The sequence below is a fragment of the Neurospora crassa genome, linkage group IV, assembly GCF_000182925.2.
Source record: "Neurospora crassa OR74A linkage group IV, whole genome shotgun sequence".
Lineage (NCBI taxonomy): Eukaryota > Fungi > Ascomycota > Sordariomycetes > Sordariales > Sordariaceae > Neurospora > Neurospora crassa.
Window position 1 is genome coordinate 2,858,701 of NC_026504.1, and position 208,003 is coordinate 3,066,703.

Consider the following 208,003-nt stretch of genomic DNA (forward strand, 5'->3'; position numbering starts at 1 on the left):
AAGACTGACCGTCGTTCAGGCATATCCATCACAGCCCAAAATCTATCCTTGACTCGACACACGTGGCCCCTTGACCATGGTTCACCCGCTTATCAAGTGAATGAGATGAGCGAGGTGGCAGGGAGAGTTGCAACGAGGCTTGCTGTATGATTACAGTCAAAGTAACAAACCGTTTGCGAGGGACTGGTGTGTTCATGGCTTCCATATCACTAGCAAAGAGCAAGCAGATCATGAGACTTGCGTCAGCATCGAGGCAGGCCCACCAGCACTCTGTGTTTACATCACCATTCAGACTTAGCTAGGGCCTGGACCGACTGAGCAGATTACTCGCTGCAGTGAGAGGCAAGCAGTGTTGCGTTGGTAACGGCGATTTTAGAACACCCGGAGAAACAAGTGATACCCCTTGCTTCCACGAGCTCAAGCTCGATCCTTGCAAATTTGTACAAGCAAAAAATGCCCGATTGGAAGATCTTCAATATGGCCAGGGGTACAGGCTGATGATTTCTGGGGCCCATGTTCTGTCTTCCAGATTAGGGAGGATATGCTTGAGGCTGCGTCGTCTTAAGCGCTAGCAAGCCAAAATCCAAGAAGGGAAAAGTTGCAGGAGCGAGAACTTGCAATAATGGGCCGCGCCGAAAACTTGATGGGCGGGCAGTATCAATAGATGGCGAGTAACGCAAATTCGAGAAATCGACTGTTGGGTGCATTAACCGGAAGAGGGAATGTGGTAAACAGCAACGGTGTCTACCAAGCCTTTGGCTGGGCTTGTGAGCCCGCAGAGGTGAGTACAACAGATTGTGGCATCCAGGCAGCATTGCTCGAGTCAAGGCTGGCTTCTCGCCAGCGCCCAGTGGATGGACAAAGATACCTTGTCTTGGCCAGCCTGAGATGGGTAGCTTCCGAGACGGAAGGTAGTGAAAGTACCAGCCATGATTGCTGCAACGGCCCGCCGGAGCGCTCCTCTCATAGTTGACCATGGATGCCACTGCCGGCGCTTTTTGTGAGGACGTGGCTGATGCGTTCCCGCAAATAGAAGCCGGACAAAGCTGGAGATAATTGAAGTCTGCCCCTGAGGTCAAAGAACAGTACGCTTCGGGAGGGAATTGTAGCCGAGCAAAGTTTCTCAAGACCACCCGCGAACCTGGACATGGGGATCGTGAGTCTCTTGACGACATGTACATGGTCTAGCATGACAGGACTCGTGCTTCGCATAAATGGCTACACCGATGTCACCGAGCAAACGACTCCCAAGCCCCAAGCCAAGTTTAGGAATGGTCCAATGGCACGTCGCAAGCGTCTAAAATATCAAATATGAGGAACACATAGTGAAATGTGTAGTTGGGAGGGGAGGAAGGCTGATCAGGAACCCCATCTTTCTGACAAACTCTTGTCAAAGGCCTCTGTACCTCATGGACATGCTCCAGTTTCAGATGAGCCTTGTGCAACGGCGTGGGATTTTGACAGGACGGAAGGGAAGGCAGAGCTTGAGGAGGTCCAGGGTGAAGAGGTCTCTAGAACCCTTCGGTCCAGGACTCTGGACATGCCGTGTATCGTGAGCAAGCTGATGTAGCCGTGTTCCGTTGCGGATCGACGCATCTGACCCCGGACATCTTCCTGCCCATCCCGCCGTGCCGTCCTGTCTCCCGCTCGCCCTGTGTTGGGGGTTGTCATGGCCCAGCTGACTGCCTACCCTGGAACAGCCGAGCTCTGCGAGCCCTGACCAGGCGGTTTCTGTCTTGGCTTTGCATTTCCTCTCTGATGCTGTCCGTCTCCGGGGGCTGGCCCACGACGCCGTAACACAACATGCTTCCGTGCAGTATCGTACGCCACATATTCGTGCAAAAGAGCCCCACGCATGGGGGGCGACGACAGCGGCAAGCAACACAGCGTGTCCACGGGCGCCCTATGAGGGCCCAGCATGCAAATGGGCATTATGCCATAACACTTGTCAGGCAGAGAAGGACTGGTGTAGAATTCGACAAGTGTCTTGCTCGACGGAAGATGGACAGGCCACTGCAAGTCCTCCTTTTCAACCTCGTGCTGCACTGCAGGGAGCCCATTCATTGCATGCCCCTTATGCCAGGCACGACCTTGCAAGGAGCGACTGCTTCGAGGCTTCATTAATATCGAGGGCTTTGTACGCCCCCAAAACAGACAAGCAGAGCCAAGCAGATGGACTGAATACCTGTGGCAGGCTGTAGACAGGACGGGGCTTTGTTTCAAAAGTGATTTGTGATTTTTACTCCGGGACAGAGACGAACACAGGAGCGACCCCTAGACCCAGGCATCCATCATGGCCACACTCGGGCTCGGGGAGATTCCAAGACAGAACAAGTGATTGATTCAAGCCCTTGCATGTCAGGAATAGTAACAGAACTCAAAGGTAACTGCCCCGTGCAGACTAGGACAGAGTGAAAGGAATTCCAAATTCCAAGCGTCCAATCCAGTGTCTTGAGTGTTCTGTAACGGGCCGCCAGTGACGACATGGGAAGCCGGTGGGAAGAGGGAGATGGACGACGGGATGGATCCATTGGTTCCGAAAAGGCAGACGAAGGAGCAGATTCGTAGCCCGTCACCCCGTCTCCCTCACTTGCGCCTCTTGTGCTCTTCTGTGACGGAGGGACACAACCACTCGCCGCGTTGTTTGTGAGACCTTGAGCGGGCTGCCATCAAATGGGAGCGGGAGAGAAAGTGGGAGTGAGAAGTTGGACGTGAACGTGTGAGAAGTGATGGGTAGGAAGAGCACGGATGAGCATGGATGATGCACCCGGGGAGAGAGATGAGAGCAACGACAACCCAGCTTGGGACAAGACGAGGCGACAGAGCCACAAGAAAAGGCGCCCTGGATACAAAGACGACCATCGGATCGTTTCAGTTTCTTTCATTCGTCTGGTGGGAAGCTGGAGGTCCCGCTAGACATGGCCAAAGTGTAGACGGTGATTTGCCGTCAGAGAATCAGACTCGAGTCTCGTTTCTTTGGTTGGGTGCAGTTTTGTTTGACCGTCATTGTCGGAACACGTTTGAGAGATGGGGCAGAAATTGACTTGGTCGATGGGAAGCAAGTGGCCGAGACATAATCATGGGTCAGCCATCCGAGCGACAAGAGTCAAGACCCGCGGACGTCGAGGCGACGAACAGTGTTTGTGGCTGGTGTAGTATGGATGTGTGGCTAGCTATGGAGCTCGTGGCTGACGCAGTAGATACGTACACAGTATGATGATTTATCTCCACGTGAGAATGCTCTCGCTAGCCACCTGTCAGCATTTTTCGCCAGGTGTGAATTGTCACTCCCTTCGGTGTGTTCGTCGCTTCGTTGTCTACCGCAGCGTGTCGCGCTACTGTCGCGCCAAGACATAGGTGGGACGGTGGGGACTTGGAACGAAATGCAAGGGAAGTTTATGCGCAACACGCAGCACAAGTTGCCGAGTGCTCGTCCCCAGCCGCTGGGCTGTTTACTTGTCCATCATCCACTGTAGCGACCACTGTCTCTCCTTCCTACCTATGGTACTGTCTGGCGTGCCCCCGTCTTGACTCGAGGGGTTCTGTGTAGGTAAACAATTTTGACGCGCCACCCCTCCATCCCTCCCTCCCTCCCTCCCTCCCGTCTCGCATTCAACCTTCCACTTCCTGCAAATCGTCCGCCTCCAGCCAGGAACCACGTCGGTCTTACTGCACACGCACCACATTGCAACCGCGTTCGTTCCGTTGTCACCTTGACTTTCTACATACGACACAAGTGAGAAGAAACCACCACCACCACCACCACCACCAGAGTCCCTTCGTTCTCCTCTGCTGTGGTAATCTCCAACTGGGGCCCCTCCTGGTCTTTCCCCCCCATCACCTCAGTAAACTCTTTTCGCCGCCCTGTCCGCCTGGTCCGGCACCGTCGCGGCAAATCCCATCGCGTTGTGAATGTGCACGCCTCTCCTGTTGTCGTCCTGGGACCAACCGTTGTTGCTGCGTCTTGGAGGCCGCAGACTCGCACAGCCGCTGTGCACTCTCGCCCTTAAACACTTTTCTGCAGCAACCACACCACCAACAACAACCACAACAACATCACTACTACTTCGGTCATCACGCCCAGTACCGCCAAGATGGACTCCGACGTTGAGTCCATGTTCGAGGGGGAGTCCGACGCCTATTCACCAGAGGTGGTACGTCATGATGTCTTCTGCTTATCATGCTGTGGGTTGGAACCGAGCCCCCCTTGCCGTTGTGCGATTTATGCCATTTACGCGCTGCTTGCTTTGTTCTGCTCTTGCTTGCTTTCCCCTGCCTGGGTCACTTAACTTTCTCGTCTTATGCTAACCGCTTCCTCTCTTCCGCAATATAGAAGCCCAAGGCCAAGAAACCCGCCGCCAAAAAGGCTGCCGCACCAAAGGCGCCCGCCGCAAAGAAGTTGACCCAGACCACTCTCACCGGCGCAAAGGCCGCTGGCAAGAAGCGACCAAAACCCGACAGCGAGGATGAGGACGGATCCTTTGGTAGCGACAAGGACGACGGCATGCTCGACAACACCCCTCCCAATGCCAAAAAGCAGAAGAAGGCGCCGGTCAAGAAAGCCGCCGGCAAGCCTCTGGCCGAAATCGAGAACGATAGTATGCAGATCGATAGTGTCGCTCCCGCCAAAAAGACGGGCGCTGCAAAGACGGCCACCGAAATGTACCAAAAACTTACTCAGCTCGAACATATCCTCAAGCGTCCCGACACCTACATTGGCTCCGTCGAGCGCTCCGAGCAAAAGATGTGGGTTTTCAACAAGGCTACCGGTCTCATGGAAAACCGCCAAATCTCCTTCGTTCCCGGTCTCTACAAGATTTTCGACGAGATTCTCGTCAACGCCGCCGATAACAGCCAGAGAGATAGCTCCATGACCTTCCTCAAAGTGACAATAAATCGCGAGTCTGGCGAAATCTCGGTCGAGAATAACGGCAAGGGCATTCCCGTAGAGATTCACGGCACCGAAAAATGCTACGTCCCCGAGCTCATCTTCGGTCATCTCCTGGCTGGTTCCAACTTCGATGACAACGAAAAGAAGACGGTCGGCGGTCGCAACGGTTACGGTGCCAAGCTCACAAACATCTTCAGCCGAGAATTCACGCTTGAGTGCCAGGATTCCGTCAACGGCAAGAGATACAAGCAGACATGGACCGACAACATGAGCAAGATGTCACCACCCAAAATCACCTCCAACAAGGCTGCTGATTTTGTACGCATCACTTTCCGCCCCGACTTCAGCAAGTTCGGCATGGCTGACGGGATCGACGATGACCTGGAAGCCTTGCTCTACCGACGTGTTTACGACATGGCAGGTACTGTTAGTGGTGTCAAGGTTTGGCTTAATGGTGAACACCTCAAGTTGAACTTCAAGACATACTGCGGGCTGTACGCCAAGGCCATTGCCAAGGAGCGTGACGAGGTAGCTGACGGCGAAGATGTCACTCCTGCCACAGTCATCTTTGAGCAGCAAAGGTCCGAGGGTAAACTATGGGAAGTGGGCTTTACGGTTTCGGATGGCTCATTCCAGCAAGTCTCGTTCGTCAACAATATTGCCACCACCTCTGGCGGCTCCCACGTCAATTACATTGCCGATCAGATCATCGAAGTCCTCATGAAGGAGCTGCAAAAGAAGAAGGGCAAGGGACACGGTCTCAAGACGGCAAACGTCAAGAACCAGTTCTTCATCTTCATCAACTGCCTGATTGACAACCCAGCCTTCAGCTCGCAGACAAAGGAGCAGTTGACGACCAAGCCCGCCAAATTCGGCAGCAAGTGCCAGCTTGGTGACCTGTTCCTCAAGAAAGTGCGACAATCGGAGGCCATTGACAACTTGTTGAGCTTTGCCGACAAGAAGCGAGACAAGGATTTGGCTAAGAACGATGGCAGCAAGCGAAAGCGTATCAGCAACGACAAGCTGATCGAGGCCAATTATGCTGGTGGAAGATATTCGCAAGAGTGTACCCTTATTCTCACCGAAGGTGATTCCGCCAGAGGTCTTGCTGTCGCTGGTCGTGCTATCTTGGATCCTAACCGTATCGGTGTCTTTCCCTTGCGTGGTAAGATGCTGAACGTCCGTGACGCCAGCGCTGATCAAATCTTGAAGAACAAGGAAGTCGAAAACATCAAGAAGTTCCTTGGCCTCAAACACGGAAAGGTCTACACCGATACGAAGGATTTGCGATACGGCCATCTGATGATCATGGCTGATCAGGATCTTGACGGTAGTCATATCAAGGGTCTTCTCATCAACTTTTTCGAGTGCCAGTTTCCATCACTCCTGCGCATTCCTAATTTCTTCCAGGAGTTCATCACGCCCGTTGTCAAGGTGTGGCAAGGTCCTAACCCGAAGAAGCCTCAAAGGCTACAGGGTTTCTTCACTCTGCCTCAGTACGAGGAGTGGAAGGAAGCACACAGGAACGAATTGCGCAGATGGAAGTACAAGTATCTCAAGGGTTTGGGTAGTTCGACAACAGACGACGCCCAGCTCTACTTCACCAACTTGAACAAGCATCTCAAAGAGTTCGATGTCATGACTAGAGAGGAATCCGAGATGTTCGAGTTGGCCTTCTCCAAGAAGAAGGCCGACGCTCGTAAAGAGTGGCTTGCCAAGTGCGAGCCGGGCACCTACCTCGACCATTCGACCGAGAAGATCTCCTACACTGATTTCGTTAATCGCGAACTCATTCTCTTCAGTATGGCAGACAACATTCGATCGATCCCGTCCATGGTGGATGGTCTGAAGCCCGGTCAACGCAAGGTTCTGTTCGGCTGTTTCAAGCAAAACCTCATTCACGATCAAAAGGTTGTCGAGTTGGCCGGTTATGTGTCCAAGGAGGCAGCCTACCACCACGGTGAACAGTCTCTGCAGCAAACGATTATTGGTCTGGCGCAGAACTTTGTCGGTTCAAACAACATCAACTGTCTCGAGCCTAGCGGTAACTTCGGTTCGCGTCTTTCCGGTGGTTCCGATGCTGCCAGCGCTCGTTACATCCACACGAGACTGTCTCCCTTGGCGCGAAAGATCTTTCACCCTCTCGATGAGCCCAATCTTGAATTCCAGTTCGACGATGGCAAACTGATTGAGCCCAAGGTCTATGCTCCCATTATTCCCATGGTTTTGGTTAACGGTGCAGATGGTATCGGTACCGGTTGGAGCACTTCCATTCCCAACTACCACCCTCTTGACATTGTCGAGAACTTGAAGCGTCGCATGGGCAGGGACTCATCTGGTGACGGGGAGGAGAAGCCCTTCGAACCCATGACTCCGTGGTTCCGTGGTTGGAAGGGCACTCCTGAGCCAGACGGACCCAACAGATTCAAGTTCAACGGTATCGTGGAGGTCAACCCTCAGAACCCCAATGAGGTTGATGTTACGGAGTTGCCCATTCGCATGTGGACCGATGATTTCAAGTCCAAGCTGGAAGAGATTATCCGTGGTGATAAGAGTCCTTCATGGATCAAGGACTACAAAGAGTACAACGACCACCAAACTGTCCACTTCATCATCGCCCTTGAGGAGAAGCACATGTCCTCGGCTCTTCGGGACGGTCTCATTGAAAAGTTCAAGCTTACCAAGACAGTGGCCACAACAAATCTAGTGGCCTTCGACACCCGTGGTAAAATCCACAAGTATGAGAACCCGCAAGAAATCATGGAGGAATACTACCACTACCGACTCAACCTGTACGGTGAGCGCAAGAAGCACTGGCTCAAGGTTTACCATGCAGACTACCGCAAGCTGCAGAATCAATACCGATTTATTTCGGAAATCATTGAGAACAAGCTCGTCGTTTCCAAAAAGAAGAAGTCGGTCCTTGTCCAGGAACTTCGTGAACGCAAGTACGAGGCCTTCCCTCCGAAATCAGATGGAAGGAATGTGAAGTCTCCTGATGAGGAGCTCGGTGCTGCGGACAACGAGGACGAGGAGGATGCCGTTGGCGGAGCCCGCGATTATGACTATCTCCTTTCGGTTTGTGATATCGAGCCTACTGATTATGTTGCCGGAAAGACTAACATGATGATAGATGCCCATTTGGTCGTTGACCTTTGAGCGCCTCGACAAGCTCAAGCAGCAGATTGCTGCAAAGAAGGCTGAGCACGATGAACTCGATGCACTCAGCGAAAAGGATCTGTGGTGCAGAGATCTCGATGCTTTCACCGCTGAGTGGGAAGAGCAGTTGAGGCTGGAAGATGAAGTCCGGAAAGAGATCAGGCAGAAGGGACGCCGTGTCTCGTACAAGGGCGGTGCTGTCTCCAGACTCAAGAAGTCCAGAGGTGCCAAGGATGACGAGGACTTCGACCCGGGTGCCAAGAAGGCCAAAGCCAAGGCAGCTCCCAAGGCTGAGACAATCAAGACACAGCAGCGTTTTCTAGAGAAGTTCTCTGGGATGGCGAAACCCAAGCCTAAGTCGACCGCTTTCACCGACGGAGCTGATGACCTCTCAGACGATGACTTCGACTTGTTGAACAAGAAGGCCCCGGCTGCAGCCAAAAAGAAGGATGAGGATGCGGAGCCCGTTACTACCATCGCCAGTGTGCGCGCCAAGCGTGCCACCGTAGCGAAGCCTAAGACTTATGCGCTCAGTGATGAAGATTCGGACGATGAGTTCTTGGACATCGCAAAGGTTACCACAACTTCTGAGAAAACGACCACGTCGGCTTCAGCTTCGGTTTCAGCGGCAGAACAATCTGAGCAACCTGTAGCAAAGCCCGCGAGGCGTGCTGCAGGAGCCAAGAAGCCTATCGTTGATGAGGATTCTGAATCCGATTTGGATGACTTCATTGACGACGAGTCCGAGGAAGAGGTGATTCCTAAGCCCACCACCAAGCGAGCCACCGCTGCCAAGAAGCCGGCCCTCGAAGATGAAGACTCCGATGTCGAGTTCCAGGACGCTCCTGAAGAGCCTATCCCGCCCACCCCCAAGCCGGAGGCCAAGAAGGCTACGGCCAAGAAGCCAATTGTAGTTGAAGACTCTGACGAAGACATGATGCTCAGCGAAGCAGAGAAGCCTGCGCACGCAGCTAAGCCCCCCACTAAGCGCGCTGCTGCTGTCAAGAAATCACCTGTTCTCGAAGATGATGACTTCGAGAGCGACGCTGATGACAAGATTTTGAGCGAGGCAGAAAAACCTGCGCCGGCTAAGGCCACCGCCAAGCGTGCGGCTGCTGCCAAGAAGTCACCTGTTCTTGAGGACGATGATCTTGAGAGCGACGGTGATGACAAGATGGTAAGCGAGGCTGAGAAACCCGCTCCGGCCAATCCCAGGAAGCGCGCGGCGGCCGCTAAGGCCAAGTCCTTCTTCATAGACGAAGAAGACTCCGAAAGCGAAGCTTCTGATGACGACGACATGCTTCTTGACGTCGGCTCCCTAGTCAAGGGTATAGGAGCCCCTGCCGCGACGAGCGAGGGCCCGAGGCTCAGCCTCTTTTCCATGTCTCGGCCAGAAGGCGAGGGTAGCGGTATCGGCCTGCCCAAAGTGAAGAGCAGGGCTTTCCACACCAAAGCTTTTCTCGACAACGATAGCCAGGATGACACCAACTACGAGGCTCTTGCCAAGTCGTCCCCGAGGAAGCATTCTAAGACCGGTGAGGCCGACGAGGGTTCGGAGGACGATTCCATCGGCAAGAAGGTCAACGCTGCCCCTGTAGTGGCCAAGAAGCGCGGTCGTCCTGCCGGCAGTAAAAACAAGGCCACCGACGACGACGCTGCTGCCCCGAAGCCCAAGCCCAAGGTCACCGCCAAGAAGGCTGCTGCTGCTGCTGCTGGAGAGACGGCCTCTGCCGTTCCGGCCAAGCTCAAGACGCTGGTCCATCTATCGCCTGCTGCTAAGGCTTATGCCAAGAAGAACCAGAAGGCAACGAAGCTCGCTAGTGACGACGAGGATGACCTTGATGGCGATGACGTCGTAATGAAGGATCCTGCGCCTGCTCCGGCTCGCAGCAGGCCTGGTCGCGCGGCCGCTGCTAGGAAGCCGATTGTCATTGATAGCGCAAGTGAGGATGATGATGACTCGTTTGGGGATATTGGCGTGAGCAGCAAGGCAAAGAAGGGTGGTAGGAAGGTGGCTGATGATGCTTTTGATATGGAAGATAGTGAGTAGACGGTTGTGGAGCAGAAAATGTGTGGTGATAACACGACGCTTTGCGGAAGTTGATGCATATAGAAATCGCTTGCTTAAAGCTGAGAAAGGCGGGTTTCCGTTGGTGTCTCTAATGATGACTCTGTTGTTCTTGTACATACGTGTATTTTCGTTTGGTTGGTTTGATGGGTAGGGTTGCTACATAGGGATGATCAAGATGGTTGGCATGGTCTACTGTTGCTGTAGCTGGTTCCGTAAATATACCACAGCTTCTGTTTGTTTTTGTTGCATAATACACTTGCCGTTTGATGTCTCTACTCACTCACTTGTCATTCATCACTTCTAGCTCCAAAGACTACGTGTAGGACAGCCATGACACAGGTAGGCTTCAGATGATTCATTCGCGAGGAAACGTGTCTATTCTATGGCTGTGTCAAGATCCCGTCATCTATGTCCTGATCCTCATCATTCCCAATAGCCGCCACCACTCACCACCTCCCAACGACTACCCCCATATCAACCAAAACCCTCAACTTCTCCCTCTCTTTCTCCCCTTTCCCACTCCCAATCCCCCCCTCTCTTTTTACTGTAACCCACCCGCCCTTCTCAACCTCCACAATAGTCCCATCCACACAGACCTTTCTCCATCTTTCATCCGTCTCATTAATCACCACTTTGATTTCTTCTACTTCTTCGTAGCCCACCACGTCCTTGAACTTTTCTTCTGGGTCGTTGATGTGCGCGCCATCACGATACGCAGCCATCATGATATCCATGGTTTGTTTTCCTCTGTTTTCAGCAGCTTCCGCTTCAGCTCCGGCTGCGCCTTCTTCTTCACCGAACCCAAAATGCACCAACCGCAATTGTCCATCCAACGGCCGCGAAGATGGCGAAATACAAAAGGTTTTTTCGAGGTTGGAGACAAGAGTGAGAAGGATGTAAGTTGAGTGGGCATCTTTGGGAAGAAGAGTGAATTCTCCTTGTTCACAAGAGGACCGACGAATAAACACCTCCGCATCATATAAATGCGACAACTTGAGTAATTCCCCGGCCGCCATACCGAACCGCTTGTCCCCGTGCACGCGGTAAGCAGGCGTGTCGGACTCGTACACTAGGGAGGCGTGGAATCCGTAGGAGAAGACGATGGCGCCTAGGAGGTGGGTGATTTCCGGCCGTTTCCTAATTGGAGGAGTACCAGAGCTCGTCGTGCTCGTAACGTCGAATAAGAGGTTATCTTTTGGTGAATCGTTACTGTCGGGAAGCACTTCCGGCTGACCGGAGATTAACTTTGCTCCTGGAGAAAATTCGGCGCGGAAAGTCGGGAGCGGAGCTGAGACGCCTCTCTTGAAGAGGGTGCGGAGGCCGAGGACTAGTGGTGATGGACCATCGGTGCCCTGGGGCTTGTAGAGAGGCTTGTGGAGGGAGTGAAAGAGGGCGTTGCCGGTGCCTAGGGGGAGGATGGCGAGGGTTGGGGTTGGAGATGGAGATGGTGATGAAGATGCATCGAGCTGATCATGGTCGAGCCCGTTGAGCAGGTCAATGATGCCGCCGTCGCCGGACAGGAGAATGATGGTCCTGCTTGGTTGTCGCTGTTGTCGTCCTTGAGCAGAGGAAGACGATGATGATACTAGTCCCCGAGCAAAATCCTTGACTGTGTCTGCGCTTTTGGTGAAGGTTATTTGATATGTTTTGCCTGACCTGGCTTTTCGCCCTTCATTGTCGTCGTGATCATCACCCTCAACCACATCGCCAACAGCCTCAAACCCAAATCCCTCCTCCAAAAGCGGCTTCAAGACGCCGTCATAGAAGCTCGCCGCCAGCCCCAACCCCGACCGTGTCGAGACAATCACATGCAACTCGTCAACCCCAGCCAAGTGCTGCGGCGCCTTCTCAACCAGGAACTCCCGCGTCAAGTCTTCTGAACGCAGGCTTTGCGCATATGAGATGGATAGCTTGAAGGGCGATAGTTTCTTCGTCTTTCTATGATCATCGGCCTTTCCATTGATGACCTTGGCCTTCTTGATCTTCTCTCCGTCCTCGGAAGCGCTCTCGTCGGAAGACTTGGCGGCAGCAGCGGCGGCAGAAGATGGCTCCTCTTCGATGAGCGAGTAAATGCGATAACCGCCATTGCCGCTTTTGAGCATGAAGACGATTTGATTGGGATTTACGGCGCTTCCCGAGTTCTCGATATCCCCGACGCCATTGTGAGCGGAAGTTTGGATGAGGTCACCGGTCCTTTGACTGAGATGTATGTGGTCTGATACTGGTGTGAATGTCTTTTGAGCGGGCGACACGGCGGTAGTGGCGGCGGCGGTCATATTGACGCTATCGCGGGGCTGCTCCTCACTATTCTTGGTGGTGTTGCGGGGTAATTTTTCTTGCGGTTGTGTCCTCTTTCTTTCACCAACCCTTTCGTCCGGTTGACTTTCGGGCGTTGCCTTTTGTCCGTTCGAACAAGACCTCTCTGAAGGAGCAGCTGATTTGAAATCAGATCGACTATTGCTCTGATCTTGTTTGGTGACAGAGGTGGAGCCCTTTGGTCGACGACCAAGTGAGACAATCTTCTTGAGCCAGGACGGCATCTCGATCGAGCAAGAGAAGGCAAGAAGAACAAAGCAGACGGAAGGATGTTAGCTTTCGATCAGCAATCGACGCTTAGAATGAATTAATATGGTTGACTTCCTCCTGTTGCGGTGTCAGACAAGGATAGCTCCAGATGTAGATGTTCGGATCAGCGGCCGCCTTATTGACCGAACCTGGAAGGGAAACTGGAATGCAGTAGAGATGCGTAGTCATTGCTCGCTACCAAGTGTGTATATGGAGTTACACCAGATCCATTTTATGATATTACTTGCTATCTGCTATGTACAAAGCCAGCCGCCGAATTGCGTCATCACCAACCCCCCGTTGCTATCGGCGGGCAGGACGGCGCCGACCGAACCGAGTGGGCCACCTACTCGGCATCAATCCCCGACCCTATAACACGGCGCGGTGATCGTAGTCAATCGCACAATAGATCGGGTACCAAAAGACAAACCAAGCCTAGCTCTTTGAGCCTAGGTTCGGACTTTGAATCCTTTTTAGGATCGCACCTCATCATGAGTCAATTGCTGCCTATCGGACCAAGCTTCTTACTGGCTGTCGGATCACTTTATCCTCGGACTCCAGCATCCTTTTCGCACCATCTGGACAAGCGAGCTCGCTCCTGATTGAAACCTAACAACACGGATGCTCGTATCTGAACCTCATCAATCCTTGCGATGGTGAGAAGGCACTTTTCCTACTGCCCTGTTCAGAGGACCCCAGTTTTCTCTTGGGTTTGCCTGATACCGGACCAACTTGACAGTCTTGTCGTCCCGACCAAGCTGCTCATCAAATACCACCTCGGGCATCTTCTCTCCCTCCGCTTGTTCGCTCTGCTGCTCCTTTGGAGCCTCAGCACCATCTGCCTGCTCCGCTTGCTCCTCCTGCTTCTTCTTCTCACCGAGACGTAGCAGCCTGTATCCAGGCGTACCTGGCTTGATGTTGTCCTCCTTCACGGGTGCCTTCTGACGGATCCACTCCCTGAATACATGCCAAATGATAGACCATGGTGCATCTGTCTTCATGCTACCTGGCTTACAATGACTCCTTGTAACCCGGTACCCGAGACCGCGCAGCGCGCCCTTAAGCGGTGCCTCTGGTGGGCAGGAGCATTTGAGGATGCCGGATATGGTAGCGGGGTGGAAGTAGAATGGGTAGGGATCAATAGCCGCGAGCTCAGCCTCCTTGAAGGCAGGGTCTGGCTTCTTGCCGGCCTGGATTGCCTCCTCCTTGGCCTTCTCCGCCTCTTGTTCCTCGGGGGTCAACAGAATTTCTTCAAGTGCCGTCTGCAGCATGCCCCTTATCCTTGGGGTCGTTCCGTAAACATCTGTGGGCGCCTCATCGAGTTCGCCGAGGACGCGCTTGATGAAATCGGGCGAGTGAATGCGGCCACCGTACATCGGACCAGCCATGTGCATTGTGGAACCGCAGTGCTCACAGCCCTTATCAACCGAAGGTCCTTGGGCAAACGTGTGCTTGTAGAAGACACCGGAGCCCTTCTTGTTCGGAGAGGCCTTGTTTCTCATCAGGAGCTGTGTTGACCAAGCTCCGCAGCCGCTATCGCAGTTGTAAACCATCATGTTCTTGCCTCCCTGGAACTTGACAGCAGCAGGAGATTTCTTGACGCGGACGAAGACTCGAATGTAGAAGTCGATGGAAAGGGACAGAAGTGGCTCGATGGTGAGACCGTATTTCGCAGCTGCCGTCTGAATAGAGTAGAGAATGAGTCTAATACCGACTTCATGAGAGAACCATGCCTTGACAGGGACACCGCCGTACAAGGAGTAGCACTTTTCTGGGTATCCGTTGGAGGCCCACACACCGGAATCAGTGCAGGTAACGCAGAGCAAACCACCATCATCGCGGACGGACTGGACGGCAGCATCCAAGAAGGGAGCAGCGGTGCCGTAGGGATCGAGATCGACAACATCGTACTTTTCGCTAATGGTGGGCTTGCCCTTGGGATCCTTAGAGCGAAGCTCTTTTGCAATCAGGGTGTACATGTGGGCCAACGCATCGTCGTGGCAAACGTTGACCTTGTCTTCGAGGCGGTTGTGCTTCACATTGAGCTTAATCGATTCGACAGCGGTCGCGAGGAGATCGTTCGCCGTTACTGAGGTGAGGAACGGGATCTCGTGGGCATACCTGAGGGCACGAAGGCCACTGGCTGATAGCGCATCGAGGACGGTAAATGGCGGCTGCTTTCCCTTTTTGGCTTCACCATTCGTCGCCTCTTTGTCGCCCTGCTCGACGGGCACGTCGGTCTCTTGTTCTGTGACGTCCTTAGCCGCTTCTCCATTTTGCTGCACTGTTTCGGCCGACGTAGCATCAGTCGCGGGTTCGGTGGTCGCCTTCTCGCCGTCTGCCCCCTTTTGGGCCTTGTTCGGTTGCTGGTCCTGCTTCTGTGCCTGTCGCTTTCTTTTCTTCTCGATGATCTTCTCGAGCTTGGAGTGGCTGGCTTGCTTCTGCTGGACCGCTTCCTTGCCGTAGGCCTTGATGGCAAGGACGGTCAAGTCTCTGTTGTACTGCTGGATGGGGTTGTAGAAGACCTGTCGGACAGCCTGGTCGGGCCTGAGGTTCTCCTTGTCTTCTTCGGACGGTTCCGGGACGAGAATGTGCGCGAGGCCTTCTTTGACTGTGACGTAGCGCTTGCCCTCGTGGGCAATGACCTGCTTGTCGGCGGGCGGCGCCGTGATGTCCTTGGCTTCGGAAGCCATTGCGCGGAAGTTAGTGAGGGGAAGGACCTTTTGGTGGGCTGGTCTGATCAAGCGGGTAAATATGCGCCGGAAAGATGTGGCAGCAAAAAGGGCGCGCATATAGAAGGGTGCAGGCGCGTGTTGACGACTTGATCAGTCGAGGCGCAAATTGGTCTTCGAGTTCACTGCAGAGCAGAGAATCAGAAGGCAGTCACGACCCTTGTTGATCACTCCGCGAAACAACATTTTTGTGGAGAACAGTGAATGGCAGAAAACACTATAGACCCACTCCAGCCAGGAATCGAGGTTCTGCCCTCGGGCGGTGAGAGTACATAAGTACAACGTACCCTTGTTCAAGGCCCCTCCCCCTTTTTCCCTCGTTCCTTTTTCATCCAAAAGTAAACAAGCCAAGAGACATATGGATCTTGTGAATAGCTTCAAGTTGCGTCTCATGTGCATTCGCGGGACCAAGAGACACTGTTAAAAAATCAGATTCCATTGGCACTTGTCATCTCTACCATATTGCAGATTTGTAAGAGCAAAGTGCTCTCATCTCCATCTGCATTGATACCACTTCCCTTTCAGTGCTCTCTCCCTCGTTCCTTCCGTGTCGTGGTTGCAGCCTGCCCAAGATGGGGTGCTCCTTCTCTTCTCAGACCATTTTCCGAGTAAGACATTTCCTGTGATCAATGCTTTGGAGTCGTGAGACAAATTCGTCCATTTCTCTCCCCTTACTTGATGTTCAACACAGGCTGTTTAAGTTCGTCATTCATCGGTCTTGTTGGTGTGCCCTTTTTGGTGTCTTGGAGTCGGAGTGCCAGACACTCCATTTTGCCAAATCACCCAAACAGGTTATCACAAATCTTTTCGTCTGCCAGAAGAACTGCCACAATGGCCAGCCCCAAGCATCAAAATCGTGACTTCAATATCCCTCAGATTCCGCCCCAGTCCCCCCAGTCCGAAGCCTTTGGTGTTGAGAGCATCATATACAAGTCCGACCGGCCGTCCAGCATTCCCATCCCGACCACCAATGCCGGTGCAAATACCAATCATGGCAACCGTGCTCCCTCAAACCCGAATCGACCTCCCAGCCGTCCATTCTCAGCCTCCACTGCTCCCCACATGAACAACACGGCAAACACCAGTACCTTTGTCGCCAACAAGAACGACCAGCAACCCTTCTCGTCAAGCTCTCCTCGCCCCATCTCCACCCCCTTCCGTACCGCAAGTCATCCCAAACTCCGTTTCTTGACGCCATCGGAATGGGCCCGCATCGCTCGCAGCATCGGCGGTATCGCGGACCCTTCTTCCGAGTCACACAACGTTGTCCATCCCACCTGCTGGTACTGGCCGCCCCGGGGTATGCCCGAGGGGCTTTACAGGGATGTCATTTACCAACGGACCCGGTACCTGTACTCGTACCACATCTTCAGCATCATGCGCTGGGTGTTGATGATCCTGCAGATTGTGTTAGGAGCGGTCCTGACGGCTCTGGGCGCATGGGGAGGCAGCGAAGGCGTCGGAACAGGGACGCCAATCACGATCCTGGCGGCTGTAAACACCACTGTCGCTGGGCTGTTGGCGCTCATGCATAATAGTGGGCTGCCGGACCGATTGAGGCTGAACAAGGTTGAGTTTGAGCAGGTGGCGGATCATCTCAAGGTTCGTTTCTTCCACCTAGTCTAGTTTTACGTCACTTGGGATGTATTATGTTGATGGGTACTAATCAACCGACCTGTTGTAAACAGGAAGTCCTCGATACGGGCATTGTCGAAGTCGGTCAAGGAGTGGACGACCTCCTCAACAGTTGCTTCTCGCGGTATTACACGGCCAAGGCTACCGTGTGGGCCAACATGCCTGATGCGTATACGTCGTCGTCTGCTGCCAGTAGGGATAAACCGCAGCTGATTTGCCCAGATCCGACCATCCACCTTCTTGTGAACCACGGAAAAGAATCCACACAAAGAGAATGAAGGCTCTAGTTTCAGTCTTTCGTGAAGCCGCATGGTTGGGCTGTGAGAACATGTGTTAGGGGAGTCTGGCCGTTGAGAAACATGGTGGAGGGGTGTTTGAGAAGTCAAGTCTTTTTACGTATAGCAGTTGTCATCTTTTGAGTTGGTCATCTGGTCAAGTATGAACATGTAAGGGGCTCCATTTTCTGGTGGACAGGAGGTAATGATGCCTGTATGAGGTGGACATGGAAGTTGATATGGAAACGCTTGTGGTACAACTCTTTTACAACGGATAATCCTGCCAACCTTGAACAATCAGCAACATATATGGCATATCTTCTGCTTTCAAGTCGAAGATAAGATCATCTCTTTGTGAGATGGCTAATCCTAAACTTCACTGCCTCTCCTATCCGTCAGCTGTTTCTTCCATCCCATCTCATTCCCCGAAAGCCGCCTACCCGTTCCTTCATTTCGATTCGGAACTCAATCCCCCAAGCAACGCCCAGAGCACATAAGCTCCTATTCCATAACTTGCTCCCAACACCCCCCCCCCCCCCCCCCCCCCCCCCCCCCCCCCGCCAACGACCTGTTCGACTCTGGTCAGATAGCATAATTAGTAGTGCCATCCCAGCTCTGAATCTCCGACCCTGTCCGACTTCGAGTTCGATTATCGGCGTTGAATGATGCACGTGGACACAATCATTGTAGGCCTGCCGCCGTGTCTCGATATGCACTTTGGCTTAGTCGGCGACACGCCTCTCTTGCAAAACAAATTGTCATGTTGATCTACAATTATTTAGTGGATGCTAGCTAGAATTCACGATTATGACTAAAGTTTTAGTGAAATACTGGCATTATTTACATTATATAAGGATGTGTGTTTTGCTTTTGTATAGTTATTTACTGAGCGTCGGCCGGTCTGGTATCATAAAATGCAATGGACAGGAAGGGGCCGTTTACCTCCAATTCCCTGTTTCTGTCCAAACCCTGTTTCCCTAGTCACCCGCCCGCCTTCCATGGTATTATCCTCTTGGAAACCCTAATTTTTGCATCCCTTGCCATTGCCTCGCCCACCCTGCTACTCAATTCTCTGAGATCGATTAACACCGCCTAGAGTGACGTGCCACAAAGTAGGGATCCCAGCCCCTACTATCCGTCACGGTGTTGCCCGGCTGGTGTTGGTTTACACCCCTCCTTCCGAGCTCGGCCTCCCCATAACTCCTCCCCACTTCCGTTTTGTATACGCCGGGCTTCAGAAAATGGAAAACCAGACGTATACACTATATCCGGCCGAACCCGTCCCGTCTAAATCCAACGCCCATCGACCAGATTGACTTTCCCATTTGCCTTCCCAGCAATCTCCGTTGCGTAAGTCCACTTTCATGCCGATCATTGCCGATTCATCCGTCCGTCCGGTCATGGATAGCGAAAAGTACGCCATCGTCACCCACGTGTCAGATCCGATTGAACGGATCGTGCTCCTTTCCGCTCCTTTCCTCTGCGCCAAAAGGTTAAGTAATGAATTAAGCAAAGTACCGCCTCTTCTCCAAAGGAGGATAAAAACCATCGTTACCAGTGAGCTGGTTGGTAACCTATCATCAAGATGGCACAACAGCTGATTAACCATGCCCAGCGGACTGCCAAGCGTGAAAATGATAATTTGATGATGTCCTCCCAAAAAAGACCAAAAGAAAAGGTAAGAATGAGGAACGGGTTTAGCGATTCGTTTCGTTCGTTATTCGCACTCTCAAAACGCGACACCCACGCTCTGCGGCCGGTGTCCATTCCTGTGCTCGGGTATCTTCAGTCCCGTAACCGTCACACATGTTCCAGTATCTCCTGCTCTTTCACCTTCACCAGCTTCTGCACCTGCACCCTTCGAACTGCTGCCATTAACTGCTCTTTCCCCTCCCCCTTGCACTTCGATTTTGGGTGCAGTAGCAGTAGATTGTGCACCAAAAGCAGCAGAAACAGCGAAATTAGCCTCATCAGCACTCAGCACCGGAGTCTGCTGCTTGGGCGTTTGTCCGGGCGTCTGGCGCACTGGACTGCTGCCTAGCGACCAAGTGGTGGTGGGCACTTCTTCTTCTTCGGATCGCCATGAGGAGGGGGAGCATGTGGAGGCTGTGTCGCTGTAGGTGTTGTTGTTCATGTAATTCATACTCGCACCCTGCTGTCGTTGCTGTTGCTGGTTGCCCTGCGACGGAGTGAAGCACTGATAATATCCTTCGTTCTGCTTAATCGGCCTCGGAACGTTGGTGACCGAATCTTTGCTTATGCTGTCCTGTCGTTTTCTGTAGCTGTCGTATGCGTCAGGGAGATTGCTGTTGGAGTAGTTGGACCCTGTAGCACCACCGCCCGGAAAGAGCCAGTTGGAGACGCGGGAAAAGGATTTCTTCTTTCGGAGGGGTGGGCGGAGAACGAGAGGGAGCGGAGGAGCGAGGGTACGATCGAATTCCGAGGTGATGATTCTTTGTGGCGGAGGGACGGGCTTGGAGATTCGGGTGCGAGACTCGTTGGCGCTTGCTTTTACCGTCGAGGTGGAAGGTGATTTCCGGTGTCCATTGACTCCGTGGTCGGATCCAGCTTGTCCGTACCAGTGGTGAGTAAAGTTGATCATGGGTGGGTGGGAGTTGAACGCTGCCGCTGCCAGAGCGAGTGTAGTTCTGTCCGGCGTGGCACTTGCGGCCTTCAGATCGGAGAAAGCTCCCGGGCCCTGGTGTTGACTGCTTGAGGGCGCAGTTTTCGGTCTACGCTCGTCGTAGCTGAGACGTTCGGCGAACGATGGAGCAGCAGCTGGGATAGCAGGAATATCGAACGCGGGCATGGACTCACTCGCTGTATCGTTTGCGTTAGTTGATCTGGATAGACATTGGGGTACCATGATGATCATACCACTACAGCCGGCAGGAGTACCGGGCATGCTGCCCTTATATACACTTTGCCGCTCAACAAGCTCATCAAGTTCGGCCTGCAACTTGTCCTTCTCGAGCATCGCACTTGCTATCCTTTCCACCATGATCTCGGTGCTGGGTGCAGTATAAGCACGGGCTCTGGACTTGGTCGGAATTCTTGGTGGGAACTGGCTATTGGTCGACGATTGTTGGACCTGTCCAACTGCACGACGTGGAAGATGGAACGAGGTTGGATAATCCACATTATTGCAACCCATGGTTGCACTGCTAATGTCCCATTGCGTAATGTTGCTGTCTTCTGCAATGTGTGCTGGCGGCGGAGGAGTGATACGGCTTGTGGTCTCATTCTCGTCGGCGGCATAGTCAGGTAGTAACGGCGAGGCTCGAATGCTTAGCTCGAGGGGGTGAAACGACGGCGGCCTTGACCTTTTCGCTCGCTGGTGCTGCTCCTCTTGTTGTAGCTGTGGTTGCGGTAGTAGGCATTGTTGTGAAGGGTGGTCACTAGGAGTAGGGTACTGAAAAGACTCGGAATGTACATGGCGAAAGTTCGTGGGGGCTGATATGTGCGGCCGGTGTCGTGGGCGAGATGAAGATCTCGACAACCACCTTCCCCTGGACCTAGAGACGGAGCCGCCACGTGAGGACCTAACGCCTTTGATAGACCTCGACCTTCCCCTCTGACGCTCATGTGTCGGTTCGAATGTCCTTTCATTTGAGAATACCGGTTCGGCATACGGAGGCGGACTGAATGTAGGTCGCTGATCCCTCGTGATGACAATGGATTTCTCAGAGTCTGAAGCAAATAAAAATCAGTAAAGTTTGATATATGATTTTGGTATCCTGACGTACTGGAGTTGGACTTGTTCCCCCGTCCAAAACATGAGTTTATGGAACGCATCCATGAGGCGCAGGTGTCTGAAAGCATGCTGCCCAGCGTGCTCGTTGCTATTATCTAGTAGCGTGGGTGAAGATTATGATAATGAAGGATGGCGGTTAGAGTGTTCAGAGTAAACGATTGGGACGATGTCGAAAGGGTGTATAAGCCATTGAAGCATCAGAAAGGGCGAATGAAGAGACCGACGACCAGCGACCAGCGACCCAAGAAACGTCAACAAAGGAAAGAAGACAACAAACTAGGGCAGCAGCATAACGGTGCAGAAGGGGGGGAAAAGGGATAGTAAGAGAGCTCCAGCGCGAACGGCGGAGTATCTCATCTTTATCACGGAATTGGGTGAGAGTGAGGGTGTGGCATACAGCAACTGCATATGTATAAGTACTCTTACTTGCACCAGCACACGCAGTGGCCCGGGGAAGATGACATATGGATCACCGCACCCACTCATCATCCACCCGTCCATGCCGTAGCATACTAATGCTCCATGATGCACTGTGGTGGTCGAGGTGCCTTTGCTGGCATTTGCCAGTTGCACTCTCTCACTTCACTTGCTTATCACTCACTACCCACACACCCAGACATCCTGGGAGGAGCCGGCTCGTGGCTGGAATAGTAGCCGGAATACTTCCACTTGGCTGAGATGAGGAAAATTACAGCGTGCCATCTTCAGTCGATGGCTTGGGAGTGCGGGAGGCGCTGACGGTTCAAGACTCGATGTGATAGGCTGTTGGGTGTTCCCAATTGGCGCTTACAGAACTGGGGTCGTGATGATGTAGCGGATGGCGGCGCTACTTCTGGCTACACACCAGGGGGGACTCGTCCACCAGTGGCGTGCCTCCAAAGCTGCCGCACCCAAGGACAGTGTCTCAGATGTTTCTTGGATACTGCGCATCCCATTCACCACTCGTGACGACGGCATTTGCCACAGGATTCCCCGAGAGGTAACGATGTATTCCACTTGGTCATGTGCAGCAAGACTGAGAGGGTTGGAGGGAGAACAAAGCGTGCACCGGCCGCTGACTTGGCGTTGGCGGCGGGATGGGGGACATCACCACATGTTGAATCCGACCCATCGTTTACTGTAGGTGTCGATGTAAGCCTTCTGACACTGACACATTGTCGTTGTCTTCTTCTTTGTTCGCGAAGGCCTCGAAACAAACATGGCTAAAATAGGCAGCAGAAGAAAGCTAGAGGACATTGTTGGTGAAACAGTTTCTTTTGTTTTTTTTTGTTTTTTTAGAAAAGGGAAGCGTTTCTCAAGGGAACTCCAAACCCACTGGAAGTGGTACCGACAGGGATACAACAAGGCGAAACAGCCCCGCTGCCGGCTAACTTGCAGTGATCTCCAAAGAGACGCGGTGGACTGGGGTCTTTCTGAGGCTCCCGCGATCTTGGTAAATCTGCTAGGATCCGATCTTTGGGTACAGCTCTGGCCCCTCTGCCATGCCTGTTGTCGTGATAGACAGCTGTGAAGGCCGTCTCAAGTCGTGTGCGATTACGAACCCATGGATGCCGTCGGTCCTCTCGAACCGGTGACGGCGCTAGAATGGCCGTGTTTCAAAATAAAGGCAGTCCCCAGACCCTTGGGCGTCCATTGTGTGTCCGTCGTGTCGACACGAAAATGATAGGAGCAGAGGTGCTCGTCCAGATGCAAGGGACTAGTGGCACCACACGGGTAGGGCGTTTCTCCATCAGCGAATGCAAATGTTGGATTGATTTAAGACGCCGCAGAGGCAACCCACGGAGTGATTTTCCGTCTGCTCTCTTCTCTGCTTCATTTTCTTGCTTCTCTCGGCATCCATTTCGTGTTATTATCGTCATACACCACTTCCCGACCTGTGTGTAAGTAGAGGTTTGTGTCTTTGTCTTTCTTGGTGTGCTGCGGAAACGGCGGGGCCGAGGAGGCAAACAAATTGTCTAAGCCTCTAAGCCTCCAGCTGTCCAAGCTTTAACGTCAACTATCACCTTGATTTGGAGTGGGGAGCACGGAGAGTGGCCAATGTTGACATGATGATCTTGATGATGGTGTAAACATGAGGTCGGTTGTTGGGTTAAGCGCCGAGATGCGCGGATTGCGGAGCACAGACGGGCTAAATGTCGCTGCTGTGCAAAGACACAAATATGCGGTGCGAAGATGCGCTGGGAAGAAGCCGTGACCTCAGACTGGAGAGAAGATGGTGCTGGAAGCAAAAAGAAAGGCAACTGGAACCGAGCACGGCAAGCAGATTGCGATGCCCATGAGACAACAACGATTGCACAAGCTTCCTGACGCCGACTTTGGCGGAATTGTTCCTAGAAGGGAGATCATTGGTCCTCGTTGAAGCGCGTCACTTTAATGAGAGGGGAGTGATGAAACGGACGGAGAGACCTGCAAGGGCGTACTATGGATAAGTACTACTTAACAGCCACCTTATCAGATGCCAGTTGTGGCTGGTACATCACCACCTTTCAGTTCCTGTGAGGCTCATTGCTACTCAGGGTTATAGCCGGTAGTCGTGCTAGTTATGTGCTGCAGGAGCAGACAAAGATCCGAGCCAGGGTTAAACGTGAGGTATGCTTTTGTACAGTCTTGGCATGGATGTCATTGGGCCATGGCCGCGGGCCTAGCGCTCACAGCTGCCGCAATAGGCCTGCCCGGCGGTCGGGATGTGTAAAGTACAGATCGCAGCTTTGCATGGAGGTCTAGTTCCGTCATCCTTTTAGGTTTTAGTGCACCGGCATCTTTCGATCAACCACCACACGCCAAAAACCGGTGCAGCAAGGACGGAATTGCTGAACCTCGACTCACCACGATTGTCGCCTGCCTCTGCCACGACAGATTGAAATCGCCGCTAAATACCGATAGAGCTCGTCCACCATGGAACAGGGTCCTCCTCAACCGGGCCCAGGGCAAATGCCCATGCCGCCTCCTGGCCAGATGCCCACGCCCGAGCAAATCCAGGCGATTCAGAGACAGCTTGCCATTGATGCCGAGAAGGCTGGCATGACCGTTCCCGAGTTTGTCGAGCAGCTCAAGAGACAGCATCAGCAGATGATGATGAGACAAATGCAGATGCAACAACAGCAACAACAACAAGGAGGAGGAGGAGGACCACCTCCGGAAGACGGCCACCAGCACCAGCACCAGCACCAGCACCAACATCAGCATGGCCCTCCCGCCGGTCAAGCCCGGCCCATTGTTCCCGGCCCTCCTAAGCCCGAAGCGATCGCTCTCGCCAAGTTTCTCCGCAGCCAGGAGCTCAAGCCCCGTACTGTCATCCTCAATGGCGAACGCAAGGACATGTTTAGAGGTGAGCATATACGGCATCACCGAACCTCACTAGTATCCAGTTGCTAATCTGACATCTCTCCAGTCAAACGTGCCCTCCGTGCTCTCCAGTCCCCCGCCTACGAGAAGGCGCGCAAGAAGAACCCCCTCCTCCCCGAGATCACCGACCGCGCGTCCCTCGAGAACACGTTCAAGCTGCTGCCCATGTCCATGCTCGCTCTGCGCGTCACAAAGATCGACCCGCACGAGGGCCACGACCACGCGCCCACCAAGAAGCCGCACGGCGGCGGCAAGCGCGTCAAGGGTCTGTGGACGGTACGGATCGAGCCGCAACAGGACGCACAGGACGACATGTACTACGTGTGGCTGTGGGAGGGCAGCCAGGTCATGCGCAAGGTCTACGCAGCGCTCGCACTGCTCGTTATCTTTGCCGTGGTACTGTACCCTCTGTGGCCTCTCAAGATGCGCCAGGGAGTCTACTACCTCAGTTGGGGTTTCCTGATGTTCTTGGGTCTGTTCTTCGCCATGGCTATCTTCCGGGTTATCCTCTTCTGCATCACGTACTTTGTGCTATCGCCAGGTTTCTGGTTGTTCCCGAACCTGTGGGAGGATGTCAGTGTCGTGGAAAGCTTCAAGCCTGTCTGGGCTTGGCATGATGTGAGTTTGCTCTGCTGGTGCTGATCTACCCCTCCCCCTAAAGAGTGCTTGACTGACAATTGTGACCAACAAAACAGCCCAATCCCAAGAAGAAGAAGAAGAACAAGTCCAAGACCCCAGCGGGAAGCGCCAAAGCCAATGCTACGTTTGCCGCTACTACTGGCCAACCTGCTCCGGCTACTGCTGTCACCACCGCTACCGACACTCAAGTTGCTACTGCTACACCTACAGCGGCAGCACAGCGAAACTATGTTGCACCGAAGGTGGAGGAACTTGCGGACGATGAGTAGGGACTGATACTTGACCAGGCAGTTGTCGTGGAATTTTTTAAAAGGGAAGGGAGATCTTTCGTCTCAAACTCATGACCACCGGCAGAATATGTGCTGCGGCAGAACAACGCGGATGCCGTCGTGGTGGTCAGTTGGCCCCAGGCGGAGATGTTCTAACTCTCGGTGATTTGCGGCAGCTTAATAGGGCGAGGGATGTATCTGGTCTAAGCCAAGATGTGAAAAGGTTTCTTTGATTGGCGTTGTTTTATTTAGCAATGATATCTCCGGGGTTAAAAGACCAAGAAAGAGCTGCTTCACTGGAGACACGCAAAAATGATCGCGAGTTCAAGATTCAGAGTGGTGCAACAATCAAATGTATCAGACCATTCTGAAGGATAAATAGATGCATTATCAAGATATTTCGTACATCATTGATTTCGCGAGTTTGTATAATCAAGTCAGACTTATAATCATTAATTTCAATGACCACATTGTACCCCGTGTGCTCATGTAAGATATCTACAGGAAGTTCTATCCTCAACTTCATACGCCGTTGCGACCCTCCCTCCCTTTAAACTCCTTGAATGTCTAGATCCACACATATTGTGAAGTCCATGAGTGTATCCGCGCACACACGATAGTACCTTGATGTCCCTTCCCAAACCTGCCGCATAACCAAAACCCAAATCCCACAGTGCCGCTATATAAATACATTCAAAGAGATGGACAACAAAAAAAAGAGGAACCTAGAACGCCATCTAAACCAAGCCCAAACCAAGAAGCCATCATCACGACCACCACCACCACCCACTCAGTCTCTCTCATATAACTTATTTCTCAACCGGCATAGGTGGCAGCAACCCTTCCGCCCTCATCCTCCTTCCCCACTCCTTCGTCTCCTCCAACTCTTTCATGACAACCTCATTAAACTCGTCCGGGTTGTCGATATACAAATGATGTCCCGCCCTCCTAATCACCACCACCTTGGCACTGCCGTTCTCCCTCTTCCTTTCTTCTTCGGTTCGGGTCTGGTCAGTCAAGGCCTGCTCCACCCTCTTTCTGATTTTCTCTTCAGCCGCGTACCCGCCCGCAACGTCCATCCAGTCGTTTTCACCGTAGAGGAAGACGATGGGGAAACCTGCTTCACGGACTGGAGCTGCTGCCGGTTGTTCTGGAGTAGAACCCGAGGAGGGGGGTTGAGCGATTATTTGGCGGCCGACGTCTTGGATACGGTTGATCACGGGGGACCGAGCAAACGCACCCGGGGCGAGGAGGTAGGGGAGGACGTATTCGCCTGAACCCTTTTGGCGGAAAAGCGAGTAGGAATATGTGTGAAGGGCTTCTTTTTCGTCGGGAGGGAGGTGGTTGAACCGGCGAGAGGTCCAGCCCGAGACGAAGCGGGGACCGAGAGGGCCGGTCATGCGCACGATGGAGAAGGGGGAAACATTGGCGTCCCAGAGCCAGGAGATCCAGCCGGGAATGGGACGGCGGGGTGGGGCTGTGTCCTTTTTGGTGTTGGTGCCGTTGTTATTGTTGTTGTTGGGTTTCCCGGCTGATGAGGCGACAGCTTTCTTATCCTTGGGATCAGCCTGGATGAAAGCCGTATTAGCCCCTCCCTCGGGCGTCTCCCTGTTGACGATGCTTTCCTGGTCCTGCGTAAACTCGTTGCCGTACGCGGACTCTTCAGGCTCCGGCATCGCGGCGTTAACGGCCCACGGGTCCTCCGGGATACCCGCAGGCGAGGCGAGGATCAGCTTGTTCAGACGGCCGGGGTACTTGAGCGCATACGAGACGGCCAGGTAGCCACCCAACGAATGACCCATGAGCGTGAAGCGCTCGATCTTGCGGGCTTTTCGCCACTCCTCCAACGCATCAATAAACCAGGCCTCGGCCTCGCGGATCTTGCCCTGTTGGTCCTTGGCGTGGATCTTGAACGGTGGGCGCGCAGAGTTGCCCATGCCGAGCATGTCGAGGGAGTAGAGCTTCCAGCCGGGAACGCGGCTGAGCGGCTCGTAGTTCTTGTAGAAAAAGCCGAGGCCGGCGCCGTAGCCGTGCAGCATGACGAGGGTGTCGTCGACTTGCTCGCCGACTCGCTCGATCGAGAACTCGTTCAGGGCTCGGTCTTTGCCGGAAAGAGGGACCATGGTTTGACGCCATACGCGGTGGCCGAATGGGTCGGCGTTGGCGAGATCGGAAAGTTGAGAGGCTGTGGAAGCGTTATCGGCGGTGGCTTCGCGGAGGAAGGGGATGAAGGAGAGGACGTTGCGCTCGGCTTGGCGAGCGGTTACGCTGGACCACTATGGCGAGGGTTGTATTAGTGAAAAATGTTTGGTTGAGCAGTTGTGAAAGTAACGAAGTGGCATTTATGGTAGGGAATACCAACCCATTGTTGTGCGGCTTCCTTGTAACCAAGAGGAAAAAAGGCAGAGCCGGCGCCGCGAGCCTTTGAATCCTTCTCGGCCTTTGTCTGCGTTGCCCGCGACGAGGAAGGAGGAAGAGTGGTGTCGGAAGCCGACATGGTCGAAGAAGGGGTGGTTGTGGTGCTAGCTGGTCTTTGTTGGCGTCGATATTGGCGATAGCCAGATTCTGTATAAGTCGGATCGGAAGAGGACGGCGAGTTGGTCGAGTTGAAGCGCCCAACGGCGGAGGCGAGCTTCAGTCTTTTAGGAAGTGAGATAGCTGTAGGATATGTCTTGAGCATCCTCAAGGCAGCAGGGAGGTTTACGCGTCAGACGGATGTCCCCCTTATTAGTCGGAAGGATGCTGACACATTTATTGTTGTAGTGTATGTTCACGCCGACGATGGCAGTGGCTTCAATTTCAATTTGTAAAGTTGCGAGCGAATGCGTCCGAGTCCCTCGCCTAGCCTATCGCATTACATGGACCATCGGGGAATCGGCATGTCCAAGCATGGCCTAGTATGGCCGGTTTAGATAGTGTTTTTGGTGATGACTACGTACTGGGCACTAACATATGTATGGATCTTGCTGGCACCAATTATAGATCTGGACGAACACCGATCCCCGGGCGAAACAGACCGCTCACCTGACCAGGTGATCCATGGATATGAGGTTTTGTTGAAGCTGTGGTGGCCTGTTGCAGAGTTGTCGCCCCCCAACGAATGCTGAAGAGATCCGTAGGTTCCATCAGTCGTCAGCTTCCCAGTTCGTTGGGATCGCGGCCGGCCGGGGACGGGACGGGAATTGGCGGCCCTTTGTTCCCAGTTTCGATTCTGCCCATGATTCATCTATTACCTTATACCATTGCTCGTTATTGTTCGTGTTCCCATTTCCCTTTGCAAAAACTCAGTGCGGCCGATGCGGACGAGTGCCCGCGATTTGCCCGCATTTTCCCTCGGACTTTAGCGCGTTTCCCCGACATCCCGATCGATAGTGTAGGTCCTCCACAGGCCAGCCCACATTGTCTCGTTTTGAGCACCACCTTCCCCAGATCTGAGGCGATGACGTCTCAACAACTTTTCTGGCCCCGAGACTGGTTGTGATTCGATGGAAAATTGTAGCTGCGACCTATTGTCTGAAAGATTGTTGACACCTGTCTGCAGTGTTGCTTTCGGTTGGGCAGCTCTGTGACTGGTCCCTTTAGTTTGGTTTTCAACTTGTTCGTTGCGGAGAAGACAGGTTGCCTTTTCGCATTGAAAAGGGGGTGCTCTTCAGAAGCTGCAATTGCTTGCATGTGAGAATGGCAGGTTCAGTTGCGAGCCACCAAAAACCCCAATCCAACAACAGACCCATTCCCCACTTCTCTCGAGGTACCTAAGGAGTACCTGGGAATTGGCGCCAGGGCATGCTCTGTCGAAAAGCTGACAAGTACCCTGTTCACCTGCAGCAATGACATAACGGCGCAGAAGAAGCCTCCTTTTTTTTCTGCTTTCTTTGGATTTCTTCTCCCCAACATCAAGATACTCTCGCGGTTCACCTTCTCAGAACGGAAACCGTTGCACTTAGAACCAAATAAACAATTACAACTCATAAGGCATCTTTTCGATATCAAGATAAAGGGTACAAGTGGTTGCTGCAGCGGTCTGAGGCGGTCAAGACAAACCCTTAGACCTTTGAAAACGGGTGACGCAGTGTCCGGTCCCTTCCAAAACACGCCTAGAAAGAAGGAAAGGATATCCAAGGTAGCGGTCAACTAGTCAGCGCGTGTCCGTTCTAGCTTCTTCTCAACAGATTCCAGACGGTCCATTTTATGCCATTCCCGACAGGCATCACCAGCTTTTCGCTTCAGACCAAATAAACATCACACAAGAGTCGCACAAGGCTGACACCGGTCCAGTCCGCGCATTCCTACCTCTCTACCTACGTATCCGTGACAGTGACAGGGGCTTCCCGCGGACACCCGAACGCACATTGTGCAAAACCCTTCCCGCTTTATAGAATCTACATCGAACAAGTCCGACCACCAACAACTCGCTTTAGGCAGACATGCTGCCGTGACACGTTGAATCAAACGGCTGCCGATAATAATACCCTAATCCTCCAATTACGCGGCCGGGCCGACGACCAAGCCTTCCCTCGGGCATCGAGCAACTACTGCGCGCATCCCTCGCGATCTCCCGACCGACGAAAGTTCCGGGAACACATATACACACACACAAAAGCAGGGAACACACGGGTACCGCCATGGCGGACGCACTCGATTCTATCGTCAAGGGTGCGCCGATGGCCCAAGACCTGCCTCATCTCAACAGCCTCAACAGAGCCATTAGCGGCACCACCCCAATCGCTTCATCGAATGTCCCCTTGACGCCCACCAAGGGTAGCCACAATGGCGCCGCCAGCAGCGACCCGCTCAGCCACACGCCCTCGTCGCCGTCCATGATCTACCTGAACCTGCTCATCCTCGAAGCCTCGCTGCGGGCGCAATACTTGGACCTGCGCGCTCGCCGCCGCCACCACACCTTTTTTCTCGTCCTTCTGGGCTTGTGGACGACAGGATTTGGATATGCCCTTTTCTTGGCCCCGCGCGAGGACGGCAGCGGCGTCGGCGGAAGTGTATACTGGGTCGTCGAGACGGGCGAGAAGGTCTTTTTCTTGGGAGGCATCATGACGGGCGTGCTGGTCTGGGCGACGGGCATCTGGGAGCGCGGGGTGCGCTGGCCTCGCCGCTGGCTGACGGTTAGCAACCGCGGCCTGCGCGGGTTCAACTGCAAGGTGGTGCTGATGAAGAGACCCTGGTGGAAGGAGGCGCTGGGCACGATCGGCTGGTTTCTGACGTACGGCCTGTTCACGAACGCGACGTCGAGCTATCGGTATGTGGAGCCGGCCATCTTGAAGGAAGTGGACAGGGAGCTGGGGTTGAGTGGACATGGACACCCGACATTGCCGGTTGTGAACGTGGGTCACGACATGGAAAAGGGAGGACACGAAGAGGATTTGAGCCCCGGAGGCGACTACGTCAAGCTGCTGTTACTGGCGAAGCCGTTTAGCCCCACGTTCAGGGAAAATTGGGAGCTGTACAGGAGCGAGTATTGGGAGAAGGAGAACGAGCGGCGCGCGCTGTTGAGGGCCAAGCTCAAGGAACGCGATCGCAAGCTGCGCAAACAAACTGGCGGCTGGTTCTGGTGGCTTCCCTGGCGACGGATCGCAGTGGGTGAGAAGACTCATCATCACCATCACCACCACGGCAGCTCCGTGTCCGAAAAGGCACTTCATCCTCGCGCCGCGGCCGTGTCGAGTGAATATCGGCGTAATAGAAGCAGCAGCAGGAGGAGGGGAAGCATGAATGGAAGTGCTTTGCGCAGCACGACACCGACACCGTCGCCGAGGGGCGAGCATGACGAGCCCGGGCTGGCGAGAAAGGGAAGCTCGAGCCTCACGCCGGAGAAGGTCAGGAGAAAGAAGACGCTGGCTCCTCCCGGTTCGGCAACGAAGACGCGACCGAAGGTGGAATCCAGGTCTGTGACGCCGGAGAACCCGTCGCCATTGGCCAAGGAGAGCAGCCTGGAGCCGGACGGCTTGAACGCATGAAGAACTGAAAGCGCACTTATAGACGGAGGATAGTTTAATGAGGACTTGCAGGCAAGAGGCCGCTAACGAAGTCCATTGGGAGTCTACGGACGGGATCACAAAGCAACGAGTATCACGCAGCCTGGCGATATGTTTTGTAATGGTGCAGTGTATTTTGCGTGGAAGTATTGTTAGTTAGAAGGAAAGCGAACTGGAATACACCGGTTTTGATGTGTAACTTTTGGTGCATTGATCTACATGGCACGCCTTTACGTGGTCTTCCTGTTCGTAACTGCTGGAACGTCTCTTTTGTCATCTTGTGTGTATTGCTTATACAAACATGATAATGAGGGAGGTCCGTGTTTCCGAATGGTCAGTTAAGCCCAGGGTAGCGATGCTAGAGACTTTCAAGGTTCAGTCCTATTCTCAGGGGTTCGAGCTAAGTGGAAGGTTCCCCCATGGCTTGGGCCGAATGGTCAACAGCTGCAGGGTCTACAGTGCGGTCAATTGCATGCAGTTGGGGCTTCCCCTCTCAGCTTCGTCCCGTCTGCATTTTCGATTGTCCCCTGCGTTTTTGTTTGTTAACAAAAGTTAGCGTGATTCACACAATACTTTGCTAAGAATCGATCTGATCAAGGTTCCTCTTGCAGGTTCATCTCACTTGTACCTATGTATGACTTTCTCCGTCTTGACTGCCGTTCCACTCTCCAGGTTCTCCCGTCCCTTCACCACACTTGTGATTAGACCGAGATGAACAGTGCTTTCTGTTATTCGTTCCTCTCGAAATGCAAGAACGCTCGCCATTCGAAGCACCTTCACAACACCTGCGGTCATATTGTTCTTCTCCCACCGTTTGCCCTCAAAACCGCCTAGCGCATGCCACCTTATTAGTACAAATACAGCGGTGCTTTTCCCAAGGCATCAATTTCATGATCTACCTACCTTCCACTTTCACATCTTTATAGCTGGGCTCAACCATATATCGACACAAGTTGATATCTCAACCTAGATTCCTTCCCACTAGATTTCCAACCCGTTCGCATATATCGGAAGTCGCAACCACATGTCATAATCTCTGAGCCTGGCCAGCAACTCTCCAATTTCCTTCCCGTCGAGCAAATCACAACCGCCCGTCACTACGCGAGCCGAGGTCCTCCTTTTCAATAACCCAACACAGAACTGACCCAGGCCTCACCATATCTCAACGAACGACACCAATAACATCTCCTTGCCCAAAATGCAAAACGTCCCTTACACACTCTCTCACGGGTCCCTCATCCGCGAGTCCGTAACCCGCGCCGCCCCCTACGACACCCGCCCGCCTTCCCCTCCCACAGTCGACATCCCCGCCACGCGCGCTGTAGGCCGTAACTCCGTCCTCATCGCCCCTTCCCCGCGCAACCTCGACCCCGCCCTGTTTGATCTCAACTCAGATTACGCTTCAGTCATCACCCATGGCCTGCGTCCACAGGAAGCGCTTGACCACGCTTCAGACTGGGAATACGCGGCCCGCCGCAGTGCCCAGAAGATCATCGACCCTTCGCTTTACTTGGGTCCGTTGAGCGTGGTGAGGGACAGGGAGTTCATGAAGGGAGAAGGGGTGACGATGGTGGTGGTGGTTAGGGATCGGATTATGGGACTTGGACTTGGGGGAGGACATCAACAACATCAACAACATCAACAACAGAGGACAGACGGGCAAGGGGTTCCGGCTGTTCCTACGCTGGGACCGGCAGCCAAAAAGGTTACTGAGGAACTTGGGATTCAAGTGGAGGCGGTGGGGGTTGGTGGGTTGCAAGGGCTTATCAGGGAGTTTCCGAAGTTGAACGAGACGATTGTGAGGCACTTGGTCGCAGTACACAAGAGGAGTCTTGGTGCCCAGCAGGGAAAAGTGCTGGTGTGTTGCGAGACAGGGAATGATCGGTCGGCAGCGGTGGTGGTGGCTTACCTGGTTGAGGTTTGGGGCGTGGGCTTGCTTGAGGCGCTTAGGTTCGTGCTGTGCAGACGGTTTTGCGTGGCGTGGGATGACGATACGAGGAGGTATCTCAAGAACTATGAGGATATCTTGATGGCGAAGAGGGCGCGTTGGCAGGATCAGAAGGCCAATGATAGGGACGCCGCCGCTGCTGCGGATGAGAGCAGGATGAACAAGTTGAAGAGACAATTGGCGAGTGTCGGCTTCGATGATGATAGTGACGATGAAGATGAGGAGATGTGGGGCAACTACAAGGGCGCCAGCTCGTCGTCTGAAGAGACAATCCATCAAGCGCGGGGGAGGAACTTTGCACCCTTTCTGGATCTGCCTCCCCGTGGGGCGGAACACAGAAACAACGAAGGAGAAAACAGGCCAAGCTAGCCTATGGCTTTGAGCGTCATTTGTTACAATAATTATCAGCAACCGCAAGCAGCTGATACGAGGTGTCGACCGAAGATGCCATGTCACGATCCAGAAGCGAGAGGTTGAATTGTTCTAGAGCTGAGGCGAGAGAAAAGTACGTTATTTGCTCCTGGTCCTTGCTGCTATCAGTTTGGCGTATTCAAGCCTTGCGAAGAAAATCCAAACACTTCATACCCAAAGGGGGCATTGTGTCCGCATTCAGTACGAAGGGTTGAGGTTGTGAAAAATTCAACATTAGGTTTCGTTTCGCCAGAAATCTCCAAATTCACATCATGGCCGATCTCCAAATATTCTCCAAATTAATATGTGACCGTTACTCGTCGGTTCCCCAGCAAGTCTGTCAAGCATATGCCCCTCGGAGCAGAACTTACATACCCCCACCTTCCATTCTGCCAACTACACCGGCCCTATTGAACCATGAAAACACTTGAAATTACGGAACACGGTGGGAGTGTCAGACATGGGATGAAATCTCACAATGACCCATCAACAAACAAACCTTAGCGGTCTGGAATCCTGGAAACGGACCGTTATGACTACGTTCGCGGCCATTCACTTGCTCGTCCTCTGACCCACCCGCTTGGAACGACCAAACTCCCGTCTTCACACGTGCTTCCTACTACGACACACCTCAACGAGCAACAATCTTCAGCATTCGCTTCTTTCCTGTCAAGTTCTAACTCTCTAAGATGACGCGCTTCCCATCTTATTGATCAGGCAAGTAAACAAGTCCAGAAGACACTAAACTTAAGTCACAACTTCCGGATTTTCTTCCACGCGCTTGTCTCTTCAAAAAAAAAAAAATAAGAAAAAAGATTCAGCCTCGATATCCATCATCATCATCTTTGGACGTCATCTTCTCTACCTTTAGCTTCCTCTTTGCGTAGCAAATATCATATCAGGCTTGCTACACAATAGTTAGTTGCCTTCCTTCCACAAACCAGCCCATCAACCCCCAAACCAAACAAAATTATGCACACGTTCAAGCTGACAGCAAGGTGAATAATCTGTCAGAAGAAAGAAAAGGATCGACAGCAACAGATTCCTTCCCCGAGTGAACACCTCGCTCCTGTTCTGTAGCAAAGAGTCAGCTGGAAGATAACTATCACCCGCAACTCTGAGACAATCGCGCCCTCGCAGTTCTCACAAAGCGAGCCCCTCTCCTTTCTCCAACACCAACAACCAAAAATGGCCTCCCAAGGAAACGACCGTCCCCAGCGCAACCGTAAGCCCCCCAAAATCTATGGCTTCCACGGTTCTGGGCAGGAGGAAGACAGTTTCGCCGACTTCGAGCCCCCCTCGCCTCCCCACAGACCCATCGATACCCGCCTGCCCTTCGACCCTCAACTTGTCGAGGAATGCGCTTTTCCTTCCCTCGACCCTGTTACTCACGTCGGGTCGGGACCGAGCGAGGTGTACAAGGTCTACCGACAGGCGAGAAGAGAACAGGAAGTAACGCGGATGGTGGAGTATGAGCCCCTGTACCATGAGCGTCTTGCGCGACTGAAGCAAAGGAAGCAAGTGGTGGGGCGTAGGAATATTGGGGAGTTTCCCGGCGGCGTAGTCGATAATAGAAGCAGGGGAAGGTCGCGCGGTGTTAGCGTCCAGTATGCCAATACTCCAGAGGAAAGGGCCAGGTGGGAGAGAGGTCGTGAGCAGGAGTTTATTTGGGCAGTTGGCGAGTCTTCCTCTGAAGAAGAGGATGAGGAAAAAGAAGAGGAGGAGGAAGAAGACGAAGACGATGATTTCCAGCAAAGGGATATGGTCATGAGGACGTCGAGACTGCTACTCAGCGTGAGAAACGCAAACCATACGAAGCAGAAAGAGGCGGTGGCTGCTGTCGAGAGGGCAAGGAGTAGTGCTCAGAGTTTGGCCAGTAGCCAGGGGCAGAAGAGTCCGGCACTGCCTCTGCCTCTGACTTCGGCGTCTGCGTCTGCTGAAGCAAAGGATCAAAAGGATGCCGATGGGGATATGGTTATGGGCGGTGGGAGTTCGTCTCAATCAACCAGACAGCTGGTTGTATCTCTTCCTAAACCTCGTTGGGTCTTTACAATATCCATACGGGCAAAGAGTCCGCGACGGCCGACAGCAGCAGAAAAAGGCAAGGAAGCAGAGACTGTGCTCTGGAATGCCTCCCAGAATCAGAGCACGTTGGGGCCTACGCAGGTATCCCAAGATCTCAACAGACTTCTTCAGGGTACCGATGCCAGAAAAATTGAGAATCCGACAGTGATGGTAAGGTTATGGAAGCAAATCGTCTACAAAATGTCAGCTAATCAAGTCTCTTGAGCAGATACTCAATACAGCACGCGTAGCGATTCCCACGTGGCCGTCTTTACCTGCGAACATCCAATACCTTACCACTTACCATCTGACAGCCGTCCATGAACCGCCATACTCGTTTGCGCAGCTGAGCACGTTATTGTCCCTCTCCAGCGATGAAATCATATCTCTCCTGTATTTGATCAACCATGAAACCCGCAAGATGATCGTCCTTGACAGCCTCAGCAATCAGCTGGCCGCAATCGAGGATATCGATGCAGTCCGTGACGCCCTAGACCGACTCAAACCGCAAGGTCTTATCACCGACTCCGTATCCTCTGAGGACATCCGCCAGGGCCAAGCGTTCTTGCGGTTCATGGGTCTACACAAAGTGGCGGAGTGGTTGGCGGAGTACGTGGGGGTCAGCAACAGCCGGGACAGCAACGAAGGGCGACATGTCATCAAGATTAACGGGCGGCTTCTGGATGAGGATATACCAGCTGAAGTGGTAGGCAACGTTTTAAGACGCATCTGGAAGGAGGAGCAAGAAAGGGCGACCAGGATCGAGAACGCCAGAAGAGCAGAGACGGCAAGAGCATCGATGCAACCTCCACCTTTGGGCCTGGTGAATCGCTCGGTATTGGAGCTTACAGACAGGAGCGTACAGAACGGCAAAGTCTTGACCATTCAGGAGGCGGAACAAGCAGCGAGAAGGCTTGCTGACTTTGGGCTGCTGGTTCCGCAGTCAGATCACTATACGGTCAGTTTGAATGGCGAATCCGTACATTTAGAGCAGGATCTGCAAGCGCGGCGACTTTGGAACCATGAGCTAGAAGCCATGCGGAAGGCTCAGAGACAAAACGAAGTGGTACCTCCGGCTAGGCCGACATTGGAGAGTAACGAGGAAAGACAACCGTCAAGGCCGACACTCGATCAAGTGGCGGGGAGTTCCGTCGGCAACCGAGAAGAACCTAGACAAGGAGTTAGAGAGACATCTAGGGGTCAAGCGACCCTTGTGCAGCAGCCCCCTCCTTCCACTGGAGCCAGTTCGTCTGCTCCTGTTCCAATGGACATTGACTCAAGCATGAACAGGGCGACGAGGCATGATAAAGAACAGCAACAGAAGGGACAACCCTCGTCCTCGGCTAATGAAGCAGACCAGGAAGATCCAATAGCCGATGAAACCCAGTCCCGTAATTCACGGACGAACGACTACTTGCTGTCCATCGGCATCGATCTTTCCCTTCACAAACCACCGCCGCTCGACACATCCTCGGGGTCACCTACCCTCGAAGAAAGAACCGCCGCGTATCTAGCGGCCAACAAGGCCACACTCGACGCCATAGACATGAAAAACGAAATGGAAGCTCGTCTCCGAAGACGGCAACCGGCACAGGGCCAAGCTCATGACGAGGAGCCAGCTCTCTCCGCTTCAAGTTACGGTTTACGTAATGTCACTGAGGCTCCTACCTTGCGAAGTAACAGCATCTACAGTTCTCGACTTCCCAGCGAAACACCTCCCGTTGTGCCAGCTGCAAATACAACTCCTACGACAGCCAGAGGCAATCGTCAAGCGACCCCCGTTGTTGCTAACCCTTCTGGCTCCGCACATGAAATGTCTGCGGAAATACAGAGGCAGGTGCAAGTTGTCACAGAGGCAGGGGCCTCGAGAGTTGCCCCTCATAAGGCTCTTGCTGGTAATGACAACTCCAACCAAGTGCCAACAGCAGTGACGATCCAAAGGGAAGAGGCAAGACCAGTCGCAGTTGTGACTCCTCCCGCTCCCGAAACTCCGGCATCGCAAAGGAAGACAAGAATTATTCTCAAAGTCGGCGGTCGGAGGGTTACCAGCCAATCGACCATCACGTTTACGGATACTCCACGGTCAGAGCCGCCGGTGCACACAAGTCCCCACACCCTGGGGCGGAACTTCTCCGAACCTACGAGACGTCATCGCGAAATATCACAGGAAATTTCCTATGATGACGACGCTACAGACCATACAACATCTCGTAGCAGCTTCAAGCAATCATTGCCAACACGTCGGAATCTCTTTGGGACAACCCGTAAACAGGAGCATGCATCGTTTTCTACTTCAGGAACACTAACTGTCTCAAACCATATCCAAAGTCAGATTCCAATGTCGTCCTTGGTGATCGGAGGGCATCCTACAAAGGCTAGTTCACACCCAAACCACCTGCAAAGGCCTTCAATGGCTGGCTTTCGGGATCTAGCATCAACAGAACCTGGCTCTCATCGTCAAAACAAGTTGGGACTTGCTGCTCCCATGCCGCCCGTAATACCTGTAACAATCTCATCTACCCAAGCCAACCCTTCGCAAGTTACTCAGGCCGTCGCTGATAGGGAAAGCCAACAGACCATGCGCGGGGGAGCGGCCGAGGAAGATGGGAAGAGATATGCCACCAGGAGCCAAGTTTACAGCGAGGAACAAGGAGAAAGCGGTCCTTGAAGGAAAGGCACACGGTGGCTATGTTCACCCTATGCCTTCCCTACCGACCAGTTATTTTCACTACAACTCGAACAATATCTTATCAATCAGCCTCGAGCTTCAGGGAAAATTCGAGGAAAATTCGAGGACAGGGACTACCTCAACCATCTCGATCACAACCTGGGTTTCGATGTCGGCCACGGTCGAGGACAAGTATTCGGCACCGGCAGCATTGAATCTCAGCCTCTAACCAACAAGGACCGATTGTCTCTAGCGACCAACATAGTTACTTATAGCTTTCATCTCCGACTGCGTTTACCATTCCCATTGTAGTGCTAATCGTAGTTTTAGCTGTAATGAAACGTGCAGTTCAGTCCATTCTACCGATCCCGCACCCCCTATCTCGTTTCTTTCCGTTTGAGATCTCAATTTTGCGGTTCTTCCGGGCTGTAAAGCTCTGCTCTGTCCGCGACTGCCCGACCATGCACCTCTTCCACCTTGACCCTTTGCTTCCTTGTACTTTGATACCGAAATCTGGCCAGGCTGATCAGCATCAGCGCAGCGGCCCCTCTTCCACTTTTCTGCCTTGCCCTCCCAAGCAAGAAGGGATGGATATATGGCAGGCCATTACGACTACTGACACGCCTGCTCCAGCGCCTATCCCATCTAAGCTGGTAGGGTCTAGACTTGTATCTGCGATTGACCACCCCTTGCTTACGGCTTCAGCCGGAATTGTTTATTCTGGCTGGTTGTCGATCTGTGTTCCCGTAATGGTGGCTCCTCGGTCCAGAAAATAACTGCATGACACGGTCGACGAAGGCGCTGTCGAAAGTGTGGTTGAAATTATGGATCCTGTGTCGGCGCCACTATAGTACTTTCAATCACCAGCCTTGCAAGGCGAAATGTACAGGCGGACCCATTTCGCCGGTGACCGATGAATTTGAATGGAATGCGCTCCGAGCCGACAAGATCGGTATATACGCTGAACATTGCGAAACGCGACTACCGCTCTGGTTGGACTCCTGATGGCACAAAATGTCCAGTTATGGGAGTCGAGCGAGCTAGTATGAGTTACTACCTTGATGTGGTGAAGCATGAGGGATATAACCCCATTTTCAAAGCCAGGATAGGCATCAAAGCCCGCATGGCTCAGTGGTAGAGCGCATCACTAGTAATGATGAGGTCGTCAGTTCGATTCTGGCTGTGGGCATTCAATCTTGATGAAGCTCATGATCTTCTGTTTTTTTCTCTTTTGGTAACATCATTTTTGGAGTTGTAACTTTTTGATGCTTGGAAGGTTTTGCTCTTCACCACGTAGTGCGAACCGGGCGGCTGGTGAGGTACGGTAGTATACCCAGCCCTCACCCGACGCGCATCTAATCTTCAGTTCCTGTACCTGCTTTGGACGCCGCTCTCAGTTTTAGCAGCCAATCACCCGTGTGTTCATCGACGTGAAAGTCTGAAGCGCTATGATGCCATTACTTGTTGGGGAAGAGGGTCAGGCTTCCTGTCTGTGGATTTTTAATTTTTCACCCTCTAGCTTGAACAACAAATTCACACATTTTATGGACAGAGGCTTTTTCCGGGATGCATTTCTATTCAGTCCAACCACGTTTGATACTTCATATGATAAGTCTTGGTCATTGAAAAACGTTAAGGCTCGCAATCGCCGAGTGACAGAGCTGAAATTCGCCTTTATTTAGGGAGGATTTTCAGTCGATCCCGTTAGCATATGTGATCCTTTCTTGTTGGTTGGGGACGATCGAGATCCGGAGCTTGAAACAGAAGCACGGAGTATGTAGACTCTTTGAACGTACAAAGGAAATTGAAAAAGAAGAGGAAGAAGGAAGAGAAGACAAAGGAAAGAGCAGAACAAAACAAATAGCCAACCCCAAAGGTATCTGTGTCCCAGAACAAAACTTTGATCGCAGTGATGCAACACATCTTTCCATCTTTTTCATGTCCAATCGCCCAAACAAAACGCCATCCTTGTTATCACCGGCGCCATAACAACATCCAAGAAACGGACAATAATACCCAGCGCAAGTCAGGTCCAGTCACTCACTCCCTCGTGACATGCCACTCCTCCGTAACCTGGATCACCGCCCCCTTTCCTCCCGAGCTTCTTTTATTTCCCCAGTGTCCTGCTCCTTGTGCTTGTCCGGGACCAGGACCCTCCCCCCTCTCCAAGTCACCATTGCTCTTTCCATGTCCTCTCCGATACTCTTCGCCCAAAATTGACTCCTCACTTCTGTTATCCATCCCACCCACTCGTCCTACCGCTACCGTCGCCGAGGAACCAGAAATCGCATTCGCATCATTGAATGGACTCTGCCCTGTTCCAGCAGGTCCATGAAGTCCAAGCCCATCACTCCCACTACTCTCCGGCATCGTTCTCTCTCTCTGTAGTTCAAACTCATCCGACTCATCATCCCTACCCGGTCTGGACTTGTTCTTGCTATCATGCCCCCCAGACCTGCCAGGGATGACGCCGCCACCGATCGTGCGCAGACCCAGGCTTTGACTGGCCCCGCCGCTCTGTTGTTTTTGGTACCCCCCGCTACCGTTACGGGAGGAGATGATTTTTTCAAAGAAGGACTTGTAGAGTGGTCGACACACGGGAATGCCGATGCAGATCATGGTGATGGCGATCTCGGCCGAGGACCAGACAATCAGGCCGACCGTGTCGTGCGAGTAGTTGTTTGTGGAGAGGTTGGGGACTTGGAGAGTGCGTTTTATACCGCAGGCTCCGGCGCTGTTGAGCAAAATGTTAGTTGTCGAAGAAGCTTCGATTGAAAAGGAGAGAGAAAAAGAGGAAGAAGTGATGATAAGTGTGAGTGGGTAAACCTACATGACACCTAAACTCATGCTGATGGCGATGATCATCTTTTCTCGTTGATTCATGTTGAGTTTCCAGAGAAAGATCCAAGGCATGAGAGCGAAGAAGAAATCGGCAATGACACAGAGGGCTTTGCGGATTTTGTCAGCACACTTTCTCTCATCATCTCTTCTCTCTGGCAACCGGGGACACTCTCCCCGTTGCAAACCGCAAAACTTGGACAAAACATGGAAGAGGTATGTAACATACTAGTAAGCGTCAAAGAAACTGGTGTAGCATTCAGATCACAATGACCCCCAGGAATCGACCGATCCCAGAGATACGCCGGCGGCGAGCACTGAAGCATAAAGACAAAGCAGACGGAGATTGAAGCGCCCATAAGCGATCCCATCATAAGCCAGATGCTAACTTTGTGCCATGTCTGGGTGACCAGGCGCAACAGGAAGAGTCCCAACGACCATTTTGCCAAAGCCATGCCGATAACGGCGAAGCACTGGCCGATAGCCTCCCACATGATGGCGCCGGGGACATCTTCCGGTGGGATGTCCCACATGTTTTGCCCAAAACCATAGTGGGCTGCTATGGTACAGCAGATTGTGTAGCCGACGAGTAATATCTTGATAAGAAGAAGGTATACAAGGGTTAATGTTTGACCTTTCAGCAGCAGAGATGGAGTAGAAAGAGAGAGAGAGAGAGAGAGAGTCTGAAAAGTGCATGTTGTTGTCCAGTAGGTATACTCACAAACGCAAGAACATAAACATGATCATCATAACCCGTATTCGCCACAAGCAACATACGAACGTATAATCGTAGGCTGACGCAAAGTGCAGTAAGTGCGACCATAACCCACATCACGGTTATGGCCCCGGGGCCCTCACCTCCCATTGCCATGATGTGAGGTTACTAGTCGTTTTCGGCTGGTGGGTACTGTTGTTTTCTTAGGGGGTAAGTAAACAAAGAATGGCAACCCAAAAAAAAAAAAAGTAGAAAGAAGCAGTGCGTTGAGAAGACCGGGACATGACATGCACAAGCCACCGTGCCGGAGGAATGGATTTAATACTGAAAAAAAGACATCAAATGCCTTAATCGTGATGACCAACAATGAACGTCAGGAATAAGAAAGGAGAGTGCTTCGGGTTTCGGTATCCTAAACGCCCAGTTGGGTGGAAATCGGCTTGCCCTCGCCACGGAGCCATTAATGCGACTGGGTGGTGATGAGGAGGGACTGCCGGGTGTCCAGGGTGTATGCCGTTGTTCTAGATGAGTGTTTGTGATATGGCAGGCAGGAAGAGAACCGCATGTGTGCTTTTTCTTCTCTCCCTACTAATACGTAGTCAGTTTAGCTTGAATTACAGGAAAGTGCACCCGAAAAACGTGTGGGGGCTCAAGGCAAGGGGAGTTGGTCTTCTGGAAACTCAGTACCGATGTTAGGTATGTAAAGTCTGCTGCGGTCTTCACACGCAATCCTCAACCTTGCTACCTCAAAAATGAAGATGGAATACCGTATCCTCTCACTCAAAGTGTATCGCCATGCTGTCCTGGCCAATTATCTTCTGCAAGCCCCGTTGAAATGTTCAGCGCGTAGGCCCCCTTCCAGAATGTAATGTAATTGGTTTGAGCCAGCGTGGGGATGTCTCCGGTTCAAGCGAGAGGATGCGATATCCATGAGAGTACCCGGATGGTGGAGTTGGAGCTACTTTCCCACCCCCATGGTCCGGGAAGCTGGCGTGTGACGGGATTAAGTGCGAGGTGGGAAACACTAGGGCTCAACTTCGGAAAGTATACGTTGATCCCTAAAACGTAAACGACCATTGCACCACTCTCCTTCAAGTTATCGAGGTGTGGATATGCTCTAGGATAGCCGACCCAGGGGCTGGATTGGAGGCAACCAGATTTTGGGGATATAAACCCTACCTGCCCCTGTAGAATCCGAAGAAGAAAAGAGTTACATCGAACATTTAGTCCAATGGAACACGAGATGAGAAACTCTTCACGACATGGTGTCGGTTTCAGGCCCTGAAAACCGCGGTTTACCTGCACGTACCACATGTCCGAGGAAAATGTATACATTGGCCAGATCGTTCGTCTAAACCGGCGTTATGTCAACCACACATGTATGTGCCTGTTCCTATCACTTCTATATATGTGAGCTTGAGGTGCTTAAAGAACACCATGGGTTATATGTGTACCGATGACGAGGATAGGAATGGCTCAATTCGACCCGGCTGTGGAAACGGTTGTCAGATGAAGAACATAAAAGTATTCGTATCCGTGGTATATCCGCTTTACTCACATGAGCATAATTTAGTCGGACGTTGAGTGGACATCAGAGCGATTGTTAGTATCGTACAGATACTGGACGTGCTTTAGAGTCTGCCCAGCGAGGCCAGTGAGCTTGAAGGAATTGTCGTGATCTTTTTTGCGAGCAAGGGTCACATATTAAGTTCCCTGTCAAAGGCCCTGCCAGGCCCCTCACCGGGAGGACATGTCGTCTTCCGCGGCAAGGCCATGCCGGTAACCCAACCGGAGACAAACTCCTTGCCATTCTCCCGCCTCACCATGCATGATATGTATATGTATGCTAACGTAGACGTCCAGTCCAGTTACAATGCCAGGTTTGATGTTGGTAATGTGGGAGATGGTCGGGGGTTGGGTTTGGGATCATCATCCCAGTCAGCTCAACTGTGATATGTATGTCTGGCATCCATCCTTGGCACCTGAGATAGGAGGGTTTGAAGGTGCAGCGAATGTCTCATTCTGATGTGCGACAACCGGAAAATAATGATGTTTTGGGTAAAGTTTGAGAGGCTTATATACTCTTTGGGTCGATCGTTTCCGTGCAAGTACACGAAAGCATGGTCAAGTGGTGATGTTGTATATTACCCAGATGATGCCCTGAACCGGTATGTGGCAGCGAATACCGTCTTTTCAGGTCGTGTACTGTACCACATAATCCAGATGTCCAAGATAAGCCACACGTCTGGAATTATTGAGAACGACGCTCGGAACAGCCCAGAGGCGGTGGATGGCATGGCGCTCAGGGTGGGGGCGAAATCGTATCTTGGGACGCCAACACCAGGGGGATTCATAGGGGGACGGTTTCTTCAGGTCTTCGAAAAAAAAGGACAGGTTACTTGAGGGCCTCTAGGCAACCACAAGTATCACAACTGACCAAGCCACCAAGCCTCTTCCATGATTCTGTAGCCATCGAGATGGCAAAAGCAGCGGTCTGCCGTCATTCCGTCCGGTCGAGTGTCTCGAGGGCTTGATGAGAAAGAACACCCATGGCGTCAAATTCAATCTTTGGCACTACCGGAGAGTGCTACTCTCGACAGTTCCTGGAAGTGCATTCAGCATAGTGCGAGAATACTGTCAAACTCTCCCGGGGAACAGTTCCCGTCTGCGTACTGTGCAAGGTCAATGCTGGATTGACTGTTAGCTCGGGACTTGCTACCTCCTCGGATAAGGGGGAAGGCAAGGAAGACCCAGAGTTCTCATTGGTCAAGATGACCCCAGAGTCAGGGTTGTGAACCACAAACGGTCATGTTCCCCTCACATGGACCGAAACTTGACTCCATGTACATGTAGTGTACAGCGGGTCATAGCCAAATGGACGCTATTCACGGCAGCGATCCCGCCTGGCCATCCTGAAAGTGGTTACAAGATCATCTGCAAGTACCGCGTTAACACATAAGCCAGGGGTAGGCTGTAAGGCGTTAGCTCTTTCTTAGCTCCTTACCTGGCAAGGCTACAGCCCTAATGCGATTGGCCCGAAAGCTTGTTAGGGTCGTTTAGCCGAGCATTGTTATGATAGCGTGATGACTTTCTTGCCGGAAACTGCGCAGAAGAAAAAAAGCAAAATGCATGATGTGAAATGTGACATCGGCCAGCGAGTTAGCAACCACCATCCCCCATCCACCTCAAAACTTTAACAGTTTCCAACTCCTGCATACATACACTTCACGAGAGCGTCTCAATGCCAGAAATTCCCCGAGAACGTTGAAGGCGACAGACAGCTGTACGCCAGTGACCCGAATCACATTCATCACGTCGGTTTCGGGCATTGGCCAATCAAAAGATGGCGTCAAGTGCTGGCCCGGCCCGCTCTATACGTCTGTGTAACCTTCAACGGCTTTTGTGTCCACAAGGCGCGCCCTACCCCGGGACGTCTCAGCCCCTCAGGGGAAAAGCCAGCGGATAGCGGAGAAATAAGATCAGTATTCCCTTTGGGAAAGGTCCGACACAAGCGGCATTGTCATTGGTCCGGGGACGGGGAATTCGTAGACCGCTGTCGAGGCCCAGATTCTCGTTTTACGAGTACACTAGTGTAGTGCACACACTACACTGCACTATGTATAAACATCTTGCATGGACCAGGGGGTACGAGTCTGTCCGGTCCCAAAAAGGTGAAAACATACCGTAGCAATGGGTGAAGGTTGCGGAAGAACGGATATGAAAGTCGCAGTGTAGTCCACATCGAGTGTAGTCGAATGTCGTTGTAGTAACTCGCTTACTTTGGCAGCATCGTTGGGCCAGGCCTCATTCGTACTAACAGTGTCGAACGAGATTGGACTGGAAGGGTGGTTTCCTAGAGTAAATGTCTCGGGGGGATGTCGGTTTCTTGGCTGACTCCCAGACCTCGAACTGATAAAGGTACATAACTGAAGTGACCAGTCAAGTGTCTTGGATGTTATAACCTTGATAGTCCAGACAATGATTTTCTTTGCTTCTTCTCATCAACCTCAGGGGTTTCCACCTTCAACACCGTTCGATAGACCAATTCGCTTGGTGCAGATACAACGTCAACACGCTAGTTGAAGTGCATGAACTGGTGCCAGTCTTGGGCACTGGGGGACATGCTCGAGTCTGGAGCCCGCCGCGAAGATCCACTCCTTTTTCTTCCACCGCAATGCTGTTGATCCCCGTTTGCAATGTTTGCAAAGCTTCGCTAGTGTCTCTGTATGCATCCTTCGAGTTCGAAGTTTGGTAACGGTTGAGAAATCCTGGCTTCAGGACCCCGCCGATACCACCCCCATGGGCCTGATAACGTACACCACCATGCCAGTCCGTATTCATAACCTTCTCGAAATGGGGATAGACAGGGAGGGCTTCGAGGCTTTTGAGAATTCCGGTTGCGCTGGCCCGACATGTTGGCGAATGTCAATCTCTTCATCTCCTGGACAGCCACCACTCTTATGGACTCTTGTTTGCCCAGGACCCCCCTGAATACCACGCGCACTGCGACGTGACCTTCCTTTATAAGAAGCCCGGGGAACACGTTCCTTCTGGAGAGTTCAACACAGCTTGTTCATCCACTACCAACCTCCTACAGCTTGTAGCCATGGACTCACACGCTGGCTTAGATGGAGTTCTCCAACCCCAAGTCCTGAAACTGACGCTGAGGACTCTCCCATCGCCATTCATCTCTTTTGTCGTCATTCCCATCCTGTCGATTCTTGGATGGTACATTATCTCGTGGGCCACCAACCCGTTGAAGAAGTACCCAGGCCCCTTTCTTGCAGGTATGTGAAATAAGAGTTTCTCAAAATTCATTGTGTGGGTGAGGCAGCTCGTTGCTGACCATTGTCTTCTTCGGTTTCAGGTTTTACCAACTGGTGGCGACTCTATCAGACTCGGACTGGCAGATACCATGAGATCGTCTATGACCTACACAAGAAGTACGGGCCCATTGTCCGTATCGGCCCTAACACTCTCGACCTCGATTACCCCGAGTTGATCAAGACCATCTACAGCACTGATGGCAAATGGCTCAAGGTATGTTTTGGACAGGGCAATCGTTATGAAGCCATCAACTAACGACAAAATGAAATTAGACCGAGTTTTATCACAACAACAGCGCCATCGTCAATGGGAAGATTACATACCATATCTTCAGCACTACGAGCCCAACTGAACATGCCAAGATGAAGCGTCCAGTGGCCAAGTACTACTCCACGAGCTATGTTCAGGCTCTGGAGCCCCATGTTGACGTTGTTCTCAACGACTTCTGCAAGTATGTGGAGGAGCGCTTTATCAATGTTCCCGGTGGACCCAAGGAACTTGACTTTGGCGAATGGCTCGGATATCGTAAGTTTCCCTTGAATCGCCGGGTACCGATGACTGTGTTCAAAGAGCAGATGAACTAACACCGTGCTCAACTCCAGACGCTTGGGACCTCATCAGCTCCGTGACCTTCAGCCGTCGCTTCGGCTACATGGAGCACGGCAGTGACTTCGATGGGACCATTGAGAAGGCCGAGGCTGCCCTTCGCTACTTCCAGACAGTCGGTCAGATTCCCATTCTTGACTACTTCCTTGACAAGAACCCCATCAAGCGTGTCGGACCCCCCAACTTGGTCCACCCTGCTCGCATCGCCGTCCAGTCCTTCGTTGCTCGCCTGCAGGGCAAGGACGAGAACTATGACCCCAAAAACCCGGATTACCTCCAGCACTTCATCGATTCCAAGGAGTCTCATCCGGACCTCGTTGATGACAACCAGATCATCAGTGATGTGCTCGTTAACCTGCTCGCGGGTGCCGACACTACCGCCATCGCCCTCCGCGCTGTCTTTTACTACATGCTCAAGAACCGTTCCGTCTACAACAGAGTGTCCGAGGAGATCCAGGCCGCTGGTTTCGACCGCTCCAAGCCTGTTCCCTATTCCGGTGCTCGCCAGCTCCCCTACCTTGAAGCTTGCGTACGCGAAGCTCTCCGTATTCACCCTGCTGCTGCCATGCTTCTTGAGCGCTACGTCCCGGCCGACGGCATCACGCTTCCGGACGGCTCTTTTGTTCCTGCCGGTACCGCTGTTGGTCTCAACCCTTGGGTCGTTAGCCGTAACAAGAGCATCTTTGGTGAGGACTCTGATACTTTCCGTCCTGAGCGTTGGCTGCAGCAGCCTGGCGAAGATGATGAGGCATTCCATGTTCGCATGCAGAAATGGAACGCGGCGGATTTGACCTTTGGTAATGGTTCGCGCATCTGCACTGGCAGGAACTTTGCCATGTTCGAGCTGTACAAGGTTTGTGCGACGCTCTTGCACAGATTCGAGATCGAGTTGGCAGACCCGACCAAGGAGTGGAAGGTCTGGGGTTCTTGGTTTACCATCCAGAAGGATGTGATTGCCAAGATGAAGGTTAGAGGTTGAAAAGTGAAGGTGATCAGGAGACGATCCGGGTATATATAAAGAAGAACAGCCACCGATGACGGGCTGAATAGTGTGCTTTGAGTTTCGAATTCCCATTACTATCGAGGTTTACTGCTCTTTTGTGCGATAGAGTAGTTGATTATAATCAGTTTTTTTTTTCATTGCCAGATGCCAGATCGAAGTATCTTGTTGTTCTTTCCAGGACGCATCGTGCGTTACATCTGAGTCGTGACTAGCCAAGGGTAAGGAATGGGAAGCATACCGAACTCGGTCAAGTCGGCCACGGTCGCGGATGATCTTCCGTTTGGTTCAAATCTATCCACTGTTCTCCATATTGCATGTAACGATGTGTTTCGGGGAAGCCTTCATGGAAGGCGTTTAATGCCACGACACATAAGTGAAGTTTGGCAGGAGTTGGGGATTGGTGGATAATTCAGGAACAATTCGTGCCCATGCCGAAAAGCCAGACACGCTGTGGTATCATGCTGGTAGGGGTTTTTAAATTGTAGGGGCAACCATGGAGATAATTATCCGCCAGCGACGGAATAATGTGGAGTGAGGTACTGACCATTACAGGTTACTGCCGGAAATGGCCAGTCGCTGAGGGTGAAACGATGTGCTTGGGGAAACAAGCGACGCGTGTTTGTCTGAGAAGAGTAAGCAAGTATATAACCTCAGGACAAATGCATGTTTCTTGCGCTCCAACATTAAGGAAAAGATACGTACTGCTCATTGCACACAACCAGGTTCCTCAAGTACTGCGGCACAACGATGAAGTTCGCCTTGGCTGTAACTGCCTTCTTCGCGGTAGCGACGGCAACACCAACACCCACCCGCGACAGTGAGGGGAGAGTTCCTCTTGCCAAGAGAGCAACTGTTTCCGATATAGCCAACTTGGGTTATGCCACCCAAAACGGAGGGCAAGTAATCCTGACGTTTGAACGTTGAGCAAAAAGTCAACAGCTGACACAGCTCGGACAGAACCACCGGCGGGTCAGGCGGCACTGTTACCACGGTCTCGACTTTGGCCCAGTTCACCGCGGCTGTCAGTGAGAAGAACACCGCTCCGGCTATCGTTGTCGTCGACGGTGTAATCAAGGGCAATACGAAGGTCAGAATCGGCAGCAACAAAACTATTATTGGCTTGCCCGGCGCAGGGTTCAACGGTGTTGGCCTTCATTTTCGCCGGCAGAGCAACCTAATCCTTCGAAACATCGTTTCATCCTTTGTGGAGGCAGACAACGGGGATGGTTTGACGATCGAGAAAAGCAGTAACGTGTGGGTCGACCACTGCGAGTTCTACTCGACTCTGGCTCGCGATAAGGACTTTTATGACGGCCTTGTTGATATTTCCCATGGGTCCGAATGGGTGACAATCTCTCAGTAAGCTTGGATCAGATTACACTTGCCCAGCACGCCGGTCCGAAATGAACTAACCGATTGGTGAAGCACTTACTTCCATGATCACTGGAAAAGCTCTCTTGTTGGTCACAGCGACAGCAACGGCTCCGAAGATACCGGGCACCTCCATGTGACCTATGCCAACAACTACTGGAAAGATTGTGGCTCCCGTGGTCCTTTGATCCGTTTCGGCACCGCCCACATTTACAACTCCTACTATGAGAAGTAAGTGTCCAGCGGGCGATGCCCCTCTCCTCGTATTTGCTACAGAAACACAGATCTGAGTTCGTGCGCGAGAGGCAAAGACTGACAAGCTATTCCACGCAGCATGTCGACTTCAATTAACACGCGAATGGGGGCTCAGGTGCTAGTTCAAAGCAACGCCTTTAAGAACGTGACGAAACCTCTTTTTAGCGAGTACTCGAAGCAAGTAGGGTATGCGGTCGAGATTGACAACGACTTTGGAGGAGCAAACAACACTGCTCCCACTGGTACCATGACCTCCAGTTCGCCGCCGTACTCATATAGCCTTCTTGGATCTTCGAATGTGGCAGCTACCGTACCGAAGGAGGTCGGTGCTATTCTAAGCTTTTAGGCAATGAACCGGCAAAGATGTTAGGAGCTTGGGCGCCATCAAGCTGTCGTAACATGAGGATTCGGATGAGTTGGTTCTGTTTGTTGATGATAGGATGAACCTTCTCCCACATACATCGAGAGACGGTGATTGCAGTAGGGAGGGGAGCGGCTCGAAGCCAAGCTGTACACTCTTGTCATTCATCGTACATATCTCTAGTTCCTGAACACACCGACTTTCTTGGCTACCCTGAAATAGTGATGAGAAAGCAATATATCTCATACGCTTTGTTTCTCGGGATTTGCGGAGGCACTGATAATTCCAGGTCCTATACTTAGAAGTGGTTCCGGCGGGTGTGAAAGCCAGCAAGTCGGGAGCCTTGCAAGCGACCTGTGATATGTGATTCGCTTTTCCACACGTAATCCATCACAGCCCGGCAGTTCCATGCTCAAAATTATCGTCTGAAGCCATCCGTCACACATCGGTATCGTGATAGTCTGATATGCCGTATTGAGTCGAAGCCGTTTGTAGAGTGATTACCAAAGAAGGCAGGTCTTAAAACAGATCATCCGGAAAGCGATGTGATGAAGACACTCTTGGGCCGCTTGTCTGGTGACTGTGAATCGGTATTGCAGGAGCTCCATTGGCCATTGGTCGCTCATGGATATATAGATTTGGAATCCGGAGTCACTCGATGTAGACGACGAGATTAGCACTCCGCCATTTGAGAAAAAGAGTCAAGGCGAGGAACCGGCACATCGACTTCGATGAATAGCATTGGACACAGGGAAAGGCCCGCACTGCATCTCACTTCCCTTTGTGGCGATTGTTATCCATGGTGCTGGTCTTCGAATGAAAGTGAAGGGGCTTTTAGCCTGCAGAAGAAAGTGTGTTTGTGGACAGGATCAGACCCCCCAAAACCCCGCATTTAACTTCAAATAGATTAATAGCAGAAAGTTGATTCCATGCAGTAATGACGGCAATAATTCACGGCAGAGCTGGAGAAGCCTTTGATAGTTGGAACGATAACCGACGATGTGGTGTTGACAGATAAAAACGTTGGTCGGACAGGCCCCAGATCTCAATGGTGGTTGTCTGTCTTTGTCTTCGATCAAGCTTACCGAAGAATTTCACTGTAGTGCTGCTGAAGCATATCCCGAAATATGATGAAGTGGCTTTCAATTGCTTTGGCTCTCGCCGGGCCTTCGCAAGCGGCGCTTCGTTTTGGATGCTCAACTCTGTCGATCCAGCGTCTTGATCCTCTTGTCGAACCTGGCCGTCTCCCGTCGTCACACGTCCACCAAATTGTCGGTGGAAATGCGTTCAATGTTACCATGGAGGGTGATATTGGCGAGCAAGGTAGCTGCACGACATGCACATTCAGCGAAGACTTTTCCAACTACTGGACGGCCGTCCTGTTCTTCAAGCACCCCAACGGCACCTACAAACGTGTGCCCATCATGCAGAATTCTGCACTGCCCAACGGTATCAATGGCGGCATGACCATCTACTATACGCAGCAGGACTTTTTCTCGAACGGCAACCAAAAGATCACTGCGTTCAAGCCTGTAAGTGAAACAGTTAGCCATGGGCATCTTAAGCCGAGGGTTGTAAGGGAGGTGTAGCTAACCATTCGTGGGGAATAGGGCTTCCGTATGACTGTCGGCTCTCCCACCACCAACAATCTCAACGACGCCAAGGGTCACGTTGGGCTACGCTTCGTGTGCTTGACCGACAAGAATACGCGTTTCCCCGAGTTACCTGACTTTCCAACTAAGCCCTGTAAGGGCGGCATCATGACGGTGCACCATTTCCCGTCATGCTGGGACGGCAAAAACCTCGACTCGCCCGACCACCAGTCACACATGTACAACACGGCTAAGGAGGCGTTCTCTCCCGCTGGGCCCTGTCCAGCATCGCACCCGGTACGCATGCCACAGGTGGCGTACGAGACGCTCTGGGATACAACCCAGTTCAACAACATGTGGCCAAAGGACGGATCGAACCCCTTCGTGCTGAGCTATGGCGACAACAAGGGATACGGAACCCACGCGGATTATGTGTTTGGATGGAAGGGAGACTCGCTCCAGAAGGCGATGGATTCAAGCTGCATGTTCAACGCGTGCGAGAATGGCCGGCCGCTGAAGAGCCAGAACGTGCAGGCGATGAACAAGTGCGCCGTCAAGAACATGGTGAATGAAGATCTGGATTCATGTAAGCCGGCTTCCTCAATCCTTACTATTTTTTCTTGGGGGGTGAGGTGAAACTAACAGAATTCGCTGTTCAGGGCTCAAAGTGCTGCCTGGTCAGGCGATGTGAGGTGGTGCTCTGGCAGCCTCTTGCTTTGTGATGGTTGAGGTTTGATGTCGCGGACTGTTCAAAGATAGGACGAAAAGTTGTGGATGATGGATTAGGTTAACGATGGTGGACTGGAGGTGGACGACCTGTGACACTTCGCATGCGGGGTTGTTGACGTGCTCTTCAGAAGTGCAAGCTAGAACGAGCAATGGCTGTGTGCTGGAGTTGATTCATCCTTGTTTGCGGCTCTCGTCAATTTTTTTTCCTGTTCGCACAAGTGCCCGCGTGTTGCGTGATTTCACAAGTACTGCAGTACCTCAGCTAGGTATCTAAGTCTCGAGAGAAGCAAAAGAAACCAAAGTCGTGTCGTGAAAACTCTGCTCCTGCTCCTGCTTAGGTGTGCGAAAAGAAGGAAGGAAGGAATGGCTTCAGATAACCAAGGTGCCCTGCAGCGATGAGCCGACGGCGGGAGCTGACTTATACGTCCAGAAAGGGAAGGCGTGTCTACAGTCCGATGGTGGTTTGTTTGTTAGCTCAGTACACTAGGCACCTCTACAGTACTGTACTCTACAATCCACTAGACGAGATCAATCCTGAATAGGTAGTCCCAAAGCTTACAAGGACAAGTCAAGATGGCTGAGTACGAATTACAAAGGCATTAACAGAAATTGATATGAGATATTGAATATCGGAAATGGCGTTAGCAAGGTAAGATCACGCATTAGTAGCTAATGAAAACGTCTAGGAAAGTTGACGTAAGGTCTCGAGCTAACAAACAAACCAGTACTGGACTGTAAGCGTGAGCGGGTCCACCAGAAGCAGCCGGGCATGCGCAACCAACCAATGACAATCTGGCTGTGACTGTAATATATGTAACAACATTACATCGAGCAAATCATTTAATACATGTAAGTGCACATGTATTATATGATACACCTCTGCTTAGAGGTATCGTTGATCACCGCAAACTGGCCAAAAAGAGCCTTCTGTTTCAATTCAGAAAGATTGATTATTCCACAAAGAAAATCTTCTGACTGGAAATCATCATAAACTCACATTGCCGGTTGATGACGGCCTTGTGAACGTAACGAAGTGCCTGAGACCGATACAAGCAAGCTGTATCCGGGCTGTATTGATGACGCGTCGGATCGGCAAGCAAATTGGACCGACGGCCGATATCCTTCTCCCACATTTACCGGCTGACTGCATGCCCCTGCCCTCAGTTCTTGCCTCTTCAGCGAAGGGCAGCTTCGGCCGATTCATTGCCGACCCCGACTCCGATCCTCATGACGGCTGACAGCGGTTGTCTTCTTGTCCTGTTGCTCAACCAAGTCATCATTCCTTTTCCTCGTCACTGTTTACGTTTGGCTTGTTGATGGGCCCTGAAAAGATTCTCCATCGCTTTTCAACTGCTGAAGAGTTCGGCCTAATTACCCACCAAAAACCGCCGGCGCCCTGTTTGGAATTAGTGTAGTACGCTACCTCTTTAACTCCAACACCACACAACGAGGACGGTTCCTTGCTTCCCACACCATGAGAGTTCGGCCGACAAAATTGCAGCCATGGCCGACATTTCCATTTTGAGCAGCAACCTAAACGGCTCGGACACAAAAGAAAGAGCGCGAGCGCGAGCCTGTGTCTACTGTAACAAGTCCAAAACCAAGTGCATATGGCCTGCTGAACCGGGTGTTGGCGCTTGTCAACGGTGTGCCCGGTTGCATCGGCCCTGCACGGTCCCTCACACGGCGAAAGAAAGACGGCGCGGAAGAGGTACTCGAGTCGGCCAACTAGAGGAAAAGATTGACGGTCTCGTGTCACTCCTGAACGCTTCAAGGCAGATTCAACAACAGTCTTCAGCACCAGGATCGGCTTCAACAACATCTGAACCCCCTATCTCCGGTCATGATGCGCCAGACAGCGCAGTCTTTGGTCAACTGCCAACACCGGCGACATCAAGCCAGGAACAGCCATCGGCCTCGCGACCCTTTTGTATACTCCCCATGAGCTGCCACCATGTCAATGATGGTCACCTTGGAGATTGTACTGGCCAACATGCACAAAGTTGCCCTCCTCCGAGCCATACCACCCTTCAAACTCCAACCTCTACTGCCCTGAGTTCCTCTGGAGGGTCTGAGCCTACAAACAGCTACATACCGCCAACGGCTTACATCGATATCACTCCACAGCCATACGGCTACCTGCGCATAACCATGGGTGAAGCAGATCGCTTGCTCAAGTTATACCAAACCGACTATCATCCTCGATTCCCGTTTGTGCCCATCCCACGGGATACAACAGCGCAAGACCTTTTCCAGAGGCAGCCATTCCTATTCCGGACCATCATTCAGATCGTTGCCCCTCAGAGCGCCGCTTTGCAACGTGGTTTCACGACTTGGTTTCGTGAGTACATTGCAACCCATATCGTTGTCAAACAGGAGAAGCGGTTGGACCTGCTACAAGCCATATTGCTGTTCATTGCATGGTTGGTTTATTTTCCTTGTTAACCCAACCCTTTTTCTGACCGTCTGTGTTCCGTGCTTGTTGACCATTGGCATTGTCTTGTGCAAAAGGAGCGAATCTCATTACTATGCTGAATCATGGGTGACAACCTTGCACCAGCTAGCAGTCGGTCTTGTGGTAGATCTGGGCCTCAACAGCCACAAACCCTTCAAGCAGGACGGCAATGGTGCAAATCAGTTTGTGGAAGATGCCAGGCGTCTCAATGGCCACCGGGGACGGCCGCCTCATACACTAGAAGATATGCGGGCCTATCTCGGATGCTTCTATGTCAGTTCACTGTAAGTTGTGCCCCCTCGGCTTTACGTGAATACCAAGATCTTACAGTTAGTCTTGCTCTCCATGAACTAGCTCTAACACCTTTCATCTCATAGCACGGCTGCCTTATTTCGACATATCCCCTTGATGCCCTGCTCCACCTACATATCCTTCTGTTGTGACAAGATCGAAGCCGAGCACGAATACATTGCGGACACATACCTTGTGGTCCTCATTAAAATGCATCGCATTCTTTGTAGGGTCATTGCGGTTTTCCCGGCTCCTGATTCGGATGGGAGCGGTACTGCGACCTTCTCCGCAGCCGCACACATGGCAATGACGAATCTACGTGCCGAGCTAGATGATTTCAAGTTGCAAGTACCAAGGAACATTCGAGACAATTGTACGTACAAGAACACTGACCACTAGGTGATGAAACTGGCTGGATGGGTTTGATTTTGCTGACCTGGACCCCAAAGTGTCGTTTGAGATTGCCTTCCAAGGCATACTCGGGAGGCTATACGAACCCGTAGTCTATATGGCGTCATCACCGGTTTCATCTATTGACGGCATCCGAAAGTCAGAAGCAATGTGGTGCTGCCTGGACGCTGTCAAAGCAACATTGGATCTATATGCTTCCATCCCCGTGGCCGACCTCAGTTATCTACCCTTCAACACCTACTGCCACATGACATTCTCCTTAATTACCGCTACACGCCTGGTTGTCTTGCAAGATCCGGATTGGAATAGCAAGCTCGCCGGCGAAAGCCTTGACTTTGCCGGCATAACGCAACGCATTAGTGACCGGTGCGATCAGGCGGACACTGTGGCCATTGCAGAAGAATGGCGGCGAAAGCGCAAATATGTCAATGACACTGTGTCAGTGATGTCCATGCACCGCAACAAGCTCCGATGGATTCGTTCGTGGTATCTCTCCAAGACTGCAGCGCCGAATCCTGCCGCTCCTGAAAGTCACCCGCCGATACACCATTCGGATTCACAATACCAAGGACAAATCCTGCCAGCTACTGAGATGATCGCAGATACCGGGAACCCCGCGCCCGTTGAGGCACTGTCCCCTGTGTCATTCCTAGGCGACGAATGGTGGCAAGCAATGCTGGATGATATGAGCTTTCTCCAGCCGTAGAACAGTCAGAATGATGGTTTGACTGATGCTGCAGGCTACCATCATTGGGCAAACATTGCGGAGAAAATGTTGAGCAACAGGAGCTACATCCAGTTGCAGCCTGTACGGCAGGGAGCTTTGAAATCTAACATGGCGACAGGCTCTTCTGTGCCTTGATGTTACACGCAGCCCTAGAAGCGCGCGGAAGCTTGATAGCGCGTCTGCGGTAAGGCGAACAAGAGGAATGCCTGAGATGGTTTGAGTACCGACTGGTGGAATCATAGGGCTGAGGCGCGTGCTGAGCTCGGGCTGCGGAAACGGGCGTGGGACTTCGGACTCCCGGAATAGCCTCCTCAATCACAGATGCATCGGCCTAGCTCTCACCGCATGCCTGAGCAAAAACTAGGCTTCAATATTACACTCATTCCGTTTGGACAACGTGCCTTAACATCACAGGCTTGGATGTTCATCGCTCCAGCATAGCCGTTCCCGGTGTAGTCGGCGTGACATCCACGCCGCCGAATGGAACGATAAAATCACATGGGTCCGTGCATTCAGCGATGGTTACCTACCAAGGTACTGTGTACGGTAGGTACCAGCTAAGCGGGTGCCTAGACCACCGATCCAGTCTCCCAGTGACCATGTTAACAGGGCCAATTACCCCTACTGGACCCTTCTAGCAGCGGTCATCACCGGGCAGGTTTCGATACGGCCCAGCGGAGCTTGCCACTATTACGCCCCCAAACCTTCAACCTGCCGCGATCCGATATCTACTCCTAGCGAAGGTCGAACCCTCCATTATTGTTGGAAATAGATAATGAAAGGCAACAACACAGGATTCATTTAGAACTGAACAATCCCAACGAACAAATCTCGACATGTTGTGAGGCTAAAAATTCCGTTAGCAGTGGCATCCCCCAGGCATGGGCGTGCCGCCACTTCGAAACAGATGGAGTGAAATCCAAGTCACCAGATGTTCTGCACAATGATGATTTGAGGAAAATTCAACAGTTTCTGTCAGGTTAATTGATAGTGAACCTCTCGATCGCAGATGTAGAGTTCAAACCCCTAAGAACGGGAAATGGCAACATGTGGCTATGGCTGTCATGATGTTACGGTTCCTGAATCAGGCAGCCAAAGATATAGGGCGTTTTTCCAACTTTATCACCACCGCACATACCAGCCTAAGCTTTTAGTGATCTTTCTTTGCTGCCTCTGACAGGGGGACTGACCAATCGCATGTAATACTGCTGTGTGGAACTTTCCTTTTCCCGACTCTTTTCGATCACCATTTGGAACCGGCCGGACTTAGTGCCTCACCTCCGTTGTTAGTCAAAGGAGAATAACACATCAATGGAGTACTCAACGGTTGACCTTGGTAGAAGTCGCTCCTCATACTGTAAGCGGCCCCCATTCGGCATTCGACAAAACTACTCCTACTGTATGATATATGCCTGTACTCGGCGTTATCAAAATGGCGATGCACAGGCACACATGTTTTGGAAGATCAAAGACCTATAAAGATATCTGGCCGACAACGCCTTCGACTAGATTGCCTGGATCACGATTTAACTCAAACAGCTCCATTACCAACTGAAGATCCAGTAATTCAACAGTCGCTCATCGGCCCATCAGCTCATACAATCGCTACTCCCAACTTCCTCCTTCAGCAACCCAAGATCCAAAATGTCTGGCCACTCTTCCTCTCACAGCTCTTCCTCCGGGAAGACCAACTGGGACTCCATCGCCATGGGTTCATCCGCCCTCGGTTTTATTAAGACGGATGTTGCCTCCAAGTCCTCTAGCTCCCGTGGTGGTTCCTCTCACGCTTCATCGTCTGGATCCAAGTCCAGCGGCTCTTCTCACGGCAGTTCGGTAAGCCTTTCTTGCTCCATGACACTGAGATAGCTCGGATGCTGACTTTGAGATAACTACAGAAGGGCTCCAGCAGCAATTCAAAGCGTTAAGCGAACTGCTCATATCTTCCGTCAGATCTCTACGAGGCAATTCGCGGGTTTTCCTTATCGGGACTTCTTTGGCGTACAGTTTCTTTCAAGGTGCCGGGGTGGCGAGCATTGCATTATCCCCTCTCGCATGACTTTCTATAATCTCATGAATGTGTTCATCCCGCTACCGGGAAATGGCCGATGTGTTGGTGGTGGATATTTTCTTCATACCTTCTTGTTAGATGGATCTGACACTCCCCAAGGAGTGGGTGCTCGGTGATTCGGATTTTGGGTTTTCTATTTTTGCACTTTTTTTTGGTCATTTTCAACTCTTTGGTTTCTTTTTCCACTCCGTATTTACTTACCTCCAACACTCCTTTTCTCTGCCATTGTCATGATCGACAGAAACTAGTTGGTCCAATATTCACAATCCGGCCGGATTTCACAAGATCACTGCACCGCTTCAACACTGCTTCTTTGATATATTGCTGATAGGTGTAGCGACCTGCTCTGCTCAGCTTACCCATGCTACCTACTTACCATCATTCGACTCACTTTACAACCATTCAAGTTTGGCCACAACAATCATAGTTCTATCTATCAATAGTTCCAATTCACCTCGCCTCACCGAATCTCCTCCCATCGCAATCAAAAGTCCATTACTGTGGCTCGGACTTCGGATAGACACATCATGCACCTGATGCCTTATTATCCCCTTCCATAGTCAGACCTGCTTTTGTATTCAAATTCGTCATGCTTACGAGGTAATAGCTCAGCACATAGATCAAGTAGAGATAATACGCCCTTTCCATCAAGCGGTTCTCCTGTGTCCATCAGCTTTTCTAGGAAGGGCCATCTCACGCGTCACTGTCAGCGGAGACATGGACTGAGAAACTAGGAAATGAGGAAGACTAAAAAGAAATGACCTCAGTGATGGTGGGATACATGATATGATTTTTGTTGTATGCAAACTGTTTCATATTTCTCATATTTCTTCTTTCAGATGGCTTATATTGCTTGAGAGATATGAACGAAGCTCAAGGGGATGAATGATTGTCCAAGATGTGTGAAGTTCATACTTTTGGGGAAGTGAAGCCGTAGTAATGTTTGACAGTGCAGAAGTACACTACCTAGATGTACACGCAGAACCCTAACCCAGAGGACCGAAGCCAGGGGCATCGAGGTGACATGTGGAGTCTATAGACCCACGAAACTAAGGTGCATGGAACAGCGCTGAGGGTCCCCGCGAACACCCCCTTGCAGCCCTGTGGGATGCACTGTAAGACAGATAAAGTGGGTAATTTACTGTGCCCCGCGACTTCTGGTCTCGACGGAGGGGAACGTTAGGATCTCGGAGACGCGATTCTTTGATCTGTCAACACCAGGGCTTGCGCCAGCATAAGGTATCTCCAACCCCATCACCGCTCGGCCATTTCCTCAGTCGGTCCAGCGGACGCTGTTATCGAGCGACAATGAGGTGATATTTCTTATCTGCGACTTAACTACATGTAACAACGGAAACACAATGGCGCTCCCACTGCCACCAGGGCTGACCCAGAACGAGGTCGCCTTCCTTGCCGAGATGGAAATGGTCACCGTCGTCCCACGTCAGCGCCTGGACAGCATCGACCTGCTCGGTGTGAGTTATCTTTGCTCTACATGTTCCCCGTCATGGGAATACCGATTGACTGACTTTCCCCGCGACGACAGGGAAAAACACCACAACTTCGGCCTCCCCACCGCGCCCAGCTGCCCCTCTGGCTCGCCCTCCTCCTCAAGAAACAGCGCCGCGCCAACATCGTCCCTCCAGCATGGATGCATCCCGCCTCCCTTGCCGAGATTATCCATCGCGAAACAAAAGAAGATCCCGAAGCTTTCTCCCCGCCACCACCTCCTCCCTCGCGCGCTCTGTACTCCCAGCCTGGCACCGCACGCCGGCTAAACCCCAGTTATCTCGATGACTTTACGCAAACGCAACAAGACTCGCAACAAGATCCGAACTCCATCTTATCTCCTCCCTTCCTCCCTTCCAACGTCGCCGAATCCCCCGCCGGATACCTCCCCTACCACTGGCTCGAGGTTGCCGAGGCTTTGCTCACACACGCCGGCGATGACATGCCCGCCCCGGCTGGCGAGGTGCGGTCGCTACTGCGAGACTTGGTGGAGGTGCGCGCAGCCAAGATGCGCAGCAGTACATCGGCTTTGGAGGGGTTTGGTGATGCCTATTTGACCCTGCGTGGCGTTGGTGCTATGGAGTTAGCTGAGAACAGAGCTTTTCTGGCGGGCTTGGTGGATGGCGTACGGAAGATTGGGGCCAGCGCCGAGGCGACGAGAAGGGAAGAGGAAGAGGAGGCTAGGAGGGGCGGGGACTATGGTGGTGATGGGGATGAGGATAGTGATGAGGATATGGGCCTTTGAAGGCTGCATGGGAGCGTCACTGAGACTTCAGAGAAAATGGGCAAAAAAAAAAAAAAAAAAAAAAAAAAAAAAAAAAAAAGTGAGGGACAACCTGCGGTCGCCTCAAGGCAGTGGGAGGCGGTGGGCGAGAAGTCGAGGAGTCGGACTCACACTTCCTTCCAAACGCCAAGGCCGAGTCCGACCACAAAGGCTCATGCCCGAGCAACGTGGTCAACAATGAGATACCCAAGAGGACATGGAAGAAACATGAGAAGAGGTCAGACACCGAGTCTCCACAGGACGGTTTTGCAACGAGGTGATACGAATATCCAATATTAACATGGTTTCCAAAGTAATACATAAAACGAACAAAAAGCAAGGTGCGTTTCTTTTCTTCCGCCTGCGGAATCACATACTGCACCCATGAAGAACGCCAGAAACACCATCTACCATCGCCCAATGAACCTGAACTCCATGTCGACCATGATCTTCAACTGATGTTCTATCGCAGGACGCGTGTCACTGCATGAAGCTATCTATTGTCATTCCGTCTTTTTTGCCTGTATCACGCCCCTTGATATGACCTTCCCCTTCTTCGTCGCTTCGTGTTGGTATCAATGCTACCCTAGCCCATTGTGTTGCTATCGAAACACTTTATGGCGATCACCTAATCACCTCGAAGGAGTCCCTAATCCAACAGCCTGATCTGCTGATCATACACACCTTGGCAGCAAATCCTTCGCAGGCTGTCAGCCTTTTCTTCCTGCTACTTGTACTGGTGGCGGTAGCCTCCAATGCGGGTGGCGGTTTTTAAGAACCATGTGTTCAGTCAGCAGCAGCACGAACACCATTGTTAACCTTGTGGATGCTGAGGATCATACTCTTCCTCCTCCTTTTCATCTGCCGGGTCATACTCCGTCGATATGCGCCGGCTTTGGGCCGTCCCAGCGACACTACTCGCTAAAGACCTCGAACCTTGACTGCCATGAATTCGAGGTAGTCCAACTGTCCTTGGATCGTACTCCTCGTTCTCAATCATCGCTGGGTCGTACCGTGTCTGCTCTTCTCGGTGCACTGCATCTGTTTGCTGACTGACAATGCCCACCACCTTGGCGCCCAAGCTCTGTTGTCCTTCGCCTTTTCCTAAAGCCGGTAGCTCCATACGAAGTCGCTTACTGGAACGATTTGCCTCGTCATCGTCTTCGTCAAAAGAGCGTGGCCGTTTCGGAGAAGCAGGGGGAGATGAGCAGTGTCGCTTTGCCAAGCTGCCGCTGGACTCGTCGGAATCATCGTCATAATCCGTGATGGAGGATATGCTTCGTTTGGCGCCAGAAGACGCGGAGGTTTTAGCGAGGGAGCTCTCAGTCGATGCTGTGCTGATCCATGATGTGGGATTTAAAGTATCCTGCTCCGCGCTCATCCACCGAGGCACGGCACTGCCAGTGAGGCCGCCAGTGTATCCCTCGTCGTACCTGGGGTTGTATTGGTAATACGCTCCTCTCTCCTCCTCTCGTCGCTCTCGCTCCTTCTGCTGCTTCTGGTCCTGCAGGTATCTTTCTGTCGAAAAAGCGGGGCAGTAAATTCCTGAACGACGATGGTGTGGCTTCCTCGTCGGGCTCCTCATCTCCTCCTCGTCGTCTTCTTCTTCTTCCTCCTCCTCTTCCTCGCTCGAACATTCCGCATCGCCAGGATCAACAACCTTTACTCCCTTGTCTTTGTGCACCTGCGGGAATCCCTTACCACCGACTTGCACCCTCGCCTCGCGAGTGCCTGGGGCTGTGTGGCCTGTCTGAGAAACCTTGGGTGGGTTCTTGGTTTTCGGGCTGATGTCCTGGTCGCCTTGCCCAGTGTAGTCGGGCAGGGTATAGATACCATCATCGCCGGAGACGCTACCGGGTGCGGAAAGACGGCCGTCGCGAGGGACAAAGGTGAAGTCTTCCCGGAAGACAGTGGTGGAGGGGTATTCGCTTTGGTGGAAGGGGCCGGCGCTGTTGCGGCGCAGAGAGGGCTTGCTAGCGGATAATTTTTTAGGGGTTGTGGGCGGATGTTGACCCAAGTTCGTGTTCGAGGTGGCTGTTGTGATGCCAGCCGACGGAGGAGGCGCATTTGAGCGGGCTGTTCGGGCAGCCATGTCGAGTTCGAGATCGCGGCTGCTGACGTCGGTCCCATCGGAAGTGTACGCAAGTTTCAGGGGAGACGGAACGGGCTTTACTTTGCGGTTTCTCTTGGGTGAAGAAGGACAAGGGGTAGGTGGTAGCCGAGGCGGCGGGGAAGAAAGGGGAGTTTCTTGCTGTTGACTGGGCGAGCTTCGTCCTTGTGACGAACCTTGGGAGCTAACCTTCGTACCATTCACTGGCATGGCAACGGGAGGAAGCTCGTCGTCACTATCGGACGAGCCTCCAGACTTTGATGTTGATGACGAGCCGGTGCATGAAGATTTGCTCGACCCTTCTTCTTCTTCGTCTTCTTCTTCCGGATAGTCCCAGTCTTCTTCGGAAGACCAGTCTGACGGCAATGATGGTGCACGGCTATAAGCGCCAAAGTCGAGTGAAGGCCTGGTCCAGTTAATGGCGTTTCTTTCGACAGAGTCGTGGCCCTGGAGGCGTTCGGGCAGTATTGCGAGGTCGCCCAGTGGGTGTCGTTGTACGGCGTGGCCTCTCTCATACCAGGGGAGTGGATTATTTCTTTGATTACGCCGCTGCAGTTCCCGTTCATCTGCTTCCCACTGTTCGTCATCGAAATCAGGAAGCGAACTTTGTGATCTGGGCTCCTCACCGGCTGGAGCAGGTTCATCTGGTTGATTATTTGGCGGCGGCAACTCCGGCAACTCTTGCTCGTCCTCATCATGTGGCTGGTCCAAACCAACGTTTGCTTCGCCGCGACTACTCTCGCTACTTGCTCCATCGCCGAATAGATCCTCATCACTATCATTGAAGTACCGTTCACCGTCGTTGGCCTGATCTCCGTTGCCATCCGGACCCGGGGAGTCGCGTCGTTCCTCATCATTACCACGGCCCTCTCCGTCGGCATCGCTACCATCTGATGACGACGAAGACGAGGACGATGAAGACGACGAACTGTCCGACCTTTCTCCTCGGTCATGCGCAGGAGCTGCATCTTCATCCGATGACGAAGACGACGAACTGTCGGACGGCTCTTCCCCGAAACGTGTAGCTGCATCTTCACTCTCTTCATCAGAGCGTTGCTCCTCTTGCTTTTTACTGGGGTGTGGCTCCTCTCCTTCTTCATCGGGATGTTGCCACTCTTCCACATAATCAGGGTGCTGCCACTCTACCACATCATCAGGGTGCTGCCACTGTACCTCATCCCCCCCGTTCTCATTATTATCAGCAACCGGGACTGGTTGAGGCGCCGGCTGCTGCCCTCCAGCGGCGGCAAACCCGCCAGACCACCCCCCTGCTACATACCCAGCGGGGACCAAAAATTGTTGTGGGGAAATGGCTTCAAGGGGAGGATTGACAACAATTGCAGGTCGGGGAGGAGTGTGTGGGAGTTGGGGGGAAGAAAGCACGGGTAGTACTGGGGGAGGCGTGTCCTCGTAGTCAAATGGATCAAAGCGAGACGCGGGAGACGAGGGTGAGAGGCGGACTGGCGGCGTCTGAGGAGGATGAGGAGGTGGTGGGGTTGACGTTCGGGGGTGTGCTGCTTCTGAGCCGTCTTTGGGGTCTAAATCTGCTTTAGGATCAGAGCTGTCAATGGGATCAGCATTTCCATCTGGATTCACCCCTGCGCCTCGCACTGGATCCTCTTGGGACCCTGACTCTTGGCCCTCATGGACCACTACTGGCTGTTCTGGCTCCTGCTCTTGTTCTGACTCAGGCTCAGGCTGGGGCTCTGGCGCTGGTTGTTGCCCGGCTTGCTCTGCATTCAACACTTGTACCTCTTCATTATCCCCAATTTCTATTTGCGGGATGTTCCCATTTTCCAGCTGTTGGAGGTTCTGAGCACGAATCTGATCTCTGTTCAACAGGCGTTGCCGACCATCCTCTCCAAGCTCGTAATGGGGTATGTTGCCATTGGCCAATTCTTGAAGACGCTCACGCTGAGCACGGGTTTGACGACGTGGGAGGTTCGGATCGCCCCATGTTGCAGGCCTATTTTGTGGACCGATGAAGGCGTCCCTTCTTGGACGTCCCCGACGCCTGGGCTGGGGCTGGTCACTGTCCATAATTTGTTGGCTTGGACTTGGACTGGTACTTTCGAGCGTTTGGTTGTCTGGGAGTGTGATCTGGTCTTTGTTGGAGCTGCTAAGATAGCTAGCTAGGTAGCTATGCTTTCCTAATTTGGAGTGTAAGCTTCCTCTCTCGCTGGTATGGTTTGTGTGTCTGCCGCGTGCGTTGTGTTTGGTCGTGTTGTTTGCTGTTCAAGTCTCACTGGTGTTGTCCTTTCGGAACTTGCTTGTCAAGGTTATCTGGTTCTGTTACTGTTCAAACAATGTTCTCTTCATCTCTTGACAAGATATCGGACAATCAATCAATCCGTTTCAGTTCCAAGGGCGAGAGCCCCCTTATGCGATCGCGGCATCTATAGGATTTATACGGACACGCTTCGGTCTTTGCGCTATCAGGTTATTCTTTGTCGTTCCAAACGGCTTGTCGAGAGCTTGTCGAGCTTGTTGACAATGAAGACAATGGAAACATTGTGTTGTGATGGGAAGCGAGACAAAGCGACTTGTGTGCCGCCGGTAGGTATTTTTAGATGGGAGTTACTGAAAGGTACCTATCTGTTACTACACTCTTGTAGTCGAGATATTCGAATGTCTCTCTGAGTCAGGGACAGCTAGACGGTTGGCCCTGTTGGTAATAGGACGAATAAATTTACGGACTCAGCTTCATTTCATTTTTTGAAGCTGCAATGAAGACTGAGTGTCAAGAACAAGTCACCGGCCTCTCTGCACCCAACTTCCAAGGCCCTTTTTCGAACTCCTTCGTCTGTGTTTTCTCACATGATTTGACAAAAAAAAAAAAAGCTCGAATGCCCAAACAACCTATGTCAGTACGTCCACCATGTCCCGCCACCGAGATGGGTATTTTGGGGCATCTCAATTGCAACTAGGTAGCCACCCCTATTCAAATCCGGTAATGTGAGTCGGATCGCGACAAGGAACCTCGACCCGAACTACGACTGAACAAAGGATGTGACTAGTTTCTCATACTTGACATCATTGTCTTGTTCAAGACAATGAACAAAGACGTAGAGTTCTTTGGGACGAGGCATTCACAATGCATTGTTACTTCGGTCATTTTTCAACAAAGAAAATCTACAATTGATGACCTAGAGGTATGTAGGAACAATGCCCCTTCTTCACAAGTCACGGTTGCCTAGTTCTGGCAGAAAATTAAATCCAGAGTGAGACCAGCCCAGACGCATCCACTTGGACAGCTACTGCGGCTTTTCGATGCGGGCTCAACCCAGATTATCCTATTGAGGATCGACCTACAGAAATTCCGAGAGCCAGATAAAATAACAGAGGCTGAGATTTGGAAAGTCGGTGGTATCATATGCCCGTCGTTATCTGCTATACGACGTGAATATAATTCAAAGTACAAAAGGAAACTGAAGAGTCTTCAGCAAGCGGTGGGCGACCGCCATTATAAGACGATGTGCCAGCCCGTCAGTATTTAACGGTTAGTCCGTTGCGCACATGATGCCGGTTTAGGGCAGTGTTGTGAGGAAGGGACGAACTTGTTGACCTGCTAGCACTGACCAGCCTGTTAAGAGGTTATCTTCAATGGCGCCATGCTGTTTGCGGACCAGTTATCATCTCATCTGAGACCAGATCCCACGGAGACAGTGATTCTGTCACGTCCTCACCACAACGGAGGTGAGGCAGGTACGACAGGCCTCCCGCTGAGCAGAAAGGATGAACTAAAAACTCAGCACAGGTTTCCATTGCAGGCGTCCAGCGTCCTCATCATCAACCTCGCAAAACGTATTTCATCTCGATTGATGTTGACTCTGACCAGTTCAGGCAAATCGAATCCATATCGCAATACAAATTAGTTCTAAAATGGGGTGGTTTTTGCCTGCCCGAAGAACCCACCGTCGGTCCACCACCAAACGCGCGCCAGGCGAGTCGCGACATGAAACGAATAAATTTCTTTCTCGCCGGCAATCACTTTTCTGAGCCAAGTTAGAACATCACCGCCGACAACAAACTGTAAGGACAACGCCATTATTATGGCTACCGACCTAGAAACTGACGATCGATACCATGATTCTTCCTCCGAATTTGAGCCATGGTATGTCATTGAGCTCGAGTCGCGCTGCGGGGTCTGCACCGAGACCATCACGCAGGAGACGCCGGTCATTGTTTGTACAACCCCCTTTTCCTGCGCATCCCATGAGGTGCCCTTGCCTGACTGAAGTTTAGTAATCGGATGCCGGAATAGAATGGTCTATCTTGGGCGCACTGCTACAGTCGCTTTTCCCAAAACCTTTGTGCATCTTGTGGATGCATACCTCGATGAGAAAACAGAAGTAAATCTGTGTAACCTGTGCTCTATATCGACAGAATGCTCCGAACACGGCACAGATCCCGACAGACTCCATGTGGCCACTGCCGTACACAAGGGCTGCTTCGTGATTGCGAGACAGTCATGCCCTCTCGCTCCTCGCCTGACCTGCGAACGGATCTGGGAACTTGCTGTGGCGAGAAATCCGTGGCCACATGGGTTCCAACCCCCAAAATCCCTCTCCCTTGAAAGCCCTTATCTCATGAGCCCACAGGCCGTCAATCAGGTTGCTTCAATCATCAGCATTCCCCAGCTGAAAAACTTTCCCTCCGAATTGGTCGAACGAATCCGGTCGTATTCACCAGGAGATACTCCGTTTTGGAGGGCTGTAGCTGCTCTGACAGTTGCATCTTCGCTGCCCGACCTTCCAGTCTTTGCTGAGCAACGCGTGAAGATACGTCACATACTGCACTGGAAAAGAGGCGGGCAAATAGTGACAGTAGGACCCAGAGGCCAAGACGATGTTCTCCGTCTTACTTTCGACGTAGATGGGATCCGAGAGATCGAACGGTTTTGCCAGCGACTGCAGTGCGAAGAGCGGCAAAAGCACAACCGCAGATTTGCCTACGTTCTCTTGGGTACGAAACGCGACGAACTTGCCTTGGATAAGAAACACGGCGAATTTTCGCGCAGATTTGCCTACTGCAGAAATGGCCTTTTGCGACTCGCCTTCGATGCCGACGATATATATTTTGACAATAAGCATGAGGTACTGTTGCCCTTTTTGCCGCGCATTTGGAACACACCTACGCCTCCAGACTTGACCAATTGTAATTACTTGTACCACGAGGAGTGTTTCAAGGTCTTTTCGACCGGGTATTATATCAGTCTAGACTCCATCTCTGGCCTTACATTTGTCTACCGCGGCAAAGAGCTCGTTGCGATCCACCCTCGTCGCGGCGATGACGTTGAGATGAACTGTCCCAAGGTTCCATCTTCCAGCTCTCCAAAGATACAGGAAGCCTGCTTCTTCCTGCCTGTCAGCAAGGAGGATACTATCCTCGGAATAGGTGTAGGGATCTATCAGAATGCGTTTGTGGTAGTGGTACGTTTCTAGACCCCAGGTTATCTTGTGTGCTGCCTTACCTTCCTCAGTTTCACCCGCCTCATGCTTCCAATCAGTCTCTGCGAAATACCTGTTTTTTCCGCCACGCTCCCGATTCCTACCGTGCTTTTTCTCAAATATCTAACATATTAATCGTATAACAGGTCAAGAAACGTCTGTCCGGCGATTCTGTCATCGGCCTGCCTTGCCCCGATCCGCCTAGAGATGACCCCAGATGGGAGGGTCCTGACGAGGATGAAGGAGACTTTTTTGACAAAGAGGAGTTCTTTTGGGGTCAACGCAATCCGATAGCTCTGGTCTACGGAATTCCGGGTAAGAAGAAATACGTGGATATGTTGGCAGGCTATCGGAGTACTCCTCCAGCGAAACCTAAATGGGAAGGTTGGACTGGGACGATTCCTCATCTATGGCCCAGTGGTCTCTTCAGCTTGGATGATGATGCGGATCTCCGCTTCTACACTCGTGCTCCCCTCCGCGGGGTCGTCGCCGCTCAGATGTTTTACTATCCCTCTCGTCGAAATCGGCCGACAGAACGCGTCTGCTCAGGGATTATTTTTCATTACGACAACGGCGGCTCGCGGGTAGTTGGAGAGATTCGACTCGAGAACCGCGCCAAGCTTGCGGGCGAGACGATCATCAACCCCAAGCTCATTTGTCTGGAGTGCGATATACTCCCAGGGTTTGACACGCCGAACATCCACCTCGTGACAGAGTCCGAGGTCGAGAGTGGAGCACATCCTGACGATTGGGGCTGGTCCTTCGACGATTGTCCTCGATTTCCGGGAATGGCCTTTACATGCCACCCCATGAGAGGCACAATCAACTGGTGGTTTACTGCACGTCAACGGAACAGCATTGAAATTTATGAATGGGCAGAAGACTGATGTTGTTGAACTTCATGTACATAAATCTCTCCGTAATGACGATACTTGTAACTTGGAAAGGGCGACAATAACCAATGTATAACTACCAGATGTATCAGTACGGATAGAGCACGTTTGTTCTTAGTCTACCTGTCAGTTGAAGCAAGTTGCCATGGGGATTCCCCCCCTCAACTGGACATGCAATGCACCCACCCACTATAACTTTCCTGGAAGCCCGCTGTAACCAAAACGTCCACACATCTGATTTCATCCCCACGGCGCTTCAATTTGATCAAGCACCGCAATCTCAAAGAAAATCTGTTTTTCTATGGTGCGGTAGGTATCACAGCTTAATGTTATATTCCATGACCAAATGGTCTCACACAATAGCACTCGTTGGGAGCTTCAAATTGCGTAGTGTCCAACGAGGGTTTCGGTAAGAGGTCGATTGTTCGCCAATCCGGCCTTGCTGTGGGGTAAATCCAACAGCACCACGATGTCCAGGTGTTCGAACGTCTTTCTGATGGCATGCAACTACAAGATAGACGACCAGAGGCAGTCATGGCTATATTCTCTCCTTTGATGAGTCGAGAAAAGGTCGAGGTGTCATTCTTCAACACTGTCAGTATATGCCTCGATTTTCATAGAGCACCATGACTCTTCGTTGGGACAATTCGCTCTATTGGACTTCGATCGAATGGGTATCCACGAAAGGGTCAATGTCACTCTTGACGTTGATTTGAAAGGGCATAGGAAAATGCTCAGTATATAGGCCCCAGCTTGGATGATGTCTCCATATCCGCACAGGAAGGAAGTCCTCTGCTTAGATAAGTTCCAATACCACAAGACCATCTACTGGAACCTTGATCATTTCAGATTTACCCAAGGGAATTTGACCAAATATTTTCAAGCATCGCCCCAATCCAACTGTAACAATAGACTTCAGCCCTGATGCCTGAAAAAATTACTTTCCCTCGCAATCTTGTACCAAATCGACAACTTCTCCTTCTTCTCCTTCTTCTTCTTCTCCCCAGCCGCTGCTGTTGCCGGCGTAGCCCCACCCTCCAGCTTCTCGAAAGATCCTGAGGCCATCAGCACAAACGCCGCCCCCAGCGTCCCCAGCGTAAACGCCGTAAGAATCCACGCTCCCACCTTATCCCCCTTCGTCAACTCCCTCAGCTCCGTGGGATCAACCACTCCCTTCCCCGTCCCCGCATGCGGATTCCCTTTACTCGTTCCCCCGGTCTCCCCCGTCAGCGGCGCACCTTTATTGCCCGCTTTCCCATCACCACCACTAGCGTTTTCGTTGAACACCAACAACGACGACAAAGCCGCCAACACGCTCATCTCTTGCCCTGCTCCCGTCAACCCATCGTACCCGCCCGTCGTCCAGCGGAAGCCGCACGCTCGGCCGTCGTGGAGGGGACCACGGCACGAGTCGACGGCCGCGGCGGTAGAGTTGCGCAAAGCTTTCTCGATGGCGTCGCGCGTGAATGGCGCGAGCTGCGTGGTGGTTGCCAGCCATCGGTGCGTGTAGCCCTTGAAGGAAAGCATGTCGGTCTTGCAGAGGATGACGGTGGGCGTCTCGCAAGAGAGCTCGATCATGGGGCCGGCGTGGAAGAAGAAGGCTATGGTCCGGTCGAGGAGGGCTTGGACGCGGTTCTTCCAGAGGACTTGTTCTGGACCTTTTGTCTGTTTTATATATATATAATTTTTTTTTCGGTCAGTCAGTCGATCAATAAGTCCTGAGATTTGCTCGAGGATAGGCAACCGGCCGTGGGTCGAGGGCGAGGAATTTTGGCAACTTACAAAGCTATACATGAAGGCCGCCCCTTGCAAAAATATTGCCGCGTTATATGAGAACTGCGCCTTGAACACATCCGTACAATTCACCCCCGTATGCGCTCCATCGTACACATTCCCGTCCTCGGTCATTAGCCCGACTGCCATCATCCAATCCCACGTCTTTCTTGCATGGTGCGCGTACGTTTCGTTTCCCGTGTACCTCGCCAGTCTGGCGCCGAGGTTGAAGAAGATACCTGAAACAGTACAGCTCATGCATTAGTTAGAAGTGGGCGACTTTAGAAAAGCTCGGCCTGCTTACCGTTGCTAATTGAGTTCTTGTAATCATATCCAATGTTCGCCATTGGTATCTGCCATCGCAACCCACCACCACACACATCATCATGTCTTCCAGGATCCGCCTGGGTGTGAAACACCGCCTGAGCGAGCTGCAACCACTGAGGCTTATCAGCCGGAGGGTCGGGAAAGCCGATCTCGGCTGCGAGCATAGCGGATAGGCCCCAGAACCCCTGGTCGTCGTTGCCCATCGATATGGTGTAGTTCTCAGGCATGTAAGCGTTGAGCGGTGGGCCCGTATGGAAGAGCATAGAGGAGGTGATCAGCTCGTTGTAAGACGAGTCGCCCGTGTAGTGCCAGTAGTCCATCAGGGTGCCCCAGAGCGCACCCGATTCCCACCAGTAGTAGTCGCCGGCGGGGGGAGGGCCGGGGAGGATGCCGGGCGTTTGACCGGGTTCTGAGCCATGGTAGTAGGTGAGGAGATCCGAGGCGACGAGGGAGGCGGCGTGTTTGATGGAGTCTGGGGACAGTAACACGCACAGGATGGTGTTAGTAAGTCTGCGACGTGGAAGGATATTTGTATTTTGGTCGAGCGGGAGATTGACGACTTGGGAGTAGTGTACCTGGAGAGTTCAAGTCAACTTGGAGAGCTGCCAGGGCCTGGCGGGCTACCCAAAAAGCTGTAATGACTATATTACGCATTATCCCTACCTCTAGTCGGGAGACATGGGTTGACTGTATCGTATCGACGTTGATTCCAATCTTCAAGTTGCGAGTTTCTTCGGGACACGAGCAACCAGGCGGGAAGAGATAAAACCGAGAAGCGGCCAGGGAGGAGAGTGCTGAAGCTCCCCATTCCAACGCGTGATCCAAGTACCAACTCAGGGACACGCGGGGAATACAGAACGCCCGGCATGTTGCTTGAGTCCTGTATGCTTGCGAGTAGGAATGCAACTTTGGAGGGGCTGTCCATACCCGTGTGATTCTGTGAAGCACCAGCTGTCATCAGACGACGGGAGCCGATCTTGTTCGTCCCAGATTGGGTGACGCCAAATGTCCTAGCGCCACAACGTTCTCGAGCGCCTGTTTCTGTAAGGGGAGAAACGTGCACACCTGTGCATATCGGAAATGTGGTCATGGCGATATCCTAGTGGTGTCTCAAAACTCGGTGTACCCGATATCTCCAGTTAGTGGAACTCGACGTCTTTGATGCCTTGAATATAACTTTATTCTCCATGTTAGACATAATCATTGTCGTAGTGGTGAAAAGAGGGAGAAAGGCGATAACTTGCTTGCCGGCAACGAGATCGGTCTTGGGATGGTGGACGGAAATATCGGACGAACTGGTGCACCGGCCGATCTACCGTTCGTGTTCCTGAATCTCTGTCGTCATGATGGCCGTATCGTATTGGAACTCTCCACAGTCATAGAGACGTTCTCGCATGTTTTAGAAAGTGTTCTTGTGGCTTCAGTCCTAAGCATTGAAATGATGAGGTCAGACTCATCAACTGCCTCGTACCCAGTCTGAATTTCTGGACTCGATATTGTTGATACCACCAGTCGTGGGACACTCGACAGTCGGCATCATCTCACGTTGCACGCCGTACAACCGGTGCTACGATGTTTTCGGAAATTAGTCCCCTCAGGCGCCTCCATAGCCGTCCGTCCATGATTCAGTGATATCCCTTGCGTCAGCTCCCCTCATAAGACATTCTGATCCCGGAGGTTTGTTATATTTGGGTTGATTCTCCATTTGAGAAACAAACTGTTCGGAGACCAAACGATATCGACATGAAGTGCTTCCACATATTTGGCAAGTCTGGGCCTGTTAATCACCGTGAGAGCAACGAAAGGGTATCTTCTCTATATTCAAATTTTGGGTGACTGACGTGTTTCAAAATGAGCCTGATTCAATAACCAGTTTTAACCAACCAATGCAACGCTTGAACATGCTCCAGCAAGTTGACAACTTAACCCCAAGTACCACCGCCACCACCACCACGTCCGCCTCTCCTCTGCGCACTAAGACGCCAGTCATCAGCGCCGGCGTACTTGTTGTACAGCGGTTCGATCCGTTCGGCCTTCTTCCGCTTCGATAGCTTGTCGGTCGGCGCCATTTTGAAGAAGGTTGGTGCGGCCTCGACCAGCCACTTCGGCTCGATGCTGGTTGTGTAGTGCATGTACTCACGGGTGGTCAAGACCAAGGTGTGATAAACGACCCACTCAGCTTGCTTGCCGAAGAGCGCCGAGCTGGGATGCAGATACACCGGCGTGCCTTCGATCAGCGTCTTGTAACCCTCTTGAGGGTCCTTGCGAGCCGCGTTGCGGAAGAAACCGGCGCAAAGAGCTTGCCGGACCTTGTTGGTATCGCGGCCACAGCTGATGACGGGATGCCTGTGGCGATCCATGATCTTGACAATCTGGTCACGCACATCTTTGGCGCGCCGCATAGAACGTGCCTGAATGAAGTTCTCGAAACACCAAGGGTTCGCATACCCGTTGTTTTTCCACGAGTTGTAGACGTTGAGGAGGGTCAAATGATCTCCATGAGGATCGTGGAATTTGGCCTTCTTCTGGTCCGCCTGAGCTTGCTTCTCCTTGGGGCGATAAAAGACATTGGGGAGGTTGAGCATGGCGACAATAGTCACCATCTCGTCTGAACAGCCCTTTTCCACAGAGGCAATAAGAACTTTAGCAAGGGCTGGCTCCATTGGAAAATCAGCCATCTTTCTTCCAAGGCGTGTCAAAAGACCTTCGTCGTCCAGCGCAGCGAGGGCGTAGAGCTCTTCCAGGGCTGTAAGCATAGTATTGACGGGAGGTGGGTCCATAAAGTCGAACCGGAGAAGGTCGTTGATGCCCATGGCCTTCAGCATGAGGATGGTGTTAGACAGATTCTGGCGCTGGATTTCGGGGATTGTGGTAGGTAACATTTCAGACTGGTATGCGGCTTCTGTATACAGGCGGAAGCACTTTCCTGGTCCTGTTCTACCAGCTCGACCGGCTCTCTGGTTGGCTTGAGCCTGCGAAATAGGAGTGACAACCAACGAGTCCATGCCAAGTTTGGGGTCGTATGCGTTCTGCTTGACGAACCCTGGATCAACAACGTAGTAGATATGGTCGATCGTGATGGATGTCTCGGCAATGTTGGTCGCGATAACAACCTTTCGACTCCCTGGCGGCGCTGGGTCGAAAATCCTACTCTGCATCTCGCTAGGAAGGGCAGAGTAAACGGGCAAGATGAGAAGCTCAGGAACGTTAGGGCCCAAGGCTTTCATCCGTTCGTATAGAATTTCGCAAGCCGTGTCAATTTCTTCCTGTCCTGTCAAGAACAAAAGGATGTCGCCCATTGGCTCGCTGAGATGGATTTGCATGACGGTGGTGAGAGCGGCATCCAAGTAGTCTGACTCTGGCTCACGGGAGTAGAGAATCTCGACAGGGAATGTACGACCAGGGATGGTAAAGATGGGGCATTGGTTGAAGTACTCGCTGAACTTGTCGGCATCCAAGGTAGCACTAGTGACGATAACCTTGAGGTCCTCCCTTCTCTTCATTGTCTTTTTCAAAAGGGCAAAGAGCACGTCGGTGGCGATGGTACGTTCGTGGGCCTCATCAAGCATAATGACCGAGTATCTCTTAAGGTCGGGGTCGATCAGGATCTCTCTCTGAAGCATACCGTCGGTCATATACTTGATCTTGGTTGCTGGGCTGGTGACGTCCTCGAATCTGATGGTATAACCAACTTCTTGGCCAAGCTGGCAGCCGACTTCTTCAGAAACACGTTTCGCAACAGACACGGCGGCGACACGGCGAGGCTGCGTACATCCAATCATCCCATTGTTAGTAAAGCCGGCTTCAGCCAGGTATTGAGTAAGCTGTGTCGTTTTTCCGGATCCCGTCTCGCCGACAACAATAAGGACCTGGTTCTCCCTCACAGCCGTGATTAGTTGTTCTCTAAAGGCAAAGACGGGGAGAGATTCTCGTTGCTCCTTGATGCTCATGTTGGTGCGCCTGCCTAGCGACACTTCTTTGGGTGCAACGGCCCTCTTCCACTCAGGAACAGCATCGGGAGCCGCTGGTGCTGCTTGAGCGTTTTTGCGCAAATCACTAGCAAACTTTCTGGTCTCCGGGTTGGCCATAGGATCTTGCCATTGGGAGGACAAGTCAACCTTTTTCTCCTCTGCTTTTTTGGCTTCAGTCTCCTGCTGCCGCAGTTCCTTTCGTTCTTTGGCAAGATTGGTGCCTGCCATGGCGGCGCGGTTAAGGGACCCGTCGGGAGCTTTAACAACGCGGATGGGTGACAGCTCGAGTGACTGTTTGGTCTGTCCAGCCAGGAAGGGAGGTTCCTCGTCTCGAACCTCGATATCAACATCCTCCTCAAGCTCCATCTGTCCCTCGCCTTTGAGTGTTGCCTGGTAGTCCTCTTCAAGTTCTGGGTAATCGGATGCCTTTGCAATGCCTGCCGCAATCATTTGACGAATCTCCCATCTTTCAGGAGACGTCATCCTCTTCTTGTGTTGCCTGGCATTTGCTGTCGCTTGGAATGCTCCCTTGTCACCAAAGCCGTTGGTGACAACATTCTTTGTATCGTATCCTCCTCTCCCGCCCAATGCCTCCATATTGGCGCCCGAACCTATCCGCAATTGCGGTGCGAGGTCCATGCCCGTCTCTTGGTCTACGTCCTTCATCGACAAACCTACTCTACCTCCCTCGAGCTTAATGACTTTGACTTTGACTTCCTGACCCTTGGATAAGAGATCCGAAGGGTGATTGACACGCTGACCGAAAGCGGATACATGTACTAAGCCGTCAACCTTGCCCTTAACGCCATGCAGGTTGACAAAGGCACCAAAGTCCTTGATTCCCGTGACGTGGCCTTCGTAAACCTTGTATAAAATAGGGGAGTCGTCCACCTCGCGCGGTGGTGGCCGTCGGAAATCACCATCGTATTCATCATCATATCGGCCCTTCCGTCGGCCTCTTGGTGGCGAAATTGACCTGGACCTTGACCTCGACCTTGACCGGTATCGCTCCTTGCGCTTCCTCTTCCCGTAGTCGTCTGCATAGTCGTCTCGTTCGGGGGTGCGGCTTCGTTTCCTTGGTCGTTCTTTCTCCGCTCTCTTAGGCTCGAGGCTTTCGAGTAAGGCCAGGGTGTCGTCGATGACATCCACTTCCTTGTCCGGGATGGACAGACCCTTGAACACCTTTGTCTTTTCCTCGGCAGATTGACCATGCTTCTCGTTTTCATCGGCGCGGGTCTGTCCATGGTTTTGGCCCTTGAACTTTGGGTGCAAGGTCAGGACAAGTCTGTCGATACTCTCAACCAAGCTGGGCGGGAAGTCGGCGCCGATGGTGGCCAACTTCTGCTTGAACTCGTCGAATGACCCGCATTCTACTCGTTGGGCGATGATGAACTCGGCGAGCGTCTTTTCGCTGACGCCCAAGTGGTTCTGCAACTCGGACGTGACCTTGGACACGAGCGACAGAAGCTCGAGGCTCTCCAAGTCGTCCATGGTGGTGGCCGTCTGGTGACTTCAGTAATTTGTGGCTATCGTCCGTGAATAAAATCGAAAGTTGTATGAACGTCTCTCAAGCAAAGGAGAGCGTTAGGACAGGGAATTCGACAGCTCCCGTCAACGGGCAGTGGAGGGGAGATCTGTTGTGATGGCTTGAGTTTTCGCAGAAGGTCCAGAAATCCGGCACCTCGAGACGATGTTGGGAGATACAGTGACAACGAATTGCCTGTAGCGGACGCGAAAAGCCGAAAAGTGCAGTGATGCGCGCGGCCTGTCCATTGCCAGCGGCCAGCGACAACGAGGCTCCATGATCCGCCAAGAAATGGAACCTGCCGGAGAGTTCCCGTGACTCATCGTTTTATTCCAGCCATCACAGCCACTTAAAATGGTATGGTTTTGGAAGCGCACGAGTCAGTACTCGATGCCAGTCATTGAAGGGAACCTTGATGGCCACATAACCCTAACCCCGTCTCTAGCGGGCAGAATTGAGTCCGTTGAAGGAACGTCTTCCCTTTGCCCCTGTCGTTCATCGAATCGGGCGGGGTTCCTGGTAGCTTACGCAAGCTCCCCTGGCGCAGGGCCTGGCCTTTTCGGCGCGTGACCCGTCCAGTGACGAAGCCCCATCGGTTGCATCATTGAGGATCCGCAGCCTCTCCATCAGTCCATCTTTCCTCCATTCGTCTTACATCGTTTTGGATGCTTGAACCATTCCACTTACCATAAACATCAAGACCTTCGTTTTCAACCTACCTATTTATCGTCAAAATAGTCACACCTTTCCAGTCCTTTTTATTTGTATCCTTGCGTCGTCTTGGTTGCACAGTACAACAAGCACAACAATGTGGTCCACCGACATCTTCCTCGGCTTCTTAGCCATCCTCTTCCCACCGCTGCCTGGTAAGCTCAACATCATAGTTCAAACGAAGTCGCCTTACAAGGCTATCTACGATCATCCACTAACCCCTTCCCCACAGTCTGGGTCAAAACCGGCATCTGCTCCGCTGACTCTTTCATCAACCTCCTCCTCTGCGTCCTCGGCTTCCTCCCCGGCCTTCTACACGCCTGGTACATCATTGCGAAGAACCCTACCCCACCATTTGACTACGACGGCGCCGTTTACGACGCCAATGACATCGGCCGTGTTGAAAGCGGTCAACGAATTTATGTCTTTGTCCACGACCAGCCCGGCAACAATCAAACCGGCGGTGGCCGCCACTACCACCACCAACAAGCCGCCCACAAGAATCAGCAGCCGCAGCGACAAGGGCCCATGAATTACGGTACCACCGCTGGCCACGCGCCCCAAGATTCGGGTATTGCACATGCTGGTCCTAGCGCAGGAGGAGACAGCGACAACAGCCATGCTGCGCCCCCGCCGAGTTACGCGCAAGTAGTAGCAGGTGATCATAAAATTCAGACTCAGGATTAGGGTCCTTCAACATCTACGACGCCGATACCCACTGTTAATGGCTCTACTTCTGCAACCACCAAGACAGAGGGTGCTACTCGTTCTTTCAAAAATTGGAGGAGTGCGGCTTGCGATTGCCAGTGCGCTTGCGAGTGTCCTGAGCAGCAGTGTTGCAGCCCCCAACAACCGCAGTCGTCACATTTGGCTTTGGTGACGCAGTGGTTTCCTTTTTACGGATCTCCGTGGCATCCGTAAGGATTGTTGATCAGTATGTGAAGAGTTCTAGGAGATACAATGGGTTGCGGGAATGACCGATGATGGGTCAAGCAGGTATATTCAGGCAGGGACGGACTAGTCACTTTCATGCGCGTTGAGTTACTTCTTTGCTTTGATGGCTTATTACGATGGGATAGTACTGCGTTTGGTGTTGGGTTATTGTCAGGATATATGAGGACATGGGATTTGGAGGCAACAGTGGAATTTAACTTTCCATTATTTTCGGCGACCTGTGCTTTCTCTTGTGATCCACGATGAACAAGGAAACTTATTCCTGTTGGTATCTGCTAGTCTCCTATGTTTAACGGCCGAGATTCTACGCAACAATGGTGATAAGACTACACTCCAACCTCTCCAGCGAGCTCGATTTGCCTTCATCTAATGCTGCCCATGGTAATTTGGCCGTGTCTTTGCAACGCACAGCCTGCGAGGGTAGAACAACCTACTTATGCTGTTCCTCCATGTAACCATATGTTTTCGCTCAGAACCCACCATTTCGAATGTCATTCTCAGTTGCAATGACGGTTGCATGACCCCAGATTCCCACTGAAGAACTAAAGTGCCCACTCAATTTCATCATCTCCAACTGCAGAACCAGCCGGGGCGTTGTCAACCGGGGCACTACCGACCGGGAGAGCATTAACCGGGGAAGCATCAACCTCCGGGGCGTCATCCTCTAGGTCAGCGTTCAAGAAGTCGCCCATGCCATCGCCGCCCTCAAACGATCCGGTAGGGTTGTGGATGCTCGGGCCCGGCCTGGGATTCACCACCGGCTCCTTGTATCCCCACATAAGCTCCTGGGGTAGGAACTCGTAAAAGGTTGGATAGCCGTCCACCGATTTTTTGATGAATCCGACGCCGTAGTTCAACAGACAGATGTCCATCTTGAACTTGAAGCCAACCTTCATCAGAGCCAAGATCTCCTCCTCCATTACCAGATTGTAGGTAACATCCTCTACCGTGTTGTGCATTGTGTTCTCCCAACCGTCGCGAACAACGGTGGGTTTCACCTGAAAGAAGCCACAGGGTTTAATCGTGTTAGCATCACCAAGGTGCTTGTTGATACTCATAAACTTGGCGTGGCACTCGTCGTTGGGCAAAACGATGCTCACCACCTCGTACGCCTGCTGAGTGATGGTCTTGTTGACGGTCGGGAACCCGGCCAGCTCTTTGAATCTGATGCCGTTTTCGTGTCCGCACTTGGAGCTCATGAGAATGGACATCACAATGCCGATATTCTGGCGGGCGGCTTTCTCGTCCATCAATTCGCGTGCCCAGGCCATTTCATCGTCGTCCTCGCAGGTCACGAGACGGGCGGCGGAACTAAAATTACCAGGGAGGAGGAGGAGGGTCTGGACGAGCAAAGGCATTTCCTCACGAGCCTTTCGACAGATCTTTTGAGCATTCTTGATGTCCTCGGCGTACTCAGGGCAAACGTCGTGAAGATCAACGTACTTGAGGAAGTTGGATACAAGATCTACGCCGGCAGCATAGTCTGCTGCTCCGGGGGTAGTCAGACGCATCAGGGTCTCGGAGCTACGAACATTAGCTTCATGACAGTCAAGGAGGAGACAAGTTGAACTAACAAGAATCCAGCGGCCACGCCGGTAAAATCGACATCCCAGTGCTCCGGCTGGTTGGGATTATAGTAGCGAGAAGCATGCATACCAGGCTTGCGCTGCACGTAGTCGTTGGCCGCGATATCACGGATGTCGTCCTTGTCCAAGCCGTCCAAGTCACGGCTGGTAAGCGACGCGGTACCCTGAAACTGGCGAGTAGTAGTATCAATGCCGCCCAAGAACAGATATCTGCTGAATAGGTTCTCCTTCGTGCTATCGAAGCGACGACGGGCACGGTAGCGTTGAATACACTCCTCGATGCGGTCAACGAAAGGCCGGCCGGGTGGGTAGATGGACTTCCTCTCTTCTTCGTACTCCGCCGGCGTAATAGGAGGGTCGCAGAAGTACTCTGACAGTAAGAGCGATGTCAATATACCGAGTGAGCGGGAATGGTGCGGTAGACTTGCGATCGTCATGGAAAAACACGATAAACTTACCTTCAAAACCAGTGGGGCGCTTCTTCTGACCCTTGCTCTTCTTGGACTTTTTCTTCTTCTTAGGTACTGCAGTTTCGGCCAAGGGCATGTTCTCCTTGCCATCAACAGGGCTCGTGTCGCCATCTGACGGCTTGGCCTCCTCCTCACCATGGGCGGCGGCGTTGTCGTTGTCAGAAGACGGCCTGGCTGCTGTCACTTCCGCCGGAACGTCCCCCGAAGAGGCGGAGTCCTGGACGTGAGTAGACATGCTCGGGCAAGGGTGTAAGCGAATCAATTGGGCGAGAAGTGATTACGGCCTGGTGGTCTTTGTGGTGGCTGTGAGAATTCTACACCTCCGCGTCCCTGTTGGTCTTTCGGTGAGTGACAGGTGAGTAGAATGTGATGATGGAGGGGTTTTCAGGCTAGGTCTACCCAGACACTCGCCGACCGTTTGCTCTCAAATGGTTTTGCGGCGTCCAGAATTTGCGCAGAACGTACGCGTGTGATCCAAATTTGCTAAGGCTTGCTGTTTTGCGGCTGAGACTGCCTGCTGGGTGGTTGTCGCTGCCTTTTTGGTCGGTGTGAGAAAGGCAGAATTAATGTAGAGGAAGACTGCAGGGTAAAAAAGAAGCCAGAAATGATTTTGTACTGGCAAAAGTACGGACCGGCAGAGAAAAGGAAACAGAAGGAAGCCAATAGAGGTAGTTAGTTTAGTCACAGTTAATGAGATGAATTCGAGATCTGAAACTCATCCGATATCGACCGCTTCACTGCTCTTTTGCGTAGCAAACTGGAGCAGCATCATGTTTCCATCGCATCCGTGGTCCACGAGATGAAGTTACCGATTCTATCCCGGACAACTTTGCCAAACGGTTTTCCTAGGTAGAGAGGATTGTAAACTAACTGCATGAAAGTTATCGACAGAAATATGTGAGACGAAGGTTGAACCTTCCGGCTGTATCGAAATTTGGTGTGGTGTTGAGTCGGCAAGAACGAAGGACACTTCTCTTCACTCGCCTTCCGCGCTGCTAAAGAGCTGTCCCTGCAGACTGCAAACGCTGCAATGTACCTCGGTCTAAGCTCTCATCTGGAATGCCACTATGGGGGTTGCGCCTTAGATCTTTCTCGTGTTCCATTTCAAATCGCGACGAAGAGACAAAGAGCAGACGGGGCGACAAATCCCCCAACACATTGGCTACGCCTGGGCGATCAAGTGGAAATATAGGTGCGCTCGCCATGTGGTGGCAGTACAGTTACCTCCCGCTCTGTACCTTCTTGCAGATACCCCTTACCCGCCGCCAAGCCTCCCGTGGATGCCTCCCTTGACTCCGCACGATCGGCGCCTCCCAAGGTATTGCTGCTTTGCTTGGGGCTGGACACTTGCGTCTGCAACAAGCGCCGAGAGAGCAAACATATCGATAGAAATAAAATATGGGCGCTGCCTCTTTGAGATACTTGACAGAGCAGAATGAAAAGCGGATGCCCACTGAGGTGAACAATAACGCGGTTGGGACTTGAGGGTGTCGTTCCAGCTCTGGGAGCGAGTACCTAATGTGTAGCCCAAAGTTCTCAGCCTCCACTGAGTTAGTTGTATCAGGACCCCAAATCTCGATCCGCAGTATGCCAGGTGTTGGATATACGATATTGAGACCCAACAATTAAATTTACCTAGCTAAGCGCTGGCTGTGATTGTGCAATAAAGCAGTCAATAAGCCGTTGACGTCAGTGTATGCGAGACATTTTCAGTTGGCAGTTGGTGAGAGGTCTGCCAACTGAACCTAGGTACGGTTGCCCATGTGAGAGGCTCATTGTCGTACTTCCACATCATCAAGCCGGCTTTGACCTGATCATTTTGCCCTCCGACTGCGACCGTCTGAGACATCTCGCACAGGTCTACCGTGTCACACTAACCATCTTGCTCATCCACCAACTACCGGTTGGGCTGTATCAAACAAAACCCGCGTATATATGGCTGACAATTGTTCATTGATGATCATATGAATGAGAGTCATCAAAGAGCCCTTTTGATTCGCGCTCTTCGCGATATGCGGCGCCCGACTTCGGTTCGGATACGGCGGGCATAGGAATAAGACTAAGACTCGCATTTGAGAGCAGCGTGTCTGAATGGACGAGATGACAAGGCAGAATGCATGGCGAGGTCGCAAAAAACGTGGCTGTGTGTTCGAACTTGGGGGAGGCTCTTCCGCCACCCTCTCAATATCGTGAAAGGTTGAGAATGCGGAAGCGGAATGGTAGTAGAAGTCCATCCAGATGCCTTCGATTTCTACGGGCTTGTAACTCCATGAAGGCGCAGCTCACCCCCTCGCGGATAATCCCCCGGTCTGTCCTGCCGCCGTCGAGGCTGGAAAGGGTCCAATAGTGGGTCTTTGGTCTCCTGGAAGGGCCGGTGAGGAGGGCTATGAACACATCTGATTGGCAACAGCCCCTCGCCCCATCTGCTCAGCAACGAACCTAGCGCGCTCGCTGCATTTTCCAGCGCTCGTGCCCTCCCGCAAATCCCGTCGTGTGCCCTGTTGCAGTGTCTGTGCCTGGCTGTCGCGAACCGCTGTGAGGGACGGGGACCCGACTCACAAAGGCGGGAACCTGGCTTGCCTGGAATGGAACACTGGCGCGGGGAGTGCGCGTTGCCCCTGGTGGTGAAGCTCCCTCTCCTTCCTCCCCCCTTTGACATTGATACCCACGCACTGCAGCCACGCATTGGCAGCTGAACACTTGTATCAGCAGGTACCTAGAGGTAACCTTGTCGACGACCGTGGGACGAACGGCATGTGGTGATGCGTGACGGGTACCACTCCGCCTCCAACACATCGTCTTCCAAATTTGTTTGTCCCATCCCCCCCATCCACTTTTCCACCTTTGCTGCTTTCCGGAATACAAAAGCCCCAGGCCCCGAGCCCTTGATCTTGCCTTCCTTCACCGAATGTCAGACTGCTTTGCAACTTTACAATCGAGCGCCCGCTGCCTAAAACGTGTATCACCTCGAAGAGTCCTCGACAATCTGGCAACCCTCAGCCCATGAAACTGCGAGCGCTAGTCACGATCCGCCCAGAAGTCGCACTCGTGCCCCTCCGTTGTCAGCTAGTAACGACGCCTCTTACCTGAACTGCCACCAAAACAGTCCGTTCACCAAGGCCCATCCAAACCGCGAGGACACGTCACGCAACATCTCCGTTCAACGTTTCTATAAAAACCGCAAACATGATGGGCTCAACACCGATACCCAAGCACCATGAGCTCAAGCCCTACAATCTTGCGGTTGCCGGCCAGTATGTTACTTTTCTGCCTCTGGACTCACCCGCCTCCGCTTTTTGGGCTCTAACCTTTCGGGCAGTGACGGTACAATGTGCGATTCTCAAGGCGAACTCTTCATCAAGCCCTGCACCGATCAGGAGCTTCAGTTTTACAAGACGGCCAATGAGAGCCACCAAGCGTTCGCCGACTTGATGCCCGTTTTTATGGGCGAGCTAGAACTAAACGACTCGACAAGCGTCAGGGACTTGGATGAACAGCTCCCCGCTGTTTCCGAAATACTTTCCAAGGAAACAAAAGAGGAGATCATCAAGTTTAGCAAGGAACAGGCTGCTGAGGCCGCCGCCCAGTCCCCCGCGCCGAGCACTGACAGACAGTGGACGGAAAAGGCCAAGTCCAGAAAGATCGAGACCAATAAGTCGGTGGTGCTGGAGAATTCAGCATACGGTTACACGCGTCCTAACATTATGGACGCTAAACTCGGCAAGCGGCTGTGGGCAGATGATGCGCCCAAGGCGAAGCAAGAGCGGTTTGATATAATCACCAAGGAAACCACCAATGGCTCGCACGGGTTTCGCATCGCCGGCATGCGCGTTTACAAGGGATCCACCAACCCCTCTGAGCTGGACGAGCAGGGTTATAAGGTCTACGACAAGCATTACGGCCGGTTAGAGGTCAATGCCGACAATGTTGTGGAGGCGATGCGCAAGTTCATTTTCAATTCTCAGGCCGGGATAGATGAGGAGCTTGGCAAGATCATTGCGGGTCTCTTCCTCAATGACCTAAAGCGCATCGAGGAGGTGTTGGCTTCGGAGGAGAGCAGAATGTACTCGGCGAGCTTGCTGTTCACATTCGAAGGAGACGGCAACGCGTTGAGAGCTGCCCTTGACCGGACCCGAGCTGACATGTCGGGAGAGCAATACAAGAAGGATGATGGACCGTACACGCCAGGTCTATCTGCATCTCGCGTTGATAGTGGCATCGAGATGGATGACGAGGGGCAGATGGTGTTTCCAATCAACGCAGCCATCGGCCAAAACATGATACTGGCGAACCTGGCTCAGGCACCTGGTTCCCAAGACATCCAACTCACTGCCGATTCCGACGCAGACAGCATGTCGGGTTCCTCGAACGGCGATATTCCTCGCATCTACTCCCTCAAACTCATTGACTTTGCACATGCCGAGTGGACACCCGGGCAAGGCCCAGACGAGAATGCTCTGTTTGGCGTTCGGAGTTTGATCAAGATCTTTGAACAGCTGGCAGATGATTGAAGGGCGGGTTTCCGAAAGCAATCGTGGAGTTAAGGCGGCATTTCAAGGCGTTTGGGATTGCAATTGGGGCTACCTTGCGAGACTACGGTTAGAGCATGTCACGGGCAGGTTAGAGGAAGGAAAAGAGACGAAAAGGGAAGAGAGCATATACGAATATATATGCATAGGTAGAGGAGAGGTTTTTGACGTCCGTTACGAACATCATTGAAAGAAGGGGAACCAGCCACACGGGCTATTAGGGGGACGGCAATTCTTTTCACGCAATATACCCCTTATTTTTGTTGTACGCTGTTATCCGATCTTGCCACAACTTGAACGTAATTGTAGTATCTGGATGTGGTTGTTGTTGTTGATGTTGTTGTTGTCTGTGACAGCAATTCACAACTTGCGCTGGAACCATATGCCATATTTTACTGTTTCAATGTTTTTTCTTGAAAATCTGCTATGAAGGCAGACATGCTACTGAAATTTGACAAACTCACCAGCAGCTGGTTAGAGGCAATAGGTACTAAAACGGGCTGCTTTTAACTCGATTTTCAAACACTCGAACTGGGACGAAAAGTGGAAGCGGAAAGCACAATTACACCTGGCAGTCTGGAGTAAGACAACCTCAATGAATGCCCTTGACACGCTTAGTACCTTCAGGGTACACAGCGTTTGAGCCCCACTGCCCGCAGCCGCTAAACTCACCTCAGCTTCAACAGCCCTGGCCTTGCTGCAGTGAGCATCAGCTCCCCGTCTTCCACTTAGGTTCCATTGCATGCCACAATAACCTGGAATCCCTGCATGCCAACGGCTGGACTTTACAACTTTCACCCCCATCGGCGCAAACGCAAACAGAACCTTACAAGAAGGAGAACGAAATACAAGTACATATCCAACAGCCTGTGAACAACCTCGTTCACGCGCTGAACACAGCCCGCAATGTCAATTCCAGGCCTCGGTCAGATAGCCCCGCAGGTAAACGAACCCAAGCTCTCGCGCGGACATGCTTCGTATAACCCCAGGCGCGCACGTGTATCCAACGGCATCACCATCTCCTCACAAGCCATTATTATCCATAGGCACACTCGTGACCCGAGATCACAACCAGCTAACCATCGCCTGCCATTTGCCCGTTTTCGGTAATCCAGGCTCCCACAACCACCCAGCGGACCATTAACCTCCGACCGTTCGGCGAATGGCGCTTCTCCATCCCCCACCAACACAGCACCTTCTCATCGAACTCCTCCGCCGCCGGAGTCACCGTCCGCCTCGTCGCCGGCACTGCTGAGCGCGATGGCACTGAGCTCGCGCCCAACTGCGTCTACACATTTCTCCCCGGCACCAAATCAAAGCTCTTCACCGATCAAGGATGCACTCTGGAGATCAACAACACGGGCGGCTACCCCCTCGAGGACCGCGTGGTTGAACACCCGCCGGAACAGTCGCCCATGCTTAGCTATATCAACCTCCACTTTGGCCTCCAAGACCACGAGCGTGCCGCGGCCGCTCAGGCACAACAACAACATCCTACACACCACCAGCAGCAGCAACAAGGGAGAGGAGCAGGAGCAGGAGTAGCGAGGTCAAAACCCGGGCCAAGAGTGCTGATCTGTGGTCCACCCGGCGTCGGCAAGACCTCGCTGGCGAAGCTCCTCGCTGCCCTCGCCACGCGCATGGGCTCTCAGCCGCTGGTAGCCAATCTGAACCCGACCGACGGGCTGCTGTGTCTACCCGGAACGCTGGGTGCGGCCGTGTTCGGCACGTTGATGGACGTGGAGGAGCCGGCGGGTGGGTTTGGCGTGACGAACACGCCGATCAGCGGTCCCAGCGCGGTGCCAGTCAAGAACCCGCTCACATTTTACTTTGGACACGAGAAGGTGGAGGACGACGTGGACATGTGGAGGCAGATGACGGAGCGGCTGGCGGTGTTGGCCAGGCGCAAGTTTGAGAGGAATCGGGATGTGAGGGTGGCGGGGTTGTTGGTTGATACGGCGCCGGTGGAGGCGGGGGACAAAGAGGGGCAGGAGCTGTTGGGGTGGGCGGTTAGGCAGTTTGATGGTGAGTTTATGTCTGATTGGCCTCCAGAAAGACCTCATCAAGAGTGACGAAAGCTAACAATGCAACTATAGCAAACTTCGTTGTGGTGCTAGGCTCTGAACAGCTAAAGACAGAACTTGGGCAGCGGTTCGCAAGCGAGAAGACGAGCTTTGAAGAGCCGATTACTGTCCTCGGGTTAGACAAGTCGGATGGTGCTGTACAGATTGACAAGGCGTGGAGGCAGAAGTCTACAGAGACGGCGATTAAGGAATACTTCTTTGGTGGCATTAAGGCGCGCTTGAGCCCCTTTACACAGTCAGCCAGTTTCGACGAACTAGTCGTTTTCAAGGCGCCTGACGGTGAGTTTTCTCTCTCTCTCACTCTCTTTCTCTCGCTGCACTGAAACTACCTCACCCTACCTGGCACCTAAGCTAACGCCTGTCTTTACCAAAACAGAACCCTATGAAGGCGCCCCAGTCCTCGAGCGAGTCGAAATCACCCCCGAAATGGCCCACTGGACGCTAGCAGTCATGATCGCTTCCGTGACCGACTCGCCGCAAGCCATCCGCTTTTCCTCGGTCCTGGGCTTCATCGTCATCGCCGACGTGGACCAGGAGCGCAGGCGGGTCAAGTTCCTGTCGCCGGTCAGCGGTCGGCTGGGCAACCACCCGCTGATATGGGGACGCTGGCCGGAACCGTATCTCAACCTCCTGGCGTAGGCTCGCCGAAACGTGATACGGGTACGGATGAGAGATGGTGGTCACCAATTGAGCCTGCAAGAGACAAATGATCTCCGGGTTTGCTTGAAGGTGTGGCAAAAATTGACGGATACGGCTGGCGTTGGGTTGGGCTTCGAGATGGAAAATGGTGAAAATGGCATGTAAAGGTGTTTGTTGTTATTCTTGCTTTTGGGTGTCTTTTGACTAGCATGAGAGTGAGCGGGAACAGATTTGGTACCTTGTTATTCTCCTTTGGTGGCTTGTTTGATTCTTGTTGAACATTGTTATTGGTACTTGAAAACGCAAGGCATCAGTCAGTTGTATGCTTTTTGCAACACTCATATCTACCAGTCACTCATTGATATGGGTTTCGTGGTAGAGAGCATGATTTTTGGTCTCTTGAGAGTTTTGAACGTTCTGCTCGAAATGGAGAGTTCCTAACCAGCTTCAGAAAGTAATCGTACTATATCAGCAAAGCTCACATCCAAGTTTTCCCACAGTAATAAGTAGATCAAATTAAAGACGCCGAGATACATATGTCTCAAGTTAAACGTTGTTAGGAATAGAAACAAGTTATGTGCAATGTGTTTACGCTGGTTGTAACATAGTATAGAGTCTTCCCGTTTGGTACTCGTCTAAGAACGTGACCGATTTGTTTATGGTTGGTTCCCCCTATTCTTGTTTTCTATCCTGGCCCATGAGGCTATGATACTGATGGTGACCATTCGGACGAATGACATTATATGCAGTAGGTCATTTACCTTCACCTTATCGCTAGAATCACATAGTGAGCGTGACGAGTTACCTATATAAGGGGATTCAAGGGCACCAGGGCACCGTTAAATGTGCATGGCAAGTAAATTTTCCTGTACATTGACATGCTCCCCTCCGGGAGTCAGTAAAAACGTTACTTCGTAACTCTATCAGCAATGGTTATTCACTTTGCTGGAGAAAGAGGTACATCCTCCACTAGGAATAAATATCGCTGTCCTACAGTAGTTTCTTATGGTACGTAGAGCATCATCTTTCCGAATGGGTATAGAGTCTGGGGTGTGTATCATGATGACTTCATATTGTCAGCCTGCCTTCGCAGGCTAGCTCGTTATCTGAAGTTGTGGATAAAGAGCGTCCGTTGGAGATTGCCTAACTTGTGCTTTCTTTGTCCACTCACTGTAGCTGACCAGCGTCATGAATTTTGCTGAATAATGAACAAGATATCTACCTTGAGCAATACTGGTAGTCATCGTATAAGGAGGACAAACCGGAGAACTCATATAACATCACGTGGTCAATCTGGCTCTTCCCATCATCAATCTCTTCTCAAGAAGTCATTCGGCGGCCACAATCGAAAATGGCTGATCAAAAAACCGTTGGACGTTGAACGTTGGAAAATGCCTAATGTCGTTCCTGCCATCCATCCAACTGGGTACCCATGATGGCTTTTTTATCAAATCAAGGCATTCCCTGCATTCAGGAGGACAAGACAATGGGTATCGTAGCCGGCGGGCGCGGACGGGGAACGGGGGAACGGGAAACGGGAACCGTTGAACTCGTGTGAAGGGTTCATCCAAGGTTCTCTTGTCCAAGGTTTTGGGCGTCATATGGCTTGTCCTGCTCGTCATTGTTCATACAGGAACCCGGTCAGGGCGTCAGGGCCAACTGGTTACGGTAGCCGAACCCCCCATGAACCCCCCCCTTCTTCTTCCCCCTTCCATCCCCTCCCCCATTTCACAACAAAAAGAAGGAAATAAAAAAGGGATACCTACCCCTTCAATGCGTATGGTCACTTGCTCGCTCCACGAGAAACTACTACCCGTTGCATTTTGACAATCTCGGCAATTATTTCGTACTGTATCGCAGGTTTGTACGAAAGACGACGAACAAAGGGCGGAAGTGCTTCCGGTTTACTGCGTGGTAGCTCCACCGTTCTGCAGGTATTAATTCCGTTGGCGAAGGAACAGCCGTAGGGGCTTAAAGTATTCTCTTCAGTGATTTTCCTCTGTGCAAGCAAGGACTCAAGAATGACGACGAAACGAGGGGAGAGGGCCACACGCCCTGGATCCCTTTGGGCCGTACGAAAACTCCTGGACTGGGATGACCTGGTGGCCCCCCCACCCCCCTTGAGAGACTTTCGGGCAAGGGCCTGGAGAGAAGAAGGGTTTGGCGGTTGACCGTCTTTGTAATGCTTTCTTTCCAGGTGGGTGCGATACCTACCTCGATAGTAGTGTAGTGTACCTGCCTAGTGTAGTAGCCTAGTCTAGTCACCTGGATCCATCACATACCCTCTGTCGTGTGTGTGTTATCTTGAGGAAAAACAAAAGCTACTCGTTGACCGCCGGGATTCGAAGGGGGAAGGGGGGGGGGGGGGGGGTGAAGAGAGTCGCGGGCGGGCGGGGATCTTCCAGATGGACCGTTTTCCGTACCCGAAGACATGAGGAAAAGGACGGAACGTGAGTGGACGGAACCATGCCGCGGACATCATTTGAGGAGAGGCGGGCCCCACTCTGCAATTCCCGGCATGCGGTACCCGCTATCCCCGTCTGTCCTTAGCACTCCTCCAAGCAACTCCTTTGGTTGTCCGTGCCAACCCAGCCTTTGCCCAGCAAGAGATGGACGAGCTTAACCAGAATGTCGGGAGACGGAGAGAGCGAACTGAAGGACGGAACCGCTGGCGCTGCGTGCCCGACCATTTAGCCTAAGTCAAGATGGGAAGGTCCAAGTCTCACTTTCACTCGATATCCGTTTTCACCCCTTGACATACCCTTGAGCTTCTCATCTAATCGGTCGTTGATGGATGGATTGCAAAGTGTCGGGATATTTTGCGCGGGAGGAAGGGGAGGGAAAAGGAAGAAGGTGAGACAGCGCCACTGGTTGTTGGAGAGAACCCCCAATGATTCAGATATCTCGTGGGATTTTGCTTATTCTCTCGCGTTGTTGGCTTTAATCTCGCGGTTGGACATCTTGATGTCAGTCTTGGCCCTCTTGGGAGGCAGGGGGCTCTTTGGCTGAGAGGGCCGGAATGGCTGGCCGGACGAGCTGTCACTTCCTCAGCTGTGGTGGCTGGTGATGTGTTTATTTCTACCCTTCTGGGACAACACAATGAATATGTAATCATCAGTGTTGCATAAAAAGTCGAATGTGTTGGCTCGGCGCGCTGGACTTCAGTCCGCTCATTTTCCAGTTGCCTGGTTCGCTTCGGCCGGGGAAGGATTCCGTCCGCTGTTTGGATCCATGGCCTAGCCGTATGTGTATCTTTTATCTGCCTTTCCGCTCTTTCTGCCTTTTCTTTCGCCTCACCTTCAAAAGACGAAACTGACAGACCGCAAACCCGCCAAATGGAGCGAGCTATGGGCGAGAGAGGGTCAGTTGCGAAGCAATCAGCGGGGTTTCCTCAAAAAACCGTATCCACCGGAGACGTCTCCGACTTTCTCTGAGGCATCAAGAGTCAGCCAAGGACCAAATTTCCCGCCAAAGAGAACCTTGACGATTTCTAAAAAGAGTAACCGGCAAAAAGTCCGCCCACGTCGGTCCAAGTGAGATGAGCATAGCCTGTGATTTGCGCGCGAGATTAACGACAGATCCGTGCTATCGATCAGCAACACCAAGCCCAAGAACGGTAGTTTTGTCCTGCGGCCCCGGACTTCTGACTCTGACGAGATCTGTAACCGTCGCTGAATCCTGACACAATCGAGGGACGATGGCGAGGTGCTCAAACCCTTTTACTCGCCCGCTGAACACACCAGTTTGTTTCAATGTCCAATGCCCACTGATGACGTTGCCTCTTTACCTCGAGATCCCCTCATCCCACCGTGCCATGCATACCCGATCTCAGCATCGTTCACCATGCTTTTCAAGTGCCCGGTGTTGCGAGCTTCTTGAAGCGAGCGAAAGATGTCGCGGAGCGGACTGGATGTGGATATGGTGAGGTACCTGGACTGCAATGGCTGGCGGCGGAGACATGTGGCAGTGAGGCATCGTGCGTCTTGCTCGGTCTTTGGTCGCCCAACACTCGGTGATAAAGGGGGAGGGTAAGATATTTCTACTGTTTCGGACAGAGGCGAAGACTTTACGCTCAACGAGCCCTCAGCCACGGTGGAGGACTCCCATGTCGAGTCGAGATGATCCCCTGTCTGGCCAGTTGATCAGGGGGGTGTCCTGGTTGGTCAAAAGTGCTCCGGGTGAGACGACCAAGTAGACGGCTCGTCCCATGATCAAGGCCAATCAAGAGACAGCCTCACATCTGGTGGCTTGAAGTTCTTGTTTTGAAAAATCGTTGACGAGCTGCGCATATTGCGGCACTCACTTATCTTGTGTGCCGGATCAGGCGTTCCGCGCCGACAATGCGCAGCAGTAGGCAAAGCCTGGAACATAGGTACTCACCCTCTCACGGTGCCTCGCGAGTATGTAGTCGAACCCGGCGTCCCAATTAGAATCAGGGCAGCGAGCAGAGTACTAGGCAAATCATCGATGCTTCGGTACTCGCACCCGGACCTTCACAATCCAAGGCTCATCTTGATTGCCCAGCCAACCAAGGCAGCATGGCTCTGCAGGATGATGACGAGGGAGATGCAGTGCAGTTCTGGGCCAGGGACTGGGGTGGGACAATGAAGTTGCAAGTGCCGGGGAATGATGTGTCGTTGTCGCTTTCGACTGTGTTCGGAGTCTTTGGCCGTTATAAAATGTTTTTCCTACACTAGAGGTACTCTCCAGTGGCACAGTGCCCGCCCGTCGGTACCTTGGGCATCGCTTTCAACACAGGGCAACTTGACTGAAGTTGCAGTGAAGCTGAAGCATCCAATGGATTTTGCGTGGGGTGGGGCCAGATTGCCAGAGAGTCGGATGTGCTTTCCGCTATTTATCTACAATATGTGCAGTTTGCTGCCAAATCTGATAGCCGGGCACGGGCCATGAAACACTCTCTCAGATTTCGCATCCATCCGAGTCCCCTCCTGGCCCAGCTGCTAAAAATTCATTCCACTTTCAACAACTCCTGTCCACCAGATGCTCCTCCCACCGCATTTCCGACACGGTGTCGACTGTATGTAGTGTACAGAGATGCATTCCAAATGGACAATCACCAGCAATCAAGCATTTCGAAGAAACTCCCTCGTATACCTGATCCTGGGCGTCGTTCCCTTGGCCGAAAGTGAGTGGAGGGAGCAGCAGCGGGACGGGAGGGCGGCCCCAAGAAGCAAAACCCAAAACTAAAGCCAAGGGCGATTTCAGCGCGTTGAATGCCGTCGAGTCGTTTCTCTTTTGACTCGCTTCAGCTTGTCATTCATCACTGTCATCACCTCCTACCGCCCCAACACGCGCTTCTTCTACGGCCCCTCCACGGCCCCTCATCGCTTAACTTTTCCTTTTCGTGGGCGCCGCACTGGCCAGTCAACGAGGACCACATTTTGTGACTTGTTCGACCGGATGGTGGAGTGCCCGAGTGGTTGCCCATCATTGTCGTTGCCTTGGATCGAATGTGGTGTTGGATGTCGGCTGTCTTTCATTCTGGCATATGGATGGACGATGACCAAGGCGGCATGTGTGTGCGTGATCTGGGGAGAATCGACTGACTGGCTACCTACCTACCTACCTATGATGCAAGTGTGTCGCTTGCCCTGACGTCCCCTTCTGCCATGCCATCTCATTCCTTCTCGTCTTGTTTGCCCTCGGGAAGGGGCCGTATTCACAGCTCAGGCGGTTTTAGCTACCTTACCTCTAGGTAGGGAGGTAGGTATGTATTGTGCGATTGCCGTGTGCAAACCACGCGGTTGATGATTATCCGGGCATTGTCGACCCTCTGTCACTCCGCAAAAAGCAACACTGCCCTGCAAAGAGAGAAACAGCAAAGCATGCCGTTGCTGTTGCCCCGTCTTGGCACATCGTCGGCGCCTCCTCGCCAATCTTCTTCTTGCTTTTTCTTTCAAGACAGTCATGGCACGCCAAAAAAATCCAGGTACGCTGTTTGGACAATGACCGAGATAACGGAAGAACTTCACACTTTCATATGGACCTGAGCTAGGTAGGTACCTTAGTTGGGCCCCGTCACCTGTAGCTAGCTGGCTACTACAGCAGTAGTACTAGGTACTCTAGCAGCCCAATGGGTTTCCCTCTCGACATGAACATTGCTTTCCCGAGTTCCCACTGTCTCTCATTCGCTTGGGGGGTTCAGCCAGTCAAACCGACGGCCCGGCCAGTGCTGGACATTAATGGACCAGGCCCTCTGACGGCCCTGAAAGCCTGGCCGCCAGAGCCGTGTCACATTGTCAGGTCTTGTCTCGAGTGGTGATGTTGATCACTTTTCGTCCCATGTGGACCGGGACGACCCAAGCGAGCGGGAGTTACGTCCACACACTCACTTTACTCCTGGCGCTCTAACAAGCCAAGCAAGCATTGCAGGGCCTGTCGCCTAAAAAAGGCCCACGAGGATGCTCCCACGGCTCACCGTCCCGGGGTTGGATTCTCCGTTTTCCCTAGCAAGCAAAAAGCAAGCTACAGTAGCCCTGGATATTCCACAAGTAGTAGCTTGCCTCCCCATTTCTCACGGTCCTCTCCTCTGCCTGCCTCTCAGTCACGGGTCTGTAGAGGTACCCTCGCTCGAACCTCAAACCGGACCAGGAAGGGGCTTTCTCTGCCTTGCCCATTGATTAATCGTCCGCTAATATTACCTTGTTCAACTTCCATGCTCTCCTGCCGGCTCTCGCCTTCCGAATCTGCCCATCATACGTATTCATTCATGGGGTAACAACGATCCTGGAAAGGTGACCACGTTAGCTCGCCCATCGTACCCCTTTGGTACTCCGTTTACATCATTGGACCTGTTCTATTTTCACTCGTTTCTCTTCCGCCTTCCTATGCTACTACTTACTCATTCATCCTTTTATCCCTCCGTTCAACCGGCCTGGTCATACTCACCTTCGGTCGGATTACAAGTCATCCATCATCGGGCTTCAGTACGGACCACTTACACAAACACCCTACATCGACTCCCAACGGCGGCAAACAATCGACTCGGCGACTCTATTTCGAAACAGGGAAGGATTGGGCACCAGATCGATCATTACGTGTGCGTGGAAAAGGACGGTCAGACACGGTTCAGAACGCCGGGTGTTGTTTGCTCTTTCTTGCCAACAGAGACAAAAGAGCGGTGCGCGTGCTTGCATCTCATACCTCACTTGGACTCACCTCTCCGGCTTCCTCCTTCCGGACTTCTTTCCTTGTCTATCCAGCTTCAACCTCCCGCCGGCTTCTTACCTTCCACATCCGACTGATACACACCGTTGCGCCGACGTTGTTTTTTGAGTCGGTTTCGACTCTACCGACTTCCACCAACCCAGGCCTCTACATGATGCACCGGAGGACCGATGGACTGCCTTGGTGAACGTAGGCTAGACTCAAAGTCGGCCAGACAACAACAGACACGACGTCGTCCTTGCTGGCCGCCGCCGATATCCCATTACCGATCTATACCAGTAGAGTTTCAAGTCATACGGTATGGCTATCATCAGTACAATTTTGGAGTCGGCCTTCAATAGCCCGACGGCGCGAACCCACCACGGAGATCTCAGAGCTGAAATTCGGGATGGATTTGGGGATTCAGAACAGGGTCGCGGGTTGACAGACGATCTCGCGGTTGTATCACTTACCTTCGCTTCACTCAGTCTCATCTTGACTCTGTCGACCTTTTACTGGTTCGTGAAAATGAGGAAGACGTTTCGGCATGAGTAAGCAACCTACTTCCGTTTCATGAACTGATCAAGTACTAACCGCCATGCGGGCAGACTGATAGTGTTGCTTATTCAGAGTGACTTGATCAAGTCGGTGTGGTTTGTCATTCCCTCGATTGTGCATCTAGTCCGAGGTCCTCTCCGCTCCGACTCTGCCCTTTGCCAAATTGCCGGGTTCGGTCTCGCGCTAGGCATCGAGGCATCTGACATCGCAGTTCTGCTCATCGCCATCCATCTCCTGATGACCATCTTACGCCTGCGGACCGGCCTCTATCGCTACCGATACTGGGCGTACGGAGCTTACTGCTTCTTTCCCGTGCTATTTGCAAGCTTGGCTTTTGTAGACGGCACGGGCTACCAGGAGGCTGGCCATTATTGCTACCTTCGTACAGACAAGAGTTGGGCACGACGGGCCCTCAGCTGGGTTCCTCGCTACATCATTTGTTGCAGCATTCTGGCCATCTATCTCTTTGTCTACTTTTACGTTCGCAGCAGATTGGAGGACTATGGAAGGAGAAGCTCGGGAAATATGAACCACCCGCACTCCCGGGACACAGACGATGTGCCTCCTACCCCTCGATTGATATCACACGGACTACTCGCGTCGCTACCAAACTCCCGAAGAGGATCCGCAGCCGACCAGAATGTTGCCATTAAGGACCGCAACAGGTCTTTGTCGTCGATCAGCACGCTTCAGTTCGAATTGCATGTGGACGAAGCTGGAGAGCAGCCGGTTAGCAAGGGACGACGGTCATTAAAGCACAGGCCAGCGAAGATGAACTGGAATTGGCCTGGATTTGTCCCACCTCGATCCTCCTGCGAAAATGGACGCTTGATGGTGGAGGATTGGGATGACTCTATGTCGCAACCACTTCCCTCACCACCGCTCCCGGTCCATTCTCCCGAGAGACCACCCAGGGCCAGCCGCTCTGACAACTCATCTGCCAGCCCACGCTCCTATTGGCATAGGCCAGTGCCTTCGGAATGCTCAACAGTGCATGGAAATCACGCCAGCCATGACTTGCCGCCAAGCTCCACCAACACTACGAACCAAGGCACATATCACATCGATCTCACCCTAAGTCACATCCTCACAATGCTACGAAAGGGACCTCCGCGAACATCCAACACCCCTCCCACCACTCGACCTTCCTCGATGACGATATCGCCCGATTCAATTAGTGGCGACTCGGGCGTTACTCGCAACCGCGAGAGGGCACGCCGTCAGCTCTATGCGCTGTTTGCTTACCCGCTCGTCTACATAATTGTCTGGATATTTCCCTTCCTCTCCCATGTAGGCTACGACGACAAAATTACTCCGAATGACCCGCAGTGGATATTGTTTGTGAGCATGGTCAGCCTCGGTATCCAGGGCACGGTCGACTGCATGCTCTTTACTCTGAGAGAGCAACCCTGGAAACATGCTCATGGGGACTTTTGGACAGCGCTACGGGCACGGATGCGGTTCAGTGGCAGCTGGAGAGATGTCGGGTTCGCGGGCAGGACCCGAGAGGAAATGTTCCATGACAGTCAGCTTGCGAGAAAAAGACGGGAGCAGGAAATCGCGGACGAGAGAGCCCGACGCGCTGTTCACGGGGTCACTCAAGAGGGTGCTGATGTTGAAGCTGGTGCTGGTGGCCCTAGGGGTGCTGCGACGAGGAAGACTGGAGCGGTTGAGTGGTGGGATACAGCCGATTTACTCGATGGAATGATCGATGACGATGAAGAACTACGCGACGATGCGGATGATGATTTTTGGGCCCAGCTCTACCGGTTGAATGGAGACTGATCGACTCGAGTCTCGGTTGATTACCACCCTGCTAATTTTCTTCACCTTTTTATTCTTTCTTCTTTTTCTTTACTTTTGGATACGCCCACATGTGGCCACTATTGCTTTTAGTGTTTTCTTCTTCGTCTTTTTTTTTTTTTTTTTTGTATCATCTCTTTTGTTATCCTCACTCAAGCCCTGGCGTTTTTTGGTTTTCTGTTTTGTTGTCGTTGTAAAGGGAGCTAACAAATTATACCCCTGGGTCGGCTTGCGTATTTTTGGACCTTGGTCATTTTCCGGTTTGATTGTCAGCCTTGACACATGCCGTTACATTGAAACATGGGATCGAAAGCATATTCGATTGGTGTTGTGGCGTTCTCAAGTTCCAGCTGCTCTTTGATTTTGTTTTCCTTTTTCTCCTTTGTATCAAACACAGCACAGAGAGGGCTGGACGGAGGCACAACTAAGGCGGGAGAAAGGTGGGTGGGTTCATTAATCTAAGAAATGAAGCAGATGTTTAGCATGGCTGGTTTTGCGTAGCGCCTAGCACACTGTATATACCCACCAGACACAGAATATACTCTAGAAGACTGCAAAGTCGAACATACCAACATCAATTGTTCATTACTCCTTTACTGTGTTCGACACAAGCCCATGACTTGCGATGTTAGGTAAGCTCTGGACCCAAGTCAATTCAGTAGTCTATTCATCAGCCTCGTCACTCAATCCTGCAGCAGAAACTTGTAAAAAGCCTGGGCTATAAAGACGCCATCATCCACCTTGTTCCGTTCCATACCACTTCCAAACAGCTCCTCGTTGAAAAGGCCAGTCCCCTTTCGCAATTCCAACAACTCCTCCATGATATCCGTGGTAAACTCCGGGTGGCCCTGCACCGTCAACACCCTCCCCGGAATAACGAACCCTTGATTCTCGCACACGTCGGTTGAAGCAAGGAGTTGCGCTCCCTCCGGAACACCCACGACGTGATCACGATGCATTTGTTGGATTTTCTGTGTTTTCATCCGTCAGTAAGCTCGGCCTCTCTATTTTCCATAGGAACTCCCAAAACCAAACTCAAGAAGAAGGCAAAGAGAAAAGGGAAAGGGAAACCTACCAACTCCTCCATCCCCTCAAACAAGCGCCTGCCCACATCCGTCAACCCAACCGGCGTCACACTAACCTCCCACCCTTTCTCGTTCCTCTCCACCACCTGCCCCAGCGCTCGCCCGATAATCTGGTGTCCGAAACAGACACCAATGACTTTGATGATCTTCTTTTTCCCCCCTTTGATGATGCTTCCGTCGTCCGAGTCACCGTCACCGTCACCGTCACCGTCACCCTCCTGCTCAGTAAGAACCTTCTTGACGAACTCGGTCAATTTCACAATCCATGGGTCATTTTCGTAAGCGCTGTGTTTGGAGCCCGTGATGAGGATTGCGTCGATGTCGGAGAGGGAAGGATAGTCGGAGAGGTTGTTGACGACGTCGTGGGCGGAGATGGTTAGGTAGGAGGATAAGGGGTGTTGTTGTCCTTGTTGTTGTTTTTGATCTTGGTCTTGGTCCTGGGAGGAGGAGGAGGAGGAGGAGGAGGAGGAGGAAGGGGAGGAGGAGGAGGCGAGGGCGCGGGTGAATAAGTGCGTGAAGACGCCGCGGTAGCCGGAGTAGCGGGCGTGTGCGCCGGGTACTGGAGTGTCGGCTTCGAGGATGGCGAGGCGGATGGGGCGAGGGGGTGGGGTTAGGGGGGAAGACATTGTGATCAGGGTGGTTTACAATGAGGTAGGTTGTAAGAAGGCGGTGGAGGTTGCTGCCGCGACGAGGTAGGTGGTGTGGTTGGGAATTGGTTATTGAGAAAGTAAGTGATCGATGTTGAAGAGATAGTGGTAATGCCAACTTGGCAAGTGAGAGTCACTAAAGCAGTTTAAGAGGAGGGGTCGTTGACAAATGAATGATACGATGAAACTGGAGTGAGCAGCCGTAAGGAGTAAAGTGCAAGTTATAAAAAGCTTACGAGAGTCACAAGCTGAAACTTTGTAAAGTGATAAAAGGAGACTGAATGGGAGACAGTGTGCGTGTTGATTAAGACGTTGCACACTCGTAGGTAATTCGCAACATCTATAGTATATTCGCAATGGCGAACTCGCCTACGCACGTTCCGTCTTCCTCTGTTGAGGAACCTCTGATTACACCTCACTTCAGCCGACGAGAACCGAGTCTTGACTCCCATCACAATACTTGATTAACTTAAGCAACCGGCCGGTACTCGCGGAATCAGAGGATGGCCGCGCGCCGCCATGACTCGAGGCGTGCGTGGAAGGACCAACTTCTCACCGTTGCTGGCGGGGTTCTTATCAATACGACGGCCGACCGGTCGAGAACAGACTCCGCTTTCGGAGGACGATGACTGGGGTTCACTTTAGGTTCGGTAAACACTCGCCCGGATGGTGGGGCTGGAAAGTCAGGCGGGGAGGGGCCGAGACACCGCCAAGGCCGCGCCGTCCCTCAACCGTTAACGCAGCGGCCCCTCGTCCCGTCGTGGAGTTGCAGTACCTGAATACTGTATAACGCGTGCGGCATGTGCACTGCAGGAACATCGATTATATCAGTCGTATCATAAACTTGACTTTAGTTTTAGACTGTGTCTTGCGACTTACTTTTGTCTCATAAATATCATCTTTGACTGCCCGGGATAGACAACAATGGCGCCCGCAGCCCGTGTCTCCCTCAACAAGTTCCTTGTAACAGCTCGCAAGGCGCTTCTCGCACCGCCAGCGCAGCGTCCAAACCCTTTGGTCTTCGTCATAGGAAACGAATCAGCAGGTAACGAGAAGAACTACATGACATTGGCAATGGAAAATTGTCCATAAGAACCTAGTCGGTCACCTTTACTAACCTCAACTTTCTACATCAAACCCAGACCTCGACTCCCTCTGCTCCTCAATCCTCCTCGCCTACTTCTGCACCTACCGCACCACCCCTCCGACCCTCCACATCCCGCTCTCCAACCTCCCGCAAGCCGACCTCGCCCTGCGACCTGAGCTTGCCGCCGTGTTGAAGCCCGCCGGTCTACACACCAATGACCTTATCACCCTCGATGGGCTGCCCAAGGACGACAATGTCACCCCCGAAAACACTCAATGGCTACTAGTAGACCACAACAGCCTCACAGGCCCGCTTGCCGCGCGCGGTTTTGGGGGTCCAGAAAGGATAATAGGGTGCATAGACCACCATGATGACGAAGGCGTTGTTCCCCCGACCGTAAAGCCGAGGATGATTGAGAAGAGCGGGAGTTGCATGAGTCTGGTGGTGGAATATTGCAAGCCTGTCTGGGAGGAGCTAAGCCGACTTGAAAGTGCCGAAGCGGGGGCTACGGACAGCCGGGAAGAGTGGGAGTCGCAGTTGGCCCATCTGGCGCTGGCACCGATACTGATTGACACGACAAATTTGACGAGCAAGGACAAGACGACAGAGTGGGATACGGGGGCTGTGGAGTTTTTGGAAGGTCGTTTGACACAAAAATCGCAACAGACGAGTGCCACCAGTGGAGGGCAAGAAGGGTATGACAGGACAGCCTACTTCAACCACATCACCTCCCTCAAAGAAGAAATCGCCGGGCTAAGCTACCGCGACATTCTGCGCAAGGACTACAAACGGTGGGAAGACGGCGGACTAGCGGTGGGCATCTCGACGGTGGTCAGGGGACTCGAGTACCTCTTGACGGAAATCGGAGACCAAAAAGAGTTCACCGAGGCGTTGCGGGCCTGGGCGAAAGAGCAGGAGCTGGACATTGCGGCGGTCATGACGGTGTCAAATCCGGATGGGAAGTTCACCAGAGAGCTGCTCGTCTGGGCGTTCAACGAGCGGGCGGTCAAAGTTGTGAAGCGGTTTGTGGAGAAGCATGGGGAAGAGGGGTTGCAGTTTCAGACGTGGGGCGGTGGAAAGTTGGATTCGGATGATGGAAAAGGCGAGTGGGTCAGGTGTTGGACGCAGGGACGGGTGGATAAGAGCAGGAAGCAGGTGGCGCCTATGTTGAGGGATGCGATGAAGGAGGCGGCTAGGCTTTGAATGGGAATGAGGTGGTGGGACATAATTGAAGGAGATAATGATGGCTAGCTGATGTATCGACTTTGAAGTGAAAAGGAAACAAAAAAATTCCCGTGGCAGCCAGATAAGATGGGCTGATAATGTTGTGCAAGGAGAAACTGGGCCATACTAATAATACATATAAGGCTTACATCCACATGCTATCGTACATTCATCTCCTCTGTTTATGCGCCCCAGGCAGCGGACCCGTGTAAAGTTAGCCACAGTCTGACAAACTCGCGATCCATATACTGTGCGTCTGAGATCCTGTCATCAATGTCCTTGGCCAATGACTCCGCCTCCGGGTCGGCAATGCGAATGCATGCCTCAAGCGCCTTGAGCATAGCTGCCGTAACCCGCACAGGCGGTTGTTCATGCCACATTTCCTCCACGCACCATCTCAGAGCATCAGTGGCCATCCCCTGGTGATCCTCCGCTGCAATGCGCTCGTAAACCTTGGTGTACATGCGCTCGGTCCTGCGCTCGCAATGCCTGGGGAAGACGCGCCAGACGTTCCAGAACTTATCCCAGGCGCGGTGGTTGGCATACACGTCGAGCAACCTGATAATCTCGTCTTCAGTCGGACAATCCATCTGGGCCTCACTAAGTAAGTCCTCAAACTGAGAGAGAAGTCGTCGCGCCTCGGGTGGGCGGGCGCGGGTCTGCAGGAGGGATTCGATCACGGCCACAACCACGTCATACTCGATCACTTTTTCGCCGCGGGAAAACAGCATGTCGATTACATCCATTGAAAGGGAAGCCTGTTGGCGAACGCCCGCGTCAGTCGTCTCTGGTATGGCAAATATCATCCGGAGGAGGTCCACAAACTTTTCGCGCGAAACATTGGCTGCTCCCGAGAGCTTCATTTCCTGGATGAGGTCGCCTAGGCGGGCAAGATCGTGATCGGGGTGCTGAAGGGCACGTGCAGCCTTTTCGACCCAAAGGCGGGCCTCCCACGCCTGGGCGGAGGGCAAATTCTCGATGGCACGGTTGAACAGGCGCATAAAGGTGCTGGGGGAGCCGTCTTCGCAAAGGGATACTGCTGAAAGGGCCTGGTCCCTGGGAAGGCTGGAGAGGTATTCCTGCATCTGGATTAAAAGCTGAACCTTGGAATCGGTATCCTGGGCCAAAAGGTTGTCAATGGTAGACGGACTAGCGTTGCTGTACTCCCATCCAGCCATTGCTGTAGCTAGGTCAGTTTGGGAAACGTCAACGGCCGCTGCGTGCTGTCGCGCCGAAGTAGAAAAGTACAAGCGATCAGGTCGCTTTCGGTTCCGTCCACTTGAACGAATGGGTGACGGGGAGAAACTTTGTCCCGATACAGTGTCGGGTGAAGTGGTGAAAGAGGCCTCAGGAAGCTTCCCTGCGATCTTGTCCTGCCTCTCTAGACTGCGCCGCAAGATACCGCTCCAAAGCTTTTCCAGAGCCAACTCCTCCCTCCGCGTCTCCGTCATCAACTGCACAACAAGTGTGGTCCCGCTTTGGGGCACACCAAAGCCGCTCGTCACGCCCTTTTCGTCCTTGAACTCCATTTCCATGTCCGACCATCCAAGAGTGCCAAGGTTGACGCAAATCCAGCCGGTGGTGATGCCGTCGTCAGCACCGCTCGGAAGGCCCGTGGTACCGAGAAGCTTCGCCTTGCGAGCCTTGCGCCTCAGCTTGGTCTTCAACTCATTCCTTCCCAGCAAGCCATCAGCCTTGGCCGTGACTCCACGGTTGCGCAGCCAGCGTACCAGGCGGTCGGCAGAGACGTGCAAGTGACGCTCACTGCGGGCAGTGCCAAAGAGCATCAGCACTTCGGGCCCCAGAGCAGGTGGCGGGTCGATTTCGCGGAGATCGAGAAGCTTGAGGTCGTCCATGCCCAGCTCATCGGACACAAACTTGACCAAGGGCTCCATCAGCTTGGGAGAGCCTTCGGGGATGTCTGGCAGCGGCGGCGGCTCGTGTACAAGGGTGGGGTGTGTGGGAGCGTCGACTTGGAGATACCAGGGCACGTCAGCGCCGCCTTCATTGTTCGCCTCTGTGCTGGCCTCTGCTTGGGCATCCTCGGTCTTGTTCGGTTGCTCTTGAGCGGCAGGCTCTGCGTGTTCTTCGCTAGACGGGCTGGCCAGTAGTCGAGGGGAGGGTCGAAAGGTTGAGTACGGGGCGGTTGGGGATAGAACCCGGGTCCGAGCTACTGGAAGAGGAGCTCTGGGACTCGCGAAGCTGCTGACGAAGAGCCGCAAAGCCGAGAACCTGCAGGCTGAGCAGGCTGAAGCTCTGAGAACAGCGGGAGTCGCGCTCATGGTTGCTACTAATGGCGCGGGGTGGCCGTCGAGTGTCACGGACGCAGATTGCGAATCGGAAATCTCTCTCGGGTCTTTATCGGAGCTGTCGTGTGATGGTTTGGTCGAGAGAGAAGTTGTCGCGACTGAGTTGATCTGAAACTGGCCCGAAGTATTCGAGCTCAGACAAGGCGTATACTTGGAGGTAGGTAAGTAGTGTACCAACTGATAACGAACGTCACGAATTGTACACTAGTGGATAGAGATAGTAGGTACCGCTACCACTCGACTCGACTACAGTGTGGGATGGAAGTTCCAATGGATCAAGCAGTGAGTGTTCTGGCCGCCCAGACGGGGTGGAGACCGTGCTCTCTTCCTTCGTCTTCGTTCTTCAGTTCAGTTCTGAGCTCATGTCCAATTGGCGCGACGCTCAGGGTCGAGGCGGAAGAGGTGGGTCGGATGGCGGGGTGGACCGTCGGCCGTGTAAGTGAAAAGTCAGATGGGCCAATCAGCACGACGCGTGATTCAGATTGAATTCTCCTCCAAGGCCATTGTTAAGCAGATGCACAGACCAAGGCCCAGGATGAGTGGGGCCTGATGGGACGACCTTACCACTTGTGGGTAGACCCGCCAAGAGAAGGTGGCCATCGGCTTCGGTGGCTCGGGCTGTGTGTATCAAAAAATTTGGGGAGGGTCCCATCACAAATCCTATCGCGCCGCAGCTTATCAACCTCTTCTCGAGGTATCTTTTACCACCAGACCACCCGAGTCTGCCACTTCCTGCACTGCACTGCACTGCACACCTCACCTCACCTCACCTCACCTCACCTGCACTTCCAGACAGAGCAGGAAGCGGAAGCAACCTAGGAAGATCAGTCCAGTCGGCAAAAAATACAGCACACACACGGCCGGTTGTTTCCTCCCGTCGCTACGAACTTCTTCCATCATCCCGTCTTGTTTACACGGCATTTCGAGCGGAGAGACATCACCACCACCATCGCCGCCATCACCACCCACACTGCAATCGCATTCATTTGTCGCATTGCACTGCTGGGCAGGTGTCGTTTCCTCTCCCCTCTTGTACAATATTCAATAGTCTTTGCTCAAACGACTTGCACTACTTCCTTCCCCCATCTTTCTTGTCCAATGTGTTATTAATCCCGATCCGACCATCTATCTACATTGCCCTCAACACGCCCTCTCGCTCGCTGTGCTGAGCCCTGTCTCACTATCTCGACACTCTCGACACCCTCGACATCTTGATAAGATGCTTCCCCGAACGGCTTCGGCCACTCGAACTCCCCATCTCAACCGCCTCGTCTCGGCCGGCTCCCGCAGAGTCCTTCCCAGATGCTCGTCTTCTCTGGGTATTCGGGGCTCGCTGGCTGCCACCCCTAGGCTGTTGTCCACCATCACTACCCAGCAACCGAGTCCACTCAAGAGACAGCCCGCACCCCGGGCGACCGTTGGCTTCGAGCGCCATCTCGCCACTGTACTAGACGAACCCGCCCAGACTGCGACAACGCCCCTATACGAACTGCGATCATTCTCGCCGCAGGCCCCTTTGACGGTTCGGGATCATACCAAGGTCTATGCGAAGCAGCGCGTGAACTACCATGGCATTCCTGGAGACGTCAACGAGATGTTCTTGGTTTTCGAGGCCTGTCTTCAAGTCGGACGTCTTGAGCGAGCCGCTCAGGTTCTCAAGCGGCTTGCCAACCTGGACGTTGTGCCACCAGCCGACTATTTGGATCTCTTCAACCAGTATCTCGATGCCAAGGTTTCTCAGCTCCTGCAAGAGCCTGATGTAGACAAGGCCGACGACATTCACAAGGCCTTCGAGACTATGGTTAGCGACGGCAGAGAGCTTCCTGTTGGTGGTGAGACCGTTGCCTTGCTTCTCAAGGCATCTCTCACCTCCACGGATCCAGAGACAATGCAGCGTTACGTTACGAGATATCTCAGCCTGCTTCCCACACAAATTGCCCTCGAGACCGTCTTCAACACCGAAATCTTGACATACGAGGAATTAACAAAGGTTGCTGAGCTCTGCCCCAAGTACAACATGCCCGACAACGTGGATCCCGATACCTTTGCGCAGCAACAGCAGCAGCAGCAGCAGCAGCAGCAACAGCAACAGGAGCAACAACAGCAACAGGACACATCTATCGACCAATCGGAGGTTTCAATCGAGCCCTTGCTCACTTCCAGCGAACCTTCTGCAATCCCCGAAGTTCTTGGTACTCCCCAAAAGGGTTTCGGTCTGCAGTTCGTCAAGCGAACAGTCAGCATGTTCAAGGACATACCGGATGGTTTCGACATCTCGACATTGCCTATGTCCCAGCAGAGGGAGATCCAGTCCAAGTTGGAAAAGGACTGCGTTGACGCATCCTTGGCACGCTGGCGAGAGGAGAACGAGTCGCTTCAAAAAATGGGCCTAAATACATCCCTCGATACTCCATCACTCAATTCGAGGCTCTACCAGTGGCAGAAAGATCTTGAAACTCGTCTGCGCACGATGCTTGTGGAGGTGGAAAAGTCTGAGATGGTGAGCAAGAAAAACAAGGATGACCTGGACCGCTGCATTTACGGCCCCTTCATAAGGCAATCCAACCCTGAGCGCCTGGCTGCGGTCACCATCATCAGTACACTCAGCTCGCTCGCCATGGGCGGTGCCCACAAGGGCTCCACGATCGCATCTCTCATCACTCACATCGCCAAATTTGCCGAGGAAGACATCAGGGTACAAAAGGCTGAAGCCCTGATCAGCAAGCGCAACCTCCGAAAGGCCAAGTCCAAACAGCACAACCCCCGCTCTGTTTTGCGATTCAAGAACTCGACTGCTTCTGCCGGCTCCAGTGATATGGCCGACTCGAACAACGTCGCCGTTGAGATGGACGACGAGGCTTGGACAACTACGATTCGCACAAAGGTCGGCGCCGCTCTTCTGTCCGCCCTTCTTGACACGGCAAAGATCACGCTTGTCCGCGAGGATCCCGTGACCAAAACTCTTATCACGCAGAACCAGCCCGCTTTCTCCCACGTTATGCAGCTAAGGAAAGGCAAGAAGATTGGAACCATCATCCCGAACAAGGCCGTCGTCGAGCTACTGGTTCGTGAACCCGTGCCGGACTTTCTTGCTCGCCATCTTCCCATGGTCACCCCGCCGGATCCCTGGGTATCCTTTGAGAAGGGTGCCTATCTCGAGACCAAAACACCTGTACTTCGGTTGAAGAACGGTGAGAGGGAGCAGAGACTCTACACCGAGGCTGCAATTGCTCGCGGTGATATGGATCAGGTCTTCAAAGGTCTTGATGTCTTGGGCAAGACAGGTTGGAAGATCAATTCTCCAGTCTTCAAGGTCATGCTGGACGTCTGGAATTCGGGCAAGCAGGTTGCAAATATTCCTCCTCTTGACCCCATCTTTGACCTACCTCCCGAGCCGGCATCCACCGAAGACCCGACCGTCAAGCGTGCGTGGCTCAAGGAGATCAAGGTCATCGAAAACGAGAGATCGGGTTTGCATTCGCAGCGATGCTTCATGAACTTCCAGCTTGAGATCGCTAGGGCATACCGAGATCAGACATTCTACTTCCCGCACAATGTTGATTTCCGTGGACGTGCCTATCCTATTCCCCCTTATCTGAATCATATGGGGGCTGACCATGTCCGTGGCTTGATGCTTTTCGCCAAGGGTAAGCCTTTGGGGGAGAGCGGCTTGCGCTGGCTCAAGGTTCACCTGGCCAACGTTTACGGCTTCGACAAGGCTAGTCTGCAGGAACGTCAAGACTTTGCCGATGAAAATATCGAGAACATTCGTGACTCGGTAAATAACCCGTTGAACGGAAACCAGTGGTGGTTGCAGGCCGAGGACCCATGGCAATGCCTTGCTACGTGCTTTGAGCTCGCGGCAGCACTTGAGTTGGAGGATCCCACAAAATATGTATCTCATCTCCCAATACACCAAGACGGAACCTGCAACGGACTGCAGCATTACGCCGCTCTCGGTGGTGATACGTGGGGTGCACAGCAAGTCAACCTGGTTCCCGGAGACCGTCCTGCCGATGTGTACTCGGCTGTTGCCAAGCTGGTCATCAAAGGTATTGAGGACGATCTTGCCAAGGATAATGAGTTTGCCAAGGCCATGCATGGGAAGATCACACGCAAGGTGGTGAAGCAAACGGTCATGACCAATGTATACGGCGTGACATATGTTGGCGCAAGGAAACAGGTCCTAAAGCAAATCGAGGCGGCATACCCAAATATCACGGCTGAGTCGGGCATCGAAGCCGCTCTCCTAGCCTCGTATGTGACACAGCATATTTTCAGGGCAATGTCCACCATGTTCAAGGGCGCTCACGACATCCAGAACTGGCTTGGAGAGATTGGTGGACGTGTCTGCCGCGCCTTGACGCCCGAGCAGCTGGATGAGTTTGAGAGGTCAGAACGGTCTCCTCATGGAGATGGCACAGCAAGCGGTGAGAATATAACGCTCGCCGGGAACCCCAGAAAGTCTTCTGCCCACAAGAATGACGAGATCCTCAACAATTTCCAGTCAACCATCATCTGGACAACACCCTTGCGGATGCCGGTCGTTCAGCCATACAGGAAGCACGGGACCAAGACTGTCTCGACCTGCATGCAGGATCTTGTCATGACGATCCCAGAGAGGTCCGATCCCGTCAACAGGAGGAAACAGCTACAGGCTTTCCCGCCCAACTTCATTCACTCGCTTGATGCTAGTCACATGATTCTGTCAGCGCTACACTGCGACGAACTGGGCCTTACCTTTGCCGCTGTCCATGACTCGTTCTGGACTCATGCTTCTGATATAGACTCCATGAATGCCGTCCTTCGCGATGCTTTCATTCGAATCCACAGTGAGGATGTCATCGGCCGATTAGCTGCCGAGTTCCAGGCTCGGTACAAGAACTCCCTTTACCTCGCAAAGATTGAGACGGGCACAAAGGTGGCCCAGGAGATCCAGCGGTGGCGCGTCAGAAATAAGCTCGGCCCTAGGAAGGAGCTGCTTTTGGAGAAGGAACGCCAAGAGCTTCTTCGCTCATCAAACCCCGAAGACGTCGAGAGGGGCAAGAAGATGATCTCGCCGGCCAGTCTCTACGAACTGTATTCCAGCGCTGAGGATCTCACCGTCCCCGAGGACCTGAAAGAGGTTACTATTGGCAACCTCGCCGGTGTTGAAGAGACGAAGGTTCGCAGAGGACGGGAAATGGATGAGGAGGGAGAAGTAGATGGCAGTGAGGAGGCCGTCGAGCACGAGGATGGGATGCACGAAGATGAGATGCTGGCCGACGAGCCTAGGGACATGGACGGCAATTCGGGGCTTGACGAACTGAGCGAACTGAGGAACACCAACCACTTCGCCCTCTCACAAAAGCGCGCCAAAGCCTCGATCGCATCAGGTGGCAAGCAGAAGCACTATCTTGACATCTGGCTTCCATTGGTCTTCCCACCAATTCCGGAGAAGGGTGACTTCGATGTCCGGTCTTTGAAAGACAGTACGTACTTCTTCTCTTAAACCTGGGGATTGAAGTATCGCCTGTCTTCTATCAGTCATGGTGTGTAGATATATATAGAGCGGAAGTCTCTGGAGCAAGGAAGATGTTCGATATTCAAAAGCGATCCATGGGCTGGCGTTCTGGAGTACCTTCTGTAAATAGATCTTGACGCATATGATGTTGGTGGCATTTTGGGCGTTGGCGAAGAGAAAATAAACTGGGCCGGTTATGTAAAAGAGGATGGATACAGAGTGGTTGGTGGGGGAAGTTGGCTTCTTGTGTAGATCACTATCGTTAACATTGATTGGTTTTTTGAGCATATTATAACAACTCTTCTCATGGTTTCCGGATTATACGATGCACATAATGACTCGGGTATATGTTTTCAGCATAGCAGTGGATCGATATCTAAATCACATATGTTCACAGCAAATCGCCTTTAACGCCCCAATACCACCTCCGCAACAAATCTCATCATCCTTGTAAAACTCCTCCCTCTTTCTATTCCCATTGTCACTTTCATTGCCACTCCCTTTACACCCCGTCGGCACCACGCACCCAGTAACACATGTCGGACACGGCTTCGTCACCAACACCGTCGGCAGTCGGACAGCCAAGTACTTGGGCGTTTAATTTGGCTGCTTTTTTTTAATAGTGAAAGGTTTATTTGTTGGTGGATTTTTCTTTTGGTGTTGATGCTATAGCGCAAGATAAATTTGTATGTCATTATTTACATCTCTCCAGATCCCAGAACCTTTTTCCTGGAATGCTCAACCCGCACCTAGTTGATTAGCTGAGATCTGGCTCTCGGGAGCCCGTAGATGTTACAATGCTGGAGACAGCTTGTTATGTTAAAGGGTGCGATGAGGACCAAGTTTTCAGATGGAAAGGTGAAAGATAAAAAAGAAAACTTTATGCCTGGAACTTTTCATTCATTCGATTCTCTCATCAGAAGCTATTTTTATTTTTATTTTATTTTAAATCGCCTCATAACAACTTTTACCTAACCTGGGCACCAGCCAAGGTAGGAACAGTGCAGACACCACCGCTGGCGGTCACCAGCTTAGCAATGCCGCTCTTGCCCTCCAAATCCTTAACATCCTTGCACACATCGACATCAAAGGCCACCTCAAGGGCACCGGTGGTGGTGAAGCCAGGCTGGAACGTTTCCCAGATCTTCTTCTTGGGGTTGAGCACCTTCTCGGGCTCAGCGTTGAAGCCCTCAAAGTAGACCTTCTCGCCGGCCTTGGCGTCAGCGGGAGGGTTGACGAGCTCGACGGGGCCCTTGTGGTCGTCCTCGACGCCCTCCTGGGGCTTGGGCGAGGCAGCGAGCACCATGGCGCACGACTTGATGCCACGCATCTTGACGGGCTTGAGGTTGCAAACGACAACGACCTTGCGGCCCTGCATCTCCTCGAGAGGGACGAGCCCGTTGAGGCCGGAGCAAACGGTGCGGCACACCTGGCCCTCGTACTCGGCGGTGTCCTCGGTACCGGGCGCATCGCCGACGGCGATAGTAGAGACGAAGAGCGAGTCGGCTTCGGGGTGCTTGATGGCCTTGAGGATGTGGCCGACGCGGAGGTCGATAAGACCGGGGGAGAGGGGCGCGGGGGGAGGAGGAGTGGCCTTGGGGCGGCGGTTCTCGTTGACCTTCTTCTCCTTCTTCTCCTTCTTGGGAGCGGCGGCGGCGGGGGCGGCGTCGGTGGCGGCCTGGACGACCTGGTCCTTGACCTCGACGGCCTTCTCGACAACGGCGGCAACAGCCTCCTTGGTCCGGTCGACAACAGTGGCGGCAGCGCCCTGAACGGCAGAGGCAGCGCCCTGGGCGGCGGCGGCAGCAGCGGCGGCCTTCTCCTTCTTCAGGCGCTCCTTCTCAGCCTTGGCGTCGACGGGAGGCTTGACGTAGAGGATCTCGTCGGCATCAATAGCGATCTTGTCGGCGTCGGCAACGTTAAGGCCGAAGAGAGGGCTGTTCTGGACAAAGTCGACGAGGCGCACAATGTTGGGGCGGCCCTGCTGGCCGGTGCGCTCCTCGGGGGACCAAGCCTTGACGAGGGGAGCGACGGCCTCGTAGATGGCAATGTCAGCCTTGGAGGGCTTGGTGCCGAGGACGGTTGTGCGGGTCGCGAGGTCGGCGTTGAGGGCGTCCAGAACGGACTGCTTATCGTCCGAGGCCTTGATGGTGTCGGCCTTCTGGATCCATTGCTGGACCTCCTTCTCCTCGGCGGGAGTGTACTTGTAGGTGTCGAGGGCGGCCATGATGCGCGAGTTGGACAGCGAGATGGAAGTCGGCGAGACGAACTGTCGCGAGAAGACGCTGCGAAGAGCGGGACGAGCAAACCGGAGGGGGAACAGCTTGAACGACGTTGACTCCCGGTGCTGGAGTGTTTATTATAGTCGTACTACTACTGTGTATGTCTGGACAACAATTTTGAGTTTCAATTCCCAATTGCGGGGCAGGCCACTTTCTCGATGGAGTTGAGTCAAATCGGATGGGACGAGGGGCAGCTTTGCGACGTGCAGGGGGTCGTTATCCGGGTCCAGACAGTGTCCGTGCACCCCAAGCAACCCGCCCCAAATCACAGTCCATCGATACCTTTCCTCGAGCACAAACGTCCCACTGGAATACTCTTTTCGCAACTCAGCTGGGTAACGAAATGGCCTTGTTCGTGTGACCTGTTAGTTATGAATCTGCGTATGTAAAAGTCTCTACCCTTTTTTGTATCGGAACGCCCAGATAATAAGAAGACAATTTGAAAACTGGGATCGGGAGGTGCTTCTATAGACTAACAATTTGTGAGCAGTGAACACGGACCAGCTTTTTGCTTGAACAGGAAAACAGGCACGGACATTGTCTGGACCTGCCTGGACATCGATCACCGACATGCCGGCCCGTGCTGTGGCAAGCTTGAGGCAAGATTCCGTGCATATCCTAAACGCTTATGCCAAAAGTGCATGGCATCACATCTGTCAATCTCTGTGTGTAAATCATGGAGGCCGTCTGTATCGCCGCTTCGATCGTCACATAAGGGCTCAACATCAACATTACATATCGGGCTTCAGGCTTTCACATCATAGCATGTCTTTTCAGTCATTTACTTATGCTTGACAACACTCATTGATCACCGTATCTACATACTCGTAGCGATGAGAGTGACTAGATGGCTCGTGCACTCGGTGGCTGCCTGAACCTCGTGACGTCGTGGCAGCCAGTCTCGCGTTACGATGGCCTTGTGTCTCCCCCATCGCGTAGATCGTCGCGTTTTCGTAATTGACAAATCACTTCGCCTCGGCCCCTCCCATCGCCAATTGCCCTCCAAATTCAGTCTTCCCGCTGCAATCTCAACCCATATGGCGACAATGGTACTTTTCTGAATTATCCGTCAAATCTCTGCTTGCCTTTGCCTTGTACCCATTGGAAATCCACCTGATCATCCCTTGCTGCAATCCTCGACGCTCTTGATCTCCCTGTCGTTTGTTTCTTTGTGTGTGGCGAAAACCCAACAAAAACAAAGATCGGGAACTAATTTTGCTTTTTTCTCTGTGAATCACAAAAAACGTTTGTGTCTCTTGTTTCCTTTCAATTTTTGCTGGACTTGAAAACTTTTTTTTGTCCACAGACTTCGACCATTGTCAAGTCAGCAGAAAACCTCTCAGCCATCAAGGTACACGCCCGACCAGCACCCTTGAACCATGCGGTCGACATCTTCATCCTCGGCGTCCGGTCGCGGATCTGGTAGCTCACGCGCTCCGTCCCGACTGCCTGATAGCGTCCCTTCGTCTCCTCCACCTGAAGAGCCACTAGCCCGACAGCAAGAAGACATCATGATGGACGACTCAAAGATGAGCTACACAAAGTTGCGCGCCGAGCAAAGGCTTGCCGAGGAAGAGGAAAAGGCTCGCGTCGAAAACGAAAAGGCAGAGGAAAGGCGCAAAAAGAAGTGGAAAAAGAAGGTTCTGAGCAAAGAGGAGCGCGATGCAAAGGCAAAGGATCTGGACCGGCTTCTTGCTCAGAGTGCAGCTTTCAGCAGCATCCTGACTAACAAGACAAAGGTTCTTGGTCGTGTGGGAACTGGTCTGGATGGAAAGACCCTTGGTGAACATGAGTTGGCCATGGCAAAACAGCCCAAATGCGTTGTCGGCGGTACCATGAGAGACTACCAACTGGAGGGACTGACATGGATGTATGAGATTTGCGTCCAGGGCATGTCTGGCATCCTGGCTGACGAAATGGGCTTGGGTATGTTGAGCCTCAACTCTTTTCCTAAGCTGATTTTGGTCTTGGCTAACGGCTGCATCTCTATCACACTGCAGGCAAAACTGTCCAAACCATTTCCCTAATAGCGCTGTTACGTGAGCAGGAGAACTACTTGGGGCCTCACCTTATAGTTGCTCCCCTCAGCACCTTGTCTAATTGGATTGATGAATTCCACCGTTGGGTGCCCTCCATCCCGGTTGTCATGTATCATGGCACCCCTCAAGAGCGGCAGGATATCTTCAAAACCAAGCTCATGCACCATCTCCACGGCGGCAGACCGACCGAAAAGTTTCCTGTTGTCTGTACAAGCTACGAGATGGTCCTCAAGGACCGAGCGAATCTCTCCAAGATCAACTGGGAGTTTATCATCATCGATGAGGGTCACCGCATGAAGAACTTCAACTCAAAACTGTTCAGGGAACTCAAGACATTCACTTCAGCCACCCGTATCCTTATGACCGGCACCCCATTACAGAACAATCTGAAGGAGCTTTGGTCACTTCTAAATTTCCTCTTACCAAAGATCTTTAGAGATTGGGAGGCCTTCGAAAGTTGGTTCGATTTCAGCGACCTTGAAGATGAGGAAGGAACTGAGGAGTTTATCGCCGACAAGACCAAGCAGGAGCTTGTAAAAAAGATGCACGTGGTCCTTCAGCCCTTACTTTTGCGGCGAGTAAAATCTGATGTTGCCAAATACTTACCAAAGAAGCGCGAATATGTCTTGTACGCGCCCATGACGAAGGAGCAAACCGATTTGTACAACGTCATCAACGATAAACATATTGATACCCGGTCATATCTGGAGAGTAAGGTAGTCGAGCGCCTTACTGGAGCCACAGCCAGCACCGCATCATCACCAAGGAGTACCTCTCGCTCTTCCAAGGCAAACAGCGTGAAGATGGAGTCTGATAGTCTCAGCGAATCAGGAAGCTTCACGACCAAGACCAGCGCACTTACTCTCCAGGAAAAGGAATCAAGCCCGCTAGCCAAGAATGCTTTTGCACTAATGATGGGCAAACGGACACGGGGTCGTCCGCGCAAGGCTCTTTCTGTGTCCGAATCTCCTGCGGAAGAGACAACGCCAGTCAAATCCACCACAAAAGGCACAAAGAGGAAGGCCGCACCGGCTGTAGAGACTCCGGCACCAAAGAGCACAAAGTCAAGCAGACAGTCTACGCCTATGAGCACTCGGAGCCGGAGTCGGCGAGGAATGCGGTCGTACAAAGAAGCAGACTCTGACGAGGAGCTCCTCGATGACGATGAGTTCGAGAAGAAGCTGGCCAAAGAGGTCGTAGAGGACGATGTCCAAGACATGGAAGTTGATCTCGACGCCGAGGAGATTAAGCGCGCCCAAACTCTTGATCTAGCCAAGAAGGAAATTTCCAACAAGAAGCTCGGAAACCCACTTATGCAACTCCGCCTCGTCTGCAACAGTCCGCATAACTTCTACAATCCCTGGTCCAACTCGGACCAGCCCATCGACGAGAGCATCGTCACCGCCTCCGGCAAGATGCTCTTGCTGGACCGGCTCCTCCCCGCCCTCTTTGAGCGGGGGCACAAGATCCTCATCTTCTCCCAATTCAAGACTCAGCTGGACATCCTCGAGGAATACTGCCGCGAGCTACGTTCATGGGACGTCTGCCGCATCGACGGTGGCGTTGCCCAGGACGACCGGCGAGCGCAAATCGAGCAGTTCAACACGGATCCGGACGTCAAGATCTTCCTGCTGTCTACCCGCGCCGGTGGGCAGGGTATTAACCTTGCCAGCGCCGACACGGTTATCTTGTTCGACAGCGACTGGAACCCGCAGCAGGACCTGCAGGCGCAGGACCGGTGTCATCGTATCGGACAAACGCGGCCCGTGGTAGTGTACCGGCTGGCCACCAAGGGCACAGTGGAGGAGGAGCTGCTTATGAGTGCGGACGCCAAGCGCCGGCTCGAGAAGCTGGTCATCAAGAAGGGCGGGTTTAAGACTATGGGCCAGAAGCTGGACCTGCGCGAGGAGGGACTGGATCGGGAGACGCTGCGTGCGCTGCTGCTGAAAGATGGGCAGGTTTACAAGTTCAGCGGCGACAAGGAGATTCTGAGCGACGAAGATTTGCGGGTGTTGTGTGACCGGAGTGATGAGGCTTATGCGAGCGCGGCGAAGGGTGAGGGCAATGCTGATGGGTGGAAGGTTATTGAGACGCAGGCGGAGGGGATTAGAACGGCGGGTGAGAAGAAAAAGAGGTGATGTGGTGCTCGTGATTGCCTATCACTCCTTGGAATAAATCACAGTTGAATATATCCATGAACAGGATGATGTTAGCGTGTTTCGCGGTTAACCCTATGATTGCTCCAGGCCTTTAATGGTGTCTAAACTCACGGAGGTTGATGATGATACACATAAGGTAAAGTAACAGGAAAAGGACATTGATGTTACTAAGAGGGTACGAACATGAAGGGGTACACGTTTGCAGGTAGGCTTGCTATATACCCAAAACTTTGTTGACGCAAAGAGAGGAAGTTGAACCATGGAAGTAGGATTCAATGTGAGGAATGGAAAAAAGAAAAAAAGAAAAGAAAAAAAAAAAAAAAGGAAAGAAAGAAACAGAGGAAGTGTACCGAACAAAAGAGGAAAGGAGACAAAAGTCAACACAACCCAATTCTCACCACCATTGGTCATCGATCATCGATCATCAACCCTTTTCTGTCGAAGTCATTCTCCCCCCCACTATCTAAGGGATCAAGTAAACACTCAGCTACGTTTCTTTGGGGGGTGAATGAAAATAACCTCCTTCCTGCCTGAAAACCCCAGGGAAAAAAGATTTCAATCCTAAGCCACAGACAGAGAACGAATTAATCACGGGCAATTCGAGTGTTGCCTGTTCACCTTCCCGAGGCACGAGTGGACGCGTTGACGTTGAAATCATCAGAGCACAACATCTTCGCAAGTGGCACGTTTCAATTGTATGCCGAGAAGAAATATCAAGACGCAGTATGCATTGCTGGGTTACATTGATGTGTACCGGCCCTTTTAATCTTTTTTTTTTTTTTTCATGGTAGAGTAGACGGCGACACACCGCCTATCCTTCGTGTAAAGAGCGAGCTTCTCCCATCCATCCCGTCACTATGATGCAACGAGGGCAAAAAGAGGACATAAAAAGGAGCCAGGTTTAAAAGCGAGTGTTTAAAAGCGAGTGGAGCTTCAGCCTTTTGGTGAACATGCAGCTCAAGAGTGTGGAAAAGTTGCTCCAAGAAACGGCGGTGAAGTATGGAGTTTGAAGCTGAGAAGAATGAGGGACCACGCTGACGGAGTTGAAACGCGTAACTCGGGCAACAGGTTAAGTCCAGATGGTAGATATCTATCCCTGGAGTGAGGCCGCTCAAATCCTCACCACTTTTCCATGTCCATCGCAGAGTGCCAGGTGGTCTGTCAGCCAATTAGATAATGGACTTTGAACTCTAAAAACCGTGATGTTTTTCTCTTCTCTTTTCTTTTCTTTTCTTCCCTCTCCAACAATTCATTGAAGAATGCCCATAGCGTAGGCATGGAAAAGTTGTCATGGGCAATCCGAGTCTCACGGTCTCGTCCGCTCCACTAACCCCTGAGCTAAAATGAAAAACTTGTAAACAAACAGGAAGGGGACCAAAGATATCTGAGGCCTTTGTACTTTTCTCAACTGTTTATCTGTGTGTTCCAGACTTTCAAGCATACCTGCCTGATAGGAGCGCAAGGTCTCAGGTTTCTCTTTTTTTTTTTTAAGGCAGCTATAGACGAGCTTGCAAAGGTATCATCATCTTCATACAATTACAGACGCCTACCTACCTTCGTGAAGAGCCATCTCGCAGTCGGAAATAACGGGTAATATCGGCTTTCGAAAGCGAAACAGCGAGCCTGCGAACCTTTCCCGGCTCCGGCATCGTAGTACTGCGTACATAACAATCCCCGAACCCGAACCCGAACCCAACCCAACAAGATGCCCGGCTCCATCGGCCCATCGTCATCAAGGTCACTTGACGTTACAGATTTTCCATCGGGGGCCCTGAATCGTCACTGGCGGCGGTTTCCATTTGTTCCAAACTTCTTTTTGTCTGGGGGGGGGGGGGTCCGGGGAATGTTACATAGTTGGTTAGTTGAGTTGTGATGGGAAAAGCCGGCGTGATGGTACGGGTAGTAAGTGGTGGGTTCCATGGACTGAGTCGGGGAAAGTGGATACAGAATTGTCATAGCCCGCCAACCCCCCACGGACTCCACGGACTCCACGACAGGTTCGGGATCCCTAACCCGTTTTGCGGCTCTCTCCATGGGGAAATGGGGCGGGGGGGATGACTGGGAGATTGGGGGTTAGACTGGGGAAAAGTTCCCCGTTAGGGGACTCCATAGGACCCCCACGTAACGTAAAAGAAACTAAAGCGATGAAATTCCGGGGTTGTTGTCGTCGTCGACGGCTGACCGACGACATTCGTCCAGGACGTGGCAACGTGCGTCCCACTGTGGAGCGGTTTTAGTGTAAGAAAAAAAAAATAGTGCCAACTTGAGTCAAGATTTGCCAAACACTTCTCGCCCTGGTCGTCTTTTGACAGACAACCATCATTCACCTGGAGAGATGTGAACTGCACCCACAGGGCCAGGAGACGGGACGGGCTGGACGAACCAGGACCGGGTCTTGTGTGCCGGCCCGAGGTTCTGGTGAGTTCCGATACCAGTACGTACCTCGCAGAGCCTTGGACGGTGTACGTAAAACCTAGAATAGTGAGCTCCTCGGGGATGTAGGTGTTGTGAAGATGTCGGCTTCGTAGTAATGTTTATTACAGGCGGTGAAGCATGAGTCCCGGACCGAGGGAGTTTGCGAGATGTGTTGGACCCTGTCCGGGGGCCAGGAGGATCTAATATAGACTTCCCGTACAGCCCAGATAGCCGAGCTCGCGGCTAGAGACGGATTCTGTTTTGTTTCTGTCGATAAAGCGCCAACGGGTACTTCATACAGTCGCAGTCAAAGGGGATCATCAGGGACTGGTCCCCCAACGTTGAACGGTGACCCAGATCAGGCATGCAACTTTATCTGTGCGCTAGGCCATGCGACTGATTTGAGTTTTGGGAAATACGCGGAGAATATTTGACTAAGACGTCCCCGTGGGTAGCAGAAGGGATTTTGGGGGTATCCAAAGATCGTGGAGTGTTGAGGTTGGTGTTGTTTGACGAGACATATGCCAAGACAGACAAGACCAGCCAAGCTTGAGGCTCCGTTCGGGGGAAGCGGAATCGCGTGCTGCCCTCCAAGGATGTTGGTCTGCCGAAAGTGTGTGCATGGTGTTGGTACCTACCTTACCTATGTATACATACTGCGTACAGTTGAAACCCCTGCAATTACAACCTCCAGGAAATGCATATACGCCTGTGAGTACATATGATCTGACTGGCTGAGTTGATTCCCAGCCACGACTATACAATGCTGTATACTAATTTCGGACAGTTTCTGGTACGTACACTGTACACACTTATCTATAGGTCCCGCGTACATATTAGAGCTCTTTGTACACAAAAGTGTCGAAATTCATCATCACATATATGCCATGTTGTGCATACAATCCTCAGGTCTGACATACATGTAGTTTCAGGGATTCTATTGTATCTGTACTCGCGAGAGGAAGGGTTGCACGGCAGGAACTGCAACCGTGATGGCCACGTTTGCACCTGATCGTCCAGCACCACGCGATTGCGGAGACCTCCTCCGACGGTAAAAAGAAGATGGAAGCGAGTTTTGACGAGAAAGGTGAGGACGGAAAAATCGGCAGGCAAATGCCGCGCGATCCGTTGGATCGATACATGTCTGCGTCGGCGGAAGAGTCGAGACCTGGTCAAGATTTTCTGGCGCAAGGGAAGCGAGTGAAACCTTGTGAGCAATACCTAGGTAGGACTTGTCGGGATGTCGGGGCGCCTACTGGAAATGCCCAAGTCCAAAAAAAAGTTGGTGGTTGCCGTGGAAGGAAACTGATGACCAGAAATTGTCAGCTGTATCAGAGTCGGGACCTAGGTAGAATGTTGTCTGGCAAGCGGCACCGGCAGCGGCAAGTCGTTGTGGTTGTCCAAGTTTTCGAACAGTTCGCGTTGATGTCGCTCCCAATTCCCAAAGCAGAACCTCAATGCCGTGTGGGGCATGCAGGTCGCTTCAATCCGGGCCGAAAAGAAAGCGGGCTACTGCAGAGTCGGGCGCAACTTCGCAAGAAATGAAATGTTTTTGTTAACTGTTAGTGCAGCTTGTCAAGCCTGTCAAGACTTTATCATCACCGAATACCTCGGGGCGCTTTCAAAGAGGCGTTCCCGTCTTAACTTGTTCCAGGTCTCGCCTAGGGGATTCCTCCAATGGAGCTGTTCATCCAGATTTGTGGTCCATGTTCTGGCCGTAACTGGTTGTCCACCCTCTGACATACATCCGATAGCACCACATCTGTATATACCATTGAGAAATGACAATGTCAGGTCTGTAGGAAACCTCTGAAAAGCTTGTGTGACTTGCAGGCATCAAAGTTCGCCATGTTGCCAGGTTTCACCAGCCATCCATCCTAGACTTCAACGTTGCTGTTCCTTGCAATGCGGGGAATAACCCACAATATCCACGAACCGGCGGTTTGTGGATTAACTTGTGGGACTCGTATGGGGGTGATTTTGAGGGGAAGATATGGGGGAAACGTTGGGGGAGTGATCGATGGGGTAGAAAAAGTGGGACGTCATCAAGGCCTTCAGGTCCCGTCGTGTAAGAAGGCTGGGATGGATACCTGACATGGGTAGAGGTAGGATCGAGTAACCATCTCGTGCACTTAGTGCTCTACTTAATGCGCCCCGTCTGCCATCCCCATCCCGACAACCCTTTCTCCTCATCCTGTTCCTGCTTTGTCTGGTCTGGGTCCGTGGTGTTTCTGTGTCATCTTGCCTATCCACCCCCTTACAACACATACAGCATGGCCAGGCACGGGGGCCGTGATTCCCTCTCAGGAATCGAGAAGCCGGCGGTCGAAGCATCCGAGAACTATACACACAATGAGCAACCAAACACTGGCAATCTCAATGTTCGCGCTATGGACCCTGAGGAGCGCATTCGTATCGAAAAGTCTCTCCTCCGCAAGCTTGATGCTCGGTGCTCCTACTTTGTTGTCATCTATATCTTGTAGGTGACTCGATTCTGTTCAGTCTCCTTGGAGCCAATAAACCATACTAACGACCTGGTAGGAACTACCTCGACCGAAACAACATTGGTGCCGCCCGTCTCAAGGGTCTTCAGGAGGATCTCAAGTTGACCGATACCCAATATGCGACATGTCTCTCCATTCTTTATGTCGGATATATCCTCATGCAGATCCCTTCCAACATGTTCATCAACCGAATTCCCCGGCCATCGCTCTACATCTCGGCAGTCATGGCGATTTGGGGTCTCATTTCGACGTTGACTGGTCTGGCCAAGGGCTTTGGTGGCATGGTTGCCATCCGGTTCCTGCTGGGCTTCGTCGAAGCCGCCTTCCTGCCCGGAGCGCTCTTGATCCTCAGCAAGTGGTACACCCGTCGTGAGCTGACCAAGCGCAACGCCATTCTCTTCTGCGGCAATCTCATCTCGAATGCCTTCTCTTCTCTCGTCGGTGCTGGCGTCTTGTCCAACATGGACGGCGTGCTGGGTCACAGGGCCTGGAGGTGGCTGTTCTATATCGAAGGTGCCGCCACCATGTTCGTCGCCGTTATGGCGGCTTTCATCCTTCCCGACTTGCCGACCAACAGCCGCGGGTTCACCGAGGAGGAACTCTTGGTCGCCCAGTTGCGCATGACCGAAGATGTCGGTGAAGCCGATAGCGACTCGGCCGATATGGGGACCTTTGACGGCTTGATCATGGTCGTCAAAGACTGGAAGGTCTACCTGATGATGCTGACTTTCACTGCCTACACCACCGGTTTGAGTTTCAACGCCTTCTTTGTGAGTTTTCATCATGGTATTCTGTACGCATGCATCGGCTCATCGCTAACAACACAACAAACAGCCTACACTCACGGGTACTCTTGGCCTGGCATATGTTCCCACTCTTCTTCTCAGCGCCCCTCCCTGGGTCTTTGCCTGCATCTTCTCACTCATCAACGCCTGGCACTCAGATCGCAAGCAAGAAAAGTTTGGTCACATTGTCGGCCCCATCTGCATGGGTCTTGTCGGATTCGTGATCAGCATGGCCACCCTCAACAAGGCGGCGAGATACGTTGCCCTCTTCCTGCAAGCTGGCTCTTACGCTGGCTTCATCGTCTTTTACTCGTGGATCAGCTCTTCGTTCCCCCGCCCACCTGCCAAGCGTGCCGTCGCTCTGGCCATGATCAACGCTTTCAGCCAGCTTGGCAACGTCGCGGGATCGTACGTCTGGGACCTGAAGGAGAACGGCTACCGCAAGAGCTACGGCATCGTGACGGCCATGTTCGGTGTCACGGTTGTCGGCTGCTGGGTGATTCGCATGGTGCTTGTCGACCAGAACAAGAAGCTTGCGCATGGAGAGGAAAGTGCATGGGAGGTGCACGACGATGTGGCCAACCAGACGGCGAGAGTGGAGGGATTGAAGAGCGAAGGTGCGGATCTGAAGCCACAGATTGGGTTCAGATATCTTGTTTGATTTAGCGCAGGAAAGTGTATGACTGTATGATTCATTTCAGATCTTGGTTAATGATACCCCGAAAATTTGTTCAACTGATTGTGAATTCGTTTTCCCTTTTTGTCACTGTGACTGTTGTGGAAGTTGCAGATACCCAACTTCCAGTACACGTACCTTCCATTCCATGTAACCTACCCCGCTACCACTGGGCAGGTGTTTGTGGCGGATACTGTAAGGGTAGTGAGATGAATGGAAGGGACATCCACCTATTATGTGCAGCTCAGCTGCCTGCCGTGCAGTCATGAAAGGTGCCTGCCGCAGGATCAACTAGCGCCTGCTTGCTCCTGTCTGCGGTACCTCGCCTACAAAAGTCACAGCTGCCGCCGGATTAGATAAGGTATCTCCTTGGACAGATCTCTCTGGCTTGTTATGGATGCAGGTAGTATTCTCCCAACGAGCCCCCAAAACATCCAGAGTTTCCACGCGTGCCCTCGTTCTGCAGAGTTTCAATTTCGACCTCAACGGCGAGCTGACTGGCATTTCTTCTCACTTCAAATCTTACCCATCAATCACCATGTGGTTGATCAACACACGCACCCTTGAGCTCGAGGAGTTTGTGGGCGCCGACATACCCGCGTATGCCATTCTTTCGCACACATGGGAGACTGGAGAGGTCACATTTCACGACGCCAAAGCAAAGCTCCTGGGGAAGCAGACCTCTCAAGGCGCCCGCAAGGTAGCAAAGGCATGTGAAGTTGCGGCCGAGCATGGACTGGCCTATGCGTGGGTCGATACGTGTTGTATTGACAAGTCCAGTAGTGCAGAGCTCACAGAGGCCATCAATTCCATGTTCCAATGGTATCGCTTGTCGCAGATTTGCTTGGTCTACCTCTCCGACCTCAAAGCAGTTGAACTTGACCACGCAATGTACACATCCCGCTGGTTCAAACGTGGATGGACGCTTCAAGAACTCATCGCTCCCTCCAGACTCATGTTCTACGACCAGGACTGGAAGAAAAGGGGAACGAAAGAGGATTTGGCAAGCCTACTTAGCAAGATCACTCGCATTGATATTGGAATCTTGTTGGATCCTTCCAGAATGTATACTGTTCCGGTTGGCAAAAGAATGAGTTGGGCGGCTGACCGGCAAACAACGCGTTTGGAAGACAGGGCCTATTCTTTGCTGGGAATCTTTGACATTAACATGCCTCTAATATACGGAGAGGGCCCGAAGGCCTTTACAAGGCTGCAAGAGGAAATTATACGGCGAAGCAACGATGTCAGCATCTTTTGCTGGCGGACCCAGGAAAATACACGTTGGCGCGGTATACTGGCCTCCTCGCCTGATGATTTCAGGTGTGCAGCAGACACTGAGGATGATGTGGCTCTCAAGAACGGCCCTGAATACACTTTGACAAACAAGGGCCTCCGAATTGAGCTCGATCTTGCGTCTGCTGGCCCGAACCTCTACTTGATGGCACTATATTGTACCGACTACTTCAAGGACGAGTGGGAGTGCATCTACTTGACGGCCATTGGTAAGGATTCGTATGCGAGGGCTCGACCACAAGAGCTTGTTTGCAAAGCCCGAAAGGGTTTGTCGTGGGTCCGGAAGCAGTCTCAATACCTCACTGAGGAGATGGACTCTGAGATGTCGTCCATTACACTCAGGCATGCTTTGGATAGGTCATTCACGTTTGATGGGCTTCTACACACAAGGTTGGGATACCAGCTTGGCGGCACACATCCTGAACGTTTGTGGCATCACGATCACGCCGCGTTTCTTCATGTCGGTTACAAGCCTTTCGTTGGCTGTCATGTGTTGAAGCCGAATCCAAGGCGCTTTGCCTCTGCGGTGATACTTGCCTTCGGAGTCACGAATGAAGGGCGCAGCTGGCTGTGTTTTGTAGAGAGACATACCATCTGTCCCTGGTCCCCATCGCAGCGTGTCTTGAACCGTGCTGAATGCCTGAATACTCCTGTCAAATGGTCAAGGGAAGTCAGGTCAAGCATAGTAGGCAGTATAGGTCAATACGGAATCTTTCGAGATCAGAAAGAGGATATGCTTGCCGCAACGTGGGCAACAGACTCCACATTTCTTACGGCTACACTTGCCGAAGAAGTGCGAGATGGCTGCACCACGTATGTCATAAAGCTGAGAGATAAAATCATTGTAAGCAGCGAGGATAGCCAGGAGCAGAATACGGGTGGACCAAAAGATGGAGACAGAAAGTCGTGGCTGATGAGGGCTATCGGCCTTTGACTGGCTCATCGAAGTACACGAACTATAAGAAATAGTACTGCAAGAACGGGTCGTCAGTGATCATTGGTCCGGACTCGTTGAGAGTTGGATATTCGAAAATAATGGCATATTCCCAGCAATTAATGCAGAACTCTTTCGGCACCTAGGGCCCTCTCGCAGCCTCACATCGCTATGATACAACATCCCTCAATCGACCTTTTCTACTCGACCTTAACAACCACCTTACCAAAATGACTGCCACTCCTCAAGTACTTGATCGCCTCCTTCCCCTCCTCAAACTCAAACACCTTATCCACCACCGGCCTAATCTCATGCCTCTGATAGAACTCGCACATCTCCTCAAATCGGTCCCTGGGACCATTAATAATTCCCTTGAGCGTCACAGTCCTCCTCAGCGCCAACACGTTCACATTCATCCTGCTCCCCTCCCCACTGTCTTCCTTACCGGCCGTATACCCAATGCAAGAGATCAGCCCGCCAAACGCAATGCAATCCAGTGCCTTATACAGCGTTCCCGCCCCGCCCGTCTCGAGAATGATATCCGCCCCGTCGTTCTCTCCCGTAATCTCCATCACCTTCTTCTCCCAGTCGGGCGTCGTCTTGTAGTTAATCACATGATCGGCGCCCAACTCCTCCTTGGCCCTGCGCAGCTTCTCGTCGCTCGAACTCGTGATGATGGTCCGCGCCCCGGCCGCTTTGGCAATCTGCAGTCCTGCAATAGCCACGCCGCCCGTTCCCTCCAGCAGCACCGTTTTGCCCTGCAACGGCTTCTTCCCATCATCAGATGCCTTGGTGGCCCAGGTGCCAAAGGGCTCCATTCCGAAAATGGCCATCCAAGCTGTCACGGCGGCAATCGGCAGGCAACTCGCCTCCTCGTCGGTCAGGTACTCGGGAACCCGGACGAGGCCGGTGGAGGGAAATACGCGGTAGGTCTGCAACACGCCGTCGAGAGGCTTTCCGAGCGCCGAGGCCAGGTCCTTGGCGGTGATTTGGCCGGTGAGGTGGGATTGGCAGAAGGTGGAGAGGACGCGGTCGCCTACTTTCCAGGCGGACTCAGAGGCGCCGGGGCCGAGGGGGCCTACGGCGGTGATAATGCCGAGGGCGTCGGAGCAGGGGACGAGGGGAGTGGTACGCCTGGAGTAGGCTTCGTAGTGGTTGTATTCGCCGTTGGTCACTGCGGGGGGGTCGTTAGCTATGTTCTTATGGCCGTGTGGTGGACTTGAGCGAATGGGTGGTGATAGTAGTGAAGGATCAACATACCCTCCGTATCACGGTAGTTAAGAGAAACAGCCTTGATCTTGACCAACACTTCATCCTGGCCGGGGGTGGGCATGGGTGCAGTGCCACGAGTGAGGTTGTCGAAGCCATCTTCGAATGTGTGCCACTGCTGGACTTCCTTTGTTTGAGTAGACATGGTGAAGTTGTGTTTGCGTTGAAAACCGTCGCAAGGTGAGCTGGAGTGAGAACTTGAGCGATCTTGATGAGATAGAATGGATATTGTAAGAAGTGTAACTGAAGGAGTTTATATAACTGTTGCGGTGTGAGACTGATGTAACAAGCTGATAAATGTGGTCGTAACCGCTTCGCGATGTGGATCGCCCATGGGATCGCGATTTGTAAGACAGGACGCCCTTTCCCTGAGCTTCCCCACTATTTCTTGGCACAGAAGGTCTTCTTGCACGATGTTGAAGACATGGGACACTCGAGCGTCACGCATCAGCATCATGTCAATCTGATGAAACGAAGCGTTCATAAAGGTTCCATTAATTTATCCTTTACAACAACACTATTAGTTCATTGCCGCGGCTCATCATGGACAGCATTACCTTCCTGTCAATGCGCCGTGTGAACACCATCGGACAACCACCATTCCCAGACATGCTTTACGAAGTAGACATCGCAAAATCAAGCCCATATTGATATTAGAGCCAATTCAACCACGCTTATTCCATCATTCGTACCCAACAGGATCACGTAAGCCTAATCAACAGATGATCATTGTCGGCCCCATCAAGGGCTCAAAGCTCAATCAACAACTCCTCCGTATCCTTCAAGTCCTCCATTTCACAGGCCCTCACCTTTTCCGGTTCAGTCAGTCCAAGTCCACATCCAGCGTTCTTCTCTGCCTGTTCCAAACGCCACATCCACTCATCAACACTCCTGGCGAACTGGTACAACACAAGCTGGCGTTCCTGAACCTTGCCAAGGCGAGGAAAATCGCTGCTCCGACGCATGTAAGCCAAGCTCTCCATCTCCAAGTCCCATCCGACTAGCCAGGCATGGGGATCACGGCAGCCCCAATCTTCTGTGGGGATTGGAGGTAAAGGAATGATGATATTGTTGCCTACGTTGGTAGACTCACTGTCTTTGAGGGAGGCGTGACTTTTCATTCTGCGAATGCTGTTGTTGTTCATATCGTTTGCTTTCAATGAGACGCAGCTTTTCATTGTGCGCATTGAGCCAGACCGTTTTAATTGAGATTGGACGTGTGGTGGAGCCTGAGTCTGAGCCTGATCCTGCTTCTTGAGAAGATAAGCTTTGCGCGCCTCAACAACATGTTGAACAACCTTCTTCATCACATGTGGATGAATAGGAAAACACGCTTCTTGGATATACTTCTCCTTTGCCGCTCTAGCCACCAGCGGATGTGGCCCCTTCAAGTGGTCGCCAACGATGTTCTTGTTCCCTTTTCTTCTGTGGACTTGAATGGAGAAGAAGATATCGTGGAGGCTCTCCTTGTGGAAGTCAACGAGCTTTTCCCCGTCTCCTGTTTTCTGAGCTTGACTGTACAACACCGGCCGGTCTTCCATGCTCATATTCGCAAAGTATTCTCGCAAAAACTTGGCTGTCAGCTGCGAGAGTGCTTGCGTATCATCGCGTTGATCGGTTAGGCCGCCCAGGAGGTTGACGGTCTCTATGGGGCTGAGAAAAGGATCCTGGGGTACAAAAACGAAGCCGGGAATTTGGGCGAAGAGTTTGTGACGGACGATCTCAATCCACGAAAGGAGTTCGGGCCCTCCTTGCATTTGACCAGCCCAGATCTGTTCGAGACGTGAATGCCTAGTGCTTTGCTGGTTGTAGAACTTGATGGGGACTTCGTATGGCTTGTGGTTGGCGGCATACAGGGTTACTGTGACGGTTCTCTGTGGCGTGTTGACCACGGCCCGTGGAGCCGTTGCGGGTATGTTGGATGCGCCGCGTCGAGGCACAAGCACTCGTGATTCTGCCTTGTTGTCTTCATGGCCATCGGTTTGTCCTGGAGTTTGCTTCGAAAAGTCGTTAGACGCTAGTGACGGCGGTAGCGGAGTCTGCTTGGTTGGCGTGTCACTGGACGTTCTAGGGCTAGCTGGAGGAGGTTCGATCGTGTACCGTGATGACAAAAGCGGACTGGGATGCAAAGTGATCGCGTAACGGTAAACACGTAGAAATGGGTCCGTATCGTTGAGAAGAGGCTCTTGTTGATCCAGTAAACTATCCATGTTGGTAGCAATGCTGATAGTCGTTGATGCGATGGTGATATTTTCGCGCCTGAGTTGTCTTCAGTTGACTGTGAAAGGCCAGTGGCTTAGGGCACTTGAGCATTTAACCTAATACCCAGCAAGTGTTGTCGGGTGTTGCCTTCCTGTTGGTCCTGGGTGATGGTTTGCACCCTGATTCACTTCGCTGTATCACTTTCCCCTCGAATCAACCGTTTTCCATCGCATAGGAAATTGGTGTTGTTTGATTGGAGAGAGCAACCCAAAGTCAACCGTCGACAACTCCTCTGGCTGTGAAAGCTGACTGTAAAGTCGATGACAACTTAACTTAGTGGCATGATTTCTTCTTCCTTGTGATCCTACGATTTAAGTAAAGGGACAGGCCTTAGCCGAATTTTCGCGCCGGGATTTAGGAGATATCTAGCGAGAAGTCGGGCTGATCTAGATAACTAAGGTCGGCCTTTGAGCTGCCCCCGGCAGTGTTGGTGAGCCGTTACGTATAGAGGGGAGTCCCGCTCATGGTGTTTCAAGGCAGCTGCACGTGTAACATTACACAGGCCAGGAACCGGTGGAAGTTTGTTTCGGAGCCGGTGCCGTGGTGTATACACAAAGACACTCGAACTGCGGGCTTGAGGATTGACGTGATGTCTGTACAAGTTATGATTGTTAACATTGAGCAAGACTTTCTTCCAGATCGTATTTCGCGATTCCAGAGGCAGGCCCGTGAAAGTCTTTTCCCGGGCGGGCTGGTTCAAGTCGGTTGTTGTGAATTGCAAAATCTGATTCGGTAACCTTTGCCTGGGGAAGCATATGAGTCAGAGCGCCGTGACAGCCGCAATTGCCGTGATGGGTCGTCCATGGCTTCTTAGCAACTCCAATTCCACTTGTGACATGATGAGTGGCAGTGTGAGATGAATTCTTCACAAATGAAACAGCAAGTTGGTAGGAGTGGCGACGATGTAGGTTGATTTAACCAGCTGAGCGAGGAAAGTTCACTAGGGGGGGGGCACTGGATGGCTGGAAAGATAGATGGTTCTGATGGTGATTGGAAAGTGTGGTAAGATGACTTGGGGGACGAGGGTAGAGGTAGGAAGTAGTATGCGGAGAATGGCCAAAGCTATAGTCCTCCAATGTTATTGCCCTGATGCATGCCGTTCTAGGGGCAGGGAAAGAGCAAACTGGAGGAATCAAGGCTGACATGTAGGGCAATAGTAGGCGGGCTCCTCATGTGCTACAGTTCAGAAAACCACCGGCAGTGGTTACCTGTATGAGGGCAAAGAAACAGAACGGACCTGACCGACAGCAGAATTAAAGCCTCATTGCTGGTGTTAACGGAGAAGGAGATATTCGGATCAATTCTGAAAGGGCGAACTTGGGCTTTATTCCGTGCAGGGGTGAAAAAGCAGATGAGATGGGTTAGAATGTCGTTATGATGGGGTGGGAGTCGACCCGCAGAATTAGCAATCAACCTTGTATTGGGTTAGGCCACCCGAACTCCCGCTTGAACTCGGCCACATGGTTGTCGTTGTCATCCGCTGTAATCACCCCTTTGATTGATCCGTGAAGACTTCGATATGAGGACGACAAAAGTATGAGAGAGAGTATAGCAATTTAACACGGTGTTTATGACAAGGCTGTTCAACTTCAGCCTTTGATCAAGTAATGCGGGTTGAGGGAGTCCCATTGACGGATGTGGCTTGGTGGGTGATGAGAAGGCGCCCCGATGACTCAAAGGCCGTCATCGGAGGAGGGACATGGAGGTAAATAACCGCCTTCTACCCATTCTCTGTATCTTGAAACCTTCCCTTCCTCAAACCTCAAGCAGGTGTCGATATCACGGTTCCTCGACACTGAATCAACCAATCAAGCGCCAACCACTGCGAGATTATCTCAAATTTTAGCCATGGCCGACGCGGACAAGGGACTGCCCGTCAGCTGCGAATGCGGATACATTAAGTTCCAAACGCCGTCGTCGAAGCCGCTCGGAACAGCATGCTGCCATTGCACATCATGTCGAAAACAGTCAGCCTCCTTCTTCGGTACCTCGGTCTACTTCCCGACAAGCCAAATGTTTCCGCTACCGGCCGATCTCGAGTCGAAGCTCTCCATCTTCACCCATCCAACCGAGAGCGGTAACACCATGCACTGCTACTTCTGTCCCAAGTGCGGAGTACGCGTTTTCCATGCTGGCGTGCTCCCTGATGGTAACATGCGACCTGTCGTTGCTATCAAGGGAGGAGTTATCGAATCTGGGTTGGATTGGAAGGAAATGAAGCCCAAGCATATCTACACTCGATCAGCGGTCATGGAGTTGCCCGAGGAGTGGGAGTGCTACGAGACCACTGCGCCCGCACAGTATGGCCCAGCGCCGGGAGACGATGCCAAAGGCAAGGAGACAAAGGAAGAATGAACATATGATTCCAGTTTTGTCTATAAACCATTGATGTTCCTACGTGGAGGTTGGAACAGATGTCATAGTTATCTACTCTTGTTTGCGGATGGGAATACTGGCGCACCGACATGTAGTTATAGGCTTAATGCATTGTCCCTTAGACTGCTGCGGTAACTGTTAGCGCACCATCTCCACTAGCTACATATGAGGGTTAGGGTCCTTAGGTCAGGTCGGGCTGTGACCACCAGTCCAGCCAGTCGCGGACGGTGGAGACCAAATCAGGGGCGGGGAAGAAACCCGAAGGGAGTGGGGCTGACAGCACCCCTCCCCGCCGCTGCGCTGCGACCCTGACGGATGCCAACTTTTAGCACTCAAACCGCCCGCGGTCTGGCTCCTGAATGTCCGCCATGCGCCCAGTCCGTCTTGTCAACTCCATTCTTCGAACGCGTCTCATCCACACAATGGCTCCCAGTATGCCTTTCTGCCGCTATGTTACTCTAGAGACACCATGATCCTCCCCCAATACTGACTCGGCCGCGCTGCCAGCTCTCCCTCCTGATCGTCGCCCCGTCGTTATCTCCGGCCCCTCTGGCGTCGGCAAGGGCACCCTCTTCAAGCTCCTCTTCGAGAGACACCCCGACACTTTTACTCTTTCCGTGTCGCATACCACCCGCGGCCCTAGACCCGGCGAGAAGGATGGCGTCGACTACCACTATGTCACCAAGGAAGCTTTCGAGGAGCTGAAGGCCAAGGGCGGTTTCGTCGAGAGGTACGACAGCAATCAACAATGCGCCCGGTCAGAGACACGACTTGAGAGCATGGGGGCTAACTCTCTATAACAGTGCGCAGTTCGGCAGCAACTTCTACGGAACCAGCAAGGCCACCATCGAGGAACAGTCCGCCAAGGGCAAGGTTGTCGTTCTCGACATCGAGATGGAGGGTGTCAAGCAGATCCAGGCCTCTGGCTTCCCCGCCCGCTACGTCTTTATCGCTCCCCCATCAGAGGAGGAGCTGGAAAAGAGACTCCGCGGCCGCGGTACTGATAAGGAGGAGGATATTCTCAAGAGACTGGCTCAGGCCAAGAACGAGCTCGCTTTCAGCAAGACCGGTGTCCATGACAAGATCATCGTCAACGAGGTACGTGTCGCTTGCTCATTTCAAGGCGCCGCGTACCATGAGGAGCTAACACAATATAGGATCTCGAGACGGCTTACAAGGAGCTCGAGGAGTTCGTCTATGCGCCGGTTGCCTGAACTTAGGGCAAAAGATGAGGTTTTGAATAGACAGACTATACCCTGGTGACCGCCTCTCCTTCAAAAAGTGTTGACCGCCTTGATGCCAAAACTGGACCATTTTTTCTACATGGGTGCTGTTTGCCGACATCATTGCAGTCATACTGCATCAACACCGGGCCAACTTCGTTAGCTGGCCGGTCGTCTGACCCATATTCCGGATATACTCTATAGCTAGCCAGGCCCTAATCGTCTTCAGCGATAATGGTCGGCTCGTACCGAATTTCGAGGCTGATCGAAGGTCTTACTGGCCTACAACAGGCCGTCAAAGCCAGCCCAAGTTGGTGTCTGCCTTGGAAGGACACGCACGAACCCGCTATTAGAAGAATCCGAAACCTTGCGAGCCTCTCGGCCGTTCATCTCCAAACAGTACTCTAAAAAGCATTCGCAGATCTTCTATTCAATAACAAACCACGGCACTGCTCGACACTCGCGGTAATTTAGTCACTTCCTCGTATCGGGAGCACGGAGCGTCGAATCACCAGCCCAATATCGGTTCCGCATACTCAGATACTTGGCCAACACTATCTGTGTTGAACTTTCGTGCATCTTAACCACCTATACAACCTATCTGTTCCAGGTAACACCATAACACTCAAGTCCCAGAACCTCCACGGGAAGTCGGGCACAGCATTGGAGTATGAGCCAGAGAGGGGGATAGTTAAGCTGTTTATCTAATCGACATGTTTTGCCTACATAGCGATCGCAAGAATTTACCAAGATATTTCCATACATCCTTTAGTATGTCACTTCTAGTTTTATTTGTTTGCATTGTACCCGAACGTGTTTGGTTGTTCAGCCATGTTGCCGGCTTATTTATGCATTCTTAGTCATCTGCCGTGTGGTAAGATAATCGGGAGCATTCCCACCTGGTACTTTCCTTGAGATGGTGTTATACTATTGTGGGATCCCTGGATCTGTAGGCTGAATATTATGTCTTCACACATCACAATTCTCCTCAATTTTTCGTTCACAGCGAGCAACAAGAACCCAACGACCAGCTTTCCATCCAAATGGCCATCATAGGAGCCAAAGAAGAACATGGCGAATCACGTCACGTCTGACCGAACTGATCAAGGCGGACACAATAAAGCCGTGTTCAAAACCATACCTTCTTCTGATATACCTGGTTCACATTCTTCGTGTATCAGGATCAAAATAGGCGTCAGGGTTCAACTCGTCCATGATGAACAGCCTTGAAGCTGTTGAATCCTGGGTAGAGTGTTGGAGCAGTACTCGCTCTAGGGCTTTGATTCAAGACGTGGAAGTGTACACATTACTTCCAACTTCTGAACAGCGAAACAAGAAAACCGATCCGTCCACATGACAGGGACAATATACCAGGCACTCACCATTTGCGGAACGCGAGGATAATGCCACTGTTATATATAGCAGCTACTCAGGCGAGCAGCGAGTGTCAGGCAAGGTCCTATGGGCCCAAGTTCTCGGGTACAAATTCGACAAAGCGTTTGTGCGCCTCAACAATCGTTAAGGCCGAAGCCTGCGTGGGAGGTATGTCTCGGTCCTAATTAGCCTTTGAATTTTCCGCCAGTTCAGGGAGATTTCGTTCTGGAAAAGATTGAAGTCGTTGTTGTGGACGCCCGTCAAGCCGAGACCTGCCATGGGATACCTCGCAGACGAAGCAAATTATGGCGTCGGCAACCTCGATAAGTCGCCGTTTGACCTGGCATTTGACCGGGCGGGAATTGAGCCTGACTCCAGGCTCGCATTCTTGACGAGTAAGTTGCATGAGAGCTTGGAAAACAATGCCATAATTGGCACAGGACTTCCAGCGAAGGCCTTTCATCGAATAATGTTATGTAGGAACACAACGATTTTGTCGTGTTCGATGTCTGCAACTTGGGAGGAACGTGCTTGATTTAGGGGTTGGCACGAACCTCAGGTCGTTCCTAGAACAGGGACGTGTTCCGATAGTTCTCAATTTGCGGTCTTTGCATCACACACTTCACGCTCTCTGATCTCACCCATAGAGGCATTTGGTGCATCATCAACAATATTGCGTACCATCTATATGACTAACTGTGAGAATTTTTACTAGTTTCGTCCAAGAGGAATATCATCGTCATCTCCAGAAATTCCGACTCGCCCACCCGAACCTCCAGCGGGACCCTAACCTCGTACCATACCAAGCCGTCGCCAAAGAGCGTATCGGTCCCCTGAGCAAGTAGCTAATGTCTTGGCTGATAAAAACTTTTCATGGCCTTCGACAACTACGAGGAACACAGCGGCGGACACGTCGGGGTCGAGCTGTTGGTTCAGCCTAACGCTTTCCTGTGTTCTATCGACAAAGAATTGTTCGTCCACAAGTGCATCGAAGTCTTCCTCGAAGCCTGGAGAGGCCAACTGCGGTGACGGAGTTGGCAGAGATTTGGGCCAGAGAAGGGCTGCAAAGTGAGTTACCGTATCGATGGCCTTGCAGAGGAGACTCTCGATGGCCCATCTTCCGGGCCGAGAGGTAAACTTTACGCCACGGTAGATCTCATGGACCAGGAAGTCGAGAACTTACACGACCACCTTGTGTTGTCTGTATCAGAGCGAAGGATATTAGCCGTGATAGAGCATTGATCGCGCAGAGGTAGCTGGAAGACACCAGGTTTGACATGACTACCTAGGTAAGGTACCTATCTCTACAGATCACGTACACATGTCACTGCTACATACAGGCCGCTCTCGGGCTGCCGATAGGATTTTCAGCTGTAAAATTTGGGCCACAAGACCCTACCGACACTTGCACTTGATCCAAGCCAGCTGAATTCTGGCGAAAACCTGGTTTTGGAAGTTGCAAGTATCGCCAACGTCCAAGTGCGGCTTCAGTAGGGTCTGTAGACCTCCTAATACGATGACACTCTCGAGGTGTACGGCTTGGAGCCCGGACTAAGATGTAGCAGGAGACCCGCACCTTTCCCCCATTAACCAACCTGCAGCTTTAATGGTCGGAATCCTTGACATTGTCAATTTGGGGCAGGATGAAGGCAGTAGTAGTTGGTTAATTGTGGCTGGACATCCCTACCAACTGTTCATCAGATGGTGAGTCAATCGGGCATTGAGATGCCCTTGCAGGAGCATAGAGGTAGGTAAGTACCTTAGTCTTCCCACACCATGATCTATTGGAAGAAGGAAGTTATCGACCAGCGTTTTGTTTTGAAATTAAGGCTGCGGAACGCTGGTATTCTGGTCAAGAAAAAGAAAAAAAAGAAAAGGGGAGTAGAAAGAGCATTATGTCCGCAGCTGCATGTGATTGCTTGCTGCCTACCCCACCAGCTGCAGAGTGCTCGATGCTATCCATCTGACCGTCTGAGGAAATTTCGATGGACTGCCAGAATTACAAACCTGCGGGAAGCTTCCACTTTCCAACCTTCGCGATAACTTCAGTTCCTTCCCATCCAGAAAACCACCCCGAAACAGGAAGAAACTGCGACGTTAGAGCTGCTCGTCTACTTCCCAACTAGTACAAAATCAAACGTCATACTCGTCAAGTTGACAGGATCGATCTTGCAAAACTTTTTCCACGACCAGTGAAGAAGACCGCTATTCCTGGACAAATGCCGATGGAAAGTGCGCTGAGCATGAAAGAGCTCCACAAGATGAGACCGGGACCACCACAGGCTAATTGAGCGTCATCGGCAGGGTCAACGATGATCTGCCTTGTCGACATCTTAGACAGGATTTGAAAGTGGCATAGATGGCAGATCACATCTCCGCATCTGTTTGGTTCGACTGTCAGATTCCCGTGAACCAAGATTTTTCATATATGAGCTCTTCAACAGACGATGGCAGCGGTTGGTTCACTGCCATTTTTGCAGTTCCCAACATACCAGGTTGTCCCCCGTTACATACAACGAGTTCTAGACCTCATCTACACTCTGAATATGAAAATTATGACCCCTTCTGGGGTGTTATCAGCAGAGATCCTGGAACTGGAGACACCAAGGTTATATCGTAACAAAATTCATGTATACCTTATTTCAAGTCACTGACTGATGGCACCCATCACAACCAAAATAACTGATGCGGCACGGATCACTACACGTGTCCTACTCTTCGGAGCGCGGCCGAGAAAACGTCTCCTAGCCACCAGTTACGTCATTCTCACACTTCCGGATACAGATGTTGAAGTCCACTTCGCTTCTTTCCCGCCCATCCAGACGTATGTCCTCTCCACCTACGAACATGCCAAGCGCGACACGCCTCTTACCTGCCCCATCATCTTCCATACCACTACGGGCATCGACATGGTGTCCGCTGGAGTCCGACCCGAAATCGCCGCCGACCGTGTCAACATGAACCAAATTCGTATCGGACTCATATGCGCCAACCCCATATACTCTTCTGGACATTCTCAAGCCTTTCCAACCCCACCCCCAAGCCCCCCCAGACGTACCCGTACATCAAAAGGCTGACCCACTCTGTGTCCCCTTGCTATGCATCCCATGGGATATCTACCTAAACTTGTTCTCCATCATTGTTGCCGCCTTTCTTGAGAGCAATCGCGGTCCCCTTCAGTAATGTCCTCACTTGAACATTGATGAGGAAACAAAGCGAAGGAAATTTTATGATTATGTACAGTGGTATTACTCATGCTCGAAAGGATGGTGCTGGAAGAGATGAGAAGGGTTGCACCTGGGGGGTGTTAGGGTTGAACGATATCGATGGAGGAATGATAACGCCATTTCCCCTACCTTGTTTCCGGCAACTACATGCACCCAACATACCAAAAGCCCGCATCATCTAAAGGTTTTTGATCTTGTTTAGATTAACAATAATTCTCGTACTTCTCTTTTGCTCACATTAGGGTGTTATTGCGGAGTGTCCAGGTGGTGTAATAATTCACCAAGGGGGCGCAATGCTGCAAATATTCGAGGATCCGTTGTTGTCCAAGGGAAAACATTACATTACATCCCGTGGGACTAGCATAGTCACGAATATAAACTGCATAGTGATCATAAATGAGGGATAGCGCCATTGACGATGTACAAGATGTGTTCATGGATGATCAAGTAGAGCCACGCGTGCGCTTCAAGTACCATATGTTGTGGGATATTACAATCCGAACCCATACCCGGAACCACCAACGGGGAACAAACCAGCTACTGCAAGAACCTCAATCGAGATCACTACCTCTATGTACCTTTCCGTAGTGAATACTCGAAGGGATCCTTTTGATGATATTCCCGGCAATCCTTCAGTCATAATTGCCCGGCATGAAACATTTTCTGATCTACTCCTGCCAGGACATCTGATGAACCGTCGTTCGCCAAGAAGATCCAGCTGCAACTGAACCAATCACCTCCTTTCTCATGTCCCAATTGGGGAACTGGACAGTGCCACAGCAGGGGTTTTGGCCATCGCCAAAAGTTCCACTTACAGAGTGGAGTCGTTCGTTCTGACCATGTGCAATTCATGTTGAGCGACATGGCATTATAGGTGCGTTGGAAGAATTAAGGCTCAGTTTCGGGGATGACAACGGAGGCATGCGAATGCTCGTAGAAGTAAACCGAAAAACATAACGGCTTATGGTTGGGGTACCAGAGGGGAAACGAGGACAGGCACCTGTCATGATACTGTACAGCAAGGTCGGTCACAGTGCAAGTGTGAGGTGTTAACTGTATTTCCTAGTAAGACTCCAGTGGGCTGAAAACACCACTGCAGGTTCAAGACAGAAGCGGGCAGGATGCGAAAAATTCCAAAAGAGACAATGGGGAGGGCTGGACTTAGGGAACAATGAGTGACAGCACCAATGGTGCCAGTTACCAAAGTAGAAGTTCACAATGGTTGGCCTTGTGCGCTTAAATCGGCTTTTGTCTCGGAATGGCATGTTTTGGCGTAACTACAGCGAATTCGGCAACAGCAGCATTCTGCCGCGCGAACGGACATGCGAGATCCTGTTCCAAGCCCTCGATTTTCTCGTCTGGGAGGCTCAACCCCAGTGAGAACCTCAATATCATGTCGCATCCCTCAAAAGATATCATCAAGCGGCTTTTTGTGGAGGTCGTCGACGTAGCGACCCGATTCGCGGACACTTCTTGAGTGCCGCCAAATTCCTGGGAGTCCCACCACTTTGCCGCACAGAGCATCTTGGATCCCCTCATGCGAGAAGACTCTGATCGATACGAGCGCATGCAAGCACCATGCTGGAAAAAAAGCCATTTCCCAAACGTGTTCGCGGCGCTTTTCATCGCTATTGTCGACGTCCGTGAAATTTCTCTGATCGACGAGCTCTACGATTCTTATACGTAGCTGACATGCGGGTGTTATCTCCGATCGCAGTGTCCACGGAGCCTGGTCGCCCGTACCTATGGATGCGCATAACGCCAAATCCTGTGTGGAGGCATGAGTGTAACACCAATCAATGCAGGAACAGGTACTTTGCAAAATCGAGTCACGAGAGATTAGTATCAAGCTGAGACTTCCAACTTCCTTATAATCACCGCTCGATGATTTCGGTCGAGAGGTTCAGAAGGGTCGAACCGACAACTTAAGCCCAGCGATGTACTTCACCGGGTACGAAGATTAGGAGCGGGAAGAACGTTCATGATCAGAGTAGAGGTATTCAGTTGCCTGGAGATGTTGGGGTGGGGTTGTGAAACTCGGTATAGCTTCGGAAGTAAAGGGAAGCATGTCAGCATGCAATGCTACCACACAGGGCGACATGGCAGGGGCAGTATATACAGGCAAATGCCCTGATGGTTGACGTATGTATACCACTTCAATCTCGACTGTCTACATAGTACACTCCTATCTCTTTGGCTGACCAAAGTTATTATTTTTAGCGTCGACACGGTTTTTGGCTAACGAAACCCTACAGGTACTACATGTATGCAGCTTAGTGGCAATCATTTTATCAGCTACTTTACTACACATCAGTCCTGAAAAGTTTGTTAGCGCCATACACGCCCCACATCCTTTTATAAGGGGGGTAACAGGGGGGGCTGCAGGCGGGACTGGTCTATCTACACGTTCTGATTGGCTGAAATCGCTTAATTTCAAGGTGAGAAAGAGTCGATAGGAGGGATTCAAGCGGCCACACACAAACCTCAACCTTGTCAATCCCCCTTATACTAGCTCAGAATCACTAGAATCACCTAAAATACCCCCTCATTACCTTCTATAATTAGAAAAGTTATAGCACATTTACAGGACATTTCCAACGGTCCCGTCACATTCAACCAATCAAATTTCAGGATCACTCGCCAGAATAACTAATAAATTAACAATTTTTCTAAAAATTACAATTTTAATTAGAAGTATATAAATTACCTAAATTACTAAATAGATTTAAAAAGTAGTATAAATACTAGATTTCAATTGGAATCAACGAAATCTGAAATATTAAAGTAAATATTTACTTTACACACATACTACTTCTTAGCCCGTACACAAACAAACACCAATAATTAATTAGTCAATCACATACAACCCTCTTTTTTAAATCTACTCTTTTACATACAACCCTCTTTTACTTATACTCTTTTAAATTTACTCTTTTACCCTCTTACACCTACTTTTTACCTATTTTACTAATTATCCTTAATCCTAGTACCTCGCTAACTCCCCTAGATTCTTAACCCCTTTTGATAAAAGGATAAATACTATAAATTGAATTGTAATACTGATTATAATAATAAAGAGAGCTTTATTTGTACTAGCGAGCTAAATTATAACTATAGCGAGTGCAGTACCGAAATAAGGAGCCCGCTGTACAATTTAGAGATTCTCCCTTTTACCTTACTATAATATACTATTATAACTATACCTAATTAGTACTTCTATTTTCTAGATTATTATTATATATTATTTATTACTAACTATTATCCTTAGTACCTCGTTTACGGTCATTCTTACTTAAATTCGAAGGTCCCACCCCGCCTTAACTATAATATACCTACAATACCCACAATACTTGTACGCCGCTATCGTCGTCGCCGCAAAACCCCTTATTATTACCCTCGCCCGGCGCTAATACTTCATTAATTAACTCCGCCGAGTTATTCTTTACTTCTTAGCCGTCCCCCTAAAAAAAGAAGGCAGTACTAACTATATATAAGGAGCATATTATTTACAAAGTACTTCGTACGTATACGAAAATGGATTATAAGGATATTACCGCTACTTTTAACCTTATTATTTAGTAAATATAGTATACCTATTTCTATAAGGCTATACCTTACTACTATACCGGGGGTAAACCTCTTACAATTCTACCAACCTTAATTCAAATTCTTTTTCAATATATAAATATACCTATAAAATCAAAGAGGTTCCTATCGTAGGAGGAATTAGGAAGGCGTATCCCCGAGCTTAATTAATATAGCCGTTACACTATATAGGCTGCAATAGAATTTTAAAGCATCCGTTGTATTAAATAACCAATTCGCCTTCTACTTACTATAATAACCCGTCGTACCCGCCTCCAATTCGCTTTATAGTAGATTAGTTTTACCCTATTTAAATAGAAGACTTAGATTTAGTCCGATAAAATGTAGGTAAATAGTATTAACAAAAGTCGCCATTTCATTACTATATTCAAAAGCGAAAATTCTAATAACTTTACTAAAATCAAGTAGAGGGCTTATAAATAAATATATTAAACTTACTTTACTAGTACAATAAAGGGCACTACCCTATTTTAGAACTATAAAGATTAGGGTATAATTACTAGCAAATCTTATCAAACCCATATCCTTCCTCTCCTACACTAATTCTAGTAGTAAAACCCGAATTTCATTATTATACAAAATAACACCCCCTCTTACAATTCAAAGGCAACGAGGGCATTTATAACTCAGACCTTCAACGGCGCTAATATCGTAGTATAGCCGCCGCACTCACCAGATCTCAACCCTATTGAAAATATGTAGTATTAGATGAAGAACTAGATTGAGCGTAATTACCTAATCCGGCCAATTAGACTTACCCTTAAATCTACAATTAAATAAGTATAGGAGGCAGTACTAGCTGACTACCTTCGTCGGCTAGTACACTCAATGCCTAGAAGAATGCAAGCGGTTATTGCAGCGAATAGTGGATATATTGGATTTTGAGTAAGGTAATAGATACGAAGCGGTATTCGGAAACCCTAGTTTTTAATATAGTAAATTAACTGATTCTCCATCACTCTTTTCTCCCTATTCGAAAATCGTAGGCTCCACATGTGCAATTCTATTGGATTTATTCCCTGTCAACCCCCTTGTCATTCCCCTGTCAAAATCCCCTGTAAGTACCGAGCTAACGAACTTACCAGGACTGATGTGTATGGTAGTCTTCCAGACATCTGGTGCGATAAGACTGTCGGGCGGATCTGTCAAGAGTAGTAGCTGCATACTTTTGTGGGGCGCGCCAGAATAAAGTGAATGAATCGACCAACGAGATCATCCAGCAGCCGTTCAGCAGCGATCCCATGGAGAAGTGATCGTCGGGGTGGCTTTGAAGGATTGAGGGATTTGTGTAACCACACGAGGTTGTGGTGGCTTTTCGGTCCCAATACCGGAGGATAAAATCCTTTCTCTGGTTTCAGGCGGTTCTATAAAGTGAGGGTGGAAAAGACATGGCGTCGACAAGACATAGCCACGGTGTTGTGAACTGAGAAAAGGACCATCTTTCTCAACCCAACTCATGACTCCATAAACACCAGTCTGGGTAACGCAATTATCACCATGGAGACCATTGACCTAGTCATCATCGGTTCAGGTAAAATCTCGCCTGGCTGGCCGGCTGCAGTGCGCCACCACAAAATGACTAACCAACCTTTGCCAAAACAGGCCTCTTTGGCCTCGCCATGGCCAAAACCTACCACCAACTCCATCCCACCCTCACCCTCGCCATCTTCGACAAAGCCGAAACCATAGGCGGTGTCTGGGCCGAGGAACGCCTTTACGACGGCCTACGCACCAATAACCTCAAAGGAACCTACGAATATCTCGACTACCCCATGAGCCCCGAACTCTTTGGGGTCAAACCCGGGGAGTACATGACGGGTCCCGCAATGCACAAGTACCTCTCCAGCTACGCCGAGGCGTTTGGCATCAAGGATAAAATTCGGCTTCGGCATACGGTGTTGGAGGCTGCGCATCAGGATGGGGTAGAGGGTGGGTGGGTGTTGACGGTGGAAAGTCCCGATGAAGGAATGACGAAGAAGAAAGTGTTTGCGAAGAAGATGGTGATGGCGACTGGACTGACGTCCGAGGCTTTTTTGCCGGATTTTAAGGGGCAGGAGGCATTTGGGGCGCCGCTGTTTCATAGCAAGGAGTTGAAGAGGTATGAGGGGACGTTGGAGGGGGAGACAAAGGTTGTCACGGTGCTGGGGGGAACAAAGTCGGCTTGGGATGCGGTGTATGCGTATGCGTCCAAGGGGATCAAGGTTAACTGGGTTATTCGAGGTGAGTACGGGCTCGATGTGAGGGGGTTTTAGGAAAGTAGGGCGTTTGACTGACCGAGGCGATGAGAACGCAGAGAGCGGGCATGGACCGGCGTGGATGGCGCCGTCGTTTGTTACGCCTCTTAAGTTATGGTTGGAGGCGTTGGTTCGTAAGTAAACCTCGGGAAACACATGGCTCATTCGCGATAGGCTAACCACGGCTGTCATTCATCAGACACACGAATTTTGACATGGTTTTCGCCATGTGTCTGGGGAGCTGCCGACGGCTACTCACTGATCCGGAGGTTTTGGCACGGAACAGCCATCGGACGAGCAGTCACCAATGCGTTCTGGTGGGTCTTGGGAAACGACGTCAAGACCATCAACAAGTACAGTTCGCATCCAGAGATCAAGAAGCTCGAGCCTTGGTCGCCGGCCATGTTCGTTGCCTCGAGCTTTTCCATCCTCAACTTCCCATCTGACTTCTTCGATCTCATCCGCAAAGGCACCGTCGATATCCACATTGCCGACATCACGAGGTTGTCACCAAAAACGGTGCATCTTTCCGACGGATCCCAGCTGGAAACCGAGGCCTTGTGTTGTGTCACGGGGTGGAAGCACGTACCGCCTGTAAAATTTCTTCCAGAGGGCATCGAGAAGGACATAGGGCTGCCTCACTCCCTGGACGGTAACGCTGAGCCGATTTTTACGGACGAAATGGTGGCGCGAGCAGATGAGGAAATTTTCTCGAAATTTCCCCGACTCAGGAACCAACCGATCATCAATAAGAGATACAAGCCCATGACGGAAACAGAAGGCCTGTCAACGAAAGATGAGACCGTTCTCCAAGCCCGCCAAACTCCCTGGACGCTCTATCGGTTCATGGTGCCGCCCTCGCCGCGGTTTCTGGCAACGAGAGATATCGCTTTCATCGGTTGTTTCTGTAGCTTCTCTTCGGGGCTCACTGTTTATCCCCAGGCACTTTGGATCTGCGCATTTCTCGACGACAAGTTGCCCCTGAGTGTGATGCCGTCCAGAAAAGCTTTGCTTGAGGGGAAGTCGAAGCTCAAGAACGAGGCGTTGGGCGAGAAGGGAAAGACCGTGGAGCAGGTGCGATACGAGACGGTTCTCCAAGCACGATTTGGAAAATGGCGTTATCCGGCGGGTCATGGACACCAGTTCCCCGACTTTGTGTTTGATGCATTGCCATATATTGATTCGATGCTTGGTGACCTGGGATTGAAGGTTCACCGGAAGAAGAGCTGGTTGGCCGAGATGACAGAACCGTATGGACTCGAGGACTACAAGGACATTGTCAGCGAGTATGCAGAGAAGTATGAGGGGGAGATGTGTGCTTGATGGAGTTGTGCCACGCACTTGGCGTTTGTTGGGTTGTCCGCTCCGAGAGTATGCCGCTTAAGTTAAAATTCGATCTCGATCTGTGGGTTGCTTCGGTTCGTTCATGGGCAGCCAACTTAGGCTATCATACCTTGATCAAGTGATTCACTTATCCATCCTCAGTTTTCACAACCATGTCCTCTGTTTGACACTTGAATCGCACTATTAAAAGGCGGTCGTGATCAGTTCGTTGGTTGGAACCTGGGGGTTCGTTTTTCATATCCAACTACTGGAACATCAAGGCCTCGACGGTTAATGTGAGAAACGTCGGCACGGCATAGCATCAACATGGCTTTCACCAGGGGCGATATATTAGACTCTCGTCTTTCACCCTTCTCCAGCCTTTTCCCATCCATCAGCACCATCGAACATTGACACCATAAGGGAACTCAATCCGAGAAAGCAACCACAATACCCATTATTGCCAGTCCTATTTATCCCACCCTCACAAGATGTCCGGAAACACCTCTGGATTCAGCAGTTACAACCCTAACACCTCCAGCTCCGGCTCCGGCTCTGGCTCTGGCGCCGGCTCAAGCGGCACTAGCTCATCTGCCTGGAAGTCCAATGCCTCCGAGATCCGTGACGTCAGCAAGTCGTTCAGCTCCACGGCTTCGAGCTCGACCGACAGCAAGGTCAAGAGCTACGCCGCATCCGAGGCCTCCCGATGGGATAGCATGGCCAAGAATGCCGATTCCATGGCAGATAAGAAGTAGTAAGGTCATGGAGAAATGGGCCATTGCATTCAACACAGAAGCCTTGAGAGAGTGAGATGATGGGGAGAGGAAAAGGATGGGAAGCATGGAAACAAAAGAAGAATGGGAAGGGAAGGGATTGGAATGGGAATGGGAAAGATCACGCTACTTGAAAAAGATAGGATGAGGGCCGGACAAGGACAAGATGTTCATTTTGAGCGTTGAGGACAAGAGTCCGTCGGGGAGGAATCTGCGTGAGACGTTCTAGAATTCGAGGGCCAATGGCAATGGCACTCTTTCCGGGTCTGATAACGGGAATTGGGACGAACGGCAAGTTGAGTGAAAAATATTTGAAGAAGATAAATTCGGGAGAGACAGCGACGAAATGGTTACCATTTATTAGGTAGGTACCCATCGTCAAGTTTCCAGTGATTGTATTGCAATGTGTTGTGACTGAGAAGGGGAGTAATATGCAGTGTCGACTCGAGTCGGGTGCCAACACAAATTTCCAATTCTGTGGCAGAGAGTATCGATATCGGGTATGTTGAATAGGACAGAAAAAAAAAAGAGATGGAAAAGTAACAGCCCCAGGTAGGCAGGGCTCGAGAAAGCCGTTCGGTTCGTTGTGTTTCCTCTCCGGATCCCGTTTGAGCCTGGGCGCGCCGTGTAGGGCGGGGGTGGGCCGGCCTCTCGCACTACGCAGTAGTGGAGCTCTCTGCCTCCCCCCACTGGAAATACAAGGTACCATGCCCCTGGGTAATATCCTCAGGGTATCCACACACCTACCTACCTATGCAGGCGCAGTAGGCCTCCCGCTCCGACTGCCGTGCCGCCCGTCCACTAATGTTGCTCTAGGGTTGCGCTTTCGCACTGTCTGTGCTGCCGCGTTTGCAGGCGCGGGGGCGCTGCCCGTGGCCGCACTGGCCTGCTATGTTACAGTATCTGCGTATTTTATGCCGCCATGCACAAATCACATCTCGTCCCCTCAAGTTTTCACCTCAACCTCAAACTTCCACCCAATCCATCCCCATAACCCATCGTGCATTGCCGCCCATAGGCCATCGCAAAATGAGCCCAGCGGGTAGCCCAGGCCCTATTGCTTTTTGCAAGGCTGACTTGATGCCGTCAAGTGCAAATCGGAACCTCAATCGACGCACTTGAGTCTGCATCAACCTTGGAACGCAGCGAAACATGCAGCGGATTCTGGCCTTCCATCCCATCTTCTTCCGTCACTCCACGTCCCCCCACCTGTCTGGGCACCCAACTCGAGTGTTCTTGTGTGCTGCCTTCGGTCTAGGCTGCCATTTGTTCCGTCCAGATGTCTTGGATACCTAAACTCCATGTCTGGCGGGATGAGCTATGGAGGACGGACGAAGCCTTGGATCTCGAGCAGCCAACAAATGTTGACAAGTCGGGTAGGTACCGGTACTGCCCCTTGATGGCCACGCATACATGGCTGGCGTCTGCATCTGTCCGGTATCTTACATCTGCATACTTACCTTTTCCAGCTCCTTTCGCATTCGAAGCCTTCATCATCGCCCGTTGCGGACCGTTGCAGATACCCCGCCGGGCCTCCGTTTGTCGAAACCTGCAGGCGTCGGAACCCCGCGGTGACTGGATAAACCAAGGTACAAAGGTACAACTGCCACCTTCTTCGAGGATTCGAGTCCAGCTCTTCAGATCGCCCCAGCCTGGCTAGTCGTCGTTCAAATAAACAAGACACCTCAAGCTTAAATCGTGTCTGGTTTGCTCTTTTGCACACCATCTCATCTTGGAAACGAACTTGAACCTTCGTCTGGAACGGCGAGGCACGCTCTGTGGTTGCAGCATTTCATCACCACGAGGAACATTGTCGTTTTGTCGCAATCTGTCCGACCACAGCCAACCGTACCGGACTGCACATTTTCTGATTCGTCCCTACGAGTCGCAAGTTACGAGTTACGATCACTTGCTTGTTTCGTTACTTTGGTCGACGCCTCAGCACTGACCATTGAGGGCCGCGTCCAGGAAATACGCAAACTATCTGCCAGGTGCGTTTCCGTCACTTCAAAACTCCGTACTTCTATTTTTGTCACTCTCGAAACCGGGAGATCGGGGCAGCCAACACTCGAAGCAACCGTCTCGGCTTCGCACTGTCCAGACGAGCGGGCGAGAAAGTGGCCTACTTGAACTGCTTTCTTCCACATTCTTCCCATTACTTGTTCGACGAAACACTCTTTCAACTTTGTATCACTTCAAGCAAATCCCAACCATCATCACATCTTTCTCACCACCTATTTCACACAGCTTTCTTTTCCCCTACTCACTTATCTTCTGGAGTCCAGGTCCAAAGACCGCCCAGGACTGATTCTGTCCAAGTTCAGAACTATTCACTCTCGAGGCAAGGTTACCTCAAGTTGACACCATACAAGCACATCATCGGTAAGTCCTTGCGCCACACCTCACCTTTTTATCCATAGTTTGTTGAATCCGTCAGCTTTGATTGGTTTGACGTTTGCTCCCCAGCTTTCTTAAATATGTGTCAATGATCGTGCGAGCTGATACGAACAAACTAGCTTGCCAACCCGCACATGTGGCCATGGCTTCGAACCAGGAACTCTACCATCACCTGGTTCTTGCGGCCAAAGTACCCACATCTCAACCCGATGCTCTAGAACCGCTCAACAGGGGCCTTATCGACTGTGCTATCAAGGCGTGTAACTTGCTGCGACGACAGTCTTCCCCCCAGCCGTGGGACTCTCTGCTTCCTTCCCTTGAGAAGTGTAGGGATGTTAATCATGACGGCATGCTCAGTAAGGCATCACTGGAGGACGCGTTCCGGGACATTGGAGGAAAGACGCTCATCTTGCATGTGGCGAGCCAAAATGCCGGCCTCCTCATCCGTCCCAGCTCAAAGTGAGTGGCCCCCGATCAGAAGAGGAACTTCATTGTATCTTTTTCTTTGGTTATTATGGACCTCGTAACTAACAGTCTCCTCTAGCGATTCAGTGATATTCGAAGCATTCGAGGCTTCCCCATCTTTGGAGGCTGTACTGGGAGCCAAGAATGCGCTTCTATGGGATTTCCCTGGTCGGGCGGCTCAGATTCCTATCAGCGAATTTCAGACCGACTCGTTTAGATCCAATCTCGCCTTGTTTCTGGAAAAGGCCAGCATTGAGACTCTAAACGCTCTCAATGCGCGCGCTGTGAAGAAGCAGACAGCAGTCATTGAGACGCGTGACACCGCCGACTGCGCGCTGATTTCCCAGCTGCTCATATCCCTGCTGATTGCCATTGGTGGTCCCGTTAGCACTCCTAGGTTTCGGAAGAGAGTCCGTGACGAGGTCAACTTCGACAACGCAAAGAAGCCTTGGAGAAGGGCTCCGATGTGGCTGATATTGCGCGTCGCCGTCCGACAAATGCTATGTCTTCAACTCGGAAACGAAGCAGGACGAGCAACCTACAAGATGTTCATATGCGTCGTCCTCGCGCAATTTCTCGAACAGACCTCAAGAGAGCTCGCTGCTGAGATGGTGGTAAGTTGGAGACCTTTCCTTTCCTACCGGCCATCGACAAGATATACTAATCCCATCGTTATTTTACTCATCTAGATGACCCTCAGAGCCAAGCTGTGTCGACGCCTCGCCAAGTTGGAATCGGACAAGCTGCAAGCATCCGAGTCAGCTCGCCCAGTATATGACCAGCTTTTGAACTGCTTGAGCCCCTGGTTCAAGACTGTCATTCAAGTTGCCACTCAAGAAGCAACACGGGCCTGGGAGCTGCATAAAGCTTCTGTTCAGCGAAAGATTCATCTCCTTCCTCCCAAGTCCGACATTGCCAACTTCAAACTTCAGCTTCCAAACAGTTGGAATTATTTGAATTCACTTCTCTACCTACATCCGTATCCTCTCAAAGAGGTACCATGTCTCGACTTGCGCGCGATGAAGTCTGGCACGCTTGGACAGGCTACGAAGTTCGCCAACAAATATCTCAGATTGGCTGAACTTGAGGATGAAATTGAGCAAGCCATCGAACGAGAGGCGCGATCTCCTCCCGACTCCATGGATGGTTATCGTCTCGGATGTTTGCGCATATCTGAAATGATCACGAGACTGATCAAGGAAGTCGGCGATGCTTACGATAACGATCCAGCGCAAATGAGCCACCACATTCTCAATGTAATGGATCTGTGGGTGTCGCTGGACCAGTACGCAACCTCTTTTTGTCCTCTCTTGATGGCCTATCATCCATTCTTTACTCCTGAGCCACTTGACTTGCTTCAGCTTGCGTCATTTTCCGACCTGTCCCGGCTCCATGAGATACAAGAGTACTTGAAGGAACGGGCAGCTACTGCCGCTGAATCCAAAACGATTTTCGCTCCACCGAGCCCCTCTTCGTTTGGAGTTCGGTACACACAGGAATGCGACGATGGAGACAGACTGATCGCAGTGTGGGACACAATCAACGGAGAATGCCACCGTACCAGATACGACAAAATACAGGCATGGGTATCCGCTCTGAATCAGTACGAGGATCTCAACAGGAAGATGCATGGAGCTGGCTCTTGTCTCTGTATCCAGATATCCGAAACAGAGAGAGATGTGAGCAAATGCTTGCTTTGCTGGTGCAAAAGGCAAATGCGACGAATGGTTGTCGAGGTTCACGAAGATTACCTTCCTGAAGACAAAGACGAAGCAGCGACAATCGTTTTTGAACTTTGTGCGCCTGACTTCTTCACTGCGTATCGGAATGCGACTTGGAATATCCATCAAACATTAGCTCTTAAGGGGGTGGCTTCATATACGAAACCTGCAGATACCCTCTTGAGCTATTGCCAGCTAAAGGACTTCGCCTCTGAGAGCGCCCATTCGAGCACGGTGACCTTGGCTTCTGTACCCAAGTCGTGGCTCTCTACTCATTACCGAAATCTGCAAGTGCGAAACTCGCCTGAGCTGAAGGACATTGTTCTACCTCTTGCGCTTCGCTTCGAGTACTTTGACAAAGAGACGAACAGTTGGATAAAAGACCACGATCGCCCATTTCACCTTGCCCGATTTTGTGGAGTATCTCTCCCAACTGGTTTCGGGGCTATTGAAGGGACAAGAGATGGAGGTCAGATAACACGTCTTGTGCGAGAACCATCGTCATACGAGATTATTGCCAATCAAACCAAATGCCCTACCACCATGTCTACAGCCGAGTTCACAGCACATCAACATCTGCTCTCTGGAACGTCTAGGCGTTGGCTCACAATGCTATTGGAACTGAATACCCCAAACCTCAATTTCAGCTCTGAGGAGACTAGCCGTCTATTCTCCGAGCTCATTACCCAAGCCGGCACCATGGAGAAAAGCACTAGCGTCTTCAGAGACGCTCATCTCATGTTCCAGGATGAAGCTTTCTGTGCTCGGCTAGCAGAAGAGATTGAGCGCAGGCTGACAACGATCAGTTGGAGAGATGTCTTTTGCATGGACGTGATGATTTCCATCACTCTGCGACTTTATGAGTTGGGCTCGAGTTCCACAAAGCGCTCAGCTGACAAACTCTTAATGAACGCTCGTTGTGTAACACTTCAGTGGCTCAAAGATCTGAGAGTGGAAGTTCGTGATGCCGCTCAAGAGGATATAGCAGCCAGATCAAGTGAATATGGAAGATGGGCAGCCATCCTCTGCCGCCGAACATATTCTGCCCACTCGCCAAACTTGTCCATGTCATTGCAGGATCTTACAACATTTCTCGAGGCTGCTATTGGCCTCCAAGAGAACATGTTGGTGGATGTTAGTAAACTTTCACAAAACTTCAAGCTCGTCCTCATCAGGGATCTGAAAGCTGCATACAGATTGCAGTCCACGGTTTCTCTGGCCATCAAGGCCTATCCACAAGTTATCGAAACAATCTTGGATTCGATTTGGCCCAATCCAACGGGTGCCCCTCGGATATTCTCTGACTTGAAGTTCATGTCATCTCCCAACTCCCGCTGGATCGAACAGCAGATCAAATTTGATCATGGAAATTTCCACGAGAAGTATACTGTACAGTTCAACTTCATAGAGGGTTATCTCCTTATCGACGGAAAGCCTCCGGGGACTCTTCCCGCCGAGATTCGGGATGACGAGGTCGTGAAGGAACTTTTCGGCAATCAGCATCTGATGACACTTCCTTCAGCAATGCCGGGCATGAGCCACTCGCTGTTAGGTGAGGCCCATCATAAGCATCAAGTTCACTTCGGCATCCGGGATGGGCAAGTTATCATTCGTGCTAAAACCAGAGAAGGGGCTGTCCTGGAACTCATCCCTCGACGCAAGTTTCGACAAGTCAAAGGGCATGACATTCCAGCTAATCTTATCGATGACTGCTTCCATTGGATGGCCATATCAGACAAAGCATACCCACGGCTAGAGATCAGACATGGTAAACCTTGGAGACAGCACGATCACAACTGGGTTATAGACCTTAACACGAGGGTTGCGAGACGCAGGGACGCCAGACTGATCGACCCACAGTCGAAGCTGTACAAGATGATCGAGGAAAATTTCAAGTACTTTGAGCATCCTGAAAACTTGCTTGTATTCCAGCCAGAATCAGGAAAAGGGAACATCGTTGTCAAACTCGAAAGGCTGGGCCTGACCTTTCGTGTCAATCACCGCGGACTTCTAGAAAGTAGGGAATTGCGCTCCGAGATGGACCCAAACCAAGACGCTGGAACCCTTTATGGATTCATGAGCAAGATATGTCTTCGCGACCTCCGAGATTCATCTCAAAGAAGCATCATCACTGCTATGGGCGTACCATCATGGACTCGCCAAGGATCACGGACAGTGATTCAGGCCGCCCCGGTCAGTCAATACGGACTGTTCTCTATTGACAACGTGCTAGGGCGCCTTTGGTGTCTACCTGAGCCGAGAAATCTCTATGCGAAGGCGTTGTTCCATGCTCTCACTACTTCTCCGTTCCCTGATCCACTTACTGGACGTACTGGAAGGGACGAGGCACAGCATCTACTGCAATCCGGGCTCTGTCAGCCGTGGCAGCCCCTAGACAACGACGACCTAGCCATGCTGCGATTCATTCATCAGAACCTATGCCCGCGTCGGGAGTACTACCCGCCAAATCAAAGGAAACTGCAGACTGCCAGCTGGGATAGACACTTGTCGTATGCTCAGCATGACGGATATGATACGATTGTCCAGGCTATCATCGTCAAATCGAGTCGTTTATCCTCTTTCCACAACGGCACATCAACACCACCGTCGTGTTCCACTGTTCACATCTCCCATCTTCGGGAGCGTGGTTTGCTTCGGCAATCCTTGTATGAGGCAAGGTCCTATTGCCCTTCCACTTTAACCGGTCGTGGAGACGAACTGTATCATTCCAGAGACTGGGATATGACAACAAAAAGATGTGGACACGTTTTCCGCATTGTACGCCAGGTCACAGAAAATGGATTCAAGTTCAACAGGACCAAGCCCTTGTCAAAAATATTGGAGGACTGGACAGTGATTGGAGGCTTCAAGGTGACTCCTGAACACAACTTCTTTTCCCTGATTGACGTCATTGAGAGAATGCCGAGCAATCACTTTGGAAGCATGGTTTCATTCTGTTGCAACATTCTGCCAGGCGACAATTACGCGTTGCCGTTCAGATTAGCACCACTTGTCTTCAGAGACAATGCTGACATGGATTTGGCTGTGTCGTTTGCGGCGTTCTCCCGTTTCAAAGAGCTCAAGGCTCTCGAACACCCTAAAGTCGATTTTTTTGCGGATTTCCGGCGTCACGAGTCACCCACCTTGGATATGATCCAAGGGATCATCCGACAGCACGCTTCGGAGCTTCCCGTACCTATCAACCTTCCGTCTGCCAAGGCAAGATCTAAGTTCCAGAAGGAACAAGAACATCACAAACAGTTGTGCATTTCGGAAGAAAAACGCATTGCTGAACTGATACATTGTCAATGGCCTACAGAAGCTTTGTCATTTGAAGGCATCCAATCCTCTGTGATTGACTGTTATGAGGTTCTTCAAACGCTCCAGCCACGGTGGAAGCAGCTCTGGGACAACCACCAACTTTCGCTATGGACAGACTCAGTCGATGATGTTCTCTCAAAACACTCCAGTGCCTACGAGCTTCCAACAATGTTCATTCCGACCGACACTCGACCTTACCAGTTACCCACGCGAAAAGAAGTCGTTCCTTCCCTTGCCAGCGACCTACTCCCCAAATCAGGGCCACAAAGCTTGCCCCTCTCAGCCGAAGTCAACGAGAGTCAATCCATGCATTTGAGTGCACTGGGACCAAAGGCAGATCGCGGGAAAAAGTTAGTTCGTCCAGAACATCAAGAGCTTGATTGCATTCTTGTCAGCCTCGCCAAAGAACCAGGCTCTATTCGCCAAGAATATGCCAATGATCTACGGAGAAGCTTGAAGGCGCTACAAAGTACGCCTCGCCAGGTCAAAGTGGATATTCGTCCCACCCTCGCTTTGATGGACAGCCAGATTTTGTCATGTGAGCGGTCGATCAGAGCACATATGGATGCAATACAGCAGTCATGGTCTAAGGACGACAGCGGCTCCCCGTGGCTGATTGCAGGTGGGCTCTGGCCTAATGGAAGTAAAATTACCATGATGGAGCAGCTTCGGTCTGTAGCGGAAAACAGTTTTGGAGACGGAATGAAGAGTGCTTTGGTCGGCCTCGGGATTATGCTCACGAGATTGCAAAAACTGCGACGGATGAGGCATGCTCACCTTCAGCGCAACAGCCAACGAGTTCTCGATGAACTGGCCAATCCAGGGCATACGAACTGGGATTCGGAGGAGTATCCAGATTTTCTGCTGCTTGAATTGGAGAGCAACATCCTGATTCGCGATGAACAATTTGAGGTTGCTCAGGCGATTATCGCACCTAACTCAAAGTCGAACTCAGTCTTGCAGTTGAACATGGGAAAGGTAGGTCGATTTCTCAGCTTTATCGAAACTTGACTAATTTCATCAAACACTGTACAGGGGAAAACATCAGTCATCACGCCAATGGCCGCAGCAATACTGGCAGACAAGCAGCAGCTTTGCAGACTTGTCGTGCCCAAGGCTCTCCTCTTGCAAACAGCACAGATCATGCAATCGAGGCTGGGTGGTTTGGTTGGCCGCGAGATTCGGCATATTCCATTTTCGCGGCAGACTAAAGCAGGGCTGGAGATGCTAAACGTGTTTGAGGAGTTGCATCACGAGATACTCAATTCTGGGGGAGTAATCCTGGCATTGCCGGAATCTATCATGTCGTTCTCGCTCAGTGGCCTTCAAAGTATGGTCGACTCCAAATCGAAACAAGCGCGACAAATGGTCGAATTTCAACGCTGGCTCACGGAAACCTCGAGAGACATCCTGGATGAATCGGATGTTACACTGGCCGTCAAAACACAGCTCATTTACCCCAGTGGTACTGAGAAGGCTGTGGATGGCCATCCGCATAGGTAAGATCATTTTTTGTCGTGTCAATGGCACCTTTATATACTCACATCTTTTCCCCCTGGCAGATGGCATGTTGCTCAGGCTCTCCTCGGCCTTGTCGAGGCCCATGTTCCCGACCTTCGCCAGAAGTTCGGCCGCCGTATTGAAGTGGAGAAGCATGGCTTGGCCTTTCCGCGAGTTTATATCCTGGACTCGGAAGTCGAGCAGGAGTTGAAGCGACGTATCATTGATGATGTTTGTGCTGGAAAATCACCTACCTTCCATCTTGCTGAGTCTGTTCAACCGAGCGTTAAGGCAAGACTGAAGCACGCTCTGAGCGATCCAGTTGTGGAGGACTTTCAAATCAACAAGGCGAAGCGAGCGTTTGTTGACAGAAATTCTGCTGGTGACAAAATCCTGCTGCTTCGAGGTTTGATACACAGCGGTATTCTTTTGCTTTGTCTGAAGAAGAGATGGAACGTACAGTATGGGCTGCATCCCGATCGTATACCCATTGCCGTTCCCTTCGAGGTATGTTCATTGTACCCGGTTCTCCTTTTCAAGGTGTTTAGCTAACGTATACCGCTTGTACTAGGCAAAGGGTGTCCCATCCGCCAACGCCGAGTTCGGTCATCCTGACGTCGCCATCATCTTCACTTGTCTCGCCTTTTACTACTCTGGTCTAACTTTGAAGCAATTCACCGACTGTCTTGGCAGCGTTCTGAAGTCTGATGACCCGCAGTCTGAGTACGACATCTGGACTCAGGGCTGCGCCAATCTTCCTCAGGATCTTCGACAGTGGAATCTGATCAATGCCGAAGACCATCTTCAGGTAGACCAGTTGTGGAAGCTACTCCGGCTCAACAAGGCAGTGTTAAATTATTATCTCAACACATTTGTGTTTCCGAAACACTGCAAGCAGTTCGAAGTCAAACTTCAGACATCTGGTTGGGATATTCCTCTCTTTCCACGAATAACCGACAAGCAAGCACAATCAGCTCGGACCACTGGCTTCAGCGGTACGAATGACAACAAATACTTGCTTCCACTTACCATCAAGCAAGACGACCTCCCCAGTTTGTCACAGACCAATGCCGAAGTCCTCACGTATCTTCTTGAGGGAAGAAACAGGGGGTACGAGAAGCTGGCTGAACATTACGGGAGACAAGCTGGGAGAAGACTAACGGAGTCTGAGCTTCTTAGACGCTTGTCACAAAAAAGAATACGTATCCTCATTGATGCCGGTGCGTTTGTGCTGGAGAAGGGAAACCAGGAAGTGGTAAAAGAATGGCTGAGTTATGACACTTACAGCCCGGCGGCGGTCTTTTTCAATGAAGACAACAAGGCCATGGTACTGTCCCGCGGGTCCAGAAAGCCGGTTTCATTGCTAGCCACCCCATATGCGGAAAACCTGGAAGACTGCCTGGTGTATCTCGACGAAGCGCACACCCGCGGGACAGATCTCAAATTACCACAAGGGGCTTGTGGAGCTCTGACATTGGCATTGAATCAGACCAAGGATCATACTGTTCAAGCCGCTATGAGACTTCGACAACTGGGCACAACGCAGTCAATAGTCTTCTGTGCGCCACCTGAGGTCGATCACGACATCCGGAAAGTGTGCCAGCTCTCTTGGCTAGACCACATCAACTCCGGACATTGCGTACGGTGGCTCCTTGAAATGACCTGTCGTGCTAACGAAAGTCTTCGCCCATTGTACGTGGCACAAGGGACTGATTTCTGCAAAAGGATGAACTCCGCGTGGGAGAATCCAAATTATGTCGGTTCGACGAAGCACCGCGACGCTCATATGGGCGTGATTCTTCAGAAGGAGTGCTCGACGCTCAAGGAAATCTATGGAAGCAAAGCGCAAGTTTCGGGGTTGGATGTTGGTTTTCCGGCAATCAGGAATCCGGAGCTGCGATCCTTCTACGAAACCCTCATGAACAAGAAGAAAGGCCTTGCTCATACCACGTCCGAGGCCCTTGCTTGTGCTCTTGATGAGGTAGAGCAGGAGCGCGAAGTTGAGTTCCAGGTTGAGGAGATCCGCCAGGTGCGCAAACCCACTCATTACGATGCCTTGCAATTTCCTGGGATGCATCCAAACATCCTGAAATTTATAAAGAAGGGTGTGCTACGGGGCACGGATGGCTATGAGCATGCCTTCACCGCCCTAGGGAGGACCACATTGGGGAGAAAGTATGAGGTTCGCTCAACGGGCTCGAAATTCTATGTGTCATCCGAGTTCCGGCGCACTATTTCAGCCAGCAAAGACCCAAGCGATAATTTCTTTGTAAGTCTTCACTAATCATGTCAAAGAGTAGGTCAATCAGCTAACTGATGCGATATTGCAGAGACCCGTAGAATGGATTCTCTACGCTCCCCGCACTCAGACGGCGTTGGTACTCATTCCTGAGGAAGCCGAAATAGCAATCCCCGTGTTGCGTGCCGCTGAAAGCCGCAGCCCGGTCCATCTCATTCCCTACACTTCACCAGTCACACGAAACATGACGTCGCTAGGCCGACTTACCTATTACGCCTTCCCTTCGCTACCTAAAAGCACCAAAATTCCAGACTGGCTTACAATCGAGATCGGAATCCTCGCCGGTCGTCTTTACTTTGACTTTACCGAGTACGGCGCCATTGTCAAGTATCTCCAAGCGGATAAAGCCAATGAAGCAGAAGGAGAAGGCGCCGACGACAAATGCAAACCAACGTCTTCACTTGTTAATGGCCACACTGAAGTCGAATTTGCCAAGAATCCTCTCGCCTTCGTCCTCGACTGGCTCACACATCGGAGACGCGGACAGGACATCACGCATACCCCTATGGGATACGTGTGTCAGCGCCGGAAGTTGAGCGCCGAACATCCGTTTTTCAGGTCGTCGGAGGCGGAGATGTCGGAGGTTGGCGGAACGTCGCCAAAGAGAAGAAGCGACAAAGAGGACGAGTCAGACTCGGATGGAGACTATGACATGGTTGAGATGGACCAGTCGGACGATGATGGTGGCGAGGATGTGTCTGCGGTTGAGGAATGGCACCGTGAGGACGAGTGAAAGATGCATGATTCTTTCGAGGATAGTAGCAGGCTAAATGACGATGTGGATTGAAGATGAGGCGTCAGTTCGAGAGCTGATTGATGGTGTTATTTGCTTTGGACATTTGCTCATGGCGGGCCTTTGTAGGGGTGGAGTTATTGTCGGATTTTGAGGGACTTCTGCTTGGTTGTTGGTCATTTAGGGCAAGCACTGGATTTGGTGTAGTAGCGTTGTCAGATTATGTGGTTTGTGGTCTTTTCCTATTCGCCTTTTACTGGACAGGACTTCGAGCTCATGTGGGTTGATTTACCTACACAGCGTTCATAGGATTACTAAGTACTTGCTTGTTTCAGTAGCTGTTTTATCTAATACCTATTTCATTCGTGAAATCCACAACCCTGCTGTAAGCCATGAGCAAGTCGCAGTGAATCATACAGAAAGCGCTATGTTTGTAACTCTTTGACATGCCACACTTTAACATAAGACTTGTAGGTGGTGTTCTGCCCCCAAGGATAAAAGACAATGATGCCAACAAGATGCGTATAAGCGTTGCCCGAGAGCATCGAACAAACCCCGTCCGTCCAATAACGAGATGAAGAAAAAGACTGAAAAAGAAATAAGGCACGACGACACCCGAATGTTGTAGTGAAGCAACATTGACTTCGTGCGTAACGCAGAATAAACTCTACAAGTCGACAACTAGATATAAGTATTGACTGTTTATGAACTAAGGCTACATGTGGGAATCGAGCCCACTGCCTCACCTAGTTGTGCGGCGAGTAGGGAGTCATCAATGACCGCTCAGCCACTGGCCCCAAAATTTGTTTTGAGATATATGTCGCGCTTGAGGGAAGCAATGCCATTTGCCAATCATAGTGTGGGTATAAGTACCTAAGACACATAGGGCAATGGGGCTTCTTCGCGGCTAGGTTATGCTTCTTTGAAGGTGCATGAACCAGCCGAACAGCTACAGAACTTTGTATGACAGTGATGTATTACAGTCTAAGACTGCTTTGTTACTAATAAGATCAAGACCTCGGGTGAACTCTGCTAGGCTTTGTAGGCAGCCTATTTATGTGTTTTGTCCTATGGTTTAAGCGTGATGTATGTGCTGGTGATTAGTCGGATGGCAAAAATGTGTGCAAGTTCTTGGTGTGTTACTTACCTACCTGTAGTGATAAAGATCTGTGATCCAGTCAATAACTTTGCTCATGGAATGTGATGCGGCAAAAGCCTTTGTGTCCATCCCATTTTCCCATGCAAATGTTGTCGGAGCCTACCACTTGGTTTTCCTGGGATGCCACTATCATGGTTTGAAAAAGTGTCTTGAGGAATAAAAAAAAAAAAAAAAAAACTCGAGTCTCGTTGCTATGTATTTGTTCTTTGATTTGAATTCGTTATTTTTTTAGTGAATTGTTTCTTGTCCCTGGCGCTGCCTCAGTCGGGGGCTCGGGATCCGCCCAGGTTAGCAGGAAACCAAGCAACTTGGACACTCTGATATAACATCACAGCGATAGCAATTCTGGAAACGACAAGCCGTCAAGAATGATTTAAGAGGGCAATATATGCGTTTCGGAAGGTATCAATTTACTGAGTGTGAAAGCCATGGTGTTGTTTCAATTTGTCGAAGGTCCCTGTTCTTTTCTTCACAACAACTTTGAGAAGTGACTGATCATGCTACTCTAGCCCATAACCCATGAATCCATCCATATCTCATCATGCCCATAGAAGGGCTATAGACCACAGTACAAAAAGCATTTCTTGACTCATCCGTCATGCCATCTCACCCCTCCATGGGGATATCATTCTCGTCCTCCTCGTCAAGGCCACCCTCGAATCCCTGCGCGTATTCCTCCACCTCACTCCTCCTCAGACTCTTCCTCCGAATCTGTGCTATACAAGCCGTCCATCTCCTCGTCATCAGGCTCCTCGATTTGGAGCTGGATCGGCACCCTGACCACATCCCAGAACACAGCAGCCTCGAGAAATCTATCGACTGCAGCCGCCAAAAGACAGCGACGAGAAGGGTCCTGTAAGGGAAGATGCTCTGCAGCGAAGCTGCGGAAGCGCTGACGGGCCTCGATTATGGCCAGGAAAAGGGCTTGGAAAGTGTGGGGGCTGAGGAGCTCCCCAAGCTCGGTGCCCACACGAGCCTGTTCGAGGAAGGAGTCATCCTCCCAATCCCAAATGTTGAAATCGTCGTCGCCGACGCCAGTCATGCCGATGCCGGCCATAAAATCGTATGGGTTGAGCATCGCCACGTTATCGCGCACAAGGCGCGTGGATGTGTCGACAATGTCGACAAGCAGACGCTCAACCTCCCGCTTAGCGGGGCGCGAAGTCATCCTCATGTTGGGATGTACCAGCCCAACAAGCTCATGCAGAGCCGCGTTAACAGCCCTGTCACGGCGCTCTGGCTGCAGGATGTTTCGGCCGTGGTGGTAGTCCCAACGGAGCCCCATTCTGGGGAGGATGCGCGTAAAAACGGCCAGCTGTGCGGGAGCAGACATCTTGAGACGAAGTGCCTGTACTCAACAAAGGGTCAGCGGTTATTCGTCATGCTTATGAAGTTTAATAGAGTTCATATGAGAAATCGCTTAGCCCTTACGACATGGCTAAAGGTGGCTTTGGACTTACGTTCTGGTGGGAGCGCGTGGGTGAGAACTTGGTCAAACGCGTGACAGCGTCAACGGAAACTGAAAGAACGTTGATGTCAGCAATCCATACACTGTATCATAAGCGCCTGCGATGATATATCTTCCGTACTTGTATGAAGTGTGTGCGTTGTTATGTTGAGTTGATCTCGTCGTGATTCTCGCGGTTGTCGAGGAAGAGAAGAAGTTGTGGTCGAAAGTTGAAAATTTAAGGAGGGAGAGAGAATCAGCGAGTACGAGTGACGGGATCGAGGGCAGGAGAGAGAATTGGTGCCTGAAATTTCTCTCCAGCTTTGCGTTTGCTATCTTTCTATTCTACCAATAGCAGAATGCCGAAAGTACGTATTGTATTCGAGATGAGACGAAAATCACATTTTTGCCCTTTGATTGTTAGCATACAACAAATGAGGAAGGCACGGCAACCGAAAAGGAACCTGAGAACCCCACTAATGTAGCCGGTCCTCAAGGGCAGGCTGATTAGCAGACACCGTCATTCCTTTCGAAACGCTTATACCACTTGTGCCACTGTCCATAGTTGGAGGAGTCGAGACTCGGTGTTCTAAAACGGGAATGATGGATAAAAGTCAATGGTCATCATTGGAGTCATCAAGGAATGAAAACGACGTACATGGAATATGGCGGAAGCCGGGATTGACTTGACAGTTCATGGCGAGCTTCGTCACGACAAGAGTGCGATACTCTTTGCAAAAAAGTTTTGAGGAAGGAAGGATGCTGATGCTTGAAGAACACCTCCAACTCGTTCATAAGTAGACTGTTATTCCAGAATGGATCATGTTTTGCCGAGCTGAAGCCATCCTCCAGTTGCTCTTTGATCACTTGAATGCGAGCGTAACCTGGAGAAAGGGTCCCTCCGCCTTCTCTACTTGTAGAACGGGCTCAAAACGCTGCCTCGAGCATGTGAATATGAGCAAGTGAACGGCCACGTTGTTAACCTTTATCACAAGGATGGTACACCGTCAGGTCAAGTGAAAGTTCCCTCATTAAAAGACTCCAATTACATCTGGTGGATACGGAAAGACGAGAACATAAAGGAAGTTACTATAGAGTAGGAACGAACAGGGGGAAATAGAAGCCAGAAAGACCAGACCTACTGGAAGCGAATGCCACTGAGCGGGAGCATATTGAATAGCCGTAAAAGGCACAGCTGGCCAACAACATCAAGCTTGCAAATAACACGTCCGCGCTAAGGGACACCTCCAATGCAGGGGCATTTGGGGAAGGATCGTAGCGCCCATCACCTCCTTCCTTCTTCATACTACATCCTCGCATACCTGGTAACCATGTCGTGAATCTTGTGTATTGTATGGTGAGGAAGGGAATCAATCAGCCGATCTTCCGGGCACCAGGTGGTAGGTTGTCAACGGACAGGAAATTAGGATAAGCCTCCCTATGGTAAAAGACTTGAAGCTGTGTACTGCGGGAGCTTTGGACTTTCACATTCAAGTTCGATAGCTGTGCCACCTTGAGCGGGTAGAAAGACTTGCCGGAACGTACCGACCCGCCGGGACATTCTAGCCGGACGTACTTGCCCGCCGGACACGCACTCCCCATAGCACAGTCCAGCCTAGTGACGAGACCGCCAACTACCTAGCACCAAGCCTGCAGGCAGGCCCTATATAGAGAAGGTCAAGTGCCAAATTCCCCAACAAAGACGATACCCCAAAGGCAACTTTGGGACAATGGCTAAGCGGTCATTGAGGCGCGCCTGAGGCGCCCTCACCTTGAGGCAGTGGGTTCGATTCCCACATGTGGCCCCAGTTCTTTAAACAGATGTAGTTGGCAGACCTTATCCTGTGCTTACGCGCGAAGTTCATGCTGTCACACTCCATAGTCAAGTATCGTTCCTTTGTTAAGTTTTTTTTTTTTTCTTTTTTTTTTCTTTTTCTTCTTCTTTTTCTTTTTTTTTCTTTCCGGGTCTGTTCCCCATCATTAGGAAAATATAGGCTGGGTTTTTTTTACTACTTCGTCGCTGCCTGACCAGGCACATCTTGTCAATAGCACCTTTTCCTTCTATATTTCCTTGCGCGAAGGATTATAGTTTCAACTCTAGCAATATAGCAAGGACATTCCACCCTTGTGACTATTATTGCCGTGCGATGCGTGTGAAACGAATATGTATTGGGACACCCTGCATTCAAGATCACCGAGCTGAACGTAGGTAGACCCTCGGATGGTTTTATAGGGAATTTCTTGCTGACTCTATTCCAACATCGCACATTGTAGGTATACAGGCCAATGTCGTGCCTTGTGGCACTACTGGCAATGTGAGGCCACATTCTAATGCCACGGACCAAATGACACCTGCATGTGCGAGGCCTGGGGCATTTATAAGCGTTGACAAAAGTCAACTACACGTTGCACGATCCAACAGAGATCTTTATACAAGCTGAGGCTTGGAAAGAATAAAACGCTATTCATCATGCCTCTCAGATGATCCATTGGTGATGTCCTCCTCGCAGCAAATAATGCCTGTCAGACGAGGGTCGTTGGATCCATTTTGGTGGAGGCTCCCGCACCCGCCGCTCCACTGAGGTTGCATACGCTAACCCAAGTTATAACTGGCGCTCCACGTGACAGGGGGATGTGCTTGGCTGTGACACGGCATTCCGATGACTCTCTTTTGCTGTTTCCTTGATTTGCATATTCTTCTGCCCCCTCCATCCAGTTCACAGCTGCTTGAGTATCATGTCCTTAACCTCACACTGATTGCCGCAGATTCTCAAGCACAAGACTTTTTTCCCGCTGATTTCCCCTGCTCCTGCACCTCGTGTACATTTGCATCTCCTGCATCCGGCCACGTTCGTCCCGTCCCGTCTCCATCGGTTCCTGACTCCGCTACCCCGCCATTTACGTCATACGCAATGGCATCCTCGACCGCACAGTCTGGGCCAACACGGGGACCTTTTGAGCCACCGGTACCAACACCACAAACAGAACTAAAGCAGCCGCCAAAGCGACCCAAATGGTGCCTCACCGAACACCTCCTGACAACGTATGGGTACGAATTCCAGACTGCCACGCAGCATCCGTTTCTCGAGGCAGCCGCCAAGGGTGAGCTCCCCAAGGACGTCCTGAGTCGCTGGCTCGCCAACGACAGGCTGTACATCCATAGGTAGGCCGCTTCTCTCGTCACCCAAACCCAACTGGTATTGACACGCTTCAGCTATATCCGCGCCGCCGGAAAGCTTCTTTCCACCATCGACTTGCCCCAGAAGATCCCGGCGCCCAAGCAAGATGGATCCGAGGCCGAACCCGAACAGTGGGAAACCCAGCTGGTGGACTGGCTAATCGAAGCCCTTGGCGCCGTCCGCAGAGAGGAGAGAATGTTCATCGAAGTTGCCGAGCGTTACGGCTTGAGAATTGACCTGACTACTCCAGCCGCAACAGCGAAGAGCGTCAGTACCAGCACCAGCACCAGTGTCGAACACCATCTCCACGCCCCTGCCGCCAACGTTCTCACCATTCCCGATGAGCAAAAGCTCCCGGGCTTGCTGCAGATTTCCGAGCTCTTCTCCACCATCATACCTGCCCCCATCCCCGTAGCACCCGCGCGCGGTCTCGTCGTTGCCGTATCCGCTGACAAGTCATCGCCCGACGACCCGCCCTCTACCCCTGATCCTGACCAGATCGCGCAAGCCAGCGAGAGTGAGAAGGACAAGGAATCACAGCCTGACGATGAAGACGAACCAGAGGAGCAACCAGTTCATCCTCCTCCCGCTCTGCCATGGCTCGAAGGCGCTCTCACCTTCTATGGCACCGAGCTCGCCTACTTAGCCGCCTGGTCCTATGCTAAATCCCTACAAAACAAATATTCTGCGGGCGCCACCTCCCGCTCCGCTGGCACCCAAGGCCAAGAGTCGTCGTCCTCAAACAGCGCCCCCAGTGCCCCGAGACAATATACAACGCCTCCGCATACCTTCACTACCACAACTCCTGTCACTTCCCCCGCCCCATCCCGCGAAGCGCTTTCCGCATTCTCCTCGCCACACGTCAGCATCCAGCCGTTCCAACCCCCTCCTCCCCCGAACAGCGCTTCCGGCGATAGATCTGCACCGGGGACGCAGGATGCGGATGGCGGCGCTTTGAGAAACGAGTTCATCCCCAACTGGAGCAGCGTGGAATTTGCACTCTTTGTTAACCGGCTGGGACGAATCATCGATGGTGCCGTGTCCGAGTTACTCGAAGCTGCGGGTGGAGAAGGCCCGGTGGCGAATGCGGCTAAGGGGGCTATCTTGAGGAGAGTGGAGGGCAGATGGAAGAGCTTGATGGTTGCCGAGGCGTCGTTTTGGCCCGATATCTAGGACGTATTGGGCACTCTTGGCGCTTTTAAAGTTGGATGATATGTGGGATTGAGACAGCAAAATTATATGGTTTTATGGACGGGATCGTAGCATGACCGAATGTTGTTCGTTATTTTGGATATACCTCGGAGAGTTTCAAAGTACGCTGAATCCGGAATATACAGACTCTTCTTTATCTCCTGCCCTGTTCGCTGAAGCCGCTACATTGTTGACCTTGGAAGCAGCTATGTGAGTCTTGGTCTCTTTCTCCTCCTAACGTACACGCGGACACTCCCGAGAGTCTGAAGAAGGCATGAATCCTACGCCGAGCTGCTCTCACTTCTCCTCCAAGACAACCGTCTCTTCACGCCCCTCCCCATCGCCAAAGTTATGCTTTGGGGTTTGCTGACCGCCTTTAACAGATGACTTGTGTGTCTGAGCAGAGTCGGGCGTTGCAACACTGCGTTCAAGCGTGGACGTAGAATTCTGGACGCCCTCGAAACACGTACCCCGCAGGAGGTCCCCAACAGAACGACGATGTTCTTTGGGGATTAAATCCGCACTAAAGTTTGGAAATTGTGACCCGCCAGCCCCAGCTGCGATATTCGAATCGGCTCTCCCACTAATTATCCTCCCACCCCTGAACTTCCTCCTATGGTGCTTTGACCGGGGATTCTTAGCCTGCAAACTAACCAGTCGACCGCGCACTATCTCGCTGGACACGTGATGCTGCTTGCTCAACTGCCGCATCTCGCGCTTGACACGGGCATGTACCTCCGAGGCTGTATCAAGTACTCTTCGAATAGTTCGTAGCTCGGCTACTTCGGCTAGGGAGAGGGTGGTGCTGGCGCCAGGAATTCCGTTGCGCTCGGCGACGGTGGCGGCGGTACACCCAGTGGCGACGGCGATGCTGCCGCCCTGCGCGACGACGGAGGCGAGGGCGGAGAGTTTGTCGGCCACTTGGGAGAAGGTGTCGGTAAGGGTTGGGAGGTCGAGGAGCTGTGGTGGGTTTGGATTTGGATCTGAGTTCGTGGTGGGAGCGATGGGAGTGGTGGAAGTGGTGGAAGTGAGAGTCTCGCGTTGGCTCGTCTTTGCAGGGCTGGTGGCGGGTGTCGACATTGTGCTTTTTTGGTCTAACGGTTTCCTCTTGATATTAGACATGATTGTTGATGGTGATGATGTTGGGGTAGTAATGATCTGTAAGAGTGGTGAATCTTTGTGGTAGCTGACGGAGGCAGAGAATGAGTAGGTAGATACAGGATTCTTCGTTAACTTAAATATCAGGACTGGTAGGATATGGTCAAGTGGTGTGACTGGTAATTCTTCCGCTTGTTTGTTTGCCTGTGCAAACGAACGGAGCCTGAAACAATGATCGCAAAGGTAATTGGCCGAATGAGCTGTCGGAGGCCCGTTGTGCGTTAAAAGTATTCAATTTTGATTGCCTAAGCACAGTCTTCATCCTATGGTCTGTGTTTGGCCAATGACTACGCATATTCATGTATGATTACGGCATTCAGGGCGGGTTGGTATGAGTCTTTTTTGATGTACCAGGCTAACGAACAATCCAGCATTGGACTATACTTCTGTAGTACAATTATCAGGCCAGTTTTTAAGAGCATGCTGACCGCAACGTCAATCATGTGCCGAAGGCTCCAGGTCCTTGGAAAGCTCAGTTGACTCTGCTTCTCCAAGATTGCCTCCCTTCGAAGAGGCTTGCTCCTCCTTCGCTTTCAAGATCTCCTCATCAATCCGTCTGGACAAGTCCTCGTCACTGTAACGGCCGTACATATGTCTGACCAGCTCACTCAACTGTACGGCCAACTCCGACGGAGTCTCTGTTGAATCACGATGGCGTCGCATGAAGCGAACTCGAGCGGCGATGAGCTCGCGGAACAGCTCGGCGTAGACATGCTGCGGCAGCTTGCGTCCTGTGCGGTTGAATCGAGAAATTTTTGCGAAGAAGTCGTACTCCTTGCCGGGCGCGTAGTCGACGGCCTTGTGGTGACGGCCAACTTTCTGGTTGGCAACAAAGACGCACATCGTCACCTCAAAGGAAATATTGCCAGGAGCGATGGGGATGTAGTTCTCTCTAAAGGAGCGAAGAACATATTCGTCGTACTCAAGGCTGCGTAGAATGTGTGGGCGATCTTTCCACAGCATGCCCCTCATAGGTAGTAGACACTCTTTGAGGGTCATGTTTGGGCGCCAAGAAGTGGACGCCATGGTTGCGGCTTGTGGTAACACCTGCGACTGAGCGTTTTAGTTTTCTGAAAGCTGTAGAGAAATGAGTGATGGGAGCAAGGGGAGGTTGGAGACTGCAATATCGCAAAGAGGAAAGGTGTCGCAAAAGTTGGGAGCGTAGAATTGCGTAGGTACTCGCACGCGAGCAGGGAAGGGAGTGGCTACCTTCTTGTAAAGAGAGTGGTCGTAATGAAGTGCTGTTGTTGGGGCTCATCGATATGTCGAACAAGACCGTTGATCAAGTCATGAGTATGACAGCTGCCATGGGCTTTGTGTGATTGATTGTTGTCAGGGAAGGTAGACTGGAGAGAAATTGAGGGAAAGAAAGGTGAGGAAAGGGAAGAAAGGAAGTGAAGGAAACCTAAAGTGAAGGAAGCCCGGTGGGGCGCAGCATTTGGGAAGTGAATGATCCCGGCCCAAAGGCCTGAGTGGATGGCCACCAGCGTGGTGAATACATCGATACATAACACACCCCTCCAGCACCGGAAAGGAAACGGTCAGGAGCACAGGTACGGATGATTAGCTCTCACAGCTTGGCTGATAGTTTCCCGGGACTGCGGCTGTCCAGGCAGACGGGTCTAGGGATGGAGAAGTGGAAAGGTTCGCTGTTGTGGCTTGTCGTCCTATCATCATTCCTAGTAAAACTCGAAGTAGGCAGATATTCCCATGAATATATTGCTGGAGAACTGGGCAAAGACACACACACACCTGTTGAACTTATCGGCCACTGTCTCTCGAATATTCGTGAGCTTGATAAAAAGGATTTCGCCGTCGACAGAGTGCCATATCTCCTTGTCACTGGGGGTCAACTGCAGATAGATGCTTGGTCTAGGGAAAGCAACAATGGAGGAAAATGAAGATGACAATCTTTGTCCCCTCAGCTTCTTCTGTGTGGGGAGCGAACCATCATTGTTGATCTCCAAAGGTTTAAGAAGTACAACGAGAGGATAGTTTTGTAGTGTAAGTCAGTGAAACTTGCGAAGTTGGTCTGGACCAAGATCACATCGCCTCCCATCAAAAGTATTTGACTAGAACGCTGTTGTAATGCACACAATAAAGTAAAACGGGACTTCGCTTGGATATTTACAGTGATTCACTTATGACCTAGTCCATTCTGTCCTATCAAGGCTCGTGGGATTGAGCTAGAGCCATTGGAAGAACTCTTTGATGATCTCTCATCTTCCTATTGCATGTGAATTTCAAGTGCCAACCAATGGTCAGCACAAAGTACCTCTACCTATGGTCGAATCTTTGTTGATTTGTCGCGTGACGGAAATTGCGATCCCGGTCCAGTCATAATGAGAATTATGCAGCTGTAAAACCAGAAACACAAGAAAGCCACAGTATGCTCTCGTACTCCCACTACTCGTTGTTCATGTGTTCTTGACTGCTGCACTGCCTTCCATACTCTCTCTCGTGGGGCGATCTAAGAGAGATCCATCGCCTCTGAACCTCCTGCCGCTCCTCCAGTTTGCTCTGCAGCCACAGGTCCCTGTCCACCCTCTGCCTTCAGGATTTCCTCCTCAAGTCGCTTGGAAAGCTCGACCTCGGAATAGTGCCCCTCTGTTTTCCTCAGAAAAATGTCCATCTTCTCGGCAACCGAGGAGATAGTTCCGGTGTAGTCCGGGTGGTGGGTCAAGAAACCGCTGCGAGCGTTGACAAGCTCGCGGAAGAACTCGATGAAGACGTGCTTCGGCATGCGACGACCAATGCGGACATCTTCGGCCAGGGTGGAGAGAAACTGATACTCTCGTCCACCGATATCCTTGGGCTTCCCCCTCCCCCCTGGAAGAAGTCGGTAAAAACCGAGTTCTTGTCCGGCAACCATGGTCACAATGTTAAGCTCATAGCCAATGTTTCCAGGGCAAATGGGTAAACCATTCTTGACGAATGCTTTCAAAACAAGCTTGTCATGCTCCAGGCTGCGAAGTACGGTCGGGCGATCCTGCCACATGAAGCCCTCAAGTGGAACGCACTCTTTCAGCGACATGTTTTCTACAAAGACGGGTCGGGACGTCATTTTAGAGGGGGTATCCGGCTTGAGGTAAGTTGAGCTGTGGGAATCTAGAGTCAGCTTTGGGTTTTGTGAGGGATTGTCGGAGAAGGGGCATAGGCGTTGATCCTAGCGCAGTTTACTGTGTGCATCTCAATGCGCTCTGAAACCTGAGGAAACCAGAGCCTGATTCTTTTTGCACGAGAAGGTGTTTGAGGAAGCACTAACCTAGAGGCAGGGATATCCGGAGATAGGAGTTGTTTAAGATCAGTTTTCGTGAGTGTCGTTCTATCACGCAGTGGCGCCAAAAGTTGAAGATACAGCGGATGAGAAATGGACCGAATGTTCTGTTGAGAGTCGCAAAGCAAGACTGCCGTTACAGATTGTAGCGCACAACCTGGTAGGGAAGGAGGAAGAGGTGTGCCGTGCTCGGGGATCAGATTCCAAAGGCTGCAGCCGGACTGGAAGGAAAGTGGCAGACCACGACCGGCAGGCACACTCACGGCTGCCTGACGAGTAGTGCCTTGTGCAGTTGCAAACGGGAAAGACAGTCACCTTATCACTCGCGGGAACGGCCCGGCACAGACTAAACTGGGCTAAGCTCAGAGGTAGAGGCACTTATAAGGGACGGTCCCGGACGTGTTTTCAACAGCGGGTGGTTGGTCGAATGGAATTCAGACGCGCACAGTTTACCACTACCCATTCAAAAAGTCGTGGGTTCGATTCCCATGGCGGCGACTGTTTACTCAATATTTGCCCAGGCCCGCACTTTCGGGTGCACGGGGGTTACGACCGCCCACTTTGTCTCGCTCGGGCTACCGTAGTTTCAGTTGTGACCGTTCGAGGGGATATCTTGGGGGTGGTTCCCTGGGATATCAAGATGACCAACCACATAAATTTTTTTTTCTATTTTTCCTTTTTTTATTTGGTCTTTTTTGCTCATTTCTTTTGTTTTGATGTTCGCAGGTCACAGTGATAATACGACATTTGCTACAGGTTCTGGTCGTTCCTGTGACACATGCTACCATGTACATATATATCGCGAACAGAGTCGTCTGCCAACCGAATAGATCACAGCATTGTACCTTGGAGTATTGCGTATTGGTGTATTGCATGCAGCTGCATCTATAGAGGTAGTATGGAGAAAAAGCTTTTGTTGGCCGCGAGGAAGCTGATGAAGGATCATGCCTCACTACAAGCATATGTTGAGAAAACCGGGTGCAAATTGTGAAATTTATAGTGTAACACTCGACGCAACATCCGCAAGATATTAATGTCTGATTACATCCATATCAAGCGTATTACGCACTAACTACATTTATCTTGTCATATTGTCACTTGTGCATGGTAATAGAGATGGTTCGTGAAAGGCAATGGTCATTTGTCATTCTTCTGTCTTATCAACAATCGATCTAACAATGTAGGTATTAGACCTTTGATGATATGTCGTCATCAACACTAGCTACAAGTACTATCTGATGCATAAAAGACAACATCTCTTCTCATGTTACAAACCACATCCCATGATCATGCGACATCGAGCTCTAACAGCAAGCTATAGGGCGACGCAAAGAGAGCAGGTGCATTCCGGCCGAAAGACCAACGCAGTTGTCGCTCTGATGCAATGTCACTATCTGCCAATAGTCTTTCAATCGTATACCCGACCGCGTTCTTTTTATCCGGACTTTAGAAGACGAGACATGGCTTCCAGGCTCAAGAGTCGTGGTGTGTGTCTCCCATCACCTCGTTTTCCTCTTCGTCAGTGAGGGGATCCACGTCGGCGAAGAGATCAACATCGTCAACGTAGTTGTTGGTGCTCAGAGTCCAGATAGTGCAGCCATCGAAGTCTGCGACCAGTGAGGACACTGCAGCGGCACCAGCAACGGGAGTGTCCTCGCCGTCAGAGTCGATCTCTTCTTGCTCCTCTGTGGTTTCATCGTTATCATCAAGTTCCGCATGCTCCGATTCCATCTTGACAAGAATATCCATTCCATCCCAGAACCACGCTACCGCAAGAAATCTGTCCACCGCCTGCACCAAAGGGGAAACAGGATACTGGTCGGTACTTCCCTCCTCATGATCCGCGAGATAAGCTTCGCGGGCTTTAACAATTTCGGCAAATAACTCGGCGAACGTCGAAGAGCTCAGTCTTCTAGAGAGAGGATGACTCTCCCGAACACTCCGGAGAAAATGCAACGTGGCGTCGGCAGTGATGAGACCATCGCCGTGACCGAGACTCTCGAAAAAGTCCACCGGAGGCTTTCTCTTGATTGCAGCATCCGTAGCGATGTCCATAATTTCTCTCAAGGACGTTTGCAAATGTCTGGCCTTGAAGAAGAGCAGGGTATCCATCATGGCGTACCAAATGGCCTTGTCGCGCCTCAATCGTGTGGTAACAGTGGATCCGGCCTGGAACTTCATACCGACCTTTGGCATAAAATTCTTGAGTTTGTTCCAACGCTTGGTGGGGTCAGGCTGGGTAGGAGGAGCGGCGCGGGCAACGGGGAGAGTACCGTCAAGGCGAGGACGTAGAGGCAGCGGGACGTTCGAAGAGCCAAAATAGTAGGGTTGGTAGCGGTTGTTGCCGCCATTCCCATTGCTATCGCTACCACGAATTGGGCCGGGCATGTTTCTGTGAGGGGTAATGTTAGCATCTCCATTTGTGACAACTGTGGGCTGAAGATGTACATAGCGCATAGGCAAGTAAAGATATAAGTTGCTCGGGGTCAAGTGAGAGTAGGAGTGAGGATGAGGGAAGATGACAATCTTCGTCACCTTGGCAGCCTCCACGTAATAAGGAAAAACAAATCTTGTCGATAGACAGGTCGTTTTACAAATGGGGAGGTTGTTGGTTCAATAAGACTTACCAAATCGGCTTGGGTCGAAGGGCAAGAAAGTCGACCGGGAATCTGATCGTAGAAACACCTGAAAAGATGCGCAAGCTGCCAAGCGATGGCAATGTTGATAATGAAGAGTGGTTGAAGGTAGATCTGAATTGCGAAGAAAGGAGTTGCGTGCAAGTACTCGACGGGAACTCTGGGGTATGTCACTCGCGTCGTTCGTGGTGCGGGGCAAAATCTTGGTTGAAAGTTTGTGCGTGCTGTGTGAGAGGAAGAAATAAATTGAGGAGAGGCATAGCTTGGCAGAAGCTCTCAAAAGTTCCCATGGAAGAGCTGTTGGAAGTGACTGTGGCGCCCCAGACCAGGTTTCTTCTCCGACACTCGTGTGGCTTGGAGACCTACTTTTTCAGATGGGATGAATTGCGGCGAACCTCACAGAACGACAAAAGAATATCAGAGTGAAAACTTATTCAGCTGAAGGCTCATCGTAGAGAATTTTCCACGCGTCAACGCAGGCCACAAATGTGTAACGGACGCATACTTTGCAGATATATATTTACCTGAAGGCCTTGCCACTCAGGCTAGATGTATTAAATAGACATCTATTGCTGTAGAGCACAGGACAAGTATTGAGCGCCGTCAACGTACGAGGAGAACGGCTGGCGCCTTCGCAAGGGGGTAAAAGAAGATAATTTTGTATCAAATGGGGGTAAAGTGTCGCTTGTGCTCATTCGAACCAGAATGCAAACAGTTATAGCGCTATTTTGAACCGACTGATAGCTCGCTTGCCAACTTGGCTGCACGGATGCCGCGAACACTTGAGCAGAAGACGGTGCAATTGCCGGCATGTGTACAATCCTGCGCTAGCCTTTGCGACTCTCGCCTAGGTCCATAATTTGAAACAGAGATTGGGCGTATCTGATTAGTATGGTCAAGTCCGATAACCATGCTCGTGGTGGATGGGATATCTGTGATTGCTGACCAGGTATTGGTGCCACTAATCTCTTGTAGGCCATCAAGAGGTGTCGCAAGCAGATTGTCTCCCGTCCCAAGATGATCCCATAGGCAGATACATGGATGACATCCTCCACCGCGGTCAACTGGGAGCTGACACTCATGTGGCTTGAACATTTAGATGGGATGGAATTGCGTTAGATCTCACTGAAAATAACAAGAAAATCGGACTGGAAACGAAACGGAATATGTCAAGAGACACAAAATTTCGTAAGCGGGGAGATAACCTACTTGATACACCAAAAGTCTACCTCTTCGATATCTTCTGACAGCCAAGCTCCCGCGCCATGTGCATACCCCAACTGGAGCCTAAATAACAACAATTTGCTTCGAGTTTTCGCCAGATTTCGGTACCTGAGAGATTCCAACTAGAAGCGCGTATCTTTCATCTTTAACTTCATGTATATTTTCCTTACGCCTAGTTCGAATGTTGAGGGTGTATATGTGTAACGATGATAGATAGTGGAGTATAGGAAGCTCAGAAGTGAGCAGATGTCCGTTTTATGCCCTGGACGTTGTACTGCGCAGTGCCCCATGCCTGTCCTGGTAATTTTGACGCTGCGCTTAGCCTGGGCATGGTGGTTTGGATGGAGTTGGGCGTGATTCTTTCTCGTTTACGGCTTTTCGTCTCCCCATATACGGAAATAGGACGCGAAGGCGCTGAGTGCTCTGCAGCTGCCATGAAGTTAGGGGTATCTATGCTCTAACTACCTGGTACGCGCAAACCGGGGGCCGTGTCGCGTAATGCTCGGTGGTTGATTTTGTTCATAAGAATGGAGTGTCCCCCACAGAATTTATTGGATAACAGACAGTTTACCGCGCGTTGATGCCAGCCGAGAAGGGGTACTTAACAGATACAAGCTATGCGGATGTGTATATACCTAAAGGCCTTGCCACTCAGGCCATATGTATTGGATAGACAGCTATGGCTGCAGAGCACAGGATATTGAGCGCCATCAACGTACCAGGAGAACGGCAGGCGCCTTTGCGAAGGGGTAAAGAAATTGGACATTGTATCAAGAGTGCGAAGTACCGTGGTTGCTCATTCGAACCAGATTTTATCCAGTTATAGCTGGTCTCTCGCTTGTCAGCATTACTGCACTGACGCCGACGACACTTGTGCGGCAGAAATGGGTGCGATATCTCCATGATTGCTGACTAGGTTGTGGTGCCATAAACATCTTATAGGCCATCATAGATGGCGCTATGAAAAGAAAGAGATACCTCTCATCCTATGATAGTCCCACAGAGGGATATATTGGCGGTTAATTGGGAGCTGGCATCCACTATCGGCAATGCACCCAGCTTGTGTGTCTGGGTGAATGGCTGGGTTATCGGAACAGCAGTCCTTCTTCTGTCGTGGAGGGATTCCCAAAGAAGGCCTGTATTCGACTCGTTCGTACATGCTCAAAGCACCCGTGTGCCAAAACTTCCAATATTCACCGGTTTGGGTATGCTGTCATCGAGTGTCTGACCAGTACCATCATCCTATAAAGAGTAAACAGATGGACTGAAGTCAAAAGTGGATTGATGCTGCTTGTCTTGAGTGGACTGCTCATGGATTGACGTTGATGAGGCTCAAGCGAATGTATGCATGCGAGGCCAGGGTATCCTGACTAGTAAGACCGCCGATCATGCGCCTCTGGGCTCAGCCAAATTTGGAGTGATTGTGCCATATGTGGCGGTGCAGGTTAATGACTAAGCGACGCGACATGGCCTTTGCTCGGGCTGGTCGGCGTGGGACCGGGAGGACTGGAGACAACTTAACTAAACGGTGTCGCACAGGGGCCACGCCGCCAAGGGAACCAAGGGGCCAAGCACCCCCTGTGACGCCGCTGCAATCAGCCAGTGTGTGGTCCCAACATTGCGCAAGAGAAACCCCCGAGCCAGGCGGGCAGGTGTCCACAGGTACCTACGCCGTTCCGTCACAGCAACATTGATGCCCGCATGCAATTTACCCACCTCAATCTTCCTTGCTGCTTCACTTGTATTGTTCCGCTCCCCCAGTCGTCACTTGAGACATCGTTATTGTACCATTTTTAGAACCCTCAACGATTTGGGCTTCTCTTGCTCCATCTCTGACACAGCTGAACTCCGACGTTCGTTGACCTACCACAAGCGACATCCCATCATTCTTGGGTCTTTCCAGAACAGGGACACCGGGCACTATCGCCATCCCGGGGCACCTCGACCTAGACTTCTATCTGTGTCTAGATCACGCTCCTTTTCCCACCACCCTTCAACCAGGACGGGGTAATCTGCCCTACGCCCACGCTCCTTCTGGAACCCCTTTCTAAGTCTGCGGACATCTAATTTCGATCCGATCCACTTCTTGGCCCCTCGTCTCCCCCTTCCCCAGACTTGGGCCATCGAAACTCCCCGTCTAGACTCCCATTCCGCTATCCTCTGGTTCCGAACCGACCGGGTCGCATGCGAACCACCGCCGCCCTCAACCCCATCGCGATCCTTCGCCGGCCTTCATAATGGCGCCGGATAAGAGCCAGTTCCGCTACGAGCCCGCACCCCCCATACCTACCTACGACGAGGCCATCGCTTCCGGCGCCGGCAGCCATACCGTCTTCGAAGCCCCACACTCCCCTCTCGATGCCACAGATCATACAGAAGGTCACTCCCTGCTCGGCGGCACGGCATCATCGTCGAGCACTCATGACCGAACACGTCCACCGCGCGGCTACCAGCCACCCACAGTCGAGACAGACGACGAAGGAGAGTCGTGGGGCTCGTCTGACGATGATAGCGATTCCGAGGCCGATCACGTTCGACGCGAGATGCAAGAGATGGAAATAGATGACTCCAACCACCGTTCGCAAAGTATATGGGGCAAGCGCATAGCGCGGTTTTCACTACCACGATGGAAGTGGGGGTGGAGGTTACCACAATTATCTCTACCCCGATTCAGGAGACACGACGCGAACGCCAGTCTGGAATCTGCTACAACGCCAGCCGCCAACGGTAACACGAACAACAGTAATAACGAAGAACAACCAAGCTCTGGAAGTCGATTCGCCTTTCCAACATTCGGCAGCACCGCCCTCTTCCTGCTGGTTGGGCGCCTCCTCGCCCTGTTCCTTCTTCTCGGCTTTGTTTACTTGATATTCGTCTCCGATGTGTTCGGGAACATGTCGCGCCGCCTCGGCTCGGGCATGTTCAATCCCAACGATATCCGGCAATATTTGGAATCCAACATCAGTTCCAACCAGATCAAGGACAATCTCCAGCATTTCACCTCGTACTCTCACCTGGCTGGTACCGAAGGCGACTACGCCCTGATGGAGGATATCGAGTTGCTCTTCCGTAAATACGGTCTCGAAGACGTTTCGCGCGACACCTATCACGTATATCTCAATTATCCCAAAGCCGATGGACGTGCGGTGGAAATCATCGACGACAAGGCGGACAACGGAAAAGGCAAGGCTATATGGTCTGCGAAGCTGGAGGAGAATGACCGGGCATCTGGGTTGACTGGACACCAGACATGGGCTTTTCACGGTCACTCGAAAACGGGTGATGTTCGCGGCCGGCTCATCTATGCCAACTACGGCTCGCGCGAGGACTTCCAGCGCATCAAGGACCTTGGGATCCAGACTGCTGGCGCCATCGCTCTTGTTCGCTACTACGGCCCCCACGCCGATCGCGCTCTGAAGGTCAAGGCTGCTGAGCTCGCAGGTTTCGCAGGTTGTCTCATCTATTCGGACCCATTCGATGACGGTTTCAAGAAGGGCGACACTGCGCCAAAGGGGCCTTTTATGCCTGCTGATGGAGTCCAGCGTGGCAGCGTCAGTCTCATGTCGTGGGTCGTCGGTGATGTGTTGACACCGGGCTGGGGCAGCAGGGAAAACATGCCAAGAATGAAGAAGGAACAGACCAAGGGACTGGTCAAAATCCCCTCTCTTCCTCTTTCCTGGCGTGATGCCAAGGTCCTTTTGCAGCATCTCAAGGGCAAGGGCCAGCGTGTGCCGGAAGACTGGGTGGGCGGTGTTCCTGATGTTGACGAGTGGTGGACAGGCGACCACGAAAACTCGCCCATTGTCCGGCTCAAGAACGAACAAGACGAAAACGAGAAGCAGGCCATATGGAACGTATATGGAAGTATTCTGGGAATTGAGCAGGAAGAGAAGAAGGTCATCATTGGTAACCATCGTGACGCATGGACTTTGGGCGCCGCTGACCCCCATTCGGGTACGGCCATCATGCTCGAGCTCGCCCGCGTCTTTGGCGAGTTGTTGAGAATGGGCTGGCGTCCGCTCAGGACTATCCAGTTTATGTCCTGGGACGCAGAGGAGTACAACCTCATCGGCTCGACCGAATTCGTTGAGCAAAATGATGATATGCTGCGTAAGGACGCGCTGGCGTACATCAACCTCGATACCGCAGTAACGGGTAACACCCTACACGTAGCCGGCTCGCCCGTGTTCAAGGGCCTCCTGATGCAGATTCTCGACATAGTCAGAGATCCCTATGAGAACGCCACGCTAAAAGAGCTCTGGGAGCGCAGAAATGCCAATGACCTCGAGGGCCTCGGCGCGGGCTCGGACTATGTCGCCTTCCAGGACATTGTCGGCACGTCCTCCATTGACCTGCACTTCGATGGCAAGGGCCACCCTTGCCACTCCAGCTACGACACATTCGAGTGGATGGAACAGGTCGGCGACCCGGACTTTGTCCACCACACGATGCTGGGACAGGTTGTTGCTCTTCTCCTGTACGAGCTGACCGATCGTCCCGTCTTGCCGTTTGATATGGCGCACTATGCTGAGAAGATCCGTGACTGGACTGGAGAGATTGTCCGTTGGGTTGAGGATCAGGCCAAGAACGCAAAGAAGGATGCTGTGCCCAAGGAACTTACGGCGTCGCTCAACAGCATGATCAAAGCCAGCGATGAGGTCATGGAAGCCGTGCGTCGGTTCGTGGCATGGGAGCATGAGTGGCAGTCGAGTGTAATCGCGAGCGGTGGATGGGAGCCTTCGGGATGGGGCAGGAAGAGGTGCGAGTTTAATTCGAAGATGGCGTGGTTTGAGACGGATTTGTTGGATCCTGAGGGTGTAAGTCTTTTCCTCTCCCTTCTCTTTGCCCCTGCTGTACTATCCTCTCCCATTATCTCCTCGTCCCCTTTCTTCCCTCCTAAAATGCTAACTCCCCTTTTACCTATTACAGATCCCAAACCGCACCCAATTCAAACACGTCCTCTTCGGCCCTCAACTCTGGTCCGGCTACGACGAAGCCTACTTCCCTTCAATCCGCGACACCGTCGACTCCGGAGACTGGGGTCTGGCCAACCGCACCATCGCCAAGGTTGCCGGCATTATCAAACGGGCGGCGGCGAACTTGGCGGAGGGGACTCTGGGAGGATAGAGAAAACCTTTATTGACATGGCTATGCTGCTTGATGTACTTTTCCTTCCATTTGTTCTCAAAGCGTTTCTTGTCGTTTTCTTTGGTTTTTGGGTACATATTTTCCAGTTATTACGTAGAACCAGCTCGTTACTGCTGTCTGTACATTTATTCATACCTTCTTACCTTTTGTTTGTCCTATAGAAGACGATTCCCGTGGGTGGATGGGTGCATGAGGCAGCGTGTTGTTTGGGAAAGGGAACTTGTCCGAAAATAAAGCGAGCATCGTCGCCACAAGCAAGTGCTCCGGTCTATACTCTCTTTACCCTTCGATGTTTTGCATCGCATGGCGCAGTTGGCGGGTTGTTTCCCTTGTTGTCACATCCTTCCTTTTCAACCTATCTCTTTTGTGTGGCGCCTAAATATCACCGTCGCTATGAAGCTTGCCACCATAGCACGATTCTAGGAAAACCTCACAAGGCGAAATGATCGCTAATCGAGCTCAGAACCGGCATTCATAGAGCTGATTGTAGTCCCCGAAATGTACACTGAACTGCGGCTCTCAACGCCTTGCTCTCCGTCATTACATATCTACGTACGGTGGGTTGGTTATGGCTATCGTGTCATAGGGGGGTTTGGGTTTCCTGTCCTGTCCTGTCCTGTCCTGTCCATCCATCATGTAACTGCATCATCATCGCTCATCTGGTGTCGCATCTCGTCACATCTCATCTCGTTTTCCGTCCGCCGTTGGGCTTTTGTTACAATAACAACAAGACTCAAAAAAAATCTGTTGCTTACTGCTTACTTGGGAGTAAGCACGATGCCCTCGTACTCCTTGCTCCTGATAATCTCCAAGGTCTGCATAAAGTGCTTCCGGCTGGCCTCGACCGAGGCCGAGTCTTGCTGGTTACCGGCCAGGTTGGAGTGTATAAGCTCGATAAGGCCGTTGAGGTACTTTGTAGTAACCTACAAGATGAAGAAAAGATAGTTAGACGGCATGGCTTTATCTGACGGGGCGAATGGGGTTGTAAGTGATGACCTACCGATTCATTCTTTTGGTCAAAGTAGTACACGTATCTGTCCAAGATTTCGACAAACAACTCAATGGAGGTGGCAGTCTCCATGCACGAATCTGCAACACGAAGGGCACGCTGCAGGCATTCGAGAACACGCTTGCCGTCTCGGTAAAGCTATTGCATATCATGTTAGAATTCTGCACAACCTCGCAAAACAAAAAGGAACGGAGAAATGCTATTACTAACCTCGGTCTCCTCGGTCTCCCCGTTACTAGCAATAGGAGTCGCCCACCACAAATGACTGGCCAGATAGACAGCCCGGCACTGATCCGGCTTCCTCAACAGCTTGCTTGCGTGCTGCGCGCACTTGGTGATGAGCGTGTCGTAGTTCTCCTTTCCAAAGTTGCGTGTGCGGTGCAGAGCGCTGGCAATCGCGCAAACGGCCTGGAACTGCGCCTTGGAGTCGCTGATCGCCTCCTCATACACCGTAAAGGCCTGCGCAAAGAACTCGTACGCCACCTCCTCGAACTCGGTCTTGTCGGCCATCTGACCGCACGAGCAAAAGAGGCGCAGGGATAGCTCGGCGGCGCCGGCGCCGTTGACGCGCGTGTAGAGGGTCGAGATGGCCGAGTGGAGGAACTTGAAGAGCGCGGAGCACTGCGACTGCCAGTTATCGTCGTAGTGCTCGCGAGCCTTGTAGCGTCGGGCGAGCTTGAGGCCGGCGGTGATGAGAGGCGGCGTCGTGGTCCGGATCCGCTCGTTGCCCTCGGCGTAGGCCTTCCTTGTCATCTGCAGGAGGCGGAATTGGGTGTCGTTATCCTCCGCCTGGAGGAGGTGGACAAGGCGGGCCAGCCAGCCCTGTTCCTCCAAAGTCTCGTCTGTCTCCAGGGCACGGCCGCGCTGCTGCACGACACCGGGGTAGCCAGACGGCGCTTGCGACCCTTCTTTGATGAGGACCTTGAGCACCTCCAGGACATTCTCGAGGTTGGCCGTGGTGGTGATGTGGGTTTGGTTCTTGATTAGGTGTCTGGCCACTTCGCCAGCAACAGCCCGCCGCGTAGGATAGGTTTGTGATTGGAACAGAGGAACGTATGTAGGTAGGGCGAGTGCCGTAAATATCGACACATACCTCTTGAGAGGTGCCTGAAGCAAGGCCAGGATACTCTGCTGCGCTGGTGGCGCATGCAAATCGGCACTGTTGGCGTGCTCTTTTACCTTTGAGTGGGCGTAGTCGAGGATCTGGTCGACATAATCTAGCCTTTCAGGATAGATGTTGAGGGCTAGGGTCGTAAGGGATACACACAGCGCGATGGTGTCCTGGATCGGAAGATGTTGCGCCTGCACAAGGTTCTTGACCTGCCCGAAAAAGATTTCGTATAGGGGCACGTTCTCGGGAATGCCCCTGTGCTTCTTGGCTGGTTCGACTTCATCTCCATTTGTCACGGTAGCCTCGGTCTCTGCTACTGATGGTTCGGCGTTCAGAGGCTCATCGGTCGAGCCCACATCAGTTTCTGCATGCTCCCCATTTTCAGGGGCTTCGGGTGTCGGCGCGCTCGCTTCTTCGGTTTCCGCAGCCGATTTTACGAGTTTCACCCTTTCCAGCAGGTTCGCGAGTGCTTCTTCCTCCAACTGGCCCCTATCCTCGCCTTCTTCATTCTGCGCCTCTCGCTCGGCGTAGTCGGATAGCCTGTCCATCAGGCCAATAACAATTCCCTTTACGTTAACGTGGGGGTTTAACCTGGACACAGCGGCGAGGAACTGATCGAGGGTGTGAAGATGGAACTCGTCAGGGAATACCTGAGTGATGACCTCAAGCAGATATTCCTGCGCCAGGACATCCCGACACTGCACAACCTGCTCCAGCAGGGGGGCCAGAATGCCATTTTTGTATGTCGGCAGATCCACCAGCTGGCTTAAACGGACAATGTTGTTTCCTACAAGCAATTGCAGCTCTTTCCTCTCCTGTGTCCGCTGGTCTCTCTCTCTTGAGTGTCCTTGATGTTGTAACCGAACCCAGAGCTTGTTCATCTCAACGAAATTGGTCAGGATGAAGTTGATCGAGTCCTGCAGGTTGCCCTCCGGGCCTTCGGAGTCGCCAGTCGGGAGATAGTCGCGTGCCTGTCCGGAGAGGTAGTAGCGCAGAAACAAACCGCGAACAGGGTGCTGGACACCACGGCTCATGTCCATCATGTCCTTCATCAACTCCTTGACGGGAGCGCCGTCGATGGACATGTAGGCGGTGCCGACCGTGATCATGAGGTAAAGGCGGGGTATGATGTTGCCGGCATACTGAACGAGTTCGTAGAGGTCGGCGAGGTGGTTAACGGGGTGATTCTCGCGCAAGTGGACGGAGAGGTACCGGAGAGCATCGAAGACAGCCATGTAGAGCTCGTAGTACTGTTTGGGGCCCAGACTGCTGGTTCGAAGCTCCGAGACAAGGGTGGAGCTATAGGATGTCGAGGGTGGTCGACGGTCAGCACCAGCACCAGCGCATATCGGGCCATGCCGTGACACGCTCCTTTGGGGACATACCAGCACTTGAGAGCATCCATGAGCTTTCCGGGGGTGTCGAGACATTTGCGCATGAGGGTGCTTTGCTGGCGCACGGCGATCAAGGCATCTTCGAGGAGGCGGGCCTGGTCCTCAGGCGGCGCGGGGGTCGACATGTCGCTTCTTTGCTGCTTGTAGCGCTCCTACGATGCGTGAGGGTGGATGTCTTTGGCGTCGTGTTTGATCCAACGGCTGTTGTGTTCGAGGTGGCTAGAAAGCGCGGGACCATACGAGCATTAATCTTGTGATGGTGAAGGGAACGGGGATGGCGCAGTAGAATGTAGTGAATGTCGGGGATGTTGTTCAGAGGCGCGGAATGACGACGCTCGAGGAGAGAGAGCCGTACATAGTAGCTGAGCTGGGCTGTCTGGGGCTGTTGTAGGTAGAGTTCCAAAGGCACTTCGCATGAGCTGCCTGTAACAGCTAACAGGTCGGCGGGGAGTATCCATATGTTGCAGGGTGTGAGCTGTTAGTGGAACTAGCATAGCCAAACATGAAGCTGCCCCTGGCTGCCCACCAAGCCCAGCTGAAGCTCTTGATTACGTAAGATTCTCCATATGTGGTACTTGGATGACACAGACATAAGGGTTAGGGGTAGCAAGCATATCTGGAGACACCAGTCGCACCCAGACGGGTTCACTCTTACAACCCAAAACAACTGTACCTCCCATCACCATCTTCGTCGACGTAGATTATCCCCGTTCATCCTCCTTATCTAATGTCCGACTGCCCGAGTCCGTTCTTTTTGTTCGGCTGTTTTACTCTCCAATCCAGTCTTGACGCCTGGATTCTGGGGTACAACGAGCGACACAATATTGGACCAAGTGGCTCTACCTTCGACTTCCAGCTTCCACTAACGAACTGTGTTTGCTGAACGCCAGTGGGCGCTTGGATACAGAACCTACCTATCAAGACCATTTATTTCTTCAAACGGGTTTCTTTGCTGCTCACTTATACTCTGGTCGTCACCCCCGTGGTCAACAACATGACCGCCCTCAACACCTTGCCGGCCGAACTTCTCCTGGACATTGGAGAACGTCTCGATCGCAGAGACTTGGCCTCTCTGATCCGTGTCTCCAGATCTTGTCACGCTGTCTTGACTGACACATTATACAATGTCAGAGGCAAGCAGGAGGCTGTGCGTTGGGCCGCCGATAATGGCAGCTGCTTGGTCATGAAAACCGCGCTATCGCGATCCCTCGATGAGAAGGAAAAGTCCGAACTCGTCAGCATGCCCATCCTTCGTCCGCTTGTGCCGCCAGACCGCCGCTGGCCGCTAATGGCTACTCCGCTTGCTCGCGCATCGTATCATGGTCATCTTGATGTTGTCACCTATCTCTTGAATGTTGGAGCACGCCAAGACATATCGTCGTACCGGCTCTGCAACTGCATTGACTTGCAAAGTATCTTCGAGGGCTTCGAGGGCCACGATTTTCCCAATGTCCCGGCTTGGTATCCTCTTCACTACGCAATATGCAGGTAAGTCTCGAGCCCTTACCGTTTGGCATGCTCCCCAATCTCGCTGGTTCTGAACAATGCTTCACAACAGTAAGAATGAAGAGATCGCGCTGCTCCTTATCGACCGGGGTGCGCCCTTGGTGGTGTGTGAAGGTGGCCCCCATATCACTGCACTCCAAAGTGCCGCTGCGAACGGTTGTCTAAAGGTCGTACAGCGTCTCGCGAAACGATACCGTGAGCTGAATCATGGTCCTTTGTTGACCCCCGGGCAGAGGGTAGATGTAGGTCGTCCGCCGGCCCCCAATGCAACCGATGCTCGTCTCAACTCTGCGATGCACTACCTCGCGCTGTGTCCGCGTCGTGAATATGTTCGCGACATCTGTCTCTACCTGATGGACCTTGGGGTTCCGCTAGATACTCCATGGGGTAGTAGGGCCATGTCGCCCCTTTTGATGGCATGCGCCTTGGGAAATTTTACGGTAGCTAGTGAATTTGTGCAATTCGGAGCAAACCTTCAACGTCGGGACCCGACAGAGCAGGAACGTCAACAACTTCTCCAAGAAGACGTGTTGCCCGAACACCGGCAAACCAACGCCTCATACGTGTACACTGCCCTGGGAGCCACATATAGACGAGCGAAGCAGGCCGGCGTTGTGTGGCGTCCAGGCGGCAAGGCGCGCTGGAAAATCGAACGGCAGAACTTTATCAGAGTATTCATCCAGCACAATGGCAAGGTTAACGAACCCGTCAGTCGAGCTGGTGACACCGCTTTGGCAAGAGCAGCTGAACGAGGGCTCGCGGCTGAGGTCCGAATACTTATCTCGGAGGGAGGCGCTGTTGTTGACAAGCCAGATGCGCTTGGAATGACACCGTTGTGCAAGGCTGCTCTACACGGTGGATTCGCTGCCGTTGAAAGTAGGTTTACATCACCATTACATCTCAGTGCTCCGCTTTCTGATGGGCATGTATTAACTTGGTTCACAGCGCTCTTGGAAGCCGGGGCGGACCCAAACCTTCCCAGTCGAATTGGTCAAATCACGGCCCTGGAGATGATCAGTGGCATGATTGCGGTGCCAGAAATCGAGCAAATAATCATCTTGCTGCTACGCTACGGTACACGTGTAGGAAGATTATCACCTCGATCTCCCCATCAGTATGAACAAACTCACTTGATCGGTTTGTTGAAGCGAGTTCTCGATCGTAACAACCCTTCAGACTACTTGGCCGTGTCGACAATTCTCGAAAACAGTACTGAAGCAAACATAGCGCGTGGGTGTTGGCAATACGCAGCCGAGGTTGCCCTTCGTCTCGATAAGAATGGGGATTCCAAGAAGCCAGGACACAGACAATTGTGCTTACTCCTAGGTACCTTTGGTTCCAACGTTGGCTATGCCTTTGACGATTCCAGACTCTGCTCGATTGTTAAGCAGCTCATCAAGACAGGCCACCCGGAGAACATGTCGTGTCTGTTTTACCTTGGAGGAAGGAATATGGAACTTCAACTGCGGGACTATTTCCCAAGCGTGGTTAGGACACTCAGCGGCGTCTTCACTCGAGAAGCGATGCTGGCCATGACCTTGACTCATAGTAAAGAATCAGCGTTGCCTTTGGTCTCTCAATTGCTCGCTGACAACGATATCGACGTCACTGGGAGACTTCACTGTCTCAGCACCAAGCCGACGCTACTTCATCTGGCTTGTAGCAACGGCGACTGGGGATCCGCAGGCCTGCTTATAACCAGAGGTTGTTCCGCGAACGCTGTCAATGGGTGTCTTTTAACGCCCTTGGCGGAGGCTGCAGCGGGCGGCTACAGGAAGCTGGTCGAAGCTCTGATGGACTGTACAGCGGCTGATCCACACGAGTCATTCCGGAGTCCTTCAGACACCACCAGAGTATTGCAAGATCACTTGGCAGTTCAAGAAGACTTTCTTCGCCCGCCTCCCGGAGCCAAGCTCTCCCAATTCGTCGTCCGTGAGCTCATGAAGCTCCAGGGTGCGCCTTTAGGGTTTACCGATAGTGATACCAGCAATCAGCACTCATTGGACCCATCTCTTCCCAAAAGGGGGGCTCGGAACCGTTACACGCCGCATCTCTTTGGATTCTCTGCTCTTGAAGCGGTAAGTTGCGTATATTTATAGGTAGTCTTCGCAGTCCCGATCACTAACCTCCTGCACAACTTAGGCCTGTCACGAGGGACACACCGGTGTCGTAAAAGCAATTCTCAAACGTCACCCCCTTGCAAGACATACCCATCTCCAAGTCCAAAGGGGTTACATGCTCGTAAAGCCGTCGTCCAGTCTTCTGACTGATACGATCATGAACGGACACTGGGACACAACGCACATTTTACTCAACAACGGAGCAGATCCCAACCAGGGCATCCTCCGCGGCTGTCTCGACCTGACTCCCCTCCACATCTGCGTGGAGGCCCTTGTGCACACAGTCCGGTTGTACAACGCCGAGGCCGAGACCCTTGCTACCGAGCAGCCTATACCCCCCGGCTCCGAGGCTCCGCCCCCGTTCCCACCGGATATGCATCCCCAACTATTGCCGTTCGTCAAAAGAATTCAGAAAATTGTTAGCGTCATTGCGCACCTAAAGAACAGAGGTGCAAAGGAGGAATCAGACAATTCTGTATTCAGGATCGTTCACAAACTGGAAGGGGAACCGTTCTCGCATGATACAACGGACTTGTTGAAGAGGTTGATGAACAGAGAGGACCCAGAGTACATGGGGGGAAGGTTCATGGAGAGACATGAGGTGGTGGTGACGAGGAAGTTTACGCTGGATCCGGAGGGCAAGAAGATCGTTCTGAGTGCTGAGGCAAACGACGAGTCGAAGAATGAGGGTAAGGGTCTCCCGAAGAAGACAAAGTAATCATGGTAATGATAGGGTGGCGCACTTTGGCGGTATTTGGGTTGTGTTGCATAACTCTTTGCATATGTTTTCGGATATCTTTCGCCGGATCAGCAATATAATTGGTAAGGGGTATCTTGGGAACAGCGATTGATTTACACAATTACCAAGTAGCAAATAACAGCATAATGGACTTAAGTTACGATGTTTTTGGTTATTTGGATGATTTTCGTTAGACTCTACTAATAAGCCCTAAACAATGCCTATGCAGTTTCACCCCACAGTTAGAGACATGGCAATCCCTTGGGCTCTTTGGCTTTGACACAAGCTCCCGTATGGTGTACTTGCTTTTGACAAAAGCATACCTATTTACAGCTTGAAAACGCCTAGGGAAGTTGACTCGATGTCTCGAGCCAAACATCATACGAGTAGTGGAGTGTAAGTGAACTTGACGATGGATAGTCAAGACGTGGTCGGTCCCATCCGAGGAACAAGGGGCCCAAATGAAGTGGGTCTTGGACCAACACGTTGCCAAGCTAGTTGGGCTCTAAATACCTATCCTACAGCACCAACTTGGACTTCTCTCCTCAACTCTTTTCTCTCTCTTTCCTATCGTTTCCTCCTTCTATTTCAAATCATATAAATATGGCAAACAAGAAAAACAAACCTCCCTCCCCCTCCCCCTCCCCCTCCCCTCCCCCCTCAGCCGGTCTAGCCCCCAGCACCTGGGCCAACGCCCACGGAAGAGGAACTCCCAGTCCCGACACCCGCCCCCGCCGCACGTCATTAATAGCCCAACTCCAAATGCGGCGTTCCTCGGGGTTCCTGGGCTTCGCCGGCAAAGCCCTCGCCATCTGTCTACTCCTCCTCTTTCTTTCGACGGGCGCCTACGGCGGCATGATCACGGGTTTTACCAATGGCTTCTTTGCCGCGCTCACACGCATCAAAACCGACCCTTCGGTCGTGCGGGGGTACGAGCCAAAGGAAGAATTCACGGGGGTGAAGGCGGTGGATCAAGTTTTGGTTACGCTGGTGACGTTTTTTGCTGCTTGGTTGGATGCTGGGGGCCCGGTGGAGGGAACCACGTGGGAGGAGGAGACGTGGGAAGGGCCGTGGCTGGAGGGCTTGGTTAAGGGAAAGGAGGGGATGCAGCGGGGAAGGACGTGGGACGTGGATGTGCCGCTTTGGATGGCTATGGTGCAGTTTGCGGGTGCTTGGGCGTTGGTGAGTGTAGAGGGGGCGAGGAGGGGCAATCAGGGGAGGGTTGTTGGTTGGTGAGTTGATTTTTTTTTTTTTTTTTTTTACCTTTGCTAGTGGTTTGGTGACTGTTCGTGATAGAGGAGTTGTGGATGACTTGTGTTGAAAGGGGGAAAGGACGGGTAGTGATGGCTGACGGTTTTACAGGACTGGGTTTTGGGGTATAGGCATGCAATTATTGTCATACACCATCGCTGGCCCGATTTACTTCATCATCTACTTGGTTACATCGCCCGTAGCAAGTGGCAGCGACGTGGACGCGCTGGTCGTCGACGGACGGGAGATGGCCATGCTACCAGTGTGCGTCACAATGGCCTTCATTGTTCCGGCGTTCATGATGGGATTACCAAGCATGCCGCAAGCTGAGCACCAGAATTGGATAGCTACCTGGCAGGTGTTTCCCATTCTGCAGGCTAACCTGATTTTCTTCCTCAAGAGCTTGTGTGGCTCTTCTGGTGCTGGAGCAGAGGGGAGAAACAGCAGCAGAGTCACAAATCGGGGGAAAGCGGCCGGCGCAAGCCCGGTGTATCAATTCACGATGAGCCTGTGCGTAGTGGCTCAATTGGCCTTCCTTACCATTGCGCTGATCCCGCCCACTGCTTTGCCAGAAAGCTTGGCTGCCTCGTATCCGTGGCTCTCGACGATGTTGAGGGAGGTGAGCATTGGTTCGGCTCTCCCTAGGGCCCTATGGAATGCACCGTCTACCGATACGGCGAGCCCGATCTGGATTGCGTATTTGGCGCCGTTGGCAAAGCACTTTCTGCAGTGGGACGTGTACAGCGGTAACTTTGCGCTGCTCACCTGGGCTGCGTACCAATATTGGGCGGCTGGAGTCGGCGGTTTTAAGCGATTTGGCAAGGCGTTGGGCTGGTTCGTGCTTGGTGGGCCAATTTCGACAGCGGCATATCTTTTGTGGGAGAGAGATGAGGCCGTTATCGAAAGAGAGGATGAGCGGGGGAGGAGGAGAAGTCGGTAAACGGTGAAGACGGACACGGGAGTTTGAGCAAGAAGAGACGGACCGGGGCAAGTCGAAGTCGAACTCGGGGACCAGAAACCAGGGCAATGGCAAATTCCGAAATGCGGGGGTTCCGAGCTTGTACAGTAGGTCTCCTCACTCACTGCTCGGCGCAGATTTCCCGTTAACGTATCCACCACGGCAGGGGCGCGTGGCGCTGGAGACCTAGAGGTACTACCGCAGTACACTACACTATGCACGAAACGGACAAGGATCCGAAACAGGATTCAATGTCCATCTTGGCGCCTTCCCTCTTTTTGCCTGGGCTGCCGTCTATCATCTTCATCCCACCTTCTGTTCCTGACTTTCGTCATTAATTTCGATTTCCGTCTGTTCCGGCCAAAACACTGCCCTGGACACCACACAGTACTTATCCCGTCCTCCTTCCCTTCGGTCGCAACTAAAAAGTACTTGTCGCTCCAGTCGCTTCTTGCCGACATCGTCGCTCGTTTCAATCCGAACTCGCTTCCACTTTGCTTTTGATGCACTCGGTCCAGTCTGGGGCCGCTTGCTACAGATTTTCTCGGGTTCTTCCCAGGGCCCGCCCAGCTCCACAGAAGACCTAAGCCGGGAAGCTGACCACCATCGCCGCAACGATCAATGACAGCAGGCAAACCGCCCATGATATACCGTAGCTAAGCCCCTGTGATGACCTGATCGGCCCGCCAATCCTTCGAGTCGATGACATGACCGTGACTTCTACACTTACCCTACTGCGTAGAGATATCAACAACAATTGCGCTGGCGCAACCTAATCACCACCCTTTCCAAATGTTGACGAGCGACGCCATGAGCCTCAGAACCCTTGGACAAGCAACAGCATGAGGAGCTTTACCAGGAGCACGGCCGACGAGGGAGGAGGCGCCAGTGTCGATAATGCTTCGTTCGAAAAGGGCCTCAGCATATTCAGTAAAACCGGCATCTTGGCCCCTTTGCGCAAGACCGGGACATCGGCAACAACGTTGACCAGGACTATCAAGGCCTCAACACAACAGCTGTATCGGAGATACGTCCTCGAGCTTATATTTCAAGAAAAAGAACTGCCACCTTCAAAACACGGCCGACATATTCCATTACGACCCCATCATGACAAACCCCTGATCGACGAACGGCGAGGGAGCGCATATATCCCAAACACGATTCGGACATCCCGCTACACCATCTACGATTTCATCCCGAAGCAGTTATTCTTCCAGTTCTCGCGCCTGGCCAACTTCTACTTCCTCTGCGTCGGTGTTCCTCAAACCATTCCGGGCGTCAGTACCACCGGAAACTTCACAACCATCATTCCCCTATTGTTCTTTGTATTTCTCACTATTGTCAAGGAGGGATACGATGACTGGAAACGCCATCGGCTCGACAAGGTGGAAAATGCAAGAAGCGCGACCGTCCTCCGGCCCACTGGCCACGTCGACAGCCGACAGGACTGGCGGACTGGGTTTGGATTACGAAGAACAAAGGATAAGGACACAGTGGCGGTTCAAGAGGTTATACCCGACTCGGAATATCAATGGCATGCCACGCAATGGAAGGATTTGAAAGTCGGCGATGTCATCAAGCTCTCCCGCGACGAGGATGTTCCCGCAGATATCGTGCTGCTGTACGCCGACGGCGAAAATTCCATGGCCTACATCGAGACGATGGCTCTAGACGGAGAGACGAATCTGAAGAATAAGCAAGTATCCAAGGCACTGCAGCGTTGCAACACCATACAAGGCATTGCCAATTGCCAGGCCGAGTTCGTGGTGGAGGATCCCAATCCGGATCTCTATCGGTTTGACGGAAGAGTAACCGTGGACGGTGAAACGTTGCCTTTGACTTTAAATGAAGTGGTGTACAGAGGCTGCACGCTACGCAACACAACATGCGCGATCGGTATGGTCATCAATACGGGAGAAGAGTGCAAACTCCGACGAAACGCCGACCGACACCCCAAGGCAAAGAAGCCGGCCATGGAGAAAATTGCCAACAGGATTGTCATCAGCCTTGTTGTTGTGGTCATCTCCCTTTCCATCGGTTGTTCCATGGGCTATTTGCTCTGGAAAAATGCTTATGAGCATAAGGCATGGTACTTGAGGCACCTGGGAGTTGACTTTGAGGATATTATTATCGGATTTTTCATCCAGTTCAACAATATCATTCCTTTGGCGCTATATGTTAGCTTGGAGATTGTCAGAATCGGGCAGATGTGGTGGCTCAACTCCGATCTGGAGATGTACGACAAAGTATCCGACACGCCAGCCAAGTGCAACACCAACACTATTCTCGAAAATTTAGGGCAGATCGGTTACGTCTTTTCGGACAAGACAGGGACTTTGACTGAGAATGTCATGAAGTTCCGAAAGATGAGCATCGCCGGAACGACATGGTTGCATGAGATGGATATTGTGAAGGAGCAGGAAGCACAAGGGCTCACCCAAACGGAAACGAAGGGCAAAGGGCTCAACGTTATGTTGGAACCGACCTTTGAAAACGACAACGCATTGACAAAGACAACAACCGCTGTGTCAGTCCGTTCACCGAACCCGCGCCGGTCATCTTCACAATGGCGGTCGACTGGTCGGCCTGACCATGTCCAGCCAGAGGTCACGACTGAGGATCTACTTGAGTACATAAGGCTGCGCCCAAAGGCTCCGTTTTCGAGGAGGGCAGTTCAGTATCTTCTTGCTATGGCCCTCTGCCACACCTGCTTGCCAGAAATTAGAGACGGGGAGATTGAGTTCCAGGCCGCTTCACCCGATGAGCTTGCTCTTGTCAAGGCCGCTCAAGAGCTTGGGTTTCTCGTGGTCCAACGGTCCTCCCAGTCCGTCACGCTCCGTATATCGCGGGGTGATGGCACTGAGTTGGAGCGCACCTACCAAATCCTCGACGTGATAGAGTTCAGCAGCAAGCGAAAGCGCATGTCCATTATCGTGCGATGTCCCGATGAAAGGATATGGCTGATAACCAAGGGCGCCGACTCCGTCATTCTGCCACGGCTAAGGATGGCACAACTGGCAATACAAAAGGCTAACGAAGTCCGCAAGAGCTTGGAGGTTGAGCATGAAATGCAACGCAGGAGTGAGGCTCGAGAACCACGTAACAGTTTTGGCGGGCGGCCCAGCCTTACAATCCGCCGCAGCATCCACCTTGCCAGACAGAATAGCGTTGCTGGACCTAGCAAGCGCCCAATCACCAATCGTAGTAAGTCGTTTGAGGTGGGTAGAATGTCCCTGTCTGCACCAGAAAATCGCCTCAGGCCCCAGGTTACCGTTCGCACAGCATCCTATGATGTGCCTTATGAGGACGCTGCAGCGGCGTCAGTGTCAGACAAGTTTGCATTCCTTGACGATCCTTCCGTGTGCGATGAGGGTGCTATCTTCACTCGATGCTTCAAGCACATTGATGATTTCGCAACCGAGGGCCTTCGAACACTTCTGTTCGCCCAACGGTTCTTGTCCGAGTCTGAGTACAACACATGGAAGAAGCTTTACCGCGACGCAGAGACGAGTCTTGTCGATCGTCAAGAGCGCATCGAAACGGCAGGTGAATTGATCGAACAGACCCTGGACCTCATCGGTGCCACGGCAATCGAAGACAAACTTCAGAAAGGTGTCCCCGAGACAATCGAGCGTCTCCGCCGAGCTAACATCAAAATATGGATGCTCACTGGCGACAAGCGCGAAACGGCCATCAACATCGCCCACTCGGCTCGGCTTTGTCGTCCTACTTCTGACATATATATCCTCGACGCCACCAAAGGAAACTTGGAAGGTCAAATTATGGACATTGTCGACGAGCTAAACATCCGGGCCGAAACCATGCCTACTGCGATTCCCAATCACACCGTAGTAGTAATCGACGGCCACACGCTTGCGGCGCTGGATCAGCCGGAAACGCACGGGAATGCCAAAGAACTCTTTTACAGCCTCATCCCGACGATTGACTCGGTCATCTGCTGTCGTGCCTCCCCCGCCCAGAAAGCCTTGCTCGTCACCGCCATCCGTAACCACTCCCATCAACCGAGCACCACCAAGAAGAAGGGCTTCCTCGCCTATCTGATCACACCTAGACGAACACCACCACTCACTCTCGCCATCGGCGATGGTGCCAATGATCTGGCGATGCTCTCAGCTGCCCACGTCGGCGTAGGCATCTCGGGCCGGGAAGGTCTGCAAGCCGCGCGAGTTGCTGATTACGCCGTGTCACAGTTCCGCTTCCTCGCCCGCCTCCTGTTGGTACACGGAAGATGGAATTACGCCCGCACCTCCAAGTTCATTGTTGCCACGTTTTGGAAGGAGATGTTCTTCTATTTGCCCACCGAGCTGTACCAGCGCTACACAGGATATACAGGCACCAGTCTTTACGAATCGTGGAGTTTGACGGTGCTGAACACGCTTTTCACCAGTTTGTGCGTGATCGTCCCCGGAGTGTGGGAGCAGGACCTGAGCGCAGAAACGCTGATGGCCGTGCCAGAACTGTATGTCTGGGGCCAGAGGGACGGCGGGTTGAATCTGCGGAAGTATCTGGGATGGATGGTGGCGGCTGTTGCACAAGGTGTGGTGGTCTGGTGGGTGTGTTGGGGTCTCTACGGTGGGATTGCGGTGAAGGACAATGGTCTGTTTGCTGTGGGCAATTTGGTCTTTACCGTCGCCATTGTCTGGACCAACTTGAAATTGCTGTACGTGTTTGTTCCCTCACTCATTCTCACTCTTTTTCTTTTTTCTCTTTCTTTTAGGCACGACACTAACCTGTCAACCAACAACAGCATCATTGACACCCACCACAAGACCGGCATAATCCTTGGCGCATTCGGCATTACCTTTGCAGGCTGGTGGATCTGGCAGATCTTCCTCGCCAGCGCCTACGCCCCGGGTGTCTGGCCTTACGCAGTCCGCGGTGGGTTCTTTTCCTCGTTCGGCCCTGATCCAGCCTGGTGGGTTGCTCTTTTTGCGGCCGTCGGCCTGCTCACCGCTGTTGAACTCGGCTATAAATCCACCAAGCGGAACATGATCATTTCCGGACTATGGAGGCTGGGATGGAGGAAATGGATGCAGTGGGAGACATGGAAGGGACTCCTTGCACTCGGGAGAGGAGGAGGAGCGAGGGGAGCAGGGCCCATGTGGGCTTGGGATGAAGCAGGTGGTGAGGGCAGGAACGTGGAGGAGTGGGACGTGGAACTTTGGCAGGCTCTGGAGCGGGAGCAAACCGTTAGAGAGGCCTTGAAGGGGATGGCTAGGGTTGGGCATGAGTGCGATGGGCCTGAACCTGAGGAAATATCGAAGGAAGAGGAGGATAATGAGAAGAACAGGGTTGAGGAGAGTTCGACGATGGACAGCGAGGGACAGCATGAGTCGGCAGTGGTGGAGAGTCTTCAGATCTCGAAATAGGCTTTCAAGGTTGAATGCTCTCTGCATGTCTGGCTTGTGGAAGGCAGTGAGTGTAAGTGGGGAACAGTTTGGTCTTTGGATTGCTTCTCTTGGATACATACGCATCGAGATACCCTTTCGTATACGATATTATAGATTTCATATCTTTCATAAACGATATTTGAAACACCAACTGCCCAATTTCGTGGAACATGATGGGCGTTGACGGCGATGGGACTCGGGCCGACGGTCATCCACATACCTAGCTCCCTTAATGATGGCTGACCAACAGTCACGCGAATGCCAGGCACTAGGCACAACGAACCAACTCAAAGCCTGGTTCTCAGCTTCTACCATACACAAGACATGGGAACCGTGAGGTTTGTGTACTTGTGCCTGTGCCTGTGCCTGTGCCTGTGCATGAGTCTGAGTACCCATGACTGCGACCGCAACGGTGACTCGTGAGTAACCGGGGACGGAGAAAGTTGTCCTTGAACCAAAGGTTTTTCTTTTTTTCTCCTCCTGGCTGACCTTGGGCGCCTTGAAGGTGCAATGGGGCGCATGGATTCTGGTGTGCAGTATTTAACCGTGGGTCACGGTAGTAAACCGTTACTACCTAGGTAGGTAGTTAGCCTGACGAACCAATGGAACCCACTCCCTTCACTCTACCCATCAACCGTGAGCAACGTTGGAAAACCAGTTGCACGCCCACGAGCGGAAATATTAAATCAAGTAACTTGTGCTGGTAGATGGCAGATGGTGGCTGGTAGCCTGGTTGTCAGTGACGATGTCAATCAGTCAGGCCGATTCAGCAACCGGGAGGATGAATCGAAGGATGAAGAAACCGAGCAACTCAATGGCAAGTTTGCGGGCACGATGCTGACAAAGTTGGTATGTGCTCGGAAGTTACTTTGGGAGGCAACCGCTGTTGTTCGCACTGGAACACGGGCAGTGTAGTAGCAAAGGTTGAGTGTCATGAGAGCTCTATTGTTATCTGACTGCTTGTGTGCTGGTGTATGTGGTCAGGAGAGTGAGTCCAATGAGACAGGATCTTTTTATGACGAGAGCGGCGTATTTGGTGTATGTGTTTGTGTGTGTGTGTGTTTGTGTGTGTGTGTGTGTGTGTATTTGGTTCTTTTCTTATCAAAGAATCTGGGGTTGGAGAGGAGGACTCCCAACGTGGAAGCGGGTGTGGCGGGTTGCACGAATAAATACCGTCGAGTGCTACACAGCCTAGGATGTGTATAGGGGCGTGTTCGTTATAGTCTCAGTTCTCAATGACCCACACCTCCAAAACCCACCCTACCCCACCCTTTTTGCGGTAGCAGGTCTGAGCGGGTTTTGGGTTTTTTAGCCGTCGGCTGCAGAAGAATAACTAAGCATTAATATATATAATAAATCCAGCAAAATTAATATAAGTAGGTAAAAATTACATTTATATAGAGCTTTCCATTCTCAATCTAATAGTAGTCTTAATTTTCTTATACGACCAATATTCGTTGAGATGCAAGGCTTTGAAATTTAAGGCTTTTACCCCCTCGAGGCTGCATTACCTTAACGGGTAGTCCGAGCTTTATAAAAATAATACCATTAGAACCGCCTCATCAAAGCTATCTTCCTCATATTAATATCTTATTGAACACATTAATATTGAAGTTAGAAATAAAAGAAATTTAAAAATAAAAAAATTGTTATGGGGCATTCTTGGTGGATACCTGGATGCTCTGTCTTATCATAGTAGATGCTCGCTAGAGCATATAGTTTGCTATATAAGAGTGTTCGTCCCGTCAACCTCTGTTAAGGTTGACGGATCATTAATTCATATTATACCAACCTTACATCTATCTTGCTCACACTCAGTGAAGTCGTGTGCGAGGTTCCAGGTTGAGGCTCGCGACAGCTCTTGTCTTCAGCTTCCTTTAATAAGACTGTCGTTAATCGTTACGTACTGTTGCTCTGTCTAGTAACTAGTTGCTCATATTATTATTCTCTGTTGTCATTACTTGTGAAGTACATTATCGCGTAACAAAAATAAAATACTACCCCCTCGAAGTTGCATTACCTCAAGGGGTGGTCCGTACTTTATAAAAATAATACTATTAGAACCGGCTCATCGAGGCTATTCTCAATATATATTTCCTATAGTTATACGATTATTAATAGGGTAAAAAATAAGGAGTGTCTAAAACCTTAAAAGTAACTGCAGCCGACGAAGGTTTACCTTTAAGGTTGCATTACTATAAAGGGTGGTCCGAGTTTAAAAAAAAAATTATTTTTAAAAAGAGTTTAAAAAGACCATCCTCTAGATACTTTATTCTTATTTTTACTATTTTTCCTTATTTTATTATAAGGGAAAATATAAAAAGAAAATTTGGAGTTTATATGGGAGTTTCTGCAGCCGACGGCGTTTTGGCGCAAAACCGTAACAAACCTCCTCTTACAAAAGTTCGAGGAGAGGAGACCTATATAATTGTAGAGCGGGTCCGCTGAAGCTTGTCGTTGGAGGTTAATATAATAGAAACTATGTTCGTTACTATAGTAAAAAGTTAGGGGGGATATTACTAGTCTCTATCACATAACCTCCGACGACAAGCTTCAACGGACCCACCCTACAATTATATAAGTCTCCTCTCCTTGAACTTTTGTGAGAGGAGGTCTATTATAGTTTTGTGCAAAAACGTCGTCGGCTGCAGTTGTATACATACAAATCGGCCTTAATAAAGACTAGAAATCTATAAATACTTACAAATATCTTAATAATAATAAATCGTATTTAGAAACGGCTTACTTGTTGGATATAGTACAAGTACGAACTTCCGTAAATATTTTTTTTTTCTATTATTACCTATATTAATTATTAACTATTTACTAGGGGGTTACCTTCGTTGGTTATAATAATTATTATTTAAGAAATAGGTATTATATTTCTACTAACTTTAATTTAGAAAATTATTTAAAACTTAATTAAGATAATAGCCTAAGTAAATTATACCTTCGATAAAATTTTTACTTTTATTTAATATTTTGAAACCTATTTCGACCTTACTACATTATTTATACTAAATATAATTATATAGCAATGTATTACTACAATTATTAAATATACGAATTTAGACAATTATAAATAGCTTTAGACTCGGTTTATATATATTATTATTCAACTTTTATTCAACCTAACCGTTCAATTAACGTTTAATTAAGCCCTACATTAGCTTTACCCTAAGTAGGTTAAATATATTTATTATATTATTTATTAATACGGTAATACAATTTTAATTACTATAATTAAGTTTAATAAAAGTATTATACTTTAGGTAATATTGGTTATTCTTCCTACGTAAATTATATTATAAATTATACCTCTTACTTATCTCGGTTAAAAATAAAAGGATGTTATTATAATATATTCCGGTATTAAACCCCTATTAATTAATTAAGATTTTTATAAAATATATAAATTTATTCTATTTATTTTAATAAGTAATTAATATATTTAAACTAATACGTTATAGGATTATATACGTTCGGAATATTTTATATATATTCTCTTTGAACCTAAATAAGCCCTCTATTACCGATTTCTCAAACTCCTTCGCGTTCTAGAATTCGCTATTCGGATAATATTTATCGCTATTAACGAACTTTATACCGTTTACTAATAATACAACTTCCGTACCTATTTCTCTAATCTTTATTAATTCTAATAAACTCTACCCCTTTTAATCCTATAGTTCAAATATATAATTATATTAATTAAAGAATTAGAAATATATATATAAGAATACACCGGTTTCTATCTACTTAAATAATTAATAAATTTACTTTAAATTATTCGTACTTCTATTGATTAGTTTAATATTAGTATTATCTTTAATTCTATCTCTAAATTTAAAATATAAAACTTTAAACGTTTTAAATTCCTCCTCGGCCCTACTTCCAATAGTATTATCCCGAAAATAATTATTTATATCGATAATAAGGATTTAATTGGTAAAGCGAAGAAGCATTTTATCCGTTCCTTAATTAAATGTAGTCTCTATAATTAATCTAATATATATCTAATTATCTAAGTATACTACTTATATATCCGCCCTATAAATTAAAATCGCCTCTACTATTAATTTATTACCCCCGAATCCTAATATCGTATTATTATATCTATAATAGCATTAGGAATAGGAATAGATATCCCTAATATAATATATATTATACAATATAATTAGGTTAAATCTAAGGATATTTCGGATTTATAGTAGCGTTTTAGCCGTACTATCTATAATAGTAAATATAACTTCGCCTACTTCTTTACGCCCTACTAATACTTTAATTAGCTTAGGTTCGAATTTATTAAACCGTCTATATTAGTAACGCAACCTACCAACCCCTCGTATATATATAAATCTAATTCGTCCTTTATAATAAATACCTTATTCGAAGTTATATAATTTTAATTATTAAATTAGACTATAAATATATAGTCTATAGAAAACCCCGTCTATAGTATATTCCTACTCCGGAACCTCTAATTAAAAAAGTAAATAAAGTAGGACAAGAAGTAATAAATTAACTTAATTAATAGCTATTCCAATATATATACTATTGCTAACGTAATATATTTCTACGAAGCCCTACTTAAAATACTATAAGGTTATATCGATTATTAGAATTATTTACAGAATACTTACTATAATAAATATAATTATTACTTTAATTAAATTAAGTAAATGCCTTTAAAACCGAAGAAGTTTAGTGCCCCTACGCTTATAAATAAAGTAAATTTATTCTTATTTTACTTTAAAGGTTTTTTTATAGAGTATATTATATTTATATTTATAATATTAAATATCGATTTCCAATTGCCGTACTCTATTTTTATCTTACCCGAAATATCCTAATAAATTATATACTTAATAGTCGGTAGAGGCGTATCCGTATATACTATAGTAGATATAATAGAAAGTATACCCCTCCTACAAAATTAGGAGTATTTAAATTAATATAATTCTAACTTTATTATTAAATATATTAGGCTATTCTCGGTTCCTAATATTATTCCGAATAGTAAGTATAAAAACGTTTATATTAATAATATAGTATATAGTAGAGATATTACCGCTTTACTTACTCCGGTCGTAAATCCTTTAGAAACGGCCCTATATATTATTATAATCCTAGCTCCTATTATACTATTATATTTTACCTAGCGTCCTACGTATAGAGGTTAATAACCGAAGCGCAATAAACGTTAGGTTTAAATTAAGTCCTCTTTCCTTTAATTAAAATTGAATCCCGATATTTATAGGCGTAGATAGAAATTATTTTAATTACTACTTTATTCCTATTATTCTAATACTATCCCCTCTTTACTCTAATAGGAATAGAAGAAGTAAAGTCTCTTTATTTTAATTGGAATAGAAGTAGTAAGGTCCTTTTACTCTAATAAGAATAAAGATAGCAAAATTCCCTTACTCTAATAAGAGTAAAAATAATTAAAGTCCCCTTACTCTAATAAAAATAAAAATAATTAGTATAGGAAGGGTCTAATAAAGTAATTTTCTATAAAATAGAAGATGTATATCCTTTTAGTAAAGTTTCTATATATATATAATTTAAAATTAATAAGGGAGTACTTTATATAAGTAATATATAAAGAAGCTAATATATATTACAACCTCCGTAAATTATAAGCTTCCGAATTACTAATCTACTCCTCTATATATATTTTTTTAATTTCCTCGCTGAAACTCATTTATATACTAGTAATTAGTAGCTCTTTTACTAATTTCTTAATATACTTTATTATATTGCCCTTTTCTAACTACTCTTTAAATATCTTTTAGAAGTCTATAATGGCTATAAATAAATTACTTACGCTTAGGATTCTTTTTAGTAATGTAGTAGCGGCGATTATAAATTACCTAAAAATTTCGATTACTTTTATTTCTTATTTATTAAATAATAGAGTTGAAGGGGTACCGTTAAAAGGTACGGAGGTAATACCGGGAATTAAATTGGGATTTAATATTATATAGCGCTATACTATTAGGGTTACTTATATTATTGTAGTAAGTAGTATAAATTCCTTATTATTTCTATTATCCCTCTCGGTATATTCTTTACTATCATTAAAAATTTTAAAGTACTAACTATTATTATTAATGGGTATTAGGTTTATTTAATTCTTTTAAGTATTAAATAAGTTTATATAATTTAATATATTCGCTCTACGCTTTATATTAACGAATATTTTATTATATAGGTTTAAAAAGGTAATTCTCTTCTTTTTAATTATAGGTTAGTCGTTTAATAGGGATATTACCCGCTTACCCCGACCTACCCCCTCAATTAGAATTAATATAATAATTAATGACTAATTAATATTATTAAATATAGGATTTAAAGATATAATACCAATAATAAGTAGCCCCAATAACTCCTCCTCCCCGATAAAAGAGGTAGTAAAAAATATAGAGCAAATAGCGTCGTTGCGACCCAACAATCGGGGGTATTCGTCGTTGCTAGTTTCTTTAGAATTAGAGAGTTTATTACTATTATTATATAACGATCCCTCCTAAACAACTACTATATTAATTAAATTAGTAATATTATTATACGTTACTATTATTAGATATACTGTATATAGTAGTATCGTTAGTAGAATATATAATATTTAAAATATTAGACTTCTAGTATTTCCCCTTACGAAGGCGGTTAATTGGACTTAGCGGACTTTACTATAATTGTAAATAAAGAAAAACCCCTACTAGCTACTATATATTAATTAATACTAATAATACTTTATAGCCCTAATTTCAATTCCTAATAACCTACTTACCTAATAGGTCTATTGGGGGTTATTATTAGATATTATATAATAGAAATTACTATACTCCTATTCCTAGAGGAAGATTCTTAGGGTCTTCCCATCTACTACTTAATTAGTAAGTAGGTACCTACCCCTTCTATCGGAATTAATTAAAATATTAAATACCTACCTATTCGGCTCTAGTTCAATATTTAAATATCGTAGTAAGTATCTATACTTTATAATATTAATTTTATATAAACTATATTAGCTATTTACTTTATATTTATATTTATTACGACCTTCAATTTTCTTTAGGAATTTCTACGCTTCCTTAAGTATAAAAGTGAAATCTATATTAGCGTAAATAAGGTTTTGCAATAAGTAAATAAATTAATTCTACGAATAAAGAAATAAGTTACCCTCTATTAGTATTTAATAGGATATTTGTAAAATAATTATTTTATTAATATATTCCTCTTCGCTTTTATTATTATTACCCTAATATCTTTATCTATAGGTATTATAGCGATAGAATGGACCTATTTAATTTAGAGGCGCTTTATATAAACGGGTTTATTAGATACTAATATATATTTTAAAATCTTTTTACGGACTTTAAAGGGGGGTATAAATAAGGGAAAAATATTTTTATTATCCTACGCCAATATAGCAGTTATAATATTTTTATTTATAGTTGGAATTTATAATATTTATTAAAAGGAGCGGATTGCCTAAGAGTCTATATATTTTCTACTCGTTAATCTTCTTTAAAGTAATAGTAGTAATAGTAGTAGTAGGTTATTCCTTATCCTTTTAGCCGGGTGTATTTTAAGAAAGTTGGAAACCCTACGCTATATAGTATTTCGAATTTAGTAGATTAGATATTTATTAAAAGGGTTAGAAATCCTACGCTAAATAGTATTTTAAGCCTAATAAATTGAATATTTATTAAGAGGGTTAATTAAAAAGGTTAGAAACCTACTAAGTAAGAATAACGTAATATCCTTATTATATTTAATATAGAGGAAGTAGTAAATTTATATAAAGGAAGTAGTAAAATTTAGTACTTAATAGATTAGATATTTATTAAAAGGGCTAGTTAGGAAGGTTAGAAATCTATTAAATAAAAATAATATAATATCCTTATTGCATTTAGTATAAAGGAAGTAGTAAGGTTATATAAAGGAAGTAGTAAAATTTAGTACTTAATAAATTGGATATTTATTAAGAGGGCTAATTAAGAAGGTTGGAAACCTATTGAGTAAAAACGAAGCAATATCTTTATTACGCTTAATATAGAGGAAGTAGTAAATTTATATAAAGGAAATAGTAGAAACCTATTAAATAAGGACGAAGCGATATCTTTATTACGTTTAATATAGAGGAAGTAGTAAATCTATATAAAGGAAGTAATAGAAACCTACCGAATAAGGATGAAGTAATATCTTTATTACGCTTAATATAGAGGAAGTAGTAAGTCTATATAAAGGAAGTAGTAGAAACCTATTGAATAAGGACGAAGCGATATCCTTATTATATTTAATATAGAGGAAGCAGTAAGTCCGTATAAAGGAAATAGTAGAAACCTACTAAATAAGGACGAAGCAATATCCTTATTATATTTAATATAGAGGAAGTAGTAAATCTATATAAAGGAAGTAGTAGAAACCTACTAAGTAAAGACGAAGCGATATCCTTATTACGCTTAGTATAGAGGAAGTAGTAAATCCGTATAAAGGAAATAGTAAAAACCTATTGAATAAGGACGAAGTAATATCCTTATTGCACTTAGTATAGAGGAAGTAGTAAATCTATATAAAAGAAGTAGTAAGACTTAGCACTTAGTAAATTAGATATTTATTAAGAAGGTTAGAAACCCTATATTATATAATATTTCTTAGTATAAAAGAAGTAGCAAATTAGTATAAAGGAAGTAAATAGTTCAAAACTTTACATTAACCTCTATATACATTTTATAAACCTATTAATATATTATTTCACTTTGCAAACGCCTTTTATAGTATTTAATATACTATATTAATTCTTTTAAATACCTTTCTTATTAAATTTTACTATATTTATTTACATACTAATATTATATATTAGAAAATTATAAGAAGAACGTATATCTCTTCAATACTTAATATCGTATATATCCTAAAATCAACTCCTTCTCTAAAGCCGCCTTTTATAAAAGTCTCCTACAAAATAGTAACGATAAAGTTAAATTGTATATCTAGCCTTAGTATTATAATACTTTACTTAATCCGTACTATTTCTTCGACATCTATAGTTCGTAAGAGTAAGGATTAAAGAATCAATTTCTAATTAATAAAAAAGAATTTAAAGTCGCTATACAATTTTATTACCGTTTTAAGGCTAATTACAGTAATATCGACTTTAAGGGCAAAATTAGTATTATTACTCCTTATAAAGCCTAATTATACCGGTTATAAATAATTAATTCTATTCTTATTATTGCTAAGCGGAATAAAAAGTATTAAATTTCGCTAAATTATTATATACCCTTCGTAGAATATTAAACTCCTTAAAATATTATATATAATTACTTAAGCGTTCTTAGGAGAAGTAGTAGAGATTTAGATAGAATCCTCCTATATTTTAAGGTAAATTATAATATAATACTATTATTCAATCTATTCCAAAATTATTTTAAGCTTTCGGTCCTAATAGAAGGTATTATTTATATAGACTACTATAGTAATAAAATAATTATATATACGTATATTATAATAGCCTTTTTAATTAACTATTACTTTCATAAATATATTAATATTTATTGAAAAGATATACGTAAAATCTCAAATTATATTGTCCAGACGAATTTATCCTTTATATTACCCAATATATTAATTAAGTTACCCGATATCTTTTATAATTTCTCTTCGATACTACTAATCTATTTATAGAATTTGTATCCAAACTATTCTATAGAGACGGACTTATCTTTAATACGCTCTATACCTAATTGTAACGCTTTATACAAACCCCGAATTTAAAAATTAGTAATTTCGAATCTATATTATATATCCTAAACGAATATTTCTAATATAAGGGCTTTTATAAGTATAGATACTAGGCGATCGTTTATATAATTAACTTCCTTTTTAAACTTTTAATAAATAGATTAATTTATAAATTCTTTTCCCTATAATTATATTTAATTAAAGTAAATACACTACCGGGAAATAATTTAATAATTTTAGACTTTTAGAATTAGGTTTACCTACCTCTTTAATAGTAATTAAATTATTAGCCTTCTTATTCACTAGAACCTAATTCTATTACCGGAGGGGAGGGGAATAAAATAAGTAATTTATTTGAAATTAAAAATCGTACGTACTTTAGAATAAAATAATTACTAAATATTCTTTCGAATTATTAGGCTATTGCAATAGGCGTTCGAAGTTACTAAAAGTATTTTACTAATTTATTTACTTCTCGAAATTAACCTCTAATCATATAATTCGAAATAATAATTTTAATTATATATAGAAATTTCTAGCTCGTATATAGGGATCGGGATTATATATTAATTAGTAAGTAGTAACTTACGTAGGCTAATATTATTTTAATACTATTAGGATCCTTAATATAATATTTTCCATTATTATATTAGTATTGAATATAAGTAAATTAAAAGTATATATAATAAAATAAAGTTGGGGAGGGTAGTAATGTATAGTATCGGTAGTAGCGAGGATGGTTAATTAATAATCCGGTTTAATTGATTCTATAATAGTAAATTGGAAGGGGCTTTCAACCTTATTCCAAACGGGGCCTATATTAAACGAACGGCTAAATTCAACGAATTTATATATACAGTTAATTTGAAAAGTAACTCTAATAATATTATTGTTTTTAATTATCTACTATAATATAAAAGGGAGTACATCTAGTAATTAACTATGTAATATTAAATCCGTCTAGTATATTTAAATAGGTTAGTTTAAATTATTATATAAATAGAATTATATATACCTTCCTACCTTTTCCTAAATTACTACCTACTTCCGTTAAGTATTTAGCGTTAAGCCTCGCTAAATATTCTATATCCAAATACCCTTCTACTCTTTATTTCCCTTTTATATTAGGTTTTTTAAATAATAGTAGCGGTATAGATTCGTTATCCTTTATAAGTATAAGTATAATTGGAACCTATAAGTATTATATATTAATTAAATTTAATATTAATAGGGGAAGATATTATACTGTAAGTAACTTTCTTTTCCTACCCCTACTCTAGGTAGAAGGATTAACGATAGGTAATATTATAATAGATTGTCTTCGACTTCCGATACTTAACTTTATATAATTTATTTTTAATAAATTTATTTACAAAATAAATTAAAGTTAGTAATTATATTATTAATTAGGGCTTAATTGAAATACATCCTAAACCCTATTATTTATATTTAACCGATTGCGAAGGATAGTAGACTATAAGTAAATAGTAGTTGTAAAGTGTATTTAGAAGTATATCTTCGAGTTTATTTACAAAACGAACTAAGGTTAGTAATTATATTATTAATTAGGGTTCGGTTGAAATACGTCCTAAATTCTATTATCTATACTTAACCGACTGCGAAGGATGGTAGGCTATAAGTAAATAGTAGTTGTAGAGTGTATTTAGAAGTATTATTAAAATAGTATAATAAAGTATAGTATTTAAGGCAATTGAAGAAAGATGGTTGAATAGAAGATTGGAGGGGGTATAGTATTTTAGTTATAATATTAAAGAGAATAAATGATTAGAATATACGAATTATTAAAAGCGGGACTTTAAAGTATTAGGGATATAGTAAATTCGATTAACTATATAGAATTAGGTACCTTATTAGGGAAGAGGGTACTAGTAATATTAAAAATCCTTATAATAAACGAAGATATTAAAATAAGGGTAGCGTAGCGAAGAGATAGTATAATATATGATAGTAGTAGAAGTTTATTAAAGTATTGATATATTATAAGCTAACGGATTGTTATAGGAAATACCCGAACGTTTATTACTAAAATACAAAGTTACGTATCCTACTATAATAGCTATTAATACTTACAGGTTATTTCTAATTAAGAAAATAAGGCCGGCGTACTAATAAGAAGTAGAAAGTCGGTAAAGATTACGTTAGACTAGATATATATAGCCTATATACTAAAGTTTATTAGTAGAGATATAAGACTCCTTCCTAATTTAATTTATAATCTTGGGTGTTAATTATTATATAATATTCGTAGTATCTATTGTAACTAAATAAATAGAATCCCTAAGTAGGGTTACTATAGGCTATTTATTCTTATTAAATAAGTATTATAACTACCGAACAATCTACTATATTGTATTTCGCAATTAAACGAGTAAATAGCGTATATCCGTAGTAAACCTAATAATACGTTAATAAGCAACTAACCGCCAGCCCGATTCGCAAAGAAGGATACTAGAGTATAAATATAAAAGCGATTTAAATTTCGGGATTTCAACTTTAAAAAACATATTATATATATAAACTAAGCTTAAAAGTTTCTTTCTTATACTATAGATTTATATAGAACTAATTATACTATAATAATATTAATTCCCTCTACGGCTACTAGTAATTCTTATACTATAGACTTATATAGAATTAGTCCTAATATAATAAAATCGATTCCCTCTACGGCTATTAGCGTTTTACTATCTTTTAAACTAATTATCCTAAATAAATCCTTAGAGTACTACGGACGGAGGGGGTCGGAACTGTTACTAAATTTTGTACGGCCTACCTTTCTTACTAGTATTTAATTAAATTAAAGGACTTAATTCGAGTAAGTAAATATTTATTAAGTATATTCGAAATTATATTTATACGTTTAATAGAATTTTAAATATTTACTATACGTAAATTTAGTCTTTAAAGCTATACTAATTAACCTCTTATATATAACCTTTATTTTTTTTATATCGACCTAAATTCGTTAATTATAACCGAATTAGGGAATAGACTACGAATATTTATATTACTATTTATAAAGTAAAGTATTTCTAAAATAATTTCCTCCTCTTCGTTATTATTTATATTTAGAGTAGGTAGGGCGGACGGTAAGGGCGGCGGATTATTTTTATTTAAATAAACGCCCTCCTCTTTATTACTATTTATATTTAGGGTGGGTAAGGCGGGTAGCGAAGGTAGTAGATTATTTTTATTTAAGTAAATGCCCTCCTCTTTATTATTATTTGTATTTGAGGCGGGTAGGGTGGGTAGCGAGGGCGGCGGATTACTCTTATTTAAGTAAATACCCTCCTTTTTATTAATATTTATATTTAAAGCGGGTAGGGTAGGTAGGACGGATATAAGTAGGGTAAGTATAGGTAGGGTAGGGTTATTAGGAGAATTAATATTTAATAGAAGTAGGATGGGCGAAGGGGGTGGAACGTTATTAGTTTTATAAAATTTATTTTTATTGGAATACTTCGGGTTAATTTCTATTAGAATAATCCTATAAGTATTAGTATAATTACTAGGAGGGTTGGTAATTTCCGTTTGCGTACGCTTTTATTAATATTATACTATTGAAGGCGACGTTGATTATAATTGCGATTGTCGCTGTTTAATTGGATTATTACCTTTATTTATATTAGTTTCGTTATTTTTTAGTGTAATAAATTCCTAGCTCTTAAATAGGACCTTATTTTTATTGAACTATTGGATCCGCCTCCTAATAGCTAGAGTAGTATAATTCTTAATATATTGTATATTAATTCTAACCTTTAGGTCTTTTAGGTTTATAATAATAATATCCTTTACTTTTAATTTAATTTTAAAAGCCTATTTATTACCCAAAATTAAGATTTAGGCCTTAGTAATGTAATTTTTAAACTCTTAGTACAAATCCCCTAACGAATATAAGGTATAACGTTTTATAAGTTTTGCGGTAATAGGTTTATTTATATCTTCGAACATTTTATAAATTTCATTAAACAACAAGGGGTTATATTTAAAATCGGTAACGAAGTAGGGACCCGCTAGCAGTAGGATATTATTAAAACGGTTCTAATTTACTAGTTCGTTAGCGTTGACCGCCTTTATAATTATTAAAAGTAGTTTGGAGTAGAAATAGTTAATTAAAACCGCTTTTTTAAATATATATTCGAGAATACGTTATAGTACTTCAATTACTTATAAAAACCGATTAAAATTATATAATATTAAATACTTTACGGCCTTATATTTAGCGAGGGTTTAAAAATATTCCCCAGCCTCTATTAGAATACTTATTTTATTTAAGTTTAAATTTAGTACTAGCTTGTAAATCTATTAGTTATTCGGTTAATATACTTTACTCTAATTAAAGTAAATAATTATTGAATAGAGTAAATAACCTATTTTATATAATAGCCTCTCCTTAGTCTAATTATATACTGAATTATAAATTATTAGTAGGAATTATTCTACTATATATTCCTATAATACCGTTGAGAGGGTATTTGAATGTAGTAATAATAATATGTGTCTAATTGAATATATGTAAGAAGATGCTTCAGGAAGAATCCCGAGTAGGAAGCTTGCGTGCGGTCGATTAACCTTAGAGAGGCACGCAAGCCTTATCTAATCTACATGACCCACATAGGCGGGTCCCTGTAGGAGTGGTTTATTCAATTGAACCCGACTAACCGGCTGGAGTACCTAGTTAGGTAATCTGATATATGATGATACTAGCGATACCGTTCCAATATTAAATTTCGGCTACTAAAACGAATACTACTATCCTTAGTAATTTAATTACTATACATATATAAATGCCTTCACTTCTTTCTTAGCCTCAAATTCCTACTGTAAATGGGAGCGGGAGCCTCGCGCGGTTCTAATTCGTTATATTTAAAGTGGACCCTTCTTCCCTTCTTAGTTTTTGCTTTTTAAAAATTTCCTAAGCGTTCCTAATATTCGGCAATAAGTTTACGGACGTTCCTTATTTCCTTCTTAGGTAGATACTTATTACGGTTATAGTTATAGCCGGTCTATTTTACTAAGTATTTCTATCCTCTATTCTTCTTATCTTCTATATAATTTAAAATTACATTTATTTTATACTCCCCTTTTTCGTTGTTAAAATTTTGTTAATTATCTTCAATAGGATTAGGGGGCGGTTATATCCAATTAAAAGGATTATTACTTTATAGTACCCGCTTAAGGTGGGCTATTAAAATAATTAGATGGACGGCTATTTTAGGGGGTAGGTTTAATTAGTATATTAGGTTACTAATGCGTTTAATAATAGTAAAAGGTCCGGCCCGTTGTTGTAAGAATTTTCTAGATAGGCGGCCGGGTAAGTAGTATTCCTTATATAATTTAAGGAATACTTTATCTCCAACCGAAAAGGAGACTTATTAATAGGTTCTATTGTATTACTTCTTTACTTTTATATTAATAAATATTATAGCTAATTGGGCATTTTCCTTCAATCCGTCTCTTAATATATAATATTATTTAAGGGTGCCGGGGATGTCCTTCTTTGCAATTAGATCCAATGGACTTAGCGGCTTAAATCTAAATAGTTATTTATATAGGGATGATTTGATAGGGTTTGAGTACGCGCTATTTATATTCTATTAGAGATTAGGTAGTATTTTTATCTAGTTGGATTTTAGGGATATATAATAATAGAATTGGATGGCTATTTTTACGTTTTAATTTCGATATTCTACTATACTATTACTTTGAGGGTAGTATACGGTGGTTATTAAAAGTTTAGTGCCTATTATAGTCTATATACCCTTTTATATCCTTAAAGTAA

The 208,003-nt window shown here is 50.1% G+C and overlaps 53 protein-coding genes and 1 non-coding gene across 60 annotated transcripts; 31 read left to right on the forward strand and 23 right to left on the reverse strand.

Moving 5' to 3' along the window:
• The first annotated feature begins 3,590 nt into the window (after nt 1-3,590).
• NCU06338 lies at nt 3,591-10,382 on the forward strand. 2 transcript variants are annotated; one of them, XM_011395868.1, is made up of 3 exons: nt 3,591-4,185; nt 4,334-7,969; nt 8,025-10,382. In XM_011395868.1, the coding sequence occupies exons 1-3, from the start codon at nt 3,913-3,915 to the stop codon at nt 10,098-10,100; spliced, it is 5,985 nt and encodes a 1,994-aa protein (XP_011394170.1). In that variant the 5' UTR covers nt 3,591-3,912; the 3' UTR covers nt 10,101-10,382. The 2 variants fall into 2 exon arrangements, with proteins under 2 accessions (XP_011394170.1, XP_011394171.1); XM_011395869.1 differs by having other exon boundaries at nt 3,591-4,154.
• A 68-nt stretch (nt 10,383-10,450) lies between these two features.
• NCU06337 (hypothetical protein) lies at nt 10,451-12,875 on the reverse strand. The gene has a single exon (XM_957278.2). It carries the CDS (start codon nt 12,659-12,661, stop codon nt 10,568-10,570), a length of 2,094 nt encoding a protein of 697 aa, XP_962371.1. The 5' UTR covers nt 12,662-12,875; the 3' UTR covers nt 10,451-10,567.
• A 39-nt stretch (nt 12,876-12,914) lies between these two features.
• NCU06336 (N2,N2-dimethylguanosine tRNA methyltransferase) lies at nt 12,915-15,609 on the reverse strand. Its single transcript, XM_957277.2, has one exon. It carries the CDS (start codon nt 15,476-15,478, stop codon nt 13,328-13,330), a length of 2,151 nt encoding a protein of 716 aa, XP_962370.2. The 5' UTR covers nt 15,479-15,609; the 3' UTR covers nt 12,915-13,327.
• A 523-nt stretch (nt 15,610-16,132) lies between these two features.
• On the forward strand, nt 16,133-17,707 carry NCU06335 (hypothetical protein). The gene is made up of 2 exons (XM_957276.2): nt 16,133-17,020; nt 17,107-17,707. Exons 1-2 carry the CDS (start codon nt 16,250-16,252, stop codon nt 17,329-17,331), a joined length of 996 nt encoding a protein of 331 aa, XP_962369.1. The 5' UTR covers nt 16,133-16,249; the 3' UTR covers nt 17,332-17,707.
• A 392-nt stretch (nt 17,708-18,099) lies between these two features.
• Nucleotides 18,100-21,600, reverse strand: NCU06334. Of its 2 annotated transcripts, XM_011395867.1 has the most exons (3): nt 21,075-21,600; nt 20,206-21,018; nt 18,100-20,148 (listed from the first exon to the last, which is right to left on the reverse strand). In XM_011395867.1, the coding sequence occupies exons 1-3, from the start codon at nt 21,148-21,150 to the stop codon at nt 19,058-19,060; spliced, it is 1,980 nt and encodes a 659-aa protein (XP_011394169.1). In that variant the 5' UTR covers nt 21,151-21,600; the 3' UTR covers nt 18,100-19,057. The 2 variants fall into 2 exon arrangements, with proteins under 2 accessions (XP_011394169.1, XP_011394168.1); XM_011395866.1 differs by having other exon boundaries at nt 18,145-21,018; nt 21,075-21,388.
• A 1,857-nt stretch (nt 21,601-23,457) lies between these two features.
• Nucleotides 23,458-25,820, forward strand: NCU06333 (translocation protein SEC62). Its single transcript, XM_957502.2, has 3 exons — nt 23,458-24,410; nt 24,474-25,045; nt 25,123-25,820. The coding sequence occupies exons 1-3, from the start codon at nt 23,978-23,980 to the stop codon at nt 25,333-25,335; spliced, it is 1,218 nt and encodes a 405-aa protein (XP_962595.1). The 5' UTR covers nt 23,458-23,977; the 3' UTR covers nt 25,336-25,820.
• NCU06332 (alpha/beta hydrolase) lies at nt 25,755-28,176 on the reverse strand. The gene is made up of 2 exons (XM_957501.3): nt 27,698-28,176; nt 25,755-27,611 (listed from the first exon to the last, which is right to left on the reverse strand). The coding sequence occupies exons 1-2, from the start codon at nt 28,013-28,015 to the stop codon at nt 26,145-26,147; spliced, it is 1,785 nt and encodes a 594-aa protein (XP_962594.2). The 5' UTR covers nt 28,016-28,176; the 3' UTR covers nt 25,755-26,144.
• An 807-nt stretch (nt 28,177-28,983) lies between these two features.
• Nucleotides 28,984-31,793, forward strand: NCU06331 (hypothetical protein). The gene has a single exon (XM_957500.3). The coding sequence runs from the start codon at nt 29,958-29,960 to the stop codon at nt 31,302-31,304; it is 1,347 nt and encodes a 448-aa protein (XP_962593.1). The 5' UTR covers nt 28,984-29,957; the 3' UTR covers nt 31,305-31,793.
• Nucleotides 31,794-32,011: 218 nt separating this feature from the next.
• Nucleotides 32,012-34,062, forward strand: NCU06330 (hypothetical protein). The gene has a single exon (XM_957499.2). It carries the CDS (start codon nt 32,521-32,523, stop codon nt 33,637-33,639), a length of 1,119 nt encoding a protein of 372 aa, XP_962592.1. The 5' UTR covers nt 32,012-32,520; the 3' UTR covers nt 33,640-34,062.
• A 671-nt stretch (nt 34,063-34,733) lies between these two features.
• NCU06329 (hypothetical protein) lies at nt 34,734-38,517 on the forward strand. Its single transcript, XM_957498.2, has 2 exons — nt 34,734-35,671; nt 36,060-38,517. The coding sequence occupies exons 1-2, from the start codon at nt 34,870-34,872 to the stop codon at nt 38,411-38,413; spliced, it is 3,156 nt and encodes a 1,051-aa protein (XP_962591.1). The 5' UTR covers nt 34,734-34,869; the 3' UTR covers nt 38,414-38,517.
• Nucleotides 38,518-39,530: 1,013 nt separating this feature from the next.
• Nucleotides 39,531-39,602, forward strand: NCU15167. Its single transcript has one exon. It is a non-coding gene; the product is annotated as a tRNA-Thr (tRNA).
• A 372-nt stretch (nt 39,603-39,974) lies between these two features.
• Nucleotides 39,975-42,935, reverse strand: NCU06328 (hypothetical protein). Its single transcript, XM_957497.2, has 4 exons — nt 41,973-42,935; nt 41,481-41,847; nt 41,244-41,361; nt 39,975-41,147 (listed from the first exon to the last, which is right to left on the reverse strand). The coding sequence occupies exons 1-4, from the start codon at nt 42,120-42,122 to the stop codon at nt 40,454-40,456; spliced, it is 1,329 nt and encodes a 442-aa protein (XP_962590.2). The 5' UTR covers nt 42,123-42,935; the 3' UTR covers nt 39,975-40,453.
• Nucleotides 42,936-45,891: 2,956 nt separating this feature from the next.
• Nucleotides 45,892-48,821, forward strand: NCU06327 (benzoate 4-monooxygenase cytochrome P450). Its single transcript, XM_011395865.1, has 4 exons — nt 45,892-46,753; nt 46,834-47,006; nt 47,066-47,318; nt 47,396-48,821. The coding sequence occupies exons 1-4, from the start codon at nt 46,573-46,575 to the stop codon at nt 48,376-48,378; spliced, it is 1,590 nt and encodes a 529-aa protein (XP_011394167.1). The 5' UTR covers nt 45,892-46,572; the 3' UTR covers nt 48,379-48,821.
• A 106-nt stretch (nt 48,822-48,927) lies between these two features.
• NCU06326 (pectate lyase 1) lies at nt 48,928-50,606 on the forward strand. The gene is made up of 4 exons (XM_011395864.1): nt 48,928-49,298; nt 49,360-49,761; nt 49,828-50,004; nt 50,107-50,606. Exons 1-4 carry the CDS (start codon nt 49,150-49,152, stop codon nt 50,372-50,374), a joined length of 996 nt encoding a protein of 331 aa, XP_011394166.1. The 5' UTR covers nt 48,928-49,149; the 3' UTR covers nt 50,375-50,606.
• Nucleotides 50,607-51,516: 910 nt separating this feature from the next.
• Nucleotides 51,517-52,922, forward strand: NCU06325 (hypothetical protein; the record flags this gene model as incomplete). The annotated part of the gene is made up of 3 exons (XM_957494.3): nt 51,517-51,921; nt 52,000-52,567; nt 52,641-52,922. The coding sequence occupies 3 exons, from the start codon at nt 51,517-51,519 to the stop codon at nt 52,670-52,672; spliced, it is 1,005 nt and encodes a 334-aa protein (XP_962587.3). The 3' UTR covers nt 52,673-52,922.
• Nucleotides 52,923-53,999: 1,077 nt separating this feature from the next.
• NCU06324 (hypothetical protein) lies at nt 54,000-57,331 on the forward strand. Its single transcript, XM_957493.3, has 4 exons — nt 54,000-55,133; nt 55,222-55,449; nt 55,543-55,829; nt 55,906-57,331. The coding sequence occupies exons 1-4, from the start codon at nt 54,214-54,216 to the stop codon at nt 56,571-56,573; spliced, it is 2,103 nt and encodes a 700-aa protein (XP_962586.2). The 5' UTR covers nt 54,000-54,213; the 3' UTR covers nt 56,574-57,331.
• A 2,509-nt stretch (nt 57,332-59,840) lies between these two features.
• Nucleotides 59,841-64,105, forward strand: NCU06322. Of its 2 annotated transcripts, XM_011395862.1 has the most exons (4): nt 59,841-60,137; nt 60,209-61,172; nt 61,249-61,275; nt 61,407-64,105. In XM_011395862.1, the coding sequence occupies exons 1-2, from the start codon at nt 60,024-60,026 to the stop codon at nt 60,914-60,916; spliced, it is 822 nt and encodes a 273-aa protein (XP_011394164.1). In that variant the 5' UTR covers nt 59,841-60,023; the 3' UTR covers nt 60,917-61,172; nt 61,249-61,275; nt 61,407-64,105. The 2 variants fall into 2 exon arrangements, with proteins under 2 accessions (XP_011394164.1, XP_011394165.1); XM_011395863.1 differs by having other exon boundaries at nt 60,209-61,275; nt 61,407-62,668.
• On the reverse strand, nt 61,749-65,223 carry NCU06321 (hypothetical protein; the record flags this gene model as incomplete). The annotated part of the gene is made up of 1 exon (XM_957490.2): nt 61,749-65,223. Exon 1 carries the CDS (start codon nt 65,082-65,084, stop codon nt 61,749-61,751), a length of 3,336 nt encoding a protein of 1,111 aa, XP_962583.1. The 5' UTR covers nt 65,085-65,223.
• Nucleotides 65,224-66,791: 1,568 nt separating this feature from the next.
• On the forward strand, nt 66,792-69,520 carry NCU06320. Of its 3 annotated transcripts, XM_011395859.1 has the most exons (4): nt 66,792-67,076; nt 67,154-67,232; nt 67,290-68,476; nt 68,641-69,520. In XM_011395859.1, exons 3-4 carry the CDS (start codon nt 67,310-67,312, stop codon nt 69,379-69,381), a joined length of 1,908 nt encoding a protein of 635 aa, XP_011394161.1. In that variant the 5' UTR covers nt 66,792-67,076; nt 67,154-67,232; nt 67,290-67,309; the 3' UTR covers nt 69,382-69,520. The 3 variants fall into 3 exon arrangements, with proteins under 3 accessions (XP_011394161.1, XP_011394162.1, XP_011394163.1); XM_011395860.1 differs by having other exon boundaries at nt 66,792-67,232; XM_011395861.1 differs by having other exon boundaries at nt 66,792-67,228.
• A 729-nt stretch (nt 69,521-70,249) lies between these two features.
• gh76-4 (glycosyl hydrolase family 76-4) lies at nt 70,250-72,122 on the reverse strand. Its single transcript, XM_957488.3, has 4 exons — nt 72,063-72,122; nt 71,465-71,959; nt 71,170-71,399; nt 70,250-71,052 (listed from the first exon to the last, which is right to left on the reverse strand). Exons 2-4 carry the CDS (start codon nt 71,805-71,807, stop codon nt 70,303-70,305), a joined length of 1,323 nt encoding a protein of 440 aa, XP_962581.3. The 5' UTR covers nt 71,808-71,959; nt 72,063-72,122; the 3' UTR covers nt 70,250-70,302.
• A 1,071-nt stretch (nt 72,123-73,193) lies between these two features.
• On the reverse strand, nt 73,194-77,216 carry NCU06318 (ATP-dependent RNA helicase DHX8). The gene has a single exon (XM_957487.2). It carries the CDS (start codon nt 76,947-76,949, stop codon nt 73,410-73,412), a length of 3,540 nt encoding a protein of 1,179 aa, XP_962580.1. The 5' UTR covers nt 76,950-77,216; the 3' UTR covers nt 73,194-73,409.
• Nucleotides 77,217-77,588: 372 nt separating this feature from the next.
• NCU06317 (stress response RCI peptide) lies at nt 77,589-79,067 on the forward strand. The gene is made up of 2 exons (XM_957486.3): nt 77,589-77,849; nt 77,927-79,067. The coding sequence occupies exons 1-2, from the start codon at nt 77,792-77,794 to the stop codon at nt 78,379-78,381; spliced, it is 513 nt and encodes a 170-aa protein (XP_962579.1). The 5' UTR covers nt 77,589-77,791; the 3' UTR covers nt 78,382-79,067.
• Nucleotides 79,012-81,854, reverse strand: NCU06316 (hypothetical protein). Its single transcript, XM_957485.2, has 3 exons — nt 80,693-81,854; nt 80,223-80,604; nt 79,012-80,172 (listed from the first exon to the last, which is right to left on the reverse strand). Exons 1-3 carry the CDS (start codon nt 80,937-80,939, stop codon nt 79,191-79,193), a joined length of 1,611 nt encoding a protein of 536 aa, XP_962578.1. The 5' UTR covers nt 80,940-81,854; the 3' UTR covers nt 79,012-79,190.
• A 1,480-nt stretch (nt 81,855-83,334) lies between these two features.
• Nucleotides 83,335-85,715, forward strand: NCU06315. Of its 2 annotated transcripts, XM_011395857.1 has the most exons (2): nt 83,335-83,958; nt 84,024-85,715. In XM_011395857.1, exons 1-2 carry the CDS (start codon nt 83,891-83,893, stop codon nt 85,213-85,215), a joined length of 1,260 nt encoding a protein of 419 aa, XP_011394159.1. In that variant the 5' UTR covers nt 83,335-83,890; the 3' UTR covers nt 85,216-85,715. The 2 variants fall into 2 exon arrangements, with proteins under 2 accessions (XP_011394159.1, XP_011394160.1); XM_011395858.1 differs by having other exon boundaries at nt 83,629-85,523.
• Nucleotides 85,716-85,988: 273 nt separating this feature from the next.
• Nucleotides 85,989-88,436, forward strand: NCU06314 (hypothetical protein). The gene is made up of 3 exons (XM_957483.2): nt 85,989-87,258; nt 87,330-87,596; nt 87,694-88,436. Exons 1-3 carry the CDS (start codon nt 86,649-86,651, stop codon nt 87,954-87,956), a joined length of 1,140 nt encoding a protein of 379 aa, XP_962576.2. The 5' UTR covers nt 85,989-86,648; the 3' UTR covers nt 87,957-88,436.
• Nucleotides 88,437-91,461: 3,025 nt separating this feature from the next.
• NCU06313 (hypothetical protein) lies at nt 91,462-92,326 on the reverse strand (the record flags this gene model as incomplete). The annotated part of the gene is made up of 3 exons (XM_957482.2): nt 91,462-91,686; nt 91,779-92,082; nt 92,260-92,326. The coding sequence occupies 3 exons, from the start codon at nt 92,324-92,326 to the stop codon at nt 91,542-91,544; spliced, it is 516 nt and encodes a 171-aa protein (XP_962575.1). The 3' UTR covers nt 91,462-91,541.
• A 2,086-nt stretch (nt 92,327-94,412) lies between these two features.
• Nucleotides 94,413-98,076, forward strand: gpr-4 (G-protein-coupled receptor 4). Its single transcript, XM_957481.2, has 2 exons — nt 94,413-95,674; nt 95,732-98,076. The coding sequence occupies exons 1-2, from the start codon at nt 95,445-95,447 to the stop codon at nt 97,464-97,466; spliced, it is 1,965 nt and encodes a 654-aa protein (XP_962574.1). The 5' UTR covers nt 94,413-95,444; the 3' UTR covers nt 97,467-98,076.
• NCU06311 (GMP synthase) lies at nt 98,046-99,475 on the reverse strand. Its single transcript, XM_957480.3, has 2 exons — nt 98,560-99,475; nt 98,046-98,455 (listed from the first exon to the last, which is right to left on the reverse strand). The coding sequence occupies exons 1-2, from the start codon at nt 99,193-99,195 to the stop codon at nt 98,168-98,170; spliced, it is 924 nt and encodes a 307-aa protein (XP_962573.1). The 5' UTR covers nt 99,196-99,475; the 3' UTR covers nt 98,046-98,167.
• A 498-nt stretch (nt 99,476-99,973) lies between these two features.
• Nucleotides 99,974-101,694, forward strand: NCU06310 (exopolyphosphatase). Its single transcript, XM_957479.2, has 2 exons — nt 99,974-100,261; nt 100,359-101,694. The coding sequence occupies exons 1-2, from the start codon at nt 100,141-100,143 to the stop codon at nt 101,504-101,506; spliced, it is 1,269 nt and encodes a 422-aa protein (XP_962572.1). The 5' UTR covers nt 99,974-100,140; the 3' UTR covers nt 101,507-101,694.
• NCU06309 (hypothetical protein) lies at nt 101,596-104,070 on the reverse strand. Its single transcript, XM_957478.2, has 2 exons — nt 102,353-104,070; nt 101,596-102,285 (listed from the first exon to the last, which is right to left on the reverse strand). Exons 1-2 carry the CDS (start codon nt 103,807-103,809, stop codon nt 102,264-102,266), a joined length of 1,479 nt encoding a protein of 492 aa, XP_962571.2. The 5' UTR covers nt 103,810-104,070; the 3' UTR covers nt 101,596-102,263.
• Nucleotides 104,071-104,551: 481 nt separating this feature from the next.
• cyt-5 (cytochrome-5) lies at nt 104,552-109,656 on the forward strand. Its single transcript, XM_957477.3, has one exon. The coding sequence runs from the start codon at nt 105,056-105,058 to the stop codon at nt 109,325-109,327; it is 4,272 nt and encodes a 1,423-aa protein (XP_962570.3). The 5' UTR covers nt 104,552-105,055; the 3' UTR covers nt 109,328-109,656.
• A 313-nt stretch (nt 109,657-109,969) lies between these two features.
• NCU06307 (multisynthetase complex auxiliary component p43) lies at nt 109,970-111,804 on the reverse strand. Its single transcript, XM_957476.3, has one exon. The coding sequence runs from the start codon at nt 111,564-111,566 to the stop codon at nt 110,307-110,309; it is 1,260 nt and encodes a 419-aa protein (XP_962569.1). The 5' UTR covers nt 111,567-111,804; the 3' UTR covers nt 109,970-110,306.
• A 765-nt stretch (nt 111,805-112,569) lies between these two features.
• crf5-1 (chromatin remodeling factor 5-1) lies at nt 112,570-115,864 on the forward strand. The gene is made up of 2 exons (XM_957475.3): nt 112,570-113,547; nt 113,622-115,864. Exons 1-2 carry the CDS (start codon nt 113,001-113,003, stop codon nt 115,796-115,798), a joined length of 2,724 nt encoding a protein of 907 aa, XP_962568.3. The 5' UTR covers nt 112,570-113,000; the 3' UTR covers nt 115,799-115,864.
• A 4,344-nt stretch (nt 115,865-120,208) lies between these two features.
• NCU06305 (tartrate transporter) lies at nt 120,209-122,269 on the forward strand. The gene is made up of 3 exons (XM_957474.2): nt 120,209-120,713; nt 120,776-121,508; nt 121,573-122,269. Exons 1-3 carry the CDS (start codon nt 120,382-120,384, stop codon nt 122,182-122,184), a joined length of 1,677 nt encoding a protein of 558 aa, XP_962567.2. The 5' UTR covers nt 120,209-120,381; the 3' UTR covers nt 122,185-122,269.
• Nucleotides 122,270-122,540: 271 nt separating this feature from the next.
• Nucleotides 122,541-124,426, forward strand: NCU06304 (HET domain-containing protein; the record flags this gene model as incomplete). Its single annotated transcript, XM_957473.3, has 1 exon — nt 122,541-124,426. The coding sequence occupies exon 1, from the start codon at nt 122,597-122,599 to the stop codon at nt 124,424-124,426; it is 1,830 nt and encodes a 609-aa protein (XP_962566.3). The 5' UTR covers nt 122,541-122,596.
• A 68-nt stretch (nt 124,427-124,494) lies between these two features.
• Nucleotides 124,495-125,990, reverse strand: NCU06303 (alcohol dehydrogenase). The gene is made up of 2 exons (XM_957472.2): nt 125,687-125,990; nt 124,495-125,600 (listed from the first exon to the last, which is right to left on the reverse strand). Exons 1-2 carry the CDS (start codon nt 125,838-125,840, stop codon nt 124,627-124,629), a joined length of 1,128 nt encoding a protein of 375 aa, XP_962565.1. The 5' UTR covers nt 125,841-125,990; the 3' UTR covers nt 124,495-124,626.
• A 173-nt stretch (nt 125,991-126,163) lies between these two features.
• On the reverse strand, nt 126,164-129,803 carry ecd-1 (early conidial development-1). Its single transcript, XM_957471.2, has one exon. It carries the CDS (start codon nt 127,903-127,905, stop codon nt 126,445-126,447), a length of 1,461 nt encoding a protein of 486 aa, XP_962564.2. The 5' UTR covers nt 127,906-129,803; the 3' UTR covers nt 126,164-126,444.
• NCU06301 (hypothetical protein) lies at nt 129,723-130,518 on the forward strand. The gene has a single exon (XM_957470.2). The coding sequence runs from the start codon at nt 129,806-129,808 to the stop codon at nt 130,310-130,312; it is 507 nt and encodes a 168-aa protein (XP_962563.1). The 5' UTR covers nt 129,723-129,805; the 3' UTR covers nt 130,313-130,518.
• A 145-nt stretch (nt 130,519-130,663) lies between these two features.
• Nucleotides 130,664-132,320, forward strand: NCU06300 (guanylate kinase). Its single transcript, XM_957469.2, has 4 exons — nt 130,664-130,765; nt 130,841-131,063; nt 131,137-131,431; nt 131,491-132,320. Exons 1-4 carry the CDS (start codon nt 130,693-130,695, stop codon nt 131,545-131,547), a joined length of 648 nt encoding a protein of 215 aa, XP_962562.2. The 5' UTR covers nt 130,664-130,692; the 3' UTR covers nt 131,548-132,320.
• Nucleotides 132,321-133,233: 913 nt separating this feature from the next.
• Nucleotides 133,234-135,262, reverse strand: NCU06299 (hypothetical protein; the record flags this gene model as incomplete). Its single annotated transcript, XM_957468.3, has 7 exons — nt 133,234-133,386; nt 133,485-133,496; nt 133,552-133,614; nt 133,729-134,047; nt 134,114-134,131; nt 134,690-134,711; nt 135,109-135,262. The coding sequence occupies 7 exons, from the start codon at nt 135,260-135,262 to the stop codon at nt 133,234-133,236; spliced, it is 741 nt and encodes a 246-aa protein (XP_962561.3).
• A 2,131-nt stretch (nt 135,263-137,393) lies between these two features.
• NCU06298 (hypothetical protein) lies at nt 137,394-137,681 on the reverse strand (the record flags this gene model as incomplete). Its single annotated transcript, XM_957467.1, has 1 exon — nt 137,394-137,681. The coding sequence occupies one exon, from the start codon at nt 137,679-137,681 to the stop codon at nt 137,394-137,396; it is 288 nt and encodes a 95-aa protein (XP_962560.1).
• A 3,325-nt stretch (nt 137,682-141,006) lies between these two features.
• On the forward strand, nt 141,007-144,418 carry NCU06296 (hypothetical protein). The gene is made up of 4 exons (XM_957465.3): nt 141,007-141,294; nt 141,366-141,983; nt 142,057-142,131; nt 142,197-144,418. Exons 1-4 carry the CDS (start codon nt 141,261-141,263, stop codon nt 143,318-143,320), a joined length of 1,851 nt encoding a protein of 616 aa, XP_962558.3. The 5' UTR covers nt 141,007-141,260; the 3' UTR covers nt 143,321-144,418.
• Nucleotides 144,419-146,276: 1,858 nt separating this feature from the next.
• On the forward strand, nt 146,277-156,899 carry NCU06294 (hypothetical protein). The gene is made up of 8 exons (XM_957463.2): nt 146,277-146,475; nt 146,610-146,949; nt 147,035-147,569; nt 147,645-152,975; nt 153,033-153,496; nt 153,560-154,004; nt 154,069-155,766; nt 155,828-156,899. The coding sequence occupies exons 2-8, from the start codon at nt 146,633-146,635 to the stop codon at nt 156,527-156,529; spliced, it is 9,492 nt and encodes a 3,163-aa protein (XP_962556.1). The 5' UTR covers nt 146,277-146,475; nt 146,610-146,632; the 3' UTR covers nt 156,530-156,899.
• Nucleotides 156,900-158,370: 1,471 nt separating this feature from the next.
• Nucleotides 158,371-159,833, reverse strand: NCU06293 (hypothetical protein; the record flags this gene model as incomplete). The annotated part of the gene is made up of 3 exons (XM_957462.2): nt 158,371-159,036; nt 159,149-159,207; nt 159,794-159,833. 3 exons carry the CDS (start codon nt 159,831-159,833, stop codon nt 158,371-158,373), a joined length of 765 nt encoding a protein of 254 aa, XP_962555.2.
• A 1,998-nt stretch (nt 159,834-161,831) lies between these two features.
• NCU06290 (hypothetical protein) lies at nt 161,832-164,756 on the forward strand. Its single transcript, XM_957459.2, has 3 exons — nt 161,832-162,298; nt 162,350-163,715; nt 163,889-164,756. The coding sequence occupies exons 1-2, from the start codon at nt 162,048-162,050 to the stop codon at nt 163,485-163,487; spliced, it is 1,389 nt and encodes a 462-aa protein (XP_962552.1). The 5' UTR covers nt 161,832-162,047; the 3' UTR covers nt 163,488-163,715; nt 163,889-164,756.
• On the reverse strand, nt 163,803-164,627 carry NCU06289 (hypothetical protein; the record flags this gene model as incomplete). Its single annotated transcript, XM_957458.1, has 1 exon — nt 163,803-164,627. One exon carries the CDS (start codon nt 164,625-164,627, stop codon nt 163,803-163,805), a length of 825 nt encoding a protein of 274 aa, XP_962551.1.
• A 342-nt stretch (nt 164,757-165,098) lies between the features above and the next one.
• On the reverse strand, nt 165,099-165,689 carry NCU06288 (hypothetical protein; the record flags this gene model as incomplete). The annotated part of the gene is made up of 1 exon (XM_957457.1): nt 165,099-165,689. The coding sequence occupies one exon, from the start codon at nt 165,687-165,689 to the stop codon at nt 165,099-165,101; it is 591 nt and encodes a 196-aa protein (XP_962550.1).
• Nucleotides 165,690-167,133: 1,444 nt separating this feature from the next.
• Nucleotides 167,134-167,697, reverse strand: NCU06287 (hypothetical protein; the record flags this gene model as incomplete). Its single annotated transcript, XM_957456.1, has 1 exon — nt 167,134-167,697. The coding sequence occupies one exon, from the start codon at nt 167,695-167,697 to the stop codon at nt 167,134-167,136; it is 564 nt and encodes a 187-aa protein (XP_962549.1).
• A 1,716-nt stretch (nt 167,698-169,413) lies between these two features.
• Nucleotides 169,414-172,131, reverse strand: NCU06286 (hypothetical protein; the record flags this gene model as incomplete). Its single annotated transcript, XM_957455.1, has 5 exons — nt 169,414-170,484; nt 170,568-170,625; nt 171,101-171,121; nt 171,786-171,863; nt 172,076-172,131. The coding sequence occupies 5 exons, from the start codon at nt 172,129-172,131 to the stop codon at nt 169,414-169,416; spliced, it is 1,284 nt and encodes a 427-aa protein (XP_962548.1).
• A 1,313-nt stretch (nt 172,132-173,444) lies between these two features.
• NCU06285 (N-acetylated-alpha-linked acidic dipeptidase 2) lies at nt 173,445-177,704 on the forward strand. Its single transcript, XM_957454.2, has 2 exons — nt 173,445-176,617; nt 176,730-177,704. The coding sequence occupies exons 1-2, from the start codon at nt 174,038-174,040 to the stop codon at nt 176,925-176,927; spliced, it is 2,778 nt and encodes a 925-aa protein (XP_962547.1). The 5' UTR covers nt 173,445-174,037; the 3' UTR covers nt 176,928-177,704.
• Nucleotides 177,377-180,927, reverse strand: NCU06284 (vacuolar protein sorting-associated protein 35). The gene is made up of 4 exons (XM_957453.2): nt 180,454-180,927; nt 178,168-180,367; nt 177,949-178,095; nt 177,377-177,871 (listed from the first exon to the last, which is right to left on the reverse strand). Exons 1-4 carry the CDS (start codon nt 180,585-180,587, stop codon nt 177,707-177,709), a joined length of 2,646 nt encoding a protein of 881 aa, XP_962546.1. The 5' UTR covers nt 180,588-180,927; the 3' UTR covers nt 177,377-177,706.
• Nucleotides 180,928-181,128: 201 nt separating this feature from the next.
• NCU06283 (hypothetical protein) lies at nt 181,129-184,991 on the forward strand. Its single transcript, XM_011395856.1, has 4 exons — nt 181,129-181,950; nt 182,021-182,844; nt 182,914-184,046; nt 184,111-184,991. Exons 1-4 carry the CDS (start codon nt 181,457-181,459, stop codon nt 184,804-184,806), a joined length of 3,147 nt encoding a protein of 1,048 aa, XP_011394158.1. The 5' UTR covers nt 181,129-181,456; the 3' UTR covers nt 184,807-184,991.
• A 439-nt stretch (nt 184,992-185,430) lies between these two features.
• On the forward strand, nt 185,431-187,242 carry NCU06282 (hypothetical protein; the record flags this gene model as incomplete). The annotated part of the gene is made up of 2 exons (XM_011395855.1): nt 185,431-186,059; nt 186,190-187,242. 2 exons carry the CDS (start codon nt 185,431-185,433, stop codon nt 187,016-187,018), a joined length of 1,458 nt encoding a protein of 485 aa, XP_011394157.1. The 3' UTR covers nt 187,019-187,242.
• On the forward strand, nt 187,241-192,956 carry NCU06281 (P-type ATPase). The gene is made up of 2 exons (XM_956641.3): nt 187,241-191,717; nt 191,805-192,956. The coding sequence occupies exons 1-2, from the start codon at nt 187,879-187,881 to the stop codon at nt 192,424-192,426; spliced, it is 4,461 nt and encodes a 1,486-aa protein (XP_961734.3). The 5' UTR covers nt 187,241-187,878; the 3' UTR covers nt 192,427-192,956.
• Nucleotides 192,957-208,003: the final 15,047 nt, after the last annotated feature.

Coding starts and splice junctions, on each gene's coding strand:
- NCU06338 (XM_011395868.1), top strand. CDS start 3,913: ATGTGCACGCCTCTCCTGTTGTCGTCCTGGGACCAACCGTTGTTGCTG. Junction 4,186..4,333: donor TGTCTTCTGCTTATCATGCT/GTGGGTTGGAAC, acceptor TCCGCAATATAG/AAGCCCAAGGCCAAGAAACC. Junction 7,970..8,024: donor ATTATGACTATCTCCTTTCG/GTTTGTGATATC, acceptor ACATGATGATAG/ATGCCCATTTGGTCGTTGAC.
- NCU06337 (XM_957278.2), bottom strand. CDS start 12,661: ATGCCGTCCTGGCTCAAGAAGATTGTCTCACTTGGTCGTCGACCAAAG.
- NCU06336 (XM_957277.2), bottom strand. CDS start 15,478: ATGCGCGCCCTTTTTGCTGCCACATCTTTCCGGCGCATATTTACCCGC.
- NCU06335 (XM_957276.2), top strand. CDS start 16,250: ATGGCCAGCCCCAAGCATCAAAATCGTGACTTCAATATCCCTCAGATT. Junction 17,021..17,106: donor AGGTGGCGGATCATCTCAAG/GTTCGTTTCTTC, acceptor TGTTGTAAACAG/GAAGTCCTCGATACGGGCAT.
- NCU06334 (XM_011395866.1), bottom strand. CDS start 21,150: ATGCTTTCAGACACCTGCGCCTCATGGATGCGTTCCATAAACTCATGT. Junction 21,019..21,074: donor GGGGAACAAGTCCAACTCCA/GTACGTCAGGAT, acceptor TATTTGCTTCAG/ACTCTGAGAAATCCATTGTC.
- NCU06333 (XM_957502.2), top strand. CDS start 23,978: ATGGAACAGGGTCCTCCTCAACCGGGCCCAGGGCAAATGCCCATGCCG. Junction 24,411..24,473: donor ACGCAAGGACATGTTTAGAG/GTGAGCATATAC, acceptor ACATCTCTCCAG/TCAAACGTGCCCTCCGTGCT. Junction 25,046..25,122: donor CTGTCTGGGCTTGGCATGAT/GTGAGTTTGCTC, acceptor CCAACAAAACAG/CCCAATCCCAAGAAGAAGAA.
- NCU06332 (XM_957501.3), bottom strand. CDS start 28,015: ATGCTCAAGACATATCCTACAGCTATCTCACTTCCTAAAAGACTGAAG. Junction 27,612..27,697: donor AGGAAGCCGCACAACAATGG/GTTGGTATTCCC, acceptor CCCTCGCCATAG/TGGTCCAGCGTAACCGCTCG.
- NCU06331 (XM_957500.3), top strand. CDS start 29,958: ATGGCGGACGCACTCGATTCTATCGTCAAGGGTGCGCCGATGGCCCAA.
- NCU06330 (XM_957499.2), top strand. CDS start 32,521: ATGCAAAACGTCCCTTACACACTCTCTCACGGGTCCCTCATCCGCGAG.
- NCU06329 (XM_957498.2), top strand. CDS start 34,870: ATGGCCTCCCAAGGAAACGACCGTCCCCAGCGCAACCGTAAGCCCCCC. Junction 35,672..36,059: donor TATGGTTATGGGCGGTGGGA/GTTCGTCTCAAT, acceptor ACCATCTGACAG/CCGTCCATGAACCGCCATAC.
- NCU06328 (XM_957497.2), bottom strand. CDS start 42,122: ATGGCAATGGGAGGTGAGGGCCCCGGGGCCATAACCGTGATGTGGGTT. Junction 41,848..41,972: donor ATGTTTATGTTCTTGCGTTT/GTGAGTATACCT, acceptor CTTCTTATCAAG/ATATTACTCGTCGGCTACAC. Junction 41,148..41,243: donor AGCATGAGTTTAGGTGTCAT/GTAGGTTTACCC, acceptor TTTGCTCAACAG/CGCCGGAGCCTGCGGTATAA.
- NCU06327 (XM_011395865.1), top strand. CDS start 46,573: ATGGACTCACACGCTGGCTTAGATGGAGTTCTCCAACCCCAAGTCCTG. Junction 46,754..46,833: donor CCCAGGCCCCTTTCTTGCAG/GTATGTGAAATA, acceptor CTTCGGTTTCAG/GTTTTACCAACTGGTGGCGA. Junction 47,007..47,065: donor CTGATGGCAAATGGCTCAAG/GTATGTTTTGGA, acceptor AAATGAAATTAG/ACCGAGTTTTATCACAACAA.
- NCU06326 (XM_011395864.1), top strand. CDS start 49,150: ATGAAGTTCGCCTTGGCTGTAACTGCCTTCTTCGCGGTAGCGACGGCA. Junction 49,299..49,359: donor TATGCCACCCAAAACGGAGG/GCAAGTAATCCT, acceptor CAGCTCGGACAG/AACCACCGGCGGGTCAGGCG. Junction 49,762..49,827: donor GAATGGGTGACAATCTCTCA/GTAAGCTTGGAT, acceptor CGATTGGTGAAG/CACTTACTTCCATGATCACT.
- NCU06324 (XM_957493.3), top strand. CDS start 54,214: ATGGCCGACATTTCCATTTTGAGCAGCAACCTAAACGGCTCGGACACA. Junction 55,450..55,542: donor TGCTTCTATGTCAGTTCACT/GTAAGTTGTGCC, acceptor TTCATCTCATAG/CACGGCTGCCTTATTTCGAC. Junction 55,830..55,905: donor AAGGAACATTCGAGACAATT/GTACGTACAAGA, acceptor TGGACCCCAAAG/TGTCGTTTGAGATTGCCTTC.
- NCU06322 (XM_011395862.1), top strand. CDS start 60,024: ATGGCGCTCCCACTGCCACCAGGGCTGACCCAGAACGAGGTCGCCTTC. Junction 60,138..60,208: donor ACAGCATCGACCTGCTCGGT/GTGAGTTATCTT, acceptor CCGCGACGACAG/GGAAAAACACCACAACTTCG.
- NCU06320 (XM_011395860.1), top strand. CDS start 67,097: ATGGCTACCGACCTAGAAACTGACGATCGATACCATGATTCTTCCTCC. Junction 67,233..67,289: donor GGAGACGCCGGTCATTGTTT/GTACAACCCCCT, acceptor ACTGAAGTTTAG/TAATCGGATGCCGGAATAGA. Junction 68,477..68,640: donor AGAATGCGTTTGTGGTAGTG/GTACGTTTCTAG, acceptor ATCGTATAACAG/GTCAAGAAACGTCTGTCCGG.
- gh76-4 (XM_957488.3), bottom strand. CDS start 71,807: ATGGACTACTGGCACTACACGGGCGACTCGTCTTACAACGAGCTGATC. Junction 71,400..71,464: donor CAAGAACTCAATTAGCAACG/GTAAGCAGGCCG, acceptor GTACTGTTTCAG/GTATCTTCTTCAACCTCGGC. Junction 71,053..71,169: donor CGGCCTTCATGTATAGCTTT/GTAAGTTGCCAA, acceptor TATATAAAACAG/ACAAAAGGTCCAGAACAAGT.
- NCU06318 (XM_957487.2), bottom strand. CDS start 76,949: ATGGACGACTTGGAGAGCCTCGAGCTTCTGTCGCTCGTGTCCAAGGTC.
- NCU06317 (XM_957486.3), top strand. CDS start 77,792: ATGTGGTCCACCGACATCTTCCTCGGCTTCTTAGCCATCCTCTTCCCA. Junction 77,850..77,926: donor CCTCTTCCCACCGCTGCCTG/GTAAGCTCAACA, acceptor CCTTCCCCACAG/TCTGGGTCAAAACCGGCATC.
- NCU06316 (XM_957485.2), bottom strand. CDS start 80,939: ATGTCTACTCACGTCCAGGACTCCGCCTCTTCGGGGGACGTTCCGGCG. Junction 80,605..80,692: donor GCGCCCCACTGGTTTTGAAG/GTAAGTTTATCG, acceptor TCTTACTGTCAG/AGTACTTCTGCGACCCTCCT. Junction 80,173..80,222: donor GGCGTGGCCGCTGGATTCTT/GTTAGTTCAACT, acceptor TAATGTTCGTAG/CTCCGAGACCCTGATGCGTC.
- NCU06315 (XM_011395857.1), top strand. CDS start 83,891: ATGATGGGCTCAACACCGATACCCAAGCACCATGAGCTCAAGCCCTAC. Junction 83,959..84,023: donor AATCTTGCGGTTGCCGGCCA/GTATGTTACTTT, acceptor CCTTTCGGGCAG/TGACGGTACAATGTGCGATT.
- NCU06314 (XM_957483.2), top strand. CDS start 86,649: ATGCTTAGCTATATCAACCTCCACTTTGGCCTCCAAGACCACGAGCGT. Junction 87,259..87,329: donor GGCGGTTAGGCAGTTTGATG/GTGAGTTTATGT, acceptor ATGCAACTATAG/CAAACTTCGTTGTGGTGCTA. Junction 87,597..87,693: donor CGTTTTCAAGGCGCCTGACG/GTGAGTTTTCTC, acceptor TTACCAAAACAG/AACCCTATGAAGGCGCCCCA.
- gpr-4 (XM_957481.2), top strand. CDS start 95,445: ATGGCTATCATCAGTACAATTTTGGAGTCGGCCTTCAATAGCCCGACG. Junction 95,675..95,731: donor AGGAAGACGTTTCGGCATGA/GTAAGCAACCTA, acceptor CCATGCGGGCAG/ACTGATAGTGTTGCTTATTC.
- NCU06311 (XM_957480.3), bottom strand. CDS start 99,195: ATGTCTTCCCCCCTAACCCCACCCCCTCGCCCCATCCGCCTCGCCATC. Junction 98,456..98,559: donor TTGAGGGGATGGAGGAGTTG/GTAGGTTTCCCT, acceptor ATGAAAACACAG/AAAATCCAACAAATGCATCG.
- NCU06310 (XM_957479.2), top strand. CDS start 100,141: ATGGCGCCCGCAGCCCGTGTCTCCCTCAACAAGTTCCTTGTAACAGCT. Junction 100,262..100,358: donor CATAGGAAACGAATCAGCAG/GTAACGAGAAGA, acceptor CATCAAACCCAG/ACCTCGACTCCCTCTGCTCC.
- NCU06309 (XM_957478.2), bottom strand. CDS start 103,809: ATGAGCGCGACTCCCGCTGTTCTCAGAGCTTCAGCCTGCTCAGCCTGC. Junction 102,286..102,352: donor GCCAATGTTTCGCGCGAAAA/GTTTGTGGACCT, acceptor GTTCGCCAACAG/GCTTCCCTTTCAATGGATGT.
- cyt-5 (XM_957477.3), top strand. CDS start 105,056: ATGCTTCCCCGAACGGCTTCGGCCACTCGAACTCCCCATCTCAACCGC.
- NCU06307 (XM_957476.3), bottom strand. CDS start 111,566: ATGGCCGCCCTCGACACCTACAAGTACACTCCCGCCGAGGAGAAGGAG.
- crf5-1 (XM_957475.3), top strand. CDS start 113,001: ATGCGGTCGACATCTTCATCCTCGGCGTCCGGTCGCGGATCTGGTAGC. Junction 113,548..113,621: donor GGCTGACGAAATGGGCTTGG/GTATGTTGAGCC, acceptor ATCACACTGCAG/GCAAAACTGTCCAAACCATT.
- NCU06305 (XM_957474.2), top strand. CDS start 120,382: ATGCGCCCCGTCTGCCATCCCCATCCCGACAACCCTTTCTCCTCATCC. Junction 120,714..120,775: donor TTTGTTGTCATCTATATCTT/GTAGGTGACTCG, acceptor ACGACCTGGTAG/GAACTACCTCGACCGAAACA. Junction 121,509..121,572: donor TGAGTTTCAACGCCTTCTTT/GTGAGTTTTCAT, acceptor CACAACAAACAG/CCTACACTCACGGGTACTCT.
- NCU06303 (XM_957472.2), bottom strand. CDS start 125,840: ATGTCTACTCAAACAAAGGAAGTCCAGCAGTGGCACACATTCGAAGAT. Junction 125,601..125,686: donor TAACTACCGTGATACGGAGG/GTATGTTGATCC, acceptor ACCCCCCCGCAG/TGACCAACGGCGAATACAAC.
- ecd-1 (XM_957471.2), bottom strand. CDS start 127,905: ATGGATAGTTTACTGGATCAACAAGAGCCTCTTCTCAACGATACGGAC.
- NCU06301 (XM_957470.2), top strand. CDS start 129,806: ATGGCCGACGCGGACAAGGGACTGCCCGTCAGCTGCGAATGCGGATAC.
- NCU06300 (XM_957469.2), top strand. CDS start 130,693: ATGTCCGCCATGCGCCCAGTCCGTCTTGTCAACTCCATTCTTCGAACG. Junction 130,766..130,840: donor CATCCACACAATGGCTCCCA/GTATGCCTTTCT, acceptor CCGCGCTGCCAG/CTCTCCCTCCTGATCGTCGC. Junction 131,064..131,136: donor AAGGGCGGTTTCGTCGAGAG/GTACGACAGCAA, acceptor TCTCTATAACAG/TGCGCAGTTCGGCAGCAACT.
- NCU06296 (XM_957465.3), top strand. CDS start 141,261: ATGGAGACCATTGACCTAGTCATCATCGGTTCAG. Junction 141,295..141,365: donor CCTAGTCATCATCGGTTCAG/GTAAAATCTCGC, acceptor TTGCCAAAACAG/GCCTCTTTGGCCTCGCCATG. Junction 141,984..142,056: donor GGTTAACTGGGTTATTCGAG/GTGAGTACGGGC, acceptor ATGAGAACGCAG/AGAGCGGGCATGGACCGGCG.
- NCU06294 (XM_957463.2), top strand. CDS start 146,633: ATGGCTTCGAACCAGGAACTCTACCATCACCTGGTTCTTGCGGCCAAA. Junction 146,950..147,034: donor CTCATCCGTCCCAGCTCAAA/GTGAGTGGCCCC, acceptor AGTCTCCTCTAG/CGATTCAGTGATATTCGAAG. Junction 154,005..154,068: donor CCATTGCCGTTCCCTTCGAG/GTATGTTCATTG, acceptor CGCTTGTACTAG/GCAAAGGGTGTCCCATCCGC.
- NCU06290 (XM_957459.2), top strand. CDS start 162,048: ATGGCATCCTCGACCGCACAGTCTGGGCCAACACGGGGACCTTTTGAG. Junction 162,299..162,349: donor GACAGGCTGTACATCCATAG/GTAGGCCGCTTC, acceptor GACACGCTTCAG/CTATATCCGCGCCGCCGGAA.
- NCU06285 (XM_957454.2), top strand. CDS start 174,038: ATGGCGCCGGATAAGAGCCAGTTCCGCTACGAGCCCGCACCCCCCATA. Junction 176,618..176,729: donor ATTTGTTGGATCCTGAGGGT/GTAAGTCTTTTC, acceptor TACCTATTACAG/ATCCCAAACCGCACCCAATT.
- NCU06284 (XM_957453.2), bottom strand. CDS start 180,587: ATGTCGACCCCCGCGCCGCCTGAGGACCAGGCCCGCCTCCTCGAAGAT. Junction 180,368..180,453: donor ATGGATGCTCTCAAGTGCTG/GTATGTCCCCAA, acceptor GACATCCTATAG/CTCCACCCTTGTCTCGGAGC. Junction 178,096..178,167: donor GGGAGACCGAGGAGACCGAG/GTTAGTAATAGC, acceptor GATATGCAATAG/CTTTACCGAGACGGCAAGCG.
- NCU06283 (XM_011395856.1), top strand. CDS start 181,457: ATGACCGCCCTCAACACCTTGCCGGCCGAACTTCTCCTGGACATTGGA. Junction 182,845..182,913: donor TGGATTCGCTGCCGTTGAAA/GTAGGTTTACAT, acceptor CTTGGTTCACAG/CGCTCTTGGAAGCCGGGGCG. Junction 184,047..184,110: donor GATTCTCTGCTCTTGAAGCG/GTAAGTTGCGTA, acceptor TGCACAACTTAG/GCCTGTCACGAGGGACACAC.
- NCU06281 (XM_956641.3), top strand. CDS start 187,879: ATGAGGAGCTTTACCAGGAGCACGGCCGACGAGGGAGGAGGCGCCAGT. Junction 191,718..191,804: donor TGGACCAACTTGAAATTGCT/GTACGTGTTTGT, acceptor AACCAACAACAG/CATCATTGACACCCACCACA.